Here is a 264,778-nt window from a genome sequence, read left to right as displayed (position 1 = left end):
AGTGGAAAGGAAACACTCTTTGATAGTTTCAAGGGCGTATTGGAAAAGGAGGGGGAAGATTTACGACAAAGGAAGATTTCCTTAAGCCCCTGAGAGTCTAGCAAAGCAGTGTAAGGGAGATAGCTTTAAATCTTTTTGCGCTTTCATAAAATCTTTGTACAATCAAAGATGAAAATCTTGCGATGAGAGAGACCGCAAAAATTGTCTACATTTATTATTTTTCAATTATCCACATTTATAAGAAAAATTCTCTACATTTATAAAGATAAAATTTCTCTTTATTTATAACAAAAATATCTACATTTATTTCAAAATTCCTAACCTCTATTAAAAAGAACTCTACATTTAAATAAAAAATCTCTACATGTATAAAAAAATCTCCACATGGATACAAAGAACTCATCATTTATAAAAGCAAATCTCTACATTTATAAAAACAAATCTCTACATTAAAAAAAAACAAATCTCTATATTTAAAAAAAAATCTCTACATTTATAAAAACAAATCTCTACATTTAAAAAACAAATATCTACTTTTAAAAAAAAATCTCTACATTTAAAAAAAACAAATCTCTACATTTATAAAAGTAGGAAATGAAAGGCAAAGTCTGCATGACGCCTAGGACGTAATGGTCTTCCTTTTTGAAGTCAAGTCTGTAGTATATAATAACAAGGTAGCGCTACCTTCGTTTGGGGGATACAGTTTTGAACTACATTGTACATGATCTAGAATTTGTTTGGTTCTTATGCTCTGAAGAAGTTGTGCACTATATCAATGTAAATCTCTTCCTATTACTTCTCCTCTCTTTCCTAAAAGTAAACAAAAATTGTTACGAAAACTTGTTACATTATAATATTTGCTAAACACCTTTTTTAACAAAATTCTGCTTTCTAGCTCAGAATAATTTCTACATGTAGTCTTAAAGATCCATAGGGTAAGTGAAATTTATTTCGATTTGAGGACCAGATGTTTACCAGACAAGTTATATGGCCAGAACAGCTACCAACAGTATTTCTCTAGCACTCATTTAAAGTTTGGTGATCTCATACTTCCAGGTCTTTACTAGTACAATACACCTCCGCGCCCAATCTCTTTCAATGCTCTGTTGTCATCGGCAGACAGCAGCCTCTTAATTTCATTAGTAAATATCATCTGTTTACTGATAAGACTAGGTATCTCTTAGGTATCTCTTAGGTACCTCTTAGGTATCTCTTAGGTATCCAACTATTAGATAGAACGATAAGAATAAGTGCTACCTACAGCTTAAAGTTTCTAAGCAGAACTACAAGAGAGTCTATGTTGAGTTTCTAAGCAGAACTAGTAGAGAGTATGTTGAGTTTCTAAGCAGAACTAGTAGAGGGTCTATGTTGAGTTTCTTAGCAGAACTGCTAGAGAGTCTATGTTGAGTTTCTAAGCAGAACTACAAGAGAGTCTATGTTGAGTTTCTAAGCAGAACTACTAGAGAGTCTATGTTGAGTTTCTTAGCAGAACTGCTAGAGAGTCTATGTTGAGTTTCTAAGCAGAACTACAAGAGAGTCTATGTTGAGTTTCTAAGCAGAACTACTAGAGAGTCTATGTTGAGTTTCTAAGCAGAACTGCTAGAGAGTCCGTGGTGCTGTATCTTCTCATTCCAGCCATCAGGCTCCTGTTCACTTCGACCTACGAATGTGTAGAGAAGTTTGTAGTGAGGAGGTACTGTAGGTCGAGGTATCTGAGGTGTGGGAGTGAAACAGCTTACTAGAAGTAGGGGTAGGGTGTAGTTTCGGTGGAGAGAGACAGAGAGAGACAGAGAGAGATGATGATGATGATGATGTATGAAGAGAGAAAGAGGAAACTGAAAATATTTTGGGAGGTTCTGATGTTGTCATCGTGCAAGGCTGTGTGAGTTTCTGGTTTATTGGCACAGCTTTCACACACTCACACGCACACAGACACGCACTGGTATAAACACATGCACGCAGATGTTCTACGTAAGCATATACAGCCAGGGGCAGTCAACCAGCAACAGTTTACCAAGTTCAAAACAGTTTACCTCCCCGGTTAATGAAGACAAAGAGATTAAGCTCAGCTAACTACATCCCAGACCCCACCCCCAGCTTTGTTACCTTCTCCGAGTCAGGTTATTGTTAGTCTCATTACATACACACACACACACTACATCGCTCGATGACTAGAAATACATGTTTTTGGTGAATTCCTCTCTCTCTCTCTTTAAAATTTGTGTAATAGTAAAATGTAATGATTTCTTCTCCATTGGATTGTCACTTTTTTTTGCCTCCAAATAGGATATAACAGAATGGAGCTGTACATTGGGACCAGTGAAATTTGCCTTTGAGTGAAATTAGCCTTTGAGTGAAATTTGCCTTTGAGTGAAATTTGCCTTTGAGTGAAATTTGCCTTTGAGTGAAATTTGCCTTTGAGTGAAATTTGCCTTTGAGTGAAATTTGCCTTTGAGTGAAATTTGCCTTTGAGTGAAATTTGCCTTTGAGTGAAATTTGCCTTTGAGTGAAATTTGCCCTTGAGCGTCTCTCCGGAGAATGCTGACCATGTCCTTTAAAGATACCCAAACAAAACACTGGCCTCAAAGCACCCTTATAGGAGAAAAACTATATGGAGAGCTGACTGATCTGGAAACTACAAACACCTGGTTCTGGTTAAATTGTTAGAGATTTTTAAAAAACTGATTTTCATTCCTAGCTAAATACCTTGGTGCCGGACAGTTAGCGGAAGGGGAGAGTGCTTCCTTAAGTCATTGTATGAAATTGAGCACATTTTCGTTAGAGTCTCCGCGATGTTGTTGAATGTTAAAAGCCTACATCTGCTGCTGTCTCAGCATGGTCATAACAACTGTCTTTACCAAACAAATGTCAGTTGCACTTCTTAAAACAGCGTACTCAAATTCCGACTTCAATATTTAAGAAATGGCCACAATCTATGGAGTTAGCGTGTACGTTTATGTGTGTATTGACTGGTCTAATATATATATATATATATATATATATATATATATATATATATATATATATATAGTTCGTCCGTCATGATTCTATGATGACCACTTTGGTCATCCAGGGGGCTTCGGTTTTGTGCCTCCTCGTGTGACTGGTGAGATGATTGGTCTGTAATACATCAAATGCATCTACTGGGATTTAGATGCTATATTTAAAAGGATGGAGTGTCTGAGCGATGTGTTGAAAATGAAGACACATGCCAATAGAGAATTGGTAGAACGAATCTATCTGAATAAGATGACAGACTATTCGAAATCTTTTTTTAAGCATGTTGTGGTTAAATGTTACATACTGATATGGAAAGCCTGAATGTTCAGAAATGTGGATTTCAAGATTTTAGTCAAACGTCAAGCTAAATACACGCATATAAGTTGTGACTGCATTCGTTCTGTGGCCCAGGGGCGGACTGGCTATATGGGCAAACTGGCAAATGCCCGGTGGGCCGGTACCAAAGGGGCCGGTCTGGTCGCGAAAAAATAAATTTCAATGCAAAAAAAAGTGACAGCAGCAAGACACAAAGGCCCGAACACGTTATTCTTTTTACAATTAATTTTGTTTGAAATTCAATTAGAATATCAACAACAAAACAATACACTATACACTGTACGTATTATCTATCATTTGTAAAACGTTAGACCGTACTTTGTGCTATGCACGAGCGGCATGGACTGCTTTGATGTCTTCGAGGTTGTGTTTGGCCTGATCATTTTGCTGGTCGGCATTGATGGCATTCTTATTTTTTTTTTCTCCTTCCCTACCCCGTCTTTTAATGATTCCAATGAAATTTAACCAAAAAGAGGGATGAGAGAGGTTAAGTTAGAAAACATTGATATAACGCAGAAACAAAAATTAAAAAAAAAAAAAGATAGGCGCGACAATTAGCTCATTAACAAAACTTAATAGAAATTAACTTTAACACATACACATAGCCGCGAAATTGCAAGCCACCCAACTTATTCACAGCTCAATATGAGTATAAAGCTCTACTTTCTGCGATTTGAAAAGAGAAAGTAAGTTTCTTTTTTTTTTATTTTTAATAACATAGATCTAAAAATACTACACTTAAGGCTTATTTATCTAATAAAAAAATAAATCTAGATCTAAATCAATTTTTATACTATTATAATTAATAGCAAACGTATGCTTAGTATGAAGTCATTAATGATGAAAATAATTACAATAATTTATATAGCGCTGTCACATACGATATTTAATGAAAGGAGATTTATATTTTAAATAATGGGTCATGGTATATTCATATACAAATCGCGTTTTTGAAAATGTACTTGGAGGAAACAAGAGCTTTTCACATTAAGTAAGTACCTCTCTAACCGTTCTGCTTTCTCTTATCTTTTAATGGAATGGGTTGCCTGAGTCAACCAGGAAAACCAATGACTTAGCATATTTTAAGTCACAGATCAACATGCATGACTAGATTGACACATGAAATGCGTAAGACGTAATAATCTTATTTTTTTGAAGAAACGTCAGTTATCTATAAGTAATACCAAAAAGCTTCAAACTCATTAGGCTGCTATTGTATTGTTTATAGTTTTCAGACTACATACATGTATAAATAGAATATATTATCTAATCCTACGAATGCTTACATCCAGTTTTCGATGCGTTATCAAACTTTATATATTTTGTAGAGAATTAGGCTTACACCTAAAATATAACACATGGGCGTAGCCGGGAGGGAAGGGTCTTCAAACCCCACTTGCCTCTGACCTCATTGTCTGAAAGGGAAACTTTACTTACAGCCCCAGTGCAGCCAACGTAAGCAAACTACAGTTTCCAAATTTCATGAGCGTAGCCTAAAGGGGTTTTGTGGTTTCCCTTCCTCCTCAAATACAAAAACTAAAGCATTTTACCATTTTCTACCAGTCGCTGGACTCCATTGAATAGCAGATTTGGAAGAGTAGCAGGCTAATTGCACTGTAGATACCTCAGAATATGCATTTTAAAGCTTAAAAAAACGGAAATAATGCTGAAACCCCGGAACCCACTGGGGGAAACTCACAGCGCTCCCCCGGACTCCCTAGCTGCCCTTTGGCGGTGTGTACTGTTTTCCACTAATTATAGGAAGAGAGTATTCTAGGGTAGAAAAATGTTTGAATAAATGAAAGATCAGAATATAATGAAGATTAATCACATATACACACACTAATATAGGCCTATATATATAAATTGCAGAGTGGGGTAAAAATCCCCCCCCCCAAACGAAAATATATGACAAGCAATATGTGGGCCGGTTTATATGGTAATGCCCGGGCCGATTTTGATACCCAGTCCGCCCCTGGTGTGGCCGTTACATCTTGACGCATAGTCTACACAACACCACAGAAAACAAGGAAACATCTGCTCTGTGGTCTTCCTCTATCTATAAACGCAATCATTATCATGTTATTTATGTTGAGTTTTAATTGACATTAAGGCACGAGGTTCTTCTTGTTGTTTCCCTCAATACGACCGGCCTTAAGATTGTATGTTGTTGTTTTTTTTAAATGTAGATAAAAGTATAAAAAAATTGATAGCAACATCTTATGTACCGGTATGTCAATTTTTGTTGCTCACATCGAGGCAGTCTCGTGGCAAAGAAGCTAAACCCTTTAAAAATGTATGATGTGATTTAAATAATTTTTCCAAAATGTATTTGTTTCCAAAACGAATGCAGTGTTTGACATGCCTGCATTAGACAATATCTTGGTATTTGTAAGTTAGTGTTTTAAGCGTTCTTTTTGTTTAGTGTTTTAAGCGTTCTTTTTGTTTAGTGTTTTTATGCGTTCTTTTTGTTTAGTGTTTTTATGCGTTCTTTTTGTTTAGTGTTTTTTTTGCGTTCTTTTTATTTAGTGTTTTTTATGCGTTCTTTTTGTTTAGTGTTTTTTATGCGTTCTTTTTGTTTAGTGTTTTTTATGCGTTCTTTTTGTTTAGTGTTTTTATGCGTTCTTTTTGTTTAGTGTTTTTTATGCGTTCTTTTTGTTTAGTGTTTTAAGCGTTCTTTTTGTTTAGTGTTTTTATGCGTTCTTTTTGTTTAGTGTTTTTATGCGTTCTTTTTGTTTAGTGTTTTTATGCGTTCTTTTTGTTTAGTGTTTTTTATGCGTTCTTTTTGTTTAGTGTTTTTTATGCGTTCTTTTTGTTTAGTTTTTTTTATGCGTTCTTTTTGTTTAGTTTTTTTTATGCGTTCTTTTTGTTTAGTTTTTTTTATGCGTTTTTTTTGTTTAGTTTTTTTTATGCGTTCTTTTTGTTTAGTGTATTTAAGCGTTCTTTTTGTTTAGTGTTTTTTATGCGTTCTTTTTGTTTAGTGTTTTTTATGCGTTCTTTTTGTTTAGTGTTTTTATGCGTTCTTTTTGTTTAGTGTTTTTCATGCGTTCTTTTTATTTAGTGTTTTTAATGCGTTCTTTTTGTTTAGTGTTTTTTATGCGTTCTTTTTGTTTAGTGTTTTTATGCGTTCTTTTTGTTTAGTGTATTTAAGCGTTTTTTTTGTTTAGCGTTTTCATGCGTTCTTTTTGTTTAGTGTTTTTTAAGCGTTCTTTTTGTTTAGTGTTTTTTATGCGTTCTTTTTGTTTAGTGTTTTTTATGCGTTCTTTTTGTTTAGTGTTTTTCATGCGTTCTTTTTGTTTAGTGTTTTTCATGCGTTCTTTTTGTTTAGTGTATTTATGCGTTCTTTTTGTTTAGTGTATTTAAGCGTTCTTTTTGTTTAGTGTATTTAAGCGTTCTTTTTGTTTAGTGTTTTTATGCGTTCTTTTTGTTTAGTGTTTTTTATACGTTCTTTTTGTTTAGTGTTTTTTATGCGTTCTTTTTGTTTAGTGTTTTTTATGCGTTCTTTTTGTTTAGTGTTTTTCATGCGTTCTTTTTGTTTAGTGTTTTTCATGCGTTCTTTTTGTTTAGTGTTTTTCATGCGTTCTTTTTGTTTAGTGTATTTATGCGTTCTTTTTGTTTAGTGTATTTAAGCGTTCTTTTTGTTTAGTGTATTTAAGCGTTCTTTTTATTTAGTGTTTTTAATGCGTTCTTTTTGTTTAGTGTTTTTTATACGTTCTTTTTGTTTAGTGTTTTTATGCGTTCTTTTTGTTTAGTGTATTTAAGCGTTTTTTTTGTTTAGCGTTTTCATGCGTTCTTTTTGTTTAGTGTTTTTTATGCGTTCTTTTTGTTTAGTGTTTTTTATGCGTTCTTTTTGTTTAGTGTTTTTATGCGTTCTTTTTGTTTAGTGTTTTTATGCGTTCTTTTTGTTTAGTGTTTTTTATGCGTTCTTTTTGTTTAGTGTTTTTTATGCGTTCTTTTTGTTTAGTTTTTTTTATGCGTTCTTTTTGTTTAGTTTTTTTTATGCGTTCTTTTTGTTTAGTTTTTTTTATGCGTTTTTTTTGTTTAGTTTTTTTTATGCGTTCTTTTTGTTTAGTGTATTTAAGCGTTCTTTTTGTTTAGTTTATTTTATTCGTTCTTTTTGTTTAGTGTTTTTTATGCGTTCTTTTTGTTTAGTGTTTTTATGCGTTCTTTTTGTTTAGTGTTTTTCATGCGTTCTTTTTATTTAGTGTTTTTAATGCGTTCTTTTTGTTTAGTGTTTTTTATGCGTTCTTTTTGTTTAGTGTTTTTATGCGTTCTTTTTGTTTAGTGTATTTAAGCGTTTTTTTTGTTTAGCGTTTTCATGCGTTCTTTTTGTTTAGTGTTTTTTAAGCGTTCTTTTTGTTTAGTGTTTTTTATGCGTTCTTTTTGTTTAGTGTTTTTTATGCGTTCTTTTTGTTTAGTGTTTTTCATGCGTTCTTTTTGTTTAGTGTTTTTCATGCGTTCTTTTTGTTTAGTGTATTTATGCGTTCTTTTTGTTTAGTGTATTTAAGCGTTCTTTTTGTTTAGTGTATTTAAGCGTTCTTTTTGTTTAGTGTTTTTATGCGTTCTTTTTGTTTAGTGTTTTTTATACGTTCTTTTTGTTTAGTGTTTTTTATGCGTTCTTTTTGTTTAGTGTTTTTTATGCGTTCTTTTTGTTTAGTGTTTTTCATGCGTTCTTTTTGTTTAGTGTTTTTCATGCGTTCTTTTTGTTTAGTGTTTTTCATGCGTTCTTTTTGTTTAGTGTATTTATGCGTTCTTTTTGTTTAGTGTATTTAAGCGTTCTTTTTGTTTAGTGTATTTAAGCGTTCTTTTTATTTAGTGTTTTTAATGCGTTCTTTTTGTTTAGTGTTTTTTATACGTTCTTTTTGTTTAGTGTTTTTATGCGTTCTTTTTGTTTAGTGTATTTAAGCGTTTTTTTTGTTTAGCGTTTTCATGCGTTCTTTTTGTTTAGTGTTTTTTATGCGTTCTTTTTGTTTAGTGTTTTTTATGCGTTCTTTTTGTTTAGTGTTTTTATGCGTTCTTTTTGTTTAGTGTTTTTATGCGTTCTTTTTGTTTAGTGTTTTTTATGCGTTCTTTTTGTTTAGTGTTTTTTATGCGTTCTTTTTGTTTAGTTTTTTTTATGCGTTCTTTTTGTTTAGTTTTTTTTTATGCGTTCTTTTTGTTTAGTTTTTTTTATGCGTTTTTTTTGTTTAGTTTTTTTTATGCGTTCTTTTTGTTTAGTGTATTTAAGCGTTCTTTTTGTTTAGTTTATTTTATTCGTTCTTTTTGTTTAGTGTTTTTTATGCGTTCTTTTTGTTTAGTGTTTTTTATGCGTTCTTTTTGTTTAGTGTTTTTCATGCGTTCTTTTTGTTTAGTGTTTTTCATGCGTTCTTTTTGTTTAGTGTATTTATGCGTTCTTTTTGTTTAGTGTATTTAAGCGTTCTTTTTGTTTAGTGTATTTAAGCGTTCTTTTTGTTTAGTGTTTTTATGCGTTCTTTTTGTTTAGTGTTTTTTATACGTTCTTTTTGTTTAGTGTTTTTTATGCGTTCTTTTTGTTTAGTGTTTTTTATGCGTTCTTTTTGTTTAGTGTTTTTCATGCGTTCTTTTTGTTTAGTGTTTTTCATGCGTTCTTTTTGTTTAGTGTTTTTCATGCGTTCTTTTTGTTTAGTGTATTTATGCGTTCTTTTTGTTTAGTGTATTTAAGCGTTCTTTTTGTTTAGTGTATTTAAGCGTTCTTTTTATTTAGTGTTTTTAATGCGTTCTTTTTGTTTAGTGTTTTTTATACGTTCTTTTTGTTTAGTGTTTTTATGCGTTCTTTTTGTTTAGTGTATTTAAGCGTTTTTTTTGTTTAGCGTTTTCATGCGTTCTTTTTGTTTAGTGTTTTTTATGCGTTCTTTTTGTTTAGTGTTTTTTATGCGTTCTTTTTGTTTAGTGTTTTTTATGCGTTCTTTTTGTTTAGTGTTTTTTATGCGTTCTTTTTGTTTAGTGTTTTTTATGCGTTCTTTTTGTTTAGTGTTTTTCATGCGTTCTTTTTGTTTATTGTTTTTTATGCGTTCTTTTTGTTTAGTGTTTTTTTATGCGTTCTTTTTGTTTAGTGTTTTTATGCGTTCTTTTTGTTTAGTGTTTTTATGCGTTCTTTTTGTTCAGTGTTTTTATGCGTTCTTTTTGTTTAGTTTTTTTCATGCGTTCTTGTTTGTGACGTACTATCATGCTATGTATGTAATAATGGATGTACATTTCATGTAGGTGCCAATATGATGATGTATACAGAGGATAAGGTTAGAGAGCAAGCAGCACTAATATGTTTCTAATGTTTGTGATACTAAAAATATCAAAACTTACTTCTTTTCCTGTATTGCTTACAAATACAGCGGACTCTCGAAGGTCGCCTATGAGTTTAAGTGAAATCAAAAACTATCTTTATCTTTTTTTTTTTTCATGTCAATTTACTAGAATTGCTGTTTTATTGATGAGGCTGAGCTGACTTGAGTTGAAAGTTTACATAACATTTATGACATACTAGTATCAATCATCACACTCAATGATCTCAATCATCACACTCAATCATCAGACTCAATGATCTCACTCAACACACTCAATCTAATTCCCTTTTACATTCGGGTTAAATTATTATTATAAATTTAGTTATTATGAGGTTGTTCTAGTCAAATAGAAGTTTAGTTTATGTATCAGTTAATCAGGAAACTATTTCTATTTCACAAAACCTTTTCTCCACAGATCAAATTAACCAAAGCGTCCATGCAGTAGACAGTAGACTGTCTGTTTCCACTGCCAACTGGTTTTTTTTTTTAAGTATTATTGTTTAAACTCAGAATTGAAAACATTATTGAGTTAATATTCTAACTGGGTAGGGGAGGGGAGGAGGGTTTAAAGGATCTGAAAAAGATATAAAGAGAGAGAGAGAGAGAAAGCAGTTGGGTTTGAAAAGGGGGGAGTTGAAGGGTTAATGGGGTGGAATTTATTGTGTGTGTAGAGAAGTGTTTCTGCTCGCCATTTGATTCACCCGAATCAGTTTAATGGGTGCATGCTGGGATGTAACAGGCGAGATAACTCCATTAAGGGAAAGCAGGCGTTAAGACCAGACACGTGGGTGAGTACATCCAGTCCTTGATTAGCTCCACAGAATCAATCTCAATCTTAACATTCACAAGAACATTTTTGGAAGAGCCAAAGTCGTGATCGTCTGACTAAATGTCAACAAAATGTTTTCGCTTTATGGATGGATGGATAGTCCTTTCTGATTCAGCTACAGTAACTAGAAGTTGTTTTTCTTGGATAAAAGAGCATCATAATGACTACATCTGTCTTTAACTTGATTGAGAGTTTGACTTTATTTTTCAAATCTATTATGTTTAAATAATTTCTTGTGATCTTTTTTTTTTTTATTTCATATAGCACATCTATCAAATTTACTTAATCACATAGGCAATACTTGAGCACTTTTAGAAAGTTGAATTATACCTTTAGGCCTATAACTTTTTAGAAGACAGTAGGAGACTAGTGCACTAACAGAAGGCTTAAAATCCCAAGCGAAGGAAAGACTCCAATTCAAAGCTGCGTTTTTTGTTGTTTGTTTGTCTGTAAAAGGTGTACATAAAATTGTCCAAATAAAATTCTCTGTTTCTTGTTCTTAACTCTTCTTGCTTGACGTGGTGTCTCTATCAAACTGAAACTCCAGTGATAGAAGTGGAAAAGAAATTTCTATAAATCAAATAAGAACATAAAACTAAAATGTTATTTAACCTTGATTAGGCCAATAATAGAATATGCATCATCCGTTTGGGACCCCTCAACTCAAGAAAACATTAAGAAACTGGAACAGACACAAAATAGAACAGTGAGATTCATAACAAACGAATATTCACACTTGACTAGAGTAACACCTTTAGTAAAATCCCTAAATTTAGAAAGCCTTCAGGACAGAAGGCTCAAAAGTAAAGTAGCAATCATACATAAAACACTGAACCATAATCTTCAAATACAAAAACAAAATTTAATAAAATACTCTGAAAGACACAAAGATAAAGGCACATTCCTCGTCCCATATGCTAGGACAAATTTGTACAAACACTCCTTCTTCCCTAGTGCTATTAGAGCATGGAATGGGTTGCTTGAGTTAGCCAGGAAAACCAGTGACTATGCAGAATTTAAGTCATTGGTTAATATGCATGACTAAATGCATGACGCGTAGGACGTAATCATCTTCTTTTTTGAAGTAACGTCTGTATTATATAAGATAAGAAATAAAGTAGACAAATCAGTTTTTATTTACAAGTAGTAGATCTCTTTAAGAGAGTTCCAATGTACAAAAAGAGGTGGGAGGATGAGTATAACAAGAGGGGAGGTAAGAGGGAGAGTTGTTCTTGAGGTTTGACAGCCACAGGCTATGATAGGGAGATCGCTGGAGGGGGGGGGGACTCTTTCTATTTGACTTGATACAGGTGGGAGATATCAGGTTGTCACGATCTGGTAGCACTCTTAAAATGATGAGTCTGTCTGAATATCGTGGCCAGTGACAGAAGCGCTAGACTTCAATGCTCTAGTATAGCTGGTGGGAGGGTAAGCTGAGGAGGCCTAGGGGAAGAAACAGATTTGGTCTAGAAGTTTGACATCGACAAAACAAACAAACATAACGAAGTCAGTAGTTACAAGCTTTCTTTTTTTTTTAAATTAAACTTTTATAAAAATATTTTTAATAAGGCTTTCAGATAGACAGACAAACAGATAGATAGATAGATAGATAGATAGATAGATAGATAATTTGATTGATTTAATGCATGTTCCAAAAGCAACATCCGTAACAAAAAAAATATTATTTGCCTAATAAATATAAAATAAATAAATTCTTTAGTACTCTGTTCTAAACTGTGAACCCTTGACTTCTGGACGTACTTGCAGTGTTGAGTGTTTCAGAAAAAAACTTAAGTTGTTTAAGTTGGCTGAGATTATTGGTTATAACCAATTTTGTGCAAGTGTCTTCTTTGAAACTTAATATTGTCAATGAAAAGTCTTAAACTTATAAAATGAATAATGAACAATTTCTGAACATTCCTTTGTCTTCATTTGTTTTGTATAAGCGTAACTACACATTAGGAGGCTGGCTTAAAACCACGGCTCTACCGCACCTAGCGACACCAACCCTAGCTATGCCTCTGATCACAGCCAAGTACACGTCAGCTGACAGTTCACTTCACTCTAAATCTAACATTAAGTTAAGACTGTAACTTAATACCAATGCAATGAAACGTAGGCCTATAGACTTTCAAAATCAGAGTCAGTCTTAGTTTCACTAGATCTAGATCATGAATGGAGATAAAGATATTTGAAACTGACGTTAGCCTTAGAGTGGCCTACTAGACTTGTAGCCTTGTGCACTTGTAGACTGTAGACTTCTAGTTATGTGCACTTGTAGACTGTAGGCTTGCAGCTCTGTGCACATTTAGACTGTAGACTTGTAGCTCTGTGCACTTGTAGACTGTAGACTTCTAGTTCTGTGCACTTGTAGACTGTAGACTTCTAGTTATGTGCACTTGTAGACTGTAGGCTTGCAGCTCTGTGCACATTTAGACTGTAGACTTGTAGCTCTGTGCACTTGTAGACTGTAGACTTGTAGTTCTGTACACTTGCAGACTGTAGGCTTGTAGCTCTGTACACTTGTAGACTGTAGACTTCAAGCTCTGTGCACCTGTAGACTGTAGACTTCAAGCTCTGTGCACTTGTAGACTGTAGACTTGTAGTTCTGTACAATTGTAGACTTGTAGTTTTGTCCTTGTAGACTGTAGACTTCTAGCTCTGTGCACTTGACTGTAGTACATAAGTAACCTAATAGTTCCAAGACATTGCATAAACACAGTACAACACTGAACACTTGTTCATATAATTTAGTTACACTACAACACTGAACACTTGTTCATATAATTTAGTTATAGTACAACACTGTACACTAGTTTCAATAATTTAGTGTACACACAGTACCACACTGAACACTTGTTCATATAATTTAGTTACAGTACAACACTGAACACTAGTTTCAATAATTTAGTGTACACACAGTACCACACTGAACACTTGTTCATATAATTTAGTTATAGTACAACACTGTACACTAGTTTCAATAATTTAGTGTACACACAGTACCACACTGAACACTTGTTCATATAATTTAGTTATAGTACAACACTGTACACTAGTTTCAATAATTTCGTGTACACACAGTACCACACTGAACACTTGCTTGACTATATGCGATGCATTCTTTGAATTATTTATTTATTAAATGATTTTCAAATAGTCGGAAGTTTGGCAAAGACTTTAATTAGACTGAGATTTCAGCAACTTGTTTAGCATTCTTAGTACTAACATGTTTCCCGTGACAATAATTATATCGTAGTATATAGGCTACACATCTTCCTAAGTAAACACAATCACTTGACGAGAGATGTCAGTGCTTCAGAGGCTACAGTTTGCTAGCGATTCATTTTGTCAGATAACAATTCACACATTGGTGGTAGAGACATTCTATTGTAGACAGAACTGAGGTAGATAGCTAGTGTCTAGTAGGAAAGACTAAGTAGATTCTACCAGACACGAACCATGTAAACTAGTTACCTCTGGCCTCTGACCCCAGGATTCTGTAAGGCTTAGAATACTTGCTGTTTTGGTGTGGTATCATCTTAATTGAAACGTACATATATAGAGGCATAGAGACATGCATAGATCTACAGAGACATGCGTAAATCCTTAGAGACGAACGTGGTTCTATAGAGACATACGTATTTTTATAGAGACATACGTAGATCTATAGAGACATACGTAGATACTATAGAGACATACGTAGATCTATAGAGACATACGTAGATCTATAGAGACATATGTAGATCTATAGAGACATACGTAGATACTATAGAGACATACGTAGATCTATAGAGACATATGTAGATCTATAGAGACATATGTAGATCTATAGAGACATACGTAGATCTATAAAGAGATATCTCTTCACATTTCTCTTTGCCTTAATGTTCCTCTAGGAGTACATTCATCTAGCACATTTTATTCTCTACACTACTTTCTCTCTCTCATTTCCTCACTTTCTCTTCTTACTCTTCCTTTTCTCACTCACTTTTCCTCTTTTATCTTCCTTTTTACACATTGTGAATCAACTGAGCAGCAACAGTTTATGTCCAGAGAGCAGAAGGGTTTGTACACAGAGAGCCGAAAGGTAGACTGGTTTGTACACAGACAGCCGAAACGTAGACTGATTAGTACACAAGAGCCTAAACGTAGACTGGTTTGTACACAGAGAGCCTAAACGTAGACTGGTTTGTACACACAGAGAGCCGAAAGGTAGACTGGTTTGTACACAGACAGCCGAAACGTAGACTGATTAGTACACAAGAGCCTAAACGTAGACTGGTTTGTACACAGAGAGCCGAAAGGTAGACTGGTTTGTACACGGAGAGCCGAAAGGTAGACTGGTTTGTACACAAGAGCCTAAACGTAGACTGGTTTGTACACAGACAGCCGAAACGTAGACTGATTAGTACACAGAGAGCCGAAAGGTAGACTGGTTTGTACACAGAGAGCCGAAAGGTAGACTGGTTTGTACACAGACAGCCGAAACGTAGACTGATTAGTACACAAGAGCCTAAACGTAGACTGGTTTGTACACAGAGAGCCTAAACGTAGACTGGTTTGTACACACAGAGAGCCGAAAGGTAGACTGGTTTGTACACAGACAGCCGAAACGTAGACTGATTAGTACACAAGAGCCTAAACGTAGACTGGTTTGTACACAGAGAGCCTAAACGTAGACTGGTTTGTACACACAGAGAGCCGAAAGGTAGACTGGTTTGTACACAGACAGCCGAAACGTAGACTGATTAGTACACAAGAGCCTAAACGTAGACTGGTTTGTACACAGAGAGCCTAAACGTAGACTGGTTTGTACACACAGAGAGCCGAAAGGTAGACTGGTTTGTACACAGCCTTTCATTTCACTTTCACTTGCTGTCTATTTATAGTGAGCCATATTTTGTTTTAGCCACATCTTCCACTCCCCCCCCCCCTTCTTTTATCTCTCTCTCTCTTTTTAATATTTTAAAAAATCTTTTTTTTTCTTTCTCTTTTTCAGTTCTAGCGTCTTCCTCGATCTCTGCAAATATGTATGCGTACATGTGTATGTGTACATGTGTATGTGTACAGGTGTATATGTGTATGTGTACAGGTGTATGTGTATGTGTACAGGTGTATGTGTGTCTCTATCATACACTTCCTTGTTTTTTTTTCTTTTTCTAAGTTTCAAGTTTGTTAGTTTCCAAGTTCGACAATTCTTCAATCCTTTCAAAACAACAGGAACGTATGTTGTTCAGAAGTTTGATGTCAACATTCTGTCTACACCTCACACAGTTCTACTTCCCACTCTACGCATCACACAGTTCTACTTCCCACTCTAGGCCTCACACAGTTCTACTTCCCACTCTAGGCCTCACACAGTTCTACTTCCCACTCTAGGCCTCACACAGTTCTACTTCCCACTCTAGGCCTCACACAGTTCTACTTCCCACTCTAGGCCTCACACAGTTCTACTTCCCACTCTAGGCCTCACACAGTTCTACTTCCCACTCTAGGCCTCACACAGTTCTACTTCCCACTCTAGGCCTCACACAGTTCTACTTCCCACTCTAGGCCTCACACAGTTCTACTTCCCACTCTAGGCCTCACACAGTTCTACTTCCCACTCTAGGCCTCACACAGTTCTACTTCCCACTCTACACCCCCCCCCATCTCTCGCATCCAATTCTCCCCCCCCCCCTTACCCCTCTTCCAAACAAAGATTTTAACTCCCCAGATTAATCTTTTAATCCTTCTTCAGTTCTTTGTGGCATTTATACTCGTCAACCTACATATACGCATGCGCAGACACACACAGTCACTGACTTGTAGATAAAACGTATGATGGAGTGCTCACACAAACACACACACACACACATTCTAACACACAAACCCACAGGCTAACATTGCAATAAGGAAAGATTGTAAACAGTGAAGCCTTAAAAAGTTTTGTGTTCTAGTTTTAAAGCTCTTGATTGGTCAATGTCCTAACTGACCAAGGACTTGCCTTCCAACAAATTGACTTTGACTTGTTGCATCCTCCAAAAGATAAGAAAAGTGAAGATACATTTTATTGGTCCAATCCAATGGAAATTCAGTTTGACTACAATTGACCACTTCAGCATAACTACTGTAACAATAACAATATAGGTGCAAATATGAACAACATTCACACAGGAAACACATTCACGTGTCCTACAGACTTCAGGGTTAAGACTTTGTGGTCAATATAGGTGCAAGTATGAACAACATTCACACACGAAACACATTCACATGTCCTACAGACTTCAGGGTTAAGACTTTGTGGTCACGTTATTTTCAACTGTTGTGAAAAGACTTTGAGCCTAGGAGATTGGAATAACTTCTTTCCAAGATATCACAAGACAAACTTCTTTTCAAGATATTACAAGACAAACTTCTTTTCAAGATATTACAAGACAAACTTCTTTTCAAGATATTACAAGACAAACTTCTTTTCAAGATATTACAAGACAAACTTATTTTCAAGATATTTACAAGACACGCTCATCGGTACTAGACAATTTCTTACATCGATGAAAATACTTCAGGATTAAATGTTTTGATTCTCTCTTCCAAAATATGAACCTTTTTGATCAAACAATTAAATGTAGACAAAATAATTCAGGCCATTTACCTGGCCATGCTGCATACCTCTCTAGACTGTCGTCACGAAGGTCTTGGGTTCAAAGCCTGCTTACCGTCATCGCCTCCTGCAGAAGAAATGTGCCAGGACGCAGTAATATTCATTTTATAAGGAAAGTTTGAGACATTGTCCATTCTATGAAAATACTTCAAGGTAGCGGGTTTTTCTTTTTGGCCAATATTTGTCTCTTACAGAGGTCTCTCCCAATGTTTGAAGCCAACAGTAAAACTTGTGAAACTTGCACAGTGTTCAAAGCAGCATTTTATTTGACATTTAGTTTTCTATAGAACGTTCTGGTGGGGAGAAAATCAAATCCCTACCCACAACAAAATACACGTTGAAATGGGTCGCGGAGGGTGGATGTGAGATTTAGTGTGCTGGAAAGGTGTCGGAACATTATTTCTCCCCACCCATTTTTTTTTAAAATGCACTCCCAGACGCCGCCTCTGCAAGTTGCCGCACAAACAAAAAAACAATTGAGCTCATACCTCTCATCCCCCCCACACACACACGTAAACACAGGTACAAACACACAAACGCCTTTCTAACCTCTTGCCCTACACAACGTCTACCTCAATCAACTATTTCCTTTTCTTAGAGACATTGATTTCAGCTGTTAATTTCCGTCGGTGTGGAGCTGTCACATCAAAGGATACAGACACCTTACCCCCTCCTTTATCAGCACATGGTTTTGGTTGAAAAGTTGGGTGAGTTTTTTGGGCGATACTTTTTGGATTTGAATGGGAGACACTCTCTGTCTTACCTGGTCTTATCTGGTCAGAGCGAGAGAAAGAGAGAGAGAGAGAGAAAGAGTGAGAGAGAAAGACAGACAGAGAGAGAGAGGGGCAGAGATACAAATTCAAAAGGACGTCTAACAAACCCTCCCCACCCTTATAAAAACGATTGTTGGCGTCTGACTTAGCTGGATATCAGATATTACCTGCTAGTAGAATGGGGCAAATAGTGGATGGTTGGGGGGGGGGGGACTATCTCGAGTCAAAAGGAAAGATCTTAGGTTTGTTTCTATATCTTGATGTAATGCCGAGGTGTTCCATGACTTTTATCAACTTCCCTGGAAAGTATTGCGTCAAGTTCCTTGTAAAGTACGAGGTGGGTGGGTTAAGTGGGACAACCTTTCTTTTGGTAATATTTATAATAAAGATAATATAGCCGTATAAAACAGAATGGCCAGTATCATTCCATCGAGCCTTAGAATCGTGTTGCCTACATGGCTATTGTTAGCATTGCGCCAATGTTTTAGAAGTAGTCACACTGGCCAATCCAAAAATGAACTTTGACATTATAAAATAAAGATGATAATGGACAGAACAGAGACATGGACATACTAGACATGATGCACATAAAGATAATGGACAGAACAGAGACATAGACAAACTTGACATGATGCACATAAAGAAAATGGACAGAACAGAGACATGGACATACTAGACATGATGCACATAAAGAAAATGGACAGAACAGAGACATGGACATACTAGACATGATGCACATAAAGATAATGGACAGAACAGAGACATAGACAAACTTGACATGATGCACATAAAGATAATGGACAGAACAGAGACATAGACATACTTGACATGATGCACATAAAGATAATGGACAGAACAGAGACATAGACAAACTTGACATGATGCACATAAAGATAATGGACAGAACAGAGACATAGACATACTAGACATGATGCACATAAAGATAATGGACAGAACAGAGACATAGACAAACTAGACATGATGCACATAAAGATAATGGACAGAACAGAGACATAGACAAACTTGACATGATGCACATAAAGATAATGGACAGAACAGAGACATAGACATACTTGACATGATGCACATAAAGATAATGGACAGAACAGAGACATAGACAAACTTAACATGATGCACATAAAGATAATGAACATAACAGAGACATAGACAAACTTGACATGATGCACATAAAGATAATGGACATAACAGAGACATAGACAAACTTGACATGATGCACATAAGAAAAAAAATGGGTAGAACAGAAATAATTGACACATAATAGAATCAAAAATAGACATAATTGTACTACTTGCTTTCCTTACAGATACCTGTGCCTCCAACAGTTTCCTCCCTTTTCGAATGGATTGCTCAAACTATTGAATGAAATTACTTACTCAATGCAGACACAAGGCAGACACTGATGGACGTTCTCACCATCTTTTCATTGACCTGAAACGAATCTGCTATTTGTGATGGTAAGCATTTTGTAAGAGGAATTGGCAATAATTGAAAAGGACTTCTTGACCTTGACCTACTCCATACAAGAAACAAACAAGAGAGGCCAACATCATTTAGAAAGCAGAGTCATGTTTGGAAAGTGATCATTGAAATTGCGAATTTAACTAATAATATTTCAAATATCTTGAAAACAAAACAAAGTCAAATCTTATTAAAGCTAATTAATTTGCCTGCATAAGAAATATTAAAAAAACAACTGCGAACAGTGTTCATATTTAATTAGTAGAACATTCAGCAAGAATCCATTCAAATGATCCAAGCCAATTTAGACATGTCCATAGAGTCCATGTTGACACACATTGTGTTTGTGTGAAATCCCTTGCCGCCTCCTGCTACATGAATACTTCTACTCTCAGAAATGTTTGTGATTTCGATAGAAACAAGGGAGATCAAACGACCAAAATATCTCACAACAAGTTTCATATTTCAATGGTATCAAAGAGAGTACAAGTCTGTGTGGCGTATTTACATTAAGATTGAACACAATTGGCGCATGGAAACAAAAGGTTGGCCAACCCTGATCTGTATAAATCATGCTGGCTGACCACATAACATGTACGTAAATCGTTAGCTATAATTTACGAATACATATATTTTCTAATTCTTTGCCTTCTAACTCTTCAGATGTCGAAACGTTGAAAACCAAAAAGTGTACTTTTAAAGTCATCTCTTAGACTCTTACATCCACAGCTACTGATCAAATAGAAATTCTTAGGGGAAAAAAAACAACAACAGCAACACCCCAGCAGCCTCAAGTCTGCTCTGTCACAGATTTATCTCCCATTCCATTGAAGTCCTGTGATTTATGCCATTATTTCGTTCCCAAATAAAATAAACTTCAACTTCTGAAGAGCCAAATGTCAACATTGAAAGGGAGATAAACCGAGCCAGACAAACTTTTAACTCGTTTAGAAGGCGTGTCTGACTGCTAGGGGAAGGGGGAAGAAGAGGGGCGCGAGACTGTTCTTTGATATCTAACAAACTGAAGGAACTCTCAGGTAAGGCTCTACAAGACAACTCTTCTCTACATTCTGAATGCCATTACGATGATTCCAAACAAATCAAGTCACTTTCGAATCCTTCGTGTATATTTGATGATCTCGATTCCTAATGTTGCCGTCAGCCAGTCTGGGAGATGAAAAGTTCGATATCAAACTTACAGCTATTTGTTGTCCACAGCCGCGTCTGTTCTGCTCCACTGTAGACGACATGTGGTCTAAATAGAGGTATGGGCCTGGCGCAAGCCAATTATCACTTTTAAAATACTCTGTGCAAGCTGAAGGCTTTGAAGTATCAAAAAAAAAAAAAGCCAATAAGATATCAACTAAGAAGGATGTGACAAAATAGGAATGTTACAGCTGGGTTGAAGTAACCGTATGACATACATCGCTCTCAGTCTTGCGATTGGAATAGTGGAAGATCAACATATTGAAAACGCTTTTATTAAAAACATGAAAAACATTTTTTTAAATATTTTAAAAAAAAAAGCCAATACCTCCACCATAAAACCTCAAACATAATAAAATAATTGAACAAAATATTTTTTTTTTAAATATTGGATTCAATTGGGGTTGAACACGTGACACGTCAGCTGCTTGATAGCCTTGAACTTGAACGTCCTCATGTTCTGACTCAGCCAGCGGAGAAGACAAACTGATGCGATTATTTTGTTGGTATGTTTTTTATATGGACATCTAGGTCATGGACATACGGTGGCAGGACCACACTACAAACAGCGATGTCCTTGCGAGTACCGGTATGGACAGTATAGAGGGACTTCTTATGGTCCAACAGCTACGCTGAGCAGGGCACGTATCCCGTATGGGAGACGAACGTATGCCAAAGGCAGTCTTTTTTGGTGAGCTAAAAGGTGGTCGACATAACAGAGGCGCCCCACGGAAACGCTTCAAGGGCCAGCTTTGGCGTCAACTTTCCTTAGCTGACATAGAAGAGAGCACCTGGTTGCATGCGGCCTCAGAACGAGACAGCTGGAGGTCACTCACGAAGGCCGCGGGATACACATTTGAGACCAAAAGAAAATCTGCTGCCGAGGACAAACGCAGACGACGAAAAGAAAATCTAAATCGACCACCTGCGGACAATAGTTATGCTTGCTCTGGATATGGCAAAATATGGCAAAATATCTAGGTCACAGCTTGAGCTGAACAGCCACGGGAAATACTGTATTCCTCATTAATCGTCGGACTCGAAGACAAGCCTTATTAATATTATTAATAGGTCTAACACTAGATCTGGAATATACATTTATGTAAAAATATAAGCAAAGTTTATAAACTTCAACCAGGTTACAAAATCGGCCCCCGAAGTGGTCTACCAAGGCAGGTAAAAAGGCAGGTTTCAATATTATCAGAATGAAATTCTATCAAAGGACAAATGACAGAAAATAATGGAGAAAAAAAGGTTAACAGATCTCGTGTGGTGCCCCAGCGGTCCAGCAAACCAATGGATAGATGGAAGTGAATGTGAAGTTAGATGTGGACCTGGCCTAACTGATGTCTTATAATGAATATCTAATTGATCTAATTGTTTTGTAATGGGCCAATCTCTTATTCCTCAAGAATAAAACATTTCCGTTAAAAAAAAGCCAACATTTTTTTTTTCTTTGGTTAGGTATACTATGGTGTAGGTGGCATTGCAGTTCACGCGATAATATGAAAAATTACATATTAAATGTTGTTTTAAATTATGTCTGACTTGTATGCATACTAAATAGATTTTTTCTCTTTAAAAAAATAATAAACATTTTTTGTGTGTAAATATAGTACTTAGTATAAGAGAACTTACATAACTTAACAATACAAATATTTAAAAAAATTGTCAAAAAATCTACAACCGTTTGCATAAATGTGTTAAAAGTAGAGTAAATGGCCGTCTTCCCTACTAAAGAGCCTCAAGTGTTTGTTACTATTAATAGTGAATATTTGTAAACGTGGTGTATTATAATGAAAAAAAATGCTTGCATAAGCCATTTAAAAAATTAGATTTTTCGCATTCAGAAAAGAAAAAATTAGCCGTTGCATCAGAACTTTGAATAGTCTAAAATACTGTGGTGTCGAATTTTCACTACCTTTTTTAGTATACGAGATCTAATCGGGACTGACTGACGGACGGACAGACAGGCCACACAAAACTAATAGCGTCTCTTCCCCTTTCGGGGGCCGCTAATAAAATTGAAGCAACTTTAAATTTACTGTTATCGCATAATTACGGTAATACGGCTGACGTTGGCTCTAGACCTATAGTCTCCAGCCTAATTTACGTTTAAGTATTTTTTACTTTGAAAAATTATAACGGTCAAACTAGATTTTTCACCGTGTGGTCAACGAGCTAGTAATTTTCTTCTCAGCGATATACACCAACTGTTAAATTTCTAGGAAAATCGTTAGAGCAGTATTCGAAATCAACCTCTACCAGCTACGATGCGTGGTCGTGCTGTTTACGCGCTGGACTGGCGTTCGGACTTATCGATGGTCCCGGGTTCATACCCTGCCTGCTCCCATCTCCGTCGTCCTGCGGGAGGTTTGTACAAGGAAGTAAACATCTTCAACTCTGAAGGAACATCCGAAACATGAGAAAACATTTTTTTACAAGGAGTGAATAGCGGTATTGTAAAAAAAAAAAGAAAAAAGAAAAAAAAATGTAATGCACAAAGCAAATCCAGTAGCAATAAACTGAAAATAGGAATAAAAATAAACAATAACAGAAATATAACAATTGCGTTAGTAGGCCTACGCTCTTGTAAATATAAAGCAGCCTAATTAATTATCCGCTAACTTGTATGCACATAGGTTTTATATTGAGACTAAATCTCTGGCAGCACAGTCTAATAAAAGTGTTTCTGCATCAGTTTCTATCTCAATATCTTCAAAACTTACCTGCTGCATGGTAGCACCCAGCACTCGGAGAGGATGTGCTCTCTTAGTGTCTACTTGGCAGTCTCAACATATGGGATACAAGTTTTCACGGATCCTAGCAACAAAGGCTCTTGTCGGATAATCTAGCCCACACCACGTATCTAACCTGCTTGTACTTGCCAGGTAATTTGAGACTTCCCAACATTCTTGTAACTTAGACCTAGACTACTCACACATTTTTGCTTGTGCCTCTACTCTAATGCGGTTCCTTCTGGTGGGTCTGATGAAACCACGAGTTTGTCTGTCGTCATTGAAGTGACCAAATAGGACGAGAGAAAGGAGACTAGCAAGAGACTTGCGAGAGAAAAGACGAGACTTTGTAGTGAGTTAGATCTTGTTGAAACTTTCATGTCACTTGTATCGCTACATACTTCTAGTTTAAAGTTGAATCTGTTGAATCTCTACTCGCTCTTGAATGGATGATACACTCGACTGCCTGCATTTCATCAACGTAGTTGCCCTTGCCTGCACATTCTGGATTTTCGGCTACACCCGGGAATCTGACCACTGCACCATAACCCTTGGATTTCTCTAGTGAAACCGTCTGTGTAAACCGTATGAATCCTTTAAGGTATTGGGCTATGGTTTCCCTGGCAGTGCTTGTGTACTTGTCATGTTTACTGCCGAATCGACCAACGCCGTTCACATCTCCGGTAATCCAGGAAAAGTGAAATGTGCAGAGAGAGTAACTCTTTCCGGAGGAAGCTCAAGCTCTTGTGGCAACTTCAACAAGATGTGCATGAAGTCCTGGCGCCCACCCATTTGTCAACACGACTTCGCAATGCCAGAGTTGATATGTCTTACCAGTGGTAATTAGCGTTGTCCAAAATGTAGCGCACATTCGATTACTTGGCAATAAACAGAGTCTAAGCTCGCTAGACTTCAGCCAAAAGACTGAATCTTATCTGAGATATTATCGAGCGGATATAGGACAGAAACATCTCAGCACTTTCTGACTTCACGATTTGTCCGCAGGTTCTCTGAGTAAATTCTGTCAGCAGATTCTCTAAGTAGGTTTTCTCAACAAGTTCTCTTTGTAGGTTCTGACAGCAGTTTTCTAATGAGGTTCAGTAGGTTCTCTTTCATCAGGGTTTCTTAGCAGGTTCTGTTTGCAGATTATCATAGTAGGATCTGTCGACAGGTTATGCCAGAAACTGTTTAACTTTTAAAAAAATCTCTAAACATGATGAGACATCACTTTTTACTTGAGCTAAATGTTGCTTTATGTTTTAGACGCTGGTATTGTGTGGTCAGTACAAACGTGTAATCATCTAGTAATACAATATCCAAGCGTTTGATGGATATCGTATTAAATCAATACAAATCCATCTTAGAAAATTACAAAATTTAATAACTTGTATAACATATTGACAAGCATAAAAACTCAAGTACAAGATACAATTATTTATTTATTTATCAGATGATTTTACAAGTAGACATCCATTTTAAATTAAATGGGTTTTGTTGCTGAACATAAAAATTATATATGTGTCAGACGCGAATAGCCCAATTTATCAGTAAAAGAAATTACAAAAGTCATTTCTCTATAGAAGAAGTTACGAAGGCTATATAATATACAACCACAGACCTATATATACTACAATAAATATAGGTTTTTGATTTCTTGTTACGATTTATTTAGGTAGGTGCTGTTTTACTATTACATACAAAGTATTAGAGTTTAGAATAACCCAGGTTCGTTTCTTGTGCAACGCTATTAGCTAACACCTCATATCATCTCTCCATTAGTATATTTAGATCTATAATCTAATTCTAGTCTAGATCTATATTTTAAAAATCGAATAGATCTAGTAATAGTATAGATTCTTTCTTGAGACTAGAGTGCCGAGTCTATCCTATGCTATGCCTATAGTCAATTTTTTATTAGAATAAAGTCTAGATATTACTGAAGACTAAAGTTTATTCATTCTTAGATTATTAGATACTTTCTGTCTTTTTGAAGTTCAACAAATGAACACAACCTATATAAAATATTGCACTGACACGTATAACTAACAAACGTTATACCAGTTTTTAAGACTTTAATCTATTTATAGAAGTTGCGGACTAAGACAGCAGATGTGAACAAAGTATGAATGCCTGGACTCCCAGCCACAACGTTCAGAATATATGAACCTGTCACTTTACATAACAAATGATATGCGCTAAGTACTTATTCTATGACCAACTCACTTGAATGGTTACTTCCTCTCTAGTCCACTCAAGAGGAAAGTCTGTGCCAGTTCTATGGGGAGGAAGCTCCTCACCCCCTTCCTCTCATCCAATGTCATGGATATTTGACTTCCTAGAGATTCGAAAGATTTCTGTCTCACCCTCTCGCCCCTTTCCCTATCTCCTTTCGGCGCCCTGGCACCGACCTCGTCTTAAAATTCAACATGATAGCAGCGGGGGCGCATCTTAATAGAAACAGTCTGCGCCCCGCCATAATTCTCTTTTTCTGCTTCTTCTCTCTGGAGAGCTGAGAGAGATTTGCAGACGATAAGGCCGATAATTCCAGGCAGTAGACGGTAAACCAATCAAAAAGGCCAAGCTATGAAGTCAGATTTCGAGATTCTTAGTTGTCAGTCAGAGCGAGAGATAGCTGAAACCATTTGCTAGCCAAATGTTGTATCTTGAACCCCAGTGGCTAGACCAATGTTGTATCTTGAGCCCCAGTGCCTAATCTAATGTTGTATATTGAACAATTTACTAGTCCAATTTAGTAACTAGAACCCTTTGTGAAACTATTGTAATATCTTGAACCCTTCGCTAATCCATTGTAATATCTTCAACTAAATGGTAGTCAAAAACCCTGTCTTGAGCCTACTGTTTGACCAATATACTACCTCATGGGCGTAGTCAAGATTTTTTTTGGGGGGTGGGGTGTCTGAATCCCCCCCCCCACCCAAATTATATATGTGCGTGTGTGTACGTAATTACTCTACATTACATTCTAGTACTTCATCCTTTCGGACAATATTTATATACTCTAGAAAGGTTCTTCCTGGAGATAGTGGAAAGACAGTAGACACATACCCTTTCCTGCTAGGGGGTCTGAACGAGCGCTGCTCGTTCACCTGCGGGATCCAGGCGCCAAGCATTATTTCCGGTATTTAAAAATAAAAAATGCATATTCTGAGGTATATACACTGCATAAACCTGCTACTCTTCTTTTTAAATAATGTAGGTCAAAAACCAATTCTGTTATTCACGGCACTTTATTAATGGAGCTCAGCGACTGTGAGAAATTGGTTCTTTCAATTTTACCGAAGTTTGTTATTGGATGGGAAGGTAACCAGAATATCGCTTTTAGCTACGCTCATAAAAGTTTGTAATTGTAGCTTTGCTTTTCCTTTTAATGAAAAGGGGAGGGGTCAACCTAAAAACATCTCTTGGCTACGCTCATAGAACATGGGGGTTGTAGTTTGCTTCAGTTTTATATTGAAGAGGTGGGTTTTAACCTCAAAACCTGCTGTTGGGGGATTTAAAGCTCAAACCATCTGGAGGGTTTTAAACTTAAAAACCTCTGAATGGGGGGGGGGGTAAACTCAAAACCCTTATTGGCTACATTCATAGCATTCGGTGACTTTTGTTTGCTTTAGTTTATATTGAAGAGGGTTTTGTAAAACTTACCCCTCCCCCCTTGGCTACACTCATGGAATATGGTGAGTGTCGCTTGCTTTTTTTTTTCTTTGATAAATATATCCACTCATAATGTCAATGTATAAAATAATCTTTCCAAACAGTAACTCACATTTCTAGCTAGACTTGCCAATTGTTCGCTCTAGAAAGTCTTTGATGCCCAACCTTTGACCAGCGGGCCATAATTGGCTTGTGATCCGGTCCTTCGAAACTTTGGCTCACACTGTAGTAAATGTGTATTGAAACGTCCTGAGACACGTGACGTAAAATATATAAGCACCCCCCCCCCCTTGACGGAAAAGGGTGAGAAACACTGATTTCAACATGTTGTGACATTGAAATATTCGATTTCATCAAGTCGATTTCTTGTGTTCCATGTCCCTAGATTTATGGTCTAGTTCTACAGTGAGTTAGTTGAATGTGAGGAAGTCCGAACTAGAACTTTTGTTTTCAAAGACTACTCACCATGGGCTTGACCATGTTTAAATGAATGAACAGCTTGGAGAGCAACATTCGTACCATCTTGGTTAAATCTTGTCTTTTACAGAGAGGGCCATTCCATTCCATATGAGACATCAAACTAAAATGTATCAAATAGACCCTAAAAATAAACCGGAAGTCAAGGACAATAATAAGAAGAATGTTTCTATTAATATTTATTTTCAGATTGTACTTTTGCTGATAATAAAATTTTAAAAAATCTGGCATCCACTGGCTGAATTCTAAAAGACTCAACCGCAGTGTAAACATTTATATCTATTTTATTAAGTGGCCTATCTGTTAGTTGTGTGGGACATTTAATGTTATCTATGTCACGACCTCTAAGTCCAGTACACAGCAGTGACGTCAGAGTAGACTCCTCAGTAGATTGGCTGGAGACTGTAGGGAGTGAGAGTCTGACTTCTTACCTTCATATATTCTAAAAGAAAGATGTTTCTTGACAAAAAAAAAAAAAAAAAAAGAATGAAATGTCCAATGCATAAACCCATACGTTTGATAATGTTATCGAGCTAGATAGTTTGAAATAAACATATAACTTGTATTTTTAGAGGCCCTGTAAGGGGAAAAGCCGCTATTAGGTTTGTGCAAAATGTTCGTCTGTCCGTCTGTCACACTCAGATCTCGAAAACTAGCAGAGAAATGAAAAATATTTTTTCACCATGTGATGCAGCTAGAAAAGTTTAGGTGCAACGGTTACTTTTGGTTTTGTAAAAGCAAACGTTTAATTTACAAAATTATTTTTTTCATAAAAATAAACCAATTCTAAAACAATTACATAAATGTAAGGGAGGTAATGTTACAGTATATTAACAAACAAATACAATTTTTTGTGTATTTTCAGTATCACTAAGATAAATATATTTATAAAAAGTACAAGTAATGTTCACAACAAATATAAATATTAGTTTAAGGTGTTTTTTTTTTTTTTTTTTGTCATTTTTGTTTGCTTATAAAGGCTAAGAATGCACTTTGTATATTACGCACATTTTTTTAATGAACTTTTTATGTAGCGAATTTCGTGCAGTAGTGTGACAAGTAGCGGGAAGCCATAGTACTATTCAGTTCCCTCAAAATTCTTAAAATAATCAGATTTTATTTATTTTTTGTTTAGTTCAACCATCAGAATAAAAGACGCTTATTTTTGTGCGTTATGTCTGTTGGTCGGTCTGTCCGTCACGTTAAGATTATAAAAAAACAACAACGCTAAAGGCTATTGAAAATCTGAAAATCTTTAATGTTCCTTCAAAAATATTGCAATAGTTTTAAGTATCTATTATAGATTGTTCCGGATGTTTTGTGAAAAACAAATCAATGCCAACGAATGTTTGTTTGCTCTTCTAACTTATATTACATTTAATTTCCATGCTTAAACGTTGCGAAAACATATGATCAATAATATGTTGTTCCGTTTTTTTAATGTAAATAACATATAAATGCTAAATGAAAATCTTTATACTAACTTATATTTCGTTAACTATAAAGTTGTTTGGATATTTGTTTTATAAAAAATAAATAATGTCAAATGATTGTTTGAAATCGCATAATTGACTAATATTACACTTATATTCTTTGACAATACGTCACTATAGTTTACTTTTCGATATCAAATTGTTCCGTATTTTCAACTTAAAACAAATTTATGTCAAATGACTTTATTTTTTCAAAAATATCGACAATAAGTTGTTCAGTATTTTAAAATAAGAAAGTAATTTAGTAGAAACGATTATTGAAAGTCACTTTTTAGATTTATTTTAGAGTTAATTTTCTTGCCGAAACATAACAAAAGCTGTTAAATCGGCAAAGAATGTTCCGGATTTTGTTTCGAAAAAGAAATCGACCTACATTACCTTAATTTTCTTACAAATCGTCGCCAAAAATGTTCCAAATTTTAAATGAAAAATCCACTAACGCCAAATAACTGTTTGAAATCCTTCTTCTAATAAATAAAACAGATAATCTACTTCTCATTTACGAAAATTGGTTGTTTCGAATTTTTATGAAAAATATTTTAACTCTATTTATGTAAAATCGCACTTCTCTCTTACACTACATTTAACTTTCTAACTAAAACGTTAGAAAATCTAATCATCGTTAATATTATGTTCCGATTTTTAAGGAAAACAACTTCCTAACACAAAAGTATGGTCTGAAAATCTCTCCACAAGGCTATGGTACATGCAATTTTCATAGGAGACCATTCCACAAATTTAATTAACGGTATTTGATTAATCTGGAATTCTTATTTTCTCTCACTATAAATATATAAACATCCGGATAATCTATTATAGAAACTTGCGATGTTTAGGAAGGGAAATTAAATTTTAATCAGATTTTCAAAAGCTTTTTTTTTTCGATATTAACATTACGGACAGATAGACTGACAGACTAAAAGCAGAAAAAAATGCATCTTTAATTCTTATATATATATACATACATATATATATATATATATATATATATATATATATATATATATATATATATATATATATATATATACATACGTACATATTTAGCCAACTAGCCCATTATTCAGAGCAGATCTTCGTTCTACGAAATATCATAGAGCAAAGCCTTGAGTACCAACAATGGCTAACGATCAGTTTCGTGGACTTCAAAAAAGCGTTTGATAGTCTCCACCGAGAATCACTATGGAAAATCATTAGAGAATACGCATCCCAGAAAAATTCATCCAGATCCTACGACACCTTTACAGTCAGTCTAGTTGCTGCATTAAAACAGAAGAGGGAACAACAGAGTTTTTTAGCATCGAGACAGGTGTGAGACAGGGGTGCATCTTATCTACCTTCCTTTTCCTCCTAGCCATCGACTAAATAATGAGGTGAGCAATAAATCAGACTGCCTTTGGTATTCCATGGCGTGAACAAATCCGAATGACGGACTTGGACTTTGCTGATGACGTTGCACTACTCGGGGCTACACATAAATGCATACAAGAAATGACGGAGAGCCTAGACAGAGAGGCACCCAAAATTGGCCTCCTCATAAACCTGGATAAGACTAAAATTTTACGAGTGGGATATAAGGCAAAGGGTGCCCCCCGTCAGTCAAAGCTTGCCCTTTATTAATGTCAAAGCTTGAAGAACTGGACAAGTTCACCGAAGGTACATATCTTGGCAGCATCATAACAAATGATGGGGTTGCCTACCATGATGTAGCGTGCCGAATAGGAAAGGCAGGGAGCATTTTCCAAAGGCTGCAGCCTATTTGGACTAGCCAAGCCATTGGACTCGAGACAAAAATACACCTTCTCAACACAATCGTCATTCCAACTGCAACATATTCATGTGAAACATGGAAGTCATCTGTCAAAATTGAGAAAAGACTAAATGTGGCTCAACAAAAATGGCTGAGACGGATTTTGGGAGTCAGTTACACAGATCGGGTCTCAAACAAGGAAAGTCTATGCCGAACTGGGGGTCGAACACTTAGTGAGGTTTTGACAGAGCATCGCATGATGTTTGCGGGACATGTTTTACGCATACCAAGAGTTGCGATGTCATGGAGGCCAATATGAGGAAAGCGCAAACAGGGACGTCCTCGTATTACCTGGCGCCACACCTTCATGGAGGACCTCAGAGCAGTGGACACCAGGTGGGAGGAGGCTTCAGACATTGCCAATGACAGATCTTTGTGACGACAGCTTGACGCCCAATGCGCCGAAAGGCGCGGGAGGACCTAAGTCCTAAGTCTAAGCCCATTGTGACGTAATGGATTTTTTCCTTTGACATAATATGTAGTTAATTCTTTAAATAAAATGCTAAAATAACTCGGTGCACCAATGTCTATGAACCCTCGAGAGCCTGCTCGTATTGATAAAGACATTTTAAGTTTCACTAGGCAGTGTGAGATAGTGGATTTTTTTTCTTTGACGTCATATGGAGTTAATTCTTTAAATGAAATGCTAAAAGAACTCACTCGGTGAACCAATGTCTATGAACCCTCGACAACCTGCTCATATTGATGACATTTTTTAGTCTTACTAGGCCGTGTGACGTAGTGGATTTTTTCCCATTGACGTCATATGGACTAAATTCTTCAAATTAAATAAACAACTCGGTATAGTAATGTTTATTAAACCTCGTAATCTGACTCGTATTTAAATAGACATAATAGCTAAATTTAGATATAATCTAGATTTTTTACACTAAATCTAGATTTTTTTACACTAGAGCTAGATTTTTTACACTAGATCTAGATTTGCTTTTAAACTAGAGCTAGATTTTTTAAACTAGATTTAGATCTATATTCTAATTAAAATCATTGTTTGTTTGTTGTTTTACATGTTCCTTCAAACTTGAAGATATTTACATCCTAGTCCAAACCTTCCGCAGGACGACGGGGGATGGGAGCGGGCAGAGTTTGAACCTGGGACCATCGAAAAATCCAAACGACAGTCCAGCGCGCAAACCGCACGACCAGGCAGCCATGATTTAAGCTAAATCAATATCTATAATTTCAATTTCTAGACTTTAAGTGTAGGTTTTTATTTTCAAATGTCTAGATCAATATTGCAATGTTATAAAATACTAAAACTAATCTACTAGTTTTTTTAATATTGCATTCGGTCTATTAACATATTATCTAGGCATTTTTTGTTTAACATAAATCTTATCTAAATTACATTTACATTATTACAAATTGATATTTTAGATATAGACTAGTGTCACGTACGCTTTGTCTATATTTAGCTCAAGGCTTGTCGGCAAGATTTCAGCAAGCTCGGAATATCCCAAGCATGCAGCAACCTTCTGTTTTGGAATAAATGTGATTGGTTAGAAATATTAATTATTGTACGTTAATCTGTATATTATTGGTCAATTGATTAACCAGATTTCTGGCACGCAGCAGACAATAGCTGCGTCATCAGCGTAGAGGAGTTCCCTGATTAAAACCCTTCTAACTTTTGTTTTCGGATACATTGAAGAGTTTTTCAGAGGATCTTGTATCAAGAAATACACCTTTGTTATAAGCTTAATGCATTAGGAAGAAATAAAACACAGAAGTTGCGCGCCCTGTTTGACACCGCTGCTGACTTCAATAGGGCGCCATTAAATTTCCCTGTACATTTTGTTTCCTTATGATAATATTCTAGCAGCACTCTATAAGTTCTCTCTGTAAGCTAGAGATAGTCCTACTGCAAGGCTTTACACCAGCGGTTCTCAACCTTTTTAGCTCGGCGACCCCTTTTGACTGTTCAATACTACGCGGCGACCACAACAGTAAAATTATTTTCGTTCATAAGCTTTTAATTAACTTTGTTTTTCCTTATGGTATAAAAAACGCAATCCCCATGTGAATATCTGATATGTATTTCCTAAGTGTTATGTTTAATAACAAACCAATATGTGATAGCCGTAGATTATTGAAAGAGATATTTCACCATATAATTAAATTCATATAAATGAAATATCTAGAGCGAAGAAGAAGATAAAGCTACGCTCCAACATAAAAATGAGAACGAACATCTATATGACGGGTATTTATTAACTTTTAGTTTCGGTATTCACCAAATACATGTTCCATATTAATGACACAATTTGAAAAGCATGACGGAGCACGGATAGTGATCCGAGTTCTAGTAAACTCCATCACTACAATTGTTGCGACAGTCTGCCTTTGTTTTCTGTTTCACCTGATTAGGAATCCTTGGGACCCTAACGATTACCTTTACAAAATCACTGCAAACACTTTATCCAGATTTGCGTAACTGACATTAAAGATAAATCATTTTTGCTATATTGCTATTAATGAGTTCTATAAACTCCTTCTGTATCCGCATCATATTCATCTTTGACTGTGAATAGACAAGTGTATGTCAGGTACATTTGGAAAGTAGGAGGAAATTTCGCCCGCAAGCATTCAGAAAATGTTCTTTCAGAGAAACCATCATTCTATCTGTTTGTCAGGTTCAATGTCAGAGAACACATACGATTGGCAACATGTAGGACTAACTCTTATTCTTGTCAAATTTTGTTTTGTCAATTGAAAGCCAACAAAATGCACATTATGAGGTATCTACAGTGCATTTTCTACTATTAAAAAGTTTTATTTCAAAAACCTAATGTGCTATTCTTACTGACTTAGACCCTACCGCGCCGTTCGAAGCATTTGACGTCAAGCTGTTTCCATAAAATCTGTCACTGGTAATGTCTGAAGCCTCTTCCCACCTGCCATGAGGACCTCAATGAATGAGTGGCGTCAAGTTGTACTAGGATATCATTGCAACTCTTATTATGCGTAATTCATTTTGTCGGAGAATATGTCCCGCAAACCTCATGCTACCCTCTGTCACAACCTTATCAAGGGGTCGACTTCCAGTTCGGCATAGGATTTCCTTGATTTAAACCCGATCTCTATAACTGACTCCTAAAATCTGTCTTAGCCATCTTTGTTGAGCCACATTTAGTGTTTTTCAATTTCGGCAGATGACTATTCACTACAGTTTATTAAGGGAGCCCTGCCACTGGTAAAATGTGTAACCACTCTTGAATACGCTCTTGGAATTAAGTGACTTTAGATTTTATCATCTGTTGGGGGTTTTCCACCTCAAAATGCTCTGTAGGGGTATCTTAAACTCAAAACCATCTGGAGGGGTTTTAAACTTTAAACAAACGCCATCTGTAGAAGAGGGGTTTAAACTCAAAACCCCCGAATGGATTGGCTACGCTCAAATAATTTTAGTGTGTAATTTGCTTTTTTTTTACATTGAAGAGGTATTTTTTAGCAATAAACCCCTCTGAATGGGGGTTTAAACTCAAAACCCCTTTTGGCAACGCTCATAGCATTTTGAGTGCGTAATTTGCTTTTTTTTTTTCTTACACTGAAGATGTATTTTTTAGCCTCAAACCCCCCCTGGCAGGGGGCTTAAACTCAAAACCCCTTTGGCTGCGTTCATAGATTTTAGTGTGAGTAATTTGCTTTTATTTATATTGAAGAGGTACTTTTTAGCTTCAAACTCCACTGGAGGGGAGTTTAAACTCAAAACCCCTTTGACTACACTCAAAACATTTTGAGTGTATAATTTGCTTTGTTTTTATTATTAAAGAGGTATTTTTTACCTTCAAACCCCGCTGAAGTGGGGTTTAAACTAAAAACTAAGTCAAAACCAATTTAGCTACGCTCATAACATTTTGAGTGCGTAATTAACTTTTTTTTTATATTGAAGAGGGGGTTTATCGTAAATTTTAGAGGGGGTTTTAAAATCAAAATCTCCTTTAACTGTGCTCTTGGAATTAGGGGATTTTCGTTTGCATTTTTGTTTTGTTTTATAGAAGAGAGGGGGGTTAACTGCAAAAAACCCAAGTAGGGGGTTTAAAACTCAAAACCCCTAGTAGGGGGTTTTAAACTCAAAACCCCCTGGTAAGGGGTTTTAAACTCAAAACCCCATTGGTTGTGCTGGGGCAATTGATGGTTTAGTATTAAAATCTCACCTAAAATAAACAAAATCAAAGCAAAAAATCATTCACTAAATTCCGATCCGATCCCAAGGGGGGGGGATTTCATTTCGGGGGGGGGGGGGGTTTGAACCCCAACCCCCCCCCCCCTGGCTACGCCCATGATGTACTGAACGTTGAAATCCTTACTGAAGTACTAGCAAACTTGGAGCACCATCTGTACAAACGGCACTAATAGTTTTCAATGAGATTTTCTACTTTTCCAAAAATAAATCAACTTTCTATCTCGTGTCTTTGTAGTCGTTTGAAGTGGTTTGTAAAAGAGAGACTCGTCTTTAAAATTGCCATAATTTATATACATAAACATAGATTTGAATTACAGGGTATCCATGCCGGGAAAGCGAGGATGTTAAGTTGCAGTTATTTCGGTTACATGGATTCTGCTTCGTTACAAATGACGCACTGAGATGTTTCCATCTCTGCATTTACTATTGAAGTAAAACCAACATGTTAACAAATCACAATAATAATTTATAATTAAGGTTTCATGCATGTGATATCTGCATGTATATACAATTGAAACATATCATTTTAATAATACGGACTATTAAACGATAACCTATTGTTATTAACCATAAACAAAATGGATTTTTAATTTCGCCAGGGCATTGCCATAGAAATAATATGTACGATTCCGCAACGTTACGTTATACACTAATTAATTAATTAAAACATCAGTTTAAACTGTTAAAAATGTGTATGCTGCGACAATCAAAATGTTTGAAATCATTCTGATTAGAGTGTCTATCCTTGAAAGACCCCCCAAAAAGTAACTTCCAATGAGAAAACTTTGTACAATGTCAAGTTTTACACGTTAGACCCAAACAATGTCAAGTTTTACACGTTAGACCCAAACAATGTCAAGTTTTACACGTTAGACCCAAACAAAAATAATTGAAATGTTTTTAGGCGACCCCCGGTAAATTGTCATTCGACCCCAAAAGGGATCGCGACCACAGCTTGAGAACACCTGCTTTGCACAGTCCTTAAACAGCCTTCGATATTAAAGTGTTTTAGATATCTACATAAGAAATTGTTGTACTGGCCAGTGGCCACCAATTGTCCTTGTGATTTCTTTGTTTGCTATGTGAGACTTACGGAGTTGTTCCACGCAGCATTATTAGAACTCATTGATTAAAACAAAAGTCATTCCGCTCAATTCATCCACAGACTAGTACAACATTTTGGTTCCTCTTTGGTTATGACGGCCATCTCCTGCAATGTCAATTGTCCCAGACAACAATGACACATCCAGTGATCCGCAGTGACCCGCAACTTCTGCAGTGACCAGGCGTTCAACCTCGAATGACAGGCCTCTTTGTTGCCAGTTTGGTTTCCAGACAGCCTAAAGAAACAGAAGATGAAAACACACACACACACACACAATCTAATCTTTTGAAACACAAAATGCTAGGGGAAAAAAACATAAAAAGAGGCTGCAAACAACAGTGGATGAAATATTATGTCAGTGGAAATTAGACCAGCCAAATTAATTTGGACGAGAGCGTTTACAGATCTGAATTGGCCTTTTTTTACGCCTTTTTTTCATAATTAGCAAATGAACAACCAGAGAAAAAAAAAACTGTCACGCGATGGCGTGATATTTCAGTAGACATGTTGGTTTTAAGTGATGACGTGATGTTTCAGTAGATATATTGGTGGTTATGGGATAAAACAGAAGATGTTTCAGTAGATATATTGATGGTTATGGGATAAAACAGAAGATGTTTCATTAGATATATTGATGGTTATGGGATAAAACAGAAGATGTTTCATTAGATATATTGATGGTTATGGGATAAAACAGAAGATGTTTCATTAGATATATTGATGGTTATGGGATAAAACAGAAGATGTTTCAGTAGATATATTGATGGTTATGGGATAAAACAGAAGATGTTTCAGTAGATATATTGGTGGTTATGGGATAAAACAGAAGATGTTTCATTAGATATATTGATGGTTATGGGATAAAACAGAAGATGTTTCATTAGATATATTGATGGTTATGGGATAAAACAGAAGATGTTTCATTAGATATATTGATGGTTATGGGATAAAACAGAAGATGTTTCAGTAGATATATTGATGGTTATGGGGTAAAACAGAAGATGTTACATTAGAGTGAAAAGCTCACATCTTTCAGTCAATGTGCTAATGTGTGGGATCGTTGTTATAATTTGAAATTGAGATGAACTTTCTATTTACAAAGCTTAAAGCAACTCACTTTAACTGTGTCTGATGCCACCGCGCATCCTTTAAATATAGAATACATAAAAAAAACTATCACGCTAATCTTCACTTTCATCCAGCTATAATCTCCTTCCCCCCCCCCTTCCAACTGGTCCAAACAAGTTATAGGATCATAGAGTAGTGAGAAAGCTTAAAGTATGAAATTGCACTAAACAAAAACAATTGGTAAAAATATTTCTAATCGCACAGATTTATTGTTGTCAGTCTAGAATCTACATCTATGAAATATTTATTAACTTGGCTGATACAAAGTAATTGATACAATTACACTTAATATGATCCTTTTTAAATATATATTTTTTATTTTCCTTGTTATTTTTCTTTAAATGGCCCCTATAGAGACAACTAGTGGTCATTTGCCCGGAGCATTGAGAGCCTCCCAGCCACGATCGCTATGCTATGAATTTGAGGTTAACAGCACACAGAGACTATTGTATTGTTTGTTACAATCCAACACTCAGCAATGAGAGCCGATCTAAAGAAAAATTGCACACCATAAAATCTAAATCATACAAATAAAATTCATTTCTTATGGCCAGCATATAAACAAAATGCAGTTGTAGGTGCGTGGAGATAAAAAAAATGCGCTTTTGTTTGTTTTTGTTATTTCTGAACTTCTGTATGTGTCCGCCATCTTCAATGTTGATTTTCTGGATGAGATGAGATTAAAAAGAAATTAATAGTGGTGTTTAGGCATCAAATAAAGTTTATAAACAAACAAATATTTCACTAATTTGAATGCGCTAATGGTATGTCTGTACAAAATCTGAATAAGTTATATGAACATCACGTTAGTGATCAAAGTGCTACGAAGAGGTCCAGATCCAATGGTATAGAGATCCTTGTGAGAGACAACACAATTGAGACACATTCACTATGTGGCTTGTGAGAGACGACACAATTGAGACACATTCACTATGTGGCTTGTGAGAGACGACACAATTGAGACACATTCACTATGTGGCTTGTGAGAGACAACACAATTGAGACACATTCACTATGTGGCTTGTGAGAGACAACACAATTGAGACACATTCACTATGTGGCTTGTGAGAGACGACACAATTGAGACACATTCACTATGTGGCTTGTGAGAGACGACACAATTGAGACACATTCACTATGTGGCTTGTGAGAAACGACACAATTGAGACACATTTACTATGTGTAGGCTAAGGGCATTGGCAGGATTTAGCTTGTGACAATTTTAACAAATTACCATCAAGCATAACATTTTGTTGTTTGTTACCGGTTATATCTTTTTAATAAAGGAACCTGAGTCTCATTCACTGACCGAGTCGTAGGTCTAGGCCTACGCATAGTTGTCTGTATACGAATTTAATTCTATTCACTGATCTTAGTAACTTTCAACATTTGTTTGCTTTGGCCTAACCTATATATCTTTGCTCTGGCCTGGCCTATATATCTCCATGACTTCACGGAATGTAACGATTTGTTACTCTACGCTAGACACATTTCCATTGTCACTAAATCCAAGTCAATCATGTTTGGTGAAACATGTCTAGATAGAGAGAGATCAATGACAGTGAATTCAATTGGTTTTACGTTAGGTACAAACAAGCAAAAAAAAAAAAATTTTTTTAAAGTACTTGGTTTCTTGTAAGATTAAGCCAAATATTAAATGAGTTTCATTTCTATCAAAACAAAGTTAAGTTAGCAATCAAGATATGGAGAACTCCTTGGGGCGTTGCTCTCTGTGGTAAGTTCCATTGTGAACGAAGTCCTACTAGACTGTAACTAGACTTTAACTAGACCTTGTCAAGTTGGGAGAAGGGAGAGAAAGATATCAGTGTGTTGTTGTTGTTTATTTAACCCACAATCTCTTCATCTCGACGCTTTGTGATCCGCATAAACTAACTCATTGATGAATGATACAACAAAAGTATGATAGATACAAAGTCCAGTCTGAGCGCCGACATAAACTAACTCATTGATGAATGATACAACAAAAGTATGATAGATACAAAGTCCAGTCTGAGCGCCGACAAAATGAAACAGTTGGACTGGTCTTCTCCAGAATACTTTTTTGTCCACAAATTAGACATTTTCTAGACGACTTTTTTGTCCACAAATTAGACATTTTTAGAAAACGTCTTGTCAACAAATTAGACATCTTGTAAAGACCTTTCTATCAACGACATATACAACTTGGAGAAGACGTTTTGTCCGAGAAATGCTCTATTTTTTCTTTCTTCTTCCTATCTCTTTTAGGTCTTACGCCTATTGGTGAATCAGTAGGTCTATGAGTGAAGCAATAGATCTTTTAGGCATTAGTTCTATGAGTGTAGCAGTAGGTCTTTTAGGTGTTCATTATGCGTGTGAAGATTTGAAGAATAAATTAATTACGGTGTAAAAAAGGTGAAAGTGAAATTGTAGGGAGAGATTGATGAATATATTTGGACAGGGACAAAACTATATTTAACTGTCTTGTGTTTACAATTCAGAAAGGTGAAAGGTTGAGGACTATAAAGGAAAATGGACACTCGAATGGAGGGAGGGGGCGGATTGAATTCGTGTCTAAATTACGACGTCGGTGTCAATATGACCTTGTTTGGTATGCCAGAGTGTTGGTCATTAAATAATGCAAGCTCCTCCCCTTTCCAGAACTTTCTTCTAGACAAATATTCAACTTTTTTTTACTCGCTAAAGAAATCAAACTAGTGAGTTGTTTGCCCATAACAAGCTGTTTGTGTTTGTGTGTGTGTGTGTGTGTGTGTGTGCGTTTAAAGTTCTTTTGTTGATTGTGTGTGTGTGCCTGGTCCTCTTTGAGCTGCACGTCTCATATGTCAATATTGAAGTCCAATAATTTGACCGTGCTATGGAAGGTGTTCAAGACAGACGCCTTGCTAGTCGTAGTCCTTCATTGAATTCACATGCACGCCTCTTCTCCCTGCAGCCTCTTTCCTCTGCGGCCTCTTCCCCCTGCAGCCTCTTCCCCCTTCAGCCTCTTCCCTCTGAAGCTTTTTCCTTTCTGCATCCGAGCTGGAAATAACGTCTCACAATTATTGTCAAGAAAAAGTGCTGTGACTAAACACAAAAAAATGGGGGTTGGAGCCATAGAAGGGGCCAAAATGGGCATCCAAGCACCACTTAAAATATATTTTACAAAATGTAAAACCTAATATGAATAATTGGAATGACCATTTGACAGATTTTATTCGGATTTGTTACTTTTCAATGTCAGCCAAATACAAAGTAAGATTTGGCTGTCAGTCTCACCCAAGTTGTAAGCAGCAGCGTTAAGTTCACCTTTAAGATGGCATGACTAGGAAGTGGTACGAACGCTCACAAAAAAAATCTGAGTCCTAGGACAAGAAGTGGGAGAAAAAAAAAACGTGTCAAAACGTAATTAGGGGATTAAATCCATATATATATATATATATATATATATTTACTTTTTTTTTTTTTTTTTTTTTACAATTTCTCCTATTAGCTTGCAAACTCTCCAATTCTTCTAGACATTCGCCACTTTTTTTTGAACATCTTTGGTAAAACAATGAAAACTGGTTCGACCGTTCCTAGAATAAAATTTGGTTTTCAACGGGAATTCCCGAATTCGACTCAAATGTTTGTTTTCAATAAAGAGTTGAATAAATAAATAGACGTTTATGAGACTATTATGTAGATAATAGCAGGACTCACCGAATAAAATTTGATTGAAAAGAATCCTACAGTGCTGAAGCATTAGAAGAAGTGAATAAAATGAGATATTATAGACTCCCATTAGCTTCATAAAAGAGAGATTCTGTTGTTGTTTAATTGTCGATCTTGTTTTCCTTTGTAGTCAATTGTTTTCCCCATTAGTTTTCCTACAGAGCTAGAGGCAATGATTCGCTGTGACCTAAACTGGAATGAGGTCAACTCAGGATTAGATTAACCAATTCTAGAAGATGGTACAGGAAAGTCATGATCAACATTGTACCAGGATTTCTCGCCCATCGAAAATATTTCAAGTTCCTTTGCTATTCAACACGAATCCACCGCCACTCAATCTAGCACCCACTACACACACCCTACAGCACTACGTAAACACACTCTCCAACACCCACTACACACACCCTACAGCACTCCCTACACACCTTTCGGCCTGGGCCCTCTTGGTGTCTGTCACCAACGTAAGACACCCAGCAAATACTCATACGCTCACGTCGGTAATGGAAATCTCGGGAGATTGTCCGCGCTAGAAACATTTGGCGCTCTCTCGATCTATCTCTTTGTATGTGTGTGTGTGTGTTCCCCCTCACCCCTGTCTGGAGACCAAATAAAGACAAGTGTTAGATTGACACATAGGTCAATATTTGAAGTAAGTTTTTGTCAGTCCCGAGAAGTAGCTCATCACTGGCGATGTAGACAAAGAGGACGTATTGAACTTGGGTCTCCACCATGGGGCAGTGAGGGATCTGAGCTTGTCAAGGGTCATAGGTCATGTGGCGCAGCTTTGTTTTTAATGCTGAACTTTTTTTTTTTATCACTTTCAACGTACTACTTTTAACAAATGTCAACTTTTCAATAGTAGGGAATAGTCCCTACATTCTATCTCCATAAACATAGAGGAAATTCTTATGGAACAAAATTCTTAATGGTAAATCGCAGTAGTCAGAAATTGAGAAAACTAAAATTGTGCATGACTTTATCTCTCGCTTCTCTTTCGTGTTACTTTGTTTCCATTTCTGTGACCTTTTTTTTTCTGTGACTCTAGCACATTTTTTTGTTTTACTTTTCTCTGTTTTCCAGTATGTATCATTCTTTATTAATGTGCGTGACTCATTTCTCTCTCTCTCTCTGTCTCTTTACCTTTCTCTCTATTTCTCTCTCCCTCTTACACTGTCTCTTTACCTTTCTCTCTCTTTCTCTCTCCCTCTTACACTGTCTCTTTACCTTCCTCTCTATTTCTCTCTCCCTCTTACACTGTCTCTTTACCTTCCTCTCTCTTTCTCTCTCCCTCTTACACTGTCTCTTTACCTTTCTCTCTTTATCTCTCCCTCTTACAATGTCTCTTTACCTTTCTCTCTCTTTATCTCTTTCTCTTACAAATTCTCTTTACCTTTCTCTCTTTGCGTCTTTCTTTCTCTGTTATCCTATTGTCTTTCTGTTATTTGTCTCTCCTTCAATCTCTCTGCCTCTCCTTGTCTCCGTCTCTTTGTTCTTATCAACGCTTTTATTTGTTTCTCTTTCTTCCGCTTCTTCTCTTTCTTTCTATCTCTCTCCCTGCCTGCCTTGTTTAAGCCCCTTTGTCATACATATTTTATTCCTACGTTCCAGGAAGCTCCAAAAAAAGCCACTGGCATCTTAATCCTTTAAGATTCGATTTGCAGAGAAGTTTCCTCCCAAACATGACATATCTATTTCCATTTATATTTCTAGGATTACAGGGATTTCAGATTTGTCCATCTTCCGACCAGACATCTACCGTCATTTCAGATTCTGTTCCAGGGCTCTCTCAATGGTGCCATGTGTTAATAGCGACATGAATTTTGATTTAAGTGACAATTCCATGTCTCACCGAGATATTTGCTTTTTCATCTTTGCATAAAAATACAGATTTAAATTAAAAATAAAAAAGTTTTGTGACATAAGCCTAACTTAAAAAAGAAATCTAATGAAAAAGTTGAGGTAGAATATTGAAGGCGCTAAGTGGGTGGGAGGGTAAGGCCTCAGTTCTATGTGGGTCAGATTTTTTAAATCTTTTAATTCCTATTTGTTTATTTTCTTCCTTTTCAGAAACAAAATGTCCAACAGCCACTTTGTACTTTTAAAAACCCTTCCCATCTGACAACGATGTTTCTGTAATTGTTACTTTTGTAAGCCAAGAAAACATTTCACTCACTGGTCCAGTTTTGGTGTATCCGGCGTATAAAAAGTGTTGATGAGCTATGTGGTAAGGTCTATGGTAAGGTCTATGGTAAGGTCTATGGTAAGGTCTATGGTAAGGTCTATGTTAAGGTCTATGGTAAGGTCTATGGTAAGGTCTATGTTAAGGTCTATGGTAAGGTCTATGGTAAGGTCTATGGTAAGGTCTAGGCTAATGTTTGCGCACACTGTAGAGTCTCAACTAGTCCGACTGTAGCAGACACTACGTTGAATCGATTGGAAGCATCAGACTTTCACTCTGGGACTTCTTACCATCTACTGGACACCAACTGGGCAACTAACTCGTGCTAATTATGGAGCGTTGTTACACATTAAGAGGGTTCTTGGATAGTTCGTGAAACTCAATTTAGTGTCCTTGACATTGTTGAGTTGATCGTAACAATCTCCAATCTCTTTTTTTTGTTCTTTACACACACACACACACACACACACACACACATAGATTTATGTAGTCGGCGAAAAGAGAACCTAAATCAACCAACGCCGGACAACGGTTATGTCTGATCTGTATGTGGCAAAATATGTAGGTCTCAGTCACTGCTGGGACTTCGTAGCCACGTGAAATACTCCTCATTTATCTTCGGACACGAAGAAAAGACTTAAGTCTCTTTCTCTCTCTGTGTATAAATATATATATATATTTCTATAGCCTATATATACTCTGTCCAAAGTTTTACGTAATTCATGTTTTCTACATCCAGACACGTCTTATTTTTGTGTGTATGCCGCCTAGATTCGAGATTCTGTCTGGAATGTGTAGAGACTGACAGTGTGGGGTCCAGGCACAGGCGCCAAACATTATTTCCTGAATTCGTAACTTTAAAAAAATGCATTTTCTGAAGTATCTACAGCGCAATCTCCTGCTTCTAATAAAACAAATTTGCAGCTAAAAAAAAATCAAATGTAATATTCGATGGAATTTATGACTGGAGCCCAGCGACTTGCAGAAAATAGATGAATGCGTGAACTGCTGTATTTGGTCTATTGGATAGAACCTTGTATAACTGTTATGTGTTGTACTTTTGAAAGGCTGTGCATTTATTTCTTGTAGATTTAGTTTATTAGAAGATTCCCGTAATTGGTAGGAAAACAGATCAAAGTGTAAAATATTTCTTTTCTTTGGTTTGGAAGTGGGGATGGAGAGGCTCAATGTCAGCCATTGCTAAGTTCATGTGCGAAGAGTAGTTTGAATTATTGTTTTGGTGGGGGGGGGGGGGGGGGGGGGGTTGAAACTGTAAATGTCGAGACAGCCATTGACTTTTGTTTTTCTCTTATTGCTGTTTACATTTCTCCTAGACTTACTTTATTAATAGACACCAGTGACTTTTATTGGCGAGGTTTGATACTCAACCCACCAACCACCCAACGATCAAGGAATTCTGTAGTTTTACTTTAGTTCTTTATCGGAAGTTGTTTTTTTTTCGCAAGTTTTTTTTTTAACTTACAAAAATCAGAAAAACTCTTTGGCCACGCTCCTGGAATAGAGTGACTTTGGCTTTATTTAATTTTTTTGATTGGAAGGGGTTATTAACTTCAAAGCCCTTTGACGCTAGGCTTTTTTTTTTATGTAAAGAGGAAGGGAGACATTTTTAACGCCCTTTTGATCTATTCTCATGGAATTTAGTGACTTTCAAAACGGCCTTGGCTACCCTCATGGAATTAGTTGAATTTAGTTAATTTTTTTAAAGTAAAGGAAAGCTTCATTCACCAAATTCTATGAGCTTAGCCAAGGGGGGTAGGGGTATTTCGAAAAATGGAGGGGGGGGGGGTGAACCCCGAACATCTCCTGGCTACGCCCATGTCTTGTTCCGTTTTGACTATGATTGCTACTGCAATTGTTACACGTAGCATGTCATGTTTATTTTGTGTTTGTACACAAACTCGCAGTCTGTTCTTGTAGTCACGTGTTTGAAAAGCAATGCAGATTTTAAAAAGGGCAGGCTTGAGATTTTTAACACCACGAACATAAGGGTCAAATCAGATTACAACAGCCATTTTTTTTTTGCAATCAATACTGTTATACAAGAATGGAATAATGTCAGAGCCGAGTACAGTGTAGTGATAATGAACTAGAATTATGTCAGAATCGAGTACAGTGTAGTGATAATGAACTAGAATTATGTCAGAATCGAGTACAGTGTAGTGATAATGAACTAGAATTATGTCAGAATCGAGTACAGTGTAGTGATAATGAACTAGAATTATGTCAGAATCGAATACAGTGTAGTGATAATGAACTAGAATTATGTCAGAATCGAGTACAGTGTAGTGATAATGAACTAGAATTATGTCAGAATCGAATACAGTGTAGTGATAATGAACTAGAATTATGTCAGAATCGAGTACAGTGTAGTGATAATGAACTAGAATTATGTCAGAATCGAATACAGTGTAGTGATAATGAACTAGAATTATGTCAGAATCGAATTCAGTGTAGTGATAATGAACTAGAATTATGTCAGAATCGAATACAGTGTAGTGATAATGAACTAGAATACTATGGAGCCAAGTTCTACTGTTTAACCGGGACAACAATGTCAACACGTGATACTTTTCATCCAATCAGTTGAGCTCAATGAAATATTTAAAATTAACAGACGAACAGCGCGGATGAATACACAGTTTAACATTTTCGTTTAGTCAAAGTGTAGTCCGTATATAGTCTATTTTGTTTGTTTCTGACATTCCAATGGGATAAAAATTCTCATGTCCTCCAGATACTGGCCCCTTTCCATCATCATTGCGTTACTCAGTTTAGAGTCGCTATGAAAACCTTTCCCACCTGGACCCTTCAAAGCTTTGTCAGAGAAAAAAACAAATCACAAAGCTGAAAACGAAACACTGCGCGCTACTTGAGTCTGTTGCCTTGACCCTGTTTTGTATCATCCTGTCCAGGGGAAATCACTTCCTCTTTGATCCCAAAATCACTGACGGTAGGAGCAATCTGCAGTCTGGTTATTAAATCGCACAAACCATGCCGGAGAGCTTTAAAACATAACTCCCCAAGCCGGAAGTAAACATTTGGTAAACTTTAGAATCCTGGGTGCCGCCATTTGGCGCCATATTTCACCAATTTACAGCTGGAGTATTTACTTTCTCTGCAAGGTTTCTAGGATCCTGAAATTTTATTGAACCAGTAAAGAATAAAAACCAGTTTCGCTTTTAATCTACAAAGATTCAATTTTGTTCCGTTCTTGTAACGTTTTGATGGGCAAGTAACACTGCAATGAGACCTAATCAAGGTGGGTGAGGGGTGTCCGTTGAACTGTAAGTAATCAGATGGATGAGCGCGGTATGTACAATTCGATACTTAAGTAGCATTAACTATGTTTCCCCAGTGTATAGTTCAGCTGATTCTTTTTATGCTAGATTTTGTTTTGAAAATAACACAGTTGTTTGTGTGGCCATGTTAATTACAACAAAGAGACTCAGGAATTTGTTGTTCTCCTGTAGTTTCAAGGGACAGTAACTATTGTACTGGTCATGACGTGAAAGAATGATGAATATAGTCGGTAAAGAGTGAGGTAACGTTACTACACTTATTTATATCAGCCGAGTCAAGGACTAATTAGCGAGGCTAATGAATGCAAATCAATTAGATATAATTAGTTATCCATTGGAAAGTCGCAGGTAATAAAAGAGAAGGTTCGTGTTAATGGATTTACTTATCAGAGAGACTAGGCTGGTGGGAAAGTTTTGGGGTCAAATCTACATCTACAAGTTGCCGGCAAAGTTCATCATTCAGCTTTCTCCAGGTCTAGAGTCTAATTGTAAATGGGTATTTGCTGGGATCAAGTTTCTTGGTTTAATACTTAACTATCTCGTTGAATATCGTGGAAAATGAATTTCTTCAGTTTTATTTTTCTTATTATTGTTGTAAGTTATTATTTTAGGTTAGGAACTTAGAGTGAAATCATCAGAAGTTGCTCCTAGAATTAGTTCACTAGAAGTTGTTCTGTAGGCTTTGTTCACTATAAGTTGTTTAATAAAATTTGTTCACTAAAAGTTGTTAAGTAAAATTATTTCACTAGACGTTGTTTAGTAAAATTATTTCACTAAAAGTTGTTTAGTAAAATTAGCTCACAAGAAGTTGTTTCTTAAAATTGGTCTCACAAGAAGTTGTTTCTTAAAATTGGTCTCACAAGAAGTTGTTTCTTAAAATTGGTCTCACAAGAAGTTGTTTCTTAAAATTGGTCTCACAAGAAGTTGTTTCTTAAAATTGGTCTCACAAGAAGTTGTTTCTTAAAATTGGTCTCACAAGAAGTTGTTTCTTAAAATTGGTCTCACAAGAAGTTGTTTCTTAAAATTGGTCTCACAAGAAGTTGTTTCTTAAAATTGGTCTCACAAGAAGTTGTTTCTTAAAATTGGTCTCACAAGAAGTTGTTTCTTAAAATTGGTCTCACAAGAAGTTTTTTCTTAAAATTGGTCTCACAAGAAGTTGTTTCTTAAAATTGGTCTCACAAGAAGTTGTTTTTTAAAATTGGTCTCACAAGAAGTTGTTTCTTAAAATTGGTCTCACAAGAAGTTGTTTCTTAAAATTGGTCTTACAAGAAGTTGTTTCTTAAAATTGGTCTCACAAGAAGTTGTTTCTTAAAATTGGTCTCACAAGAAGTTGTTTCTTAAAATTGGTCTCACAAGAAGTTGTTTCTTAAAATTGGTCTCACAAGAAGTTGTTTCTTAAAATTGGTCTCACAAGAAGTTGTTTCTTAAAATTGGTCTCACAAGAAGTTGTTTCTTAAAATTGGTCTCACAAGAAGTTGTTTCTTAAAATTGGTCTCACAAGAAGTTGTTTCTTAAAATTGGTCTCACAAGAAGTCCTTTCTTAAAATTGGTCTCACAAGAAGTTGTTTCTTAAAATTGGTCTCACAAGAAGTCCTTTCTTAAAATTGGTCTCACAAGAAGTTGTTTCTTAAAATTGGTCTCACAAGAATTTGTTTCTTAAAATTGGTCTCACAAGAAGTTGTTTCTTAAAATTGGTCTCACAAGAAGTTGTTTCTTAAAATTGGTCTCACAAGAAGTTGTTTCTTAAAATTGGTCTCACAAGAAGTCCTTTCTTAAAATTGGTCTCACAAGATGTTATTTCTTAAAATTGGTCTCACAAGAAGTTGTTTCTTTAGAATTAATTTACTGACTAGAATGAGCTCACTGGAAATTGAATATTTCTTTGTCAATTACTTCACCACTCACTTTCTCAACCCCGCAATCTTGATTGCTGAGCATTGTGTACTCTGAACTATCTCCAGTCAATTTGTTTGGAAACGTTCAAGTCTTTGTAGAGCACATCAGTCATCCTTTGTTGAGTACATCAGTCATCTTTTATTTAAAACATCCGTCATTCTTTGTTGAGCACATCAGTCATCCTTTGTTGAGCACATCAGTCATTCTTTGTTGAGCACATCAGTCATCTTTTATTTAAAACATCCGTCATTCTTTGTTGAGCACATCAGTCATTCTTTGTTGAGCACATCAGTCATTCTTTGTTGAGCACATCAGTCATCTTTTATTTAAAACATCCGTCATTCTTTGTTGAGCACATCAGTCATCCTTTGTTGAGCACATCAGTCATTCTTTGTTGAGCACATTAATCATCCTTTGTTGAGCACATCGGTCATCCTTTGTTGAGCACATCAGTCATCCTTTGTTGAGCACATCAGTCATCCTTTGTTGAGCACATCAGTCATCCTTTGTTGAGCACATCAGTCATCCTTTGTTGAGCACATTAGTCATCCTTTCTTGAGCACATCAGTCATCCTTTATTGAGCACATCAGTCATCCTTTGTTGAGCACATCAGTCATCCTTTGTTGAGCACATTAGTCATCCTTTCTTGAGCACATCAGTTATCCTTTGTTGAGTACATCAGTCATCTTTTATTTAAAACATCCGTCATTCTTTGTTGAGCGCATCAGTCATCTTTGTTGAGTACATCAGTCATCATTGGTTGAGCACATCAGTCATCCTTTGTTGAGTACACCAGTCATCCTTTGTTGAGCGCATCAGTCATCTTTGTTGAGTACATCAGTCATCTTTTATTTAAAACATCCGTCATTCTTTGTTGAGCACATCAGTCATTCTTTGTTGAGCACATCAGTCATCCTTTGTTGAGCACATCAGTCATCCTTTGTTGAGCGCATCAGTCATCCTTTGTTGAGTACATTAGTCATCCTTTGTTGAGTACATCAGTCATCCTTTGTTGAGTACATCAGTCATCATTGGTTGAGTACATCAGTCATCATTGGTTGAACGCATCAGTCATCATTTGTTGAGTACATCAGTCATCATTGATTGAACGCATCAGTCATCATTGGTTGAACGCATCAGTCATCATTTGTTGAGTACATCATTCATCATTGGTTGGACGCATCAGTCATCATTGGTTGAACACATCAGTCATCATTGGTTGAGCACATCAGTCATCCTTTGTTGAGTACATCAGTCATCCTTTGTTGAGCACATCAGTCATCCTTTGTTGAGCGCATCAGTCATCCTTTGTTGAGTACATCAGTCATCCTTTGTTGAGTACATCAGTCATCCTTTGTTGAGTACATCAGTCATCATTGGTTGAGTACATCAGTCATCATTGGTTAAACGCATCAGACATCATTGGTTGAACGCATCAGTCATCATTGGTTGAACGCATCAGTCATCATTTGTTGAGTACATCAGTCATCATTGGTTGAACGCATCAGTCATCATTGGTTGAACGCATCAGTCATCATTTGTTGAGTACATCATTCATCATTGGTTGGACGCATCAGTCATCATTGGTTGAACACATCAGTTATCATTGGTTGAGTATATCAGTCATCATTAGTCCATTAGTGCTTTCGGTTGTTCAGACATTTGGAACATGGAAGCTCTTATAATAAAATGATCAGACTAGTTACGTCTGCTCAGGTTTCCATGGCAACACTTACACGAACTACTTGGCTACCAGATAACTTTGGAGCCCAATCTGTTTTCACCTGCCGCTTGACGTGCGGGCACTTTGACGTCAAAAGCCGAAGTCGTTACGTTTGGAAGAGGAAGGTGAGGTTAAAAGAAAAAAAAAGACATTCCTTTGGATGCAGTGCTCTTTCCTTGTTTCCTGTTTGCTTCCTGTCTCTCTCTCTCTCTCTCTGAATGACCTTTTCACGTTCTCAACTTCGACGTTTCTCGACTTCCCTTCTCCCACGTAACACACATAGACCTTTCATTGTCCGAGACGAGCAACTTTCCTAGCTACATAGCGGCTCATCTCCTTATTCACAAGTTTGAACTGCCAATCACAACTATTTCTACCGAGTGTCTACATCAATGTGCCGCCCCTGTTTGCCCAGGTTTGAGAAACCCTGCTCTCCAGCTTAGCGCCACCCACCTTTGCTTACCTTTAGTCTGTTTACCTTTAGCCGGTGTTGGTAATTTAACGTATAGGGATGATTTAACCAATGCTTTGAGAAATAATATTTGTGCCGTTTAAAGAGAATATTTAGGCATTTCTCAAAGATGATATCTTAAGATTTGTATAAGAGGGAATTAATCTTTTTTAAAAATACATGAAGGCATTTGTTGATTGAGGGAGATAGTATTCATTAAAGAAACGATTTTTGGCATTTATTTTAGTGCATTTATTTTTGGGCATTTTTTTAGAGCATTTATTTTATGGCAATTCTATTTAAAAAGAAACTGATAGACAAGGGACATTTTAAACGAGGGTAAGCTGAATGAAGAGCAGATCCTACTTGGCAACAATTAATAGTAAATATTAAATGAGTCAATTAAGTTTCGTTACAAGATCAATGATAGACTAGGTCAGGCTTGGTTTAGCAACTATGTCATTACAATAAATAAATCGTGTGTATTAATATGTCTTTGTATTTCCAGAACTACCGTTTGTCTGATGGCCTAAATGCCATCGAGTTGCCGAAGATATTTGTTTAAGTGAAGACAAAAATACTTTTACTGCTGATAATAATGAAACTATTGAACACACACTACAACTTCATTTCAAGTGTAGAGTCACAAAAGTAGAGTTACTATGTAGAAAGAAATTAGTCCAACCTAACCTGCTTAGTATCCTCCCCTTATACATTTCTATGTGGTTCTGTCATTGCAGGAAGTGGTCATGGATGGACGCACTGCACTACCCAAGACACGAACAGAAGAAGGGGCAAAAGCGAGTTACTGACACCTAGACCAAGAAGCTTCGGGCAGGACTGTCTCGTTAGCCATTGATAATGTTTGCCTCAGTTTTATTAGTAAGAAAAACATATCGTATTTTTTTTTTTAAGAAGAGTATTATCAAAGATTACGTAATCATCTTCTTTTTTGAAGTAACGTATGTATTATATAAGATAAGAAGATGACGTGTTGCACTGTTTGCTTTTATGTGAAAAATAACGCCAAATTTTAAAATTTCTTTAAACGATCAAAACAAGAATATGGCTTGAATATATTTCACGTCCATATGGTGAATTTGATGGGGCCGCCTCTGAGTTTGTGTGATAACACAATATCTCTTTGTAATCTTGTTATTTTGAAGTTAATGGCCTGTAAGGTACTAAGACAGACTCAAGAAAGATAATTAAATCCATTTGTTGTATGTAGCTCTTATTGGCATCTATTGTTGATTGGTATTAAGACTGGGATTAATTTGATAGCAGTATGTCTTCTAGACGTATCTCAATAAAGTACTAAATTTTAATTTGCATATCACCCAGACAATTCGCCTAGGGAAAACTCGTTGTGATAAATATATCTAAAACGTTTAGCGAAAAATGTTTAAGAAACAAATTCACTTTGTTTGTCTATATTTCCCTTAGCTGTTTACATTTCAAACCAGCAGATTTCTTTTTGTATTTCTTTAAAAGATCAATGTTGTTATTTTCATTTAATGTCTTGGAGAAAAACTGTTGTGGTGTTAGTCCGTTTTATTGTCTGTCCGCCTGTGCTTGAGTTTCCCAAAACTAGACTAGTTGTTAAAAATTCGATCATCATGCTCCATATGTTCTCAAGAAGATGTGCCTTTGTATTCCCATACGCATAAACCATTTTTAAAACAAAAAGAGAAGGCAGTTACTGTTACATGGTTTTTGGGTTAAAGCATCATATTTGCATATCAAAATATAGAATTTTCTGACGGTATCTTGTCTGTTTATTCGATGTAACAGTTGTGAGTGTGACCACTGTGTGACTTTATTGATAACTAAATGTTTCAAAGAGAGAGGACGACTTGTACGCACACCACACACACACACACACATATACATACATACATACAGATATATAGATATAAGATACAAGAAGTAAACAAAAAAAAGTTTGTTTGTTTAAATTCAAACAATCCATTCAAATCGATGGAATGGAAATGTCAGTCCTAGAAACAAACATTGAAACATTTTGTGTTTTATTTTGCTTCAAGATAAAATAGACCCAGTATAGTCATAACATTAGAGTGTCTTCAATAATGTTTAAAAAACAACTCTAGACTTCATGCCAAGTAATGAAGACATGATGCCAAGATGTCATGTCTAATAATGTACGCAAAACATTAGGAGGAATCTAGTACTGCAACCATGACGCCAGGATGTCATCCTATTGATGTAAACAAGTTTTGTTTTGTTTATAGTATGTCAAGTTCTAGGTCAACTTACGTTCAATTTTCTTGACCCATTTCCTGAGTGTCTGATTGAGTTGTAGTTTAATCGTTTCCTTGGCTTCCAAAGTGTGACCAAAAGTGTTTTGGTCTGATCTACAGGTCAGGGTCAGGTCATCTCTGATAGAAGTGGGCAAACTTCGACCAGCAGGATCCGCCTGGAGCGTACAAACTACGATCAGCGGGTCATTTTAGACCCACAGGTATGTCAGTCTGTCTATGACAGGAGTAGGCAAACTACGACCAGAGGATCACATTAGCCCCACAGGTCTATGTCAGTCTGTCTATGACAGGAGTAGGCAAACTACGACCAGAGGATCACATTAGCCCCACAGGTATATGTCAGTCTGTCTATGACAGGAGTAGGCAAACTACGACCAGAGGATCACACTAGCCCCACAGGTCTATGTCAGTCTGTCTATGACAGGAGTAGGCAAACTACGACCAGAGGATCACATTAGCCCCACAGGTCTATGTCACTTTGTCTATGACAGGAGTAGGCAAACTACGACCAGCCGATCACATTAGCCCCACAGGTATATGTCAGTCTGTCTATGACAGGAGTAGGCAAACTACGACCAGAGGATCACACTAGCCCCACAGGTATATGTCAGTCTGTCTATGACAGGAGTAGGCAAACTACGACCAGCCGATCACATTAGCCCCACAGGTCTATGTCAGTCTGTCTATGACAGGAGTGGGCAAACTACGACCAGAGGATCACATTAGCCCCACAGGTATATGTCAGTCTGTCTATGACAGGAGTAGGCAAACTACGACCAGAGGATCACATTAGCCCCACAGGTATATGTCAGTCTGTCTATGACAGGAGTGGGCAAACTACGACCAGAGGATCACATTAGCCCCACAGGTATATGTCAGTCTGTCTATGACAGGAGTAGGCAAACTACGACCAGAGGATCACATTAGCCCCACAGGTATATGTCAGTCTGTCTATGACAGGAGTGGGCAAACTACGACCAGAGGATCACATTAGCCCCACAGGTATGTCAGTCTGTCTATGACAGGAGTGGGCAAACTACGACCAGAGGATCACATTAGCCCCACAGGTATATGTCAGTCTGTCTATGACAGGAGTAGGCAAACTACGACCAGAGGATCACATTAGCCCCACAGGTATATGTCAGTCTGTCTATGACAGGAGTGGGCAAACTACGACCAGAGGATCACATTAGCCCCACAGGTATATGTCAGTCTGTCTATGACAGGAGTAGGCAAACTACGACCAGAGGATCACATTAGCCCCACAGGTCTATGTCAGTCTGTCTATGACAGGAGTAGGCAAACTACGACCAGAGGATCACATTAGCCCCACAGGTATATGTCAGTCTGTCTATGACAGGAGTGGGCAAACTACGACCAGAGGATCACATTAGCCCCACAGGTATGTCAGTCTGTCTATGACAGGAGTGGGCAAACTACGACCAGAGGATCACATTAGCCCCACAGGTCTATGTCAGTCTGTCTATGACAGGAGTAGGCAAACTACGACCAGAGGATCACATTAGCCCCACAGGTATATGTCAGTCTGTCTATGACAGGAGTGGGCAAACTACGACCAGAGGATCACATTAGCCCCACAGGTATGTCAGTCTGTCTATGACAGGAGTAGGAAAACTACGACCAGCCGATCACATTAGCCCCACAGGTATGTCTGTCTGTCTATGACAGGAGTAGGCAAACTACGACCAGCCGATCACATTAGCCCCACAGGTATATGTCACTCTGTCTATGACAGGAGTGGGCAAACTACGACCAGAGGATCACATTAGCCCCACAGGTATATGTCACTCTGTCTATGACAGGAGTAGGCAAACTACGACCAGCCGATCACATTAGCCCCACAGGTATATGTCACTCTGTCTATGACAGGAGTGGGCAAACTACGACCAGAGGATCACATTAGCCCCACAGGTATGTCAGTCTGTCTATGACAGGAGTAGGCAAACTACGACCAGCCGATCACATTAGCCCCACAGGTATATGTCGCTCTGTCTATGACAGGAGTAGGCAAACTACGACCAGAGGATCACATTAGCCCCACAGGTATATGTCAGTCTGTCTATGACAGGAGTAGGCAAACTACGACCAGCCGATCACATTAGCCCCACAGGTATATGTCGCTCTGTCTATGATAGGAGTAGGCAAACTACGACCAGCCGATCACATTAGCCCCACAGGTATATGTCGCTCTGTCTATGACAGGAGTAGGCAAACTACGACCAGCCGATCACATTAGCCCCACAGGTATATGTCGCTCTGTCTATGACAGGAGTAGGCAAACTACGACCAGAGGATCACATTAGCCCCACAGGTCTATGTCAGTCTGTCTATGACAGGAGTAGGCAAACTACGACCAGCCGATCACATTAGCCCCACAGGTCTATGTCAGTCTGTCTATGACAGGAGTGGGCAAACTACGACCAGAGGATCACATTAGCCCCACAGGTCTATGTCAGTCTGTCTATGACAGGAGTAGGCAAACTACGACCAGAGGATCACATTAGCCCCACAGGTATGTCAGTCTGTCTATGACAGGAGTAGGCAAACTACGACCAGCCGATCACATTAGCCCCACAGGTATATGTCACTCTGTCTATGACAGGAGTAGGCTAACTACGACCAGAGGATCACATTAGCCCCACAGGTATATGTCACTCTGTCTATGACAGGAGTAGGCAAACTACGACCAGCCGATCACATTAGCCCCACAGGTATATGTCACTCTGTCTATGACAGGAGTGGGCAAACTACGACCAGAGGATCACATTAGCCCCACAGGTCTATGTCAGTCTGTCTATGACAGGAGTGGGCAAACTACGACCAGAGGATCACATTATCCCCACAGGTATATGTCAGTCTGTCTATGACAGGAGTGGGCAAACTACGACCAGCCGATCACATTAGCCCCACAGGTATATGTCACTCTGTCTATGACAGGAGTGGGCAAACTACGACCAGCCGATCACATTAGCCCCACAGGTATATGTCAGTCTGTCTATGACAGGAGTGGGCAAACTACGACCAGAGGATCACATTAGCCCCACAGGTCTATGTCAGTCTGTCTATGACAGGAGTAGGCAAACTACGACCAGCCGATCACATTAGCCCCACAGGTATGTCAGTCTGTCTATGACAGGAGTAGGCAAACTACGACCAGCCGATCACATTAGCCCCACAGGTATATGTCACTCTGTCTATGACAGGAGTAGGCAAACTACGACCAGAGGATCACATTAGCCCCACAGGTCTATGTCAGTCTGTCTATGACAGGAGTGGGCAAACTACGACCAGAGGATCACACTAGCCCCACAGGTATATGTCACTCTGTCTATGACAGGAGTGGGCAAACTACGACCAGCCGATCACATTAGCCCCACAGGTATATGTCGCTCTGTCTATGACAGGAGTGGGCAAACTACGACCAGAGGATCACATTAGCCCCACAGGTCTTTGTCAGTCTGTCTATGATAGGAGTGGGCAAACTACGACCAGCCGATCACATTAGCCCCACAGGTCTATGTCAGTCTGTCTATGACAGGAGTGGGCAAACTACGACCAGCCGATCACATTAGCCCCACAGGTATATGTCAGTCTGTCTATGACAGGAGTGGGCAAACTACGACCAGAGGATCACATTAGCCCCACAGGTCTTTGTCAGTCTGTCTATGATAGGAGTGGGCAAACTACGACCAGCCGATCACATTAGCCCCACAGGTCTATGTCAGTCTGTCTATGACAGGAGTGGGCAAACTACGACCAGAGGATCACATTAGCCCCACAGGTCTTTGTCAGTCTGTCTATGATAGGAGTGGGCAAACTACGACCAGAGGATCACATTAGCCCCACAGGTCTATGTCAGTCTGTCTATGACAGGAGTGGGCAAACTACGACCAGAGGATCACATTAGCCCCACAGGTCTTTGTCAGTCTGTCTATGATAGGAGTGGGCAAACTACGACCAGAGGATCACATTAGCCCCACAGGTCTATGTCAGTCTGTCTATGACAGGAGTGGGCAAACTACGACCAGAGGATCACATTAGCCCCACAGGTCTTTGTCAGTCTGTCTATGACAGGAGTGGGCAAACTACGACCAGAGGATCACATTAGCCCCACAGGTCTATGTCAGTCTGTCTATGACAGGAGTGGGCAAACTACGACCAGAGGATCACATTAGCCCCACAGGTCTTTGTCAGTCTGTCTATGACAGGAGTGGGCAAACTACGACCAGAGGATCACATTAGCCCCACAGGTCTTTGTCAGTCTGTCTATGATAGGAGTGGGCAAACTACGACCAGCCGATCACATTAGCCCCACAGGTCTATGTCAGTCTGTCTATGACAGGAGTGGGCAAACTACGACCAGAGGATCACATTAGCCCCACAGGTCTTTGTCAGTCTGTCTATGATAGGAGTGGGCAAACTACGACCAGCCGATCACATTAGCCCCACAGGTCTATGTCAGTCTGTCTATGACAGGAGTGGGCAAACTACGACCAGCCGATCACATTAGCCCCACAGGTATATGTCAGTCTGTCTATGACAGGAGTGGGCAAACTACGACCAGCCGATCACATTAGCCCCACAGGTCTATGTCAGTCTGTCTATGACAGGAGTGGGCAAACTACGACCAGAGGATCACATTAGCCCCACAGGTCTTTGTCAGTCTGTCTATGATAGGAGTGGGCAAACTACGACCAGCCGATCACATTAGCCCCACAGGTCTATGTCAGTCTGTCTATGACAGGAGTGGGCAAACTACGACCAGCCGATCACATTAGCCCCACAGGTCTATGTCAGTCTGTCTATGACAGGAGTGGGCAAACTACGACCAGCCGATCACATTAGCCCCACAGGTATATGTCAGTCTGTCTATGACAGGAGTAGGCAAACTACGACCAGAGGATCACATTAGCCCCACAGGTATATGTCAGTCTGTCTATGACAGGAGTGGGCAAACTACGACCAGAGGATCACATTAGCCCCACAGGTATGTCAGTCTGTCTATGACAGGAGTAGGCAAACTACGACCAGCCGATCACATTAGCCCCACAGGTATATGTCAGTCTGTCTATGACAGGAGTGGGCAAACTACGACCAGAAGATCACATTAGCCCCACAGGTATGTCAGTCTGTCTATGACAGGAGTAGGCAAACTACGACCAGCCGATCACATTAGCCCCACAGGTATGTCTGTCTGTCTATGACAGGAGTAGGCAAACTACGACCAGCCGATCACATTATCCCCACAGGTATATGTCACTCTGTCTATGACAGGAGTAGGCAAACTACGACCAGCCGATCACATTAGCCCCACAGGTATATGTCACTCTGTCTATGACAGGAGTGGGCAAACTACGACCAGAGGATCACATTAGCCCCACAGGTATGTCAGTCTGTCTATGACAGGAGTAGGCAAACTACGACCAGCCGATCACATTAGCCCCACAGGTATATGTCAGTCTGTCTATGACAGGAGTAGGCAAACTACGACCAGAGGATCACATTAGCCCCACAGGTATATGTCACTCTGTCTATGACAGGAGTAGGCAAACTACGACCAGAGGATCACATTAGCCCCACAGGTATATGTCACTCTGTCTATGACAGGAGTAGGCTAACTACGACCAGAGGATCACATTAGCCCCACAGGTATATGTCAGTCTGTCTATGACAGGAGTGGGCAAACTACGACCAGCCGATCACATTAGCCCCACAGGTATATGTCACTCTGTCTATGACAGGAGTAGGCAAACTACGACCAGCCGATCACATTAGCCCCACAGGTATATGTCACTCTGTCTATGACAGGAGTGGGCAAACTACGACCAGCCGATCACATTAGCCCCACAGGTATATGTCAGTCTGTCTATGACAGGAGTGGGCAAACTACGACCAGAGGATCACATTAGCCCCACAGGTCTATGTCAGTCTGTCTATGACAGGAGTAGGCAAACTACGACCAGCCGATCACATTAGCCCCACAGGTATATGTCAGTCTGTCTATGACAGGAGTAGGCAAACTACGACCAGCCGATCACATTAGCCCCACAGGTATATGTCACTCTGTCTATGACAGGAGTAGGCAAACTACGACCAGAGGATCACATTAGCCCCACAGGTATGTCAGTCTGTCTATGACAGGAGTAGGCAAACTACGACCAGAGGATCACATTAGCCCCACAGGTATGTCAGTCTGTCTATGACAGGAGTAGGCAAACTACGACCAGCCGATCACATTAGCCCCACAGGTATATGTCACTCTGTCTATGACAGGAGTAGGCAAACTACGACCAGAGGATCACATTAGCCCCACAGGTATATGTCAGTCTGTCTATGACAGGAGTGGGCAAACTACGACCAGCCGATCACATTAGCCCCACAGGTATATGTCACTCTGTCTATGACAGGAGTAGGCAAACTACGACCAGAGGATCACATTAGCCCCACAGGTCTATGTCAGTCTGTCTATGACAGGAGTGGGCAAACTACGACCAGAGGATCACACTAGCCCCACAGGTATATGTCACTCTGTCTATGACAGGAGTGGGCAAACTACGACCAGCCGATCACATTAGCCCCACAGGTATATGTCGCTCTGTCTATGACAGGAGTGGGCAAACTACGATCAGCCGATCACATTAGCCCCACAGGTATATGTCACTCTGTCTATGACAGGAGTGGGCAAACTACGACCAGAGGATCACATTAGCCCCACAGGTCTATGTCAGTCTGTCTATGACAGGAGTGGGCAAACTACGACCAGAGGATCACATTAGCCCCACAGGTCTATGTCAGTCTGTCTATGACAGGAGTGGGCAAACTACGACCAGAGGATCACATTAGCCCCACAGGTCTTTGTCAGTCTGTCTATGATAGGAGTGGGCAAACTACGACCAGCCGATCACATTAGCCCCACAGGTCTATGTCAGTCTGTCTATGACAGGAGTGGGCAAACTACGACCAGCCGATCACATTAGCCCCACAGGTCTATGTCAGTCTGTCTATGACAGGAGTGGGCAAACTACGACCAGCCGATCACATTAGCCCCACAGGTATATGTCAGTCTGTCTATGACAGGAGTGGGCAAACTACGACCAGAGGATCACATTAGCCCCACAGGTCTATGTCAGTCTGTCTATGACAGGAGTGGGCAAACTACGACCAGAGGATCACATTAGCCCCACAGGTCTATGTCAGTCTGTCTATGACAGGAGTGGGCAAACTACGACCAGAGGATCACATTAGCCCCACAGGTCTATGTCAGTCTGTCTATGACAGGAGTGGGCAAACTACGACCAGCCGATCACATTAGCCCCACAGGTATATGTCAGTCTGTCTATGACAGGAGTGGGCAAACTACGACCAGCCGATCACATTAGCCCCACAGGTATATGTCAGTCTGTCTATGACAGGAGTGGGCAAACTACGACCAGAGGAACACATTAGCCCCACAGGTCTATGTCACTTTGTCTATGACAGGAGTAGGCAAACTACGACCAGCCGATCACATTAGCCCCACAGGTCTATGTCACTTTGTCTATGACAGGAGTAGGCAAACTACGACCAGCCGATCACATTAAATCTTACAACGAGGTTAATTTTGTTTTAATTTCTCGGTGCATTCAAATCCATAGATTTTACTTGTCTCAAAAGTTCTGTTAGAAGACCCTGCGTCCTCCAAAAGAAAACTTTATTGAAGAGAACTAGTCATTGAGCCAGGGATGTTTAACAATCGCCAGTTGGTTGTTTCAATATACCAAAAAAAAAAAACAACTAAATCCATGTATTTCCATCTAGTAGTGACTTAAGTTGAAGTCACGTTTAGGATTTCTTGAAAACATAGTTACATTCATCTAGATCAGTGTTTCCCAAAAGTAGAGTAGGCGTACCCCCAGGGGAACGGGAAGACTTTAGAAAGGGGAACGCGTTGCATCTCATTAGCTATGCTGATTTTCTTAAATACCCATTTATTATATTCTGTTAATAAATTAAAGTTGAGGGAGGGGTGGGATGTACTCAGCAGTACTCAAATTATAAAAGGGGTACACTTAGGTCAAAAGTTTGGGAAACACTGATCTAGATGAAGGGCTTGACTTATTTATTGTGGAATTTAGAACCAAATCTTTAATATCACTAGTTGGCAACTGAGAGCTGCTTGAGATTATGACGATGTAGCTGATATGTCTAAACTCTTTGCGTATCCACATTTACAAAACTTACCAGGCAATAGATTGTCAGAATTTTAGCCAAATAGCATCATTTGTTTAAAATACTTTATTAAGAGTGGTTATAATCATAAGACAGAGGGGAAAGGGGGGGGGGGGGGAAACGCAGTGAAAAATCCTAGGAAACGTAATCATCTTCAACTTTCCAGAACAAATGACAATCGGAAAACATGGGATCATCTTTGAAGTCCATGAAGTTACCAAATAGTATTATTAGGAGTCTATAGTCTAAATAGTTTCCGAAAAGTAAATGCATCTTGTATTTATTGGATAATGACTGTCCTGTCAGTCGTATTATGTTTTTAAACCAAAAGATTTTCAGAAGAAAAATGATCACTTTTAAAAGAATTGCTCCTTCAGGTTTTTTAGCGTACCGCTGTCTTGCAGTGTTTCCAGTTTAAATTGTAGTGAGATGGAAATCCTCATCGGTTACAGTTTTTTACTTCTTTTTTTTTAATCAGTAGAAGATGACATTTCCAAACACACACAAGACAAAACAATAAGTTTCCTGTTCTCACAACAATTAAGGTTAATAGTGTTCAGAAATTGTTCAAACTTCATAATTATTTGGTTGTCTGATGTCCTCTGTTGTATGTACACATGTATCTTTTGTGCTCACATCCCAAACGAACGAAGTCCTACCATTTGTATGAACATATAACATTCTTTACCTACCATTTGTATGAACATATAACATTCTTTACCTACCATTTGTAAGAACATATAACATTCTTTACCTACCATTTGTATGAACCTATTATACAACAACTAATGCACGAGCTTTGTTAGACTGAAAAGTATCTGGAATTTATTTGACGTATTTTTACAAAGAACATTCAAAGAACAATGACCAGTTTATAACTAGCCTGTAGGTATAGCAAGTGATAATAATATTCTATTATATTATACAAGCAATTCTGGTCAAAGAAAATTATACTCTGAAAGGTATTTGTGACGACATTATTTTATAAAAGACATTTTTTTGCGTTAATCATATCTCTGAACAAATAACTTCTCTCAACAACTGACTTCTCACAAAATATAACCTCTCTCAACAACTGACTTCTCACAAAATATAACCTCTCTCAACAACTGACTTCTCACAAAATATAACCTCTCTCAACAACTGACTTCTCACAAAATATAACCTCTCTCAACAACTGACTTCTCACAAAATATAACCTCTCTCAACAACTGACTTCTCACAAAATATAACCTCTCTCAACAACTGACTTCTCACAAAATATAACCTCTCTCAACAACTGACTTCTCACAAAATATAACCTCTCTCAACAACTGACTTCTCACAAAATATAACCTCTCTCAACAACTGACTTCTCACAAAATATAACCTCTCTCAACAACTGACTTCTCACAAAATATAACCTCTCTCAACAACTGACTTCTCACAAAATATAACCTCTCTCAACAACTGACTTCTCACAAAATATAACCTCTCTCAACAACTGACTTCTCACAAAATATAACCTCTCTCAACAACTGACTTCTCACAAAATATAACCTCTCTCAACAACTGACTTCTCACAAAATATAACCTCTCTCAACAACTGACTTCTCACAAAATATAACCTCTCTCAACAACTGACTTCTCACAAAATATAACCTCTCTCAACAACTGACTTCTCACAAAATATAACCTCTCTCAACAACTGACTTCTCACAAAATATAACCTCTCTCAACAACTGACTTCTCACAAAATATAACCTCTCTCAACAACTGACTTCTCACAAAATATAACCTCTCTCAACAACTGACTTCTCACAAAATATAACCTCTCTCAACAACTGACTTCTCACAAAATATAACCTCTCTCAACAACTGACTTCTCACAAAATATAACCTCTCTCAACAACTGACTTCTCACAAAATATAACCTCTCTCAACAACTGACTTCTCACAAAATATAACCTCTCTCAACAACTGACTTCTCACAAAATATAACCTCTCTCAACAACTGACTTCTCACAAAATATAACCTCTCTCAACAACTGACTTCTCACAAAATATAACCTCTCTCAACAACTGACTTCTCACAAAATATAACCTCTCTCAACAACTGACTTCTCACAAAATATAACCTCTCTCAACAACTGACTTCTCACAAAATATAACCTCTCTCAACAACTGACTTCTCACAAAATATAACCTCTCTCAACAACTGACTTCTCACAAAATATAACCTCTCTCAACAACTGACTTCTCACAAAATATAACCTCTCTCAACAACTGACTTCTCACAAAATATAACCTCTCTCAACAACTGACTTCTCACAAAATATAACCTCTCTCAACAACTGACTTCTCACAAAATATAACCTCTCTCAACAACTGACTTCTCACAAAATATAACCTCTCTCAACAACTGACTTCTCACAAAATATAACCTCTCTCAACAACTGACTTCTCACAAAATATAACCTCTCTCAACAACTGACTTCTCACAAAATATAACCTCTCTCAACAACTGACTTCTCACAAAATATAACTTCTCTCAACAACTGACTTCTCACAAAATATAACCTCTCTCAACAACTGACTTCTCACAAAATATAACCTCTCTCAACAACTGACTTCTCACAAAATATAACCTCTCTCAACAACTGACTTCTCACAAAATATAACCTCTCTCAACAACTGACTTCTCACAAAATATAACCTCTCTCAACAACTGACTTCTCACAAAATATAACCTCTCTCAACAACTGACTTCTCACAAAATATAACCTCTCTCAACAACTGACTTCTCACAAAATATAACCTCTCTCAACAACTGACTTCTCACAAAATATAACCTCTCTCAACAACTGACTTCTCACAAAATATAACCTCTCTCAACAACTGACTTCTCACAAAATATAACCTCTCTCAACAACTGACTTCTCACAAAATATAACCTCACAACAACTGACTTCTCACAAAATATAACCTCTCTCAACAAATGACTTCTCACAAAATATAACCTCTCTTAACAAATGACTTCTCACAAAATATAACCTCTCTTAACAAATGACTTCTCACAAAATATAACCTCTCTTAACATTTGACTTCTCACAAAATATAACCTCTCTTAACAACGGACTTCTCACAAAATATACTCTCACAACAACTGACTTCTCACAAAATATAACCTCTCTCAACAAATGACTTCTCACAAAATATAACCTCTCTTAACAAATTATTTCTCTCAACGACTGACTTCTCTCAACAAATGACTTCTCTAAACTATTGACTTCATTGTTTCATTCGGTTATCCGTTTTAGGAGCTTTTAAAATTGAAATACATTGGTTTGTCTATTAAACTAATCCCAGAAGCCAAAGAGACATCTTTTCCACTATTGAGCCCACATAACACACACACACACATCCCTGGAAACCTCGTCCTAACGTATCGAGGCTAATCTTTCTGTCATGCACAACTTAATGTACAATGTCAAGTATCTCCAACAAGTGAAACTAAATTAATGTCACACACATCTCTAACCAATGCTTTTACTTGGGGCTACTGGAGTATGAGTTCTCTTAAGCTAAAAGTTAAATCTCTCATTTTTGATCGCTTATCCAATGGATGATGGATGTTTAATGGATGCTTCAATTACTGTTGGGCGTAATCTGTGCAGAGAGAGAGGCAGAAATTGGATTACAAAAGATGGCACAGAGGATAACCAGAGAAGCATTGACTCATGTGATGACACGGCAGATTTACTGACTGCAAGTCTGAGCAAAGACTTGAACGGGTATAGAGTTGGTTGGTTAGACTGGTGCTTGGATTGACGCATGGGACTAAACGTCTAGAGAAGAAACAAGGGAAAGAACTGGGTGGAAAAAAGGTGAGGAATTAAACTAGAGAGAAAGGACAGAAAAGTACAAAGGAAGAAATTGGATAGTGAGTGAGGAAGAAAATTAAGAGAATGAAAAGAGAATTTTTAAAAATTGAGAAGAGACTGAATGAGTCTGAAAAGAGAGGGAGATATAAATAAGTCTGAATAAAGAGAGGGAGAAGTAAATGAGTCTGAATAAATAGAGGGAGAAGTGAATGAGTCTGAATAAAGAGAGGGAGAAGTGAATGAGTCTGAATAAAGAGAGGGAGAAGTGAATGAGTCTGAATAAAGAGAGGGAGAAGTGAATGAGTCTGAATAAAGAGAGGGAGAAGTGAATGAGTCTGAATAAAGAGAGGGAGAAGTGAATGAGTCTGAATAAAAGGGAGAAGTGAATGAGTCTGAATAAAGAGAGGGAGAAGTGAATAAGTCTGAATAAATAGATGGAGAAGTGAATAAGTCTGAATAAAAGGGAGAAGTGAATGAGTCTGAATAAAGAGAGGGAGAAGTGAATAAGTCTGAATAAATAGATGGAGAAGTGAATAAGTCTGAATAAAGAGAGTGAGAAGTAAATAAGTCTGAATAAAAGGGAGAAGTGAATAAGTCTGAATAAAGAGAGGGAGAAGTGAATGAGTCTGAATAAAGAGAGTGAGAAGTGAATGAGTCTGAATAAAGAGAGGGAGAAGTGAATGAGTCTGAATAAAGAGAGGGAGAAGTGAATGAGTCTGAATAAAGAGAGGGAGAAGTGAATGAGTCTGAATAAAAGGGAGAAGTGAATCAGTCTGAATAAAGAGAGGGAGAAGTGAATGAGTCTGAATAAAGAGAGGGAGAAGTGAATGAGTCTGAATAAAGAGAGGGAGAAGAGAATGAGTCTGAATAAAAGGGAGAAGTGAATAAGTCTGAATAAAGAGAGTGAGAAGTGAATGAGTCTGAATAAAGAGAGGGAGAAGAGAATAAGTCTGAATAAAGAGAGGGAGAAGTGAATGAGTCTGAATAAAAGGGAGAAGTGAATGAGTCTGAATAAATAGAGGGAGAAGTGAATGAATCTGAATAAAGAGAGGGAGAAGTGAATGAATCTGAATAAAGAGAGGGAGAAGTGAATGAATCTGAATAAAGAGAGGGAGAAGTGAATGAGTCTGAATAAAGAGAGGGAGAAGTGAATGAGTCTGAATAAAGAGAGAGAGAAAAGACAACTAAGAGAATCGAATCAAGATAACTTTAGGGCGCCAAATAAAACCCACGTCGACAGATTATATTTGTTTTAAAGATTATATGATGATCAACGTCAGAAAATGAAGACGTCATCGCTAACTTAAATTATTATAAGACGTCGAATAATAAATATAATAATATATCATCTGAGCTCACAGACACAGTTAAAATTCTAAGCATTCCTAAGAAGATCCTCATTACCTTTCAGAGGGCAGTACTGCTGCAGACCTGGCACATCATCAGAAAGTTCTGTCAGTGGTCACTGTTTAGGAGAGTACACTTAATTGTTTGTCCCCTTTAAACAAAGCTCGACCCTGGCAGCGGCAGACAATGAAAATTAAATCATTTCTATAATAATAAAAAAATATAATGATCTTTATTATCAGGGAGGAAATCATTGTATCCATTAATTTAGACTATAGTTTAAGATATGCATTAGGTGATAGCGTATATGTTAATAGGCCAGAACAAGTCTAAAGGTAGAACTAGATCCATATGATGAGTAAAGAGAAAAGAAAGCTTCCAGGCTAACTTATGGATTTTAGATGTCCAGGTTAACTTATGGATTTTAGACATCCAGGCTAACTTATTAATTTCAGACGTCCAGGCTATCTTATGGATTTTAGACGTCCAGGCTAACTTATTAATTTCAGACGTCCAGGCTAACTTATTAATTTCAGACGTCCAGGCTAACTTATTAATTTCAGACGTCCAGGCTAACTTATGGATTTTAGACGTCCAGGCTAACTTATAGATTTTAGACGTCCAGTCTAACTTTTGGATTTTAGACGTCCAATTTTATGGATTTTAGACGTCCAGGCTAACTTTTGGATTTTAGACGTCCAATTTTATGGATTTTAGACGTCCAGTCTAACTTTTGGATTTTAGACGTCCAATTTTATGGATTTTAGACGTCCAGGCTAACTTATTAATTTCAGACGTCCAGGCTAACTTATTAATTTCAGACGTCCCTTATATCTTATGGATTTTTAGACGTCCAGGCTAACTTATTAATTTTAGACGTCCAGGCTAACTTATTAATTTCAGACGTCCCTTATATCTAATGGATTTTAGACGTCCAGGCTAACTTATGGATTTTAGACATCCCTAATATATTACGGATTTTAGACGTCCAGGCTGACTTGATAATTTTAGACGTCCAGGCTGACTTGATAATTTTAGACGTCCAGACTATCTTATGGATTTTAGACGTCCATTCTAACTTGATAATTTTTAGACGTGCAATCGAAAACAAAGATTTAGGATTAAAATCCAAAAGTTTTTTTTTCAAATTCAGATGTTGACTCACCTCTCTAACTCTTTCTAAAAAAAACTAGCCTCTTCACACTTTGTATATTTGCGTTGTTTACCTAGGTAACACCGGAACATTGCCATGTACTTTGTTTACCTAGGTAGCACGGGAACATTGTATGTACTTTGTTTACCTAGGTAGCACTGGAACATTGCCATGTACTTTGTTTACCTAGGTAGCACTGGATCATTGCCATGTACTTTGTTTACCTAGGTAGCACTGGAACATTGTATGTACTTTGTTTACCTAGGTAGCACTGGAACATTGTATGTACTTTGTTTACCTAGGTAGCACTGGAACATTGTATGTACTTTGTTTACCTAGGTAGCACCGAACATTGCCATGTACGGCATTATTTATATAGTATTGAAGTTGTAGAGACAGCTCTCCGTCCAGCAAGAGGTGGGGGAGGGGGGATCATCAACCTTTTTCCCTGCGTTCTGAGATTGATCCGCCAAGCGATTAGTGTTGCAAATGTGTTAGTCATAGTAGGATGAGCGCTTCAAAAACAAAGTTGGATTTAAAAGGGTCGAGACGCATGTCAAAATCAAGTCTTATAAAGAAATGGGCAGCAATGACAAATACTATTGATCGAGAGACATTCAAAGCAATTATATCGCTGGTGTAATGAGCTTCCTAAAATCTTCTTCATAATCAGTAAGATTCTTTGTCGGGGACTTTTTGTTTTGCGCCAAAGTAATCAACATAACGATGAACTGTTCTGACCAAAGAAAGTCCAGAAGAAAGTCGAGTTTTAAAATGTTTTATTCAATAAGTGATGAGTCCATATTATTGCAGACTATGTGGAAAATGTAATACATTTGTGATTAATTATTTTGATTGGAAACAACGGCGCTTACTAAATATAGATATTGATTTAGAAACCTTGTCACCTGTTTAATATTTAAACATGGACTTAGAACTACAAATGAAACTGTAACAAAAATCTCTCCAGTAATAGATAAATTAACCAGACTCGTGCTCCCCCATCCCTAGTTGGCCGGACGTCGCGTCCCCTAGTCAGTTCTATAGATGTAGTGTTTATTTGCAGTTCACGTATAGTTTGTTTTTTAGCGGGGAATGGAGTTTGGAATTGCTTTATATTATCACTTGGTTGATAAACAGCTATGTTGACACGCAGAGTCATTTTTAGTGTTCTTACAAAGTTGTAGCCATTACCTCATCAAATTTGAAAGTTGTTTTTTTAATCGGTGTTGCTCAGTAAGAGTTTTAGAACCTCTGAGAAGAATTTCAATCTATCTACACATCCACATAATAAGGTGAGGGCAGCGAGACAAATGTCTTTCTTTGATGGCGGATATCTCATTGCTCTATTCTAGTCTAGACAGACATTTAATAGTCTGGTCTATCTGGTCCTGTGGCCCGAGGCAAGGTGTGCGCCCTACAAGCAGGAAGCGTAGAAGGCCGCGGTATTTATGGACAGCTTAAAGCTCCAGGCAGATGGGTGTTTACCTGATGATTAAAAGAAGTCTAAATAATTTAAGAGACGTCTGGAACTGCACTTGCCTTCACAAACATTCATGACAATTAAGAAAATAGATTAAAAGTAAAGGGAGCAATGACTCTAATCATTCATTTCCCCTTTTTCAACTTCATTTATACATTTATTCCATGGAGTGAATATATCTAGACAATAAAAATATTATGAATTTCCAAACTACCCAGTCGTTTCAAAGAGTTTATTGTTTCCATAGCAATAATGGGACGTAACTAAAGCGTCATCGTAGATACTTCTCGAAATGTCAATTATGTCTTACCAAAATATTTAATGGTCTGCGAAAATGTATTGCAAAATAATTGTTGTTAGGTAATTTTTCTAGTACTGTTTCTCGGTTACTGTCACTCTCTGGCCGGATTAAGATTCGTCCTAGAATAGCAAAATTCAGGAAGTCTCATTAACAAAATCTGCTGCAAATTTGTATTGGATGTTAATTGGTTGTCAGAAGTGGGCCTGAAAATGTTTACAACTTTCTTGGAGATCCTTCTAAAAGACTAAACCTTTTGTGTTTCAATGAAATATTCAAACACTTTTGACATACACAGACACCATTTTTAAAACATGATTTTAAAGTCCTTCTAAGAAGTAGGCTACAAAATATGTACAGGCGGTACCACAAAATGATTTATATTTATAGGATAATACCTTCTTGTAGATAGCTTGATGTCCACATATGAAATTCTGCAATGACCCTTTATAAATTCTAAGATACGCTAAGCTGATGATATGAGTGATCTCTATGGACAGGCAGCTGCTTTAATCTTATGTCAATCACGTGATCGTGGTGCTAACAAATTATCAAAGCCTGTCTTTTAACCAGAATTGATTACAAAACAGCAGATCCATGGGGGCTCTATTAAGATAGATAAATAGATAAATAGATAAATAGATAGATAGATAGATAGATAGATAGATAGATAGATAGATAGATAGATAGATAGATAGATAGATAGATAGATAGATAGATAGATAGATAAACTAGCCACACTGATGATGTAGCCCTCCTTCCAAAGAGACTTGAAGACTGAGACTCTACTGTTTGGAATGCGTCTGCTCTTATACGTGTAGTTTTCTTGCTTTGACAGAGGTGATTGAATGGCCGTTGAGTGCTTAGAACTCTCAAATAGTCTCAACTGCAGGTGTCTCCATACGACACGCACACACAATGTGGGAGTTTTAAAAAAAAAAGGGGGGGGGTGCTCGCGGTGGCGGTTTGAGTGGCTTGTTTGTCAAAAAATAGCAAAGTTTGAGGTGGTCCTTGGTGCAAATGTATTGACTCGACCAGACAGGTCTATTCGGTTTGTTTCTCAGGGAGAGACGGTTGGTTGGCGATCAGTTGACGAGTCAATACGTGGTCCTTTATAGAAGGAAATAATGATTAGGAAGACGTTTTGTCTGTTTGCGACATCTTAGGTCATAGGTCATAATAGCAAAGAATAGACATTTTTTTTCTTTGGATTTTCTTAAACAGAACTCAATGCAATAAAAATGAAGTTTACAGCGAAAGCCCAGTCTAGTGAAAGTCAAGTGAATTAGACCAGCAGTTTCCTCTTAGTCTTGTGAATTATGGGGGTAGTTACACCATACTCTAGTGAATTAGAACAACAGTTTCCCCATAATCTAGTGAATTAGACCAGCAGTTTCCTCTTAGTCTAGTGAATTAGGGAGGCAGTTACACCATAGTCTAGAGAATTAGACCAGTTACACCAAAATTTAGAGATTAACTTTAAAATCAAACTTTAAATTATTTTAGATCTGTTTGCTTAGAAACTTGAACTATAAGACTAATGATTAGTTTATTTTTCATTTCTAATAGATTTGAGATGTGAATATTTTTTTCTAGAATTCTAGGTAAACTTAAATTATGTTGTCCGATGTATAGACTTACAGGCTTATACTGTTCAATTCACTTCGACTCCGCTTAAACTGATTACAAAATATGTTATATAAAAAAAGTGACATTTAAAAAATATATGTCGTCGATGAGGGGTCGCCCATTCTCAAGATCCGCCATCATCACAGCTCTATCGTTAAAGATGATGTCCCAGTGCCGGCCCTGATGTGGATCTAGAATCTCAATTGCCATCCTTTTTTTTTTAAAAGCTATCTATAAATGTTATTTATTCAAGTTCTCAATGTATTCATACCAACTGCTTGATATTTTGTCTTCGAGTTTATTTCTTCGAATGAAAAAAACACAACATTCACTTCATTCCGTTTCTTGAAGCAAATATTTCCAGTCAACTAAGGCCCGGTATTTTCCCATCGAGACCGCTTCTAGTTGAGCTGGCCTGTACTGTGTAACCTCAGGCAACAGGAACTCGAGGTGCATTCAATACATTTCTGTTTCCCGCCCCCACCTCTTCCCGCGTAATTCTTTGAAGCTATTGGCACTCGAGTCTTATTTTTTTTAAAGTATAAGTGTGACACCATTACATGTGGCACTGCGGCCAGAAATAGTGTGGTCTTGTCATGCGCAGCTGAGATGTTTCTAATTTCGTCTCCCCCCTACCCCCTTTTTTTTCTTTTAACTTTGAAGCATTAGTGAGCCGGCGACAAGCTAGTGTTGTAACGCTGGTCATTACGTTCATTAAGAACAGTTTCACCGGTCTGCTGCTGATCGGGGGGGGGGGGGAATGTCAGGATCAATACCAACAGAAAAAAGAAGGGGGTGGGTGGGAGTGGGGACCTGGTGGTAATGATAGAGGAAAGGGGTTTGCTCTGACTGTAAACAAAACAATCTGCCAAATTTGAAGTCTGCTCTGTCATCTCTAAATAGTCTAAAAATATTTGTTCAACGACTCAAGTGGTCAACTACAAGAAATGGAAAAGTTAGCATGCTCCCTAGACGGACTTCATCTTTTGGAGAAACAAGTGTAACTGTCCAAACATTACGAGATCGTCGACACTCTAATCCAGTGTTTCTCAAACTGTGTGCCGCGGCACACTAGTGTGCCGCCGAAGATTTGCTGGTGTGCCGCGGGAGTTTTCAGAACGCCACAAGTGCAGCGTTACACAGGTCTGCCTAATATTAAATGTTTATTTTACGTTGCGATGACATCCCCACTTGCAATGATCAGTAATAGAAGTGGATTGCTCCATATTGACGGAAAGGGCTGTTAGATATTCAGATTATGGAATTGTCCACTATATATACATTATTATAATGACTAAAATGTTGGCCGCCATAGCAGACGCACAGCAGTTCTTGAATTGGTAACGATAATAATAAGCGATGTGTTTCATGTAAATTGGTTAGGTGTATGCTAATAATAACAAATTATCAATAAGCGTTATTCATTGTTATCCATGGAGAAATACGTTAGCAAGAATGAGACTGCGAAAGCGTTAAATGAAAAGCAAGGAACCAAACGAAGGTACAAAAAAGATTATATCGGATATGGTTTCATATCTTCGGGAACTGAAGAATCTCCATTGCCATTCTGTCTGATCTGCAATGCAACTCTGTTGAATGAGGCGCTTGTTCCAAGCAAATTGAAGAGACACTTGGGAACAAAACATCGAGCTGTAAAAGCACAACCGAAAGAATACATGGAAAACATCAGGGCTCAACAAAATAAACAAGCTAAGAAACATACGAACTACCTAAAGCTGCCAGAAAAGGGATTGATTGCAAGTTAAAAGGTTGCTCAGTTATTAGCAAAACGCAAGAAAGCACACACCACAGAGGCTGAATCAGAAGCTCTTTGCCGAAAGATTTGATGTCTGTTCTGGATCAAGTGATTGAAGTTGTAAACTTCATAAAATCTCGCATCCCGACTTTTCTCAAAGCTTTGTGAAGCAATGGATTCAGACTACAAATGTCTCCTGTATCACACCAACGTTCGTTGGCTCTCCAGGGGAAAACTGTTAAAGCGTGTCGTCTAACTTAAGGCTGAGCTGATTTCATTCTTGGAGGCTGAAAAAAAAAAAGACTTCGGATTTTCTATTCATGACGAGATCTGGTGGGTTAAGGTGACATTTCTCTCTGATTTATTTGACAAATTAAATTAATTGAATTTAAGTCTTCAATGACCATCGGAAACCATCATCACTGCATCCTCAAAACTGAAAGTCATTTGGTGAAAAATTGTCTTTGTGGCAAAGTAAGATCGCGAAAGGCGTCCTTCTCCTACTTACAATAAATGCGCTTGAAATAAAGAAATCACCCCCGAAATTCTGCACACTTTGACACACCTGCAGTCGGCATTATAGCATTACTTCCCAACAGTTGGAAGTAATGAGGATGGATGGATCAGCTATCTATTTGGAAATAATGAAGCTACAAATCTGACAACTGAAGAAGTAGAGCAGCTAATTGATTTAAAAAACGATGCAGTTCTTAAGTCAAGTTATGCCGAGAAAAGCCTGGATGTGTTTTGGATTTCAATCAACAAGTTATATCCTGCGATCAGTTTAAAAGCAATCAAAATAATTCTTCCATTTGCAACTTCATGATTGTGTCAGTTTGGATTTCAGTACTGATTGAAATCAAGTCTAAGAAAAGAGAGACTTCTTACAATAGACGATGAAATGTGAGTTTGTTTGTTGACTTTGGAGCCTCGATTAGATCGCATTAGCTCTCGAAAACAGGCACACCCTTCACATTAAATGTAATACTTAAAAACAGGTAAAATCTGTTGTTCTTTTTATTATAAAACAACTATTGCTCTTCGTGGTGTGCCGCGAAATTTTTGTAGTTTTTTTACTGTGCCGCCAGACAAAAAAGTTTGAGAAACACTGCTCTAATCTCATATTCACATCCTCTCTAAACTGAGACTCTAAAATGAGCCTCTAAACTGAGACTCTAAACTGAGGCTCTACACTGAGACTATAAACTGAGACTATAAACTGAATCTAATCTCACACTAATTCTTTGAAGTTTAAATTCACTATATAATCTTACATTCAAACATATAATTCCACATCCACACTTAGATCGTACATCTACTTATATATATATATTGTTACAAATGACAGTGATAGGTAGAGGTCAACGTATGACCCCGGTGAGATAACACAGCAGCGGGTGTTCTCTGGAATGTACATGTATCAACAAAGACAGGATGTGACATGTCCTTACGTGTTATTCCAGAAGGTACTAGCAATGTCCAGTGACAGATAGAGGTCACAACTTGTGACCCCGGCAAGATGACACTGCAGCTGATGTTTTCTGGAATCTACATGTATAAACAAAGACAGGATGTGACGTTTCCTCACGTGTTATTCCAGAGGATACTAGCCGTGTTTGTGCAACTTTGGACAAGCGATTAGGGACTCTATATAAGCCAGCGAGTTAATGTGAAAGTCAGTCGTGAGTGAGTCGTCGGTACTGTTGTCTACTGTGCGAGACAGTAGAAGAGAGATGTGTACGACTCGATGCAAGTTAACTAGGGTAGAGTTAACTGGAGTGGACTACTGTCGTTAAAGTCTATACAGCGAACTACAGTGGACTTGAGCCGTTACAGTCGATACAGTCGATGTAAGACGTGTGCGGCTCTGATTCGGTAGACTTGAGTACGACTTGGTTCAGCTTTGGGAGACCTGGAGCGACACTGGGAAGTGTGTCGTTGGTCTGTTCTGTGGAATACGGCTCGATGCAAGTTGAGAAGAGAGGAATTGCAACGAAGTGAAGAGATGCATTGCAACGAAGTATAGCTAACTGTAAACTGACAGATATTGTACAGTCTTCTACGCTACATGTTACAGTAATGTTAGAGTTAATAGTCATTAAAGTTATATGAAGCTGAAAGTTGAGTCGTCAAGTTCTTTGCTGTGTTTTTATTTGTGTGCCAACTAATACATCTAGCCAGAAGATTCAGAAATACGTAACAATATATTCACATCCACACTTAGATACCCATCTAATCATTCCATATCGCAAAGTCATTGAACATTTGTTTCCCACAACACCCAGACTCCATTGTCCTTCTTCTTACCAGCCACTTCCTGCGTACCAACCACTTCCTGCGTACCAGCCTCTTCCTGCGAACCAGCCACTTCCTGCGTACCAACCACTTCCTGTGTACCAACCACTTCCTGCGTACCAGCCACTTCCTGCGTACCAACCACTTCCTGCGTACCAACCACTTCCTGTGTACCAACCACTTCCTGCGTACCAACCACTTCCTGCGTACCTGCCACTTCCTGCGTACCAACCACTTCCTGCGTACCAACCACTTCCTGCGTACCAGCCACTTCCTGCGTACCAGCCACTTCCTGTGTACCAACCACTTCCTGCGTACCAGCCTCTTCCTGCGTACCAACCACTTCCTGTGTACCAACCACTTCCTGTGTACCAGCCACTTCCTGTGTACCAGCCACTTCCTGCGTACCAACCACTTCCTGCGTACCAGCCTCTTCCTGCGTACCAACCACTTCCTGTGTACCAGCCACTTCCTGTGTACCAGCCACTTCCTGCGTACCAGCCACTTCCTGTGTACCAACCACTTCCTGCGTACCAGCCTCTTCCTGCGTACCAGCCACTTCCTGTGTATCAACCACTTCCTGCGTACCAGCCTCTTCCTGCGTACCAGCCTCTACCTGCGTACCAGCCACTTCCTGTGTACCAACCACTTCCTGCGTACCAGCCTCTTCCTGCGTACCAACCACTTCCTGCATACCAGCCACTTCCTGCGTACCAGCCTCTTCCTGCGTACCAGCCACTTCCTGCGTACCAACCACTTCCTGCGTACCAACCACTTCCTGTGTACCAGCCACTTCCTGCGTACCAGCCACTTCCTGTGTACCAACCTCTTCCTGCGTACCAACCACTTCCTGTGTACCAACCACTTCCTGTGTACCAACCTCTTCCTGCGTACCAACCACTTCCTGCGTACCAGCCACTTCCAGTGTACCAATTTCTTCCTGCGTACCAACCACTTCCTGTGTACCAACCACTTCCTGCGTACCAGCCACTTCCTGTGTACCAACCACTTCCTGTGTACCAACCTCTTCCTGCGTACCAACCACTTCCTGTGTACCAACCTCTTCCTGCGTACCAGCCACTTCCTGTGTACCAACCTCTTCCTGTGTACCAACCTCTTCCTGCGTACCAACCACTTCCTGCGTACCAGCCACTTCCTGTGTACCAGCCACTTCCTGTGTACCAACCACTTCTTGCGTACCAACCACTTCCTGTGTACCAACCACTTCCTGTGTACCAACCACTTCCTGTTTACCAACCTCTTCCTGTGTACCAACCTCTTCCTGCGTACCAACCACTTCCTGCGTACCAGCCTCTTCCTGTGTACCAACCTCTTCCTGCGTACCAACCACTTCCTGTGTACCAACCTCTTCCTGCGTACCAACCACTTCCTGCGTACCAGCCACTTCCTGTGTACCAGCCACTTCCTGTGTACCAACCACTTCCTGCGTACCAACCACTTCCTGTGTACCAACCACTTCCTGCGTACCAACCACTTCTTGTGTACCAACCACTTCCTGTGTACCAGCCACTTCCTGCGTACCAACCACTTCCTGTGTACCAACCACTTCCTGTGTACCAGCCACTTCCTGTGTACCAACCTCTTCCTGCGTACCAACCACTTCCTGTGTACCAACCACTTCCTGTGTACCAACCTCTTCCTGTGTACCAACCTCTTCCTGCGTACCAACCACTTCCTGCGTACCAGCCACTTCCTGTGTACCAGCCACTTCCTTTGTACCAACCTCTTCCTGTGTACCAACCACTTCCTGTGTACCAACCACTTCCTGCGTACCAGCCTCTTCCTGTGTACCAGCCTCTTCCTGCGTACCAACCACTTCCTGTGTACCAACCTCTTCCTGCGTACCAACCACTTCCTGCGTACCAGCCACTTCCTGTGTACCAGCCACTTCCTGTGTACCAACCACTTCCTGCGTACCAACCACTTCCTGCGTACCAACCACTTCCTGCGTACCAACCACTTCCTGTGTACCAGCCACTTCCTGCGTACCAACCACTTCCTGCGTACCAACCACTTCCTGTGTACCAACCACTTCCTGTGTACCAACCACTTCCTGCGTACCAACCACTTCCTGTGTACCAACCTCTTCCTGCGTACCAGCCACTTCCTGTGTACCAACCACTTCCTGCGTACCAGCCACTTCCTGTGTACCAACCTCTTCCTGCGTACCAGCCACTTCCTGTGTACCAGCCACTTCCTGTGTACCAACCTCTTCCTGCGTACCAACCACTTCCTGCGTACCAGCCACTTCCTGTGTACCAGCCACTTCCTGTGTACCAACCTCTTCCTGCGTACCAACCACTTCCTGTGTACCAACCACTTCCTGCGTACCAACCACTTCCTGTGTACCAACCACTTCCTGTGTACCAACCACTTCCTGTGTACCAACCACTTCCTGTGTACCAACCTCTTCCTGCGTACCAGCCACTTCCTGTGTACCAACCACTTCCTGTGTACCAACCTCTTCCTGCGTACCAGCCAATTCCTCAGTTACTTCTTCCGTACCAGCCACTTATTTTTTTCCAGCCACTTCCTGTGTACCAACCACTTCCTGATTACACCTTACACCCTGTTTAACAGTCACTATCTGCTTACCAGCCATCTTCTGCTTACTACACACACCCTGCTTGCCGAAATAAATGATATCTGCTAATGTTCTTTTAGACCTCTTTTAGTCTGCTCACTGAACAAAACAACAACAACCAACTCAAAAGCATTTAAAACATTATTATAATAAACGTGCTTCTCCTTCGAGTACCACTCATTTCCTATTGACCAGCTTGTTCTGTACTTAGCGCTATTACCTTGTGTACCACTTACCTCATGCTCAGCATACCTTGAAGCTAATGTCCTGTATAACCTGTTCCAATGAAACTGACGTCTGTAGGACAAAAACTCCTTGAATATATCTTCCACCCCATGAACCTGTGCACGTCTGTGTTGACTAAGTTCTGGAATGAAATTTAAAATGTGCAGACAGTATGTCTGGGTGATTAAGTTCGCACTAAAGTAATCCATGTAGCTAGCGACTACTAAAACAGAAGTTTTACAGTACTCAATAACATCACATTCAAATATTTCATTGTCACATAACCACAGTCATAAGTAGAAACATTTTATTGTTTGGTTTATAGTAATGTTACATTTTTTTAAATTGCCACAAAGCTGTTTGGTTCCGTTTTTACTGCTTGGAAAGCCAGTAGGTAATAGGAAGACTCTTTAGTTGGTTACTTCACGTTATTTGTTGATTTCAGTGTCTACTTATGGTCTGTATACTTTCTACGCCCGACTCTGAATAGAACTTCTTCTCTCACTTCTTTGTATATTCAATACATAAGAAAACAGAATAAAAACAATTTTTTTGCTAGATTCTAGGACATCTTATCATATACAGCAGCGGTTCTCAATCTTTTATCTCGGCGACCCCTTTTTACAATTCCCTACACTGCGGCGACCGCCTCGTCACTTTTCCTTACGATATAAGATGGCAATCTCCTGGTGTAAGTGTTTGAAATGTGCATTGCCAGAGCTTTAGATTTCATCACGAAACTGTTTGGAATTATAGTCTTTCAATAGATCTCTCTCTCTTGATTACAGTACAAATAACTGAATGTTTGATCATCTATTTACTTGTCTATTTCTTAGTCACCATATCCACGTTCTATGTTTATAGGAACATTTGAAAAGCATGATGGAGCAAGAGCAGTGATCGGGACAAAAGTAAATCAAGTTTGTTTTTATTTTGCCAGAATAGAGATTCCCGGGACTGTCTTTACAAGATCACAACTACTGTCCTTTTCTTTATTTAGATTTCATGATTAAAAAGCTGGAAAACCATGTTTCACTAAAATAATTATTTGAAATGGTGAAAAAATTGCGTTACAGAAAAATCAGGATATGACTGCAAACAATTGATCCAGATTTTGTAATTTGACATTAAAGAGAATTCATTTTTCTCTACATCGCTATTAATGAGTTCAATAAACTTTTTCTGTCTCCGGAACACTTTCAACTTTGACTGTAATTGAAGATATGGCAAGTACAAACGGCATGTCAGATTTGGAAAGTTGGATGAAATTTCGCGCGCATGCGCAAATGTTCTTTCACAGATTATCATTCTATCCGTTTGGCAGATTCATTCTCATTTTCCTCATTGAGAGTAGATATGATTGGCAATATGCACATTTTTCAAATTCCATTTTAGTTTGCCAATTTGTAAGGATCAGATTATTTCAGACAAATCGAGCCATGTTACATTAGATTCATGCAGTTACGCTTTTAATTACTTGTAATCCTTTGGCAGTGTCTTGGTTACTTTCGTGGTTGAATCACACAGTAAGTTCCAAATACTTTTGATGATTCATTCTTTATGAAATGCAGACTAACATACTTGCAAAATTGGAAACACCATCTGTGTGAATATCACTAATATTTTTCAAAAAGATTTTCTACTTCACCACTTCACTTTTGTAATAGTTTCCAGTAGTTTGCAAAAAAGAAAATCGTCTTTAAAATCGACATCTTTTTAAATACCTATCTTTACCGTTAAGTACTGGGTATCATAGCTCGGATGTTTAGTATTAAAATGACGTTGCATTTATTATAGCTAAATAGATTAAGCTAATAGATCCTCGTTTCAAATAACGCACTGGGAGTTTACAATTTCTGCTGAAACTAGTGAACTAAAACCATATCAACATTTATTTTCTGAACGTTCAGTCGTGTGAGAACCCCTGGAGTGGTCCATAACGAAGACATGACTTTCAATAACATTTCAATAATTTAAACGAAATTGCTTTATAGTTTCACCACGACGTCACCATTGAAATAATACCCATGATTCCCCAATAGTGTAACGTTGTGGTGTACATTAGTTTACATTAAGTTAAACTGTTCAAAACTGTTCAAAATAGTTCTGCTGCGACAATTACAATGTTTGAGATCATTCTGTTTCATATAGCTAAAAAAAAAGAAAAGAAACTTCAGTAAAAAAAAAGTTTGTAAAATATCGTTTTAAACTCTAGAATAGACAAAAATCATCCATTTTTCGATGGTCTTAGGTGACCCCTGGGAAATCGTCAATCGACCCCCAAGGGGGTCGCGACCCTTAGGTTTAGAACTCCTGATATACAGATTCTCTCTATACATTTATTATGTTATTAAAGTCAACTTATATTATACTCTATATAATAATGTTATTAAAGTCTATTTATAATCTAGTCTTAAAATCTAGAACTCTAAGTTCAGAAAGTTTCCCTGAAGAGAAGCGGTATTTGGTCATAAGCGCATTAAAACAATTTATAGAGTTGGCCTTAACTGATGGCATGGATTGACCGTACATGAAACAGACATATTGGTCTAGTTCAAAAAGTGCATTTTACAGACACTTTCATAGAATCATTCACTGTCAAATATGGACATACAAACACGTATTCACAAACATGTGCTTATAAACATGTACTTAACAAACATATACTTAACAAACAGATACTCACAAAAACATAATTCGAAAGTTAAGAGAAACAGACTTAAAAGGTTTGAAGACTTTGTTCCCTATGGCAGATACAAAGATATAAATAAAGAACATTTAGAAGGAACAGAAACAAAAACAACTTTAAAAAAAAAACAACTATCAGATTATTGTCAGTCAGACGGTTTACGGACCAGTTTACAGACTTCTGGTTGCCTGATATTTCAATGTAAAGAAATCTAAGAAGTTATAGAAAAATGTGTAAATAGGGTGAAAGACTTATTCCATCAGAAATGGGGCCGACTTGTGTCGTATAGAGACATTTCAACCAATACTTTTTGGGCCAGGCTAATAGAATCTGTTGACTGTTGTTTGCTTTAGATTGACAGTTTTTACGTAAAAAAAAAATTCAAAACTCCCTTGGCCACGCTCATGGAATTTGGTGATTGTCATTTGCTTTATTTATTTGTTTTTTTGTTGATGCCACGTCACAACCTGTGGGCAGTTGAGACCAATAGCTATTTGCCACGTCACAAGTCTGACGTCATTGTCCGCAGGTTATGCTCATGCCATCTATGACGGTTGAACTGACTTCATTCTCCTTATTAATGTTCTCTTTTTGTTTTTGTTTCCACCTACTGCTCTGACTCTTTGTTTTGTTTCCACCTACAGCTCTGACTCTTTGTTTTGTTTCCACCTACAGCTCTGACTCTTTGTTTTGTTTCTGCCTACAGCTCTGACTCTTTGTTTACCTACAGCTCTGACTCTTTGTTTTGTTTCCACCTACAGCTCTGACTCTTTGTTTTGTTTCCGCTTACTGCTCTGACTCTTTGTTTTGTTTCCGCTTACTGCTCTGACTCTTTGTTTTGTTTCCACCTACAACTCTGACTTTTTGTTTTGTTTCTACCTACAGCTCTGACTCTTTGTTTTGTTTCCGCTTACTGCTCTGACTCTTTGTTTTGTTTCCACCTACTGCTCTTACTCTTTGTTGTGTTTCCGCCTACAGCTCTGACTCTTTTGTTTTGTTTCCAAAGAGTCGTAAAGTGTGTACACAATGGGAGAAGGCTACGTTAAAAAAGGTTTCAGATCTCTCAATCGATGGGAGCAGATGATGTAAAGCTTATCTGTTTCTATGGTCAAATCTTAACGAAGGCGTCATGTGGCCAGCTCAACGAAGAAACGCATTTACTTCCCCAGCGTAAGTCAGGTACCCAGTAGAGTTGGAATGACTCAGGGGCGTCCTAATAATCCCAAATCCAATTCCAGTCTTAATCGGTTTCAAAACCAAGACCCCACAAGATACAAACAATGTACATTTGGAAGAATAAGAAACAAAAATATATTTAAAAAAAAACACTCATGACCCGAATGCTATTTTTTTTATTTACTTTTAATATAGCGCGCTCCGCCAACCCTTATAGCTCTATCCCCGTCATGGACAGAAGTGGAACAGCATGTGTTGAGAACATTCAGATTAAAAGTCCGAGCAAATCCTCAAATGAACTCGTGTCAGATATGCTAATGGCGAGGATTACAGTTGCGGGCAGCATGTTGGGATTGCAATTGTGCTTTCTACAATTATCAGCGGCTTCTAGCGACAACAACAGCAACCAATAGAACAAGTAAAAACAACAACTTGCAACTCTTGAACGTCTTGGCACGACATCTGCAAGGAAAAGGAAAAAAAAATTGGTCCAGCCAAAAAAAAACAAAAACCTAATCGTGTGACATGAAAGGGCAATTGTACATGGAGTGTCAAGAAAAGTTCAGCTCTGAACAAAATACAAGAGAGACGTGAAATACGACATGCAAGGCAGTACTGAACAGACGTTTGTTTCTTCTCTGAACACGAGAGGGCGGATCCAGAACTTTTCAAAGACAAAAAGACTAGGTTTCAAACATGAACTGAATGAACACCTAATGATCCCCAGGCCACTGGAGATAGACATGAAGAGTAACTAAGAGAATACAAGAAGTGGCATGTCTCGAAAGTTAAAGAAGTGTTTCTTTTACTTCTGACATCTCCATTGATGAAACAAAACATAACGTTGTCGCCCCCTTAGGACAGATTGGGACTTGGGACTGCGTTGTAAGCCACGTTTTGTCTTGCAGTATGAGATAGCAATCCTTCTACTGAGATCTACAGCGCATTGTTTATCCTAGTTTAAAAACAAAAAAGCGAAGGTCTAATCAAGGCTGAGTTTTGGTCAGCCTGGGTCTCCTGTTAACTGTAGAGGAGAAGGGGGGCAATTCAGATTGTTGACTTCAAGATTGTTTGGTTTTGGATTGTTTTTTACTTTGTGAGATGTTTTTAGAATGGAGTGTAACTCAGTGTAACTCAGTGTAACTCATGTGTAACTCATGTGTAACTCAGTGTAACTCATGTGTAACTCAGTGTAACTCAGTGTAACTCAGTGTAACTCATGTGTAACTCAGTGTAACTCAGTGTAACTCAGTGTAACTCATGTGTAACTCAGTGTAACTCATGTGTAACTCAGTGTAACTCAGTGTAACTCATGTGTAACTCAGTGTAACTCATGTGTAACTCAGTGTAACTCTGTGTAACTCAGTGTAACTCAGTGTAACTCAGTGTAACTCATGTGTAACTCAGTGTAACTCAGTGTAACTCATGTGTAACTCATTGTAACTCATGTGTAACTCAGTGTAACTCATGTGTAACTCATGTGTAACTCAGTGTAACTCATGTGTAACTCAGTGTAACTCATGTGTAACTCAGTGTAACTCAGTGTAACTCAGTGTAACTCAGTGTAACTCATGTGTAACTCATGTGTAACTCATTGTAACTCATGTGTAACTCAGTGTAACTCAGTGTAACTCATGTGTAACTCAGTGTAACTCAGTGTAACTCATGTGTAACTCAGTGTAACTCATGTGTAACTCAGTGTAACTCAGTGTAACTCATGTGTAACTCATGTGTAACTCAGTGTAACTCAGTGTAACTCAGTGTAACTCATGTGTAACTCATGTGTAACTCAGTGTAACTCAGTGTAACTCATGTGTAACTCAGTGTAACTCAGTGTAACTCATGTGTAACTCAGTGTAACTCAGTGTAACTCAGTGTAACTCATGTGTAACTCAGTGTAACTCAGTGTAACTCAGTGTAACTCAGTGTAACTCATGTGTAACTCAGTGTAACTCAGTGTAACTCAGTGTAACTCATGTGTAACTCATGTGTAACCCAGTGTAACTCAGTGTAACTCATGTGTAACTCATGTGTAACTCAGTGTAACTCAGTGTAACTCAGTGTAACTCATGTGTAACTCAGTGTAACTCAGTGTAACTCAGTGTAACTCATGTGTAACTCAGTGTAACTCAGTGTAACTCAGTGTAACTCATGTGTAACTCAGTGTAACTCAGTGTAACTCATGTGTAACTCAGTGTAACTCAGTGTAACTCAGTGTAACTCAGTGTAACTCATGTGTAACTCAGTGTAACTCAGTGTAACTCATGTGTAACTCAGTGTAACTCAGTGTAACTCAGTGTAACTCAGTGTAAAACAGTGTGGGTTTTGTTCCTAGTCCAGGACGGTTGGATTTTAGTTATAAAGTTGATATATAGATTCGTATGTATTTTGTGTAGCTATAATTCAGTCTATTGGATATTGAGCTATTATTATTATGTATTAATGATACTGGAAATGTCATTTGCTAGACTTGTGCGGCTGTGCCTGTATTTTATTTGTATGTTCAATAAACAAGTTATATATATGTCCGTGAATCGGCATTCTGAATCTTCATATTTGTTGTCACTGTCATCTTCATGACTTGGTGACATTTGGCAGTCAGCATTGAAGTACACACACACACGTAGAGTAAGAAGAAATGAACCTTGACCGTCTAATTACGTCATAGTAAGTATGGTTTGGGGGGGGGGCACAGGTTGATACAGAAATATAAGGGACAATCGTAGGCTCTATTTTGGTCAAGCAAGGATTTCAACTAAATGATTTTGTTAAAAGAATAACTAACTATTGGTCATACAGGGAAACCTCGGGCTGGACGGTTATAATTTTTCTAATTATAATATTCTAAAAATTAAGTTTGGTCTGGAAGTATAGTCAATCGCATTGATCGCATTGATCACACATACGTCCGGCAGGTTTTCCCGCGTTTATTCATTAAAGAGTTAAATCAATAAATAGATGAGCGTGAACATTTAGCGCTTCTAAGTAGAGCTTATCAGACTATTATATACCATATGTCTGAATCCAGTGATATATATATAATAATATAGTAATATATATATATCCAGTAATATAGTCTAGATTACTGTCTTCTAATGTTGCCTTGCAGCATCAGTAGTCTATAACTTAGGGATTTGTGGTCCACTAAAATTGTCCGAAAGATCAATTGAAAGACTTCAATATTTAGTTTTTCAGCCACAGTTTTGACATTATTTAAAACGTTGTTTTCTGTATTATTATTAGTTATCATTTTTTATTCAAGATAAATTTTATCGCAATGTTTTGACTTCAAAATTGCTTGTTGGGAAGTTTTTAAATTTGTACCTACATTGCAGGCAATAATTTGTCTTCGATGGTATTTTCCTATTTTTTTAAAGAAAGAAAATAGAAAACCAGTTTGTAAATCTTGAAGTCAGTATAACATTACACTTTGTACACTTTGCTTCATAACAACTTGTAAAAAAAATTGTCATAATTGTCTTCGATCTGACGTATAAGAAATGGTTATAAAAATTGTCTTCAAATATTTAGAAAATGTGTTGATGATTAAGTTGTGAAACTAGATTTTTGATAATGCTCTCTCAAGGCAGATACTTACAAGACGCATTCTGGAACTTCTATGAGCAACTGAAGGACCAGGCCCATGCAAGTTTTTTCTTTTCCTAAGTCTTGGACGAATCTGATTGACATTTGTGATGTTGCCTTGTGAAGCATTTGTATCAGAGGAATTGTTCATCTCAACATCTTTGAAAAAAAGTATTGGCCAAGGAAAAACCAGAGAGTTGGAATTTCGACAAACTCGACAAAGTTATGTCTAGAACATCAGCCATTAAATTTTAGTTTACCTTTGCTGTACTGATGAGTGGTTGAGATGCTGGAGCTGTTACCTTGCTCGGAAAGGTTTTTAGGTCATCTTCTTCAACTTCAAGAGGCTCTGTGTTGACAAATGGTATCTGTTTCTAGTGGATGTCTCAGGCTTTACATGGTTTCTACTTGAGAATTAAAATTAGTTGAACTCCAAACAAACAAACAAAAAAATGGTCAAGAAAGACGTGAGTCACAGGGACTGCTTTAGGTGTGATCTTGTTACCAAGCTTCTATCAACTCACTCTGTCTGTGTGGCACAATATTCGTACACGTTATGTCTCACACACACACATCCCCGATCAAGCTGAAACTTGACAGAATTATTTGTTGTACCTAACAAAACCTGATCTATCGAGAAATTGACAATAAGCTAATTAATTATTGCTAATTAATTAATTTTGTTTTTGTATTTAAAAAGGGAAATAAATGCTACTTATTGAGAGATGTTGCAGTATATATGGAGTCATTTCCATTATTACGTTTTTTACACGTTATTTTCTCCCGATTCATATTCTCGGATCAAGTTAAAATTTCGCACAATTATTTATAGTAGATGAAAAAAGATAATTCAAGAAAAAAAAATTAAACAATTAGAGATAATTAATATATCAGTGGCAATAAATTTATTTTGTTTTATGAGCTGATATATATGGCAGTGATTTCGAGGGTCTTCCTTTTAGGGACGCTTTATTTTTTGTATATATTTATTGCTTAACCCTAACCCTAACCGCCAAGCTGTTCCTTAATTAAATTCTAGATGTCGCTACTAACTTTTGAAACTCACCAATCATCAGCCATCGATTGGCACGTGAGAGCTGAATGATTTTGACATGCAGTTTCCGACCTGCTGGCTACTAAAATCACGACGCTAGAGGTGTGGCCCGGTCCCCACCGCGCCGAGCCAAGTCTTTGTCTCTGTGAAGTCTTGAGTGGACCCATCATTGGGACGTTCTCTAGGCGTTTGGCGAGTACATCTCAGTGCCATTGTTTTACCTCGTGTACTAAATGTCTAGTTGGCCCTAGACCAACCATTTCGGTAATTAGTGCTGAAGTTTGTTATGCAAATCTAGCACATTATTAGTCAACTTCCTAAATAGTCCTCCAAACTCTACATCTGTTATACACTCATCCACTTGTTTCTTTGAGTATGTCGCAATAAATCTGGAGGGTACCAAAGTCTAGATTGTATCAGGGGTTATACTACTAGTCAGTGCTTTTTTGTGACGGTACTCACCGGTACGGCGTACCGGCACCTTTTTCAACGTAACGGAAAAATATTACTTTTCTTGTATTTTAATGTTTATTATTAATTTATTAGTATTTGAAAGTTAAGTATTACCTTACTGAGTAGCGGCACCTATTTGTTTTTCCTTACAAACACTGTGACTAGTTGTTTGTGTACTTCAACCACTGTGACTAGTTGTTTGTGTACTTCAAACACTGTGACTAGTTGTTTGTGTACTTCAACCACTGTGACTAGTTGTTTGTGTACTTCAAACACTGTGACTAGTTGTTTGTGTACTTCAAACACTGTGACTAGTTGTCTGTGTACGTCAAACACTGTGACTAGTTGTTTGTGTACTTCAAACACGCAGATTTCGTTTTCTTCCAACACTCCACATACTAAATTGTTTGTTCACTAACAGGTGATGGCGTACATTTAGTCATCATTCATCAGACACTTTGAGAACATTTCTATCCAGCTTCTCCCAGTCCTAGGGACTTGACCGAAACAAAACTTTGTCTACTAAGTGCTCTGTCACGAAGAGGATGTTTTGATTTACTCATAAACAGTTCTGACTCCATGAAATGAACCACTTTGTACGTAGACATTATGACTCCATCAAATGAATCACTCTGTACGTAGACATTATGACTCCATCCAATGAACCACTTTGTACTTAGACATTATGACTCCATCAAATGAACCACTTTGTACTTAGACATTATGACTCCATCAAATGAATCACTCTGTACATAGACATTATGACTCCATCAAATGAACCACTTTGTACTTAGACATTATGACTCCATCAAATGAATCACTCTGTACATAGACATTATGACTCCATCCAATGAACCACTTTGTACTTAGACATTATGACTCCATCAAATGAATCACTCTGTACATAGACATTATGACTCCATCAAATGAATCACTCTGTACATAGACATTATGACTCCATCCAATGCACCACTTTGTACTTAGACATTATGACTCCATCAAATGAATCACTTTGTACTTAGACATTATGACTCCATCAAATGAACCACTTTGTACTTAGACATTATGACTCCATCAAATGAACCACTTTGTACTTAGACATTATGACTCCATCAAATGAACCACTTTGTACTTAGACATTATGACTCCATCAAATGAAACACTTTGTACTTAGACATTATGACTCCATCAAATGAATCACTTTGTACATAGACATTATGACTCCATCCAATGAACCACTTTGTACATAGACATTATGACTCCATCAAATGAATCACTTTGTACTTAGACATTATGACTCCATCAAATGAACCACTTTGTACTTAGACATTATGACTCCATCAAATGAACCACTTTGTACTTAGACATTATGACTCCATCAAATGAATCACTTTGTACATAGACATTATGACTCCATCAAATGAACCACTTTGTACATAGACATTATGACTCCATCAAATGAACCACTCTGTACTTAGACATTATGACTCCATCCAATGAACCACTTTGTACATAGACATTATGACTCCATCAAATGAATCACTTTGTACTTAGACATTATGACTCCATCAAATGAATCACTTTGTACTTAAACATTATGACTCCATCAAATGAACTACTTTGTACGTATACATTATGACCCCATCAAATGAACCACTTTGTACTTAGACATTATGATTCCATCAAATGAATCACTCTGTACATAGACATTATGACTCCATCAAATGAATCACTCTGTACTTAGACATTATGACTCCATCCAATGAACCACTTTGTACTTAGACATTATGACTCCATCAAATGAATCACTCTGTACATAGACATTATGACTACATCAAATGAATCACTCTGTACATAGACATTATGATTCCATCAAATGAATCACTCTGTACATAGACATTGACTCCATCAAATGAATCACTCTGTACATAGACATTATGACTCCATCAAATGAATCACTCTGTACATAGACATTATGACTACATCAAATGAATCACTCTGTACATAGACATTATGATTCCATCAAATGAATCACTCTGTACATAGACATTGACTCCATCAAATGAATCACTCTGTGCATAGACATTATGACTCCATCAAATGAATCACTCTGTACATAGACATTATGACTCCATCCAATGCACCACTTTGTACTTAGACATTATGACTCCATCAAATGTATCACTCTGTACTTAGACATTATGATTCCATCCAATGAATCACTCTGTACTTAGACATTATGACTCCATCAAATGAATCACTCTGTTCATAGACATTATGACTCCATCAAATGAATCACTCTGTACTTAGACATTATGACTCCATCCAATGAATCACTGTACTTAGACATTATGACTCCATTAAATGAATCACTCTGTACATAGACATTATGACTCCATCCAAAGAATCACTCTGTACTTAGACATTATGACTCCATCAAATGAATCACTCTGTACATAGACATTATGACTCCATCCAATGAACTACTTTGTACTTAGACATTATGACTCCATCAAATGAATCACTCTGTACATAAATTATGACTCTATCAAATGAACCACTCTCTACATAAACAGTTTTGACTCTATCAAATGAACCACTCTCTACATAAACAGTTTTGACTCTATCAAATGAACCACTCTCTACATAAACAGTTTTGACTCTATCAAATGAATCACTCTCTACATAAACAGTTTTGACTCTATCAAATAAACCACTCTCTACATAAACAGTTTTGACTCTATCAAATGAACCACTCTCTACATAAACAGTTTTGACTCTATCAAATGAACCACTCTCTACATAAACAGTTTTGACTCCATCAAATGACTCACTCTCTACATAAACAGTTTTGACTCCATCAAATGAACCACTCTCTACATAAACAGTTTTGACTCTATCAAATGAATCCACTCTCTACATAAACAGTTTTGACTCCATCAAATGAATCACTCTCTACATAAACAGTTTTGACTCCATCAAACCATCAAATGAACCACTCTCTACATAAACAGTTTTGACTCCATCAAATGAACCACTCTCTACATAAACAGTTTTGACTCTATCAAATGAATCCACTCTCTACATAAACAGCTTTGACTCCATCAAATGAACCACTCTCTACATAAACAGTTTGGACTCCATCAAATGAATCACTCTCTACATAAACAGTTTTGTTGGGGACAGTGTGTCAGAAACTAAAACTTAATTATCTCCCATTTCTGTGACACGTCTCGGGAGAAATAATTAATGAGTAAGGACGAAAGCGAGACGCACACAAATTTAATTTACACTTTGGGCTTTCAGACCGCGACCTGCGGCCCATGTCGGTGTAGATTACATTATGAAGAGTGGGTTCTTTCAGACAGACCTTCGCCACTGCGATGTTTTGTCCTTCGAAGGCGTCGCCACATCACTAAATCTTGACAGTCGTCGCACTAAAGGACAAGGGTCAGTTCTCCCTTCCTACTGGATTTACGACCCTGACTTTGCACTAGAGACTGTCTAGCCCCCACTGTTGTACTGAGAGCCCGTACACTATGTCTTGAACCATAAAGTCTCAGATCTGTAAAACGTATCACTAACGTTGACCTTAATTCTCCATTTTGTGTTGCCATTAAGTATCGCCCTCTAGGCGCCTCGCTAAGCCCCTTGGGTAGACGGAAGTGACCTGGAAATGAACTCTTGACAACACACTTCGGCTCAAAGACCTGGATACAGTGGTCGTAAGGTTTTGTATTTCTGTTAGTGTTGTTTCTAACGTTTGTACTTGTCTGTATGGACACTAATGGATGTACCAGTAATTAACTGTACAGTCAAGACATGGATCTCACTTCCTAAGAAATGACTGAGTTTCAAGGACAAGTAGATAATTACGTCCTACACTTTGAACTTGTCATACATTTTAATGAGAGAGTAAAATTCAATGTCAATAGTTCTTCTGACTGATTGAAACAATCTTAGCATACTACCAGCATATTCACATAATATTCTTAGCACAATAACAGCACACAGCGCATTCTTAGCACATTCACAGCACACTCTACCAGACAAGTACGTGCTTCTAAATAAGGAAATGTCACTAAAGAGAAACATACAACTCACTTCTTTGTTGATCCCCTGGGAATCTACTTTTAGCCTTTTAAAATTGAAATTGAATACGAAATGTTGGTGCTCATGGTTGTAAGAAAAGGTGTAATCGGATGGAAGGGTCAAGGACATATTGCTTTTTATTCTACAGAATGTGGGACCTTTGATTCTCTGGCTTGTAACCCGAGTGACGTCACTTGAAGTTGATCCGATTCCACCAAGAGACAATGGGTTCACTGGCTGGCATCCACAGCGGTCACTTCAAGTGGTCAATGCAAATAATGACGCCATTTTTATTCTCTTTTTGTTTGACACTCCATATACCCCATTTCATTCTAGGGTGCACACACAAAAAAAAACGCCCCATCCCTCCAATGACACCCATCCAGGCCCTTCCCTAATGACTAATGGCTATTTCATTCACTTCCCCTTTGGCTGACCTCGACTGGACAAAAGAAAGACCACGACCTGGCTGGTCAGTCTGATTAAAAGGAACTGAATTCTTCCGGAAATTATTTTTTTTTTACAGTTGTGACGTCGCCGTTAAAAATATATAGACACATCTAGACATGTCATTTAGACACATCTAGACATGTCATTTAGACACAATTAGACACGTCATATAGACACATCTAGACATGTCATTTAGACATAATTAGAAACGTCATATAGACACATCTAGACATGTCATTTAGACACAATTAGACACGTCATATAGACACATCTAGACATGTTATATAAACAAATTTAGACATGTCATATAGACACAATTAGACACATAATCACCGAACCACACCGTTACAGACTGAACTATTGGACCAGGGTTTGTTTCTTTCTATCCTACAAGTTTCTAACGACATCTCCACAAATGACCAAGAAAATGTGAGCATGATTTTAGGTTTTAGAAATAATTTGATAGGAAAATTAGAACTTGACAAAACAATCCTTTAATTTTTGTCTACAACTATCTAAGGTAGTCTAATGACCTAAGTCGTCAGATGGTGGTGTATGGTAATACTTCAAAGGCACAAAGAATCGACTAAATAGACTAATTCAAAAAAGCATCTTATATCACTCAAACACAGCTACCATCTTTTGAAGAAGTATCTTATATCACTCAATCACAGCTACCATCTCTTGCAGAAGTATTTTATGGACGATACCTTTCCAAGACATATGAAATCCTTAAAGACAATATGCGCTTCTTAAATCACGGTTCCATCAGATCTAGACGAGGTGGTCAGCTCCTGTCCATTAGGCTTGAACAAAAGATTTAAAAAAAAAACATGTTTATTCCACTGTCAGTCAGGATGTTTCAAGACCATTCGTCGTCAAACAGAAGTACTTAGAAGTCTAAGTCATAAAGCAATGGGTTTCTGTGTGTGCGTGTGAATGTTGTTAGTATTCACATCTAGCTTTTTATTTGTTATGGTAATAACGCTGAGGTGGACAATTGTAGTCATACTAAATTTCCTTTTTTTTTTAACCAATAAAATTATCTTATCTTATGGATGTCTTCAGTTTTAGATTACCAATGTAGGCCTATAAAGAGTCAGACAACATGCTTAAGGTTAGCCTCCACTTACAAAGCCTGTCAGCTCCGTATAAAACACTAGTCCAGTACCCCAAGTACTGCCAAGGTCACTTCTGCTGGGTAGTTTCAAAATTGAAAGAAGATAACTGGGAGGGAACATTTGATATATAACAGATACATCTAGAGTCAAATTATTTTCATCTCAGATTACTAGTGATTCCAATTGTCACTTACTCAATTGTCTGATTATCTTACCTTATTCTTCTTGTCTATTGGTCTGATTATCTTATCTTATTCTTTCTGTTGATTGGTCTGATTATCTTATCTTTTTTCTCCAGTTGATTGGTCTGATTATTTTATCTTTTTCTTCCAGTTGATCGGTCCGATTATCCATCTTATTCTTCTTGTTGATTGGCCTGATTATCTTATATTATTCTTTCTGTTGATTGCCCAGCCTCTGTTCTTGATCATAAATGTTTACACTAGATGTGCCAAGCCAGTTAATGCTTGTAATGTGGCGCTAGTTTGCTGCCGATGTGAGTGGCTCCCCTATAGGGCTATGGGCTAGCTACAATGGATCTTTAAAATCCCCTGTCCTTGGTCATCACTTGACCAGAATTTCAACAACTCAGTGGGACTGTCTGTGGAGTGCTCGAGAACTGCTGCCTCTCCTGTAACGATAGGACTGGTCAGCTTTGATTCGGATGAAGTGAAGATCCGATTCAATTCATAGAAGGCTGATAAGTCATGACGTTGGTCTGGGACCAGATCGTGTTGACTGATTCAACGCAGGAGATAGCAGTAATTACTGAGAGATGTCTTGGAAATAACAGCTGATTCTTGTCAGTACTAAACGTGTTTGGCCGTTACTAAGTGTAAAAACAACAGAAGACTTCTTCTAGTCAGTGAGTTTTAGAAAATGTAAGGCAGAGTGAGTCCACAATTAAAGATTCTCACAATATATTTTGGCCAAGTCCTCATATGCCTGAAGCGAGGAACTCTTTATATAGTCAAAACTTACCACCTATAAAACCCAAAGTAAGTATGGGTGCGCGATGGCTGAGTGGTTAAGCACTTGGCTTCCCAACCTGGGGTCCTGAGTTCGAATCTCAATGAAGACTATGGGTACTTAAGTTGGGGAAAGTAAAGGCGGTTGGTCGTTGTGCTGGCCACATGACACCCAGCTTGTTAACCGTTGGCCAAAGAAACAGATGACATTAACATCATCTGCCCTATAGACCGCATGGTCTGAAAGGGGAACATTTTTTTTTACTATGAGTCCCTAAGTGATAAAGCTGCATAAATGCATAGTATAGATCTAGAAGTTACAAATGTAAAAAAAAAAAGGTTACAAAGACAGTTTGTGTGGAAACACAAACTCAAAATAGGCCCCCGAAGTGGTCCACCCAAGCAGGCTTCAATATTTTCAGAAAGAACATCTGAATGAAATTATATCAAAGACAAATGAGAGATAAGAATGGAGAAAGGAGGTTGACAGATCTTGTGTAGTGCCCCAACGATCCCGCAGATCAAAGGATAGGTGAAAGTGAATGTAAAGTTAGATGTGAACCTGGCCTAACTAGTTACCCTTGTGGTCTATAGGGCAGATGATGTTCATCTGTTTTTGTGGCCTACGGTTAACGAGGGTGTCATGTAGCCAGCACAACGACCAACCGCCTTTACTTTTCCCCAACTAATGTCAGGTACCCATTAGAGCTGATAGGACTCAGAGGCGCCCAAAGATTCCAAAGTTGAAAATCCCAGTCTTCACAAGGATTCGAACCCGGGACCCCCGATTCGGAAGCCAAGCGCTTTACCGCTCAGCCACCGCGCCTCCCCTGGCATAACATATGTCTTTTAATTGATCTACTTGTTTTGAAAAGGATCAATCTCTTAATGAAATCCTCAAATAATACATTAAAAGAAAATAATACATTGGTCTAACTTATAATACATATTAATTCGCTTTTTCTCTTTAAAAAACTGCTTGCTTAACTTTCAGAAAAAAAAGTAAAGTAGCCGTTGCATCAGAACTTTGAATGGTCTAAAATATTGTGATGTCGGATTTTCAATATCTTTTGTAGTTTACGAGATCTAAACGGGACGAACGGACAGACGGACAGACATTTCGAACAAAACTAATAGCGTCTTTTCCCTTTTCGGGGGCCGCTAAAAAAAAAATAAAATCGTTGTGTTGAAGAGTGTTTATTGAGATTATAACTTTTGTTAAAAATGAAATAAAAAAAAAAAAAACAAGATTACAAAGAGAGTTTGTGTGATATTATCACACAAACTCAGAGGCGAACCCCTTGGAAGTCAACAATAGACCCATGGACCAGGAATATTTAAGCCAGTGTCAACAATAGACCAATGGACCAGGAATATTTAAGCCAATGTCTTGTTTTTATCGTTTAAATTAATAAAATTGTAAAAAAAAAATCATTTGGCGTTTTTTTTTTCACATTAAAGCAAACAGGACAACACTTCATCTTTACTGATCACTTAAAAACTGAATGGAAACCTCCCTGACAGTGTCGGTGGAACCTGGTGCGGTAGCTCCCCATCAACTTTCTTCAAATATATTTCAATTAACACTATTAAATTACTAGTTAGTTCTTTTTGTTGAACAAATACAGTGAGCTGATTACTTACTATTATTGATTTTTACTCAATGTAAAATGAGTGTCTATTCTATTATAAAATCCCACTGTTATGACATTTATTCAAATTGCAAATTTTACAATAATGTTTAATTAAAATTAGAAACTGACTTAACATCACCTGAACAGGTTTCTTTTGTTATACTTAAATACAGAAATGGTATAACATTGTGCTTTGTCATTTAAACTTAAAATACCATGTAGACGTGTCTAGGCATGTTTGGGCATATATCTAGAGATTTTAATATAATTATCTTATCCGATGTGTCTGCTTTTGCCAAGATATATTTTTTTTAACTTGGTTTTCATCTCTCGCTCCCCCCCCCCTAGTGACGCTACTGCTCCACGTACCTCTCCCCAACAATTTCGATATGTCTGTTCTTGCCAAGATAATTTTTTTTTTAACTTGTTTGTCATCCCTAAAATGGTTTCACCCGGTGCGACCGAACCCCTCGCACCCCCCTAGTGACGCTTCTGCTCCCAGATACGTACCTTTCTCATACAATGTCGATTAATATATTGGAGTAAACGGGCTAGGTAATTAACAACTAACCGGTTATCCTTGCGAACAGCATAGTGCACTATTTCCCACTAGTAGGCCAACTAATCCTGATCATAATCGCTCTATTTACTTAATAGGTCTAGACTAGATCTAGAACATAGAATATATCTAGAATCGGGAGCTAGACTAAATCTAGATTTCTAGACTAGTTCTAGATGTAGTCTAGATATCTAGGTCTAGACTTAGAATCTAGACTAGGTCCAGATCTAGAATCTAGACTAGATCTAGACCTGGAATCTAGACTAGGTCTAGGCCTAGAATCTAGACTAGGTCTAGGCCTAGAATTTAGACTAGGTCCAGATCTAGAATCTAGACTAGGTCAAAACCTAGAATCAAAACTAGGAAAAGGTCTAGATCTAGAATCAAGACTAGGTCTAGATCAAGATCTAGAACTAAATCTAGAATCCAGATTAGTTCTAGAATGTAGACTTGACCTTGAATCTAGATATATTATCTAGACCTAGAATAAAATTCGTAGGCCTATGACTTTAAAAGTTTAATCTTAAAATTACTAGACTTAGAGTTAAGCCAATATTATGATCAGGATTAGTAGGCCTACTGGATAATAATGCACTATGCAGTTCGCATCACATTCACTTCTTCACCGTTTGCATAATAAATAAATCTGCGCCCCTAAGCTGAAAGAAGATAAACTATTTCTTTAATAATTTATAGATGTAAATTTTGTTCAAATTATTTAATACGTTTAAATCTAAATCTAGATATACATCTGGCCTCTGTTGAGTCTGATTTAGATTGTTGTCAAGTGTAGGTCTATAATGAGGATATGTCAAAACTACGCGCTATAAAAGTAGTTCGTTTTTATTTTTTTAATTTTTTAACTAAAACGAAGTTCGTATTAAAATTATTTTTTTAAAACTACATTTGAATCTTGATTCTATTCCATGAGTTAGCTAATAAATGGAAAATCTATTTTATAATGATCCATTGATACTTTTTCTATTGTGACCTTAGATGCAAATTTTTTGTACCAATGCGCGAATCTGTGAATGAAGCTGGATTTATTAATGACGAAGTCTATGACTTTAAAAAAAAACTTACCTCCCCTGAAGTTTTTCATTGAAAAGTGGTGTATTTTTTTTTTATCTGCTTGCATAGATAATTTAAAAAATTAGATGGTTCGCTTTCGGAAAAAAAATAGTAGCCGTTGCATCAGAACTTTAAATGATCTAAAATATCATGATGTCCGATTTTCATTTTCTCTTCTAGTTTCTGAGATCTAAACGGGACGGACAGATGGACGGACGGACGGACAGGTCAAACAAAACTAATAGCGTCTTTTCCCCCTTTCGGGGGCCGCTAATAAAAACCTGGACGAGGGTGATGAGATGTGATGAGTGTATTGATATATGGCCGGCTCAACAAGCAGACATTTCTAGTCAGTTTCTTTGATTTGTGACGAGGTTCATGGCGACACTGAATCCACGTTGTACCAAATAAAAAGACGGGAAAGCAGTCAACAATTTCTGTACAATGACCCATAATGCAGGATATACATTAGAAATATGTTTTTGGAACCAGAATTTGTGTTCTCCTTGTTCAAACATTGTTTGAAATTCCTCCTTTGTGGATATTTCAATAAGCTAATCCTAAATCCAGCAGTGATTTGGGTCTGAGTTTTTACACGCGGTTCAATAGCTAGTCGGGAATATCCAAGTGAAGAATGTCTTCAAATGTTTGCTTTAACTCGACCTAGAATAGACATATCAAACTTATCAAACAATAGTGAAGGATGAGTCGACTTTCATTCAGAATATTCAATCGGACAAACTGGCTTTTAGCGAAGAATTTATTTTAATTGTCTACAATTTTCATCTTTCTGAGAACCCCTTGCGGATCCCAGTGGTTCAATTTGTGGTGTGCGGACTATTACAGGGAGGGAGATGGTAATCTGGATGAAGTTTCCATGCTGCCTTTTCGAAAGCTATTTTTAAGAAACGTTTCTCACTAGTCTGAATTCGAACTCGAGGTTTCCGACGTGCTAGCCACTGAACTATTCAAGTGCTTCTAAAACTAGAATGTTTTATAGACTGTTGTTAGTTTTATTACGTGACACAAGGCTTATCTCCCCTAAGATTAGTACATTTTCTATGTAAAACATAGTAAATTAAGCAATTAATAATTTATTATATACTTGTTAATTTTTTTACTTAATTAATGTGTTGCCATCTACAATGTTTCAACTCGATCGGAGAATGTGAAGTGGGAGAAATAACGTGGGCAAGATTCCAGACAGAGAGAGTGAGTTGATATATTTTTGGGTGAAAATGGCTGCTATTTACTGACGAACCAGTAAGGTCTAGATAATTACAGATTTCAACAAATATACAGATAGCAAAATATATATTTTTATATAATAGACCAAAAACAGTATGATCAATTAAAATTTAAAAAATAGATAAAAAAAATTAAATCGAGAGTTCCCCACTTGCATAGCGAGCAGCTACCCAGCGAGCAGCTACCCAGAGAGCAGCTACCCAACGAGCAGCTCGCAAGCGAGCAAAACTAAAAATGACCATTGGTCCTAAACATCCTTCAATAGGTGACCTATCTAGAGTGAACTATACCCACATCCCTAAACATCATTCAATAGGTGGCCTATCTAAAGTGAACTATACCCCATTCCTGGACTTGAACATCCTTCAATAGGTGGCCTATCTAGAGTGAACTAAACCCCATCCCTGAACATCCTTCAATAGGTGGCCTATCTAGAGTGAACTATACCCACATCCCTAAACATCCTTCAATAGGTGGCCTATCTAAAGTGAACTATACCCACATCCCTAAACATCCTTCAATAGGTGGCCTATCTAAAGTGAACTATACCCCATTCCTGGACTTGAACATCCTTCAATAGGTGGCCTATCTAGAGTGAACTAAACCCCATCCCTGAACATCCTTCAATAGGTGGCCTATTTAGAGTGAACTAAACCCCATCCCTGAACATCCTTCAACTGGTGGCCTATCTAGAGTGAACTAAACCCCATCCCTGAACATCCTTCAATAGGTGGCCTATCTAGAGTGAACCATACCCCCATCCCCTGTGCAATCAATCGTGAGAGAGTGTGCTGGAATGTCAGCCATGATGGAACACCAGAGTAACATGGCTGTTCCATTGGAGTCGATACTTTAATTATTGAAGTCTTAATGCCCAGAGTATCGCTCTAATACGTTATCGATCCTTTTTGTACATAAATGGAAATGATAAGGGTATCGATTTTTATTTCTCCTCTCCTGAAAAGCTGATGTTTGCAAATAAAAATAGAAAAAAGAAAAACTTTCAGCTGGTATTTCGATTTTTTTTTAAATCTTTGAAAAAAAAATGTTTTATTCATAGTACGGGTAAAGTTAATATTGAGTAAATATTTAGCATTTAAATATTGTATAGATTTTATCCCTTTATGTTGCATACAGCGTGATCAACAAGAAAGCGAAGTTATTTCAAGTATGTTGTAAAGTTTATACATACAAAACCTGGACACGCATCTCGGAAACGGCTCTAATTGGTTTCCTAGAAATTTGACAGTTGCCGTATATCGTTGGGCAAAGAATTACTAGCTCGTTGGCCACATATATAACTTCCATTAAAACAAGAACTACTCTCGCAAATATCTCGTAACTTACATTAAAACAAGAGCTACTCTGGCTAGTATCTTACAGTGAAGTTACAATGACCAAGTCACAGGCAGTAAACTGTAAAGAGACTTAGAGACAAACAGATGTCGTGTACGAAGACTAACAAGAACATTAACTCCTCATAAAAGCATCTGCTACGAATGACATTACTTCCCCCTGAGCTGGCCTTTACTTACCCAACGAGGTCATTGCGGGTGATCCCGGCTGTAATCTCCACCAACGATCAATAATGCGTTAACTTGTTTCTTTCATTGTAGCACTAAGGGCTGATCCTAAGGTCTGGTCTCAGAGTTAATAGTTGTGTCCATTGAAAGAAACAGGAAGAGAAGACATAACATGGATGTTATTTGGTTGCCAGAAGAATTTACAAGTTAGACCAAAGAATGGAGACATAGCACGTAGATAAACTCAGAAATGAAACTATTAAAGAATGGAGGCATAGCACGTAGATAAACTCAGAGATGAAACTATTAAAGGATGGAGACATAGCACGTAGATAAACTCAGAAATGTAACTATTAAAGAATGGAGACATAGCACGTAAATAAACTCAGAGATGAAACTATTAAAGAATGGAGACATAGCACGTAGATAAACTCAGAAATTAAACTATTGAAGGATGGAGACATAGCTCGTAGATAAACTCAGAGATGAAACTATTAAAGAATGGAGACATAGCTCGTAGATAAACTCAGAAATGAAACTATTAAAGAATGGAGACATAGCACGTAGATAAACTCAGAGATGAAACTATTAAAGAATGGAGACATAGCTCGTAGATAAACTCAGAGATGAAACTATTAAAGAATGGAGACATAGCACGTAGATAAACTCAGAAATGAAACTATTAAAGAATGGAGGCATAGCACGTAGATAAACTCAGAAATGAAACTATTAAAGGATGGAGGCATAGCACGTAGATAAACTCAGAAATGAAACTATTAAAGGATGGAGACATAGCACGTAGATAAACTCAGAAATGAAACTATTAAAGGATAGAGACATAGCTCGTAGATAAACTCAGAAATGAAACTATTAAAGGATGGAGACATAGCACGTAGATAAACTCAGAGATGAAACTATTAAAGGATGGAGACATAGCACGTAGATAAACTCAGAAATGAAACTATTAAAGGATGGAGACATAGCACGTAGATAAAATCAGAAATGAAACTATTAAAGGATGGAGACATAGCATGTAGATAAACTCAGAGATGAAACTATTAAAGGATGGAGACATAGCACGTAGATAAACTCAGAAATGAAACTATTAAACGATGGAGACATAGCACGTAGATAAACTCAGAGATGAAACTATTAAAGGATGGAGACATAGCACGTAGATAAACTCAGAGATGAAACTATTAAAGGATGGAGAATTAGCACGTAGATAAACTCAGAAATGAAACTATTAAAGGATGGAGACATAGCACGTAGATAAACTCAGAGATGAAACTATTAAAGAATGGAGACATAGCTCGTAGATAAACTCAGAAATGAAACTATTAAAGAATGGAGACATAGCTCGTAGATAAACTCAGAAATGAAACTATTAAAGGATGGAGACATAGCACGTAGATAAACTCAGAAATGAAACTATTGAAGAATGGAGACATAGCACGTAGATAAACTCAGAAATGAAACTATTAAAGGATGGAGACATAGCACGTAGATAAACTCAGAAATGAAACTATTGAAGGATGGAGACATAACACGTAGATAAACTCAGAGATGAAACTATTAAAGGATGGAGACATAGCACGTAGATAAACTCAGAGATGAAACTATTAAACGATGGAGACATAGCACGTAGATAAACTCAGAGATGAAACTATTAAAGGATGGAGACATAGCACGTAGATAAACTCAGAGATGAAACTATTAAAGGATGGAGACATAACACGTAGATAAACTCAGAAATGAAACTATTGAAGGATAGAGACATAGCTCGTAGATAAACTCAGAGATGAAACTATTAAAGGATGGAGACATAGCTCGTAGATAAACTCAGAGATGAAACTATTGAAGGATGGAGACATAGCTCGTAGATAAACTCAGAGATGAAACTATTGAAGGATGGAGACATAGCACGTAGATAAACTCAGAGATGAAACTATTGATGGATAGAGACATAGCACGTAGATAAACTCAGAGATGAAACTATTGAAGGATGGAGACATAGCACGTAGATAAACTCAGAGATGAAACTATTGAAGGATGGAGACATAGCACGTAGATAAACTCAGAAATGAAACTATTAAAGGATGGAGACATAGCTCGTAGATAAACTCAGAAATGAAACTATTGAAGGATGGAGACATAGCACGTAGATAAACTCAGAGATGAAACTATTGAAGGATGGAGACATAGCACGTAGATAAACTCAGAGATGAAACTATTGAAGGATAGAGACTTAGCACGTAGATAAACTCAGAAATGAAACTATTAAAGGATGGAGACATAACACGTAGATAAACTCAGAGATGAAACTATTGAAAGATGGAGACATAGCACGTAGATAAACTCAGAAATGATACTATTGAAGGATGGAGACATAGCACGTAGATAAACTCAGAGATGAAACTATTAAAGGATGGAGACATAGCACGTAGATAAACTCAGAGATGAAACTATTAAAGAATGGAGGCATAGCTCGTAGATAAACTCAGAAATGAAACTATTGAAGGATGGAGACATAGCACGTAGATAAACTCAGAGATGAAACTATTGAAGGATAGAGACTTAGCACGTAGATAAACTCAGAAATGAAACTATTAAAGGATGGAGACATAACACGTAGATAAACTCAGAGATGAAACTATTGAAAGATGGAGACATAGCACGTAGATAAACTCAGAAATGATACTATTGAAGGATGGAGACATAGCACGTAGATAAACTCAGAGATGAAACTATTAAAGGATGGAGACATAGCACGTAGATAAACTCAGAGATGAAACTATTAAAGAATGGAGGCATAGCTCGTAGATAAACTCAGAAATGAAACTATTGAAGGATGGAGACATAGCACGTAGATAAACTCAGAGATGAAACTATTAAAGAATGGAGACATAGCTCGTAGATAAACTCAGAAATGAAACTATTAAAGAATGGAGACATAGCACGTAGATAAACTCAGAGATGAAACTATTGAAGGATAGAGACATAGCACGTAGATAAACTCAGAGATGAAACTATTAAAGGATAGAGACATAGCTCGTTGATAAACTCAGAGATGAAACTATTGAAGGATGGAGACATAGCACGTAGATAAACTCAGAGATGAAACTATTAAAGGATGGAGACATAGCACGTAGATAAACTCAGAGATGAAACTATTAAAGGATAGAGACATAGCTCGTTGATAAACTCAGAGATGAAACTATTGAAGGATGGAGACATAGCACGTAGATAAACTCAGAGATGAAACTATTAAAGGATGGAGACATAGCACGTAGATAAACACAGAAATGAAACTATTAAAGGATGGAGACATAGCACGTAGATAAAATCAGAAATGAAACTATTAAAGGATGGAGACATAGCACGTAGATAAACTCAGAGATAAAACTATTAAAGGATGGAGACATAGCACGTAGATAAACTCAGAAATGAAACTATTAAACGATGGAGACATAGCACGTAGATAAACTCAGAGATGAAACTATTAAAGGATGGAGACATAGCACGTAGATAAACTCAGAGATGAAACTATTAAAGGATGGAGACATAGCACGTAGATAAACTCAGAAATGAAACTATTAAAGGATGGAGACATAGCACGTAGATAAACTCAGAGATGAAACTATTAAAGAATGGAGACATAGCTCGTAGATAAACTCAGAAATGAAACTATTAAAGAATGGAGACATAGCTCGTAGATAAACTCAGAAATGAAACTATTAAAGGATGGAGACATAGCACGTAGATAAACTCAGAAATGAAACTATTGAAGAATGGAGACATAGCACGTAGATAAACTCAGAAATGAAACTATTAAAGGATGGAGACATAGCACGTAGATAAACTCAGAAATGAAACTATTGAAGGATGGAGACATAACACGTAGATAAACTCAGAGATGAAACTATTAAAGGATGGAGACTTAGCACGTAGATAAACTCAGAGATGAAACTATTAAACGATGGAGACATAGCACGTAGATAAACTCAGAGATGAAACTATTAAAGGATGGAGACATAGCACGTAGATAAACTCAGAGATGAAACTATTAAAGGATGGAGACATAACACGTAGATAAACTCAGAAATGAAACTATTGAAGGATAGAGACATAGCTCGTAGATAAACTCAGAGATGAAACTATTAAAGGATGGAGACATAGCTCGTAGATAAACTCAGAGATGAAACTATTGAAGGATGGAGACATAGCTCGTAGATAAACTCAGAGATGAAACTATTGATGGATAGAGACATAGCACGTAGATAAACTCAGAGATGAAACTATTGAAGGATGGAGACATAGAACGTAGATAAACTCAGAGATGAAACTATTGAAGGATGGAGACATAGCACGTAGATAAACTCAGAAATGAAACTATTAAAGGATGGAGACATAGCACGTAGATAAACTCAGAAATGAAACTATTGAAGGATGGAGACATAGCACGTAGATAAACTCAGAGATGAAACTATTGAAGGATGGAGACATAGCATGTAGATAAATTCAGAGATGAAACTATTGAAGGATAGAGACATAGCACGTAGATAAACTCAGAAATGAAACTATTAAAGGATGGAGACATAACACGTAGATAAACTCAGAGATGAAACTATTGAAGGATGGAGACATAGCACGTAGATAAACTCAGAAATGAAACTATTGAAGGATGGAGACATAGCACGTAGATAAACTCAGAGATGAAACTATTAAAGGATGGAGACATAGCACGTAGATAAACTCAGAGATGAAACTATTAAAGAATGGAGGCATAGCTCGTAGATAAACTCAGAAATGAAACTATTGAAGGATGGAGACATAGCACGTAGATAAACTCAGAGATGAAACTATTGAAGGATAGAGACATAGCACGTAGATAAACTCAGAGATGAAACTATTAAAGGATAGAGACATAGCTCGTAGATAAACTCAGAGATGAAACTATTGAAGGATGGAGACATAGCACGTAGATAAACTCAGAGATGAAACTATTAAAGGATGGAGACATAGCACGTAGATAAACTCAGAAATGAAACTATTAAAGGATGGAGACATAGCACGTAGATAAACTCAGAGATGAACCTATTAAAGGATGGAGACATAGCACGTAGATAAACTCAGAGATGAAACTATTAAAGGATGGAGACATAGCACGTAGATAAACTCAGAGATGAAACTATTAAAGAATGGATACATAGCTCGTAGATAAACTCAGAAATGAAACTATTAAAGAATGGAGACATAGCTCGTAGATAAACTCAGAAATGAAACTATTAAAGGATGGAGACATAGCACGTAGATAAACTCAGAAATGAAACTATTGAAGAATGGAGACATAGCACGTAGATAAACTCAGAAATGAAACTATTAAAGGATGGAGACATAGCACGTAGATAAACTCAGAAATGAAACTATTGAAGGATGGAGACATAACACGTAGATAAACTCAGAGATGAAACTATTGAAGGATGGAGACATAGCACGTAGATAAACTCAGAGATGAAACTATTAAACGATGGAGACATAGCACGTAGATAAACTCAGAGATGAAACTATTAAAGGATGGAGACATAACACGTAGATAAACTCAGAAATGAAACTATTGAAGGATAGAGACATAGCTCGTAGATAAACTCAGAGATGAAACTATTAAAGGATGGAGACATAGCTCGTAGATAAACTCAGAGATGAAACTATTGAAGGATGGAGACATAGCACGTAGATAAACTCAGAGATGAAACTATTGAAGGATGGAGACATAGCACGTAGATAAACTCAGAGATGAAACTATTGAAGGATGGAGACATAGCACGTAGATAAACTCAGAAATGAAACTATTAAAGGATGGAAACATAGCTCGTAGATAAACTCAGAAATGAAACTATTGAAGGATGGAGACATAGCACGTAGATAAACTCAGAGATGAAACTATTGAAGGATGGAGACATAGCACGTAGATAAACTCAGAGATGAAACTATTGAAGGATAGAGACATAGCACGTAGATAAACTCAGAAATGAAACTATTAAAGGATGGAGACATAGCACGTAGATAAACTCAGAGATGAAACTATTGAAGGATGGAGACATAGCACGTAGATAAACTCAGAAATGAAACTATTGAAGGATGGAGACATAGCACGTAGATAAACTCAGAGATGAAACTATTAAAGGATGGAGACATAGCACGTAGATAAACTCAGAGATGAAACTATTAAAGAATGGAGGCATAGCTCGTAGATAAACTCAGAAATGAAACTATTGAAGGATGGAGACATAGCACGAAGATAAACTCAGAGATGAAACTATTGAAGTATAGAGACATAGCACGTAGCTAAACTCAGAGATGAAACTATTAAAGAATAGAGACATAGCTCGTAGATAAACTCAGAGATGAAACTATTGAAGGATGGAGACATAGCACGTAGATAAACTCAGAGATGAAACTATTAAAGGATGGAGACATAGCACGTAGATAAACTCAGAAATGAAACTATTAAAGAATGGAGGCATAGCTCGTAGATAAACTCAGAGATGAAACTATTAAAGGATGGAGACATAGCTCGTAGATAAACTCAGAGATGAAACTATTAAAGGATGGAGGCATAGCTCGTAGATAAACTCAGAGATGAAACTATTGAAGGATAGAGACATAACACGTAGATAAACTCAGAGATAAAACTATTGAAGGATGGAGACATAGCTCGTAGATAAACTCAGAGATGAAACTATTAAAGGATAGAGACATAGCTCGTAGATAAACTCAGAGATGAAACTATTAAAGAATGGAGGCATAGCTCGTAGATAAACTCAGAGATGAAACTATTAAAGAATGGAGGCATAGCTCGTAGATAAACTCAGAGATGAAACTATTGAAGGATGGAGACATAGTTCGTAGATAAACTCAGAGATGAAACTATTAAAGGATGGAGACATAGCACGTAGATAAACTCAGAAATGAAACTATTGAAGGATGGAGACATAGCAACTCAGAGATGAAACTATTAAAGGATGGAGACATAGCTCGTAGATTAACTCAGAAATGAAACTATTGAAGGATGGAGGCATAGCACGTAGATAAACTCAGAGATGAAACTATTAAAGAATGGAGGCATAGCTCGTAGATAAACTCAGAAATGAAACTATTGAAGAATGGAGACATAGCTCGTAGATAAACTCAGAAATGAAACTATTAAAGGATGGAGACATAGCACGTAGATAAACTCAGAGATGAAACTATTAAAGGATGGAGACATAGCACGTAGATAAACTCAGAAATGAAACTATTAAAGGATGGAGACATAGCTCGTAGATAAACTCAGAAATGAAACTATTGAAGGATGGAGACATTGCACGTAGATAAACTCAGAGATGAAACTATTAAAGGATGGAGACATAGCACGTAGATAAACTCAGAGATGAAACTATTAAAGGATGGAGACATAACACGTAGATAAACTCAGAGATGAAACTATTAAAGGATGGAGACATAGCACGTAGATAAACTCAGAAATGAAACTATTGAAGGATGGAGACATAGCACGTAGATAAACTCAGAGATGAAACTATTAAACGATGGAGACATAGCACGTAGATAAACTCAGAGATGAAACTATTAAAGGATGGAGACATAGCTCGTAGATAAACTCAGAGATGAAACTATTAAAGGATGGAGACATAGCTCGTAGATAAACTCAGAGATGAAACTATTAAAGAATGGAGGCATAGCTCGTAGATAAACTCAGAGATGAAACTATTAAAGGATGGAGACATAGCTCGTAGATAAACTCAGAGATGAAACTATTGAAGGATGGAGAGAGAAAGCGAGAGTATGGACTAATGGACATAAAGACAAAACGACTCACACATAAATATATAGTTGGACGTTACCATGGTTTGCTTCTGAAGTTATTGTCATTGTACCAATGTCATTCTATTAGTTTCTGCTTACCAAGAAAATATAGTGCATAAAATATCACAATCAAAATGTTTACTTATGATCAGTTAAATTTGTGTCTTTCGACTTTTGTCTTCATTATTCTCTTGTCTTTCTCTGCAACAAGGAAACAGTCTAGGACTTGATCACCATTAGAAATTGAGTTCTACTAATGGCAAGATTTCTGCTAATCAAGCAACGTCGAAGTGAGCGCTATTTTCTTGGAACTGGCAATTCATTCAGTCCACATTGTGTGTGTCGCGAGTGACGAGTCCATGTTTTTTAGGAGACTAGACAAATAATAAAGCTTTTCTCCATCCCCCTGGACGAAAGGAAACTTTCTCTATGAGACCTGGAAGTGTGCCCTAATTCACTTACAGCTACAAAGTCTCAGGATACGGAGTAGGACGTTTTGGCGCAGCTGTTGTGACTCTGGACATTTTGATGCAAAATGTTGTGATCACATCACTTCGCATTCACGGATAAAGTTGAACATTATTCATTGTCTGTAACAAAACAATATGATTCAATATTGGTAGTACGGTATTTAACCAAACTGGATTCCGAAATAAAAACACAAAAGAACAGAAGTTATTTCAAGTATGTTGTATGCATACCTGGACAAAACTTGGACACCAATCTCGAAAACGGCTCCAACTTTTCCTAGTAGTTTGACAGTCGCTATATATTGTTGGGAAATATATGACTAGCTCGTTTGCCACACTGGGAAAAGTCTAGTTTGACCTTTCAAATTTAAATTGACATTTTCTGATGCCGTCATTCAAGAGTTTAATGAATGAATGTTCAGGAACACTTTGTGCATTGTCTTCTAACACTAGAACTAAAGTCATATCAATGAAATATCCTAAAGTCTAGTAGATAGATACATTTGCTTCACAAGGATTTCTTTCTCGGGCGGTTGGGAAGTAATGAGGCGGGGTAATGAGGCGGGCTAACATGTATCAGTTACTCAGACAAAACGAATGACTCTATAATTTGTATGCAAGTAGGGCTCGTCTTTTAGAATTTGTAAAAATGTTTTTTCTTGTTAATAATTGTTAACATTGTCTGTGTCAATATCGCATTTGTATTGTTAAAGTATATGACATTGTTACACCTAGATTGTTACATTTGTGTACATTTGTTTTCGGTCCAAGATTGACACAATCGCTACTTTAGTGGATAGTGAAGTATCAAAACAATAATTTCTTTGTACAAAAATCGTTTCAACTTATGTTAGTATACATTAAGAATTTAGATCACCCCCTCCCCCCCCCCCACAAAACTCAGTGCAGACTAACGTATTCCCCCCCCCCCCCCCACCTTAACTCTGATGTCTGTCAATGTTCTAGTTTTCATTTAGTCAGTTTTCTTGTTGCCAGGGTTTTATTTTCTTACTTCTAAAGCTGGCCATAGAGCTGAGCTTAATGTACACCCACTTGTGTCCAGCCAAAGACTGGAGTCACAGGGGACATAATTCGGTAATGGACATGAGAAGCCTAATGAGTTAATGGACTTGCTAAAAATAAATATGTTTAAAATAAAAATAAGGTTGAAAAAAATGTCTGGGTGTGTTTGTGTTGTGGAGGTTGACTGTGTTTGGTTGTCTCAGCAGTAACCGTCACGTGATTATAAAATGTGTCTGTTTGAAATCGACGTCTCTGAGAGGCAGGCCAAGTCTACTTCAATTGCCACTAGCAAGCTCCGTGGACACCAAAACCACACAGAAGTTGTTGTAGCGAGGTCTTCTTGTCATCCAGCAGCCTTGTCAGCAGTGATGAATGGCGAGACTCAAAGTGACATTTCTAAACAACAAAAAGTCTATGCAAACATGATACACTAAACTAGAGGACGTTAAAACTAGTTCTAAAAACACAGTCTTGGGCCCAGCCAATGTTGGAGAAACAAACCTTTCATAAACATCCGATCAGATGTGTGGAGTGGTAAAGCGCTTGGCTTTCGAACCGGGGGGTCTGGGGTTTGAATCACGGTGAAGACAGGAACTTTTGAATTTCGAGATCTTTCTAAGGCCCCCCGCCCCAACCGAAATCTCTGTTCGGTACCAAATATTTGTTTCTCATTAAGCGTCGGTGATAGCAACAGATGACCTTGACATCATTAGCCCCATTGATCGCAAGGTCTGAAAGGGGCGTATGACTTTATTTATATATACAATACTATACAGTTTTGTTAAGTCTTTCCTTCCCAGCATACATCCACCCCCCAGCCCTACGTGTTCATTGTTCGTGTGTGTCTGTGTGTGTGTGTGTGTGTGTGTTTAGGTTTGAGAGTTTGCTGTTCAATGAGACTTGACTAGTTTTGACGTCTCGGATCAAATGACCCCTTTCCAACCTTGCAATCAAGAGATGATGTTAATGTCATCCGTTTTTTTTTTTTTTGGCCAACGATTAACGAGCGGGTGTCATGTGTCCTGCACAACGACTTACTGGCTTTCCCCAACTGAAGTCAGGTACCCATTAGAGTTGGCTGGATTCAGGGGCACTCTAAACACCCGAAATTCAAAATCTTCACCGAGATTCGAACTCAGTACCCAGGATCGGAAGCCAAACGCTTAACCACTGATCCACAGCGCCCCCTTGGATAAAATTAACTTGAATGAAATCTACAATTTAAAAAGTAGTAAAAGTTGTTAAGTTTCTAAGGTTTTTTTTTAATGAACTTATTTATAAGAAACTCAATACCAATAGACTTTAGCACTTAAACTCTGTCCTTTTGAAGTTTGAAGTCCGATTTCCTAGTTATCCTGCAGAGCCAAAAAAAAAGTGACCTTTCAATTTGCATCTGAGGTCAAAAACAAGAGACTCAGCTCCGTAACGATTACGTTAGCTAAATGCGTACGTTGTTCCCAGACTAAGCTTTAGTCTCACCTGAAGTGATCGACTCACTGGACGCTACTGACAGACTCAAACATGGGACAAAAAAAATGTGAGCGTTGTTTGAAAGCCCAGTTGCCCATGTCATTAGAAACAGAACTTGGGTATCGTCTGGCAGGTGACCTTGTCTTGCTGGCCTTGGCCGTCCCGTATATTGATTTTTATAATCGAACTTTTGCATCGGTGTAAAGACATTAATAAAAGCAAAGTGTACGTTAAGTCAGGGAGTGAGTCAAATACACAGTGTGTAGCTGAAGTGAAATACACAGTGTGTAGCTGAAGGGAAATACACAGTGTGTAGCTGAAGTCAAATACACAGTGTGTAGCTGAAGTCAAATACACAGTGTGTAGCTGAAGTCAAATACACAGTGTGTAGCTGAAGTCAAATACACAGTGTGTAGCTGAAGTCAAATACACAGTGTGTAGCTGAAGTCAAATACACAGTGTGTAGCTGAAGTTAAATACACAGTGTGTAGCTGAAGTCAAATACACAGTGTGTAGCTGAAGTCAAATACACAGTGTGTAGCTGAAGTTAAATACACAGTGTGTAGCTGAAGTTAAATACACAGTGTGTAGCTAAAGTTGTGAAGGTGTAGTAAAATACAACTTATAAAAGTGAAATAAAAATATGTGAAACACGTATGTGTGCAGTTGAAGTTCTATGCGCACACTGTTGGTGTCTAGGTACCAAAGACGTGTATGATAGCAGGCCTATTTAAACACTAGGATTACGTATTCAGGAACATAGAGACCTAATTGTTGTATAACAATCCTTCCAGTGAGCCCAACAACGACAGCACAACTATGACAGCACAACTATGACAGCCCAACAATGACAGCCCAACAATGACAGCCCAACTATGACAGCCCAACAATAACAGCACAACTATCAGCAAACTTAAAGTATCCAATAGAACGTATCAAATATGAAGTATTAAATATAAAATACAATAAAGATGCATACATGTAACCCTGCCGGACCAAGTAAAACAAAGTAGCTGATGAAGGCCTTGTGGCCCAAGCGTCCTTTCTTTTACTTGGTCCGGCAGGGTTACATATATGCATGTTTAGTGTATTTTCTATACAGTCGTTCACCACTGCAGCAGTAAATCCTTGTTTCTGAGTCTATCAAATAAATACAAAGTATCAAATATGAAGTATACAATGTCAAGTATCAAATATCAAATATTAAGTATGAAATGTAAAGTATTAAATATAAGGTATCACATATCAAGTATAAATATATAAATATAAATTTAAAGTATAAAATATAGTATGAAATGTAAAATACTAAGTATAAAGTATGAAATATAAGTATCAAATATCAAGTACCCGGATTTTTTTTTTCATTTTAGTAATTCTTAATCTCTGATTCTCCAGGACTCAAACTATAGGACCATAGACTAGGCATTTCAGCGCTCTATCGCATAAACACAAATTGACCCCCCCCCCCCCTTTTTTTTTTAATGTTCAACAATCTTCAACAAAGAAAAAGTTCGGGCATCGTGGTAATAGAAGAAGTTTAGTGTTGCAATGGAATTCAGTAACAAATTTTTTTTACTATTTCCAGAACTGATCTGATGGCCCAATGTCTAAAGTTCCTTGTTTAAACAAAGACAACAGAATTCCTCTTTACAAAAAAAAAAACAAAAAAAAAAACAATTTCATCCTTCAAGTACAAATCATGAAACGATTAATCACACAATTTATCAAGCAGTACTACACTTTATAATACAAATCCAATAATAAATTCACAAAAAGAGACTTAACATGAAGCTTCAAACTTATACTCAATAAACTGGTTTAGGTCTACGAGATTAGTTTGTCTCTTTTATAAATACTTTTGTTTTCAAATCGAAAATTCTCGTAGCGGAAATAAAAGGTAACAAATCATTTTTAATTAACTCCCCTTCATATTAATCTAGAATGTAGAAATGTAAAGCTACGAGAAGCCAATGTATTCAATATATACTTCCTGAATACACTTCTCTTGCGATCTTGCTCTGTACACCACTTAGCATGTAACTTTCTTTGCTCTAAAAAGGATTTCTCATGATATACAGCCGTGAACTGCACAAAACAAATGAATTCATTTATTCTTTAAGTTTTCTGTTTCAAGGTGCGCTCGACCAACTAGCGTACAAGTGTGCTACGAAGTGATGCGAAGTGCTCTGTTTAGCACCCAGCAGCACACCTCGACAACTCATTAAAGAGACCTTGATGCACATATTCTCATTATAACCTGAGCTGTAAGAATTAGAAAGAAGAAAGAAGAAATTGGTGTTTTGAAGTCATGAATTTATCTCCCTTCCCCAAACATTAAGGTGAATTTGTTGTGAATCAGGGCGGGGCCGCCGGGCTCTTTTTTTTTCCTTCTGTATTTGGAAGTTCAAAAATGTATTTTCTGAGGTGTCAGAAGTGAGATTCGAGGTATTCTTTTTAAAATGCAGGTCCAAATCACATCTGCTATTCACTACACTTTATTGATGGATTCCAGCACCTGTTAGAAAAACAGATCATTTTTTTGGGTTTGAAGGAGGGCTGAACTCCCCCCCCTCCCCCCCCCCCCCAAAAAAAAATCCTACGCTCAAGTGGCAATTGTTCTTTTGCTTTTTTTTTTTTTGGGGGGGGGGGGGTGGCTTATCCTCACAACTCTTCCCCTGTTACGCTCATGGAATGTGGTGTCTAGATTTGCTTTTTTTTTTTAATTGTTGTAGGCTTTTAACAACAAAACCCCTCTTTACAAATTTTGTGGAATTCACTGACTGTAATTCTGCTTTAGTTTTTTTTTATTTGATTGAAAAAAAAGGGGGGGGGTAACATTTTCAAATCATAGCCATTAAAAATGTATGTGTAATTAGTCAAAAATGTTTTGTAAGTTAAAGATTATTTGAAAAGTCTGTCATTCTGATAGGGGCACGTCATGGCATACGTTTTGTTTTTAAAGTGAACAAAGAATGGTCAGTGAATTGAAAACACAATACATGGATCTATGCCTAGCAAGGTGTTATGTGGAGGTCTAGCAAAGTCCTCTGTGGAAGTCTTGCAAGGTCCTCTGTGGAGTTCTAGCAAGGTCCTCTGTGGAAGTCTTACAAGGTCCTCTGTGGAAGTCTTACAAGGTCCTCTGTGGAGTTCTAGCAAGATCCTCTGTGGAAGTCTTGCAAGGTCCTCTGTGGAGTTGTAGCAAGATCCTCTGTGGAAGTCTTGCAAGGTCCTCTGTGAAATACTTGCAAGGTCCTCTGTGAAATACTTACAAGATCCTCTGTGGAATACTTGCAATGTCCTCTGTGGAATACTTGCAATGTCCTCTGTGTAATATTTGCAAGGTCCTCTGAGGAAGTCTTGCAAGGTTCTCTATGTAAGTCTTGATCCTTTTTTCTTTCTTTTAGGCCCTATACCACAATCCGTGATTGCAGTATTTTCTCTTTTCGTTCAAAGATTTATTTGGGTACGTTTTATGTTGTTTTTTTTTTTAATTCAATGGGAAACGAAAAATCTAGCTCCACTCGTTGCTTCTCTTCCGGACAAACTTAACGCAAGTGACAAGGTCAAAAAATATAGACGATGAAGTGTCAGAGAAGCAGCTCCCCACCCTTCAGAGTACCGGCTCCCCACCCTACAGAGTACCGGCCCCCAAACTACAGAGTACCGGCTCCCCACCCTATAGAGTACCGGCTCCCCACCCTACAGAGTAGCAACTCCCCACCCTACAGAGTACAGGCTCCCCACCCTACAGAGTAGCAGCTCCCCACCCTACAGAGTACCGGCTCCCCACCCTACAGAGTACCGGCTTCCCACCCTACAGAGTAGCAGCTCCCCACCCTACAGAGTACCGGCTCCTCACCCTACAGAGTACCGGCTCCCCACCCTACAGAGTACCGGCTTCCCACCCTACAAAGTAGCAGCTCCCCACCCTACAGAGTACCGGCTTCCCACCATACAGAGTACCGGCTCCCCACCTTACAGAGTAGCAGCTCCCCACCCTACATAGTACCGGCTTCCAACCCTACAGAATACCGGCTCCCCACCCTACAGAGTACCGGCTTCCCATCCTACAGAATACCAGTTCCCCACCCTACAGAGTACCGGCTCCCCACCTTACAGAGTACCAGCTCCCCACCCTACAGAGTACCGGCTTCCCACCCTACAGAGTACCGGCTCCCCACCCTACAGAGTACCGGCTTCCCACCCTACAGAGTACCGGCTTCCCACCCTACAGAATACCGGCTCCCCACCCTACAGAGTACCGGCTTCCCTCCCTACAGAATACCGGTTCCCCACCCTACAGAGTACCGGCTCCCCACCTTACAGAGTACCAGCTCCCCACCCTACAGAGTACCGGCTTCCCACCCTACAGAGTACCGGCTCCCCACCCTACAGAGTACCAGCTTCCCACCCTACAGAGTACCGGCTTCAAACCCTACAGAGTACCGGCTTCCCACCCTACAGAATACCGGCTCCCCACCTTACAGAGTACCGGCTTCCCACCCTACAGAATACCGGTTCCCCACCCTACAGAGTACCGGCTCCCCACCTTACAGAGTACCAGCTCCCCACCCTACAGAGTACCGGCTTCCCACCCTACAGAGTACCAGCTCCCCACCCTACAGAGTACCGGCTTCCCACCCTACAGAGTACCGGCTTCCCAACCTACAGAGTACCGGCTTCCCACCCTACAGAGTACCGGCTTCCCAACCTACAGAGTACCGGCTCCCCACCTTACAGAGACCTGCTTCCTTGTGGTCTCCATGACACCAACAGCTATACGAATTGTTTTTAGTTCTTACTCCTCCTCGTCATTTACTCTCTCTCTCTCTCTCTCTCATTCTTGTGTCAGAGAGAGAGAGAGAGAGAGAGAGTTAGAGAACATTGCCATTATGAAATTTCTGTCCGGAAACAAAATGTCAGGAACAGAAATGACGTTGCGTAAAATTAAGTCTTCAGTAAATAGACGGTAATAGAGTGACTCTTTTTTTTTTATTGACGTGCTTTCACTGTCCAATTAAGAGGTAGGGGAATTTCTCATCAGACTAGGGGATACAAGTGTACAAGTGTGTGTCTGGCCCAATACAGAGGCCAGGTAAAGTGAGACATAAAAGACTAGAGGATACAAGTGTACAAGTGTGTGTCTGGTCTAATACAGAGGCCAGGTAAAGTGAGACATACAAGACTAGAGGATACAAGTGTACAAGTGTGTTTCTGGCCCAATACAGAGGCCAGGTAAAGTGAGACATACAAGACTAGAGGATACAAGTGTACAAGTGTGTGTCTGGTCTAATACAGAGGCCAGGTAAAGTGAGACATACAAGACTAGAGGATACAAGTGTACAAGTGTGTGTCTGGCCCAATACAGAGGCCAGGTAAAGTGAGACATAAAAGACTAGAGGATACAAGTGTACAAGTGTGTGTCTGGTCTAATACAGAGGCCAGGTAAAGTGAGACATACAAGCTAGAGGATACAAGTGTACAAGTGTGTGTCTGGCCCAATACAGAGACCAGGTAAAGTGAGAGATACAAGACTAGAGGATCTAAGTGTACAAGTGTGTGTCTGGCCCAATACAGAGGCCAGGTTAAGTGAGAGATACAAGACTAGAGGATACAAGTGTACAAGTGTGTATCTGGCCCAATACAGAGGCCAGGTAAAGTGAGACATACAAGACTAGAGGATACAAGTGTACAAGTGTGTGTCTGGCCCAATACAGAGGCCAGGTAAAGTGAGACATACAAGACTAGAGGATACAAGTGTACAAGTGTGTGTCTGGCCCAATACAGAGGCCAGGTAAAGTGAGACATACAAGACTAGAGGATACAAGTGTACAAGTGTGTGTCTGGCCCAATATAGAGGCCAGGTAAAGTGAGACATGCAAGTGTACAAGTGTGTGTCTGGCCCAATACAGTAACCAGGTAAAGTGAGAGATACAAGACTAGAGGATACAAGTGTACAAGTGTGTGTCTGGCCCAATACAGAGGCCAGGTAAAGTGAGAGATACAAGACTAGAGATACAAGTGTACAAGTGTGTGTCTGGCCCAATACAGAGGCCAGGTAAAGTGAGAGATACAAGACTAAGGATACAAGTGTACAAGTGTGTGTCTGGCCCAATACAGAGACCAGGTAAAGACTAGAGGATACAAGTGTGTGTCTGGCCCAATACAGTAACCAGGTAAAGTGAGACATACAAGTGTACAAGTGTGTGTCTGGCCCAATACAGGGGCCAGGTAAAGTGAGAGATACAACTTTGTGAATTCAACAAATATTTTGCAGAAGGAGAGATAGTCGTTTCTCTTTTCTTTGATTGTCTTATAACTATCGAAAATTTTTATGAAATTGTGAAATTTGAAATAAAATTACTTAGAAAAATATAATATTATAAGCTAAAAGTTGAGGTAGGTCAAGATGGCGACTGGTGAGGATCTGCTATTTTTAATGTGAAAGAAAATAATTCTCATGTCTTATAACGTTTTATTTGCATAGAATTCTTAGAACAATATTTTAAAATTTGCTTGAGTGATTATTTAGGCTTTCTTGTTTAATAAAATGTTGTTGATTTAGTCCTAGACAACCAAGTTTTCATAAAATGTGGTTTATTTAGCCATAATTCACAATTTCTTTATAAAATGTAGTCTATTTAGGCCTAAGTCCTGGACACAATGGGCCTCATAAAATGTAGTCTGTTTAGTCATAGTCTCAGACACCATAGTTTCATAAGATGTAGTTTGTTTAGTTTGTTTACGCATAGTCTCAGACACAGTGCTCTTATAAAATGTAGTTTGTTTAGGCCTCAGTCTCAGACACTATGACCTCATAAAATGTAGTCTTTTTAGTCCTATGTCTCAGACACAATGGCCTCATAAAATGTTATGCCTATGTTTTTTTAGACGAGAATGACATTTTTTTTCTGCGTGCGTGGTTGACTTTTGGAAAGTGGAGTTTGTTTGTGGTCCTGGGTTTGAATCTTCGACTTCATCTTGTAATCACCACAGATGATACTTTACATCTTTAAAATAAATATATATATACATTTGATCCGATTGTCACTACTAGTATTGGACGGCTATACACTCTCGTTCAACAGCTTGGTCTCAGCAGCCCATCAGAGAGAATCGATGAAAGACAACCGACATGTGTTGTCATCAGCTAAAGACAACAGAATCATTCCCCACTCCCACGACGCTCCTTCCGGCAAAATAAAAGACTTCCTCCAGGCTTTGAGTTCAAATCTAAGCTGGAGATCTTTCAATGTGTGAGACGAGACAAGAGCAGTAGAATGGCGCTTAGTACTCCAATCATTACCCCCCCCCCCCCACACACACACACCCTCTCGCCATTCTAAATCTTCCAACATGTTACACAACTCCGCATGACTTTATTTTGATCGCTTTGTCTCCCCTGGTTGAACTTTCCCAGGTCATGGAGATAACCAAAGACAAGTTCAGCCAGTGTGATAAGCTTTGTTATTGTCCTGATTGAACCTGGTGAACTTGACAACACACAACAGCTACATAGAAATATCCTAAACACAATAGATTATGTACTGCTTGGTACGGTCAACATCAATAGTTGAAATGACTCGCTCAACAGTCAAATTATTCTAAACGTTTTTCCTTGTGAACCTTTTGTTGTAATCCAACTTTTTAAAAATGTGTTTATTTAGTTGTATTATTATTTCTTGTGACTTTCGTCAGTGGAGGCGTCTTTAAGTTGGTGTCACCCGGTGCGTCAGGCTGTCAACTTCACCACATACACCAGTTCAATGCACCAAATTTCCACCCATTTCTATGCAACTATTCCGCTAGAGAAACCAAACGAATATATATATATACTTAAGCTTTATGCAGACGTCCAAACAGAAACACGTGAAAGATGATTGTTAACTAAATCAAGTCGTGCGATACTTTTTAGCGTACTAGTCAACCAGGAAACTTGTTGCTATTGACCCCATCAGTCTGGCACCAAAACGTCTGGGCTCGCAGGAATGATGCACTATGTCTAAGACTACATGTATACAATACGATCCTCGCTTGCCAGGCAATAGAATGGTCAGTGTAGAGAGATAAACTACTTGAAGTAAGTTAGAAATGGACATGAACTTTGAACTCAGCTGCAATGAATACAGGTTCTGACACTAGGTCTGCATGAAGCACGGACCTGAAACTCTCAAGTGCTAAACTTTTTTGAGCAAGATTACGTGTCCAAACAATTTTTTTCTATAACGATCTACATCTCTCATAGATCTACATCTCTCATAGATCTGTATCTCTCATAGATCTGCATCTCTCATAGATCTACATCTCTCATAGATCTACATCTCTCATAGATCTGTATCTCTCATAGATCTGCATCTCTCATAGATCTGTATCTCTCATAGATCTACATCTGTCGTAGATCTACATCTCTCATAGATCTGCATCTCTCATAGATCTACATCTGTCATAGATCTGCATCTCTCATAGATCTGTATCTCTCATAGATCTACATCTGTCATAGATCTGCATCTCTCATAGATCTGCCTCTCTCATAGATCTACATCTGTCGTAGATCTACATCTCTCATAGATCTGCATCTCTCATAGATCTACATCTGTCGTAGATCTACATCTGTCGTAGATCTACATCTCTCATAGATCTACATCTGTCGTAGATCTACATCTCTCATAGATCTGCATCTCTCATAGATCTGCCTCTCTCATAGATCTACATCTGTCGTAGATCTACATCTCTCATAGATCTGCATCTCTCATAGATCTACATCTCTCATAGATCTACATCTGTCGTAGATCTACATCTCTCATAGATCTGCATCTCTCATAGATCTACATCTCTCATAGATCTACATCTCTCATAGATCTGCATCTGTCATAGATCTGCATCTCTCATATATCTACATCTGTCATAGATCTGCATCTGTCAGATCTACATCTCTCATAGATCTACATCTCTCATAGATCTGCATCTGTCAGATCTACATCTCTCATAGATCTACATCTGTCATAGATCTGCATCTCTCATAGATCTACATCTGTCGTAGATCTACATCTCTCATAGATCTGCATCTCTCATAGATCTACATCTCTCATAGATCTACATATCTTATAGATCTGCATCTCTCATAGATCTACATCTGTCATAGATCTACATCTCTCATAGATCTGCATCTCTCATAGATCTACATCTGTCATAGATCTACATCTCTCATAGATCTGCATCTCTCATAGATCTACATCTGTCGTAGATCTACATCTCTCATATATCTGCATCTCTCATAGATCTACATCTGGCGTAGATCTACATCTCTCATAGATCTGCATCTCTCATAGATCTACATCTCTCATAGATCTGCATCTCTCATAGATCTACATCTGTCATAGATCTACATCTGTCATAGATCTACATCTGTCATAGATCTACATCTGTCATAGATCCGCATCTGTCATAGATCCGCATCTGTCATAGATCCGCATCTGTCATAGATCCGATACAAGAAAATATTTGCAAATTGAACAAAGTACCACGTTTAATATTCTACAAACCAACTATAGTTTGTTTAAAATATTTCCATTCCTTTTTTTAGCGTGTTTTAGTTGGCAGCTGATCCCCACCTTTCCATGTTTCTGCACCAACAGCGATTTACATGACAGCGTTGTACTTGCTGTGCGCATGCTTCAATGAATGAACATGGCAGCCATATCTACAAGTTCAACAGTGTCAATAATACAGTCTACGCTCAATGTGTTTGGGAAAACTGTACACAGAATGAATGTTGCTACGATATGGGAATATAGATTTTCACTTCCTGTTCTGGAGACATCATAATACCACATCAATTCATCATTTGTTTTTCCCCCCACCCCTCGCTCACTCTTCTCGTTTCCTATCCCATTACAATTGCCCTTGACCACTGGTCAATCTAAACAGAGAGTTAAAAAAGAATCCACGTAATATGAAGAGGGCAGGGCAGGTCTGACTTCTCTCGGGCGTGACAGCCCAATGCGTCCAGCTGTTCATCTCATTAACAGGCTTGACCTTCTGGCCAGCTAAATGAATGCCACAAGGCCTCTTTCCACTTCCCACGCACTAGGTGGTCTAAAGCTGTGTGTACAGCAAGCCCAATTACCGTTCCATAGTCTAGAACACTTGCACACAGAGAAACTCACTAGACAGAGGTGTCAGGTCTGAACAAACAGCAGACGGATTGAACACTTTCACTTCTGGACATTTTTATTTCTTCAAAATGTATGCTTCATTTAACATTACTAAAAGATGTACATACAGATGTACACAAACTAGAATAAACACCTAGAAATTGTACATAATCTTAATTCAGACAAAATAGTGTTACTCACGTCATAGTAGCTAAGGTCAAACCCTCACCCTCTCTATAGTCAAGTTGTATTGGCTGCCATCTAGCCATGCTGCCACTGTTCACTCAAATGAGAAGTTTTATTCACTTGTATAAATGAGACATTGTAAGTGACTTATTTAGAATCATTTTATAAAAGCAATTTATATATTTCCAGTCACTTACACAGATAGCGACAGCCTCCAAACTGCTAAGACACAAACTGAGTAAATGTGATAAAACATTGTCATCTCAAACTTCTTGACTTCTAGAACCTTGTGAGAAATAATTCTGAAGTCCAGTTCTAGTAGATTGGAGATTGCTTCCCAAAATCTGCTTCATCAGTTATTGGTTTGCATTTCCGAATCAATTCATTCAATTGATCAATTCTAACTAGGTTTTGAAATGGTCATAATCATTCTTCTCTTACAACAGCTTTTAGTGACGTACAACTAATACACTGTTTACTCGTGTGTCATGCTGGCTAATGCACTGGCTACTCGTGTGTCTTGCTGGCTAATGCACTGGCTACTCGTGTGTCTTGCTGGCTAATGCACTGGCTACTCAAGTGTCTTGCTGGCTAATGCACTGACTACTCGTGTGTCTTGCTGGCTAATGCACTGGCTACTCGTGTGTCTTGTTGGCTAATGCACTGGCTACTCGTGTGTCTTGCTGGCTAATGCACTGGCTACTCATGTGTCTTGCTGGCTAATGCACTGGCTACTCGTGTGTCTTGTTGGCTAATGCACTGGCTACTCATGTGTCTTGCTGGCTAATGCACTGGCTACTCGTGTGTCTTGCTGGCTAATGCACTGGCTACTCGTGTGTCTTGCTGGCTAATGCACTGGCTACTCGTGTGTCTTGCTGGCTAATGCACTGGCTACTCGTGTGTCTTGCTGGCTAATGCACTGGCTACTCGTGTGTCTTGCTGGCTAATGCACTGGCTACTCGTGTGTCTTGCTGGCTAATGCACTGGCTACTCGTGTGTCTTGCTGGCTAATGCACTGGCTACTCGTGTGTCTTGCTGGCTAATGCACTGGCTACTCGTGTGTCTTGCTGGCTAATACACTGGCTACTCGTGTGTCTTGCTGGCTAATGCACTGGCTACTCGTGTGTCTTTCTGGCTAATGCACTGGCTACTCGTGTGTCTTGCTGGCTAATGCACTGGCTACTCGTCTGTCTTGCTGGCTAATGCACTGGCTACTCGTGTGTCTTGCTGGCTAATGCACTGGCTACTCGTGTGTCTTTCTGGCTAATACACTGGTAATTTGACTGACTTACTGATAATGCATCATGGTTACTTTAATGTCTTTGAGGCTTAGTGGTAAAGCGCCTGACTTCCGAATCGAGGGCCCCTGGTTAAAATCGTGGTGAAGACTTGGATTTTTTTAATTTCGGGATCTTTTGGGTCTCTGAGTCCACCCAGCTCTAATGTGTACCTGACATTAGTTGGAAAAAGTAAAGGTGGTTGGTCGTTATGCTGGCCATGTGACGCCCTCGTTAACCGTGGGCCACAGAAACAGATGATCTTGACATCATCGTCCCTATAGATCGCAAGGTCTGAAAGGGGAACTTACTTTAATATCTTACTGGTAATGCACTGGTTATTTCATTCACTTACTGATAATGCACATGTTTTTTCATTGACTTTCTGGTAATGTACTGGTTATTTCATTGACTTACTGGCTACTATAGTGTCTTGTACTGGCTACTATAGTGTCTTGTACTGGCTATTTGTCTTGCTGGTTGCGATCTTTATCCTCTAAAAAAATGTTTTGCAAATTTCCTCGAGAAATAATTGACATGACATTAAAACTTGAATGCAAAAAAATGGTGGGCTACTTTCCCACTACATATACTTATATTTGAATTATCGCTATGTAAAATATGCCTGCCAGTTATCTTTAATTCTAATGTTCTGTATCCGTTGTTTTAAATAGCTAATTATCCATTAGTCTATGAAATGCTGCATCTGCAGGAGTAGAAGAGTCGACAAAGATTTTTGCTATTGATTTTTTTGTAAGTACTCCACGCTTTCATTCACTGTTTTTATTAGATTATGGTTCTGATAACTAAGATAACTATAGCCTAGATTTCAAGAACTTTGTCAGTCTCTTAACTCTATGTTCTGATAACTAAGATAACTAGAGCCTAGATTTCAAGAACTTTGTCAGTCTCTTAACTCTATGTTCTGATAACTAAGATAACTAGAGCCTAGATTTCAAGAACTTTGTCAGTCTCTTAACTCTATGTTCTGATAACTAAGATAACTATAGCCTAGATTTCAAGAACTATGTCAGTCTCTTAACTCTATGTTCTGATAACTAAGATAACTATAGCCTAGATTTCAAGAACTATGTCAGTCTCTTAACTGTTCTGATAACTAAAAAAAAAAAGTCTAAAGGTTTGAACACAAAGAATGTCAGACACAAGACTAACTTACAACATGGTCAGAAATAAAAATGTCAGGCTTTTCAACTTCAACTGTCCATTGTTTGGTGAGTCCAGTCTTTGTCTATTTTTGTTTTCTAGACTGAGCCTGGGTATTGACCACTCCATTTCCAAGATAATGATCAGCTGTTGTCTATTCGCTTGACCAACGGAAAGATTTACACGTTTTGCAGTTCCGAGCGTCTCGGGGGTCACTGATAAGAAACAAGTGAGATGACCAGGGAAGTGTGGGACTCAAGGAGGGGCTGGGGTCATAATGAATTGCTGTCGCAGACGATACCATCTAACACCCCCCTCCGACTTCTACACAACAACATTTAGTATGTAGCCATCAACACGTGTTAGTGTGGAAATAGTTTGTAAGAAAGTCTCCAACGTCAGCGAATGTACTTATCACAACTGACCTAGCTTGTTAGTAAAGGTCAGCTATAGAGCTTTTACATTTATTGCAAAAGTTGATCTGTTATTTATGTTCCTTAGTATTTACCTTTATCTTTTTTTTTTATAGCAACTGCTAACAAATTGAATGCGGTGACTAGTAGAGATTAATAAAAGAGATTAAAAACTCGTTTAAGCTTGGCATCCCCTGCCATGAGCAAACTGTAGAAGAAAAGTAACATCAGCTTCACAGTAATATTAAAACTGTATTATTCCTCAATGGTTTCTATGCTTCTATATAGTTGTGAAAGTTGGACACTGAGGCTTCTATATAGTTGTGAAAGTTGGACACTGAACACTGAGGCTTCTAAATAGTTGTGAAAGTTGGACACTGAACACTGAGGCTTTTATATAGTTGTGAAAGTTGGACACTGAACACTGAGGCTTTTATATAGTTGTGAAAGTTGGACACTGAACACTGAGGCTTTTATATAGTTGTGAAAGTTGGACACTGAACACTGAGGCTTTTATATAGTTGTGAAAGTTGGACACTGAACACTGAGGCTTCTATATAGTTGTGAAAGTTGGACACTGAACACTGAGGCTTTTATATAGTTGTGAAAGTTGGACACAGAACACTGAGGCTGAAAGAAGAATTCAAGACTTTGAGAGTAAATGTTACAGAAAAAAATGCTGAGTATCAGATACCAGGAAAAGAATATTTTTACAATTCCACACTCTGGCTGGCAAAAAGGAAGAGGACCTCAATACTGTGAAGAGGCGAAAGCTGATCTGGTTTGATCGTATTGTAAGATATAATGGCAATGTCTTCGGTTCCGTATATTAAGAATGCGTGCAGTGATTCACATGACTATGTAGAGTTTAGACCCAGTTGTGACCTGCATATATTTCCCGCAACTGATGCAGACAAAGTTGTTGTCCGCTGTCTGTAAGACAAGACTCATTATTAAAAATCATTTTTCAATGTAGAGTGGAGGGATGCATACATATTAGACATAAAGAAACAGCAGCACCAGGGACCTAGCTTCACTTCTATATTTACATTGGAGGGATGCATACATACTAGACATAAAGAAACAGCAGCACCAGGGACCTAGCTTCACTTCTATATTTACATTGGAGGGATGCATACATATTAGACATAAATACATACATACTAGACATAAAGAAACAGCAGCACCAGGGACCTAGCTTCACTTCTATATTTACATTGGAGGGATGCATACATACTAGACATAAAGAAACAGCAGCACCAGAGACCTAGCTTCACTTCTATATTTACAGTGGAGGGATGCATACATACTAGACATAAAGAAACAGCAGCACCAGGGACCTAGCTTCACTTCTATATTTATAGTGGAGGGATGCATACATACTAGACATAAAGAAACAGCAGCACCAGAGACCTAGCTTCACTTCTATATTTACAGTGGAGGGATGCATACATACTAGACATAAAGAAACAGCAGCACCAGAGACCTAGCTTCACTTCTATATTTACATTGGAGGGATGCATACATACTAGACATAAAGAAACAGCAGCACCAGAGACCTAGCTTCACTTCTATATTTACAGTGGAGGGATGCATACATACTAGACATAAAGAAACAGCAGCACCAGAGACCTAGCTTCACTTCTATATTTACAGTGGAGGGATGCATACATACTAGACATAAAGAAACAGCAGCACCAGAGACCTAGCTTCACTTCTATATTTACAGTGGAGGGATGCATACATACTAGACATAAAGAAACAGCAGCACCAGGGACCTAGCTTCACTTCTATATTTACAGTGGAGGGAGCACGAAGAAAGGGTCATTGAAATAGAATGTAGAAGAATGGACTGACCTCTCTCGTCATGTGCTGATGACAGGGAAAAATGGAGGGATTTCGTCACAGCACCCCTACGACGAACTGTCACAGCACCCCTACGACGAACTGTCACAGATCTCATAGACAGTTGCCAAGAAGCACAAACTTCATTCAAAATCAGGTACGAATTTAATAGAGATATGTATACTCTCCTAGTATGAAGTGCGTGCTAACATAAGTAGCTAGTGCACCTGCCTCATTGTAAATGTCGTAAGAATTGAGTCGAATAGTCCAGCTGGCTGTCAGAAAAAAAAAACTGATTTGTCTGGGAAAGATCCAAGCAGATCTACATTTTTAACATCCCTATTACCGATGGTACGTATCCCAAGACGCTCTTGTTCCTTCTCTGTACCCAAACAGACTTGCAGGTGTCCGCCATAAATGGAACGTTGTGTAGGTAGTGACCTGCCTGGTGGGGGGGGGGGCTTCCTACCATCCCCATCAGGACTCGGTCTTAGTGTATATACCCCCCAATGGGGTTTCAGTTTTGCTTCTCTATTGGCCTAATAGTCTCCTGTAACGAACCTTTCCTACCGAGCACCAGGCTGAGGCTGGGAAGCATTGCACATGGAAATATAGTCAACATTTGAATTATTTTGTATTTAAACAACTATCAATACATATCAATATTACGGAGAACTAAACATTTGATAAAAGATCTACACATCTGTATTGAGTGGATGACTTGTAAAATTGTGTTTAACACATTGTGCCTACTTGAAACAAAAACTAGTTTCTCTGTCAGAAGACAGCGTGTAGCCTTGGCGAGGGCAGCGTGTAGCCTGTAGCCTGTAGCGTGTAGCCTTGGCGAGGGCAGCGTGTAGCCTGTAGCCTGTAGCCTTGGCGAGGGCAGCGTGTAGCCTGTAACCTGTAGCGTGTAGCCTTGGCGAGGGCAGCGTGTAGCCTGTAGCGTGTAGCCTTGGCGAGGGCTGCGTGTAGCCTGTAGCCTGTAGCGTGTAGCCTTGGCGAGGGCAGCGTGTACCCTGTAGCGTGTAGCCTTGGCGAGGGCAGCGTGTAGCCTGTAGCGTGTAGCTTTGGCGAGGGCAGCGTGTAGCCTGTAGCGTGTAGCCTTGGCGAGGGCAGCGTGTAGCCTGTAGCCTGTAGCGTGTAGCCTTGGCGAGGGCAGCGTGTAGCCTGTAGCGTGTAGCCTTGGCGAGGGCAGCGTGTAGCCTGTAGTGTGTAGCCTTGGCGAGGGCAGCGTGTAGCCTGTAGCGTGTAGCCTTTGCGAGGGCAGCGTGTAGCCTGTAGCGTGTAGCTTTGGCGAGGGCAGCGTGTAGCCTGTAGCCCGTAGCGTGTAGCCTTGGCGAGGGCAGCGTGTAGCCTGTAGCCTGTAGCCTTGGCGAGGGCAGCGTGTAGCCTGTAGCCTGTAGCGTGTAGCCTTGGCGAGGGCAGCGTGTAGCCTGTAGCGTGTAGCCTTGGCGAGGGCAGCGTGTAGCCTGTAGCGTGTAGCCTTGGCGAGGGCAGCGTGTAGCCTGTAGCGTGTAGCCTTGGCGACGATTTACAAGCACACAAAGACGATGGTGAAATTGGATTTTCTAAAAGATGGAGATGAAGTTTTTTGAAACGGGACAAACAGACGGATAGACGGTATAAAAGCAATAGCAGTTTTGTCCTACCGGGTCTGCACAGAATGCCTTTGAATTGAGTGATGTGTTGTAGCTTAGTCAGCATGTGAGAGTGGACTGGATGCTAGAGGCAGTCACGATACAATAGTGTGTGTGTGTGTGTGAGAGAGAAGGGGGGGGGGGGGTGAGGGAAGAGAAATGGTTGCTAAATGATATACTGGTTGGCACTGGTTGGTTTGAAAGGAATTGAACAAAAAAAAGAGGGGGGGATTTAGCCTTTGTAGGTTTTATAACATATATATATATATATATATATATATATATATATATATATATATATATATATATATATATATATATATATATATATATATATATATATATATATATATATATATATATATATATATATATTCTACGTGACAATATTTGCTTATACATTTGGTTGTTATGTCCCTGGTGTGTTCAACTCTTTGACTCACTTTCAAAGAAGATGTCAGAACTCAACAGCTGACTACTTATATACCTCCACCCCTGAACCTGTCCAATGCAACGAGTGGCGAGTCATGCATAGTTTGCTTTTCTTTTTCTTTTTTAGTGATGAGGTGGAGGGGGTGGGAAGTCGACTACAGATCTTTATCTTAATTGTTATTTATAGCCTGCAATATCGAATTTTACCTCCAGGTCATTTTGAGAATAGGAGGGGGGGGGGTTACAACGGTAAGGAAACAGAAATCATGTTTTCGATTCCACAGAGTATAAACTTTGGAAGTGGGGGGGCCTCACTCTTAACGTTATTTTGTAGTGATACAAGAGTCGAAAGCGTTTTGAGGACTGGGGAACGGGGGGGGGGGGGGAATAAATGAGGCATGAGAAATCAAAACTGTTTATTTGACTTCACGCGTTAGAAAGTTTTTGTGCGTCTTTACTACATAATCAATAATGAAACCGATTGCTCGCTACTTCACTGTCTGTCGTCAATCTTAATCTCTAATTTTAATTGATGAATTTGATGAGTTTTAGAAAGTAAAAAGCCTTGATACTGAACACTTACAGTCTTACACAGAAGAAGAAGGGGGGGAGGGAGTCATGTCTTTGTTTCTCCCCTCTCACAGTACCGCCCACCCCCTTTTCTTTATTCTAAATTTGATTTAGAATCTATCTTCCGCTTGACTTTGTTATGAAGTCCAAGAATGTCTTCTATGTACCTTTAGACAACGTCTACTTTGCTGATTCATTGCTTGACTATTATCGTTAAGCAAATAAAGTTTTTTGGTGCCCTATAGAATAAAAAAAAAAGGAAAGAAAATGTTACACTATATTATTGGATGGAGACATTATGATTCTAGACAACTGTTATACCAAGGGTTTCTATCGTAAGTTTATAGCAAATAAATGTCTATATTAATGGCTGCATCAAATACATCTTTGGACAATGTCTAAAAATAAACATTTCAGTATAACAATAAAATAAACTTCACAAAAAATCTTAAAATTTGGAGTCAATGCCTAAAAATTAGATTGCCATCAAATAAACTTTTATATTGACTTTTGGTGTTGCCATTTCATTGGGCCATGTGACAACTAAATGTTTGGTTAAATAACCATCTTAAGTGAACGTCCTTGACCTACTAACAAGAAATACAACAGAATGCAAGAATTTTTCACCACTGGAACACTAGGCGCGAGGGCAAGTAACTCTGAACACGTCTGTTGAAATTGTGCCGGTACATTCAAACAAACTACTCTGAAGTTTTCGGAACAAACCTTAAGATGAAATATTAATTTCATGTATGAAGAGTGAACATATAACTTGTACAATTAATTTTTTAGTTTTGTTTGACCACGGTAGACAAACAGTCGACCTCAAACCCTCCAAAGCACAATTAATTGTATCTATTTGTTTCACTGACCTGTGTTTTCATTCGTTCCCCAGGGGTCCAGTCTCTGTACTAAAGATTCCCCCCCCCCCCCCCACTTCGCTTTTCAGTCCAAAACCATAATGGAGAATCAGCATTGGGAATTGTCGGAGAAACTTCAGAGGAAATCCCCGCTGGCGCCAAGTTGTATACTATAAATTAGCAGACTGGCTGGACAATTAGTCCACCTACCAGGGGATATTATTGCAAGACGTGACCAGCTCTTTTGTCACGCTGCTTCGAGTTCCCCGTTCCCTGTTGAAGTCTATCTGTAGATTCACTTAAGAAAATGAATAGATTAGAAACAGCCTTTTGTTGGGCCGCCATCAAAAGATCGCCCGCACGGGGACGCCGGGGGAATTAAAACGGTCGTGGAGTCCACAGAAACCACAGAGAGGCTACAGCGTTGGTCACTTCAGGGACTTTTGTGAGGACGTTGTGGTCTATTTCATTTGTTTATCTTAACTGGACGTAATTGCTCGTTGCCGGACATCGGGTGGTGTTGGTTCAAAGCAGTGGCGATGAATTGTAGAAGTTTTATTTTTTTTTAAGTTTCACCTGTCTCGCTTCCCTTTGGTGACGCCTCTGATTTAAGCTAGAGTGGTGTTGAAAGTGATCCATTGAACACGGGTACTAGGCTAGTTTGTATTTCCTCTTGTGTGTTTCTAAATTCGGTATAAACTACGGTCTATCATATATAGATCATGTCTTCTGTCCTAATGTCGGGAAGGATAATGTGAATATATCTATGGCAAAATCTTCGATTCCGAAGATTAAGGATGAGTGCAGAGTTTAACATAACTACGCAAACCCAAATGTGACCTGCATATTTTTTCACATCTGATGCAGACAAAGTCGTAGACGCCGGGATCTGTTAAATTGTGTTTACATCTTAGGCACAAGTCTTGCACAAGGGTTTTACATTTGTGCTCAAGTGTGCTTTAATTGAAACATAATAGACCCTTAAAACAAAATGAGTGAAACATAGCAGGTCCTTAAAACAAAATGAGTGAAACATAGCAGGTCCTTAAAACAAAATGAGTGAAACATAGCAGGTCCTTAAAACAAAACGAGAGAAACATAGCAGGTCCTTAAAACAAAATGAGTGAAACATAGCAGGACCTTAAAACAAAATGAGTGAAACATAGCAGGTCCTTAAAACAAAACGAGTGAAACATAGCAGGTCCTTAAAACAAAATGAGTGAAACATAGCAGGACCTTAAAACAAAATGAGTGAAACATAGCAGGTCCTTAAAACAAAATGAGTGAAACATAGCAGGACCTTAAAACAAAATGAGTGAAACATAGCAGGTCCTTAAAACAAAACGAGTGAAACATAGCAGGTCCTTAAAACAAAATGAGTGAAACATAGCAGGACCTTAAAACAAAATGAGTGAAACATAGCAGGACCTTACGACAAAACGAGTGAAACATAGCAGGTCCTTAAAACAAAACGAGTGAAACATAGCAGGTCCTTAAAACAAAATGAGTGAAACATAACAGGACCTTAAAACAAAACGAGTGAAACATAGCAGGACCTTAAAACAAAATGAGTGAAACATAGCAGGACCTTAAAACAAAATGAGTGAAACATAGCAGGTCCTTAAAACAAAACGAGTGAAACATAGCAGGTCCTTAAAACAAAATGAGTGAAACATAGCAGGTCCTTAAAACAAAACGAGTGAAACATAGCAGGTCCTTAAAACAAAATGAGTGAAACATAGAAGGACCTTAAAACAAAACGAGGGAATTAACAGGACCTTAAAACAAAACGAGGGAATTAACAGGACCTTAAAACAAAACGAGGAATTAACAGGACCTTAAAACAAAACGAGGGAATTAACAGGACCTTAAAACAAAACGAGGGAATTAACAGGACCTTAAAACAAAACGAGGGAATTAACAGGACCTTAAAACAAAACGAGGGAATTAACAGGACCTTAAAACAAAATGAGTGAAACATAGCAGGACCTTACGACAAAACGAGTGAAACATAGCAGGACCTTACGACAAAACGAGTGAAACATAGCAGGACCTTAAAACAAAATGAGTGAAACATAGCAGGACCTTAAAACAAAATGAGTGAAACATAGCAGGTCCTTAAAACAAAATGAGTGAAACATAGCAGGACCTTAAAACAAAATGAGTGAAACATAGCAGGACCTTAAAACAAAATGAGTGAAACATAGCAGGACCTTACGACAAAACGAGTGGTCTAAGTCGATCATCTATTTCCTGTCCAGTATCTCTAGAAACCATTGAGTCATGTTGGCTTAGTACGTTATTCTTGTAGTGTTAGATTTCTGCGAGAGCGAGGCCAGATTTCACCTCCACATGTTCTTCTCAATGCACCCATGCCTAGTGTTATATGAAGTCTTCTCAATGCACCCATGCCTAGTGTTATATGAAGTCTTTCAAATGTAGCAATGCTATTTGATTATTGTCTCCCCAGCCGAGGGTCACACAGTGGCTCCGCCGGGACATTGCTATTTGATTATTGTCTCCCCAGCCGAGGGTCACACAGTGGCTCCGCCGGGACAAACGTTTGGATGTCACGAAAACTATGGGGGATGGGGAAGTGATATAGGTATATGCAGTAATACACCTGCTCCGAACAATACATGAGGGTCACAAGGTGCAGACAAGGTCAGCGTGTCAGAGGCAGATTTCTAGCTTGACATCCTAAATTCGTGTCAGCCTGACCTCTGGAGAACAAGAACTGAACACGACTAGTCAGGATTTAGTCATTCTTTTCCCATGGAGGAAACACAGCTGTTAGCGGTAGAGTGAATTTTTAAATTTATATTTTGACCCCTCTCTCTCTCTCTCACACACACACACACACAAACACTTTCTCACATACTCAATAAGTTCGAATATTAAGGAAGATGGTAGCGTGGATACAGAGACCCATCGGTGATCTACATATTCTGTTGTTACTACTTTGACAAACGAAACATATCTAAGTAGGTACGGTAACTGAATAGAAGAAGAGCACAAGGAGAACTGGGTTGAGGGATGTCTCAAGTCTGGGTTTGAAATGTAGACCTGGGTTTATCATTGCTTATTCATGCCTATATGTATATCTTCACAAAAATATAATGGTAGAAAGGATCACTTCATGACGGAATGGCAAAAACTCTTCAAAATCGAGTCAGATATTTTATGTTTGCACTGTTTAGCAAGTGCTTTGTATCACCTAACATAAGTAGGCAGAGCACATATTCTAATCTAGTAAGCAACCATTTACGTGTCAAAAACATTTGGCAGGTTTAGGCAGCTTGTCTGGCCGTTTATTAATCAACGTGCCACATTGGCTGACGAAAAGTAAAAAAAAAAAAACCTACCAAAAAAACAGGTGACTTTTTTTTTCTTCGTGTTTTAAACTAAATATTTATATATTGAGCTGAAATGTTCAGCCGTGAAATGGAACCCATGACTAGTTCCAGACACGCTTGATGACTTTTCCATCTTCAACAACATTCCAGACGGGATTCTGTTTCTTTTTCATTGGATTCTCCAGATGGCGTTGTGCAGAGGTCATCGAGTCGATGAGGTCACTAGGAATAGAAAGATAATATTTGGAGAGATCGCCTTGTTTTTCTTTAATGGATAGATTCCATTTATATCTGGGGGATACAGTTTATGGCTTCTCTTTATTGCTACAAAAACTTGTGTTGATGTAATATTCGGTATGGGTTAGGGTCGAGCCAATGTTTCTATGGCTGGTTTATTAGCTTGATGAGTTTCACAGAGAGATGCTATGGAGAAAACAGAGCTGAGTAGAATCTTCATTCGAGAAGTATCTATCTATCTATCTATCTATCTATCTATCTATCTATCTATCTATCTATCTATCTATCTGTCTATCTATCTATCTATCTATCTATCTATCTATCTATCTATCTATCTATCTATCTATCTGCCTGTCTGCCTATCTATCTATCTATCTATCTATCTATCTATCTATCTATCTATCTATCTATCTATCTATCTATCTATTTATCTATCTATCTGTCTGTCTATCTGTCTGTCTGTCTGTCGGTCTATCTATCTATCTATCTATCTATCTATCTATCTATCTATCTATCTATCTATCTATCTATCTATCTATATATCTATCTATCTATTTATCTATTTATCTATCTATCCATCTGTCTATCTATCTATATGTCTATCGATTTATCTATCAGTCTATCTATCTATCTCTATCTATCTATCTATCTATCTATCTATCTATCTATCTATCTATCTATCTATCTATCTATCTATCTATCTGTTTGTATGTATGTATGTTTATCAATCAATCAAACAATCAATCTATCTATCTATCTATTTATCTATCTATCTACCTGCCGTCTGTCTATCTGTCTGTCTGACTGACTGACTGTCTGTCTAATAAGCTATCAATTTTTTCATTCCACCCTCGTTGCCTGTCTCGCTACCGATGTACAATTGTCGATCCTGACAACATAAAGACCTGACAACTAGACAGAGTTTTAGTCTATGTTGAATGATGAGGATTTAAAAACCAGCTACTATTTAGGATTTATTTAGGCCTGTGTTATCTACTTTGTTTTAATAGATGGCATGAAATATGTTGAATTTCCAATGTGCATGAAGGACTGGAACTAGGCCTACACGTAACAGAGTCTATCACACGGGGTAACAGCCATTGTCTTTCAGCAAAGTTTTCCATCGATTCGTCATCGAGACTTGAAGAAATGGTGGCCATAGGCCACGAAATGCTGAACACAAAGTTAGAGCCCTCGTGCTACGCTCGTCTGACGGAACCATCCATCAAAACTAGGAATGGGCAGTCGTGTCTACCATCTGTAGGTGAGTCACATACACATGCACACACACACACACGTACAACTATTAGTGAGTGAGTATCAGCGCCTTGAGATGGAACGAGGGTACAACTCTTTCCGAAGTGGTCGTACTAGATAGGGTACATGATGGATGTGTGAATTGAGAAGAGAGACTGTTGAGTCCCTGGTCTCTATTGTCTGGAGATATTGCTGATTGATTCAAACTAGACGCGCAAGAAATAAAAGCAGCACGTGGTCAACAGGATTAAGTCATCCATTGAATTCACAAAAACTGAACAGATTTTGACTGTGAAATTGACTGGAAAAGCTGACCTACACTTTGATAGATTGAATTCCATTTTTATCTTAAAAGTTTACAGAATTTCCTTTAAAAAAAATATTTTTTTTTTAGTTAAGTAGCCCTCTATATAACATGGAGGAATACTGTAGTGTAGGCTCATAAATAGCAAACTGTGATTTTTGTTGAAATCTATGTCTCTTTGTTGTAACACATGGAAGGAAGGGTTGATAAGCTAGGTGTTGTTTTTTAAGTTCTAGGATCATTTGTCTGTGTGCTCATTTGAGTTACTGCAGAATCGAATTGTCGTTGGTAGCTTTGATTTAGTTGGCAACATTCAAGTTTAAATGAGCGTCCTTGACATTGTTTTGTTTCTGGTGGAAATCTCCAGGACTGTTTCCTAGCGCAGTCAACAGACTCCATGCTGACATGACACTTTGATCAACTCTAGGAAAGTTCTTATATGAGTTTTTCCTAGCAAATGAATAAGAAAATAGTAATGTGAGGGCTTGTTTTTTTAGGATCTATTTCCAAATTATTGTTATGCAAATGTAAGCCTTTTAAATGAGCCATATAAAGCAAGAGATGTACAGCAACATGATCAAACCAGATCAATAGCTCAATCATAGCTGTATTTATTAGCACATAGTTCAATAGCGCTGATAGAATTGTATGAAGAACATATTAGTATTATCCATATTCTAGCTTCCTACTTGACTGCTTGGCCAAATGATTGACTACATAGTTGACTGCTTGGCCAAATGATTGACTACATAGTTGACTGCTTGATTACATGATTGACTGCCTACTTGACTAAATGATTTGACTACATATTAGACTGATTGTCTATATGATTGAGTGTTTGATACGCTAAATGCTTGCCTACCTGAGAGGTTGCCTGAATGATTGACTACATATTTAATTGCTCGCCTATATGACTGTCTACTTGACTACTTGCCTAAATAATTGATTAGATATTTGTTTGCTTTCCTACATGAGTGACTGTCTACTTGATTGAATGCCTACTTGCCTACATAATTGACTGTCAACATTACTGATTATCTACATAACTGATTGCCTACTTGACTTACCGCGTATTCGAGTGACTACCAACTTGACCGTCAGTTGATTGTCTGTTGTTTATGTGTCTCAATTTTTATCTGACTGCTTTCTGTTTTTTCAGTCTGTCTAGTCTGTCTCTCAGCCTTAGTCTGTCTCTCAGCCTTAGTCTGTCTCTCAGCCTGTCTATTCTGTCTCTCAGCCTGTCTATTCTGTCTCTCAGCCTGTTTAGTCTGTCTCTCAGCCTGTCTATTCTGTCTCTCAGCCTGTCTAGTCTGTCTCTCAGCCTGTCTATTCTGTCTCTCAGCCTGTCTAGTCTGTCTCTCAGCCTGTCTAGTCTGTCTCTCAGCCTGTCTAGTCTGTCTCTCAGCCTGTCTAGTCTGTCTCTCAGCCTGTCTAGTCTGTCTCTCAGCCTGTTTAGCCTGTCCCTCAGCCTGTCTAGTCTGTCTTTCTGTTTGTCTAATTAACACTTCTGACCTTCTCTTATTTCTCTAAGGCTTAAAGTGAAGTCTCCCTTAACCAAATCTTGTGTTTCTAGGACTGGAAGGTCATTCTATCAGTCTCCTTTCTTTATGCAGACTCACACACTCGTAATACTATAATTGACACACACACATACACACACATACACACACACCTATGAGCTCAGTAAAAAAAATGATAAAAAAAAGCGCCTGTCTGTTCAAGTCCAGTGTTTAAAATACCAAGTTTGAGCAGACGTGGTCTGCGTACGACGCGAGCTCGTGATAGAACCAACAATGACTGAGGTAATCTTCATTCTTATTTCACGGATCGTTGGGTCTTGGGTCACGAGGGGGGGGGGGTACAACGTGAGCGCGCACAGAGCCTAGAGATTTGATTTGGGGGGGGGGGGGGGGAGATTTAGGAAATGTCAGTGGAAGGGTATGTTGGGGTGGGGGCTTCTTTTGTGTGATTTCGGTACGGTACGAGTTTGAAACTAAAATCTTATAAGTTTCCTCCCTTTGTGTAGATAAATGTGTCTAAACTATTGGACCTCGGGGAAATAGAAATTTTAAAGAATTTTTAAACATGTATGCCACAAGCAGCATCACAGCAAAACTGGTCACGTCTAAACAGAATTAAAAATCTACGACTTTATTAGTTGGCAAAAGTTTCCATAGCACCGCCTCACTAGCCTGTCACGTGGGCCATGACATCACTTATCTATATTTTCCACAGTTCACTGTTGCAGCTCGGTGCCAATGTTTTCATATATATTATGACGTCCTGGAGAAACGACGTGAGTGAGACATCAACATGAGCTAACATTTGGCTTGATGTGGACATAAGTACTTAGAAGTTCTCCAGTGGATCAAAGTCTTGCGTTCTTTGTAATGATTATAGTTGCTTACCTAACAGGAAATACACTGTCGTTCTAAGAGGAATGTTGTCACGTGATGTGCTTGTCAAGATCACGTGAGAAATAGAACTCAACGCTTGTATTGGGTTCCGTAGCTTTGAGTTTCTACATTGAATAGTAATTATGTAGCTAAGTGAATTGGATTCTACAATCATGTATTCCATTTCTTCTACTAGAAGTTTCCGTAAGTAAAACTATACATAGAGGAGTCAAGCTGGGTTTTAGATTGAGCCTGAATGCTTCATGTGTGAATGTATTTTTGTATTTGGAGTACTGCTTGTTTTCTAATATGTGTTTAATCTTTATGTGAGTGTATAATTCTAAGAGTGAGACTCTATTTCTTTAAGTAAACAAGAATCCCCAGACATAGAATTGGTGAATGGGCTTTTAAATTAACTTCCGAAGACGTATTAACCAACTAATTTCATTGTAACAATATGAGCAGAGTACATCATAGCAATGTTGTTTGTTTTTATTTCAGTTATTTAGGTTTCATTTCACGTTACAAGATTGTTTGTATGGTTATCGATGTCATAATACCGGTACCAGGAAAGTGTATAGCGTAGGTCATTGTTTAGGTCGCTGGTTCAGACGATCCAGATGTCAGCACACGTGTTATCATTTGGAGCAGGTCACGAATCTGGTGATCTGTGTGTGTGTGTGTGTAGGAACGATTTCGTTAATTGTCTGTTTTAAAAAAAATGTTATTTTTCTTTGTGTCAATCATTGTCAAGGTCTAGTACTTACGTCACACGTTCAAATGCAGCCTCACTAAAGTAAGCTGTCACTGACACATGTAAATTCACGTGCAGTCTCACCAGTGGAAGCTGTCACTGACACATGTAAATTCACGTGCAGTCTCACCAATGGAAGCTGTCACTGACACATGTAAGTTCACGTGCAGTCTCACCAGTGGAAGCTGTCACTGACACATGTAAGTTCACGTGCAGTCTCACCAGTGGAAGCTGTCACTGACACATGTAAGTTCACGTGCAGTCTCACTAATGGAAGCTGTCACTGACACATGTAAGTTCACGTGCAGTCTCACCAATGGAAGCTGTCACTGACACATGTAAGTTCACGTGTAGTCTCACCAATGGAAGCTGTCACTGACACATGTAAGTTCACGTGCAGTCTCACCAATGGAAGCTGTCACTGACACATGTAAGTTCACGTGCAGTCTCACCAATGGAAGCTGTCACTGACACATGTAAGTTCACGTGCAGTCTCAACAATGGAAGCTGTCACTGACACATGTAAGTTCACGTGCAGTCTCACCAATGGAAGCTGTCACTGACACATGTAGCTGGCATTGAAGAAATCGTGATTTGCAGTATGTGGGGGGGGGGGGACTTTTATTATTAATTCTAGAATTATTTCGATGAGACGACCTTGAGTTCTTACATTAGGTAGCGCGCTACTCCTTCATACAATGGACAGAGTTTTTTGATGGCTCAATTGTTTCTTTCCTAATTTCTGATTTATTTAATCTCTTCCCTTTCAACCTGTTTCACTATTTTCACTCTTCCCTTTCAACCTGTTTCACTATTTTCACTCTTCCCTTTCAACCTGTTTCACTATTTTCACTCTTCCCTTTCAACCTGTTTCACTATTTTCACTCTTCCCTTTCAACCTGTTTCACTATTTTCACTCTTTCCTTTCAACCTGTTTCACTATTTTCACTCTTCCCTTTCATCCTAATTGACTATTTTCACTCTTCCCTTTCATCCTAATTGACTATTTTCACTCTTCCCTTTCATCCTAATTGACTATTTTCACTCTTCCCTTTCATCCTAATTGACTATTTTCACTCTTCCCTTTCATCCTAATTGACTATTTTCACTTTTCCCTTTCATCCTAATTGACTATTTTCACTCTTCCCTTTCATCCTAATTGACTATTTTCACTCTTCCCTTTCATCCTAATTGACTATTTTCACTCTTCCCTTTCATCCCGTTTCACTATTTTCACTCTTCCCTTTCATCCCGTTTCACTATTTTCACTCTCCCAGTCCCCTTTTCTCTCTTTTTTTTTTCTCATCCATGGTATTTATACAATATAGTCTTGCGTGCAGATTACACCTCTCTTTAATATATTAATTTCTATTTTCTCTACATCTCTTTATCTCTCTCTCTCTCTCTCTGTCAATCTGTCTCTCTCCGTGTGTCAATCTCTCTCTTTTTTCTCTCATTCTGTGTTTCTCTCTCTTTCTTTCTGTCAGTCTTTTTCTCTTTCTCTCTGTCTCTCTCTCTGTCAATGTCTCACTCTCTCTATCTCTCTGTCGCTCCCCCTCATGTTTGTATCTGCTCTCTCTGTCAATGTCTCACTCTCTCTATCTCTCTGTCGATCTCTCTATCAATGTCTCACTCTCTCTATCTCTCTTTCTCTCTCTCAATCAATGTCTCACTCTCTCTATCTCTCTCTCAATCAATGTCTCACTCTCTCTATCTCTCTGTCGCTCCCCCTCATGTTTGTATCTGCTCTCTCTGTCTATGTCTCACACTCTCTATCTCTCTGTCGCTCCCCCTCATGTTTGTATCTGCTCTCTCTGTCAACGTCTCACTCTCTCTATCTCTCTGTCGCTCCCCCTCATGTTTGTATCTGCTCTCTCTGTCAATGTCTCACTCTCTCTATCTCTCTATCGCTCCCCCTCATGTTTGTATCTGCTCTCTCTGTCAGTGTCTCACTCTCTCTATCTCTCTGTCGCTCCCCCTCATGTTTGTATCTGCTCTCTCTGTCAGTGTCTCACTCTCTCTATCTCTCTGTCGCTCCCCCTCATGTTTGTATCTGCTCTCTCTGCCAATGTCTCACTCTCTCTATCTCTCTGTCGCTCCCCCTCATGTTTGTATCTGCTCTCTCTGCCAATGTCTCACTCTCTCTATCTCTCTGTCGCTCCCCTTCATGTTTGTATCTGCTCTCTCTCATTTCTGTTTTTGTATCAACGTGTAATTCTTCGCGCACATGCTATCACAGAGAGAGAGAGAGAGATAGACAGAGACAGAGAGACAGAGAGAGAGAGATAGACAGAGAGAGAGAGACAGACAGACAGAGAGAGAGACAGACAGAGAGAGAGAGAGAGATCTCATTCAACTTATTTACATATGTAGGTTCAATACAAGTACAATGCAGATACGGTACACTCGTACACATGTAATACATTCCAATACACATACAGTTTTAATCCACAAACACACTTACACCTGTAGGTTTAATTCAAGTACACACTAAGACCTATAAGGTTAATTTAAGTACACACTAAGACCTATGAGTTTAATTTAAGTACACACTAAGACCTATAAGTTTAATTTAAGTACACACTAAGACCTATAAGTTTAATTTAAGTACACACTAAGACCTATAAGTTTAATTTAAGTACACACTAAGACCTATAAGTTTAATTTAAGTACACACTAAGACCTATGAGTTTAATTTAAGCACACACTAAGACCTATAAGTTTAATTTAAGTACACACTAAGACCTATGAGTTTAATTTAAGTACACACTAAGACCTATGAGTTTAATTTAAGTACACACTAAGACCTATAAGTTTAATTTAAGTACACACTAAGACCTATGAGTTTAATTTAAGTACACACTAAGACCTATAAGTTTAATTTAAGTACAAACTAAGACCTATGAGTTTAATTTAAGTACACACTAAGACCTATGAGTTTAATTCAAGTACACACTTACACCCAGGGGAGGACTGGCTATATGGACTTTCGGGCCAATGCCCGGTGGGCCGGTAGGACCGCTAGGGCTACAGAAAGGGTCGCATGAATGCCAGTCAATTGTTTTAGCTTTTATTAAATAGTGTCATTAAAAGCAACTCTTTGAGCGTTTTGATTAAAAAACTACATCTTATACACTTTACAGTCTAATACTAATCTAAAGCATTGTCCTGAATACCCTACATCCGTATATAGTGCTTCTAGTAGACGTCAATTCCTTATACATACTAAACGATAAACAAGAAACTTAAGGCCTTTATTTATTTTCATAGAGATTGACGCTAGTGTGAATATATTCCTATGAATCTATAAACGGACCCACAACAACGTTCCAGGTCCTATAGATGACATGTCCAGTCACATACGAATTGATATTGATTTGATGGAGTTGTCGCATGATCTCGAGTTGTCCCCGCTACGAAGTTTATATCAGATAGTTTCTATTTAATGATTCGATTGTAGGGGAACAAAAGAGTGTTTCTGTTTGTCTTTGCTATTGGTGTCTTGTATCTCTTTTGTGATGGAAAGAGGGAAAAAAAAACAAAGGGAGATTTTTTATTTCTAGAATCTTTTTACATTTTTTTATGAATGTTAGTCTCAAACAGCTTCCCAAACAGGGATTGTTTTTTTTTTTTTGCCAATGATTTTACCAGCAGCATTTAGGATTCTATGAAGTTTTGACCCCCAGTTCGCCTTTGCTTACACCTGTAGGTTTAATTCAAGTACACACTTACACCTGTAGGTTTAATTCAAGGACGTAAGTCTACATCGTTTAGGGAAGTGTTCCTGCTAGTGCTTGCCCTACACCCTCTTTTTCCCCTAGCAGGGCCCCATCCACCCCACTCAGTCTGTCGTCTATTCACATTGTCTGAATCATTGCTGTCTTTCAGGGCTGACTGGCTGTTGGACTGATTCCATCTTCTTTGAACATGTGCTATCACAGACAATGAAATACTCTCTAGTCAAAACGTTTTTGCTGGAACAAGACGGAGGTAGAGAGAAGGAGGTTGGGGGGCGCCTTACTCCTGCCTTCTTCCAATTCTGTTGTAATACCAGCTGTCCACCAGCTGCCTTGCCATTGTTTATCTGCTGCAGGCTTTGTCTTCAGGTACACTTAACTATCAACCATTAGACTCATTTTCATCAACCTCTAACATCTACCTTTGTATGCAACATTATCATTCGTCTGTATCATTCGTCTGTATCATTCGTCATTATCATGGAAGTTGATTGCTGACTACTCATTACATTTATTATTAAAGTAGCTGATTGCAACCTACTCAAAAAATGTATTATCATGGAAGATTATTGGAAACTACTCTAAAGATTTATTTTATCACTTGTTAGAGATGAAAGAGAAAATAAGTTTTGAAGGCTCCCAACCATCTTTTTATAATTTGTATTAAGCTTATAAATTATAAAAGGATTACTAGTAAGTTTGTATTTCCCAATAAATCTGGGTTACAAAATTGCTCATCAAAAGAACTCCTTTCACACCAAGCCAACTCGATGTACAGTCACATGACTTGAAAACCAATGTGGTTGTAGACATTCCATCGAGAAAACACATGCCCAAATGTTCATACACAGGATTGGAGAGAAAACACATGCCCAAATGTTCATACACAGGATTGGAGAGAAAACACAGGCCCAAATGTTCATAAACAGGATTGGAGAGAAAACACAGGCCCAAATGTTCATAAACAGGATTGGAGAGAAAACACATGCCCAAATGTTCATACACAGGATTGGAGAGAAAACAAAGGCCCAAATGTTCATACACAGGATTGGAGAGAAAACACAGACCCAAATGTTGATACACAGGATTGGAGAGAAAACACAGACCCAAATGTTGATACACAGGATTGGAGAGAAAACACAGACCCAAATGTTGATACACAGGATTGGAGAGAAAACACAGACCCAAATGTTGATACACAGGATTGGAGAGAAAACACAGACCCAAATGTTGATACACAGGATTGGAGAGAAAACACAGACCCAAATGTTGATACACAGGATTGGAGAGAAAACACAGACCCAAATGTTCATACACAGGATTGGAGAGAAAACACATGCCCAAATGTTCATACACAGGATTGGAGAGAAAACACAGACCCAAATGTTGATACACAGGATTGGAGAGAAAACACAGACCCAAATGTTGATACACAGGATTGGAGAGAAAACACAGACCCAAATGTTCATACACAGGATTGGAGAGAAAACACAGACCCAAATGTTGATACACAGGATTGGAGAGAAAACACAGACCCAAATGTTCATACACAGGATTGGAGAGAAAACACAGACCCAAATGTTGATACACAGGATTGGAGAGAAAACACAGACCCAAATGTTGATACACAGGATTGGAGAGAAAACACAGACCCAAATGTTGATACACAGGATTGGAGAGAAAACACAGACCCAAATGTTCATACACAGGATTGGAGAGAAAACACATGCCCAAATGTTCATACACAGGATTGGAGAGAAAACACAGACCCAAATGTTGATACACAGGATTGGAGAGAAAACACAGACCCAAATGTTCATACACAGGATTGAAGAGAAAACACAGACCCAAATGTTGATACACAGGATTGGAGAGAAAACACAGACCCAAATGTTCATACACAGGATTGGAGAGAAAACAGACCCAAATGTTCATACACAGGATTGGAGAGAAAACACAGACCCAAATGTTCATACACAGGATTGAAGAGAAAACACAGGCCCAAATGTTCATACACAGGATTGGAGAGAAAACACAGGCCCAAATGTTCATACACAGGATTGGAGGGAAAACACAGACCCAAATGTTCATACACAGGATTGGAGAGAAAACAAAGGCCTTAATGTTCATACATAGGATTGGAGAGAAAACACAGACCCAAATGTTCATACACAGGATTGGAGAGAAAACACATGCCCAAATGTTCATACACAGGATTGGAGAGAAAACACAGACCCAAATGTTGATACACAGGATTGGAGAGAAAACACAGACCCAAATGTTCATACACAGGATTGAAGAGAAAACACAGACCCAAATGTTGATACACAGGATTGGAGAGAAAACACAGACCCAAATGTTCATACACAGGATTGGAGAGAAAACAGACCCAAATGTTCATACACAGGATTGGAGAGAAAACACAGACCCAAATGTTCATACACAGGATTGAAGAGAAAACACAGGCCCAAATGTTCATACACAGGATTGGAGAGAAAACACAGGCCCAAATGTTCATACACAGGATTGGAGGGAAAACACAGACCCAAATGTTCATACACAGGATTGGAGAGAAAACAAAGGCCTTAATGTTCATACATAGGATTGGAGAGAAAACACAGACCCAAATGTTCATACACAGGATTGGAGAGAAAACACATGCCCAAATGTTCATACACAGGATTGGAGAGAAAACACAGACCCAAATGTTCATACACAGGATTGGAGAGAAAACACATGCCCAAATGTTCATACACAGGATTGGAGAGAAAACACTGACCCAAATGTTCATACACAGGATTGGAGAGAAAACACAGACCCAAATGTTCATACACAGGATTGGAGAGAAAACACAGACCCAAATGTTCATACACAGGATTGGAGAGAAAACACAGACCCAAATGTTCATACACAGGATTGGAGAGAAAACACTGACCCAAATGTTCATACACAGGATTTTATTCCACCAAAAATGTAGTTTTTAAGAAACGTAAAGCAATGACTTTGAAAAGTGTATAATGAAGTAGAACTCCCAAAGTGCTGCTATCTATCAAGGTTACAAAGTTAGGACAACTCAATGACATATACGTTTGTTTTGGGGTCACAATATTTCAGACATTTTCTAAGAGTCTGATTTCATGCACATACAAATGCTTTTAAACGTATCTCTAACATACAAAAGAAAAAAGATTTATCTTGGTGTCATTTTAATACCTACAGCAAGCTCTTCACAACTAGATTATTTTTGTTGTGTTATATCAATACAAAACATTGTCAAAGCCTATAGCTTATAGATCTAGCCCTATTTTTCTACATAGTAGATCTGTCTAAATCTAGTCTGCATTACATGGGCGTAGCCAGGATTTTTTAGGGGAGTTGTTGTTGTTGTTTTTTTTTAAAAAAAAGGAGGGGGGGATTTTATTTATTTTTAGTAGAGTTCTAGACTCTATATTTAGACTTAGACTAGGTCTATACTTCTAGATCTACGTTATTTAGACCAGATCTAGAATTCTAGATCTACGTTATAGATTTAAACTAGATCTAGAATAATAGAATCTATGTCTTACTTTAGAGTAGACCATCACGTTTAATTTTAAAATTACTAGACCAATTGGATGATAAGATTTGTAATAATAGTGCATATCTAACTTCTGGTGCAAAGGCTACATTTTATGTTCTTAAAGTGAACTGTTTTTTTTTTTTTTTTTTGGTTATGTCATCAACTTATTAGTGCTTAGGTCAATCATAAATCAGATGATCGATTATCAATTATCAATCATAACAATTCAGACTCGCATTGAACAATATGTTCATAACAATCAGTTCATCGCATACTTATGGATAAGAGAGAGACAGAGAGAGAGAGAGAGAGAGATGAAGAGATTTGTAACAAATTAATCTTCACAGTTTAGGTAGACTAAATTCTAGAAACACTGGAGAAAATATGTAGCCTCATTTCTTTTGTTAACTTTTGGATACTGTGGATTTGATTATCACTTGTTTCTAATTGATTAATTTGTTTGTTTATTTTGATAGATTAAAAAAACAAAACTGCCAACTCTCGTGACAAGAATGTGGGCATGGCCTTAAAGACATGTTTGAACCAGAACAAACTTAGTAATGCCGTACACACATTTCCTTTGACGTCACTTACACTCTGGACAGATCCTTTGGGTCTGGATAAGAAGTAGATCGTGGCAGAAATAAGGGATCTCTCCCCCCCCCCCACTCCCTGGAATAAGTTGAACTCAAACCACCAATACCTAATTATTATTATTATTCCTGTGATTCTAACGTTATTAAAGAGATCACTTAAACGACCACATCTCACAATTTTTTTTTCCTTTTATTTAGAATTCTTTCTTTTTAAAATATAAAATGTCTTCATTCATTAATGGAAAGTGAGAAAAAAAAAAACAATATAGAAATTTTAAAAAATAATGTTAACATATATTTTTACTTTTTAGCGGCCCTTCGAAAGGGAGTATAGCCGCTATTAGTTTTGTGTGGTCTGTCTGTCCGTCCGTCCCGTTTAGATCCCATAAACTAGAAAAGACATTGGAAATCCGATATCATATTTTAGATCTAGAATAACAATAATAAATTTGTGCGATTGGAAATATTTTTTTACTATTGTCTGTGTTTAGCGTAATTTCATGCTTTTAGCATTCTCAATGTGCTGTGATCCAATCACTTTTGTGGACAGTTTGCAAGGGGAGGGGTATCTGGGAGAGTGTATCTGGGAGAGGGTTTCTGGGAGAGGGTATCTGGGAGAGGGTTTCTTTGTTGTCTTTCCGAAAGAAATGTAAAAAAAAAAAAAAGATGCTTGAATAGAATTCGAATTCGTGTGGGCGTAAGCCTCCTTGAACTAGGGAAATGCTTATGGAAACCAGAATTGAAGTCATTGGTTAATTTGCATGACTAGATTGACCTAGGAACACGCGTAGGACGTAATATCCTTATTTTTTTGAAGTAATGTTTATATCTTATAAGACAAGATCAGAAAATTGAGGTTTTCATAGTTGTTCTATTGTTAGTTTTACATTTTTTAGGCGACGACATTCTTCTTTACGAGAGGCTTACCTCCCCTTAGGCAGTAGTGTCTTTATGTAAAACAAAATAACTTAATTATGACTAATTGGTATAATAATTAATAATTGGTCGATTCTTTTCATTGGATCATGTGTTGTTAGGGGTAATGTGTAACTGTGCAAAGTTTCAACTTAATCCGAGAATAGGAAGTTGGAGAAATACCGTGATAAATGTGTACCAAACAGAGGGAGTTGACAGAAGATTTTGTACCGTGTTAAATGTGTACCAAACAGAGGGAGTTGACAGAAGATTTTGTACCGTGTTAAATGTGTACCAAACAGAGGGAGTTGACAGAAGATTTTGTACCGTGTTAAATGTGTACCAAACAGAGGGAGTTGACAGAAGATTGTGTACCGTGTCAAATGTGTACCAAACAGAGGGAGTTGACAGAAGATTTTGTACCGTGTTAGATGTGTACCAAACAGAGGGAGTTGACAGAAGATTGTGTACCGTGTCAAATGTGTACCAAACAGAGGGAGTTGACAGAAGATTGTGTACCGTGTTAAATGTGTACCAAACAGAGGGAGTTGACAGAAGATTGTGTACCGTGTCAAATGTGTACCAAACAGAGGGAGTTGACAGAAGATTTTGTACCGTGTTAGATGTGTACCAAACAGAGGGAGTTGACAGAAGATTGTGTACCGTGTCAAATGTGTACCAAACAGAGGGAGTTGACAGAAGATTTTGTACCGTGTTAAATGTGTACCAAACAGAGGGAGTTGACAGAAGATTGTGTACCGTGTCAAATGTGTACCAAACAGAGGGAGTTGACAGAAGATTTTGTACCGTGTTAAATGTGTACCAAACAGAGGGAGTTGACAGAAGATTGTGTACCGTGTCAAATGTGTACCAAACAGAGGGAGTTGACAGAAGATTTTGTACCGTGTTAAATGTGTACCAAACAGAGGGAGTTGACAGAAGATTTTGTACCGTGTTAAATGTGTACCAAACAGAGGGAGTTGACAGAAGATTTTGTACCGTGTTAAATGTGTACCAAACAGAGGGAGTTGACAGAAGATTTTGTACCGTGTTAAATGTGTACCAAACAGAGGGTGTTGATAGAAGATTTTGGAAAAAAAAAGAGGATGCGAATATGGAAGATATCAAATATGTAAAGTTAATAGAAAAGGTTGGTAGTAACAGATGCAAGTTGCATTATAAAAGTTCGAAAATAACATTTTCAACTCCTCGACCGTCTCAGCACATAAATATTGTCTTCCTCTTTGAGAAGTTAAAAATTGAAATATTAATTAGTGTCAGATGAAATAAAGTGTCTGACACGGACTTCCGGGAACTAATCTTGAAAGTAGTTCCCTGTCCGTAGTAGAGAAGCGTCTTGCCGACCATCAATGGACACAAGCCTCCACTGCACGTCAGCACTGAAAGTAGAAGACAAGGAAAAAAAAGGCACATCTCTGAAATGCCTCCACCACGAAGTATTTACCTGGCAGAGCCGCACCTACCTGTCCCCCTTCAGCACGCCAGTATATCTATTGAGGTGGTAATAATACTACTACTAATGCAAACATTTTTTTAAAGTGACTACCGGTGGTCATAAAAGTGACTCAAACCAGTCCCACGGTTACAGAAGAGCTCACGGCAATGTTACTCACTCTCATTGCACCTTAACTAAACAGTTATGGAGCAGAAGTCACCAACGGTTTTAGCCGCGCGTGACTAAAATAACAGAGCAGACGTAAAGGTAATGTAGATCTTAGTGCTGTCTCCCCCGCCCCACCATTCCATGTTTTGTTCTTTCCTAATCTCCTGTCCAAATCTCTTCCATCAGCACCAGACCTTACCTGTAATCTACCCCTCTCTCTCTCTCTCTTTTTTTACATTTTTTTTTCTTAAGCAATCGTTATTTCTGAATGGGAAGGGGAGTGCGCATGCGCCCGGGCAAAGGAAAGAAAAGAAAATTGAAGTACAAACCTTTAACAGATTAAAAAACAAAATGCAAGGAAAATTTGTCGGGAGACTTGGGCAGAAGTTATCTAGACAGTGACGTTGGTTTCTGGAAGAAGCGAGATAGAGAGAGCAAGATAGAGAGAGCATGGTATACAGAAAAACAAAACAGAGAGAATGTGAGACAAAAATCTGAAATTCTTTCGCAATTTACGTCTCAAAGACGATCTTTTCCCTTTGCAACTGATAGATAGATAAATTATATGGCACCTACTGACAATGAATGATCCCAGAGAATTTACTGGTCCTACTTGTGTCGGTTTCTTCGGGGCAGAGTCTGCTGTAATGAAACAAACTGATTCTGGAGTTGCAAACTTTGCGGAATTCTCGCATTTGAATGATTTGTTTTGGGGCAACGCTCTTCCTCCTTGTCTTGTCTCTAAGGTTGCCTCAGTCATTTTGTGCTCGGCGAGGGTCGTACCAGCACGCAAGTTTGCCTCCATGCTGTCCAATCTTGGGCTATTCCCCCCCCCCCCATACTTTCATTGATGCCTGTAGTCCTGAGAACTCGCTTACAGAGTCTTGGGCGTCCCTTGGGTCTGACTCCCTCAGCATAAAGAACTTTTTTTTGTTTGGGGGGGCGGCGATTCTTCCAACTGATCTGCGAGTGACGTCCAAGCCAACGGCTGTTTCGATAGTCCATAGAGACTGTGGCTATTAGTCAATATCAAAACTTCCTGATTAGAGGCAAGATCTCACCTGGAGATACAGTGAAGAGAAAGGGAGAGAGGAAAAATAAATGGATTTCTAAATGCGAGAGACCTTGATGATCACATATTTAACTCAAAGAGCTAAGCTCACCTTTACTGTTCTTAAAAAAAAAGGATATCTCTCTCACACACACACTCTCTCTCTTTCTCTCTCTCTCTCTCTCTCTCTCTCTCTCTCCATCTCTTACTCTTTTTCTCTCTCTCCATCTCTATTTCTTTCTCTCTCTCTCTCTCAGTTTCTCGTCCTCTTTTTCTTTCTTTACTTTGAGAACTTTTCCTCTGAATATTTTGTTCTCTGTGACTTTCCTTTCCAAATCTAACAGTTGAACAACTTCAGACATTCGTGTCTAGGAAATCTGGCCAACTCTCAGCACAAGAAATTCACGCTCTCTCTTTACTTAGCCTACCAACTGCATGGATTCGGATAGGTAGCCTTTGGCTAAGGAAAGAGGTCAGACAGAGAATGGCGCTATAAAGAATGGGGATATAGATAACATACATATTTTGTTATGTTAACAGGAGGATACATAATACCTTCATTTTGAAAAGTTAAGCTTAGTAGAAACATAAGTCATATGCTTTCTAAAGACTCCCATATTTTATTTGTGCAGACATGCCAATAAACACATAGAAGAAGAATGGTGTGTGTGTGTGTGGGGGGGGGGGGATTTAAAATATTTGAGAATCAAAACGTCAAATTATTGTGCATCACTACTTTATTCTGGCTGATTCAGGAACACTTTTAGGGTGGCAATGGAAAAATCAGAAATTGTAGCCTTTGAAACAAGACATTTATTTCATATTAGGAAAACTCTGAATCCAAACCTCCGCTGCCTTGCGGCTAAACGAAAACATGAGAAAGTCTTCGGTAGTTAACCCCGATGAAAAATCAGGTAGCGGCGACCCTTAGACTAATAGTGACACTGTGGCACACTGTTCAACTACCTGGCAAAACAAGCGGCAAAACTGATCCCAAACTGTATCGGATATTTCCATTCCGTAAGACACATCAGCTGCGTGGAGAGATTGGAACTACTGTGTGGGCGACATCGTTCCGACCATAAACAATGCCCATGCTTTCATCTTGCTAGCTCCACAGTCACGTGACAAAGTGATCTACGAGATGTCATTACGACTAGAGCAGGCCAACAGTTTCTGAATGTTGAAGCAAATTAAAACATTTTTAAGGAGATCTTTTAAAATGGCAATGTCTTAGATTCTCAAGATTATATAAGGATACGTGCAGTGATTCGCATGACCCACCTGCGACCTGCATATTTTTCCCGCATCTCGTGCAGACAAAGCCTTTGTCCGCTGACTGTCTATTTAAGTTTTCTTTCCGTCTTCTGCGCCTGTCTTCAATAATCTGTCTCTTTCAGATACCATCTGCTGCCAGCAACTTTCCTCTATGCCAGTGAGAGGAAAATGGCGCCTGAGTTGATATCTTTCAAAATACTGTTGGTATTACAATACATAGGAATGCAGCGAAAGGAGGCGTAGACTAAGCAAAAAAAAAAAAAAAAAAATTAAGAAAAATCAACCAACTGCAAACAACGGCTTTGTCTGTGTTAGATGAGGCAAAATATATAGAACTCTCTAGGCCTAGTTCATAGCTAAATCGCAAGATCTGAAAAGGAAACTTTACATACTTACAGAGCTAGAACTGCGTGGTCACGTGATATACACCTCTCCCCCCTTTAATCTTAATTTTAAATACTAGAAAGATAAATTAGATAATAGAATAGATCCGCGTGTCTGCAGATTTGTATTTCCTAACACTGTCACAACGCCCCCCTGCCACATCCCCCTGACTGAAAGAATCTTGTTGAGCCCTTGATAACTTGACTATTGTCAAGGACTGTCTCAAGTGTCACCTTGCCGTTTCCCACCGATGTGCTGTATACTGTCACACGGTGGTCGATCGTCTGCCACCAATGTGTAATGCTGTCTGCTAAAAATGTAAACCGTGTTATATATTATGAAAGGAAACAAACCCTCAAGAAATACGATCGTACCCGCGTTCAAACAAAAAAAAAAAAATTAACACTATTTTGTTTCCGTTTCCAACTACTAAAAGTGTTGGATTTAGTTCAGAAACATTCAGGTTTTGTTGACTGTTTAGTTGGACAAGACAACCACAAAAGGTAACAAGCAAAGGTTCTCGAGGTATGTTTCTTATCTAGCTTTATAGTTGTAAGTCAACCATATCCATTGTGGATAATGGTAACATTTAAGGGTTATCAGTGCTGTAACGTATCAGTGCTGTAACGTATCAATGTTGTAGCGTATCAGTGCTGTAACGTATCAGTGCTTAAACACAAAGTGCAGTAATGTATCAGTTAATACTAACGAATTTTCCGCCCTGTAAAAAAATTACCGATGGCCAAATTTCAAGCGGTCCAAGGTACTAGAGGAAGTAGAAAAGCGGACCAAGTTAATAGAGGAACGAGACAGTAGAGGAACTAAATTCGCGGAAGTAAAAACGAAGAAGTAAAAAGGCGGACTAAGGCAGTAGAAGAAGTAAAAAGGCGGACTAAAGCAGTAGATGAAGTAAAAAGGCGGACCAAGGCAGCAAAGGAACTAAATCCGCGGACCAAGGCAGTAGAGGCCAGTAGAGGAAGGAAGTTCGAGGCAGTAGAGGAAGAAAGGAAAGAAAGCATGCGTGTGTAACAAAACTGTGAATCTTCTCAAGTTCTTGAAGGTATGCTCCCTTACACCTGTCTCTCTCTTCTCTCTCTCTCTCTTCTCTCTCCCCCTTTCTGATCCAACCAACATTGGCGGTTTATTTATTACGTATCATCTTCCCTACGATTGGAACAAAGGCTCAAGATAGTCAGAGGGGTCGACCCGCATTGCTGGGGCACACGAGAAGTGGAGTAGAAATGGGTTGAGGGGTGGAGAAGGTGTGCGGGGAATTGTTCAACGGCGTTGTAGCAGAAAGTCAAACTGTTCTCCCCCTGCCCCACAATGTTTTAAATTCTCTTCACCAGAACCACTCCCCCCCACACACACACACATTAGTTCCCTCAATTCTCCAGATCTGCATGAGACTTCTGCTGATGGCCAACAACAAAGGAAAGGGGAGATGCGGGGGGGGGGGGGTAGAATTAATGCTTAGAAGAAGGCTCTACCTGAAAACATACACACACATTGAAAATAAAATGAAGCATATGCACATACGTAAAAACTAGAGACATTTACAAACACGTTGCAGACATCACTATTACAACATATAGGCCAACTAACAACCAAAACAGGGTATTGGCATTCCATTACAGTATATACCAGCTGGGCCTATATAAACAGATATCACTATTACACCATATACCAGCTGGGCTTACTTATACAGATATCGTTATTACCAGCTGCGTCTACATAAACATATATCGCTATTATAGTATACACGCGCCAAATACAAAATCTACAATGATAAGCAAACCTGATAGTGTGCTTTCCCTTGTGTGAAGACACTTTACGATACAATGGAAATAGAGAAATATATTTCATGCGATTCTTTGTTCAACTAGAACATTGCTGAGCGTCTCCTCGTGATCTCTCGTTATAGTCAGTTCTAAACATCTCTTTTCTTTGTTGGGCCTGTCTAGTCTATACGTTCCTAATCAAGCAGACTTCTTCTTTCTAGTGGTCAAAGATGATTATATATTCTCTATTTCTGTACCATCGCACCTGTGGCTGCTGGTTCAAGTGTCTGCGCCGCAATACTAACGCTCTAGAGCCGGCTTGTTGCGGCGGAATAATGTGTTGTTTTTCAAATGAGATTTCGTCCAGCGAGGTTCATTAAAGGCCTTCAACGTAACAACACTAGATACAGTTCGGGCGGGTCTTCTTCAAGTGAAACCAAGCATGAGATTCAGTGCGGAGAGTTTCTAAGGCAAGGACAAAAGTCTCGCACCCACACCCACACTTTAAGGGGTGGGAACTGAGCTTGCAGTGGTTCTTAAATTATTGTAAGATCATCCTTTTTTTTTCCTAATTTGATACTGTTTTATTTTTAAGTGGCCTATCGTCCTAGGATGACATCGATAGAAATACTGGCTTGAAAAGAGAGCGCCTGGCTAGGAGAGTAGATGCACCAATGACGACAGAGGTTTTGGAGCTTTCTTTCCTTTTGTAACAGCGGTCCATCTCCCTGACCATTGGTCAGAGAAAGTTTTGTCTTATCTTAAGAAATACAGACGTTATTATTATTATTATTTTTTAATGTTTACGTCCTACGCATGTTCTTACGTCAATCTAGTCATGCATGTTAACCAATGACTTAAATTCTGCCAAGTCATTGGACTTCCTGGCTGGCCCAGGCAAACCATTCCATGCTCTAATACCATTAGGGAAGAAGGAGCATTTGTACTAGCATATGGAACGAGGAATGTGCCTTTTGTTTTTGTATATGATTGTGTCTTTCCTCGACTTAGTCTTAACGAAAACGTCTCAGACTTGTTTCCTTACGTTCTAGCCATCTCGCACAATGTCCGCTAGAGAATGTCCTCGGGAGGTTCTTCGGAAATCATTGAGCGGCAATTTACAAGCTATACAAATCTATCTACAGTTTTTGTTTCTAAGTATAAAATTGTTTCTTCTCTTTTTTTTTTTTTTTGGGGGGGGGGGGGGAAACGTTGAACGGAAGTCTACAAGTTTAAAATGTATACCTCCATCACTTCCATCACTTCCATCACCTCCATCACTTCCACCACTTCCATCACCATCACCTCCATCACTTCCATCACCATCACCTCCATCACCACCACCTCCATCACCATCACCTCCATCACCACCACCTCCATCACCTCCATCACCATCACCTCCATCTATTTCTCAAGCTACTGTTTTCAACCCAAAATAAATTTAATTCAGAATGTCTTAGGTAATCGGATGCCCTAGGCAATGTGAATTAGGTGGTCACAAACAAATAAAAAGACCAACAAATAAAATTACGCATTGAATTAAAATCTAACCTGCATCTACATCTAAATAAACAAATAAAATAAATGTATATGGCGCGATTCCCGTGGCATTTCATGTGGCATCATCAATCATAGTAGGGACTTAGAGCTAGGCTAGTAGATGAGTCAAAGAGATGTGCTATGTTGTTGTTGTTGTTGTTGAGTCCCCCACCAATCAGAGTCCCTAGGTGGCAGCCTAGTTTGCCTATGCCTAAGGCCGGTCTTGGTCATATCACTGTACAATGTTGCATATCACGCGACACTTACGGTCACACAATTGGAGAACATTTCTTTGTGGTTGACATCAACATTGCACTAGTAGAACCAAAGGAAAAGTAACTTGCTATCATATAGGAAGACTTTATATCTAAGTAGATAGTTATCTTCCCCTTCTCGTGTTCAAAATTGGAACTCTACTGGCCCTACAGTGCCCTATGGTAATAAAATAGTTGATTTCCCAATGCTAACGTCTAGGGCTCTTCCCTCCATTGCCCTTCGCCACCCTTGTATCAAGTTCCGTGAGGCTATTTGTCTCCCCAGGACATCCGACCCGAGAGAGGGACAATGGCCTTTTGAAACGAACGACTGGGGTCTCTCTACCAGCGTTCAATCAAGACATCCTCCCTGGGCCTGCACAGTGAGAGGAGGGTGGGGGACAGGAGGAGGAGACATGCTGGAAGAATGGGGTGGGGAACAAGAAAGAGAGGAGATATAAATAGAGGAAGAAATAAGAGAGCGTGTTGAGGGACGATGTGTGTGTGTGTGTGTCTGGAGAGGGAGAGAGAGAGAGAGAGGCTTAAGGGGGTAGTGGAAGATGATTGTGTGAGAGTGAAGAGTGCTGGGGACGGGAGCTGAGAGGGAGGATCAGAACCCTCCAGTCGAGCTACGCCTCCCAGTGGCCATGAATCATAAGCTCACTCCTTTAGATTAGGCCTTGAAGGCTGGGATGGGGGGGGGGGGAGTGGGTTTGTCAGCTGGGTCCAGGCCTGTTTAGTAATAAAAGGTTAGCCTGGCTATATTCACACACCAACCCGTCTCCTCACTCACACATTGGCTCACACACACACCAACCCGTCTCCCCACTCACACATTGGCTCACACACACACCAACCCGTCTCCCCACTCACACATTGGCTCACACACACACACCAGACACTCACATGCACCGCACACAAGCTCACAACTTACACTTCTGATTAATATGTACATGTACACAGATCTAAAGTTTATTAACATATGCAAAGATCTAAAGTTTAGAAACATGTACACAGATCTAAAGTTTTTTAACATATGCAAAGATCTAAAGTTTAGAAACATGTACATAGATCTAAAGTTTATTAAGAAGTACACTGATCTAAAGTTTATAAGCATATGCATAGATCTAGAGTTTATTAACATGTGCAAAGATCTAAAGCTTATATGAACATGTACATAGATTTAAAGTTTATTTAATTGTACACAGATCTAAAGGTTAATATCATGATCACAGATAGACTTAGGATTAACGTTTTCACTCTACTGCCCTCTCCCCGTTCCAGACGAAAACATGACGTTATAAAACAGAAAAGTCAAATATGGCGATAGAGTTTATGTCATTGCACACGAATTTATCTTGGTTATTTAAAAAAAAGACTTTATTTTGGAAAATTTAGAATGCATACGAAATTTTTCATTATAAGAGTAACAAATGAGATGAGTTCTAAACCCAATATTATTTTCCTAGTCACCTTTTTCCAACCTTTACTCATACTAATATTCTTTTATTCTATAAAACTATAACTCACAACATATACTTGAATCCTAAAAATGCCAAAAATTTCGAGTACAATCTAATTGGTCCACTTCATTTCTTCTCCCACCTACGAATTTCTTTTTGTTTAGAGCTTTGAACTGTAGTTCTGTAACAAAAAAAAGTTACAAACTTGCATAGTGAACAAAATGAGCTTTTTTTTTTTAAATATTATTTTTCGAATATTTTTTTTTCGGCGACGATCCTCAAAGTCTTAATCTAAATATGTGGGTTATCTTATCTTTTCAAGGAACAAATCGGTTGTATTTGCAATGTAGTAAGGGCCTGTAAAGTCATATTAGAATATTTTTCAAGTAAAACATTTTCTAAAGGTCCTTTTCAAATACGATGAATAATGATACAATGTTTACATAATAAATAAATCTGCACCCCTAAGCTGCCAGAAGATAAGTTATTGCCTTAATAATTAAAATTTTGTTCAAATTATTAATACATTTATTATAAATATATCTAGATCTATGCTCTATTTAGTCTTATTTAGACTGTCAAGTGTAGGCCCCTATAATAAGGATATGTCAAAACTGCGCGTATAAAAGTCGTTCGTTATTTTTTAACTTATAACTAAAACGAAGTTCGTATCAAAATTCTATTTAAAACAACATTTGAATTAGTATTCTTTTCAATGAGTTAGTTAATAAATGGAAAATATATTTTATAATGAACCATTCACACTTTTACCATTGTGACCTTAGATGCAAATTTTTTTACCAATGCGCGAATCTATGAAAAAAGCTTGAGTTATTCATGAAGAAGTCTATGACCTTTTTAAAAAAAGGTTACCTCCCAGAAGATTTTCATTTAAAAGTGGTGTAATTTTTTGAAACATCTGCTTGAATATATAATTTTAAAAATTAGATTGTTCACTTTCGGAAAAGAAAAAAGTAGCCGTTGCATCAGAACTTTGAATGATCTAAAATATAATGATGTCCGATTTTCATTCTCTCTTCTAATTTCTGAGATATAAACGGGACGGACGGAAAGACGGACAGACAGGCCACACGAAACTAATAGTGTCTTTTCCCCTTTCGGGGGCCGCTAAAAACCAACAATGCTTTAGGCAATAAAAATGATAAGTAGGCCTACTAAACTAAAAGTACTAAATTAAAAGTACAAACACGATGCTATAAAAATACAAATGCTATTTCTTAACCTCTGAAAATAATGTTACATTTTACCATCACCTATAGAACTTTTGCATGTGTCAGATAGCACTACCCTCATTTGTTCTCGTCTCTTGAAACTTACATTTGTATACGTTCCACGTCAAACACACACTTTTAGCAAGAATAATGACTAATTTTGTGACATTGGAGACAAGATCTCCACCAAGTAACTACTACAGAAGTCGGACGTATTTACGACTCTTATAGTTAGATTTTCACTTGCAAGGTATTTTTTATTAACTAACAGGCTCAATGTTCAGAGAGTAAGTCCCGGTGGAGATTGTATAGTTTTGGGTCATGAATGGATGACATTACATTACCGGTACGTCTATTGGGAAAAATACAGCTTCGTAAAACATAGATCCACGTATAGTCTTTCTAATTGGCATCTGAAGCATTTTAAACCCTGCCGGCCTCAACTCTACAGCGTGTAGATTTGGATTCGAAACGTATCACCAATTTTTGTCTTGATTCGACCAAAAGGTGCTTTAAAAACACACATCCAGGGAACGTATCCATTTTTAAAAAATAGGGTCAGAACACTTCAAAACGGTCAACAAAACCAAACAAAGAGAAAGCGCCTTTGAGGACACAACATTCATTGACAAAAGTATCTCTTTGAGGACACAACATTCATTGACAAAAGTATCTCTTTGAGGACACAACATTCATTGACAAAAGTATCTCTTTGAGGATACAACATTCATTGACACGAATCTCTTTGAGGACACAACATTAATTGACACACGAATCTCTTTGAGGACACAACATTAAATGAAACACGAATCTCTTTGAGGACACAACATTAAATGAAACACGAATCTCTTTGAGGACACAACATTAATTGACACACGAATCTCTTTGAGGACACAACATTAAATGAAACACGAATCTCTTTGAGGACACAACATTAATTTACACACGAATCTCTTTGAGGACACAACATTAAATGAAACACGAATCTCTTTGAGGACACAACATTAATTTACACACGAATCTCTTTGAGGACACAACATTAAATGAAACACGAATCTCATCCTTATTTTTTCTTCGAACTTGAAGATCATTAAGAAGTTGTATCGATATAATGTAAACGCTTGTATCGAAATGATGTAAACCATTGTATCGATATGATGTTAAAGCATGTATCGATATGATGTAATCACTTATATCGATCCTTTTCGTACGTACACTTTCAATCGAAGTGGCTGGGTGTTTGATTATTGAAACGAGAGTTCTGATCTTGTGTTTAGATTTTTATTGCGCAGAAGTACACAACTTTTTCTGATACCATTTTGTTACAAGTTGTCAATAGTTTGCAAACGAATTCTGCCTGAAATCTAATTGTGTCAACCCCACAACGTTCTAGTTTGTCATAGGCTTGACTTCACCAGCCAGTTTGACTTTAAGGAGAAGGTCAGTTTGACTTTAAGGAGAAGGTCAGTTTGACTTTAAGGAGAAGGTCAGTTTGACTTTAAGGAGAAGGTCAGTTTGACTTTAAGGAGAACTAGATTTTGTACCGAAAAGTTTCTTGTACTCTGAACAAGACGTGAACTACTGATGGTTTTGTTCGCGTCCAAAACAAACAAGAGAGAAGCCATTGGTACTTTTCTGAAGTGGCTTCTTTTCCATTTTGTTTCAAAACCGTGTTTGCCAACCACTCTATATTCCGCGTTGCAGTAAAGTAATGACATTCTCATTGCTTGTCACTTTCTTTCAGCTTTTGCTGTGTGCATTTGTTCACTGGTTCATTTCACAATACAAACTCTGAAAGAATGCCTCGTGTGCAGGTCACCCCATTTCTTCTCCTCTCTTTGAGAATCTCAACATAAGAGCAACATACCAGGCAGGTCACCTCGTTACTTTTGTGTTCATGGGTCGCCAAGAGGGACACGTTTTTTTTTGTTGTTATTTTTTTGTGGGTGGCCGAAAATGAATCGCCACAATAAGTCATTTTTTTCTTAAGATCTTATACCACTTCGGGAAATTGGATTTTCTTTAGGATCGGTAGGCTGACTAATATCAGGACAAAGGACTTACTTTATGATCGGTAGCCTGAATAAAATCGGGACGAAGGACTTACTTTATGATCGGTAGCCTGAATAAAATCGGGACGAAGGACTTACTTTAGGATCGGTATCAGGACAAAGCCCGTGGTCTCATTTTTTAGTGTTGGAATATAAACTTAGGGATTCGAACCCTACTCTCCAATGCTGATTCTCCCCCCCCCCCCTATTTTAGATAGGCTAGATCTTGAAATCCTGGTCTCACTTTACGACTTTAGATATTGCATTGACATCACTTGCCTCGCCCCAACCGACTATTGCCTCATTCCCCTGCCCTGATTGTCTATACATTTTTTTGGAAGCTTCCAGACTATTAAGTGTTTTGTTCAACACAATATCAGTACATAGATTTAAATTGAAATCCTGACTAGTTCATATTTGTTCAAGCTTGTAGAAATAAAAGTTTACTATCACTTCCGGATTTACTGCCGCTCGAGTAAGATGGGAAGGTGGGGAAAAATTCCATTCTGTAGAAGTAATAAACTTCAGAGAATGTATTTTTAAAAAAAACCCACTAAAGTCGAAAGGTAGTGCTGTAGTATGACGTCTGCACAGTAGAGACTCAGCCCTAGGTCTCTAAGGAAAGGTAACAAAAAGAAATAAGAACATTCGATACAAGGGGAGAATACCAAAATTTTATCCCAATCTGAAATGAAATGTTTTCCCTGCACAAACATTCGAGACATGTCCAAGTGAAAATAAACTAGAGAAGAAGAAGTTTTGTATTGGGATTGAACCAGACTCTCTTCACCCGGCTCTCTAGTGCAATGTAAGAATTCGAGGAAAAAAAAAAGAAATTAGTGGGAGGGGGAGGAAATCCAAGAGGAAACAAAAAATGCTGTCGGCCAAGTTGTTTTTCTTTACATTTTGTGTTCTCTTGCTACGCATTCTGCAAGGATAGAAGAAATCAATGGCGAAAGAATCCGTCGATGTATAAAGAATATAAGTCTTTCCTCTCTACACCCTTATAGTAGTCCATGTATATATCCCTGGGCTAGACCAAGAGTTTCTCTCACGTACAAACACAAAATAGGCCATAAGATGGAAAGGTTTCATCAATACAACTGCCGTTAAACCACGTTCAAAAATGAATCATTCATGGGCGTAGCCCAGATTATTTTTCGAGGGAGGGGGTGCCTTTACTTTTCGGGTGTCTTTTGTATCCTAGAATAGGTTCTTTCTGGGGCTAGTGGAACGACAGTAGACACCCTTCCTTTGCCAGCACTGCGCGCTCCCCCAGCGGGTCATTGTCGAAGCCCCGACGCCAAGCATTTTTTTCAAAAATTGCCTATTCTGATTTGTCGAAAGTGCAATACTCTGCTACTCGTCTACTAAAATAAAAACATGTAGGTAAATTATAAAATCTGCTATTCACTGCACTTTAGTGACTGGTAGAGAGCAAATCCTTGTATGAAATGTTTTATTTGGAGTACCTCAAATTACTGTAATTTGCTTTTTAGCGGCTCACGAAAGGGGAATAGCCGCTATTAGTTTTGCGTGGTCTGTCTGTCCTTCCGTCCCATTTAGATCTCAGTAATAAGAAAAGAAAATGAAAATCGTACATCATGATATTTTAGATCATTCAAAGTTCTGAGGCAAAGGTTACTTTTTTTCTTTCCGAAAATCGCCAAATTTTATGAGCGTAGCCTAGAGGGGTTTGAGTAGAGTGGTTTGAGTTTCAAACTCCCATCAGAGGGTTTTGACTTTAAAATCCCACTCCAGCGGGTTTTGAGGAGGAAAGCCCCTTCAACAGTATTAAACTAAATTAAAATACATTCGCCGAATTCTATGAGAGTAACCAAAGGGGGTTTTGAGTAAAAAAAAAACAACTCCTGATGGTTTTGTGTTTAAAACCCCCTAACTGATGCTTTTAACGATAAAAAATCGAAAGCAAACTACAATGACCAAATTCCATTCTGAGTGTAGCCAAAAGGGGTTTTAATGTCAAAACCCACCTTCCAGGACAAAGGAAAAGCAATTACAATTACTAAATTTCATGAGCGTAAATACCGCCAAATATGCTTGGCGGACTGGGCTCGAAGTGCTTCCTCGGAACTCCTTACTGGTTAGGGCGGGAATACCCAAACAGCCCTTCCCCCCCCCAAAAAAAAGAAAATCCTGGCTATGCCCATGTCTGGCGGTGAGGGGTTTAAGCTCAAAACCCCGTGGCTACTTTCATGGAATTTGATGCGACTACAGTTTGCTTTAGTTTTTTTTTATTGAAGAGTGGGGTTTTAAACTCAACATTCCCTTCAAAAACTCTGATACAAGTGATGGTTAAACATAAAAATTTCCAAAAAGTAAAACAACAATCACAAAATTCACCCACCACAACATGAAGATTGGGGATTAAAATTAACATGAAGACTGGGGCTTGAAATCAACAAAATCTTTTGAATAGACTCTTTCGACCTTTGGGTTCATGCCAGCTTGGACTCAAAGGGATACCACTCCCAGCCTCCATATCCCCACCGCCAGGGCCGACCTTAGGCCACTGCAACCTATGCGATCGCAGTGGGCCCCGCGCTTTCATATGCCCCGCGCTAATTCTAAGTGTAGATTATTAAATTAAACCATTATAACTTATATATAATAACAGGGCTTTCGCGACCTCCTGGTTTTCCAGGGCCTCCAGGAAATCTCCTGTAAAGGCAAAATATCTTCTGAAATTATTAAAAATCTACTGAAAAATAAACAAGATTGTTAGTTTCACATAGGGCCCCGTAATTGCTAGGGCCGCACTGCCCACCGCTAACAAGAACAAAAAAAAATCAATTCAATGATCTTTTTTTTTACCATCGACTACGCCCTACACTAGCCGGAGATTTGAACCCTGGCTCATCTTTGGTCTCGTGGTAACAAGCTTTATAATCTCGATATCATGTTGCAATGGTCAGCGAAAATTGAAATTTGGAAAAAAGTTATTAAAGTAATTGGCATTGACATGCTCGAAAGATAATGACACAGGCTACTTATCTATCCCCCTCACCACGCCAGCCTAAAACAAAAACTATTGCCCCTCCCCACTACAGCCTCGAAAAAAAATCTATTGCCCCTCCCCACGCCAGCCTCAAACAAAAAAAAAATATTGCCCCTCCCCACACCAGCCTCAAACAAAAAAATCTATTGCCCCTCCCCACGCCAGCCTCAAACAAAAAAAAAATATTGCCCCTCCCCACACCAGCCTCAAACAAAAAAATCTATTGCCCCTCCCCACGCCAGCCTCAAACAAAAAAAAAACTATTGCCCCTCCCCACGCCATCCTCAAACAAAAATAAATCTATTTCCCCTCCCCACACCAGCCTCAAACAAAAAAAATATATTGCTCCCTCCCCACGCCATTCCCAAACAAAAATCTATTGCCCTCCCCACGCCATTCCCAAACAAAAATCTATTGCCCCTCCCCACGCCAGCCTCAAACAAAAAAAATCTATTGCTCCCTCCCCACGCCATTCCCAAACAAAAATCTATTGCTCCCTTCCCACGCCAGCCTCAAACAAAAATCTATTGCTCCCTCCCCACGCAATTCCCAAACAAAAATCTATTGCTCCCTCCCCACGCCAGCCTCAAACAAAAAAAAATATTGCCCTCCCCTCACCAGCATCAAACAAAAATCTATTGCCCTACCAACGCCAGCCTCAAACAAAAATCTATTGCTCCCTCCCCACGCCAGCCTCAAACAAAAAAAAATATTGCCCTCCCCTCACCAGCATCAAACAAAAATCTATTGCCCTACCAACGCCAGCCTCAAACAAAAATCTATTGCCCCTCCCCACGCCAGCCTCAAACAAAAATCTATTGCCCTTCCCACGCCATTCCCAAACAAAAATCTATTGCCCTCCCCACGCCATTCCCAAACAAAAATCTATTGCCCCTTCCCACGCCAGCCTCAAACAAAAATCTATTGCCCCTCCCCACGCCAGCCTCAAACAAAAATCTTATGCCCTTCCCACGCCATTCCCAAACAAAAATCTATTGCTCTCTCCACGCCATTCCCAAACAAAAATCTATTGCCCTCTCCCCACGCCATTCCCAAACAAAAATCTATTGCCCTCTCTCCACGCCATTCCCAAACAAAAATCTATTGCCCTCTCCCCACGCCATTCCCAAACAAAAATCTATTGCCCTCTCCCCACGCCATTCCCAAACAAAAATCTATTGCTCTCTCCACGCCATTCCCAAACAAAAATCTATTGCTCTCTCCCCACGCCATTCCCAAACAAAAATCTATTGCTCTCTCCCCACGCCATTCCCAAACAAAAATCTATTGCTCTCCCCACGCCATTCCCAAACAAAAATCTATTGCTCTCTCCCCACGCCATTCCCAAACAAAAATCTATTGCTCTCTCCACGCCATTCCCAAACAAAAATCTATTGCCCTCTCCCCACGCCATTCCCAAACAAAAATCTATTGCTCTCTCCACGCCATTCCCAAACAAAAATCTATTGCTCTCTCCACGCCATTCCCAAACAAAAATCTATTGCTCTCTCCACGCCATTCCCAAACAAAAATCTATTGCCCTCTCCCCACGCCATTCCCAAACAAAAATCTATTGCCCTCTCTCCACGCCATTCCCAAACAAAAATCTATTGCCCTCTCCCCACGCCATTCCCAAACAAAAATCTATTGCTCTCCCCACGCCATTCCCAAACAAAAATCTATTGCTCTCTCCACGCCATTCCCAAACAAAAATCTATTGCTCTCTCCCCACGCCATTCCCAAACAAAAATCTATTGCTCTCTCCCCACGCCATTCCCAAACAAAAATCTATTGCTCTCCCCACGCCATTCCCAAACAAAAATCTATTGCTCTCTCCCCACGCCATTCCCAAACAAAAATCTATTGCTCTCTCCACGCCATTCCCAAACAAAAATCTATTGCTCTCTCCACGCCATTCCCAAACAAAAATCTATTGCTCTCTCCACGCCATTCCCAAACAAAAATCTATTGCCCTCTCCCCACGCCATTCCCAAACAAAAATCTATTGCTCTCTCCACGCCATTCCCAAACAAAAATCTATTGCCCTCCCCACGCCATTCCCAAACAAAAATCTATTGCCCCTCCCCACGCCAGCCTCAAACAAAAATCTATTGCCCTCCCCACGCCATTCCCAAACAAAAATCTATTGCCCCTCCCCACGCCAGCCTCAAACAAAAATCTATTGCCCTCCCCACGCCATTCCCCAACAAAAATCTATTGCTCCCTCCCCACGCCAGCCTCAAACAAAATCTATTGCCCCCTCCCCACGCCATTCCCAAACAAAAATCTATTGCCCTTCCCACGCCATTCCCAAACAAAAATCTATTGCCCCTCCCCACGCCAGCCTCAAACAAAAAAAAATATTGCCCTCCCCTCACCAGCATCAAACAAAAATCTATTGCCCTACCCACGCCAGCCTCAAACAAAAATCTATTGCCCCTCCCCACGCCAGCCTCAAACAAAAATCTATTACCCTCCCCACGCCAGCCTCAAACAAAAATCTATTGCCCCTCCCCACGCCAGCCTCAAACAAAAATCTAATGCCCCTCCCCACGCCAGCCTCAAACAAAAATCTATTGCCCTCCCCACGCCAGCCTCAAACAAAAATCTATTGCCCCTCCCCACGCCAGCCTCAAACAAAAATCTATTGCCCTCCCCACGCCATTCCCAAACAAAAATCTATTGCCCTCTCCCCACGCCATTCCCAAACAAAAATCTATTGCTCTCTCCACGCCATTCCCAAACAAAAATCTATTGCTCTCTCCACGCCATTCCCAAACAAAAATCTATTGCTCTCTCCACGCCATTCCCAAACAAAAATCTATTGCCCTCTCCCCACGCCATTCCCAAACAAAAATCTATTGCCCTCTCTCCACGCCATTCCCAAACAAAAATCTATTGCCCTCTCCCCACGCCATTCCCAAACAAAAATCTATTGCTCTCCCCACGCCATTCCCAAACAAAAATCTATTGCTCTCTCCACGCCATTCCCAAACAAAAATCTATTGCTCTCTCCCCACGCCATTCCCAAACAAAAATCTATTGCTCTCTCCCCACGCCATTCCCAAACAAAAATCTATTGCTCTCCCCACGCCATTCCCAAACAAAAATCTATTGCTCTCTCCCCACGCCATTCCCAAACAAAAATCTATTGCTCTCTCCACGCCATTCCCAAACAAAAATCTATTGCTCTCTCCACGCCATTCCCAAACAAAAATCTATTGCTCTCTCCACGCCATTCCCAAACAAAAATCTATTGCCCTCTCCCCACGCCATTCCCAAACAAAAATCTATTGCTCTCTCCACGCCATTCCCAAACAAAAATCTATTGCCCTCCCCACGCCATTCCCAAACAAAAATCTATTGCCCCTCCCCACGCCAGCCTCAAACAAAAATCTATTGCCCTCCCCACGCCATTCCCAAACAAAAATCTATTGCCCCTCCCCACGCCAGCCTCAAACAAAAATCTATTGCCCTCCCCACGCCATTCCCCAACAAAAATCTATTGCTCCCTCCCCACGCCAGCCTCAAACAAAATCTATTGCCCCCTCCCCACGCCATTCCCAAACAAAAATCTATTGCCCTTCCCACGCCATTCCCAAACAAAAATCTATTGCCCCTCCCCACGCCAGCCTCAAACAAAAAAAAATATTGCCCTCCCCTCACCAGCATCAAACAAAAATCTATTGCCCTACCCACGCCAGCCTCAAACAAAAATCTATTGCCCCTCCCCACGCCAGCCTCAAACAAAAATCTATTGCCCTCCCCACGCCAGCCTCAAACAAAAATCTATTGCCCCTCCCCACGCCAGCCTCAAACAAAAATCTAATGCCCCTCCCCACGCCAGCCTCAAACAAAAATCTATTGCCCTCCCCACGCCAGCCTCAAACAAAAATCTATTGCCCCTCCCCACGCCAGCCTCAAACAAAAATCTATTGCCCTCCCCACGCCATTCCCAAACAAAAATCTATTGCCCTCTCCCCACGCCATTCCCAAACAAAAATCTATTGCTCTCTCCACGCCATTCCCAAACAAAAATCTATTGCTCTCTCCACGCCATTCCCAAACAAAAATCTATTGCTCTCTCCACGCCATTCCCAAACAAAAATCTATTGCCCTCTCCCCACGCCATTCCCAAACAAAAATCTATTGCCCTCTCTCCACGCCATTCCCAAACAAAAATCTATTGCCCTCTCCCCACGCCATTCCCAAACAAAAATCTATTGCTCTCCCCACGCCATTCCCAAACAAAAATCTATTGCTCTCTCCCCACGCCATTCCCAAACAAAAATCTATTGCTCTCTCCCCACGCCATTCCCAAACAAAAATCTATTGCTCTCCCCACGCCATTCCCAAACAAAAATCTATTGCTCTCTCCCCACGCCATTCCCAAACAAAAATCTATTGCTCTCTCCACGCCATTCCCAAACAAAAATCTATTGCTCTCTCCACGCCATTCCCAAACAAAAATCTATTGCTCTCTCCACGCCATTCCCAAACAAAAATCTATTGCCCTCTCCCCACGCCATTCCCAAACAAAAATCTATTGCTCTCTCCACGCCATTCCCAAACAAAAATCTATTGCCCTCCCCACGCCATTCCCAAACAAAAATCTATTGCCCCTCCCCACGCCAGCCTCAAACAAAAATCTATTGCCCTCCCCACGCCATTCCCAAACAAAAATCTATTGCCCCTCCCCACGCCAGCCTCAAACAAAAATCTATTGCCCTCCCCACGCCATTCCCCAACAAAAATCTATTGCTCCCTCCCCACGCCAGCCTCAAACAAAATCTATTGCTCCCTCCCCACGCCATTCCCAAACAAAAATCTATTGCCCTTCCCACGCCATTCCCAAACAAAAATCTATTGCCCCTCCCCACGCCAGCCTCAAACAAAAAAAAATATTGCCCTCCCCTCACCAGCATCAAACAAAAATCTATTGCCCTACCCACGCCAGCCTCAAACAAAAATCTATTGCCCCTCCCCACGCCAGCCTCAAACAAAAATCTATTGCCCTCCCCACGCCAGCCTCAAACAAAAATCTATTGCCCCTCCCCACGCCAGCCTCAAACAAAAATCTAATGCCCCTCCCCACGCCAGCCTCAAACAAAAATCTATTGCCCTCCCCACGCCAGCCTCAAACAAAAATCTATTGCCCCTCCCCACGCCAGCCTCAAACAAAAATCTATTGCCCTCCCCACGCCAGCCTCAAGCAAAAAAAATACTTATCTTCCCCACCACCCAGTTCTAATTCGTACAAAAATATTTTTTTTTCCCCAGCAACACGTCTGCCATGGAGCTTCTCATCACGCGAGCGTGTACAGGTCTAATTCAGTTGGCTGCCATGCTTTCAACCCTCACAGTCACCCATCTAAACACACACATACACAAACGCACACAAACTCCTTCAACACTTCCTTCTTATTCTTTTCTTTTTTTATTTCGTTTCTTCCAAACCATTCTAACACACTCCAGTTTTTTTAATGCTCAAATAAGAGGAGGAGGTGGAGAGGGAGAGAATTCACCTGTCAGAAAAGAAAACAAAGAATTCGCACGATCCCCTGTTGAAGATCTGTCTACCTTTGGTGAGGCGAGAGAACAGAGACAGACAAACGCAATTCTAACTTAGCTTTGAACAGAATTCCACTTATCTCCCCAAGTCGTTTTCAACTATGCAAATAAGTGAAATCTTTTCATTTTGTTGTATTGGTTAGATCAGTGGCTTAGCAAGGCACCTGTGAGGAATAGGACGTTGGGCCTCCCCTCCGGTAAGCTGAGTGTGACTGAACCCATCCTGAGCCACACTGTTTGTAATTAATGTAGGCCTATGTAATGTGAGAATGAATGTCCAAGAAAACAACACATAAGACAGACAACACACAGTGTACATGTTCCTCATGGGGTAATGGAGAACTTAATCCTCAAACTTCGGGTCATTTAAAAAGTCAATGTCATTGGGCAAAGATGTAACTTGCCAGGACTCAGAAGCACATGTTGAATATGTATATTCTTTGGAAAAAGAATAGGAACCTGTAGAAATTGTCCTGACGGGCTCAGGACAACAAAAGCAAAGTCCTAAAGACTCCTCATGACTGAATCCTTGTTTATCCTACTCACAAGAAAGTCCCAACTGTCATCTGGTGCTCAGTTTTCGAGGACGAAGTTCTAAAATAATTAGATGGATTGGAAGGGTCAAGGTCAAAGTGTGTCTGACGTATGTCTTATGCAGCATTTTAGATTCACAATCTGCACAATCATACACAGAATGTTTTAGAACAGTGGCCGGCAAACTGTTCACCCAAACAGACAAATAGAACAAACAAAAACTAAGTTTATTCAAAGAGTTAAACTTAAGCATTGCTTTTTAGAGACATTTGTCAATTCCTGCCAGACACATTTCACATAGTCAGTTTTTTCATCATTTATTTTAACAATTTTTCATTCTCCTGTCGAAATGAAAATTCCCATCATGCAGCGTGATAACACATTGTATTGAAATGTCAGAACATCACTTCATTAATAATGGGATTATTGAAAATAATTTGGATTAGAAATTTAATCTCTAGCATACTTCACTAAATAAAACTTTGTTTCCTACCTATCTAAAGTTAATATCTATTTTCAAATCTAACAAGTTGAATAATATAAATGTGATCCTACAGAAGACAAACTACAAATGTGAACAATGGCCTTGCACAGAAATTAAGGATAAGTCACAGGTTTGTATTTTACTGTTTGCAATCTTTCAGTCGATTCCAAGTTCTTAACAATACAAGTTTTCAACAACATCCTCTCGACAACCAACGATCATACAAAGTTGTTAAGTTGTTGCTTTCTAAACATGTGGCTATGTTCTGTAGACAGGTGTCTCGTCACGTGACCTAGTTTACCGGTAGATAATATTCCGACACTTCATCAATCACATATGTAGGTGTAGCAGTTTGTGGCTACTGTCTTTAATATTGTATTGAGAGGATTGAATTTCATAAATTAATGTATTTACTGTCATCACATAATATTAATTCGTGTATATTAACCTGTCAATAACTACCGCAATAATAAACAAAACAATAACCATTGAACAAAAACATAAACAAAGCAATAGCTATTAAAAACAAAAAAAAAAACTTTTTCTAATAGAGTACTTTGACATTTTTTACAAATTTGTCGATAGTATGTGTATATATATATAATTCTCTTCATGGCTCAAGAGTTTGGACACCAAGTAATGGAAAGATCACTCTTTTATTTCTGCAAGTCGGACGTACTAGAGTTACCCCACGTAATTTTAGAGGCGAAAAAAAAAGGAGAGGGGGGAGAACAAGTAGTATTCATCCGTCACTAAATAGCAGGAAAGCAGGGCCGGACCTAACCATTGTGACCAAGAAGTCATGGAAAGAGAACAAGTAATCTACTCTGTATTCATCTTATATGTATATAATTCTGTTCATGGCTCAAGAGTTTAGACACCAAGTAATGGAAAGATCAATCTTTTATTTCTGCAAGTCGAACGGACTAGAGTTACCCCGCGTAATTTTAGAGGCGAAAAAAAAAGAGTGGAGGGGAGAGAACAAGTAGTATTCATCCGTCACTAAATAGCATGGCCGGACTTAACCATTGTGACCAAGAAGTCATGAAAAGAGAACAAGTAATGTACTCTATATTCACCCGTCACTAAATAGCAGGCCGGACCATTGTGGGTCCCAATGCGAAACGGATTTCGCGGGGCCCAGTTTGGGTAGGGATACGGATAATAAGTGAAAATTAAGAGTTTGTATTAGAAAATATATTCGTCTTTGCATTTTATTCATTTTACGCACAGAATTACTACACGAGCCTTGCGTGTAGCGAAGTCATACAGTATATCAGTGGTTGCAGTGGCTTAAGGCTGGTCCTGCGAAATACGGGCTTATGAGACGACGCCGGTCGACTAGTTATTAATACTAGTCAACCCACGGCGTAGCATGCGCCGTTATTTTGCAGGGCCGGCCTTAGGCCAATGCAATCTATGCGACCGCATTGGGCCCCGCACTTTCATTGACCCGCGCTAATTCTAGGTGTAAAAATTATTAAATTAAACCATATTTTAACTTTTTATTATTATAAATTTCACTTATTGTCCGCTTCCCTACCCAAACTTGGCCCCGCGAAATCCGTTTCGCATTGGGCCTCACAATGCTTAAGTTAGTGACGGGTGAATATACATAGTAGATTTCTTGTTCTCTTTACATGTGACTTCTTGGTCACAATGGTTAAGTCCGGCGCTGCTATTTAGTGTTTGTAAAATGTTTGTTTGTAAAAATGTTTTACATGTTTCGGATGTTCCTTCAGAGTTGAGATTTCCATCACTTCCATGACACCTGGAAAATCAGGTGGCCGCGAAAAATCTGTTATAAGTTATAAAATGGTTTAATTTAATAATTTACACATAGAATTAGTGCGGGTTCTATGAAAGTGTGGGGCACACTGCGGTCTAATAGGTTGCTGTGGCCTATGGCCGTCCTTGCAAAATAGCGGCGTATGTTCCGTCAGAGTTAAAGTTAGTTTACTTTCTACTTCAAACCTTCCACAGAACAAAGGGGATGGGAGCGGGCAGGGTTTGATAAATTTAAACGACAGTCCAGCGCTCAGGCAGCCATCCATGATGTGTGAATACTACTCTTGTGTTTTCTCGTGGACTATCCGCAGAAATAAGAGAATGATCTTTCCTTTACTTCTTGTTTAAACTTTTGAGGGTAGAAGAGAATTATATAGAGAGATTTTTATAAATGTAACAAGTAAGAATTTAGTGAAAATCTGTACTGACAATGTGAGAGTTACCTTCCTTTAATTTGGATGTTATTTTACTATTTTGATATATACCCAGAAATGGAATTTAAGAACTATACCATGGTTAAAATAAAATAATTTTACATTTCAATTCTTAGTTCACACATTTTTCCCCTTACAAGAGTCAGTTTGGACCCATGTTATCGTAGGCCAGGGTGCATTGAACCCCTTCAAGCCATGATGGCCACACCACTGGTTAGATAGATAGATAGATAGATAGATAGATAGATAGATAGATAGATAGATAGATAGATAGATAGATAGATAGATAGATAGAGAGAGAGAGATAGAGAGAGAGAACAGATTGTTTACCCGAAGATTCGAATCAAAGACTTACAAATGACAACCTTAACGACCAACCTCTATATCTTGTTTGTTACACCTCCGAGTACAAAAGTGACACACAATTTGACACCTCGCCCCGCTATTGACACGCCTTTATCTCCTCTCTCCATACGTCAAATAAGTTATTTTATTGTTCTAAAGTATATGTGAACAATTTATAGCCCTGTGAGGATGTTACCACTCGTAGGTACATCATAGACACCCTCGTGCCCTCCCCCCCTGGAAACGTTAGGAGAGACGGATAGAACACTGTCTCCATTTGCCTCCCACAGTACGTTCTAGCGAAGGTATAGAACAATGTCTCCAGTTGCCTCCCACAGTACGTTCTAGCGAAGGTATAGAACAATGTCTCCAGTTGCCTCACACAGTACGTTCTAGCGAAGGTATAGAACAATGTCTCCAGTTGCCTCACACAGTACGTTCTAGCGAAGGTATAGAACAATGTCTCCAGTTGCCTCACACGGTACGTTCTAGCGAAGGTATAGAACAATGTCTCCAGTTGCCTCACACAGTACGTTCTAGCGAAGGTATAGAACAATGTCTCCAGTTGCCTCACACAGTACGTTCTAGCGAAGGTATAGAACAATGTCTCCAGTTGCCTCACACAGTACGTTCTAGCGAAGATATAGAACAATGTCTCCAGTTGCCTCCCACAGTACGTTCTAGCGAAGGTATAGAACACTGTCTCCAGTTGCCTCCCACAGTACGTTCTATCGAAGGTATAGAACAATGTCTCCAGTTGCCTCCCACAGTACGTTCTAGCGAAGGTATAGAACAATGTCTCCAGTTGCCTCACACAGTACGTTCTAGCGAAGGTATAGAACAATGTCTCCAGTTGCCTCACACGGTACGTTCTAGCGAAGGTATAGAACAATGTCTCCAGTTGCCTCACACAGTACGTTCTAGCGAAGGTATAGAACACTGTCTCCAGTTGCCTCCCACAGTACGTTCTAGCGAAGGTATAGAACAATGTCTCCAGTTGCCTCCCACAGTACGTTCTAGCGAAGGTATAGAACAATGTCTCCAGTTGCCTCCCACAGTACGTTCTAGCGAAGGTATAGAACAATGTCTCCAGTTGCCTCCCACAGTACGTTCTAGCGAAGGTATAGAACAATGTCTCCAGTTGCCTCCCACAGTACGTTCTAGCGAAGGTATAGTACACTGTCTCCTGTTGCCCCACACAGTACGTTCTAGCGAAGGTATAGAACACTGTCTCCAGTTGCCTCCCACAGTACGTTCTAGCGAAGGTATAGAACACTGTCTCCAGTTGCCTCACACAGTACGTTCTAGCGAAGGTATAGAACACTGTCTCCAGTTGCCTCACACAGTACGTTCTAGCGAAGGTATAGAACAATGTCTCCAGTTGCCTCACACAGTACGTTCTAGCGAAGTTATAGAACACTGTCTCCAGTTGCCTCACACAGTACGTTCTAGCGAAGGTATAGAACAATGTCTCCAGTTGCCTCCCACAGTACGTTCTAGCGAAGGTATAGAACAATGTCTCCAGTTGCCTCCCACAGTACGTTCTAGCGAAGGTATAGTACACTGTCTCCTGTTGCCCCACACAGTACGTTCTAGCGAAGGTATAGAACACTGTCTCCAGTTGCCTCCCACAGTACGTTCTAGCGAAGGTATAGAACACTGTCTCCAGTTGCCTCACACAGTACGTTCTAGCGAAGGTATAGAACACTGTCTCCAGTTGCCTCACACAGTACGTTCTAGCGAAGGTATAGAACAATGTCTCCAGTTGCCTCACACAGTACGTTCTAGCGAAGTTATAGAACACTGTCTCCAGTTGCCTCACACAGTACGTTCTAGCGAAGGTATAGAACAATGTCTCCAGTTGCCTCACACGGTACGTTCTAGCGAAGGTATAGAACAATGTCTCCAGTTGCCTCACACAGTACGTTCTAGCGAAGGTATAGAACACTGTCTCCAGTTGCCTCACACAGTACGTTCTAGCGAAGGTATAGAACACTGTCTCCAGTTGCCTCCCACAGTACGTTCTAGCGAAGGTATAGAACACTGTCTCCAGTTGCCTCACACAGTACGTTCTAGCGAAGGTATAGAACACTGTCTCCAGTTGCCTCACACAGTACGTTCTAGCGAAGGTATAGTACACTGTCTCCTGTTGCCTCACACAGTACGTTCTAGCGAAGGTATAGAACACTGTCTCCAGTTGCCTCCCACAGTACGTTCTAGCGAAGGTATAGAACATTTTCTCCAGTTGCCTCCAACAGTTCGCTCTAGGGAAGGTATAGAACAATGTCTCCAGTTGCCTCCCACAGTACGTTCTAGCGAAGGTATAGAACACTGTCTCCAGTTGCCTCACACAGTACGTTCTAGCGAAGGTATAGTACACTGTCTCCTGTTGCCCCACACAGTACGTTCTAGCGAAGGTATAGAACACTGTCTCCAGTTGCCTCACACAGTACGTTCTAGCGAAGGTATAGAACATTGTCTCCAGTTGCCTCACACAGTACGTTCTAGCGAAGGTATAGAACAATGTCTCCAGTTGCCTCACACGGTACGTTCTAGCGAAGGTATAGAACAATGTCTCCAGTTGCCTCACACAGTACGTTCTAGCGAAGGTATAGAACAATGTCTCCAGTTGCCTCACACAGTACGTTCTAGCGAAGGTATAGAACAATGTCTCCAGTTGCCTCACACAGTACGTTCTAGCGAAGATATAGAACAATGTCTCCAGTTGCCTCCCACAGTACGTTCTAGCGAAGGTATAGAACACTGTCTCCAGTTGCCTCCCACAGTACGTTCTAGCGAAGGTATAGAACAATGTCTCCAGTTGCCTCCCACAGTACGTTCTAGCGAAGGTATAGAACAATGTCTCCAGTTGCCTCACACAGTACGTTCTAGCGAAGGTATAGAACAATGTCTCCAGTTGCCTCCCACAGTACGTTCTAGCGAAGGTATAGAACAATGTCTCCAGTTGCCTCACACAGTACGTTCTAGCGAAGGTATAGAACAATGTCTCCAGTTGCCTCACACAGTACGTTCTAGCGAAGGTATAGAACAATGTCTCCAGTTGCCTCACACAGTACGTTCTAGCGAAGATATAGAACAATGTCTCCAGTTGCCTCCCACAGTACGTTCTAGCGAAGGTATAGAACACTGTCTCCAGTTGCCTCCCACAGTACGTTCTAGCGAAGGTATAGAACAATGTCTCCAGTTGCCTCACACAGTACGTTCTAGCGAAGGTATAGAACAATGTCTCCAGTTGCCTCACACAGTACGTTCTAGCGAAGGTATAGAACAATGTCTCCAGTTGCCTCACACAGTACGTTCTAGCGAAGGTATAGAACATTTTCTCCAGTTGCCTCACACAGTACGTTCTAGCGAAGGTATAGAACATTTTCTCCAGTTGCCTCCAACAGTTCGCTCTAGGGAAGGTATAGATCTCTAGCACGTGGGGAGGCTGTAAAAAAAAAGGCTTGTTAATTTGTGCAATCCGCTAAGCCGTTCAGAATAACCAATCTCTCTTCCTGGCCTCTGGGTAGGTGCGTAGCAACCATGGCGTGAAAGTATTCAATAGGTGTTAAATTTTTATAATAATAATAATAATAATGATAATAATAATAATAAAAAGTTAAACAATATAAATACACTCAATTAGATTTCATTATATTTGTTTGGTTTTAATTTATATTTTTATTAATATTTTGGTAAGTATTAATTATTAAAAATTTATTGATAAATTTTAACCATCTCTAGCAATCCTCTAGAATATTTCATCGCCAATCTCCGAATATTTAATAGTAGGCCTACACGTCACCCACATTTTGACGCTGACTTTCAAAAGTCAAAGTTTTTTTTTTTTTTGGTTAGTTTTATTGAAGTAGCCTTGATAAACTTAAGACCCATGTTCGGGACAAGGGCTATACGGGTATAACTCTTTAATACTAAGAGATGCTTCCAAATTATTTTTTCTCTTATTCACAAAAACTAATGGGGAGTGGGGACTGCAAACACCTCTTTGCAAACTTCCCTTCTTTCGGTAACAGCCAATTAATTCTGACAATACCACCTCTTCCATTCTCCTATCTCGACCTGAGCGCCATCTGTAGTTTAAAAAAAAAATCTAGTTTAAAGTTTGAAGTAATTTATACGTTTGATGTTGGGTTTCGCTGGGTATCGGGACTTATGTGATCTGGAGGAGAGGGCGGGAAGGGTGGTGGCGGTGGAAAGAAGCACTAAAGAGCTGGCGAGGGAGAAAAAAAAAAGGGGGGGGGGTAGCTCTGTGTTTAGATTTGATCCTAGCCTTAGACCACATTCACCGTCACGTCCGTAGTGGAGCTTTAGATTTAGTTGCTGTTTCGACTCGAACATTTTCATGACGGAATTAAAATGACGGTTCAAGTCAATCTTCTACACCGGTTGCAAGTCAATCTTCTACACCGGTTGCAAGTTAATCTTCTACACCGGTTGCAAGTCAATCTTCTACACCGGTTGCAAGTCAATCTTCTACACCGGTTGCAAGTCAATCTTCTACACCGGGTGACTTGAATTTTGGAGAAGAAAAGGAGTGTATTGGTATGAGGAACTCGAGTTGTGCAGTGAATGTGTACTTAGGGAAAATAGTTTGAATGGAGAGCTAGATCTTGACTGAATGAAGGACAATTTAGAGTAATGCAGATAAATTTAGAAAACCATATATATATATAATGTATGTCTCTCTCTCTCTCTATATATATATATATATATATATATAGATAGATATATACAAGGTTCCCGGTAATTTCATTCCCAGTCACTTCATCCCCGGTCATTTCATCCTCTGATCATTTCATTCCCTAGTCGTTTCATCCTCTGATCATTTCATTCCCTAGTCGTTTCATCCTCTGATCATTTCATTCCCTAGTCGTTTCATCCTCTGATCATTTCATTCCCTAGTCGTTTCATCCTCTGATCATTTCATTCCCTAGTCGTTTCATCCTCTGATCATTTCATTCCCTAGTCGTTTCATCGTCTGATCCAACAAATAAAATGTTTGTTTGTAAAATGTTTTATATGTTTCGGATGTTCCTTCAGAGTTGAAGATAGTTTACTTCCTAGTCCAAGCCTCCAGTAGGACGACGGGGGATGGGAGCGGGCAGGATTTGAACCCGGGGCCATTGATAAATCCGAACGACAGTCCAGCGAGCAAACTGCACGACCAGGCAGCCATCCATAATTGTAAAAGTATGCTATTAAGAATATTTCTTTTATTTTTTATTTACATAACAAATAGTGTGACACATTAAAGAAAAACAGAATTAATGTCATTAAAAATATTAACATTTAATATATCTACACACAGAGCTGATGTAAAAATATGTTGCATCATTCACAATTAATCCGCTAACCTCTTCCCACCGTAACCATATAAATACACACACACACATACTCCATAGCACCCCGATCATCACCCCCCCCCCCCGGTAAAAAAATCATGGTTAGGCGAATGTATAAATCTACAATACTTTATAATATTCGAATGATAGGTCTTTAGATCTAGACTTACAAGAATGTTCGTAAAATGTTCCTTGATATTAATGTATTCAACTCTTACACGAGTAAGGTCTACGTGCGGAAATACCCGAAAACGTCATCTGTTTCAAGATATATGATTTGTGAGTCCTCTAGCCAAATTTAAATTATTTTTTTTTTATACTTTGAAAAATTATAATGGTCTAACTTGAGCTTTTCCAGTTTGGCCAACTAGCTTTTAAGCCTTTTCCCAATGATATAGGCGTACATCAACGAGCTAATTTCCAAGAAAATCTTTAGAGCCGTTTTGGAGAACCGTGTCCACCCAGGTTTTGCCCATTCCAAAAGAGCGACTTGAATAGTGGTATTGTAAAATGAAAAGTTACAGATCTTGAAGTCTCTCTATTTTTTTTTTATAACAGTCTTGAATATACGAACATCTGATAATAAGGTTGTCCAAAACTTCTCTAAGCCATTTATGAGTGAGTTTGTATTCAGAACCAGAAGATTTGAACGATTGGCTTCGATTGATGGATAGATTGCTATTGCAATAAACAAGAAAAAGCCGGAATTTTCATATTTTAAGCCAATGCTGAACGGACGGAGGACATAATGTCCTTCTTTTGCCGGATGTCTTGTATATTCATTCCTAACTGAATTAGATTTCATAGACTTGAACATTAAACATGTAAAGTAAAAACAAAAAATACTTATTAGAAATCAAAGGTTATATTGAGAAAAATTGAATCAATTATTTTGAAGCATTCATGTCATTAATTTAAATAGATCTCTTGACTAACAATAATACATTTGTGCGATTGGAAATCTTTTTATTAATTGTTTTTGTTATGTGCAACTTCTATGTTTAAAAAATACACAATGCGCTATGGTCCAATCACTTTTGAGGATCATTTAGGGGGGAGGGGGGTTGTCATTGACAATGAATAATTGTGCAAAGTTTCAACTTGATCTGAGACTGGGAGAAATAACGATTACAAGATTCCAACCAGACAGACAGACAGACAGACAGACGAATTGATAGAAGTTTGTAAAAAGGATTTACCGATTATTACGATCCGATACCAATGAAGGGTGATAACTCTTTGTAGTAAAAATGTATGGTTTGGTTGTACAATTACCAACTAGAATTATTATTTGAAGATTATTTTGGAAAGTATATATCATATTCTTTTCGTCTATAATGACAATAACAAAGTGTTCGTCCATTAACAGTTGTCAGTTAGAAGAAATAAAGATGTTGTTTTTCTGTCCTACCAAGAGTTTTAAAATGTTAATGATATATTTGGCAGGAGCCTTTTGACAAGAGTTGAAACTCCACACATTTTCTATCGGGAATGTGACGGACCCAGGGAGAAATAAAAAAACTGTTGTTGTTGTTTTTATAATAAGTTACTAATAGTTGCTACCTGTTTCATAGGGCTATGTACTAATAGTTGCTACCTGTTTCATAGGGCTATGTACTAATAGTTGCTACCTGTTTCATAGGGCTATGTACTAATAGTTGCTACCTGTTTCATAGGGCTATGTACTAATAGTTGCTACCTGTTTCATAGGGCTATGTACTAATAGTTGCTACCTGTTTCATAGGGCTATGTACTAATAGTTGCTACCTGTTTCATAGGGCTATGTACTAATAGTTGCTACCTGTTTCATAGGGCTATGTACTAATAGTTGCTACCTGTTTCATAGGGCTATGTACTAATAGTTGCTACCTGTTTCATAGGGCTATGTACTAATAGTTGCTACCTGTTTCACAGGGCTATGTACTAATAGTTGCTACCTGTTTCATAGGGCTATGTACTAATAGTTGCTACCTGTTTCATAGGGCTATGTACTAATAGTTGCTACCTGTTTCATAGGGCTATGTACTAATAGTTGCTACCTGTTTCATAGGGCTATGTACTAATAGTTGCTACCTGTTTCATAGGGCTATGTACTAATAGTTGCTACCTGTTTCATAGGGCTATGTACTAATAGTTGCTACCTGTTTCATAGGGCTATGTACTAATAGTTGCTACCTGTTTCATAGGGCTATGTACTAATAGTTGCTACCTGTTTCATAGGGCTATATACTAATGAATATATTTTAGAACCGAGAGGAGGAGTGCTACACAGTTTTGGAGAAGGTTTAAAATATGACCAAGTCACAGAGTTGTTAAAAGTAGTAACTATGTAGACGAACTGTGTACTTTCTCCACAAATAGTTACTCTTCGATCGCTTCCAGCACTCCACCCCCCTCCTGAATCCACTATTTCTCTGAACCTCCCCCCCCCCCAATTTTTTGTTTCATTTATCAAAGACCATTTCTTGACACCTTTTATCTTTTCATACTTTACACACAAAAAAAAGGAAAAACGATTAAAAGTTAATCTCTAAACTCACACTTGAAGACTAAAGTCTTGACAGAGCCTTCAACAAGTGACGTTAGTATCTCCAGATACAGTGGCGAGGCCCTAAAAGGCGTAAGAACGAATGGAGACGCTTCTCCACCTTAAGTATTTTAAAGAATTTTTAGATTCTGCAAATTTTTTATTATTATTATTATTATTATTTTAGGTTTTATGTGTTTAAAAAATTCTTCTGTTCTGGCAGTTGTTGGCCCCACATTGCAAATAGAAACGTTACCTCTGCCTCTGGTCTGATAGAAACTAGCTGAAGTTCTTATCTACGACTTGCTTGGTTGTTTCACTGCTTGGAATTTTCACTTTTGTATCGCTCGCATAAACGATCAAAACAAATTAGCTTTATGTCTCAAAGTGGGCGAGTGTCTACGCCATGACAGTTTGCTGTGTCACCAAGGGATAAGAGAGCTGCTGGGGAGAGGACATGGCTGTTCATACCGTACCTCTAGAATACTTGAAGTGACGAATAGTTTGTAACTTAAGACTAAGCTCACTAGGGAAACCATAGCTATAAGTCTCTGAGTGTGTATATATATATGCACAATTTGGACTTCATCCAAGACGTCTATATATTGTAGTGTATCAATTTATCTTTATTTCACCTTATACGTTACTTTAAAAAAAAAAGGAGATGATTTCGTTCTACGCGTTATGCATCTAGTCATGCATGTTAACCAATGAATTAAGTTCTGCCAAGTCACTGGTTTTCCTGGCTGGATCAGGCAACCCATTCCATGCTCTAATAGCACTAGGGAAGAAGGAGCATTTGTACAAATTTGTCCTAGCATATGGAACAAAGATTGTGCCTTTATATTTGTGTCTTTTATTAGATTTTGTATTTGAAGATTATGGTTCCTTGTTTTATGTATGATTGCTACTATACTTTTGAGTCTTTTCTCCTGAAGGCTTTCTAAATTTAGTGGTTTTACTAAAGGTACCCAAGACTTCGATGTATTGAAGTGTCTCAACTTCATATTTGTTCCATTTTGTATTCTTTTTGTTTGTCAAACAAAACCAAAACATCAGTTTTCATTTCCCCATGGCTGCAAACTATCGATACTTTTATCGAAATCAGTATTTTTTCCACTAGACGAAATTGCCAAAGTAGTGAGTCGTAAATTCGTCATCGTTGATTGTAAGTATTTTTTCATCAAAGTAAGTTTGGAAAAACGTCGCCTGCATGTAGCCACACTTATCACAAAAAAGGACTTACATAATTTATATAAAACTCTAAAGCTCAATACATTCTTGTTTTGGAAGTTCGGAGACTTCTGGAGAAACTGCGACAATTACCTGAAGCCCCCAGACAAAAAGGTGACTAAAATTCGTATTCAGTCTCTCAGGAATGGATCGGACTTGGAAAGTAATTTCACTCCAGGATTTTCCTTTGATTTTGTACTGCCAATTCTTCTTCAATTCGTTCGCGATACCCACGGAGTGCAAGATTCTGCTTCAAGAGGAAACGCATGATGTCCAAGATTCTCTACAGATAATCTCTCCACATTTTCCCCTCTTGCTTATTAAAATATTGAGCCTTGGTGTCATTATTGCCTAGTCACAGACAAACATCAAGTTCCCTCCAAGCAAGTGATGTGTGGCTGAGAGGCTTGGTCACCTTATAAGGGGGCTTGAGTTTGAATCCCGACTCTAGGAGTGTTGTGTTTTCTGAGCAGTTGGAAAACCTTCTCCCAGATACCCCCTCCCCCACTGGTCCGTAAAAGAGATTTGACAATTACTAATTAGTAATAAAAAAATAACACTATTATAAACTTGTCTATAACCAGAGCATTGAACAATGAAATAACACCATGTAGGCTTTAAAAAAAAATGTGGTATAAAAGTGCGTTGTCTTCAGAGATTTAAACAAAGTAATAGAACTTGATTCCAGCTGGTCTACAGCTTACATTTGATTTAATCCATGAAAGAATATAGGACACAACAAATTACCAAAAACAAATAAATGTGTTTGTTTTTATTGATGTAATTACAATGTGTACTTTTACGGAGAAAGTTTGTCCTCAGTTTGATGCCCCTCCCCCACCACTTGATGCCCCGCGCGGCCCGCACCACCCGCACATTGCTAGCTACGTCACTGGTTTCATTCTTAGGATCACGTTAAATGGCGTAGCAAGGTACCCGTGGGCCCGAGTTCTTGGTGGGCCCCCCCCCTCCAGCCAATAAGAGAAAATTAGTTTGTGACAAAAAATGAGTAATCTAAATGTAATGGTACATTTTTCAAAAGACATTGTACCTTTTTTTAATAAGTAATAATTTCATTACGTTTGATTCAGTTAGGACTCCATAAAAGTAGCCTAATACTGTCTTAAAAGTCAATGTTTGTACAATTTCTTAACAGAGTTCAACGACTTCAAAGTGTTTCAAATGAACAAACAAATGTTCTACTTAAGTTCTCATGTGGGTCCCTACTGGCCATGAGTCATGGGCACAAGCGCAATGAACTCCTTCGCGCCATGGTTGCAACGCCACAGGCTTTGGGGCCCCTAATGGTCTTGGGCACGGGTTCATTGAGCCCCTTCATGATCATGTTTATATCCTTTGAGCAATAAAATTCGAAAAAGAGAGACAGAAGAAAAAGCCATTTGATAGCGATGTCAAGAAACCTGAACAGAAGAAAAAGCCTTTTGATAGCGATGTCAAGAAACCTGAACAGAAGAAAAAGCCATTTGATAGCGATATCAAGAAACCTGAACAGAAGAAAAAGCCATTTGATAGCGATGTCAAGAAATCTGAACAGAAGAAAAAGCCATTTGATAGTGATGTCAAGAAACCTGAACAGAAGAAAAAGCCATTTGATAGCGATGTCAAGAAATCTGAAGAAAAGCGAAAGACATTAAGAAAGAGAGATTGTGAAATAAAAGGCAAGATAGTAGATCTAGGGTTAAGGTCACAGTAGTGTGACATTAGCAGACAAAACCTATAATTGGTTTTATTAAAATACCACGCTTATTAATTCCTCTGTATTCTGTACACCAGATACACCAGAAATCATACTATTTATGGACTGGCCTCCATTTATGAAAATCTCCACTAAACTGAATTTGAAATGTTTTGAGATTGATCATACAGAATTGTTTTGCTTACTAAATATATAGCTTAGCAATCCTTTCAGCGTACTGTACACCTGATACACACAAAATTGATATTTATAGATTTCTTCCATGTAGATAATCCCTCGTTATTTATTTTTCCACTCCTTGAAACTGCCAAACGGTCTTCAACTTTAGAAGATATGAAATGAATGAGTGCGTTGGGGGCAAGTGAAAAAGAAATGATGTGTCAAATGTAGAACAAATTGCTGAAACAGCAAACTAAATCCTTATGTAACGAACATCTTCTATGAAATCCATAGGCCCTACTTCTTGCCCCTTCTTTAAAGCGTTGTTGTACGAAGCTTCCAATAATGAGACTATTCCTTGGGCTTTAATGCCCTACTTCCGGCCCCTCAGGGTGTAGTCAAAGTTCTTTAAAGCGTTGTTGTACGAAGCTTCCAATAATGAGACTATTCCTTGGGCTTTAATGCCCTACTTCCGGCCCCTCAGGGTGTAGTCAAAGTTCTTTAAAGCGTTGTTGTACGAAGCTTCCAATAATGAGACTATTCCTTGGGCTTTAATGCCCTACTTCCGGCCCCTCAGGGTGTAGTCAAAGTTCTTTAAAGCATTGTTGTACGAAGCTTCCAATAATGAGACTATTCCTTGGGCTTTAATGCCCTACTTCCGGCCCCTCAGGGTGTAGTCAAAGTTCTTTAAAACGTTGTTGTACGAAGCTTCCAATAATGAAACAATGCCATGGGCTGCAAGTGTAGATACATATTTCAGACGTACATATTGACTCAAATTGAAGTTACAAAAGAAAGTTTTGAGCATATATTTAGGTAAGTGCCGCTCTCATACCTATATAGGGCTGGATGGGGTGAGGGGGTAGGCGGGGCTACTGCCCCGGAGACTCCACAATAGATAGGGCACCCACATTTTAAAGATTTTTAAAAAATTATCCGAACTTTGAAGGGTCTAAAACTTTAACGTTTTTTTTTTAATTATTTTATTTCCACATTTCCTGTAGGCCTACTTTTAATTAGTAGACACTTTTTAAATCTTCCGGTTGGCAACATCTTGGTGATCCGCTTGCCTCGTGCGTGTAATAGATCAATTCACCAACAGATGTACAGCAGTGCGTCAACCCAAGAGACTTTTGTTTTCAAATTGTATCCTGCGCATCGAACGCTCACATCATATTGTGGTCTAAACATGTCCACCCCACTTGAAACGCTCCCCTAACATAATGTTGGTTCATGATTTATGGAATGTTACGTTGAATTAGAACCCCCCACAGACAATCACGACATACGTCTGGCCTGAGAATTCTAGTTTCACTTTTCTAACGTTCACAGGCACTACCCCTACAAAGTAATTTTACCTACAACCACTGACTTTTAGTATTTCATTATCTCTGTTATGCTTTTGGTCGGACCCTTTTTTTTTATATCAGTCTGGCGTCGTAACGCTTTCTCAGCCAAGAAATTGTTGTTTTGTTACCCCCACCCTCAACACACAAAAAGATCTACTGGTAGTCCCGGTAGTTATATCTACATTCCATTTTGTTTTTATAAGCTTGTACACACACAAATACTACGGTATTCAATGTAGGCTTCATAGAAGTAAAAGTAAAGTTTCTTTTTCAGACCCACAGGGCAGATGATGTGAAGGTCATCCATTTTTGTGGCCCTTGGTTAATGAGGGTGTCATGTGGCCAGTATAGCGAAGAACCGCCTTTCCTTTCCCCCAACTAATGTCAGGTACCCATTAGAGTTTGTAGGCTTCAGATGACCAAAAATAAAATATTTTATACATTGTTTACAAAAGCAGGTTTCTCGCCAAAGAGAAATGTACACACACAATAAGAGTTTAAATAGTGCTTAAAAAAAGGAAGGAAAATCTTGTACTTTCGATATGTTGGCTTCAAAAATATATTGGGTCGAACTTGCGCCTAAAAGTTGTCGCTAAATGTAACCACTATGGTTCCGCTCGTGAACCTATCCAAGTTGTTCTAGATCTAAGGCAAATAATAACAGGTTGGGGGGGGGGGGCATAGTGATGTGTTAATGAATGAATGTGTTGGAGCTTGTACTATAGATTTTGTTTGAAACAAATATTCTGATGTCGTTGTGATTGCTATTTTGAATGTAATTATTATTCTAAGCAGTGAGTGATATGTGTGCATAAGCAAGTAGATCTCACCAACAGCTGAATTTCGTTTGGTGCTACCCGTCAGCTAATAGTCTCCCTTTCCAGTTCTTTTGGACATATGATCCTTTATTAAAGCAAGAGGCGAGTCACAGCCACATCCTGACAGTTTGTTTATCCCTCGTGTCTGTGTGCGCGTGTGGAGAATGTATTTTCTATTGATTCCTCACACTCTGTCGCGCTATCGGATAGAAATATCGGCCGAAAAAAAAAATCAACATTATCCAGTGGAATGACTAACCGTTCACGTTGGAGGGGGTGGGGTGGAAGGGAATAGGACCAATCGATATCAAATCTCACAAAATAGCATTGGTATAGACGCTAGATCCTTGGTCTAGATGTAGAGCGTGGGACTAACAGGGTCTTTTTTATATACCCGGGAATATACCGGTAATACGAGAATACGTTTAAAAAAAAACTCTTGAGAGAGAGAGAGAGAGAAAGAGACAGAGAATTAATATTGATCATCAAGACTTTAAAAAATGTTTTTAAGTAAAATCGTTAAATGAGTACTATCACTGGATAGAGCGATCTGACTATATTATTTATTCCGTAGAGCGATTCTCTGTACCGGTACATATTACGTTGACACTTCGTGAGCAGCCTATTTCTCAAGGTTTCTCTACACTCTTCTTTGGATACCTTACGGCAACAAAAGTTCAGTTAAAGTTGTTAAAAGCTACTTAGAATAGAAGAAGTGAGGTATCATTAGCGTATTCGGAAGTAACAGAGAATTCTAAAGTAACATTAGCGTATTCTGAAGTAACAAGTATTCTGTATAGCGTATTACATTGTCAAGCATCATCAGTCTTTATAAGTCGATGGACTGTGCATAAAGTTAATACGGAAAAAGATTCGGAAACTACTAAGAACATTGCATGTGCCAGAACAAAAACAATTATACATGATGTTATTGGTCCATCGAAGTGTGTTGCGTTTGCATGGAAACAAAGTCAATATAAACTTTGGAGGCATTAACAGGAAACAGAATGTGTTTTCACTATTGAAAACTGAGCTTAAGAAACCGTTTGTTGTCAGTCAGCTCACATTCTTCACAATTGTATGTAACATGATGCAGATTTTCTGGCAGAAGATGTTGAAGCTTTTGTGCTAAAAACGATTTTTCTATTTCTGCTGTTCTAACGTTGGCTCTGAAAGATTTCTTCCAGTTTGTGGCTATTACTTATCAGCAGTTACTATACCATAGCATAATCAGAAGGCTTAGCTTATTACCGGCAATCGAAAGAATGCTTTAGTTATTCCCTGCATTGAAGGCGTACTTTCTGAGCGTAGATCAGTCACCGATGTTGATTAAAGACTTTTTTTTAGAACAATTAATCATAAGTTTATTTGTGCTTTTACAGATGTCAGTGTTTTAGGTGAAATTGCATCTATTGAAGAGGAAAAAACGTCTGCTCTGGAAGTTTGAACAATCAACAAAACAATTACATTCTGTTTATCAGAAAAAGTGAAACTTTTGTTTCATAGGAAATGAAAGAACTTCGAACCCAAACACTGTAAATAAGGCAACTAGCCTGCAAAGACGAATGCAATACATTGATGACAAGCCCTCAATCTACATGCCTAAGGAACATTTAAATAAATGGATGGTACCCTTAGAGAAATTCCACTGCTTTCGCAAGATGTTTCTAAATAGCCTACATTAAAAGACACTAAATTTGATGTTCTGTTCAATTGGTATGCATTCACAAGTGTTAAATGAGAGAAACTATGCACTGGGTGTTAAATGAGAGAAACTATGCACTGGGTGTTAAATGAGAGAAACTATGCACTGGGTGTTAAATGAGAGAAACTATGCACTGGGTGTTAAATGAGAGAAACTATGCACTGACTCAATCAGAGCTCTTCTACTCACAAAGTACAACCCTAATATGTGTACTACAATCAGGCCTACAATGAAACTACATTTAATCAAATACATTGACATTGTGTTTTGAAAGTTTGCTTTCTGTATGTCCGTGCCTGTTATATATTTAGGTGCCTGGTCACACCCTCTTCAAGCTGAATGGACTCCTAACCATTCTGAAGTTTTGTAACAGTATTTGAACCCGTCGATGCCAAACACTTTACCACTAGCCACCACCAACTTAAACTGTTGTATAGTCTTCAACCTTCAGTTCAACTAGTACTACTGCTATTTAACGGGCGGCTAGTAATTCCAGGTTCAACAACAAAATGATGCTATTTGTGTGTATAGATATTATTCTTACATAGAAACAGTACTAACATTTACAGCTGAAATGTAGTACGGGAAAAAGTTTATTTGGTTAAATGATCTTAAACAGAAGCTCAAGTAGCAATCTACAGTGACTACGTGGGTTGAGTAGGCCAAGGTTTGGTTTAAGGGCGGGGGGTCATGCCCAGAAGTATACCGGTACCTATTGTACTAAAGCTATTGCACTTTTAAAATGTTTTAGTTTAGTTTTATAAAACCTTAGTTTTACAACAGAATATTTGAAGGTTTAAAATTTAAGTTCTTATTAAATGTTTGAACGAATAAAAACAAAAGGGGTGGGGCAGTCTACTTGGGGCATGTTATGAATCTGCTATATTATCATGTATATTCAGCGTAGTAAAAACTTGCTTAAAACTATTCACGAATGAATGTCCTCTCTTTACTAAGTAGGCTACTCCGCCTAACCTTAATCCACCGTTGTGCGTGTATACTTGTACTACTAAAATGAAGCATGAATTTCATGAGTTGTTGGGAACTAAGTTTCACAAATTATATTTAGGCCCCAGACTCGTGAAAGAATCTAGGTTTTTCTAAACGACGTTGACAACAAAACGCCCTTGAAGTTTTCACTAGCCAGAAAATACCCAACCGATAAAGGCATTCAGTTAGCGTACTGCATTTCCCAACGCTTTCAAACGTATAAAAGTGTTTTAAGATATGTCTACTTTGTGAAATGTTAAGTAATAGCCAGAGAAAGTGAATCGATTCATAAATCAACATTAAGATAAAGAAGGAACATTGACTTGTTTTGTTCCACAGTGAACACAAATAAAATCCCAGTAAATCTGTTTAAGCTTGGAGTCGATGTGTTTCACTAAGTCGCTTTTAAGGACTCCCGCGGCATTAGGACTACCATGTCTATGTTTTGTTCCACAGGAATGTCCTTGATAGTTTTCCAAACTTAAGTTATGTGCCTTTTTTTCCCCTAGTCGTTTTTCTTTGTGCAGTGTAATATCAACATAACAAAACGACACTAAAGTCTCGATAAAAGATGACTATTATCTTATTTTTTTAAACTGATTTATTCACATAACATTGAATCATTAAAGCACAAAAAAAAATTAATATAATAATGGTAATTATAATGAATGAAAATAAAATGGCAGCGCGTATGAACACTTTCAGTCTTCTGGTCACTTGAAAGAAAATACAGCCATAAAAAAAAAGGGGGGGGGGGATAACTTAAAGGTCTAGACTTAATATGTTCATACTTCATAGCACAACCAAAGATTAGGATTAAAAATAGTTTCGTCTCTATTCAACATAAGTACTTTTGTTTTCAGAATTCTTTATTTTTAGCGACAGACCCACTCTGATAGTGCAGCTGGACTTAGAGAACACAAGTGCTGGGTGGGTGGTTATTTTAAAAAACTACGAGTTAATTGGGGGGGGGGGGACTCTATTGTTTGGATGCATCCCACAAGAATGTCTAAGAAACTAGACAATGACGTTGGGAGGAAGTAATGGCTTATAGATATCTTTGTAAGTTACAAGGAGCAAGGGCATATAAACTAATACTTCTAGCTTAATTATTCATAACTAACAATTGTGTTGAACATCACTAGAACTCAATGTGGGTAGCAGTGTCTATATTGGGATCAAAATATGAATATTGTGCAAAATAATTTGTTCAGACAGCAGAGGAAAACTGATAAGACTATAAATGTTACATTATTAAATGGACTTCCTTGCAATTTTATGGAAACAAAAGTTCCCAGAAGTTTGAAGGTACAGACCATTTTATTGCTTATAGGCTTAGACAGAGTAACAACGGCCACCAGCAGATGTAGTTCTTCAACTTCTAAATACACAAAAAGTCATAGCTGTTTTTGTTTCCATCTTGTTTTTGTTGCAGTATCATGGGTTTAATTAAGTTTAATACCTGGGCTTTTTATTTCTATAGTTAAATGCCAAACTTACTAACACAATGCTACAAGAAGTGCTATTGAGATATCAATCTTGTTGAACTAATGCACTTAACAAATGAGCTCACCATGAGCAACTGTGTCAAAAACCTAAAGTGTCTTGAAGTGAGTCAATTGAATTAAAATGGATCATTTCCTCCAATTCAAAAACTCAAAAAAGGTATCAGAACGCAATGAAAATATGGAAAGGATTACATGTTTTCTAAATTTTAAACTAAATGTCATGTAACATCTGAATGACATTTGAACAAAGACATGAGAGAACAAATAAAAAAAAAAAAAAGGTGGGGGGAGGGGGGAATAGAAAGTTTTTAGTACAGATTTAAAATAGTCTTCTCGCCAATAAATAAAAAATAATTTTGTTCGCTCCAGTCATACTCAGTGTATCAACTGATTGAAATTTGTACAAAAATATACAGAAACTCTACTCTTCTTTGTTGTAATACTAAAGCTTGTGAAATGTACAAAAAAACTTTTTAAACAGTTTGTTTGCACACTAAAGATTATAAACTTCCTGCCATATTGGGCAAGGACAGTGTGCTAGTAGGCCTGTCAAGTACATGCATTACTTTGCTACCTTGATCAGAGAATTAAGAGTTTCAACAAATGTTTTCATGTTTCTCACATTTAAAAAAAAAAGTGTTTGTTAAAAAAAAAAAAAAAAATGGCATAAAAAATTTAAATTGTAACAAATTTTAACACACACTAATTTAAAAAAATGGGAGTGAAAAAGTTATTTTGTAGTGTTTTGTCAATTAAAATGAACAAAACCAAATCTAAGAGTTTCACAACCAAAGGAACAGGTTGAGTTCTGATTTCACTTCAAATAGGACAAGCAAGAAAACTTTTTTTTTAATTACACAATAAATGATGCTTATGACATCATTCATGATTTGGATTACTCCTGGTCATTTGTACAAATTTACAAATAAAATTACAGTTTACTTGGCTACACAACCCAAATAAAAAGTCGCTTGCAATGATGAAGCACTAAATGAAGAAGACTCTCTGCAGGTAGACATATGGATGAAAAAACAATGTATGGACACAATGAGAACATAAGAAATGTATGGACAAATATAGTAACTATGAACAGAAGAAGAAATGAACAGAATTGACTAGGAGATCTTCCCCTGTTATGCATACATCATAAAACTTATAAAACTTGTACTTTTACAGAAGAACTAGTCATAAAACTCTGGTGATTTTTTTTAAAATGAAGTCATCAAAATGAACTGTTCACATGTGAATGTGTATGGCAGTATTTTGATTATTTTAAATTGTCTTAACATACTCAACTTTTTTTTTTCTTCAACACAACTTACTGAAAATAATGATACTGACATTGCACCTTAAAATAACAATAAATTCAAAGTTGATGTTTTTAGAAGGAAGAAAAAAATTGCCAAAGTAAAATAATTCCTTTGATTTTCAAAATCTTGTTATCACTAAAATCAACACAAATTATAAATGAAACTCCTTGTTTTGAAGCATAACAGGTGAAAACACAAAAACAGTTTTCACTGGTTGTACCACCATTTTTTACTGGCTTCTGTATTTCTATTGAATGGAAAACAAGTAAAATGAACATATTTTTGTTTTTGTCTAACTGACCCCCATTTACCAGGCAGTCACAAGTACAACCATCAGGCAGTCACAAGTACAACCATCAGGCAGTCACAAGTACAACCATCAGGCAGTCACAAGTTCAACCATGTTCATGAAATGAGTTCATACACAGACTATGGTATAGAATAGAAAAAACAACTTTCAAAAAGAAAATGTAGAACACAATCCTTGTGTCCATCTTGAGTGATAAAAAGGAACAGTACAGGACAAAAATGTGACAGTCTTTTGATTGGAGGGCATTTCTTTAGATTCTGTAAAATGTTTCACTCAGAAGAATATTAATTGCATTAGTTCCTTGAACATTAAAAGAAAATATTTTTTAATACCCACATTATTGGGGATTTTTTTTTCCAGTAATAATTAAGTCAATTTCTGAAATATAATTTCAATAAAGAAACTTTGGTGTAAGCATAAGATTAACACATTCATAAACAAACCAAAAAAAAACCTATATAGCAGCATTAGAAAAGTTGGTGAATTTTACAGAAGTCCCACACAAAATTTTGTTTAAAAAAAAAAAAAAAAGCATTGTGTGTCAACAATAAATATCACAATATAAGCTTAGTTACTGTCACCTAATCAAAGTTGTTTCAAAGGCTAATATTGAGGTAGATGACCATTATTTGGCATTGTCTATGAATGCAAACTTACCTGCCATGCACGTGAAAATTACATTGAAAAAAAAATTAGCAGCCACAAAATCTTTTAAAATTAACATAAATAAAAATAAAAAAAAACAAAAAAAAAACATACATGCTCCTGGAAAAAAAATGTATCTAATGTTAGTATGAATTATAGTTTGTTGTATAATGTTCATTTTAAACAAAGCATTAACTGCAGATTGTTTTTCCCTAATGTGGGTCAAAATGATGTCATACTAACACAATTGATGTTTGCATGACAAGGAGTCAATGTGTAAGAAGACATTGTTTTGTTAAAAAGTCTCCATCTTGATCAACATTAAGCATGCACATGTTTTCTAGGATCATTAAAATAGCAAAATGAAATATGAGAACTAAAAAAATTTACTTTTTGGACAGCACTACTAAAATGTAAATTGTAAGTTACTAAAGAGAGTTTTGTACTTTATGGTGCTAAAAGTTAATATTCCATTTTAACACAAAATATACATAAAGATCCAATATTCTCACTCTTTGCTGAAATTGTCTGGTTTCCTTTCATCCAATGAAATGCTTTGTACAGTTCTCACTCATAATTCTAGTCCAAGCAAATGTAATATATATGGTGACTTCAAAAATAATTACACAAGAGTATGCTTCCTTATCTAAAGATTAAAAATATGTTTCATTTTACTGACAAATGACTTCCAACAATCAACACATTATCTACAAAAGAAGCATACAAATGTGAATCAATGTACTAAACACAATCCAAATAAGTCACTAACAGATGTTCTTGAACTCAGAACCAGTCACTACATTATTTTTTTCTTGGTCCAAAACATTATAAATAATCCAATACTTTCAGAAAATAAATCCTCTCTACAAATATATTAGTGAATTTGTAATAGCATAATCCAAGAAGTCACATATCTACACACATTTTTGACAGTACATTTTAAAGCATTTTTATTCTCAAGTGATCTGATACACAATTTCACACACAAATAAATTCACTAATTAAACTACACCACAGATTCATTATTTCTTCGCACAAATATGCGACTGGAGAAAGTCCTCCAGGAATGGAAGGTTTTACCAGTCCAAATCCACACTCCAGAGGTGATGCCTACAATCACAGTCATAAGGTATTTGATCATGAAAACATTGAAATCTGGCCAGGGCTTTGATGTGACACCACTTGGGCAATTGGTACGAAATAAAGTGCAAGTCTGGCTGTGCCAGGTCAACATCCACTTGTCTCTGAAAGCTTGCTCATAAAAGTAGCAAGCAATGACAATAGTAGCAGGGACTGTGTAGAGAACAGAGAATATTCCAATGCGCACCATCAGTTTCTCAAGTTTATCTGTTTTGGTTCCATCACTCTTCATGATTGTGCGAATACGGAAAAGTGAGACAAATCCTGCAAGTAAGAAAGATGTTCCTATAATAAGATACACAACCAGTGGTGCCAGAACGAATCCTCGCAGAGCATCCACATCAAAAATTCCAGTGTAGCACACACCACTGAGCACATCACCATCGACTTGCCCCATGGCAAGTATGGCAATAGTTTTAATTGCTGGAACAGCCCATGCAGCCAAGTGGAAATACTGAGAATTGGCTTCAATGGCTTCATGACCCCATTTCATTCCAGCTGCTAGGAACCAAGTTAGGGTTAAAATGACCCACCAGATGGAACTGGCCATGCTGAAAAAATACAGCATCATGAACAAGACTGTGCAGCCCTCCTTTTTGGTGCCCTGAGTTACTAGTGGAAGCATTGATTTCTTATCTGTGTTTGTATTGGGTGGGTCTACATTATCAATGCATGAGATTTTTTCTCTAAGAGCAAAGCCAACAACATAAGCCATAGCCACCATGAAGTAACAGCCTGATAGAAATATGATGGGTCGCTCTGGATATCGGAATCTCTGCATATCTATAAGAAAGGTTAGAACAGTGAAGAGTGTAGACGCCAAACAGATACATGACCAAATACCAATCCACCACTTGGCAAAGTCACGTTCATGGCCATCAAAGAACATATCATAGCATGGTGCACCACAGTTCTTCACAATTTCATCGCCAACTTTTAAATGGTAATCAAGTCCAACAGGAACCGTCAACACAGATGGACAATGAAATCCAAGATCAGGAAATCCAAGTTCAGGAAATCGTTTGTCTGTTGAGGCAGCCGAACCTAGAACAAAAAGAATGGGAAAAAAAAATTAGTTCTATAAAAAAAATATATATTTAAAAAAAAAATCAAGATTTACATGGTTGTTTTAAATGACAATATAAAATAATAACAGGAATTCTAACTTTTTTTTTTTTTTTTTTTACATCAAATGTGATATTATGACATTATAAGCTTTTCGGATTTTAGATTTATGTAAATTCCATCAATTCAAACTTGCTGCAAATGATTTAATCAAAGATTTTGTGTCCCATAATAAGACTCAAACTTTTGTTTTTGTGAAGTTAAAAAAAAAGTCTGCTAATAGACATCACATCTCAAGCCAATTTGGAGAGTGCATGAGATATGACCTAGTCATGAATTTCGTTTACCATGATGAATTTCAACTAGTAAAATGTTTTAGTAGTCAAAATGATAAAACAAGAAAAATATTTTAAAATACTTAAAAAAAAAAAAAGAAAAAATGAAGTGTTATTGTATCAATTAGTTTGGATCAGTTATATAATTAAATCTGTAATAGATCTAGACTAACAATAATAAATCTGTGTGATTAGAAATATTTTTTACAAATTGTTTTTTTAGCTTTCTCAATGGCCCATGACCTATCATTTGTCTGGGAATAGAGGGGGGGGGGGGGGTGTCTGCCACATGTCAAGTTCAATTTCTTTCCCTTGTTTGATACCAAATAAAATTATTAATTACCAATAATTAATAAACTTAATTGCTTAAATTTTTTTTTATTGCTTCTTGTTTTGTCAGGTACAAGAAATAAATAATAATGCAAAACTTTCAACTTGATCCAAGATCAGACAATGTACAAAATAGAGTACTCTGCCAGACAGAGTGGCTTGATATAAGTCTTGCAAAAATAGCACAAAAAATTCTTATGCCACCATTGTAATTGTCTAAACATCTTGGAAAAATAGGGGGAACTCAAAAAAAAAAAAAAAAAGGATTAAAAAAAAAGATAGATTTCAGGTTAGTTTTAGTCCATATTAGCCAGGTTTAAACCTATTAATTTAAAATGAAAATTGCAATTTAAAGATATAACTATACTTGCTGCAATTATTTAACTTTTCTCATTTCTATTAGTGTTTTATCTTAAGTGCTTTAATCATAAGGGAGTAGTTATAAAATGGGAACAAAAAAATCCACTAGATAGTCATGGTTAACTCGAGTACTATATAAAGAGGCTCCACAAGGTAATGTACTTTCTCTGGTATTGTACTCTTAACACTAATGACATAAAATGCCTACATGACAGTTAAATTTATTAAATTTGCTATAAAACTGCCAAAGTTGGTCTTATCCCAGGAAATGAAACTCAGTATCAAAGTTTGAAAAAAAAAATTTCAAACTAGCTCTTGCATTGACTTCTTCTAGCCAGCTTTATTGCTGCTGAGCTGTGAGCTCTTTGCAGAAGTGTCAAGGAAAACTAGTGGGCTGTTTTCTTCAGTTGTTCAGCACTGCCGTACAGGGTGTTGGTTATGTTGGGCTGTAGTGGAAGTAGGGTCTGCCTAAGGTGGATTAGGAAGGGCGCAGTGTCAACAAAGGGGGAGTTGTGTGGAATTTCTTATGTTCAGATGGTAATTTAACAGAGACTCAAAAAAACAAAGATTTACTGCTGCAGGGGTAAACGACTGTATAGAAAATACGAAAAACATGCATATATGTGACCCTGCCGGACCAAGTAAAACAAAGGACGTTTGGGCCACGAGGCCTTCATCAGTCAGATGGTTTATATTGGAAACACAGGCAGGACCTTAAAAACACGACTCCAAGAACACCTTAGAGACATACGTAACTTTGCTACTAAGCCCGTCTCTATCCATTTTAATAAAACACATCATAGGGGTACCACCGACCTCCTCGTCACTGCCATACAACAATGCAACGACAAAAACACCCGTCTGCAGATAGAAAACAAACTTATTTACATGTCAGGCACCCTCCAACCTAACGGGATCAACAACCAGCACACTTTTATTTAATACACGATGGGCACTAACACTACGGTACCCCCTTTCCCCATTCATCTTTGCCTGACATCTCCGCCCCCTTCCGTTTTCCAGCGCTTTTACACCAGCGTAGCTCATTTCTTTTCTGCCTCGATAGAGAACAACATCGGACAGATAAGTTAACTTAAGACTATTTTGTGTTAATTGTTTTTTATTTTTTGTTTGTTTTGTAGCTGATGAAGGCCTCGTGGCCCAAACGTCCTTTGTTTTACTTGGTCCGGCAGGGTCACATATATGCATGTTTTTCGTATTTTCTAATTTAACAGAGGTGTGTGTCTTGTTCTTAGTTGGAAAATTGTAGATCGTTCATTGTGGGGGAGGAAGTTAATACTGTCCAGTTTGTTAGCGATGGTCATTTCTTTGTAAATGGCTCTGCCTGTGATTCCTGATGCCCATTGGTTGAGCCACTCCTCTTTGTGATTGTTGACAAACACTGACCTCAGGATGAGGTAGTTTACAGGTCTATATGGTTGTTCCTTAGATGATCCTGCCTTTGATAGTTTATCTGCCTTTTCATTTCCCATGATGCCAATGTGTCCAGGGATCCACTTTAGTCTGATATTGATATTTAATTTTGATATCATCTGATGGATTATTACAATTAGTGTTGTCAACTCTCTTGGGCTGTTTGAGGTGCTGCTGTTAAGTGCTTGCAGAGTGGATTAGGAGTCTGTAAAGACAACAATATCTGATGGTGATTGCATGTTTTCTACTGTCTGTAATGCTATGGTAATTGCTTCAATTGGAAGTTGGAGCAGTAAACTCCACAGGGTGCAGTTATTTTTAAGTATTTATTTTTGGGGAAGACCAGGAAGGCACCAAGACCAGCATTGATGGTGGCTTTGAAGGCTGATCCGTCAGTACCGTATATATATTTATATGGATAGCTTTCAATTGTTTCGAGCGTGCCTACTTTGAGCTCCAGTGGATTTGATTCTTTTGTTAGGGTGTTATTTAGCAAATGTGTTTTAATGGTTGGTTGTTGGTTAGGGTAGTTGAGACCGGGCGTTATGTTTGAAAATCTGGTAAATTTTTTCTCTGTTATTGGGTAGGTGGTGTTTTAGGGCTAGTTCGTCAGTAAGTTGGATCAGAGTCCTTTGCTTTTTTAGGTTGTTTTTCCTATTTCTGTGTTAGTAGTTTATTTGGATGATTGTCCTCCAGCCTTGTGTATCTCTCAATAGCTTCTAATGCTGCTCTGATGCGCCTTAACTTAAGAGGTTCAATATTGGAGTCTATTCCACAGGCTGCTGTGGGAGTAGTTCTCATACCTCCACTGATTAGATGCAAGGCTTGGTTTTGGATTTTGTCTAATGAAGACTGATAGGTTTTATTGGCAGCTACATGTATGGAGAGACAGTTATCCATTACAGATCTGACATATATACAGTGTAATATACAGTGTCTTAAGGTTTTCTTTTCAGCTCCCCAGGATGTTCCTGCTAGGTGTTTGTCTTGGTGTAAAATTAGACCAAAGACTGTCTCTAAAACACTTTATGGCAGATTTAAAAGAAAAGGCATCACTAAGATTAAACATAATATGTTGGATTCTCTTCTTTATTTATTGGTTGTGAGTCTATTTTTAGGATGTAATTTCTTTTTGCTATTTTGTTGCTGTGGCTAAAGATGGAATAAACTGACTTTTCTTTGTTTATATCCATTTTCCATAATTTTGAATACGTGGAGATAGTTGTGAGGGCTCTATTTAGTTTGGATCTAGTCAGCACTGGATATTTCTCTGTAGTCCAATTTAAGAAGTTGTCTGTGTAAATTGATTTTTTGACCGAAATGAGGTCCGGGAGGTCATTCATGATGATTAGAAAGAGAGTGCAGCTAAGGGCTGAACCTTATGGTAGTCTTTCTTTTAACATTTTTTTTTACTAGAGATGGCACCTTTGAATCTGGTTTGGATGGTTCTGTTTTTTTTAAGAATGCCCTGATCCAGCTGTACATTCTTCCATGGGTGGTCATTTTTTTCATCTTCAAAAATAAACCTTTTCTCCACTCTATTATAGGCTTGTTGCAAATCTATAAATACTGCTGTAGTGTGCTTGTTTTCATGAAACCCTTCTACTGTGTCCTGGATAAAACGAAAGAGGTGGTCTTCTGTTCTACTTGCTTTCCTGAAGCCAGTTTGTGCATTGTGGAGTGAGCAAGTACTTTCTAGCCACCAATAAAGTCTGTTATTGATCATTTTTTCTGCCATTTTGCCATGTTGGATGTTAGAGATATTGGCCTATAACTTTTTGGGTCTCCTGGTGGTTTATTTTTCTTTAAATGTGTATTATGTTTGCAGTTCTCCATTCCTGTGGTATGTCTCTAATTCTCCATGTATGGTTGATAAAGTTAAGTATACAGTTTTGGGCCTGCATTGACAACTTTTTAGAACTGAAAAGTCACAAAAACTAAGAACTCAAATTTCAGAAAGAAAAAACAACTGCAGATAAACAATATAAAGATACAACTAGTGAACTTATACAGATATATATCTGGGTGTCATTGTTAACAACAAGGTTTCATGGGAAGAGCATTATGATAATGTTGCAAACAAAATCACGCAGCAGCTATTTTTTGTTATACAAACTTAACAGCTTTAAACAACAAAATAACATCTTGGTTAACTTTTACAGAGCCACTTTTCAAAATCTGCTAATATATGCAATAACTTGTGTTGGCAAGGCAATGTGACATCCAAACTGCTGGACCACTTGCACACACAACCCTACCATATTCAAATGAATTTTCTGAACAAAAAGCCACAGCAAAGTCAGAAAAATCTTTGAAAACAACCGCCACCTGGTTCATTATAACTATGTTAAGTCACAGTGAAGTGGGGGACTTCTCTCCATGAGGGCAAGAGCCAATAGTACAATAACCCATTCATCCCTCACTCATTCTCTCAAATTGTATCAGTACTACTGGTTGACTAGGGATGGTGAAAAGGATCAAGATGTATGAACTTTGTATGGTGTGTCTTCTCCTTTGTGAACTTTTTTTAATTGAAAAAAAAAAAAAAAAAAAATTTACAAAGACAGTTTGTGTGGAAGCACAAACTCAAAATCGGCCCCTGAAGTGGTCCACCCAGGCAGGTAAAAGGCAGGTTTCAATAATATTTTCATAAAGAATATCAGAATGAAATTCTATCAAAGGCATTTGATGGAGAAGAATGGAAAGAAGGTTGACAGATCTTGTGTGGTGCCCCAATGCGAAATACGAAAAAATGTTAATACGATAAATATTGTTAAATCCAATTTCATATGGTCACAGTGTGTTAAATCTAACTAATCTATTAACTCTTTCTCTCCTAACTGACGATACCAACGTTGATTCCACCAGAATGTGATAAATAATTACGGAGAGAAAGAGTCAAATCACTAAGGAAGCAGTTACTCTACCAAAGAAGTAATAAAAGGGCTTGTCTTCAAGTTCAAAAATCAATACAGCAGTATTTCACATGGCGAAGCAGGAAAATCTATAACTATAAATAGCTAACTAATGTATAGTATACTATTTAATATATTAGGCAAAAAAAATATAAAAATACAGAATTTTATAAGTGTTATGAAATTTATTTTAAAAGGTGTGTGCACTTTTTAGCACTGTGATATCAGATTTCTATGTTCTAGGACTCCAGATCTAGTTCAATCTAGGAGAATAAATTAAACATCATTTTTATTATATAGATTCCATATTATATACATTTTATAGATCTAGACTTCAAGAACTAGGATCTTTGACAAAATCAAAAATGTATAAAGTTAGTGAAAATCTCTTTATGAGTATTTAGATGAGTAATTAGTATTAAGCGAAGGAATAAGCGCTCGCAAGGTGGTCAAAGAAAGTGCTTCAGGGACACCCTCAAAGCTTCTCTGAAGGCGTTCAGCATAGACCCAGGCACCTGGGAGACAGAGGCACATGACAGAGCATCATGGCGTCGCACTGTGAAAACTGGCGCACAGGTTGCTGAGGGCTCACATAGGTCTCATCAGCCACATGAAGAGGCATAAAAACCCAGTGCAAAGCCCCCAGCCCCCTGGATGACAAAGTGGTCATCATCGAACCACGATGGACAAACTATATGAGTATTTAGATCTAGATTTTAATAATCTAGAATCTTATAATTATAATCCTATTATAACAACAAACAAACAGGATAGATAGATCTATAAATCTTATCTTAAAGATTACAGATATTATGCATTTCATGTGTTAATCTAGTCATGCATTTTAATCAGTGGCTTTAATTCTGCTAAGTCCTGGGTTTTCCTGGCTGATTCAGGAAAATATTCCATTCTCTATTGGCACTAGGGAAGAAAGAGCAATAGTACAAATTTGTCCTAGCATACTGAATAAGAAATGTGCCTATATCTTTGTGTCTTTCTGGGTATTTTATAAGGTTTTGTTTTTCTAATGTAAATTATGGTTTAGTGTGCAGCTGAACATTACGGGCTCACATAGGTCTCACAAGCCACATGAGAAGAAATAAAACCCCAGTGCAAAGCCCTCAGCCCCCTGGATAACAAAGTGGTCCTCATCGAACCATACCATGATGGACGAATTATATACTTTCCTTTTATTCTTCTGTCCTGAAGTGTCTTTAAGTTAAGTGATTTTAATAATTCTAATAAAATCAGAAAACTTGTTTGTTATAAATCTCACTGCATTTGTTCTACTTTCTTTATGTTTTATGCACATAGGTGTATATTCTAGTATTGGCCTAACCAAAGTTAAATAACATTTTAGTTTTATGTTCTTATTTGATTTGTAGAAATCTCTTTTAATAAACTGTAATGCTTTGTTTAATTTTTTTAAAATAATTTCATCAATATGGTGGTTGCATAACTTTTCTTTTTTAAGATATTTTGAGTTTTTATTATGTGTGACTGGTTTCCCACGAATATGGAGTTTTTGTTTTAGTTTTCTAGTTATTCCTATTTATTTACTGGGTGGAAGGCATGCTCCAATTTGATTCCCATTTCTGTAATTCTTTTAATTCTTTATGTAAAATTTCAGTATCTTGTGTTGTTTTTTTAATTCTATATATTAATAATATGCAATCGCCTGCAAATAATCTGACTTTTGTTATTAATCTTTTTGTAAAATGTTAGTATCTTGTGTTGTTTTTTTTATTCAATATAATATCACATATGCTTTATCTGCATGAGAAGTGGAAAAATATGCAGGTGGCAACTGGATTTGCATAGTCATGTAAAACAATGTACTCATCCTTAATCTTCAGAATTGAAGACATTGCCATTATGATTATTATTATTATCATATATTATGCAATCACCTGTAAATAATCTGACTATTGTTCCTAAACTAATGCCATTAGGTAATTTGTAAATTAGAAACAGAAGTGGGCATTAGACTGTTTCTTGGTGTTTGATATAGATCTATATGGTATACAAAGATGGGTGTTTGATAAGCCATCTTTACTCCAATAATAGTGTTTAGATTTTAAATTTTATGGTAGAATATAGATCCATACATATACCTGTAATAATAAATGGCTCTAAATCAACACCAATAAAGTCAACTCAAGCATACCTCAAGGAACAGTCTTAGGTCCACTACTATTTTTAATTTACATAAACGATTTACCAAATTACATTAGTTCAGGAACAAAAGTCAGATTATTCGCAGACGATTGTATAATACATAGAACAATAAAAACAACACAAGATACAGAAATTTTACAAAGAGAATTAGATGAATTACAGAAATGGGAATCAAAACAAATTAATTCCACTTATCTTATTCATGGTAAACCAGTAACACAAACTAAAAACGCAAAATACCTAGGTGTTATAATAAATGTATAACTATCATGGAATCCCCATATTGATGAAACTATCAAAAAATCAAACAAAGCATTAGGGTTTATTAAAAGAAATTTCTATAAATCAAATAATAATAATAAATAATAGTGGGAAGCGTGGTCGAGAGGCTAAGTGCGCTTGAATTTGGCTTGGCTACCTAGAAGGGGCTCGAGGTTCGACACCCGACTAGGGCAGAGTTGTGTTTACTGAGCGTCTAAATGCAGCACGGAAAACCAACTCCTAGATACCCCCTTCCCCGCCCCCCTCACTGGTCCACAAATGAGATTGGACCAAAGCGCTCTGAGCATGCTATAAGTAGTATAAGCATGAAAGTAGCACTATATAAAAGCTATAAATATATATATATATAAGAACATAAAACTAAAATGTTATTTAACCTTGGTTAGGCCAATAATAGAATATGCATCCTATGTTTGGGACCCCTCAACTCAAGAAAACATTAAGAAACTGGAACAGACACAAAATAGAGCAGTGAGATTCATAACAACGAACATTCACATTTGACTTGTCACTAAAGTAACACATTTAGTTAAATCACTAAATTTAGAAAGCCTTCAGGACAGAAGACGCAAAAGTAAAGTAGCAATTATATTATATACATAAAATACTGAACCATTATCTTCAAATACAAAAATTTAATAAAATACTCAGAAAGACACAAAGATAAAGGCACATTTCTCATCCCATATGCTAGGACAAATTTGTACAAATACTCCTTCTTCCCTAGTGCTATTTGAGCATAGAATGGGTTGCCTGAGCTAGCCAGGAAAACCAGTGACTTGGCAGAATTTAAGTCATTGACTGAATGCATGATGCGTAGGATGTAATCATCTCCTTTTTTGAAGTAATGTCTGTATTTATATATATAGATCTATATATATATAATATACCTATATCTAGAATTCTAGATCTATCTTCATCTAGTCTCATCTACATATAGAACTATATAGTCTAGTTACAAACAAAAAGATTTGGTATACCAAAGATTTTGCCAGGCGTGGTAGTACTGGCTTGTCCTCCAGATGGGTATTTGTTGGACTCAGTAGGAGTATCAGTGTTATTCTCGCCAACGCATAATCCAGTCACGGGAAATTGTTCACATTTGAGTGTTTCTGGCCATTCGAAGCCAAACTTGTTCATAAGAGCCTCGCAACCAGTTTTTGCCTCATTGCATAAGGACCGACAAGGTGGGATAGCCTCTTCCAGGACCGTACACACTGGAACGTACATGGTACATAAGAAGAATTTGAGCTGTTTACTGCATTGAACTTTAACCAAAGGAAAAAACTGGTGCACCTCAAGGCCTGCGTCGTCCTGTTTCTGGTGCCCCAATAAATTGGGCATAATGGTCTCATTGTATTGTATATCTTTGCACAATGGAATATTTATTTTTTCACATTTTCCGTGGGTGGCAACGTATTCCGACTCCTTTGTGTACTGGTTACTGCTCACGCAGTGGCCATAATCTAACAGACTGAGAATACATATTACAATGGCCACTAGCACGATAAGAGAACTCGGAGATCCAAGTCTCGAGAACTGAGTAGCCGCCATGTTTGAGGTTAGTCCAACAAAAATGCACCTTCGATCGAAAACAAAGACGAACAGAAACTCACAAAGAATGTTATCAATGTGTTTGATCGAGTCGAGAATAGAATCATTTACCTCGGTGGATCCATTATCACACAAATATTCCTTCCGATCAGTATGATCTGACCTAATTTATTAATAAAATAGACATAAACAGTGGCCTCATCTAACTACCCATGTATTAGCGAGGTCTGAAATCACTGTGTTAGGAAAAAATATTCCACATTTTCAGAGTCTCGCTAGGGCGCTACGCTTCCACGCGAGCTATCTCAAGCGAGCCAATCAAAACCCGCTACTGTTTGGCTCTCCGAGCGCCTATTGGTTGGGACACAACCTGTGCTGTTCATTTTACCTCCCCCCTTCTCGCAGTACCCGCAGCTAGCTAGGCTGATTTAGGCTAACCTGACTGACTAAGCATGAGGCCTGGCCTAACATAAGCATAGGTATACCGAAACATACCAACAGTTTCGGATACGTACTGTAACTTGGGACTTTAAAGCTTACAAAACAATGTCAGCATATGTAGCTGTATAAATAGACTGCAGTACTAGCCGTGATAAACTCATTTTATTTCTAGTTAGTCTTATAGCTAGTTCTATAAATACATATTCTTTTTTTTTTTTAATCTAAGGGCTAAAACAAAGTTACGCGATTGTCTCACAAGATATAAACTGACTCGTTAAATCCCTCGTTCTTTCCTCGTGTTTTTACAATTAGATGGAACGTAGTCTATAAACATTCTGGAAAAGAAAATGTCTACCATTATTTGCTATGTCAATTAGCAGATTAATCTCAAAGGGATAGATCTATTTTAATGCAATTCATGGGCGTAGCCAGGATTTTTTTTCGGGGGGGGGGGGGGGGGTTTGGGGGGGGATCCCCCCCAGGCCCCCCCCCCGCGAATTTTTTTTTTATGTATTTATGTGTGTGTGTGTGTGTACATAATCTTTATTGCAGTCTGACCCTTCATTCTTTCGGAAGACGTTTATTGTGCCCTAGAATAGGTTCTTCCATGAGTAAGTGGAAAAATTGTAGATTCCCCGCCAATACTAGCAAGGGGGTCTGGGGGAGCGCTAGGAGCTCCCCCAGCGCGGGGCGAAGCCCCGCCGCCAAGTACTATTTCTGGTATTGAAAGCCAACAAAATGCATATTCTGAGGTATCTACAGTGCATTTTCCTGCTATTAAAAAGTTTTATTTCAAAAACTTAATGTGCTATTCTTACTGACTTAGACCCTACCGCGCCGTTCGGAGCATTTGACGTCAAGCTGTTTCCATAAAAATCTGTCACTGGTAGCCTAATGTCTGAAGCCTCTTCCCACATGCCATGAGGACCTCAATGAATGAGTGGCGTCAAGTTGTACTAGGATATCATTACAACTCTTCTTATGCGTAATTCATTTTGTCGGAGAACATGTCCCGCAAACCTCATGCTTCGCTCTCTCACAATCTTACTAAAGGGTCGACTCCCAGTTCGGCATAGGATTTCCTTGATTTAAACCCGATCTCTATAACTGACTACTAAAATCTGTCTAAGCCATCTTTGTTGAGTCACATAGTGTTTTTCAATTTCGGCAGATGACTATTCACTACAGTTTATTAAGGGAGCCCTGCCAATGGTAAAAATGTGTAACCACTCTTGAATACGCTCTTGGAATTAAGTGACTGTAGTTTGCTTTAGATTTTATATCGAAAAGGGAAGTTTTATCGTCAAAATCATCTGTTGGGGGTTTTCCACCTCAAAATGCTCTGTAGGGGGATCTTAAACTCAAAACCATCTGGAGGGGTTTTAAACTTTAAACAAACGCCATCTGTAGAAGAGGGGTTTAAACTCAAAACCCCCGATTGGATTGGCTACGCTCAAATAATTTTAGTGTGTAATTTGCTTTTTTTTTTTATATTGAAGAGGTATTTTTAGCATTAAACCCCTCTGAATGGGGGTTTAAACTCAAAACCCCTTTTGGCAACGCTCATGGCATTTTGAGTGCGTAATTTGCTTTTTTTCTTACACTGAAGATGTATTTTTTAGCCTCAACCCCCCCTGGCGGGGGGTTTAAACTCAAAACCCCTTTGGCTGCGTTCATAGATTTTAGTGTGAGTAATTTGCTTTTATTTATATTGAAGAGGTACTTTTTAGCTTCAAACTCCACTGGAGGGGAGTTTAAACTCAAAATCCCTTTGACTACACTCAAAACATTCTGAGTGTATAATTTGCTTTGTTTTTATTATTAAAGAGGTATTTTTTACCTTCAAACCCCGCTGAAGTGGGGTTTAAACTAAAAACTAAGTCAAAACCCATTAAGCTACGCTCATAACATTTTGAGTGCGTAATTAACTTTTTTTTTATATTGAAGAGGGGGTTTATCGTAAATTTTGGAGGGGGGTTTTAAAATCAAAATCTTCCTTAACTGTGCTCTTGGAATTAGGGGATTTTCGTTTGCATTTTTTTTTGTTTTGTTTTATAGAAGAGGGGGGGGTTAACTGCAAAAACCCCAAGTAGGGGGGTTTAAAACTCAAAACCCCTAGTAGGGGGTTTTAAACTCAAACCCCCTGGTAGGGGTTTTTTAAACTCGAACCCCCCCTGGTAGGGGGTTTTAAACTCAAAACCCCCTGGTAAGGGGTTTTAAACTCAAAACCCCATTGGTTGTGCTGGGGCAATTGATGGTTTAGTATTAAAATCTCACCTAAAATAAACAAAATCAAAGCACAAAATCATTCACTAAATTCCGATCCCCCCCCCCAAGGGGGGGGATTTCATTTCGGGGGGGGGTTTGAACCCCAAAACCCCCCCCCCCTGGCTACGCCCATGATGCAATTAATTGTTTTTTTGGTAGATTTTAAGATTAGAAATGTAGAGATATGGGCCTATGCTCTTTTTTTTTTAAAGGCAGTGGTAGTGAGGTAGTCTATAGATGTCTCTCTCTCTCTCTCTCCCCTCTCTCTCTCTTGTATTCTCTTTCACACGCATTAGTCGTGCCCCCTTCTCTCTCCTTTTCACCCAATCGCTCTATCACATTATTCTCATTTCTCTATCCTCTCTATCTCCCCTCTCCCTCTCTATTTCTCTCTTTCACTCTCTTCTGTCTGTGTCTCTCTCTGTCTCCTCCTCTCTCTCTCTCTGACTCTCTCTCTCTGTCATTCTCTCTCTCTCTCACTGTGTCTTTGCCTCTCTATGCCTCTCTCTCCCTCTCTCCCTGTCTCTCTCTCTTTACAAAGCAAAGCGCCAATTGTTTATCCGTGTGACCTGGGCTCTGTTTTGTTAAGAGGTGATGTAGCGAATCATTCAAATGAAAACACTTCTCTTACACTTGAAGCTTGTATGCATCTTACCTCCCTCCCCCCCAGCTCACCTCGTCCTTTAATTTTTTTTTCACACCTCCACCAGCTCCCCCCTCCCCCTTTTTTTACTTCATGACTTTTTTTTTTCTTTCTAACCACCTGAAACGTTTCAGAAGAAAGGGCAATAAATCCTATTCACACTTTCCGCCAGTCCCTGAATGGCAGCAATTATTACATGCTAGCGAGCGCTTAGTTTGGACTGCCGAATTCCACCCCATTTTATGCGAGCCCCTGCACACTGTCTGAAAAGGTCGAATACGCGCGAGTATCTCCCTGGACTGTGTCATACAGCTATTAACAAGGCGGGCTTCGAGTGTTTTTTCTCTTACAAATGCAACAATATTTACGCGCTGTTTGTTTAAAAAAAATGGCGAAAGTTTCATTGTCAGTAATAAAACCAAACTTGCACTCCATAGTAATTATATTTTCAAAAAACGCGTGCAAATATTTGTGTATATTGTGCATAAAAAAAAGAGAGGGGCCGTCGTAGGTCGTGTTGAAATTATTCACAATTTTAATAGCCTTAGGCTATTTTTTAAAATTTATTTTAGTTTTATATTCAAACGAGCGAGTGCATGATTTAAAAGTACAAGATATTACCAGAGCATTTGAGAGAGAGAGAAGGGAGGACGAGTAGACGCCCCTGGCAAAGAGTTGTTTGAGGTGACAGTGGGGGTGATAACATTGTTAGCACCTCAGATCAGCATCACCCTTGACCCTCTGCTGATGTTTGATGGTCTGAACTAATTGAATACCTCTGCCCAGGGGCGGGCTGGCTGTCAAAATCGGCCCGGGCATTTCTATACAATCCAGCCCACAAACTCTGTACTCTATACCATATGATGGGCATCCATTTCTAGGCCTACCTCTAAATCATTATGTTTGATAATGTATCGATGTGCATGCATAAAGTCAACTCTATATAGGCCATATGTTGCTTTTTAAACGCTAGGAATGTAGGCCTTAAGGCCTAAAAGAATGAAGACTTCTAGTAACACTGCCTTCGGAGTTCGGATAAAGGCTATTACATTATTTCGTAAAATGTGTTTAATTAAAATATTATTACACTGTAGAGTCTGTGAAAGATTTTGTTTTCAAACAGAAGGCCTTTTTATAAGAGAATATTGTAAAACCTTTAATAATTTTATATGTGCCATAGTGACATCGCTGTGGCCATTTCGGTGGCCCTACCGGCTCATTTGGGTACCGGCCCAAATGCCCATATAGCCTGTCCGCCCCTGCGCTCGGCCCTTCCTTTATATATTGTTATTGCCAACTTCATCAGTTTAAAACCCTGGACATACTAACACACATACAAAGAATGAAACAGAGAGAGACCGGGGGAACACAAGGCCTATCAATGAAATTGAAATAGTTTTAAGTTTCAAACACTCTTGATAAAGAAAAGACTCAAAACAAAAGTAGGGGGGTGGGGCAGGGGTGGATACATGATTTTGTTGTTTCGACAGTGCCAACAGTAACAGTAACACAAGAGTCTAACTCATGAACTACGCAATGCGATATTGCGACTGTCTTTCTGGTCAAACGACTTGGATTTATTCCACCTACCGATGGGACCAGAATTCGTGTCTTGCAATGGGATCCCTAAATCAAGCCTTTCGTATTTGTGTGTGTGTGTGTAATGTGTGTGTGTGTGTGTGTGTGTGTGTGTGAGAGAGAGAGAGAGAGAGAGAGAGAGTGATACTATTTGTTAAGTAAAGACAATGCCGTACCGATATAAATAAATCTAATAATAAATACAATTTAAAAAAAAAATAAATACAATGAATTTGTATATCGAATTAACAATTTAAACGCACATCTCAAGACCGGCATTTCTACACATTGTGTATCACAATTAATGTATGGGGTTTAAAGGATGTGTGTGTGTGTGTTATTTACATTTCTCCTTCACCATCCTTTTATTGTGATGTAGTCTTGAGGTTTAATACTAAGAATATATAGATAGGAGCGTGGATACAGTCGACACCTTCGATATAGGGTCACGGAGGTCATGATACAGTCCAATAGTTTGTATGTTTCAGGTCTGTGACACCATTTACATGTAAGGGAAAGCACTCGTTAAAATAAAAATTCTCTACGATGATAACAGTTGTGTTCCTTGAAATAATCAACCTTTTTTTAGCCGCTCTATTCTCTATGTCTGCCAGATAATCTCATGCTAAGATTATACAAAAGTCAAAAGTCTTCTTTTTTATCGTTTAAAAAAATAAAATTTAAAAAAAAATCCTTTGGCGTTATTTCTCATTTAAAATCAAACAGGACAAAACTTCATCAATAATAAGAATCTTCAAAATGTTCTACAAGGATTGGAACCAGAGCTCCCTTGAAAGCAGAGCTGCATGAACTGACCACCTAAAATGATCACGGAAACCTCCCTGATACTTAACTCTCCCCAACAATTTCGCTTAATTAATTTATTGAAGTAGCCTACCGCGCACTGAACATGCATAAGTATGAATGTGTGGGGGGAGGGGGGAGAGAGAATTTGAACATCCCCCTTTCGTAGGGGGCCCCAAAATGAGTGTTCAAAATTGTTGTGGTATTTCTTTTGCATTAAATATTAAATATGACGCAAAATGCGGGGCCCCAATGAGGTCAAGTCCCCTCCCCGCCCCCAAATGATGGCAAATTCCTAGCTACGCCACTGAATTGCGATAAATATATAAATTTTTAAAAAAATATTCGATCATGATTTAAATTAAGTGCACTTTCCATTTCGATCACACGACTCACTTTATAGTTGGTGTCTCGACAGGTCTTGGAAGCCAAAACTTCTCGACCTCTATGGTGACATGTATGCGCTACACAACAAGACAGCAAGGTCTCTGTTCAGGGCTTTGGCAAGAGAGGATTTAAGCCCTCACTCAAATGGAGTTTGTTGATGCTGATGATGCATACGAATATCTTTCTTATATTTTACAATCTAAACGTGACATACAAAAGGAGGGACATACAACAGTTGACCACACAAAACCTGCATCCATTGCACATTTGTTTTTTACTTTGAAGGGCAGCTAAAATGTGTCTTTTTTTCCGTTCTAAGACAACTTTTGACTGTCTTTCGTTGTTTCATTTTCATGAGTGCTCTCCCTGAAATTCCTTGATTTAAAATGACAATTTTGTACAACCCACAGAACATGAAAGCAATAACACGAGATTTTTATGCATCATGATTTAAACTCGTTTTCTTTTTTTTTTAATCTGCATACATTTATACAGTATTTATATATAGTGTCGTAGGGTTATCTTTCCCAAAAATTCCCCTATAAAAATATTTTCTGTTTGTTTTGAGTGTTCTATAACCATGATACACTGAGTTCATTGCCTGGATTTATTGATTGATACGCAAATGTAAAAAGAGTGTCTATTCCAATTTAAAATGTATTTGTTATATATATATATATCATGGGAGTAGCCAGGGTGGATTTTGGGGTTGAACCCCCCCCCCCGCCCCTGCGGGGGTGGGGGAACGGAATTAAGTGACTGATTTTTGCTTTCATTTTGTTTATTTTAGGTGAGATTTTAATACTAAATCATCACTTACCACAGCACAGCCGAGGGGGTTTAGAGTTAAAAAACCCCTACCAGGGGGTTTTGAGATTTAAAAAACCCCTATCAGGGGGTTTTGAGATACAAATCCCTCTACCAGGGAGTTTTGAGTTTAAAATCCCCTACCAGGTGCTTTGAGTTTAAAAACCCCTACAGGGGTTTTGAGTTTAAAACCCCCTACCAGGAGTTTTGCAATTAAATCCCCCTCTTCTATAAACAAAACTAAAAAAATGCAAACGACAATTCCAAATTCCAAGAAAACAGCTAAGGAAGATTTTAACTTTAAAACCGCCTCCAAAAATTACGATAAACCCCCTCTCAATATAAAAAAAAGCAAATTACACACTCACAATTCTATGAGCTTAGCCAAAGGGGTTTTGAGTTTCACCCCCCCCCCCTCCAGTTGGGGTTTGAAGCTAAAAAGTACCTCTTCAATATAAAAAAAAAGCAAATTACACACTATAAAATCTATGAGCGTAGCCAAAGGGGTTTTGAGTGTAGATCCCCCTCCTCCAGATGGCTTTTTCTTTAAAGTTTAAAACCCCTCCAGATGGTTTTGAGTTTAAAATTCCCCTACAGAGCGTTTAGAGTTGAAAACCTCTCTCTTCAATATTATTTTAAAGCAAACTACAGTCACCAAATTCTCTGATCGTAGCTAAATGGGGTTTTGAATTTAAAAAAAAAAAAAAAACTCGCAGAGATTTTTTAGTTTAAAACGCCTCAACAGATGATTTTGACGATAAAACTTTCTTTTTCGATATAAAATCTAAAGCGAAATACAAGCATGTAATTCCAAGAGCGTAGCCAAGAGAGGTTACAAATTTCTACCAGTGACTTGGTCTCTATTAATAAAGTGTGAATAGTCTTCAGCCGAAATTGAAAAACACTAAATGTGGCTCAACAAAGATGGCTAAGACAGATTTTAGGAGTCAGTTATAGAGATCGGGTCTAAATCAAATAAATCATATGCCGAACTGGGAGTCGAACCCTTAGTAAGGAAGGATTTTAGCTATGCTCTTGGAATTTGGGGATTGTTGTTTACATTTTTTAAAAATATTTTGGTAGCTGCGCTGGGACAAATGATGGTTTAGTATTAAAACCTCTCCTAAAATAAACAAAATAAAAATAAAAAATGTCACTAAATTCCGACTCCTACCCCTGTGAGGTGGGATTTTATTTCGGGGGAGGGGGGGTTTGAACCCCAAACCCCCTTGTCTACGCCCATGGCGCCCTCGACACTAAAATCAGACATATGTGCTTCCTGGTCATGGCCACATTCTTATATTCTTTCGAGTCTTGGACGTTGACTGCAGAGCTAGAGAGGAGGATACTAGCGATGGAAATGAGATGCTACAGAAAGCTCCTGGTATCACATTTAATTAAAGACCGCATCCCAAATGGAGAGATTAGAGACAGGATAAGTCTTCAAACTATTGTCGAAACAAGATTACAAAGAGAGTTTCTGTTATCACACAAACTCAGAGGCGGCCCCAGACGGATCCATGTCGGATCCGCCTATTCGCAAGGAAGATTCTAGATGTGATTTTATATTAATTGTCAAAAGTAATAATGTTTCAAAGATTCATTTGCCGTTGTAAAAACCAGTTTTACATGTTTTGGATGTTCCTTCAAAGTTAAAGATAATTAACTTCCTTGTCCAAACCTCCCGCTGGACGACAGGGGATGGCAGCGAGCAGAGGCATGAACACGGGACCGTCGAGATAATCAGTCCAGCACACTAACCGCACGACCAGGCATTGCTGTTAACTTAATAACAAACAGATTACAAACTAATAGCCTATTATTGATAAAGAGATATATTACACATTACGGCATGATATCCAACGGATATGTAGGCTACAATATGTCAGACGAGCGGTTTTAGATAATCTTTCAGCATTGATTTGTAATCGAAGAAAAAAGAAGAAAATAACAGCTATCGTGTTTGTACTTCAATGTCTCAGCACAGAGCTATTGGCATTTTCATTTAAATGGAACTAGAATTAGGATGTAGATCTACCTAATTTAAACTTCTGATTTAGCACTCTAAGATCCATATCTACTAGATCTAGATCTAAAATATAAATTTGGAATAATTTAGATGTAATTTAGATTAGATTTATGCAAAAAAAAAAAAAAAAGGCCCAGATAATTTATTAATAGACTGAATGCAATATTGAATATTATAACATTGCAATATTGATCAGACGTTTGGAAATCAAAATCTAGACAGTCTAGAAATTGAAATTCTATATTTTGATATTGTCTATATCATTCTAAACTAGACCTAGAAATTCTAGATCTAGAATCAACAATGATTTTAATTAGTATATAAATATAGATATAGTTTTAAAAATCTAGCTATACTGTAAAACATCTAGATCTAGTTTAAAAAATCTAGATAAGATTTACATCTAACTATTATGCCTTTTTTTTTAAATACGAGTCGGATAACGAGGTTTAATAGGCCTAAACATAACTATACCGAGTTGTTTAAGCATTCCATTTAAAGAATTAATTCCATATGACGTCAAAGGAAAAAAATCCACTACGTCACACGGCCTAGTTAGACTAAAAAATGTCTTCAATACGAGCAAGTTGTCGAGTGCTCATAGGCATTGGTGCACCGAGTTTTTTTTTTTAGCATAACACTAAAAGAATTCATTTATATGACGTCAAAGGAAAAAAATTCATTACGTCACAATGGGCTAGTACAAAAAAAGTCTTTATTAACACGAGAGATTTAACGATGGTTCATAGACGTTTGTGCACTAAGTTCTAATAGAATAAATTTAAAGAGGATTAAAGGCGCAATTTGGTGTGCGTTTCGTCTGTCAGTCTGTCTGTCCGTCATGTTAATATATAAAAAAAAACTAAAAGCTATTGAAAATTTGATTAATCTTTAATTTTCCTTCTAAAACATCGCACTAGTTTAAAGTAGGCTATCTATAATAGATTGCTCCGAATGTTTGTATATATAGTGAGAGAACAAGAGAATTCCAAATAAATCTAGTACCGTTAATTAAATTTTTGGGATGGTCTCATATAAAAATTAGATGTACATAGCCTAGTTGAGAGATTTTCATACCATACTTTGGTGTTATGAAGTTGTTTTCCTTAAAAATCGGAACATAATTGTAACGATAATTTGATTTTGTCACGTTTAGCTAGACAATTAAATGTAGTGTAAGAGAGAAGTGAGATTTTACCATAAAAAGAGTTAAAATATTTTTATAAAAAATCCGGAATAACTTTTTTTCGTAAATGAGAAGAAGATTATTTGTTTTATTTATTAGAAGATGGATTTCAAACAGTTATATAGCGTTAGTAGATTTTTCATATCAAATTCGGAAATTTTTGGCGACGATTTGTTAGAAAATTAAAGTAATGTAGGTCGATTTCTTTTTCAAAACAAAACCCGGAACATTCTTTACCGATTAAAAAACTTTTTTTATGTTTCAGCAAGAAAATTAAATGTAAAATAAGTCTAAAAAGTGATTTTCAATAATCGTTTCTAGTTAATTACTTTATTTTAAATATTTTAAAATCATGAACAACCTATTGTTGATATTTTTTTTAAAGTCATTTGGCATAAATTTGTTTTAAGTTGAAAATACGGAACAATTTGATATCGAAAAGTAAACTATAGTGACGTATTGTCAAAGAATATAAGTGTAATATTAGTCAATTATGCGATTCCAAACTATCATTTGACATGATTTATTTTTAATAAAACAATATCTGGAACAACTTTATAGTTAATGAAATATAAGTCAGTATAGAGATTTTCATTTACCATTTATATGCTATTTACATTAAAAAAACCGGAACAACATATTATTGATCATGTGTTTTTGCAACGTTTAAATATGGAAATTAAATGTAATATAAGTTAGAAGGGGAAACAAATTTTCGTTGACATTGCTTTGTTTTTCACAAAAAAAAAAACCGTAACAATATTTTATAGATACTTAAAACTATTGAGATGTTTCGGAAGGAACATTAAAAGTTAAATTAGATTTTCAATAGTTTTTAGAGCTGCTTTTTTTTTTTTAACTAAACGTGACGGACAGACCGACCGACAGACAAAACGCATAAAAATAAGCGTCTTATATTCTGATGGGGGGCACTAAGCAAAAAATAAATAAAATCTGATTATTTAAAAAATTTTGAGGGAATTGATTCGTACAATGTTTTACCGCTGATTGTCACGCTACTGCACGATAATCGCTGCATGAAAAGTACATTTTAAAAAATTTGCGTGATATTTACATACAAAGTGTATTCTTAGCCTTTATAAACAAACATAAATGTTTTCTTATAATTCTAGCAGCTAGTTGACCAGAAGAAAAAAAACACCTTCAACTAATATTTTTATTTGTTGTGAACATTTCTTTTACATTCTATAAATGTATTTGACTTTGTGATACAGAAAATACACAAAAAAATTGTCTTTCTTTGTTAACATATTGTAACATTATCTTTCTTACATTTATGTATTGTTTTAAATCCATTTTTATGGACAATTTCTTGTTTCCTTTCATATCCGCTCCCTTGTCGTATTCCCATGCCCTCTAAGATGTTTTATTTTCAACTTAACTTAACATATTTTTTTTTGGAATGAAAAAGAAAAGAGACTTAGTTTTAAATATAACAAGTTTTAGGTATTATTTTTCATTTATAATAATTTAACACTGTATAGAATCCAAATTTAAGTAATGAAATTTAACTAAAACGAGTCAGTTCTGGCGTTTTCAACTTCAGACATTCTTATTCTTGGCGTCTACAACGCCTTTTTCTCGCAGTAAGAAGAGAGAATATTAAAAAAGGCCAATATTAATATGTTTTCTTTCAGAATGCACTATTCATCTTAATTTTTTTTTTTAAAGTTGACGGCCATATTAAGTCTAATAATAAAGAGGCTACCCTGGTGTGGCAGGGTTATTGTGTATAGTTGAAGAATGCTGGGTTCTTGTGTCCAATTAGCACGTAACAAACGTGAATAGTATACAAAGTCGATCTTGAGCAGACAATATGACGTTTATTCAATAATAATAATAATGTACTACACTTCTAGTTGTTACACCAAAATATCCAGTTGCAATATAACTACATCCGCAAATCCGCATAACTAACAATAAACAATAATAATATGTATCCAGCTCCAAATACAAAATAGCTATCAAAATACGTGTACTGTCTTACTGACTTCAAGTGACTACTCTCAACTTAAGTTCTTACTGTCCGTAACGAACCAAAAGATACTACTGACTACGACTGCTTAAAAGTTACTTCTCTCTTCAAGTGACAAAAAGATACTACTGACTGTCAGTGACCACTCTCTCAACCCTTAAGGTTACTACTCAACTAAAAGTCACTTTAGTTATTCTTACTTCCTGTTTCTATATCAGGAGTTTCACGTGTCTTTTCGCCCTCATGACCCGAGGTGAACATATAACAGGCAATGTTAACCGACACTGTGACACCTGGCCAATAATATTATACGAGGGACATATTAGGTAGGCCTCCATATTGCCCACCGACGTCTGTAATGGGCGTGATCTTTTTAAAAATATTCTTCGTGTTAATTAAGACGTCTCTGTCTCTGACCTTTTTTTTTCACACACAAGTTGTCACTATGATGAAGTGCAATAGTTGTACGAAATTCGACCATTTTGAAACAAATATCCAGAAGAATCACATTTTAGCGGAGACGTTTTGACCCATATTGTTGCATACGCCTCTAGCAAAAAAAAAAAAGTTAACATTTGACAAGGTCTTATTAGAAGATGAAACAACGTCCTCTACTTATGATATGTTAATTTTTAAAACATTGGTGATAATGTCATTTCTCTAATATTTAGATAAATTACACTGAAAAAAAACAACAACATTGTTTTTCGCCGCCCCCTCTTCTTGTTGTTGGTCGTTGGCTTGTCACTCCGAAAAGCTAGTTCAACTGAACCAATGTAGGCGTTTTACATTTGTAATAAAAAAAAACTTTAAATAACTTGAACAAACTTCTTATGTAAACAAAAACTCAGATATAACTGTTATTACAATATTCACGGATTCAACTTCAGATGAGAATAGATCTCATAGTAATGAAATAAACTGATATTTAATAAAAAATCTACTTCACAAGAAAACGTCTTTACTCTTTCATGTCTCAAAATCGTCTGTCGTGTCACATTTGCATCACTTTAATTTCATCATCCTCAACGCATAGCCACCAATCAATCGCTTAACCTCTTCTTACCGTCACCTAGGAAACACACACACTCTATAACACCCCTTTTAGTCTGGATGTTGCGCTCCCCCCCCCCCACCTTTCCTCAATTAGAGGAACTCGCATCCCAGGCGGGACCCACACTTTGAGAAACGCTGCATCAAAAATACGGAATACTTGCGCATTTAAAAAATAAACTAGTATATTTTATTAAATATTAAGTAGATCAAATAAATACCAAATATGGCACGTAAGTGATTACCTACGCCGATGTACTGGGTCAAATTACTAAAATAGAATAGAATATTTTGTTAAAATGGTATGAATTAATAACTGACATCAGGGGCGTAACTAGGGATTTGGGGGTCCGGGGGGATTGACCTCTTTGGGGGCCCCATGCATTTTGACATTCGACATATGACATGTGATAATGTACGCAAAAATAAATAAGCTCCAAATCAAATTGGTTCAGAGTATCATTAAACTTAACGAAAAAGTAATCATCAAGACTCTTTTAATGAATAATACCGTTGTTTATTAGTTAAATAATGCACAAGTGACAACTCTCAATTGATATCGCTTCACGTAATGCATTCTGTGCAGCAAAGACATCTATAACACCAACTACATCGATACTTTCTAGTATTTCTGACTTCACTGACATTAAAGCCATGATAAGCCTTTCTTACGTCATTGTGCTCCTGAAATAGTTTTTGATGAACTTGAGCTTTGAGAATGATCTCTCACATGACCTAATGGAAGTGGCCTGAGTTAACGGTATTCAGAGGAGATTGCAAGGTTTGAGCACACGTAATTCCCATATGAAGCTTGTTTCCTCAATATGTCTATTGGTGATTTTATTTTAGTTTGTTGATGAAAAGTGCTCGTGCATCAATGACATCATTGAAAAATCGATTTGCCATTTACTTCATCATACAAACAGGAAAAGTAGCACAGTTTTGTCATAAGCGTGTCTTCATCTAACAGGTGTCTTGGTTCAAGAAGAAACCCAAAGGTATCCATTTTCTTTCCAGCCTTTACAATCTGCCCTTCATCTCCAAATGAAATCTGTCCAGCACTTCTCTCGCAACACGTTTGAATAGCAGTTCTATTGACAGTCCTACATTAGAACTCAACTTCCCATCAAGTCTTTTCTTTCTTCTGGTTGTTTTGATTACAGGGAATCCATAGTATTCACTACCTTCTTTTGCTTTTTCGATGGATTGGGTTTTTGTCAGTTTGTCATCATTTTGCAGAAAGCATGAAAGGGTACTAATTTCTTTAGCAACTTCCCGTATATGCAGTCCAGACTTTTGTAGCTTATTCCGAACTATATTAATTGGGCGCAGGAGCTTTGACCAGAATTCAAGATAGGCAAAACATTCTTAATTTTCCACTGCATGAAGAAGATTCTGTGCTAATATTATATGGTATTACGTCATTGTTGGTTGTTTGTGTTTTGTGCGAAAGCAAAAGGATTCAGAGCATACAAAAGTGGGAAAGATCCATATCTCGTTATGCTCGAGTATAGAAATACTCCGATAAGTGGACTGCCGTATTTACCATCACAACTGCTAACGAGTAGAAGACTCAGGGAATCATTCCAACTGATCCCAAACTATTGAAACCATGATTAACCATCGGTAGCTCAAAATGCAGAGACATTACTCAACGAACGACAGATGAAAAGCAAAGTGAAATACAATGCAAAAGCAAGACTACCTAAAGATTATTCTGTCGGAGAGTTCGTCTAGGTCAAACATGGCAGAAAGCAGTTGTCATAAAAAAAACATTCAGCACCCAGATCTTACATCATAAAGACAAACGATGGAAAAACATACAGAAGAAATCAACGCTTTTTGAATAAGAGTTTCGATGAAGACATCTCTGGGTACTATGATACCGATGAAGACAATGAACTGCAAACTGTTGGAACAAACGAAACAGACAGTTAGGGCCTATAGACCAACGTCTAGAGAATTTGTGCCAGTCAAGACAACCAGAAATGGATGAATTGTTAAAGTTCCTAGTAGACAGGGCCGGCCTTAGGCCACTGCAGCCTATGCGGTCGCAGTGGGCGCCGCGCCTTCATAGGCCCCGCGCTAATTCCAAGTGTACATTATTAAATTAAACCATTATAACGTATATAAAATAACAGGGTTTTCGCGACCTCCTGATTTTTCAGGGCCTCCAGGAAATCTCATGAAAAGGCAATTTATTCAAGTCTCCTGAAGAATAGACGAAATTGACATTTTGGGGTGACAATAAATAAAAAGTGGCATTGGGAGCTTTCATTTGATAAAAATTTATTGCAAAGACGAAAGTAGGCCTATTTTCTAATTCAAAAAAAAATAATTTTGACATTATGCTTATCCCTACCCAGACTAAGCCCCGCGCGATCTGTTTCGCATAGGGCCCCGCAAATGCTAGGGCCGGCCCTGCTAGTAGATATCACTCTTAAGAACTTTAAAAGGAAGGGTGTGATAATAACTTCAAAAGAAAGGATGTGCTAATATTATATGATATTACGTCATTATTTTTTGTTTATGTTTTGTGGGAAAGCAAAAGGATTAGATGTAAATAAAAAGAGAGTTTCCATTGGAATGAGGAAAGATGAATAAAGGGGTAATAACTCGAGTGTGAAGTTTAATTCTGAAATTATAGACTCCAAACCCGAATAATGGACAATTTTAGCATTATTAAGAATAACTTTTAGATCTGTTATACTCGATTCTGTAAATTTTGCTTCAAGGTTAAATAGTTTTATTCGTGGCAACAAAGTTTAAAATGTAAGACTAATTTTTTAAAAAAAATTTGATCTCTGTGGGAAAAAATATTTTTAAAATGTCAACAAAGTCAACTGATAGACCTAGATCTAGGTTTAGTCTTTGTGATAAATTTAATCCAAAAATGTTGAAAAAAAAAGACACCCGTTGACACTATTTGTCAATCAAATATATTAATTTATGTATTTACAAATAAATTTTGGACACCCATTTGGCCCCCCCCCCCCAAAGGATGGGGGCCCCGGGGGATTTTAAAATTCTCCCCCCCCATCCCCCCCCCCCCCCTTAGTTACGCCACTGACTGACATGTAATAAATAAATAACACCGTTTTTAACTGATTTTACTACGATAACATCATAATTAAAAATGTATTTTAAACTTAAACATAAATTAACTTAATGTAGATCTACATCTACATCTAGACAAAAATATCCTACTCTCAACTAATAACAATTAAAAATTAAAGTCAAAATGGTTCTAAAATTGAATTTTTAATTACTAGATCTAAATCTACTTACAAAGCGGGCTTTTCGACTCGAAATAAATACCTATTACAAACAGCCCGCAAAAATTCAAGGCCAGAAAAAAGTCGGCGCCTATGTAAAAACACGTGGGAATCCTTCGCGCGCGGCTCTATTTTATTTTATTTTATATTTACAAAGTTTCCAAAATAACTTCGTTTTGTACGATATCGTTTTTCCCCCCAAAGTTTTCAAAGGATATTGGAATCGTTAGAATTTATATAAAATATTTAAGTACTTTTTTAAAATTATTAAACCAAAAATTAAAAGAAAAAGGAACCTTGTAATAGTGATTTGGCCGCCCCTAACATTCAGCCGCCCGCGTGCAGTGCACACATTGCACAATAGATAGTGGCGGCCCTGGGCCTAAGGGCCAAGGGATAGGTGAAGGTGAATTGACTGACTTGATTATTGATGTGTTGTCATCGACAATGAATAATTCTGCAAAGTTTCAATTTGATCTGAGAATGGAAATGGGAGAAATAACGTGTACAAGATTTTGATAAGGAAGACGGGGTGACGATAGATATATAAACTCGGTTTAAAAAAAATAAAATGTTTGAAGCTAAAAAAAAAAAGGCTACTTTAAAAAAAAAAATAAAGGGACACATATAGAAAAAGTAGCCCAGAGTTGTTTTTTTTTGCTTTGACAATATAGATACAGAAACTAGATCCAAATTACAATTAATATTTGAACGTTGTAACGACAAGAGGTATAGTAGTAAAGGTAGAATTAGGTTGATCTCTGTTGTGCTCTGATTGGTTACTTGAAATCTTGGCACGAAAGTGATTACCTACGGCGATGTGCTGGGTCAAATTACTAAAATAGAATAGAATATTTTGTTAAAATGGTATGAATTAATAACTGACATGTAATAATATTCATTTTATATTATCCAAAATTGCACAGTGAAGGTATTTACAAAGTGACCCACTTTAGTTATTTTCTGCGCTTCAGCTATTCGGCCTCGGCGCTGTACTGTGCTCATTAATATTCATGATGTTACTTGTGGTGTGTAGCTCGATATTTACTACTTGGATGTCTTGATGTGTCGACAGTGACAATTTTTGGCCTTATTCCAATTTCAAATAGCAAACACGTCGCCGACCGGAGGTTGCAGCTGTCTCCTAAATGGACAGTACGTCCATTATCACCCAAGTTTCTCGAGATGACGAGCTTCTCAATACATTCCCTGCTTTGGAAAAAGGTAAGTGAAGGAGCAAGTGGTTTGCAAAATGGCGCATGTTGATGGTTAGCTTGTCACCTGCTGGAATGTTAGCTGCTCTTTACTTCAACCGCTTTGTTTTATTGTACATTTTTTAAAATTGTATTTTGCATCTATCGTATTTTAGTAAAATGCGTTGTAATGTACAAAAAATGCTTTAACATTTGTATCAGAAACTTGTTTTTTTCTTTACCCATTCAAAGTCTAGTTTGCTGGAAATGGGGTCATAAGGAAATATGCTACGAGTTATCGAACTTGCTCCTTGTTTTACAATAGCCGAGTTTACAGTAAAGTCTACTGGTAAATAAATCACTAGTAGATTCTAGACCTAGATCTAGTAGTAAGTAGTTACAGTACTAAAAGTATAGACTGTCTATACATTTGCCTTGACTGATTATGGTCTATAATGTTTATTATACAATTGTTCAGTAAATATATAGATCTAGATCTACTAGTAGTTTCACTCATTCACTGTGAATCACTGAAAGAAACTTAGAAAGTCAAAGTGTGATGGCTAAGCCTAAAGTCCTAAAGCTATTTTTTGCATTATTATGATTAATATGATATAAAAATAAGTTATGAAATTTAGATCTACACCTAGAATTAGAATCTAGAATTCTAGACTCTAAAAGTACTTTGACTTTAGATTTTAGGGAGTCTAAATATCTTTTTTTTTTGTTTACTTAATTTATGTAATAAAGATTTTATCGAGTAGTAGATATAGGCCTAGTCTGGATGTAGGTCTAGAGTCTAGATCTGTTCTAGACTTGGTCTAGGTCTGTAATCTGTAGAATCTACTGTTACTAGATCTATAATCTTTATATATATAGCTTAGTAGGTCAGGTTCAAGCTCTTTTCAGCTGCGAGTTTTCGACCATCAAACAATTGAATATTCATTAAAAAAATTGTTTTAAGTCTTCTACTAGGCCAGAATCTGCATTTAAAGGATCTGTTATGTTTTTACATATAATAATATAATCTTATGATTTCTGGCTTTTGTTTTAGTCTGGTTACAATTTATACAAATGTAGTGGGATGGATACTTTTTCAGCCACAATGGCCACCCTAATATCCTCATGACCATTTTCGCGTCTTCTGTCTGCGCATAAAAAGGCAAAACAGCGTGGACACTGTCCATTCTGCCGACACTTCCTGTCACTGCAGATGGGCCTATTTCGTCTCCAATGCAAATTGTAACCCTTTTTGTGCCTTGTTCTTCAATGTGTGTTTTCGTATGGCTGCAGGTCTTTAGTGTACAATAAACAGATCCATATTGTCCTTAGAGTTTTGTCCATCATTTATTTCTTCTGTGCCAAACCCACCACACATAAAACTGATAAAATCCACCAACCTTTAAAATATATACAAAGTAACTGACTTGAAACATTGTGTCCATGATTAGGTAGGAAAAGTTAAAGTGCAAGGTCATTCTTCAATTAATTTTTAAAATGTATGTCAATGAGGATTAATTACGGTTTGAGCATTTATGTTGAAATTGAGTAAGTTCTAAACTTCCCTAAGCTGTTTAATATCTTTCAGGCCTCAATTGGGACAAAATATAGTGGATATTATGCTGACCAATTAAAAATCCTCATAAATAAAGCTTTATTTGCTTTCAGGACTTTTAGGTTGAAGTACTACTAATGACCATTTTAATTTTGTTTTCTTTTAAACAGTGATGTATGATAGGAAAGGGAAGATAATTCAAAAAGTTTGTTCTAGTTACATAGTACTCTAATATTAGTTTTTGTGTGTGTGTTATTTAGAATGATACTAAAAAAGTATATATATATTATATGAAATAATGTTTGCTACTAAAAAAGATGATCATTGCATCAAAGATGTTTAGGGAGTTTTTCTATCTTAAAGTTTTATTTTTATACTCATTTGCATTTTTCAATAGTTCTAGACCTCCCTAATGCTTTGTTGGGAGCATTTTAAATTAATCTAGACACATACAACATTAGCTAGTGAAGAGAGAGAAAATAAAAAAAAAATTACAGTCACAAAATAAAATTATTTTTCGGCCTGTAGATGGTACAATTTTTATGGGCAAGTAGCTTTCAGATGTTATAGCCTTTGTTGATCCTTTCACATTAAATTTCAGTTCGTTAATGTATATTGCTTTCTGTTACACATTAATAGTAGATGTGTGTTTCTTCTCAATAAATGATAACTAAAAAAATGAAACAATGGCAACCTCTAAGATTAAAATATATCAACCTTACTTCATGTCATAGCCTTTTTTTTTTTCCCCTTAACTTTATCAGTTTGATTGTGTGCTACAACAGATAATAGAAGTAGCTTTTAAGCCTATGTTTATGGTCATTTCTATGTTTGCATATCTATAACAATAATGCTAGTTATGTGGAGGGCGAGACTGATCTATTGATAGAAAGTGTATTCAAGAACTAAAATGTTAGCCAATTAGAATTCTGAGAAATATTTAAATAGGAATAATATTTTATACTTAGAAAACAGTAGTCTGCATATAAATAACTTGAGTAATTTACAAATGCCACAAGATACACATTTTAAACCAAAAGAAAAACTTCTGCTGAGGTCTGGCTGTATACATGTGGTGCAAAATTGGACTAAAGCTGACTACTGACAGACAACAGTTATGTCTGCGATGGATGTTACAAAATATGTAGATCACAGCTAGGACTTCACTCCTTAATCTATGGTCTCTTAGACAAGCCTTATTATTATTATAAATGTCATGTCCACAGAAGTTATAACTCCTATTGTTCATTTTGTTAAGTGGTGGTTAGTTTATAGACTTCATTGATTATGATTATCATTTTTTTTCTTTGCTTGTGGAATTATTTCCTCTATGGTTTACCAGCAGCATGAGAACTGATTCTTTTATGCTATTTTATTTTGTGGACCACACCTAAGTCATGGTGAAGATGTTAAATGTGTGAAAAACTCATTTAAGTCCTAGTCTTGGGCTTTATTTTCTTTCTGGATCACACAGCAACTAAATTGATAAGAACTTGATGAGCAATCAACCATATAGAGATGCATAAACTAAGTAACTTTTTACTCTACCATGCAAGCTATGACATGAGTGTCCATATTTTAAAGTAAAAGTTATGAGTCTACACTGCCTTAATGATTGGTAAAAAACATTATTCTAATGCAGAATTACTTTTAATTAGTTTGATCTCCAAAATCTGCTAACATACGGAATAAGTTGTTGGCAAGGCAACGCCTCATGTAAACTGTTGCAACGTCTAGAAAACATCATTAAAAAAGCATCAAAAATTACACTCACAACATTACCACATTTAAAGGAACTTTTTGAACAAACGTGCCTAAGAAAAATCGAAAAAATCTTGGAAGACAACGGCCACCCGCTCCATCAGAACTACGCCAGGTCGTCGCGAAGTGGGCGACTGCTGTCAATCAAAACAAGAACGGAGCGGTACAAAAACTCGTTCGTACCTCACTCGGTCAGACTCTATCACCGCCACTCATTGATCAGGGAACATGAAATGCACCAAGATACCTGTGTGTAGTCGCTGAATGAACTCTTTATGTTGTCTGTTGTATTTATGTGTATTTTTCTGTTGTGTTGTCTTTATATGAGAAACGAGTCCTTGTAATCACAACAAATTTCCGTAAGGATCAATAAAGCAGTCTTAGTCTTAGTCTTAGTCTTTCTGTTTCAGTCAAAGAAAAATAAATACATTATCAAAAATTAAAAGAAACAAGTCTTTTACAGTAGTAAAGTAAAAGTGTAAAGGTCATCTGATTCTGTGGCCCACAGTTTACGAGGGTGTCATGAGGGCAGTACAACGACCAACCGCCTTTACTTTTCCCCAACTAATGTCAGGTGCCCATTAGAGCTGGGTGGACTCAGAGGCGCCCAAAGATCCCGAAATAAAAAATCCCAGTCTTCACCGAGATTCAAACCTGGGACCCCCGGTTCAGAAGCCAAGCGCTTAACCGCTCAGTCACAGTGCCTCCTATTACAATAGTAGACAGTTGGTTATTGTAAGAATGACATGCAGTGTGAGCCATGTTACTTAAGCTACTATATTGTACTATTCAATGTTGATGAAATGATATGTGTAAGCTAAGACCTATGTTTACTAAAATTATTAAGTTGACACACTTATTTCTCTATTATGCAATCCTAACCAAACCTATACTGTTCTATAAATAAATGACCTCTCATCTCCAAAATATTTGTCCTTGTAGGATATCATTCGGGTTTGCACTTTTTTTTTTTTGTTATTTCCTGTTAACTCAAACATTTTATTTGTAATGATACACACAGTGAGTCAAACTATCTTCTGTTAAGACTTATCTTTTGTTAAGTAGGGCCGTCTTTAATGTATAAAGGTTGCACTAGCATTAGAGAATAAAACTCTTCTAAAGTGTGCAAACGTTTTTAGATTCCCCCCTGCCTCCATCCATCACCTTTTCTTGTTTAATTGACTACTAGTAGATCAGACTTTCTTCCTAATCAAAGTTTAAAAAAAAAAAAGGTCGAAAGTCTCAAGTAAAAAACTGAAAGAAATTGAATCCTTTAATGTAAGCTAAAATTGTGGGCACCTCAATTAATTATTGAATAGATAACAATATTAACTTTTATAAGTCCAGTGTTCCTTCACACTGTAGTAACGAACAGACTGTATTTGTCTTATTATTGAGTATCAATAAGATCACTTGTGTATATATGAGCGCATTGGTAAGACGCAATCTTTCTTTTATTAATAGGTATCTAAAGTAAGTATATACTAATTGGAACATAAATTAGGAATTATAATAAAAACAAATTTGTTTAGATTACTTGTTGTATTGTATTGTAGTTACGAGAGGTCTCTCCCCCCCCCCCCCCCCCCAATAAGATATTGCCTGTATAAAACTATAACCTTCTTGTAGGTCTAGACATTCTCGTGTAAATCTACTAGTCTCTTTGACATTAATACAAATGACTCATCTAAAAACGTTATCCCCTTCATTCGCGCTATACCAAAAGGAAGAGCGCCTCTGATTTTCTTGTGAAATATCTTGGCTAAAAATCTCGATCCAACGATAGGAAGCTGCGTTAAGTTAAGACATCAACCATATTATACCAAGGTTTCAAATCATTAACAAAATACCGGTATGTTAATCGCGCAAAGATTTCATAACTTTTCTGTTTTAGTAATCACTGGCATTTTGCGTCTCGAGAGACGATCTATGCAACTTCTTGTGTTAGTAAAGAGGCCTATCCTTGATACACAGGTTGGGCATCTGTACTCACCAGTCGCTGTTGCAATTTCTCCCTTATTTCTACTTCTGTTGCGTGTGGCATCTGCAATCTGGAACCTTTCCTTTATGCTCGCTCTCCATGTGGATCTATCTAGTGCCGCTTTTCCACAACTGTTAGTGTCGTTTTTTGAAGAGCGTCATCAGTATACCTTAAAAGTCGACTATTAGCGGGTCTCAATTAGATCACCCTACAGAATGTCTTGTCGAAGTCGGCCTTGTGGAATTCTGTGAACATGACCAAGCCAGCCGAGGCGTCTACTGCTGATAACAGAGCGGATGCCCCGGCACCCCGCTCTTCGCAGCACTTCCTCAATGGCTTTTTTATCTTGCCACCTTATTTGAAAAATCGACCCTTAAGCATCGAGGTAGAAGATATTGAGTTGTTTTTTTTCTGCTGACTAGGTTGACCATGTTTCACTACCGTATAGCAGAGTGCTCAACACACGTGTCCGTTAGACTATGGCTTTGGTATTGTAACTCAGCAAGATATTGTCTTACGCCCTTTTATGCAGCCTCGGCATGGTGCCCGTTGCCTTGGCTATCCTATTGTTGACGTCTTTAAACAGTAGTACATCAATGGAGATAATGGAGCTAAGATATCAAAAATGGTCAACAATTTCCAGTGGTTGGTCATTAATGGTTACGTGCCGTATTTAGTTTAAGTAAGCATCATCTTGTTTTGAATATTTTTTGGGATGAAAAGCAAATCCGTGAAATCCCTTGCGAAGTTTTTTTTTCTTGTCGTTATTATCACTATGGATCGAATAAAAATAGTCTCATTGTCTAGTCGATCTCTATGTTGTGGTTTATGGCCCTGTGTTAATGCGCAGATATGAATTGGAAACTATTTGGAACTATTATGTAGTTGGATCGAGACAATGTTTGTGAATCAAACATTCAAATCGCACTAAGCATCCTAGTTCTTTCTAGATTTGCCTTTTCATCTAAATTACTTTATGTGAGGTCGACATAAAGTGACTGACCATTCACTCCCCACCCGGCCAATAGCTTTACACATAATTACGCACTCAGCATGAGGTAATCTTGCTACCTTTATGGCCTTGGTATAGCTTAGGTAAACAGAGCGTACGTTCTTAAACTGTTTCTAGCAACATTGTGAAACATATCGGTATGTACTGTGTACAAAACTGTTTCTAGCAACATTGTGAAACATATCGGTATGTACTGTGTACAAAACTGTTTCTAGCAACATTGTGAAACATTTCGGTATGTACTGTGTACAAAACTGTTCAAAACATAAAGACATTTTCTGGTCGAGCTTTAGACAGAGTTTGTTGAGATGTCTCTACTTTTTGTTTCTTGGTGAAAGATTGAAGAGCTTGCAATCTGGGAAGTGCTGAAGTAGAAAAGTACTGACTCAAAATGCATCCCATGAACTAAATAGTTGGTCTCCTGTCTCTGTGATGCCTGTAGGTTCAACTAAGCTTAGCCTTGAAAATAGTGTTTGTATTCCCGTGAAATCAATTCCATTGATCTAGATGTGAAGTGACAGAATATAGGTCTACATTATTTAACAAGTAACATAAACACAAATAATTTGTTAAAACAAGCAAATAAAAAAAAATCCTTAAAATAAAAACAACAAAGCTTATTAAAGGGGAATAACTTCGCCCTTAAAAATATATCTATCAATAATGTACAAGTTCTTTCCCTTATTCGATATCAAACAAAATAATTTACAAATAATTAATTGACTAATTGGTTATTTTTTAAATTGATTTTTGTTTTGTTAGGTACAATAAATGATTAAGTTTCAACGTGATGGAGAAATAGCGTTAACAATTATTTAATGAGAATAAACCCAACAAATTTAGCCAAATCTGTGAATTAGTTTCCCTTGTTGGTATCAAACAAAATAATTACTTGCCAGTAATTAATTGGCTAATTGTTTACTTTTTTTTTAGTGATTCTTGTCTTATCTATGCTAATAATTATGCGAAGTTTCAACTTGATCCGAGAATGGCGGTGGAAGAAATAACTTGTGCACACTTTTTACCAGACAGAAAGACACAGTGAGTTTATATAAGCTGTTGAAACACCCTCCTTTATCAATCTGATGACTTTTTGTAAGAGCCATTACTTAGCTCTCAATAACTAATGTATAATTTTATTACCCTGTCCAATACCTCCTCCCCATTTTTTACGACAAAAATTCTGATTACGCCCATGTATAAACCTACGGTATAGTTTCGGTATAGAAATTTCTGGTTTTGGTGACTTATATCCAGATTTGGAAACGGTAACAGACAGTAGTCTAGACTGGAAAATGTTTATTGATTTTTACGATAAACTAAGCAATGTCAAGGACACTAAATTGAATTTCATTATTGCCAACTAAATAAAAACAAAGAATAAAATTGAGCTCTAATTTTACCAAATAGACTATAGAATGAAAGTCAGTTGTTTCCTCCAGAATGAAGTTATTCTGTGGGAGAGCTTAGAACATGTGATTCTACAGTGCTAAAAAGTACTAGATCTATCGTATGGGACCTGTACAGTGAGAAACAAAGGTTATCAACACTTCCTGTATTTTTGTTCATTAATACACCAAAAATCTAGGAGTGATCCTTAAAGGATTACGGGCACGACATGGCCTAAATTGTGCCTAAACTCAAACCCAAAAATCTAGTGAATAATAGTTTGCCCTCGATGTAGGAAAATTCCGTTAGATATTGTTTTGATATTGTGTATTACTAAATTGTATGAGTGTTACTATATTGTCACACATTGATTCTGGCTTTTTGAATCAAACTTCTTGTGTCTCCTCTCCTTAGCTCCCCCCCCCCCCTCCTTTCGAATAGATGGTTATTAACCAGAGTTCTTGTTTATATAAAGATCAATGGGGAAAAACTTAGTGGGTTGTGGGTTTACCTGTACTGTGTGTCTTACCCACATAGTGTGTGTTTGGACGATCACTTCTGTAGCGTTCATCTGCAAGAGTGATTGTTGCGGTTCTTGCGTAAGATAGTCTACTAATATTAACGAATAGCTCGTTGGGCGCCTTTTCCCTAGCAGATTTGTGCATGTGGGTCTCTGTATGCGACGCTCTCCTATCCCCACCCCCTCAACATCACACGTACAGCGAGAACCCGACTTAATGTGGAGTAATTAGCAGTGTTCATATATCTTGTTTAGAAACTGCTGCTTCTCTTAACTGGCTCTAATTGGCTAGTCAAAACATCACGTGATAGTGGCTAATACACTTGTACTGCTCAATAGAAGCGTGATAATAGGGGCAGAAATGCCAAGACTTGAAACTGTTTTATAAACAACGTTTCACGAAGGTCAGCAATTCTCAAACTCCATTCAACTGAACGGATCTCTTTACACCTTGAGAAGATACAATGTCAGGGATGTTGCAATTCTCAAACTCCATTCAACTGAACGGATCTCTTTACACCTTGAGAAGATACAATGTCAGGGATGTTGCAATTCTCAAATTCCATTCAACTGAACGGATCTCTTTACACCTTGAGAAGATACAATGTCAGGGATGTTGCAATTCTCAAACTCCATTCAACTGAACGGATCTCTTTACACCTTGAGAAGATACAATGTCAGGGATGTTGCAATTCTCAAACTCCATTCAACTGAACGGATCTCTTTACACCTTGAGAAGATACAATGTCAGGGATGTTGCAATTCTCAAATTCCATTCAACTGAACGGATCTCTTTACACCTTGAGAAGATACAATGTCAGGGATGTTGCAATTCTCAAACTCCATTCAACTGAACGGATCTCTTTACACCTTGAGAAGATACAATGTCAGGGATGTTGCAATTCTCAAACTCCATTCAACTGAACGGATCTCTTTACACCTTGAGAAGATACAATGTCAGGGATGTTGCAATTCTCAAACTCCATTCAACTGAACGGATCTCTTTACACCTTGAGAAGATACAATGTCAGGGATGTTGCAATTCTCAAACTCCATTCAACTGAACGGATCTCTTTACACCTTGAGAAGATACAATGTCAGGGATGTTGCAATTCTCAAACTCCATTCAACTGAACGGATCTCTTTACACCTTGAGAAGATACAATGTCAGGGATGTTGCAATTCTCAAACTCCATTCAACTGAACTGATCTCTTTACACCTTGAGAAGATACAATGTCAGGGATGTTGCAATTCTCAAACTCCATTCAACTGAACGGATCTCTTTACACCTTGAGAAGATACAATGTCAGGGATGTTGCAATTCTCAAACTCCATTCAACTGAACGGATCTCTTTACACCTTGAGAAGATACAATGTCAGGGATGTTGCAATTCTCAAACTCCATTCAACTGAACTGATCTCTTTACACCTTGAGAAGATACAATGTCAGGGATGTTGCAATTCTCAAACTCCATTCAACTGAACGGATCTCTTTACACCTTGAGAAGATACAATGTCAGGGATGTTGCAATTCTCAAACTCCATTCAACTGAACGGATCTCTTTACACCTTGAGAAGATACAATGTCAGGGATGTTGCAATTCTCAAACTCCATTCAACTGAACGGATCTCTTTACACCTTGAGAAGATACAATGTCAGGGATGTTGCAATTCTCAAACTCCATTCAACTGAACTGATCTCTTTACACCTTGAGAAGATACAATGTCAGGGATGTTGCAATTCTCAAACTCCATTCAACTGAACGGATCTCTTTACACCTTGAGAAGATACAATGTCAGGGATGTTGCAATTCTCAAACTCCATTCAACTGAACGGATCTCTTTACACATTGAGAAGATACAATGTCAGGGATGTTGCAATTCTCAAACTCCATTCAACTGAACGGATCTCTTTACACCTTGAGAAGATACAATGTCAGGGATGTTGCAATTCTCAAACTCCATTCAACTGAACGGATCTCTTTACACCTTGAGAAGATACAATGTCAGGGATGTTGCAATTCTCAAACTCCATTCAACTGAACTGATCTCTTTACACCTTGAGAAGATACAATGGCAGGGATGTTGCAATTCTCAAACTCCATTCAACTGAACTGATCTCTTTACACCTTGAGAAGATACAATGGCAGGGATGTTGCAATTCTCAAACTCCATTCAACTGAACGGATCTCTTTACACCTTGAGGAAATACAATGGCAGGGATGTTGCAACACACCTAGGCTGATTTACTATGCATTCTAGTGAATTTTGATGTGCTCTAGTACTTTGATAGAGTATTTTTTACTCTCTTGTATCTAAAAAAAAAAAGCTTTGTGCTATATGTAGGAACAAATGGTATAACAATCTCTTTTTTTTTTTTTAAATACTTGTATTTCAAGCGAGCAGCATAGTGCAACATCTACGGGAGAATGGGGAAAAAAAGAGGGTAAAAATGTATATGAGGAGGGGGGGGGTATTTTATAGGACGCTTCGTCAAGGAAACCGCTAGAAGCCCACCCCGCCGCTCACTTCTGTTCCTTACCTGTGCCAGTGGTGATGGGCCTCACTCATAAGCATCTTCCTGTCTGGAACACGGCAACACTAGACTCTATGACTCAGGATCCTCGCGCCGCTTCCCTACCCACTCCGCTTTGTTGTCTCTATTTTCTCATGATTCAGTTGTACTATTATTATTTCGACATTTACCTCTCTATATCTATAACTATACACTCCACCCACCGACAATTTCTAGTTTCAAACTTCAAAATTATATTTACAACTAAATTACTGGGAAAATAACCCCGTTTTAAGGTCAGTCTCCAGTTTATTTCACAAGATCAACCCTTCAAGTCTGTGTTATCTAGGAAATATTTACAACGGGCTATTGTAAGACCGTTCAAGCAGTCTTCGAGCTATCAGATGAGTTCCGGACGTCTTGTCACGTGACCGATACTGGTGGTTATTAGTACTTTGTAGCCTCTTCCTTCTCTTCTCACGACTGTGTGTTAGAATACCTTGAAAGGTTACAAGACTATACTCTACTTCCACACTAATAATACATGGGCTGCTTTTATCTCCAGCCTTTTGTAACCTGCAATGGGGAAAAAAATCAATTCATTTTGTCAATACCTCCATTAGGCTTAAAAAGACCCGACAAATAAGAATGTAACGCTAGGTCCGGAAATATGGGGGCTAGAATTGTTAACATTGATAATTTAAAAAAAATAAAAATTCTCGTGTTCACATAGTAAAATCGAAAACAAAAATATATTCATGTTTATTTTTTAAGTGGCTGAAAAGAATAGGCGTTGATTTGTTTATTTATTTGTCATGACCTAGTCCTAGAGTATATGTTGTCAATATTACTTGAATTGTTTTGAGCAGACCACAAAAGGGAATAGCCGCTCTTAATCCATCCCGTTCAGATCGCAAAGTCTAGAAAAGATATTTGAAATCCGATATCATAATATTTTAGACCTTGCACAATTTTGGTGCGAACGTTTAATTTGTAAGATATCAGTTTTTCATAAAAATACACAATTTTAACAATTATTTACTATTGATAGTAAAAAAAATATCTCTGCAGCCTTGTTAATGTTTAAAATCAGAGGCTCTTTTGCTTCTTTTCTTATCTCTCCAATGTGATCTCGTTTTCTTGGCGTCATGTCTCTAGTTTCTACGTTCGTTTCCTTCCCGAAGCCATATTTCTGTCCTATTGACTTGGTCCACTTCTGGAAAACCCCGTGTTCGCAGTCTTAGAATCCGTTACTCTTCTTCGTTATCACGATGACAAATGAAAATTCATCATTCACAGAGTCTTGAAGCTCTTTTGTGTAGGCATACATGTTCACTTGAGGGTTTATGTCATCTGCAGCATTTGAAGTGAATAAATACCTCCAGTGTTTCGAAGATTAGACTTCGTTACATAATTGTCAACAAACAGCTCAGTGTCTCTTAGTGAATGTGTTGTTGTTTTGTATGACTTTGTCACGTAATATTGGCATTATCACCTCATGGCAATTTGTGTCTGAACGACTCCCACTTCTACCTCTCTCCATCGCTCTAGACAAAAAAAAATGCACTAAAGAAATGAATATGCCATGACCAAATCGACGTGTCAGTAACCATTGGGTCTCGGCTTCCTTTGGATTTTCTGACCTTATTGAGACCTTAGTACAATATACTGGCCATTGAGCTCGCTGGTTATCTCATTCAAACGAAAGCATGACCTTTAAAAAGTGTAGCGACCACTGATCTAATGCATAAATAGTGTTTGGTATTACAGCAGTTCTCACACTTTCTTGGTTTACTTTGAGTGCTACATGAATGTGCCACGCGAATGTGTTGGTCTAGTGGTTACTTTGTGTTGAGCTCTGCATGGAGAAGTGGTAGAGACCAACAAATCGGTTATCTAAGCCTTATCTTATCTATCGGGACCGGGTTACATCTGCATGTGACAGCTGAATGATTGCATTTATCTCATCTTTAATATCATTGGGAAACTTTGGGCACATCCTACGCAACCCTAGATACGGGAACAATGCTATGTATTCATCGCATTTCCTCAAAGTATCTGACATTCTCCTTCGTCGATGTAGCCCTTGTTATGTAGAGAGAGAGAGAGTAGTCCTTAAGGGACTGCAGGCACGACATGGCCTAAATTGTGCCGATGTGCCTAAAATCAAAATCAAATCTCCTTCGTCGATCTCGTTTTCATCAAAAACTGGCCAACAATTTCATCGGCAGTTTTGTTGTTTGTTTGTGTTGGTAGTTTGAGTTCTAGTACTTCACATTGGAATGAAGAGCAACGAATGATGTTTTAAAAGAAAACGCATAGTAAAGAAAAAACAAAAGTGAAAATCTTAACTTTCCTATGTGGAAAATAGGGTCACATAAAAAAAAATGGTAGGTGATTTCGTTTTTAGTCAACTGTAAGTGAGGAGAATGAACTTGCTGTCCCCACATAGTTGGCAGCGTCTAACTGACTCTATAGTGGTCCCTGTTTTTTACGAATTGTTCCCTTATGAATGAACTTGCTGTCCCCACATCGTTGTCAGCGACTGGCTTTGTAGTGGTCCCTGTTTTGACGAATTTTTCATTGTGAGCTCAGGCATACAGTAATAACTGTCACTAATGTCTGTATTGATGTTTCAGGTCTGCGATTGCGTTCCATGTTGAAATCACAAGAAGTGTACTTAGAGGACGGGCTTGCAGAAACTATTTTACAATGTATTACTTAAAGGCATCACATGTCACCGTGTCATGCTTTAATTGTTGGATGTTAGCAAAGTTTGTTTTACTTTGGCAGGCTAGTAGAGACCAAATGACCGGCTCGTGGCCTCAAATCACGAAGCTGAACGTTTTGGCGCAGAATCCAAAATATCTTTTTCACGTGTTCATTTTAATATGTCTTTGAAAAGAAGGATGGAAAACTTTGCTAATGATGCACATCTATGTTGTAGGATCCAAAAGTTACAGTCAAAGTCGCTGCTCACTGTGATGTGCAACCGTTTAGTTTCTCTACTCTTTAGTTGGATAGTAACAATTAAAGAACTAGAAAAATGGTCTCTTCAAAAATTCAAGAGATGCTAATGTACCAGATCTAGAATCTGTTTAAAGACATTGGACTGCCGCCCTACACTCTATTCGTTTTATTTGTAATGTAATGCCTCATTACATAAAAAAAAATAGAATCTAACAAACTTTTACAGGGTGATAGTTGGGAGCTTCACTTCATTTAAAAAAAGCATGTCAGATGGCCTGTGTGGCCGAGAGGCTTCAACCACTTGGTTACCTATCAAGGAGCCTCGACACCAGAGCACTCTGAGCATGCTACAAGCATTAAATTTACGCTATATAAAAGCTGTTAAATTATTTTTTTTCCTGAATTTTTTTTTTTGCCTCCACTAACTCTTTGACCAACTCTAAGGTGTTGCCATCACAAACTTACAAATGGACATTGAATCACTTCCAATGTAGCCTCGACGACCTTTCTTTATTAGTAGACCTAGAACAATCAAGCATGCTTAAATCAAAGTTCCTTGTTTCTTTTGCAATCCTAACTTTGTAATGATGAATCTGTAATAAAGATTTAGGCAACTCTGACGTAGTAACTGATGCTCGTTAAATGCATTGATTCTGAGCTCGTTTGATTTCAATTCTAGTTAGGATAACACTCTGTTCAAACATGGCTTATCCAGTCAATCGGCTTGGTTCGTTGGCGTGATGGCACTTGAAAAGTCGTTGATTTGTGGGGAAACTATTACAGCACATATTTGAAGCTATTCAGGTGTATCGTGTATGGTTCATGTTCTAAAGACATGGTTTGGTTTGCGCATTTAACTAAAGAGACAGCAAGTATACTTACTCCACAGAGAAGTGTTGTCCTCCAGACAAAGTAGGAAGATCCGCAAAGTATAGTCCTACTGTCTGACTTCAGCACAATCCTACTTTACACTGACACAAAAGAGATCATTAGATTTTGTAACATTAAAATGCTCGCATTCTTAAGGATATCACTTAATTTCAAGTGTATAGGTGGTGCTATACTTCCATCCACACCAGCTTGCAGTCAAATTTCTCTACCAAGTTCTATAATCTAGTAACAACATTTAGGCCTTAATAATGGGGGAAGTTATATTCAACGGACAGACGAAAACACAGAAAGTGATTGCAATACTTTGACATATGTTTGTCTTCATATCTTCTGGACTACCACTATCCTGTCTACTACACGAAGTACACTAGTTCTAGAGTAGTATATTAGTTCTAGAGCAGTACATTAGTTCAATTTGATTTGTGAAGACCTGGCATTGAAATGCTCTTAGGTGTTTATATCCTAAAAACAGCACGTGTCTTGTTTATCTTAAAACATTGGAGGGGCCGTCTTTTTTTTTTACCAGCTTAGGAAAATTGTTGACTTTGTGTGTTAATGTACTCTTTGTTCTGTGAACTATTACTTGCTGACTTCGTTACATCAAGTCGTTAGCACATGAACTGTACAATAGAACAGAGATAGCGACGATATCAGGTCAGAGTAGAACTCGCACTGATTGGTCATAGAACCGGGTAGAAAATCAGTCAGTAGGTCAGTGTCACAAATTTGTTGCCAAACAGCGCGCCTCCTGCTGCTCTAGTTCCACGCTGCCTGGTCACAACCACCCCGAGCAAGTTAGTTTTTTTTTGTGTGTGCTAAAGTGTGTAGGCTGTGTCATGTGTTTCTTTTGGCTAACCTGGAGTGTCAATGCCTTAGCACAAGCAGTGCGCGAGTTATTGTTCTTTGAACATTGTTGTTGATGCAGCGTGCAAGTAGCACGACTTGTATCCTTCTGTCTCTGTTAGCTTTCAGGAATTTAGTATTTGTATTTGAATCTGATGTTTAGTGATGTATTATTGTTCATAGAAACATTACATGGTATTTTCAGTTTATTCAATTTGTAATCGTTGCCAGTTTGAAGCCCTTATAATTTGTATTCTATGTTAGCTACCTTAGAGATTGTCTATATACGCCTCAGTGGGCAAACTGTAGATTTCCTTAACGTTGACGACATCGCCATACTCAGTGGTCAAACACTTTAAGCCTCATAACAAAGTTCATCTCAGTTATTAACCGAGAATAGGATGAAAACCAATTAAACGTGACAATTAGGCTAAAAAAAAACATATTTTTTTTTGTAATAGTATTTGACAAAGTCTATGAAACGTTATTTCAATGGATTGAAAGCACCAGAATTCAGCAAAGCAAATCAAGAGTAATTTAATTGGGGTGACATTACTTTACCCCCCTCCCCTTTTCCCGTTGTGTTGCCTGTGTCAACATTGTCGCATTTAGTCCTTACTTCCTGGTTATGCTTGGGAGTTTGCCGTCACGTAATTATTAATTGAATGACAACCGTGACACCCCCCCCCCCCCTTCACCTAGGAAGTGACTTACAGGAGAAGACGTGCATTTGATCTAGAGGAAGGATAATACACTAGTGTTTACACTTTTTGTTTCCCCCTCTACGTGCCAAGTTCAACCTATGCCAGTCCCCATTCCCTTGTTCTGTGTGTTTGGTGTATCGATCTAGAACCTGCTACACATCATCTTTTCAGTTTCTTCGGCTCTATTGCAGATGATGTCTGGTAGACTATCGAATGACCGCTCGGCGTTGTGAACTGACCGACCTTAGCCTTATCTAGATCGCAAGTTATGATGTGACCTCGTATGTTGGTAGTGATGACATAGCCATCGCGGACGGACACCGTTATCGGTGACCTGAGCGGCTTCAAGTCATCTTATCAGGGGCTTTGTCTTGCTGGTGTGCGGGTGTTTGTGCATTCCACTCTGGACACATTGTGACGGGCCAGCATTGATCACTGTCAGAGAACGTGTGTTGTCTGTGTTCACATGTTGTGTGCAGAACGACACCGAGTTCACTTGGCACGTGTAGCGTCATGGCAAACGTGGTTCTAGTTTCCTGGATTGAAAATATACTCGGAGCCGATGTAGTGAATCTACTGATACAGCTGTTTAGTTATTGTTTTTAAATATATATTTGTATACCACGTCTTCTACTTTGAATTCTACTTTGAGTTTTATACTGGCGGTGTCATATTTAGTACAGACCAAGAGCTGTTCTGAGTTGCAGTGAGCTTACCTCCTTGTAAATATTTTTCCGGGTACGTGCTAGGGTTTTCTTTAGTATTGGATTGTTAGTAAGAGCTCCATGTTCAGCTTAGACCTGTTGCTCTTATGTGTTGAGCCCATTGTGTCATTCTTCTGGCTAAGACTTAGACCTCTGATTTCGTTTGTTGACGGTCTAGAGAGATATAAAGTTATAGCTAATAGCTAGTCCTATGTGTCTGGGATGGCAAAGCTAGAAGGTCATTGGGCCAGTTTGTATGTCCACTGATGAAAGACGGACTGGAGTAAAAGAGTTATAGAGCAAGGAATTATTGGACTTGCTCCCAACACTTGCATTCTTTATTGACGTCATGGTTATGTGGCTTCAATTGTTGGAACCGGAGTGTCTGCTCGGCCAACTGCTAAGCTTTTTCGTGGTTCTTCTTACAAACTGTGTGTAACACGTTTCTTAGTCTTGTCATGATTCTGTTGTCTGTTTGAAACAACTGCTTTGTTTTGTTTTCGATTGGTTCACAAGTTTCCTTGTAGCAGTTCCCCCTTCCCTGATGTTTGCCCTCTCCACTTAGTCTGACAGTCTGTTGTGTGTGACACAGTTAAATGTTAGCCATGTGGATTTGATCGCCCATTTCCCCCTCTTTTTGATTTTTTAAAATTCTGTCAGCGTATCGATCTTTTTAAAAGCCAGGGCCCTTGCCCTTTTCATATTGGGACCTTCCATTGGTGTCATTAGGGGACATATTTTACTTCAGAATTGGGAGATTCTTGTATGGCATTATCTGTTCACAATTGTGAAATTCGTGTCTATTAGGTTTGCTTTAATAAACTTACAGCTGTCCTAGCAATGACCTTTTGACCACTTTGTTTTCTTTCTTATTTCAAGGTTTCTTCTTTTTGTTCCCGTGACTCTCTCTACATTTCGATGTTTAGTCTTACTATTACTGAAATGTTTTCCATGTAGTTTGTCCTAATAGGTAGAGCAGTGTCCTGAAGTCTGAATCTCTTGTTTTACCATTCCCTGGTTTTCTCACTACTTTCTAGCTCATTAACTCACTACTTTCTAGCTCATTAACTCTCTACTTTCTTAATGAAGTTTGAAGAGAAACTTTAGAAACTTTCCAATTGTTGTCGATGGTGGTCCAGTGTCTGACCATCAACTTAACTGTTGATTGGAGAGATTTCTAATTCGCATCTTTCAATTTATTCGTCATTTCATGTCCAGTTCAACGCCAGCAACAATCTTCAGAGAGAGGTCTGGATTCAACAACAATCTAATGATAGTCTCACACAACTGTCCTCAAGGAGTCTGAACTATTTAGCAATCCTTGGATTTGTGTTAGCATAGTTTTATACTTGTTTATAAACAAAAGTACATGAGCACATTGAGACCTTGGCTCAAACAAGACTGGAAACACAGCCGATATCGACCTGGTTGGAGACATAACACAGCTGGTATCGTCCTTGATGGAAACTTATCTCTGATGGTATCGTCCTCAATACATGCATGTATAGAAATTATTGATTAGTGTAGTCATTCGTTAGCCACTGGGACACCGTGTAGTCTATAAATAGTCTAGATTCCTCGTGTTGACAAAAGTGCTGTCTGTTTGTTTCTGGACACTCACGTCATGTGATAGCACTGGTAAGGAAAGTTTCGGGAAGTTCCATTTGGCTTGAGGGATAGTCGTGCTGACAACAGTCACGTGGACTGCTATTTCTACATTGTTTGAAAACAATAACTGTAGCGGAGGACGTGTCTTTGAGTTTTCACGTAAGTGGGTCGTAACAAGTGGTGTCGGATTGTGTCACTCTTTCACAGTCCGTGTCACACTTAAACATCAGCTGATAGAGCTTACAATACATCAGTTGTTGTTTTCTTCCTATAGTCTTCTAAAGTATTAGAGCCGCTCGGTCCCCTAATAGCTTGCGTTTGATTTCTTTTGATATCTACACATCATTGTAATTTGTGTTGACATTTTATACAAAAAGTTATTATTTCTATCTATCGAAGTAGTGATCTCAGGTTTTGGTAGCGCTATATTTGTATCTCTGGCATGACACCTAGCATTACAATGTTTCGAATGGATCTATATTTGGATGTAGCGTTTTTCTGATCTCGTAAAGTCTCCACTGAGCTAGGTGAGTGCAACAATGGCCACTAGGAAAGACAATCCTGGTTACTCTGTGATCACCAGTGTTCGCAAGGACCACGAAACCTATGATATATTCAGTGACAATCTGGAAAGCGAGTCTTACGAGGCTGGCTGCTTCTCGGGAATCGTACGAAGACTCCATCACTTCTTAAAGAGGCTTTTCAAGACAGGTCAGTAGTCCCCAGTGTAAGTTTTCAACTTATCTAGACCATGTAGATCTAGTTACCACCCGCTCGCTGTCATGTGGTCATAAAAGTCATTTCGTAAATCACCCCGCCAATGTGCTCCCCGATGACAAGTGCAGCAATAAACATAGCAGCGTCTGGTATTTCCCGATGGGTAAGCTTTTGTTCCTCACCAAAGTGTATGTGATGGTATCAGTGTGGCGGTGCCAGCTCTGTTTCATTGTTTATTGATTAGTTCTAGTGTTGCCTTGTTGTGGGTTATGGGTTAGCGTTTCCTGGGTGTCCTCAATGTTTTTGCTCAGTTTGTTTTCATCACAGCGCTCTGCATGTATCTCAACAGTAATTGGAGCATGAGTGTAGTAATCGTTCCCAATAGTCATAACAGACGCTTCTTCCAGAACTAGTATTACAACATTGTAACTTTATTGACTCCTAGTTACAGTATATATTATGCTGGAAGTTATTAAAAAGAGAATGTGACTTAAGATTTGTGTCAGATATAAATAGAAGGTCACAATTGAGTTCAAACTTCCTTGTCTACAAATGAGCTCGTTAAAAGAAATTCCTACTTTTGGTCAGTTACTAGAGGTAGACAACAAAATGAAGCGCTTATGTGGCTCTATTGATGAACGGTCGATAATGGAATGTTCCTTGTTAAAACCAACGCCCTAACATGGCCCGTGTGTGTGTGTGTGTGTCAGCTCATATGATGACAGTGTCCGCTGATGATATGTCAGCTGAATGGCGTGGGAATCGGCAGCCTGAGAGTATTTCTGAACACGACATTTTTGTTGGTGTGGTGTGAGATAGAAACAAGATGACGTTTGCTCCTAAAGCCGAAATCTCACAGAAATCAATGGGGAAAATCTATGTTGGTATGGAAGGTTCTTTGACCTTTGTTCAGTTTTCATCATTAAACATTGATAGAACGAAATTAAACAACACAAAAACTTAATAGGATACAGATATGTGTCAACTATTTATGTACAAGTGCCACTCAGAACTACTCTACTTAACGAATATAAATAAAACTAACTAAAAGTAAAAAAAAGGACAAACGCATCTCAAATTAAAATTAACAACCAGGGATCTAAACTATGAAGATCTGTTATCTCAACACAAACAATATAAACCTTCTCTTTTATCCAGATATGTTATTTATACTATAACATTATTTAGTGTATAAATAAATAATATGTTTTGATTAATATCAAAATTGATCCTTTTTGTTGTTTTTTGGGGGTGGCGGGGCATGGGTACTCTGCGTTACGAAAATTCTAAAAGGGATACGTAGGTAAAAAGTTTGTGAAACACTGGTCTACAGATTTAAAATTTAGAATATGTTCCCTGCACTGTCCACATTATGTAACTCTTCCCGTCCAGACAAACTTCAAACTTCTCTGCTTTGTTTCAAGAGAACAAGTAGCTCTGCAACAAATTCTGACTTAAGAATAAGATTCAAGAGCTGTGCGAGTGTGTGTAAGTGCCTTGGTATTAAGTCAGTTTATTGCTTGCTTTAAACTTGTGAGATTTGAAATTGTAAGTGTGTGTGTGCCTTCGTATAAAAGTCATTTTATTGCTTGCTTTAAACTTGTGAGATTTGAAATTGTAAGTATGTGTGTGCCTTGGTATTAAGTCAGTTTATTGCTTGCTTTAAACTTGTGAGATTTGAAATTGTAAGTGTGTGTGTATGGCCGTCCTCTTCCTCGCAGTTGACAGTCAATAGGAAATCTAGTTAGTACAACGAAGTGTGAGACTCAATAGGAAATCTAGTTTGTACAACTAAGTGTGAGACTCAATTGGAAATCTAGTTTGTACAACTAAGTGTGACATTCAATTGGAAATCTAGTTTGTACAACTAAGTGTCACACTGAAATTGGAAATCTAGTTTGTACAACTAAGTGTCACACTGAAATTGGAAATCTAGTTTGTACAACTGTCACACTGAAATTGGAAATCTAGTTTGTACAACCAAGTGTCACACTGAAATTGGAAATCTAGTTTATACAACTAAGTGTCACACTGAAATTGGAAATCTAGTTTGTACAACTGTCACACTGAATTGGAAATCTAGTTTGTACAACCAAGTGTCACACTGAAATTGGAAATCTAGTTTGTACAACTGTCACACTGAAATTGGAAATCTAGTTTGTACAACTGTCACACTGAAATTGGAAATCTAGTTTGTACAACTCAGTGTCACACTGAAATTGGAAATCTAGTTTGTACAACTAAGTGTCACACTGAAAATGGAAATCTAGTTTGTACAACTCAGTGTCACACTGAAATTGGAAATCTAGTTTGTACAACTCAGTGTCACACTGAAATTGGAAATCTAATTTGTACGACTGTCACACTGACTTGGAAATCTAGTTTATACAACTAAGTGTCACACTGAAATTGGAAATCTAGTTTGTACAACTCAGTGTCACACTGAAATTGGAAATCTAGTTTGTACAACTCAGTGTCACACTGAAATTGGAAATCTAGTTTGTACAACTCAGTGTCACACTGAAATTGGAAATCTAATTTGTACAACTCAGTGTCACACTGAAATTGGAAATCTAGTTTGTACAACTCAGTGTCACACTGAAATTGGAAATCTAGTTTGTACAACTCAGTGTCACACTGAAATTGGAAATCTAGTTTGTACAACTCAGTGTCACACTGAAATTGGAAATCTAGTTTGTACAACTCAGTGTCACACTGAAATTGGAAATCTAATTTGTACAACTGTCACACTGACTTGGAAATCTAGTTTGTACAACTGTCACACTGACTTGGAAATCTAGTTTGTACAACTAAATGTGTCACTGACTTGGAAATCTAGTTTGTACAACTAAATGTGTCACTGACTTGGAAATCTAGTTTGTACAACTGTCACACTGACTTGGAAATCTAGTTTGTACAACTAAATGTGTCACTGACTTGGTAATCTAGTTTGTACAACTAAGTGTCACACTGACTTGGAAATCTAGTTTGTACAACTAAGTGTCACACTGACTTGGAAATCTAGTTTGTACAACTAAGTGTCACACTGACTTGGAAATCTAGTTTGTACAACTAAGTGTCACACTGACTTGGAAATCTAGTTTGTATAACTGTCCTAGCGTGAGAGTATCTTGCAAATGGTCAGATTGTATAAATCTAGTCTATGAAAGTGCGCTATGAACGGTTGTTACACTGATACCTTTAGTGTGGGGAGGGGAGGGTGTGCGCGTAGTGGTTACGTAATCCGCTTCTAGCTACACACATACGACGTGATTCTAGTGCAGGACAATAGGGGCGGGCAGATCTCTAGAGAGATAATAGCTAGTCTTTGATAGATAATACGATCTCCAGGCCCAGTAAACTTGAGTAACAACTCTTTCTTACTACAAATAGTTGAAGGGAAAATGATGTGTGGAGAATGTCTCTTGGGAAGAGATCGTGAAGACAGTGTTGCCTCTCAGCCAGTCTCTAGTTATCCCAAAGGCTGAGTGTAACAATCACCCTCACCATGTAGAGCAGCTCGCTAATGTTCCAAGGCACAGACTGCAAAGAGCTTTGAGCTCCAAGTTGGCTAGATGAAGAAAAAGAAATCTCCTGATGGATCTCTCTAAGAAAGTGTGAAATTGGATCTGTATCCAAGAAAGTGTATACACAAATATTTAAAGAAAATAATCTATAATGTAATGTATCTTTTTTTCATTTGTATAAATAACCATATATAATAGGTCTCTAATAAAAAAAAAAGACACACCTGGAACAGTTCTTTTCCGTGGTCCACAAACCGTTGATGGAATTCACCTTTTAAAAAGCTTATATCAACTCACTCCGTCTGTCTGTCTGGTAAAAAGTTTGTACACGTTATTTCTCCCACACCCAATCTCGGATCAAGCTGAAATGTTGCACAATTATTTCTTTTAGCTGACAACACAAGAATTAATTTAAAAAAATAACCAATTTGTTAATTAACTATTGGTAATTATTTTGTTTGACCTGTTTGATATTTTGAACAAGAAAAAGAGATCGTACTTGACAGATGTGGTGTTATAATTTGAATTAGTCCCCTTGAGACTCTTGAACCCTGAGTACATCTTTTAAGCATTTAAGAAATGATGATGTAAACATCCACAAGTTACCCCCCCCCTTCTTCCCTCCCCCTATCCCAACTGATCCAGACAAATGATAGAATCATAGGGTATTGAGAAAGCTAAAAGCTAAACAATAACAATTGGTAAAACTGTTTCTAATCGCACAGATTTGTTATGTTTAGGAAGGTCACACGTATCGTTACACGACTGATCCAAACTAATTGATACAATTACACTTAGTGTATGTATATTTCTTATAAGTATTATTTTGCTTTTCTTGTTTTAACTTACAAAAAAAACAACTGATTTTTAATGGGGTGGGTGGAGTCACCGCATTTTATTTTCCACAAAAAAATTGTATTTTGTCTTTAACAATTCCTCTCCTGACCTGTCTTGTTAGTGTTAAACCAGAGCCGAGCCTTTCGGCTTGATAGTAAGCATAACTTCATTTCACATAACATGATGTCGTCAGACCACATCGACGGGATATCCTTGACACCTTAATTGGATAATTTCACTTTGATAGCTCCGCATAGTTTCAACTGTTTGCGTCCCTTTAGTCTCTCCCTATCCTCCCTCGCCCCTTCGTCTTACCAAATGAACGAAATTCACGTTACCATTGTGGTGAAATAGTTGCTATTTGTTTATGTTTGTGTAACGTCGTGAGAATGTGTTCACAACATTGATTTAGTGTGCTACAGTCCAAGTCTCTTTCGTCAATTCATGTGTCGTTCTAGTTTAATAAAGCCTTGTTTTAGGTTACTCTTCAGTGTTCCTTTATTTCTTATTACAATTTATTAAACTAGAAATTTTCAATTCCATGGATCTATGTGCCTCACGTATCTTTTTTGGATTTTCGTTCAACACTATTCTCAGTCTGTAAGTAAAAGTAGTAATACAAATGGAACGTCTATTTAGGCCAAAAGAGCTAGACATAGAGCCTAGCTCGCCATCGGCTGCCGAGAAGTGGCTGCACTGGCTCAGAACATTTGAGAATTTCATCTCCTCAGTCTCTCACTGCGAGATTGACAAAAAGAAATTACTGGAAAACTACGTTTCTTCGAGCGTATTTCAGTACATAAGTGAGTGTACCACGTTCGATGAATCAATCAAAGTTCTACAAAATGTCTACGTGAAGCCTAAAAGCGAAATTTTTGCACGGCACATGATAACTCTTTGTCGACAAGAGAACGGACAAACCGTTGACTCCTTCCTACTTAAGCTTAAAAGTATGGCCAAAGACTGTGACTTCAAAGCTGTCACCGCTGAAGAACAGAGATATCTTCGTAAGAGACGCCTTCATTACTGGACTGGCTTCAAACAGCATAAGGCTGCGACTCTTAGAGAAATCTACTCTAACTCTACAGTGCGCCTATGAAGAGGCAAGACAACTCGAATATGCCCATAACCATGCCATGGCGTATAACATCCACTCTGAAACTCCCTGTGGAGCTAGCGCCGACGAGGAGAGCCTTTCTCCAATGACAAAAGTAGAACACGAGGTGAGTGCGGCGACTAGTAAAAGATGTTTCTTTTGTGGAAACAGCCCACATCAACGCTTTAGATGTCCGGCCCGTGACGCTACATGCAACTTGTGCGGTAAGAGGGGCCATTTCCAGAAAGTCTGTAAATCGACCAGACAGACACTCAAATCTACAACCTCAGCCATAGTGAAAGCAGATGATGACACGTCTCGGACTACAACCGTTGGATCTTCCTGGGCATCGACACCAGCGTCCGGTCTTACTAAATCTACTATTTCAATACTCGTCAATGGAGTACCATTGAAGGCTCTCGTAGATACGGGGAGCAGTGAAAGCTATATATCTTCTTCAATTGCTAAAAGGTACAAATGGAAATTAGAAACGTCCAGAAACAGAATCTACATGGCCTCTACACATCTTTCTCGCACTACTCACGGCCATATTTTCGCTAAAATAAAGTACAAAGATGAACAATATGAAAGTGTTAAGCTCTCACTACTAGATGGACTAGTATCTGATGTAATCTTAGGGCTAGATTTCATCAGCCAGCACGAAAAACTGATGATCCCATTTGAAGGAAAACGAAGCACTCTCCAGGTCTGTACGCTGAAAGCTGCACGAGTTGAAGCCCCTCGCCTCTTCGCTAATCTTGCTCCTAACTGCCATCCCATAGCCACTAAATCTAGAAAATATTCTATGCCTGACTCCAAATTCATTCAAACTGAAATCAAGAGACTTCTATCTGACAAAATTATTGAGCCTTCCACGTCCCCGTGGCGAGCCCAGATAATTGTAACAACGAATGAAAGGCACAAAAAGAGAATGGTTATCGACTATAGCCAAACCATCAATCGATTCACTTACCTCGACGCGTATCCCGTGCCAAAAGTGGATGAACTGGTGCAGGAAATATCTAAATACTCAATGTACAGTACATTTGACCTCAAAAGCGCTTACCACCAGATACCTATCAGGGATGATGAAAAGCAGTACACGGCGTTCGAGGCTGGCGGAAAGCTTTATCAGTTTTGCCGCATTCCTTTTGGAGTGACAAACGGAGTCGCCGCATTTCAAAGGACGATCAACACAATAATTGAGGAGGCAGGGCTACAGGACACGTTCGCTTACGTGGATAACGTTACCATCTGCGGACTTGACTCCATTAGCCACGACCAGAATCTACAGAGATTTCTCAATGCCGCTAAAAAGTACGGTATCACCTTCAACAATGATAAAAGTGCTATTGCGACTAATAAAGTATGCCTCCTAGGCTACGAAATCTCACAAGGGCAATTAAGACCAGACCCCGAAAGATTTCAAGCATTGAGAAACCTACCTCCACCACAAGACATGAAATCACAAAAGCGGGTGATTGGACTACTGTCCTATTATTCTCAATGGATCCCAAATTTCTCCAACAAGATCCATTTATTGGTGAACAACAAAGCCTTTCCTCCCCCTGAACAAGTACAACAAGCTTTTAAACAGCTAAAACACGAACTTGAAAACGCTGCTGTGTCGACGATAGACTACAATCGACCACTAACAGTCGAAACAGATGCCTCTGACATCGCGATTGCCGCCACTGTTAATCAAGACGGCCGTCCTGTCGCCTTCTTTTCAAGAACACTCACTAATAGTGAACGCAGACACTCAGCAGTCGAAAAGGAAGCATACGCTATCGTAGAAGCCCTGAGAAAATGGCAACATTACCTTATCAGTAGACCCTTCACATTGGTTACAGATCAACGCTCAGTGTCTTTTATGTTTGACCAGCAGAACAAGGGCAAGATCAAAAACGAAAAGATTCAAAGATGGCGACTGGAGCTTAGTTGTTTCCAATATGACGTCGTATATCGACCCGGGAAACAAAACGCTGCGGCGGATACCTTTTCAAGGAACCACTTTGCGTCAGAAATGACTGGAGAAGACCTCAAACTGTTACACAACAACCTCTGTCACCCAGGGGTCACGAGACTCCTCCATTTCGTTCGGACTAAGAACTTACCTTTTTCCTGCGAGGACGTCCGCAAAGTGGTAAACCAATGTAAAACTTGCGCTGAACTGAAGCCTAGATTCTTCAAACAGTTTTCAGGCACCCTCATCAAAGCTACCCAACCATTTCAGAGAGTAAGCATTGATTTTAAGGGGCCACTCCCATCTGCTACTCACAATAAATACTTATTAACAATGGTGGATGAGTACTCACGCTTCCCATTTGCCTACCCATGTCCCGATATGTCCTCATCCACTGTCATAAAGTGTTTAAATCAGCTGTTCTCCTTTGTTGGGATGCCAGAGTACGTCCATTCTGACAGAGGTACGTCCTTTATGTCGAGGGAGGTGCAATCCTTTCTGCACGAGAGGGGAATAGCTACAAGTAGAACAACCGCCTTTAATCCTTCATGCAACGGACAAATTGAACGACTAAACAAAACTCTATGGAACGCTGTTACTTTAGCACTGAAAGACCTCGATCTCCCGATCTCGAGATGGGAGCTTGTCTTGAACCAGGCCCTATACTCGATTAGATCATTACTATCTACGGCAACAAACGAAACTCCACATGAGAGAGTTTTCCGGTTCAACCGGAAATCCTCCTTCGGGATATCTATCCCCACTTGGCTATCTAGCCCAGGCAGAGTGTTGCTGAGAAGAGAGAACCAATCTTCAAAGTATGATCCTCTCACGGAGGAAGTCGAATTGCTGATGTGCAACCCCCAATATGCTGTCGTACGGTTGCCCAGCGGTAAAGAGGAGACGGTCTCTCTAAGACGCTTGGCTCCCACCCCATCCCCATCCACAACAACAAGTGAACCTTCGTTCTTCCCTCAGGGTGAGGATAATGAATATCCTCCAGAAACTCAAAATACGGAAGTACCAGTCAACACCCCTACGGTGATACAAGAAAGGAAAGAACCCCTGGTAGGCTCTGAGGACCTCCGAGCGCTTCCTCTTGAAAATACCCCACTTGACGCTCAGGAACTCACTAGTGACTCCCAAACTGTATAACAGGATAGTCAACCCCGTTACAACTTGAGAGAGAGAAGAACCAGACCGAACTATAGAGTCTAGAGTTGTTCCTTTATTGCACTACCTATGTTCTACATAAACTGGCATTGTTTATCTTCGTCCCGAGACATGACGTTAAACTGCGCTCCTCTTTCCTTAGCACTTTTGGAGCTCAAAAGTGCCCTACTTCTTTTCTATCATTGTGTCTGCCTCCTCTTTTCCTAAGTCTGCCTTCATTGATCATCACACTGTCTCCCTAACTTTAAATTCTCACTACGTCCTAGACCAGTCCGTTTGCCGTGGACTGCGACGGGTAAGGGGGGATAAAGAGATCCTGGTGTTTGAGTGTGGCTATCTGAGGATAAACCACAACAACACAATACTTTGGCTCCAAGTTCCCCTAGACCTGAGACCCAGATGGCCCGCTCTGGGTCAACCGGCTGGTCATGCCGAGCTACCAGCATAGGTCGTCGACCTATGCTGGAGGGCGGTGGCTGGAGGGTCAATCAGGGAGCTGCTGTATCGGACACATGTCCGAGTAGCAGCTGACTGAGTATAGCACCTGTGTAGCCCTGGCGGGCTCATTCTGGACATCCGAATGGCCCGTCCCCTTGTTGGACTCGATGGCGGGTTGGGAGCACAGGTGCCGAATTAACCAAAATATATATGGACAAAAAAACACACACAAAACTACTTGCCCCAGACCTATGTCTGGGCAAGAAACGACGAATTGACGATAAAAAAGAGGAGGTCCCAAAAAGCTGTGCCACCTGGCCATCATTTCTGGTGGTTAGATGCACAGAGGAGGGAAAAAGCCTGACCAAGTTGAGCCCTTTTATTATCTATAAGGGACTCAAGTCAGTAGTGGGAGAGCCCAAGAGTGTGTCTAAGCTACACAAAACAATGGAACTCCTTGTAGAAGTAGACAGCAAGACACACTCTGATGGGCTTTTAAGATGCAGAAGACTCTGAACTCCAAGTGGAAGTCATGCCACACAAGAGTCTGAACACCAGCAGAGGTGTAATCAGCTCTAGGGACCTACTGGAATGTTCCGAGAAGGAAATAGTGGAGGGCATTGAAGGAGTCACCCATGCCCGGCGCATTACCAGGCGCAGGGAGGGTGAGGAGGTCAAAACCGCCACTATTATCCTCACATTCGGAACTAGGACACCGCCAGAGTATGTGAAGGCAGGATACCTACGAGTTCCAGTGAGGCCCTACATACCTAACCCCATGAGGTGCTTCAAGTGCCAGGGTTATGGACACGGCGCGGCAGTCTGTAAGAGGAACACTGTGTGTGCCAGATGTGCTGGAGAGGGTCATGAGGACAAGGGCTGCACAGCCCAGTTCAAATGCCCAAACTGTCAAGCTGGCCACTCAGCCTACTCCAAGGACTGCCCTGTGTGGAAACAGGAGGTTGCCGTGCAGGAGTACAAGGCAAGAAACGGATGTACCTTTAGCCAGGCGAAATCGGCTGTACTGGCCCTACCCAAGGGCCAATTCGGCTTGACAAAGACCTACGCCCAGGCTGTTGCTAAGAAAGGAAGATCCATAGCCACACAGACGGACACATTGACCCCACCACCCCCTCCTCCTCCCCCAACTCAGAAGAAAACACCGCCAAAGAACACACCTCTGAAGAAACAAGAAAGCCCTGTTGTCATGCTAAAGAACAGGTTCTCTGTGCTCGCTGATGAGAGCATGGAGACTGAGCAGCATGTCAAAACCAATACTCCAGGAGAACCCGGAGACATCATGTCTGACACAGGTTCTCCTCAGAGAACCCAGCCAGACACCCCAACCTCTACTGAGTTAGAGGTTGACCAACTCCCTAAGGGGAGAAATCAAAGCGGAGAGGATGCCCGAGGTGAGAGAGGAGGAAATAACCTCCGCTCTAACCAGAGGGATCTCCCCTCTCCAGAGAGAAAGACTTCCCCCAAAAGGGGGTTGTCCTCCTCTCCATCCAAACCCAAGAATAAAAATACCAAGGTCACTGGAATAAAGGGAAACCCCTCCGGGGGCCTCCCAAGGCCAAATAGCTCCAAGTAGGTCATCTAGAATAAGCCATGGATTCCAGAATTGTACAGTGGAATTGTAGAGGCCTCAAGGCCAATTACGAGGAAATGCAGCTACTGATGGACTCTGAGACTCCTGTAGCTGTCTGCTTACAGGAAACATTTATAAAAGATTGCATCAGCTTCCGAAGCTACCGTGCTTACACCAAGAATGTTGAGGATGCAGAGAGAGCATCAGGTGGAGTCTGTATCCTTGTGAAGGATAGCATCCCCCATGAGAGGGTAGAACTACAGACCACACTACAGGCCGTAGCAGCTAGGATAACCCTTCACAAGGTTATCACTTGCTGCAGCCTGTATCTACCACCAGGCGCTCCATTAAACCGAACAGACATGGAGGACCTATTGAAACAACTCCCCCGGCCTTATTTAATCCTTGGGGATTTCAATGCCCATAACACCATGTGGGGATCCAACAATACCGACACAAGAGGTCGTATGCTGGAGGATACCTTCATTGGGACGACCTCAGCGGTGGAAACTGAATAAGGCCGATTGGGAACAATTCCAAAAAAGATGCTCTGAGGATATCACAGAAAATATCCTCCATGAACAGAACCCAGCTGATACCTTTGCTAGCAAGCTACTAAGTATAGCCAGGAAAGTTGTACCCCTAACCTCTGCAAATCCAAAACGGCCTAGCAAACCATGGTTTGATACAGCTTGCAAAAGTGCTATTGGTGATAGGAAAAAACGACTGGCTGCATTTATAAAGAATCCTTCCCAGGAAAACCTAAAGCTATTCAGGATAGCTAGAGCAAAGGCTAGACAAACCATACGGTCAGCCAAAAGGAATTCCTGGAGAAGTTTTGTCGGCAGTCTGGATGCCAAAACTTCTGCTAGAGCGGTTTGGAAGGCAGTAAGGCGAATCAAAGGGAAAGAATCAAATGCAATAGGGCATTTGAAAAACCAAGGACGAACTGTCACGTCCCCCAGAGAAATAGCTGACTGCCTTGCATCCTCAATAGCAGAAAAATCATCCACTGCACACTACACGCCAGAGTTCCAAAAAGTCAAAACCAGGGAGGAAAGACACCCCATTGATTTCAGGTCAGAGAACAATGAAGACTACAACAAACCGTTCTCGCTTGAGGAACTGAGGGAATCGCTGGACAAGTCACATGACACAGCGCCTGGAGAAGATGAAATCCATTACCAGTTCCTCAAGCACCTTCCCGAACCCTCATTGGCAGTCCTACTAGGGGTCTATAACTGTGTGTGGCAAACAGGCGCTTTCCCAAACAGCTGGAGGAAAGCCACAGTTATACCGATACCTAAACCGGGAAGAGACGGCTCTGACCCAGCTAACTATCGACCAATAGCACTAACAAGCTGCATCTGCAAAACCATGGAAAGAATGATTAACAGTAGGCTGGTCTGGTACCTGGAAAGGAATAAAGTGATCTCAAACTACCAGTGCGGATTCCGGCAGGGGCGGACAACAACTGACCACCTGGTAAGGCTGGAAGCTTATATTAGAAATGCATTACTCAGAAGAGAACATCTAGTAGCTGTATTCTTCGATATAGAAAAGGCCTATGACACAACCTGGAAACATGGCATTCTACGTGACCTGGCGCTTATGGGGCTTAAGGGACACCTCCCCCGTTTTGTGGAGGAATTCCTGAAAGATCGAAAATTTCAGGTCCGAGTGGGCAACTCCGCTTCTGACACTCATGACCAGGAAATGGGTGTACCCCAGGGCAGCATTCTGTCAGTCACCCTGTTCAACATTAAAATAAATAGCATCATAAATGCGCTGTCCCCTGGCATAGAGTGCTCTTTGTATGTTGATGACTTTGTCATTCTTACTTATGGGAAAAACATGAACACCTTAGAAAGGAAATTACAGTTATGTTTAAACAAAATTCAGGGTTGGGCAAACTATAATGGTTTCAAATTCTCTGACTCCAAAACAGTTAGTATGCATTTTTGTAATCTAAGGGGGCTCCACCCAGACCCTGAACTATTTATACTCAAAAAGAAGATCCCTGTCGTGAAAACTACAAAATTTTTAGGCCTCACCTTAGATTCCAAATTTAATTTTCTCCCCCACATTAAGGAACTTAAGAAGAAATGCCAAAAGTCATTAAACATACTAAGAGTACTCAGCCATACGGACTGGGGAGCTGACAGAGATACCTTGCTGCTGCTCTATCGGAGTCTAATTCGATCCAAGCTAGACTACGGATCCATAATATATGGAGCAGCAAGGAAGTCGTACCTAAAAATACTGGAACCAATACAAAATGCTGCCCTGCGTCTCTGTCTCGGCGCGTTTCGTACATCACCTATCCCAAGTCTCCATGTGGAGGCTGGAGAACTCCCCATGGATATAAGAATGAAAAAGCTTGCAATGCAGTATATAGTCAAGCTAAAATCCAACCCCACAAACCCTGCTTTTGACTCCATATTTAACCCCACAGAGGTAGAATTATACAATCGAAGGCCTAACGTCATACAGCCGTTGGGCCTTCGAATGAGAGAACCCATCCAAAATTTAACCCCACCCATTGACCAAATCTCTAAAATAGAAACCCCTCAGAATCCTCCTTGGCTAATGAATAAACCTAAATTAAATTTATCCCTCCTTAATTTCAAAAAAGAAAATACAGACCCAAGCATACTACAAGTCCACTTTAGGGAACTGCAGGAGAGCTACGGAGATTGTGGCACCATCTACACAGACGGATCCAAAATGGAGGGAAAGGTCGCGTGTGCCTGCTCCTTTCGGAACAAAACAATCTCCCGTAGATTCCCCGATGGCTGCTCCATCTTTACGGCCGAATGGCACGCAATATTGCTTGCACTTATGGCCGTAAAAGCATCAGAAAGGAGTAAATTTATAATCTGCTCCGACTCCAAATCTGCATTGCAAGCTTTGGGGCGGATGAAGACTGACATCCCATTGGTACATAAGAGCCTGAAGCTGTTGGACCTAATAACAGCCGACCGTAGGGATGTCACCTTCATCTGGGTCCCCTCCCATGTTGGCATTGAGGGAAACGAAGCCGCAGACAGAGAAGCAAAGAGAGCCCTAAATCATGCGGTGTCAGGAACCCAAATTCCCTACTCGGACCTGAGACAAAGTATTGCCTCTGCCACCTATCGAGAGTGGCAGAACCGATGGGAGGCTGAGACTCACAGTAAACTCAGGCAGATTGTGGCGGATGTCAGGTGGCGGCCCACATCTAAGGGTCTGACAAGGCGTGGTAGCACAACCATGTCCAGACTTAGGATTGGCCACACCTACATCACGCACTCTTTTGTACTGAAGAGAGAGGAGCCCCCACTTTGCGAGTACTGTGACTCTCGCCTCACCGTGGAACATATCCTCGTTGATTGCCCCAGATACCAGGATGTCAGGGCGAAACATTTTAGAGCCACTAATCTGAAAACACTTTAATAATGTCGACCCTGGGAAGGTACTGGGCTTTATTCGGGAAGTGGGGCTATCTACGAAGATCTGATTTCTGAATTTGTGAACATACACTATTTACATTAGATTTTTACCAAATATTTAAATTTTTACTACCTTTACTATTTTAACTGTGAATAGACCTTAATTTTAATTATATGACTGTATAGAATCTGGCCTTGTTGTTTAGAGAGAGAGTAGTCCTTAAGGGACTGCAGGCACGACATGGCCTAAATTGTGCCGATGTGCCTCAAATCAACAAATCAAATCAAATCAATCATTGTTTATCTCTTGCTACTGATACTAGAGTTTACTTTTCACTTACTTACGTACATGTCTACTTACTACACTATTTGTTAATATTTAAAACAGAAACTAGTAATTGTTTATAAGTCATACAACAGATACTGGTTTTTAGGTTTCTTTGCATCACCATTCACTATTGTTTACAAGAGAAATTAATATTTCGACACTATTTATTGATCTATTGTATTACAGGCACTGGCATTCTCTTTTATTTATGCTATTGGCCTACTATATTACTATACTTGCTATTTTAATTCTAGGCGGGGTGAATGTGGTGAAATAGTTGCTATTTGTTTATGTTTGTGTAACGTCGTGAGAATGTGTTCACAACATTGATTTAGTGTGCTACAGTCCAAGTCTCTTTCGTCAATTCATGTGTCGTTCTAGTTTAATAAAGCCTTGTTTTAGGTTACTCTTCAGTGTTCCTTTATTTCTTATTACAACCATTGAACTAGTGTACATTTGTAGACACAAGAATGTACTTTTGATTTACAGGCAGATAATATATATACCGGTGTGTGTATGTGTGTATATATATATACACACACACAAACTATTTTCTTTGACAAAATGTGAATGACTTGCACATTATTTACCCTGCTTAGATTCACTTTGAACTTAATGTCTACTAGTCAAAGTAGCAACTTTCTGGTTTTGTCATCTAAGACTGAGATCATTTCTTGTGCAATTAACTTCTCACGCAATGAGGAGGAGGTTAGCATCATCAAAATGATTTTAATTGGCCTGAGCTACCATGCCTTCAAGTCCGAAATGGAATTATTAGTATTGGAAAATCTCATAGTTATTATTTCCCCATTTTATAAAACACTGTTTCAGTTTAAAATGACTATTCCCAATACTTTTGTTTTCCATAATGGACATCTGGCTCTATTAGTAAGGAGTCACTTTTTGGATCTAGGCCTACATGTCCAGTTTTCTTTACTCAATTTGATTGGTCCTCGCACTTTTTGTTGGATCGCAAGCCATTCACATGGTCGCAAATGAAAGCTAATTATAGACTAGGGTCAGATAGGGTTAAGATCGCTCTATCATTGCTCACCCCTTTCTTCTATCACGTACAATAAATGATAGCTGTGTTGTTACAGTAAGGTAATTAAGTCATGAACTTTCTAGACCGCCCAAAAAACTGCCTTCAGATCGTACATTTGCTTGCGACATCTGATTTGATCAAATACAGACGTAACTTTCAGAACAGATGATCATAGTCCTACGCGTGTCCTTAGGTCCATCTAGTCATGCTTGTTGCTCTCTGACTTGAATTCTGCCAAGTCATTGGTTTTTCTACTTGTTAGTTTATAGACCTATCAACTCTATGCATTCAAAACAAGCACAATAACAATTTTTAAAAATTAAAAAAAGTTAAGCTTATCAATGGAAAAGAACCGCAAAATCTCCTTTATGTCTCAATGCTGCAGGAATAAGCTCCCTTCTCTATATAAAACAAAATTAATTCATATTTTGTCATCAACTATGAAGAGTGCTATTAGAGCATGGAATGGGTTGCCTGAGCTAGCCAGGAAAACCAGTGACTTTGCAGAATTTAAGTCATTGGTTAATATGCATGACTAAAGGCATGACGCGTAGGACGTAATCATCTTCTTTTTTGAAGTAACGTCTGTATTATATAAGATAAGAATAATTATGCAAAATTTCAGCTTGAAGCGAGAATGGGAAGTAGAAGAAAAAACATGTACAAAACGTAAAAGGGGGAATACCTTCATATATCCAGGCACAAAATAATTAATTCCCAATAATTAATTAACTGTTTTTTTTTAATTGATTCAAATAATTGTGTACAGTTTTACTTTGATCCGAGAATGGAAAATGTGGGAAAAACATGTGTTTAAAGTGGTACCAGGCAAAAAGTGAGTTGATGTAAGCTTTGTAAAACAAAAAAAACATACTTCACACACTTAGATTAGAATCTCACAATTTCAGTTACTAGTACATAAGGAAATAAAGATACTAACAGGGAATGAAGCATCTAATTCCCAAGTCAGTGTTGATCAAGGCATTGAATTCAATGATATCACTTGGTGATATGCACTGTTGTGTAGAAACAAAGTTGGATTTGGCATGTCTTCTCCTCTCGATTGAATCAGTAAGGCTAGCTGACTTGATGGCCATGCAAAAATACACTTTTTACGACTTCTTATTCTCCCCCCCCCCCTTTTTGTTTTTCCTTTTTTCATTTCTCCCTCTCAGCTCCCATGTATGAGTCTCATGTCTAGAAACGAAAAAAAAAAAAGAAGACACTATTGTGTTAGCTTTTGACAGATGGGTTTAGATTATGTGTGTGTGTGGTTTGTCAGTTGAAAGAATTCTTTGAGAAATCCTCAACACCTTAAATCATTCAGTAGTTTCTGAAGGGCAGATGGTGGTAGATGTAGCCTTACCTGTTGACAGCCCCAGGTAGAGTTTCACTTCCACCAGTAGGTCAGCTTCATGTTTACACATAAGTTGCCCCTCCCTGCTATGAAGCTGTTAGAGATATAGCCAGTTCTCTTTGATACCTACAGACCTTCCTCCCCACACCCTTCCCAACTACTAGCACCTGACTTGACCCAGCAGCTTCTCTTGGGGAGACATTGGTTTGTGTGTCCATCACATAGCATGCACTGAAATGTGATCTTTTAGGAAAGAGACTTTTCTTATAGAAGTTTCTGAAATCTGCATCATAATGCTGTCTTAGGATACTTTGCAAAGAGTATGTGGATTTGGTCTGTTAGATTTTTTTGAAATTCCATCTTTGCTTTGTTCAAAAGTTCTTCTAGCTAATATTAAACAAGTCTGAACAAGGGAGATAATTGTGCCCCCCCCCCTTTCCAAAGTAACTACCACATCAGTCAGTATTTATTTGCTTTAATTTGTTGATTGTGTTTTGTTTACTAACTGTGCTAACAGGTTCTTAAATAAATAGCATGTTATCTGCAAATTCTGTTGTGAAGTGTTGTTGTGTACTGATTAGGTCATTAGGGTCTTGTTTGTTTTGACATTATTAGTGTTTTAACTTTTTAGATTTTAAAATTTGATTATTGTTTTACATTCATTATGTTTAAAAACTTGAATCTAGAGTGTATGCTTTTACCTTGGAATTATGTTTTTTGATCAAGATGACATATCTTCTGATTTTATCTGTGTAGATTTTCAGTTTAGTGAAAAACAGAGAAATAACTGTGTGACACAGCCAGGGTTGTTTTTGATAGGTCTGTCAATCACTAAATTACTATTAGCCCAAGTAGTTGTTATCTGGCTGATTATGGCAAGGCAGTAGTTTATACTAGTTTAATTATTTCAGAGTTTGAACACAACATTACATTTAAGTCAAAGGGATGTGGTCAGTTACTTAGTGCAAAGGTTGTAGATGTATTAAACCTTGAAGGTATATGACATTGCATGTACTGTTTTTTGCTTCTTTCAGGCTCCAGCCCACCCCCTACAGTGGCCAAGAAGCCCAGAAGTCGGGGCTTCATCTCTTCAATACTGTGCTGCTTCCGCAAGAGAAACACCAGCAACAATAACAACAACAATGCTCCCATCAGCTGTCAGCCGCCGGTCCTGGAGGACAACTGCAACTCAAGGGTAAGTTTTAATGACAGACCTGCCACATAGAGAGACTTCATATTCTTCCAACTTCATTGACACTAAATGTGTTTTCCCTTCCACAAGTTTCAGTAACTACAACAGTAATTAAATAAGTGTACTCTGACATTCTTTACTGTGCATCTGTAATGAAAAGTCAAAATTAAATTTGCCAACTCCTGTCAATCAGTTTGTTATGTCAATAGCTTGTAAACATAGTATTGAGCTTGAAGGAAGTCTAGAGTAACTCTAAGGAGTAAACATCTTTCAGTCTTCATTGAGTTACTTTTAGAAGCACAAGTTTTATCTTTACTTCATATATAAGCCTACATTAATTCTCTAGTTTCTGAACACACAATATTTGATAAAGACAAAAAAAAGACTGTGTATTGCTTCCTCTTCTTTCTTTTCAATCTTTTCTCTCTCTCTCTCTGTCACTCTTTCCTAGTTGATCTAGGATCAACTAAAAAAATTGAGCACACAACATTGAAAGTTCAGTACTTTAAGTGCAGAGAGATATGGTTTACATTTGTTTGCAATGAGGCCTAAAGAGAGCTATCTTTTCATGGTAAGGTGTGTGAGACTGTTGACAGGTGATGAAACTACTTTCTCTCCATCCAATTAAACACTCTGCTTATCAATAGTATCAACTTCTCTTTTAATCTAAAATGTTGAATAGACTTCTGATTTCAATGAATTGATGACTTCACTGCAAGTTGCTCACTAAAGAAAATGTCTAAACTTAGCTTAGGATTATAGGTTGATTTTTCTCTATTTCATCCACATGATTAGAGTTCAATTGGTTCAAAATTATCTCCCCTGTGTAAACCTATTCTTGTTGCTTGTTCAATAACTCTAGGGAAAAGATATGTAATTAAATTTCAATATCATTAGCCACTTGTATAATCACATGAGTCACTCTGGCAGATATAAAGCTGTCATCCCAAAATATATTAGTAAATATAGTTTAAAACAATTGTTGTATAGATCTTTAACAATGTTTAGAACAGATACAATGACAAAACTGGTTACTTTTGAATAGATCAGTCAGTGTCCATTTCAATGTTTTCTACTGCTGTGAATTGAAGTTTTGTTTCCAACTATTAGAGGCTACAGTTTTTTTCAAAGGACTTCACTGGAATCTGATGTGAACCTCAGTATTTTGATACCATTACTCTATAGGCTCTGATCACATTCACTTCTAAACTTTTTATTTATGATTATTAACCTAACAGTATCTTTTATATTTCCAGACATCGGACAAATACCTCTTGCCTACAGTCAGGCATCAGGACATGAACAAGAAATGTATTGTCATAGACTTGGATGAGACTCTTGTACATAGTTCTTTTAAGGTAAGTCTCTAGCTACCACACATGATGTACACACTTAAGAAATGTTGGGAAATGAAATCTCACAAGGCTGTCACTTCACTGAGAAGCACAAACCTATATTAGAAATATAATAGATTAAGAAGAAACACATGTAAAAATTCTTAGCTTTGACACCCTTTCTCCTTTTATACAGATTCTGAAAAAACACAGCTACAAAACTGATGATAAAACTATTTTTCAAGCATAATAGAATAATAATTACAGATTATTTACTTAATATCTGGTGTTTATCTAAAATAATGTGATTATTTTTCTATTTTCTTTACTAGCCAATAAATAATGCAGATTTCATAGTCCCTGTAGAGATTGACGGAACTGTCCATCAGGTAATCATTTTACTTATTGAAAATATACAATTCTAAATTTAAGCTTTTCTTATATTGTATTTTAAAATTTAACAGTTAATGTTAGGTTTCAAATGAAATAATTATATTTTTTCAGTTTAATTTCTGTTACCAATATGATGTTTACAGTTTTGGTGGAAAAACTATTGCTATGAAATGCTTTGATAATCTTTTTCAAACTGTATTCTTACCCCAGGTGTATGTGTTGAAACGACCTCATGTTGATGAATTCTTACAAAAGATGGGAGAACTTTTCGAATGTGTGCTTTTTACAGCCAGTCTGGCAAAGGTGGGTTAATTTAATGTGGCATATATAGTTAGGATGGAATGTTGCACTAGAATTATGTGATGATAGATTCTTTATTTCCACAAAATGTAACACCACACTGTAATGAATAAATATAATTGACAAATGGAAATTCAAACTCACTAATTAAATAAATTCAACAACTATAGTTATATTTATGAATGTTAACACACTTAAATTGTAAGAGATATATTAAGTCCAAACTAGTAATTTGAAGTGAACTAACATACAAAACAGACTAGACCATCTTTGTTTTCCTTACATTTCTTGGCCTGGTGTTTCCCTGATCTTTTTTGATTATTGTTTGATGTCCCTTTATGACTTAAACACACCAGTAAATGTCATACTAATGGAACAATGTTGAGTGGGAACAAAATGTCAGCCCTTAGGGTGTTACCAGCAACTTCCATCTTGTCATACACATTTTGAGTAGAGTATGCTTGTGACAATTAAATTTAGAATTAGCTGAAAAAGTTTATTGAATTATACACTCATATGCACTTAATTTAATTGATAATTTAAAAACTATAAAGACAAATTTTGTAAAAAGTCTTTTTTTTTATTATTTATTAGTATGCAGATCCAGTGGCAGACTTGCTAGACAGATGGAATGTTTTTCGATGTCGCCTTTTCAGGGAATCATGTGTCTTTCATAGGGGTAACTACGTCAAAGTAAGTCTATCTTTATGTGTCTTTCATAGGGTTCAATTTATCTTGGTATGTTTTTTTAAGTCCAGTAATTAATCAAAGTAAGGTGCTTTTGTCTTGACAAGCTACTTATGGACAAAAAAAACTTTTTATTGACTCTTCTTTTACTTGGTGACCACACTTTCAAAAAATGTCTGTAATTTCCCATACAGGTATTATTTTCCAATTACAATGGTTACATCTGGTGGCACCACTGGGGGGGGGGGGGGGGTATGGTCCTCACCAAAAGACACCCATTAGGATGAGAGTAGAGCTTTGGCTATATTCTAAAAAAAAAATAGAAAATGGAAAAGTGATTTTGAGTGCTGGGACAAGTCCCAAAAAGCCAGTGGAGTCTGTAAGCACATGAGATAAAAGAGTAGTGCAGTAATGTTCCTACTTCTAAGTTAGTTCAATCTGTAAATCTCATTAATACTTACTTTTTTATGTTTGATATTGGGTTTCTTGAAAGATGCTCTAGTTTTTTTTCTACTACATCTGAATATACTTTTGATATAAAGTTTATCATATGCCCATGATGGAACACAAACATTTTTGGTGGAAGCGTTCAAGAAGTCTTAGTTGCTTTCTGTATAATACCCATGTCTCAGATCCATATAGAAGGGTTGAGGCTTGGTAGACACTGATTTTTATAGGCTTGCGGACACTATTTCATGAATTCATATTGCAAACAATGGATGGCTGTCTGGTCATGTGGTATGAACATGGAACATGTTCCAATGGTCCCTGACCAAATCCTACAAAACCCCACACACATGGCTTTGCTAGAGACAACAAACTTAAATTCCAAATCTAATAAACACAAAAAAAAACAATTTTTTCTTAAACTAAAAAGTATGTTAAAAACACAAACACACAAACAAAACATACATATGTATCAATCTTTTTGAAGACATTTTCAAATGAACATGTATAATGTGTCTAAAACATTTTGTCCATAACTTCCCCTTTCTAAATGGCTGTACCCTAACATCCTGCTTCAACTGTTTGAGATGTTGCAAAGCAAAGACTTTATTCCAAAAAAAAAAATTAAGGACCAATGCTTTCATGATAAAAATGCAATGTAAAACAACTTGATGTAAGCAGTTGTTTTTCTAGACAGGAGGGGATTTGAAGAGACTTTCTATAAAAAAAAAATGTCATTTAGAACCATTAGAACAAAAATATTTGTTCAGATTGAAATCGTTTCCTGATGCTCATTTTCATCAATACAAAAAAATGTCCAAAATCATTTGAGAAAATATCAGCTCTCATGCTTCCCTAACAAATCATTCAACTGCACGAGGATCAGTCGCCTGGTACTTAAGTTTGTCATATCTCCACTATATGACCTTGTCATAGCTACATGGCACAACATTGTTGATCTACACTAAAAAAAACATTTACTGCTTGGAAGATTACTTGACTGTGGTTAATAGTTCTTTTACTCCAGCTGTTGTTACTTGTCTAGAAATAGTTCATTATTAATTACATGACTTTAATTTTCTTTTCTTCAGGACCTTAGCCGGTTGGGTCGAGATTTGAACCAGGTTGTTATAGTAGACAATTCACCAGCATCATACATCTTCCATCCAGATAATGCTGTAAGTGTTAGTAATGCTTAGACCCAATGATAAGTAGTATAGCAAATTATTAGCTCTCACATGTCCATTGATACATTAGCTCTCACATGTCCATTGATACTTTAGCTCTCACATGTCCATTGATACATTAGCTCTCACATATCTAGTGTATATTTCTGTAGTTTTAAGTTTGAATTTTTGATCAAGAAAAGAACAATGCCTGGGGTGCAATTACCATTATAAACAAAAATATAAGAATAAAAAATGGTCTTAAGTCCTGAACAAGTTTCCAATTGATTGCTTTAATAAGCACTGGTGAGACTAAAGTAAACTAGCTTCCAATTAGAAATGCCTTTGAAATTCAACTATTCTGTCTCTTGCAGGTTGCTGTTACATCATGGTTTGATGAAATGAATGATACAGAACTCTTGGATTTGATTCCTTTTTTCGAGCGTCTGGCGCGTGCCGACAATGTTTATCAGACATTAAAGACAATATCAGAATCGCCTTCTTCCACAACACCATCGTCTTAGCCCTTGTTCAAATTGGACACCTGTTGTATTTTGTTTGTTTTCATGCAGAATGAACCTAAGTTTAATGGAACTGCAACCAAAACTTTGCTAGTGAAGTGTGCATTTGTGCAAGCCACTTTAGACAGTCCTCACTGGCATTGGTTTGGACTTGGTGTAAATCATAAGTTTGGCTCAACTTGGAATTGAAAGTATTCATACACTCAGAGACTATAAGAGGCTTGGTAGGATGTGCAACAATGAGTGCCGTGTAACATAAGAGAGTATTTCAATTGAAAACAAAATGGTTGCTATCTATTCATGAGGTGCTGGATGAAAGTGTTTTTAAATTCAGCAAGTTTATATGAGTGTTTCTGCTCATTCAAATCAACCAGACTTCATTTCAAGTTGCAGCACCAGTTGAGGGAAATCTGCAGCCATGTTCATGAAGCTATGCCTTTTTAATGACACAACTTGCTCCTAAAAGCAGCTTACTGAGTCTTCTTGTTTGATTTTGTTCCCAGAACATTGTAGGAACAAGCAGTTCTCCAACATCTACTGTGAGGGGGTATCTTCTTCTTCAGGGAACTGCTCCACTAATACTTGCTGCATCCTAAATGTGCTCTTTTGGTAATGTTTTGTTTTTCCAAGTATTGTTGTTCTGTTGATACACACTATGAGTTCATCTTAGCTCACAGAGATGTTTAATTTAGGCAAGTCATAGTGCTGTGTAGGAATGGATGTGCCATAATTGTTTGTTTTTTTTAATTTGTTATTAATTCAAGGAAATGGACAGCTAGAAATGAATGCAAAATTTATTTTTATTTTTTTTTGAAAAGTTGTAAAGATACAGGTGAATTAAAAATAGTCTTTATAATTTTAATTTTAAACTAAATTTTTCAAAGCCTCTAATCATAGGTGATATTTTTATATTTCTGTGCATAGTATTTTAAGGCTTTTTTGCCCTTTTTTTTTAAGTTAATTTATTTAGAATCCTAAGGAAAACATTTTTATTAAATGTCAGGTCCAAAAAAGATCAGGGCCCAAACTTATGCTGAAGATAGCAAAACAATGTTGCTGAATAAACGAATATTTGTTTAAAATTATGTTTGTGTGACGCCATGATCCTATAATATAGGGTGGCTTACAAATAAGGTCTATTTCAACTTTTGATTTTTTGCTTTACAGAAATAAATCATATTGGAGTTTGTTGAACACATTAATTAATGAATTCGTTATATAACTTATGTAACATGAAATTGAAATGTTTATTGTAGATACAGTATAATGTATTTGCATGTATGTGAAAAAACTGTTCAGTATTTCTTTTCAATCATTGACAAACAAACTCAAGAGTGACGTGTTATATGTGCTTTAATACATTGTCTCATGCCTAACACAAATTGAACTGACATGGCAATGGTAGAGATATTTGTATACATTGCTTCAGGTACATCCTAGCCTACATCTTTGTGGCTGACAAGTCAAAAACAAAGCTTCTTGAAAACATTGCCTCATGTCCTAACTTGTGTAAAGCTAAGATGGCATAGGCAGATATTCTTATCAACTAAATATGCAACACCACTCTAAACAGTGACTGTACATAGATCCCCAGCTAATGTATGTCCCAGACCTGTGTTGTGTAGAATTAAACACTTCCTCTGAACTTTCTGGCTTGTTCACTTTCTTATGTGAATAAGTTTAGGGTGAATGAAATACATTGACATGGCTAGAGGAGGAATTGCCAACCCTTGTGATCCACTTCAGTTGCCAGCACAAAGGATTTCTGTGGCCCATGGTTCAACTTTTTCTCTCATTAGGGTGGCCACAAAGGAATCTTTGGCCCCATGTGACAGCCTTTTTTATAATGTTTTTGAGTAAATGTGCTAGTGACTATTAAATTTGAAAACTACTGCTGTTTTTATCATGGTTATATTGAAATTGGCTGGATAGATGGAAGACTAAAGCGTAATAATTAATAATAAGGTATGTGTGCAATCTTTCTGTTCCTTTTTCTCTTTTCTTGTGGTTTGGTTTGTTGCAATGAATTACCTGGGACAGTTACTATTGTGAATTAATACCTTTGTATGATAATGTTATCTGTATATACTAGTTTGATCAGAATTTGGAAAATGTGAAAGATATGCTTATGATGATGATGCCTGTATTATAATATATATTACAATTTTTTTATGTTAACATATAATAACTCTATAAATAAATAAATATATATATATATATATAAATATATAAATATCTATACATAATTAAATGGCTTATTATGTCCTTTTATAAGAATTTTGGGGGTTTGTGTCAAATGTGCAGAATAAGTTCTTTTTTTGTTTTCTGTTTCATTGAATTCAACAAATGTTTCTGTATGTGGAGAAAACTGGTAGAATGTATTAGCAAACATTTAAAAGAGACTTTTCTTTGTTGATGTGATTTAGTTTCGCCATTGATTATTCTAATTGAAATATTTTTGTGGTTTCCCATGTAAAAAATTATTTTTTTTCCCTATCCTCCTGTTCAGAAAGTTTTCAGATCAAATCAGTTCCACATTAAGTTAAGATTGCCTAAAGATTACAAAGAGGATATTCCCTTCCAATATAAACTATGAAATGTTTTAACATCAATTCTTAGAATAAACTTTGATATTGTTCAGCATTGACCTGAAAGGAACACAGTATTTTTAAGCTTTAGTTGTGACATATCTTGAGTATGTTCCCCTGATGTATTTGTTAACATGTGTGGCTGTGAAGTTTTAACTTTTTAAAAAAAACAAATTTCCCATTGTGCATGATTCAACTATTTGTATAACTTATTGTATCAGAAGAAAAGAATGTTTTTAAAATAAAATTTAACAAATAATACTTTTGTGTTGGATGTAGTATTTTGTGTTAATTTTGTAATACAGAAGACTCAGGTGGATGAGCTAAATTGTGTACTAAAGCACTCAACAAGTTTATATCAACAAAGTCCTCATGGTATTTCTGCTCAATCTAATTCTATCACTTGATGAAACTAGAGATCATGTCACACTTTTTTTTACAAATCACTCACTTTAGACTTCTGGCTGTTGACTAAACATGTAGTTTTGTTGACTTCACAGAGAAGACTAGACTAATGTGTGTAGAGCTTTAATTTGTTCTCAACCAAATGTTTGAGTGCTTCTAAGGTCCTATTGTAATTTCTGTAGGGGTCTCACTTGAAGGTGTTGTGTGACACTTTGTGAAATGATTTTCAATGCCCCACCCTTCCCATGAGCATGGTTGTGATGTTTCAATCACCTTCTGCCTTCTTTAGAAACATTTGTTTCAGTCATGTATCAAAGATTTGTTGATACAACAGAGGAC

General features: G+C 38.2%; 3 protein-coding genes and 2 long non-coding RNA genes across 9 annotated transcripts; 3 read left to right on the top strand and 2 right to left on the bottom strand.

Moving 5' to 3' along the window:
• Positions 1–77,531: 77,531 nt before the first annotated feature.
• Positions 77,532–87,026, bottom strand: LOC129923263 (uncharacterized). Of its 2 annotated transcripts, none has more exons than XR_008775179.1 (4): positions 86,692–87,026; positions 85,331–85,474; positions 85,084–85,229; positions 77,532–77,762 (listed from the first exon to the last, which is right to left on the bottom strand). It is a non-coding gene; the product is annotated as an uncharacterized LOC129923263 (long non-coding RNA). The 2 variants fall into 2 exon arrangements; XR_008775178.1 differs by lacking the exon at positions 77,532–77,762 and adding an exon at positions 81,581–81,947.
• Positions 87,027–113,651: 26,625 nt separating this feature from the next.
• LOC129923442 (uncharacterized) lies at positions 113,652–114,839 on the top strand. Its single transcript, XM_056014351.1, has 2 exons — positions 113,652–113,824; positions 113,939–114,839. The coding sequence occupies exons 1-2, from the start codon at positions 113,652–113,654 to the stop codon at positions 114,837–114,839; spliced, it is 1,074 nt and encodes a 357-aa protein (XP_055870326.1).
• A 20,852-nt stretch (positions 114,840–135,691) lies between these two features.
• LOC129923264 (uncharacterized) lies at positions 135,692–185,346 on the top strand. Of its 2 annotated transcripts, none has more exons than XR_008775181.1 (3): positions 135,692–136,367; positions 140,806–141,023; positions 185,108–185,346. It is a non-coding gene; the product is annotated as an uncharacterized LOC129923264 (long non-coding RNA). The 2 variants fall into 2 exon arrangements; XR_008775180.1 differs by lacking the exon at positions 185,108–185,346 and adding an exon at positions 144,690–144,969.
• A 4,720-nt stretch (positions 185,347–190,066) lies between these two features.
• LOC106063412 (frizzled-2-like) lies at positions 190,067–202,080 on the bottom strand. Its single transcript, XM_013221766.2, has 2 exons — positions 201,213–202,080; positions 190,067–192,377 (listed from the first exon to the last, which is right to left on the bottom strand). Exons 1-2 carry the CDS (start codon positions 201,784–201,786, stop codon positions 191,200–191,202), a joined length of 1,752 nt encoding a protein of 583 aa, XP_013077220.2. The 5' UTR covers positions 201,787–202,080; the 3' UTR covers positions 190,067–191,199.
• Positions 202,081–218,990: 16,910 nt separating this feature from the next.
• LOC106063411 (carboxy-terminal domain RNA polymerase II polypeptide A small phosphatase 1-like) lies at positions 218,991–264,295 on the top strand. Of its 3 annotated transcripts, none has more exons than XM_013221765.2 (8): positions 218,991–219,477; positions 256,441–256,601; positions 257,855–257,956; positions 258,265–258,321; positions 258,536–258,628; positions 259,220–259,318; positions 260,851–260,937; positions 261,300–264,295. In XM_013221765.2, exons 1-8 carry the CDS (start codon positions 219,402–219,404, stop codon positions 261,447–261,449), a joined length of 825 nt encoding a protein of 274 aa, XP_013077219.1. In that variant the 5' UTR covers positions 218,991–219,401; the 3' UTR covers positions 261,450–264,295. The 3 variants fall into 3 exon arrangements, with proteins under 3 accessions (XP_013077219.1, XP_013077217.1, XP_013077218.2); XM_013221763.2 differs by lacking the exon at positions 218,991–219,477 and adding an exon at positions 238,084–238,611; XM_013221764.2 differs by lacking the exon at positions 218,991–219,477 and adding an exon at positions 256,102–256,225.
• Positions 264,296–264,778: the final 483 nt, after the last annotated feature.

Source organism: Biomphalaria glabrata, chromosome 16, assembly GCF_947242115.1.
Source record: "Biomphalaria glabrata chromosome 16, xgBioGlab47.1, whole genome shotgun sequence".
Taxonomy (NCBI): Eukaryota; Metazoa; Mollusca; class Gastropoda; family Planorbidae; genus Biomphalaria; species Biomphalaria glabrata.
The sequence above is the reverse complement of the archived record's forward strand: the minus strand, read 5'-3'. Positions and strand labels throughout refer to the sequence as shown.

Excerpts from the sequence above, each read along its gene's own strand:
- LOC129923442 (XM_056014351.1), top strand. The coding sequence starts at position 113,652 with ATGAAGTGTCAGAGAAGCAGCTCCCCACCCTTCAGAGTACCGGCTCCC. Across the intron at positions 113,825-113,938 it reads CAGGCTCCCCACCCTACAGA|AGTACCGGCTCCCCACCCTA; the intron begins GTAGCAGCTCCC and ends CTCACCCTACAG.
- LOC106063412 (XM_013221766.2), bottom strand. The coding sequence starts at position 201,786 with ATGGCGGCTACTCAGTTCTCGAGACTTGGATCTCCGAGTTCTCTTATC. Across the intron at positions 192,378-201,212 it reads CACGCCTGGCAAAATCTTTG|GTTCGGCTGCCTCAACAGAC; the intron begins GTATACCAAATC and ends TTTTTGTTCTAG.
- LOC106063411 (XM_013221763.2), top strand. The coding sequence starts at position 238,440 with ATGGCCACTAGGAAAGACAATCCTGGTTACTCTGTGATCACCAGTGTT. Across the intron at positions 257,957-258,264 it reads TTGTACATAGTTCTTTTAAG|CCAATAAATAATGCAGATTT; the intron begins GTAAGTCTCTAG and ends TTTCTTTACTAG. Across the intron at positions 260,938-261,299 it reads TCTTCCATCCAGATAATGCT|GTTGCTGTTACATCATGGTT; the intron begins GTAAGTGTTAGT and ends TGTCTCTTGCAG.